At 41.2% G+C, this 288,358-nt stretch overlaps 2 protein-coding genes and 1 long non-coding RNA gene across 8 annotated transcripts in view; all 3 read left to right on the top strand.

The window, feature by feature from the left end:
* LOC137442604 (uncharacterized) overlaps positions 1-4,145 on the top strand; it is a 12,114-nt gene extending 7,969 nt beyond the window's left edge. The window contains exon 3 of the long non-coding RNA XR_010987713.1: positions 113-4,145. This is a non-coding gene — a long non-coding RNA (uncharacterized lncRNA). The remainder of the gene's footprint in view (positions 1-112) is intronic.
* A 43,822-nt stretch (positions 4,146-47,967) lies between these two features.
* ZBED1 (zinc finger BED-type containing 1) lies at positions 47,968-108,066 on the top strand. Of its 5 annotated transcripts, XM_068141498.1 has the most exons (3): positions 47,968-48,909; positions 100,362-100,478; positions 103,157-108,066. In XM_068141498.1, the coding sequence occupies exon 3, from the start codon at positions 103,208-103,210 to the stop codon at positions 105,293-105,295; it is 2,088 nt and encodes a 695-aa protein (XP_067997599.1). In that variant the 5' UTR covers positions 47,968-48,909; positions 100,362-100,478; positions 103,157-103,207; the 3' UTR covers positions 105,296-108,066. The 5 variants fall into 5 exon arrangements, with proteins under 5 accessions (XP_067997599.1, XP_067997614.1, XP_067997588.1 ...); XM_068141513.1 differs by lacking the exon at positions 100,362-100,478; XM_068141487.1 differs by lacking the exons at positions 47,968-48,909; positions 100,362-100,478 and adding an exon at positions 95,961-96,048.
* DHRSX (dehydrogenase/reductase X-linked) lies at positions 95,843-282,101 on the top strand. Of its 2 annotated transcripts, XM_068141540.1 has the most exons (8): positions 95,843-96,043; positions 96,686-96,744; positions 134,264-134,371; positions 151,468-151,536; positions 212,411-212,512; positions 227,954-228,161; positions 248,153-248,360; positions 281,638-282,101. In XM_068141540.1, the coding sequence occupies exons 1-8, from the start codon at positions 95,937-95,939 to the stop codon at positions 281,833-281,835; spliced, it is 1,059 nt and encodes a 352-aa protein (XP_067997641.1). In that variant the 5' UTR covers positions 95,843-95,936; the 3' UTR covers positions 281,836-282,101. The 2 variants fall into 2 exon arrangements, with proteins under 2 accessions (XP_067997641.1, XP_067997632.1); XM_068141531.1 differs by lacking the exon at positions 96,686-96,744 and having other exon boundaries at positions 95,843-96,048.
* The last annotated feature ends 6,257 nt before the right edge of the window (positions 282,102-288,358 follow it).

The raw sequence follows: 288,358 nt of genomic DNA, 5'->3' as shown, positions 1-288,358 counted from the left end.
TATGAAAACATCATCTTAACTGTGACTTTTAATGTTGACTATAATTATCTAATTGCTCCTATAGGTTTAGTATAGCATTTAAAGTATTTGTTTTGCTTTTGACATTGTGCAGTTGTTCAAAGCAGCTGACTGGTTGTGCAGCTGACTGGTTGCTTCAGTACATCTCAGAGGAGGAGAGAACTGAAGGAGGGTTCCTGCTGCTGACTGAGCAAAGGTGGCCTCTGCTCTCATAAGGAAGATCAGGAAGAAAATTCAAGGCCAGCATTTATTTGCATTATAGAGCATGAGAGAAGAGGACTTTGAAAAATATCTGAGCATGGCACTTGGTCCTTGAGGAACTGGGGAAGGAAGCTAGCCCTCATACCCCTGTTACAGGAAGGATCTGGATGTGCTGGAGCGTGTCCAGAGAAGGGCCATGAGGATGATTAGAGGGCTGGAGCACCTCTCCTATGAGGACACACTGATGGAGTTGGGGCTGTTCAATCTGGAGAAGAGAAGGCGCTGAGGAGACCTTATTGTGGCCTTGCAGTATCTGAAGGGGGCCTACAGGAAAGCTGGTGAGGGACTTTTTAGGGTGTCAGGTAATGATAGGACTAGGGGGAATGGAAAAAAAAAATAGAAATGGGTAGATACAGATTGGATGTTATGAAGAAATTCTTCACCATGAGGGTGGTGAGACACTGGAACAGGTTGCCCAGGGATGGTGGTAGAAGCCCTATCCCTGAAGGTTTTTAAGGCCAGGCAGGATGTGGCTTTGGGCAACCTGATCTAGTGTGAGGGGTCCCTGCCCATGGCAGGGGGTTTGGAACTAGGTGATCCTTGAGGTCCCTTTCAACCCTAACAATTCAATGATTCTATGTTGGGCTAAGATGGTATCCTGACAGCTTGCCTGCAAAGCCAAGGCAAGCTTTTGTTTTATTTAGAATCATGGAGCTGTGTTACGGAGCTGCAATTTGAGGAAATTTAGAGCAATGGCAACTGGACTGAAAACAGTCCAGGGAAGACACTGGCAGAGGGGACCACTATTAAGGCTTTTCAGCACTTTCCTCTCTCTTGTCATTTAATATGTAATAGATGGAGTGCAGGGGCTTTTGTAGTGTTCCTGGAAAAAAACATTATCAATTTTGCAAGTTCAAATGACATCTTGTTAAGTCTTGCTGTCTGTGTTTGGGAAAGCAGGGACATACAGAGATATGCACAATGGAAATACAGATGAATTGTTATGAAAACGTGCACTTCTTGATGAGCAATGGGAGTAACTTCTTAAACAGATAGAAGAATTTCTTTCAAGAGTCTCCCAAGCTGTATTTCTACCAGGGGAGCCTGGGAGTGATTCCCACCCCTTAGGTTATCCCTTGCAGGATAAAAAACAGTCTGGAGTCTGAACTGTCTGGCTGAACAAAGACTGAACTTCCCCCTTCCTCCAGAGAGCTTCACTCAGCAAGAAAACAACTTCTGAGTACATGTTCTCCCGATGGCAGGGAGGATCTGTCTTGGTCCGGAGAGGGAAAGAGACTCAGTTCTTTTGAATATTCCCATGATGTGAAATTAGAGGCACAAACGAGGCCAAAATATCAACAGCTAGACTATTTATTACATAAATAAAGTGGATGGATCAGAAGGGGAGAGAGAGAAAATAGAGAGAAGAGAGAGAGGGAGAGAGAAGGGGAAAGGAATTATATTACCACATCACTCACCCCCCCAGGACAGTTTGAGTCTGTGGAGGAAAGGTGCTGCAGGAGATGTTGGGTTTGTAGAGGAACGATGCTGAGGCTTTGGCTGGAGAAGAGATGTGGTCCTCTGGGCAGCCTCTTCAGCTCCATGTGTTGCAGCAGGCAGATCTTAGGACATGGAGAGAAGGTTCAGTCTGCTTCTTCCAGGCTCCACAGCCTCTTTTCTCCGGAGCAGCATTGTCCCGGGCTTTTCCTTCCTTCTCAGTGGCATGGTCCTTCTTCTGTGTTTTCCTTCATCTCTGTTTCTCTCCTGCATTTTTCTTCTTCTAAGCCAGTAGTTGCCCAAGTCTTTTATACAGTTTTTAGTCCTTAGGTATGTGTCCAAGTATTGTCCCTCAGGAAATCAAGGGCCAGGAAATCATCCATAGGCAAGTATCGTTCCCCAGGAAATTTTTCTGTGCATTTCTGTGTGTTTGGGCAGGGGTCTGGAGGGGGGGGGGGGCTCTGCCTCCTCCTTCTCCATCTACATGCCCCCACACTCCTTACACATCAGGAAACAGGTGGTGAATCCATTGTCTCACCATCCTCCCTTCCTGGGGTATCTGATGGCTGGAAAATGATCTTGTCCTGAAGGCTTGATGGCTGCGTCCTTGGTCCATTGTTGTAGGACATCTGCAGTCCAGTTATCATCATGTTATCTTTGCACCTTCCAAGAGTCATTCCAGTGGCTCTGCCCAACACATATCAGCTACTGTCTGGGCAAGCAGCAAGTGATTTTCTTTGTTGAGTCACACTAAGAGAGACAAACTTTTAGTCTCTCACAGGATCTAACTTCTCACGGGATCCCTTCATGCTCTGGATTTGGAAGAAGACTTCTGAGCAAAACTTCAAAACCTTGGTCAGGAGTGAATGTTCACAAAGTTCATGCTAGTATTGACTACATGTCTGCCGAATGGCACAATGTCAAGCACTAGTTTATGTTATGTTCCCTTGGAAGGAGATTTTCTTCTTTATGCAACTATGAGACTTTAATTTTGTATGAGTGTAAGTCAAGAGGCTTTTCAAGAGGCTTTTAACTAGCAAAAACCTGGAGTACTACACTGGTTGACTGGATTCTTATTTAGCAGTGAGAACAGCTGCTAATCTTTTCTTGGGTTATGATTTATTTATTCATGCAGGCTAAAAAAGATCAGATAACTGGAATCCATGGGGCTTCCATTTAAGACTGTACACTCAGTGAAGTTCAAACAAATAAGCCTGGAAGGTCTTGCCAGGGTACACTTTCTTTCCCTGCTGCAATATTTATGTATGGCAAAGTCTTCACTCCAATGAAATTCCCTTCCCTTCCCTTCCCTTCCCTTCCCTTCCCTTCCCTTCCCTTCCCTTCCCTTCCCTTCCCTTCCCTTCCCTTCCTTTTCCCACTTTGCCATTGCCCTGCCGTGCCCTGCCCTGCAATAATTTGTTACTCCATGGACTCACGGTTGTGTGATACAACCTTTATTCTCTCAAACAGAAGCTGAGATACTTCTGTGTTTCTGGGACAAGCTGCTCTTAGATAATAGAGTATTAAGTAACAGCCTAGCTTCTTGGTAGCATTAGCCAGCTGAAAATGTGGTGCTTGAAGCAGGATTGAACAATAGCAGCTCATTTCCAGTGCAGTGGAAATGCTCTGATCTTCTTTTGGTTCATGGAAAATCATAGCATCTAAACCTTATTGCTGTGCTTCCAGCTCTTCCATACATGCATCATTTTCTAGTGGGTTGATACTGCTGAGGCTAGTGAAACAGAGTAATAAAAATATATTTGGAAGCTACAATGACAGATGAGTTTTTAGTAGATTTTCAGCCCTAACAGCACTGACTCCAAGCCTTTCTAATCTGCTCCTCAAGATAAGGGGTTTGGAACACAAGCCCTATGAGGAAAAACTGAGGGAGCTGGGGTTGCTTAGCCTGGAGAAGAGGAGACTCAGGGGTGACCTTATCACTCTCTGCAACTACCTGAAGGGAGGTTGTAGACAGGCTGATGTTGGTCTCTTCTCCCAGGCAGCCAGTACCAGAACAAGAGGACACAGTCTCAGGCTGTGCCAGGGGAGGTTTAGGTTGGATGTTAGGAAGAAGTTCTATACAGAGAGGGTGATTGCCCATTGGAATGGGCTGCCTGGGGAGGTGGTGGAGGCACCGTCATTGGAAGGTTTCAGGACAAGAAAGAACAACAGGCCACTGATACTGGAAGGATGGCCCGATGATAAAGAAGAGCTGACCATGGTAAACAACCTGAAGTGCAAGACAAGAGGACACTTGCCTCCATGCTGGAGAAGATCAACCTGATATGGGATGAAGATAACAATGGACAGCTGCATATCAAAGGAGAAAACTCAATTAGCAGCAGTGGTGCAAGAATGTCAGGGAATGGGTTACCCTGCTTGATTTTTCCTATATAAGCTGCTTGTTCTGTACCAATAAACGATTTCTGCTTCCCCAACAAGGGAGCCTGTGCATGCTTTCTGACATTACACCAAATGAGAAGTTAAAAAAGCCTTGCCAAATAAGCATGCCCATCTGTCTTTCGTTAGCGTGCTATGACTCACACAGATGTCTGGAGATCACCCTGTTTCCTTCCAGCTCTGAAAAAAAAGAGGCTTTTACAATTAGAATGTATCCACCTTGGTTTAGACTTAATTTCTCTGCAGGAAATTCATTCTAGAGAAAATAACATGAATGCCAGTTGCTAAAAATGCCAGTTGTTAAGTAAGAAATCAGAGTGATAAAGTATACTTACTTTCTTGTATCTTTTTCTGTATGTTGCTTCAGTGCTGCTCTCAAAATCATTCAGGAGTACTAATCTAACATGATATGTCTGCAGTTCCTCATAGCCTGTGTCTTCACCACCCAGAAGTAGGATGGTTGAGAAGCACGTCAAGGCTTTATAATGAAAGTTCCCACAAAACAGCCATGGAAATAAGAAGTAGAAGGAATAGAGAAGGGATATGTCTGTAGCTTTGGAGCTTTTAGCCTGGAGGGATGTAAGGATAGGTGTCATCCTTTGGCCTGTTTCTGTGTTTTGTGTGAAACGGTCACTAGGTAAAATGCAGAATGACTCTTGGGAATAGTGCAATAGAAATATAGTTTCATAGTTTCATAGTTTCATTCAGGGTTGGAAGGGACCACAAGGATCATCTAGTTCCAACCCCCCTGCCATGGGCAGGGACACCCCACACTAGATCAGGCTGGACAGAGCCTCATCCAGCCTGCTCTTAAACACCCCCAGGGACGGGGCCTCGACCACCTCCCTGGACAACCCACTCCAGGGTCTCACCACTCTCATGGTGAAGAACCTCCTCCTCACATCCAGCCTGAATCTCCCCACCTCCAGCTTCATTCCATTCCCCCTAGTCCTATCACTACCTGATATCCTGAGAAGTCCTTCCCCAGCCTTCCTGTAGGCCCCCTTCAGATACTGGAAGGCGACAATTAGGTCACCTCGGAGCCTTCTCTTCTGCAGACTGTACAGCCCCAACTCCTTCAGTCTGTCCTCATAGGAGAGGTGCTCCAGCCCTCTGATCATCCTCGTGGCCCTTCTCTGGACACGTTCCAGCACCTCCACATCCCTCTTGTAATAGGGGCTCCAGAACTGGACACAGTACTCCAGGTGGGGTCTCACCAGGGCTGAGTAGAGGGGGAGGATCACCTCCCTTGACCTGCTAGCCACACTTCTCCTGATGCAGCCCAGGATCTGATTGGCTTTGCGGGCTGCAAGTGCACACTGAGAGCTCATGTTGAGCTTTTTGTCCACCAGCACCCCCAAGTCTCTCTCCTCAGGGCTATCCTCCAGCCAGTCATATGTGTGATCAGATGGTCAACAGACCAGAAATACAAACAAACCTATTATAAAAGTGGAAGGAACAGCAAACTCAGAGATTCTACAGATGCATTTACATAGAAAAAGAAATATTTGTAAAAAAGAACTGGCAGTAATTATTAATAATAAGTTATTCTTAATTCTTCTTGGTTAAGAGATACACAATTTAACTTTCTACATTGATAGAAAATTTGGAGAACTATTTAATAGTATGTTACTGTGTCTGAGAGAAACATCTGGCTTTTAGCCATGTGTTCAGAATTACAGTGTGTTCCCAGGATGCAAGAGAAAGCATTCCATAAATATTTACTACAAATGCATTGTTAACACTTGATTAATACAAATGGACAGGAGACAAATGTTAGTTGCTCTGTTTAATGTTGTGGTGCTTGTTCATTTATGCCCAAACAAAAGGACACACAGAGAGTTAAAGCAGTTTACCATTGAAATGGTAAGATGTGAACACTCTCACTAGATGAGTGGCAAATTAGGAAAATTTCATTCTGTAAGACTCTCTATATGGGTCAGAGGGTCAGATGTGTCATGGGAAAAAAACACTACCTCAGATGGTTTTCAAAAAGATTACTGCATTCATATTGCTGGGTTGCTGTTGGAAGAACCAGATAAAGTTGATACAGTTCCAGATGCTAAATATGAAAAGTTTATTGGAAGGCTCAGCAAATGTAGCATTTACAGCCAGACTTGATGCTGAGGTACCACCTAAATGGGTTTTGTATGCATTCAACAATGAAGCACTGCACTGCACAGCATAATACATCAGGGAAATGTTAGCTTTGATGCCTAAGGTACACATGCATTTGCAAATACTCAATCCATAAACTAAGGAATGTTTGCTTTAGCCATAGACATTTTCTTTATGGCCATCTTCAATGAACATTTAAGCTTACATAGCAAGAAAATAAGTAACATTAATGCAAGCAGCTGTGTTAAACAGTTTGAGTAGCTTTTGAGTAGCTTTTCAGATAAAGAGTGACTATTAGTGAACATGCTGAAAGATGCTGACATTCGGTCTCAAATTGTGACCTTTCCTTCTAAGAATTTGAAATAGTGTTCTTGGTTTTGAATGGCAAAATGGGTAAAATGCATTCATTAAAGATTATGAGCAAGTGTAAAAAGTTCCTCACAGCTTCTTGCATACTGCTCACCCCGTGCAAGCCATTCATTCCTGAGGCTTGTGATTCTGGCAGAACAATACTTCATTAGTATATCTTTGCACTCATCTGGTTTATGAAGAGAAAACATCTACCTACGAGGCAAGCTTTGTGATAGCCTAGGATTCTGTAAAAAGAGAGTGGAAAAAGTGTCCGTTAAGATAATGTGTTCTCTCCAAACACTGACTTGGCACTTGGCATTTAGTATGATACGTATGGATTCTGGACTCCCAATTGTTTGGGGGTTTTTTGATACTTTGACATAGTGTTCTCTCACCTTCAGGATTTATCTGATGGACAGTCAGAATATTGAACATATTGTGACAACTTCTAATGATTATTTTTTTTTTTAAATCGTGTATAAATAAGAATTTCTTTCTATTGTGCTCTATGACTGCATTACAATCTCAAGTGTGCTCCATAGAGGTGTTTGCCCATAAAACATTTCTTCATGTGATTATCTTTAAAAAAAGTACTCTGAGTATTCTTGGTAAAATCCAACATCATTATTCATGTAGACTAGATAAGAGCAAGGACCATGTGCGTATCTGTTAGTGCATAAGGGAGAGTGTGTGTGAGCATCCTCATGCACAAAGGGAAGTGTTTGGGAAATAATCAGCACAAAGCAACAGAAAACAGTAGCTCTTTTTACTGTTTATAAGATGAACACCTTTAAAATTATAATCAGGTGTCTGAAATTGCAAACACAGAATCACAATCACTGAGGTCGGAAGGCATCTCATGAAACCATCGAGCAAAGCAAAGTCAGCAAGAAGTGCAGACTGCTCAGGATATACCTCGTTCTGATCATCAAATGAGTATTGGATTAAAAAAACCTCTGTGGTAGTGTCTTAGAATAATAAGACCTTTTTAAGTGTGTTTTGGTTTACTGGGTTCTGCATTTAGCAGTCATGGTTCCTGTTTTCAACCGTTTCTCTGAAACCATGACAATGAAGAATTGTAATTAACAAAAACAAAACCTAGAGACTCACCCTTAGTCACGTGTTCCAAGAGCTGAAGTTTGAGACATAAAATATATAGAGACATTTCTGAATTATGCAAACAGTGTGTCACATCTACTCTAGACTCCACACAAAGTTGTGTAGAGTAGAACTAACAGCCAGCCCTTGAGCAAAGCAGTGGTTATAACTACTCAGACTGTAAAGATAATGATTCTCACAGCTGAGAATTTCCTCAGGCTTTACTCAACTCAGAGAAGAAAATTAGCAACTGTTTTAGGAAGAAGCCATGGTCTATCTCAGCTATCATCACAACTCTTTAAAGAGAGGGTCACTCCACTCATTCTTGATGTGGTTTGACAGCTTCAAAAACACTGCAGAAGAGAGAAATGTTGATGAATTACTTTGAAATCCTGAAATGCTGATAAGTATTCTTTGCTTCCCTCTTCTGGAAGTTTCAATTCTTGCTTATGCCATCTGCATTGCGATCACATAACTTTCAGTGATTCATACCCATCTCTAGTTTGTTGTAACTTATTTTTTCCCCTCATCTCTTGTTTGTGGTAACTGTTATCCCACTCCTCCACCCCAACCCCCCCTTGCTCACTTGCACCACACCCTGAAGTTGCTTGCTTATGTTTTAAAATAACATCTGGTTTTACTCATTTAAGTGTTCCAGACAGATTCTTAAGACAGGACACTTTTTCCTCCTCATGTGAGTAATGTTGTAGATGCAGGCATGATGCATATAATTTTCAAAAGGATCCAAAATGGTTGATCAAAGTCAATGAGATGCTATTGACTTTGAAAAAGGCTTTTTATTAAAGCAAACCTAAAGAACAACCTTGACTTTAAAAGATTATCTAGAAGATGTTTTTCACTTAGAATGGGGTTACTTCTGGCAGGTTATTTCCTATTCCTATTTATTCACAGTTACAGGACATCTTACTATGGGCTTTCTTTAGAGGAATATCTCTTCTAGAAGATTCCTCTTTTAAAATCTAAATTCCCATGTCTTATTCTGTCTTCAGTTAAGCTTTTTTTAAACAGAACCACTCCAGATTCATGCTGCTCTAATCCATAGCTCCACAATACTGAGAAGAGAGAAATATAAATGAAAGATCTGCAAATATTCTTGTTTTCTCTGTAGCTCTGTTACAGAACTAGTGCATCACTGAGTGTTCTGTTTCCTGGTGCCTCCTGTTTGTCACAGTACAGTAGAGATACATAACCTCAAGAGTCCTTGGCTGAGTAAAAGCACCCAGAAACATGGGACATAAGGTGCATAGGCCAGATGAAAATGAGACTAATGGACAACAATCAATAAATATTCCATATTGCTCAGGATGGCTGAGATGAATTTGGATTTAATTTTGGAGTGTTTGGTATTGGTGTTATATTTGTTGAAATGTTTACCTTCTCTTTTCCTGAAAATAACCCTATTAAAACCAATGTTGCTGAACTTAGTAGTAATAGTTGATTAGCTACTAGAAAGTGGATATTGACCAAAAGACACAGCTGTGTCAGAGATGAATGAACTGGGGAAAATCTGAAATTTTAATCAATAAACACTAGCTAATAACAAAAAGAAACCTTTGATTTTAGTAGTTGAATTTTACAATAAAATTTACAATCTTCCAGAAGGAATTACAAGATAACTTCTAAAGGTGCCAAGACACTTTAAATCACAAAAGCAGAGTAATAGAAAAAAGTCAGAATTTTGGACATCCTGGCTCCAAGCAGGAAAATACACCACTGTGTTCACTGATACTTTCACTCAGAACCTTTTCCATTATTTATTGCCAGGAAGATGGAGTGTGTCACCTTGTTCCTGGAATGGATCCTTCACTTTTCATGTTAACTATTCTGATACAGGCAAATCTTCAGGAAGATTTTTGAAGCTGCACAGAAAGAAGAAAGGAAGCTGAGCAAAGCTCCTTTTCTTCATCTCCCTGTGCCAGGGCACATCCCATCTTGTCTCCTCTGGGCAGTGCTCCTCTCACAGAATCACAAAATTGTCAGGGTTGGAAGGGACCCCAAAGATCATCCAGTTCCAATCCCCCTGCCATGGGCAAGGACACCTCACTCTAGATCAGGTTGCTCAGAGCCACATCCAGCCTGGCCTTAAAAACCTCCAGGAATGGGGCTTCTACCACGTCTGTGGGCAACCTGTTCCAGTGTCTCACCACCCTCATGGTGAATAACTTTTTTCTAACATCCAATCTGAATCTACCTACTTCTAGTTTTGCTCCATTCCCCCTAGTCCTATCATTACCTGACATCCTAAGAAGTCTCTCATCAGCTTTCTTGTAGGGTCCCCTGTCCTGCTTCTCTATTCAACACCAAGCTATTTGACTCACCAAGTCTTCCAAAGTTTTATCCTGTTTCCATCTGACAGAAGAAACAGTTGAACTGGAAGCAGGAGCCTGAAATAAAGATTAGTGAGCCACTTGTATCCTTCTCTTTCATCAGATATCTTGCACCTGGATGTAGTAGGTGCACTGATCCTTACAGATCTAAAATCTCTGACAGATCTTGATTGTAAAACATAAAAATCTGGGCTGCAAATTTCAGTTGTTCAGGAGCTGACCCACATAGCAGAGGAAAGACAGTTGGTTATGTCACAACACTGCTCCAAGTGAAGCCACCCTCATGTTACAGCCATCTGCACACGAACCAGTCACTGATCTCTCTGTTAGGAGAATGCAAGACTCTGCTGGCTCTCTGGTGGAGAAGGAAAGGGTCACACAGTAGAGGCTGGCACTTGTGGAGTCATGTGATATGGTTGAGCTAGAAATGGAGCTGCAGATGTGATGTAGTGATGGGACGTAGCAAATCTATGATGTGAAGGATGGTTTCAGTTTCCTCTCACAGAGAGCAGGCAGTGAGACTAGGAGACTATCTCCCTTACTTTTCCACATCTAATGAAGTGAGGTTTTGAAGAGCCCCCACATGTTTGGTCACACCACATACTTATGGCTGCCTTTGGACTCTGTAACATGAAGAGATCACCATTAGCATTGCTGTAATTAAATTGATATTAATACAATACACTGCAGAAAGAATTATAGATGTGCATTTTGTTAGTAAGCTGTGACTATGTAAAATTTGCAAGTGACCTGTTCAGTGACTCTGGAGCATACCGAGGTGATGCTAGATCTCTAATCGGGAAATACCTTTAAGAATGTTGAAGATAACAGAGACATTCCGCTGGGAAGAAAAAAAGGCAATCACCCATTGTACAGAGGTCACATAACTTGACCATGCACAGAGTGGCTTGTAACAACCTGAACAGGCAGAGCCTGAGCATTTAAGACTATGATGAAAACCACCTCCTGTGCATGCACTTATGCTTCGCTACTGAGCATGCAGAAATGTTCATGTGTTATCTGGTATTGCTATATACATAAGTGTTATAACATCATTAGGGTAAAGAGATGACCCATGCTTGTGTGCAACCTAGAGTCCTCCCTGAGGCTTTGCTGCAATTCAGCTACCACTACCTGTCCTATGGATAAAATGAAAAAAAACCTGAGCTGAAGAGGTAAACAGGCCTCAGTATAAGGTGAAGAACTAATGGTCTTTGCATTCATCAGCATTGGTGATTGTAGGGCCTACCTGATAAATTATTAATGATGGTTTGAATGAGGAGTTAGAATGCATTGAAAAATAATCATGATTAACTTGCTTTTCTCTTACAGAAATTTATTTCACTCCACAACCCTGAAGGGAAAATCCAGCTGTTAACACATCTTTATACAAATCATTTTATTGGCCTCTTAGGTAAGACTTTAGAAAAGTGATGGAGGGAGGAAATAATAGTTAGAATTTTGTACAGCAAAACCTTGTTATGAGGTAACTCCATGACAAGATAATGATATCGTTCTTTGTTTCATAAATGCCATAGTTATGAGTTTCCTAGCATGCATCACAAGGCCAGTGCTTAACAAGACATGCAGTCTTGTCTCAGCTGCAGCACAGAAGCTGTAATAAGGGACTAGAAGCTGAGATAGCCGAGATGTCAATGCTAATCCTAACTCCTTGGAGAACAAGTAATGAGAAAAAAGACACACAGAGTTCTGTGCGAGCACTGTAATAATTATATATTGTCAAGGGAGGCATTGTTGGTTGTTGGTTTGGGGTTGGTGGTTTTTGTTGTTGTTGTTGTTGTTTGTTGGTTGGTTGGTTTGGTTTGGTTTTTTTGTTTCCCTTTTTTTTTAAATACTATTCAGCAGCAGCAGAGATGTAGTTAGACTAAGCTTAACAGAGGCAAATGGCTCTGCTGGTTGGAGAAACAAGAATTCAGATCTGCTAACATATGTTATGGATGGGCCCAACTTAGAGATCACAGAATCATAGAATGGTTTAGGCTGGAAGGAACATTTAAAGGTCATCTAGTCTAACTCCCAGAAAATTGGAAGAGATATACAAATTCTTTTGTATTCAACCTTTGAACATGGCATTATCATTTAATTCACTTCATAAGCAAAATTTGTTTTGTAGGTAACAGATGGTTTTCAGCAACCTCACAAAGTTTTTTTGTATCTAAACTGTAAGGAAATTACTGAATCAACTTGTCTTACTGACAATAATAAGGAGTGATCAACACATCTCTCTGGGGCACTGAAGTCCAAGGAACAGGTCTATGAAGAAATGAAGAGCAGCAAATTTCTTTTGCTGATAGCATTTCCCTTTGTCTTTTTCCTTCCTTCTCACTTTTCGGAACAGCAGCAGCATTAGCTTCACATTATTGCATTGGTGAGCCTTCCTTTCCCTTAGTTCATACTGGCTCATCTTCTGAATCACACCAAAATTTAACCCACTGTGAAACTTTATGATGAAGCTGTAAAGTAGAAACTTGTAGGGAAAGCAGATGTCAACATGCAAGAGAGTGCATACAGGTCTGCTTGTCTTTTCAGGGACATTTTTGAGTGGTAGCTGTCCTGATTCAGCTCTCTGTATTGGAGAGTAAATGAAAAAAATAACAGCAGGAAACCCCACTTCCTCCATAATTCTACCTCTGCTTTCCAAACTGTAACTGACTTCATGCCAAAGACTCACATGCCAAAGATTCACAGATCTTTCCAGCCTCACAAATGCCATCTGCTTCCAACTGGAGTAATGGCAAATTTTAAAAACTGGTTCTAGTTCCAGTGGAAGAAAATTTCTCTGAAAACAGAATTAACTTACAACCCTAAGCGCTGTCACAGCTTATTGTCTGCTTAGTTTATCAGCAGTGTTTTCTTTCTGCCTCTCTTCTTTTTATTCAGCTAAGACTGTGCAATAATAACCTCCTCCCAGCTGGCCTCAGTTTATATTCCATATATCCCTATTTTTCAGACTATTCCTTTGGACCACCAATGAATTGGACAGACTAGTAAATTTTTTGGAATAATGCTTTGAAATAAAGTTTCCAGAAATACAGCCCTGCCAACTCTTCCAGCTTCCTGTATCCTTTTCCTTTCCTTCTTATTTGCAGATGATAGCTCAAGATAGTGTTTTGTGTGGAGAAACTGAAGCGTGGAAATGCTGCAGATGTTAGATCAAATCATGGACAGATCTAGGACTTCAAGCCAAAAGACAGTCCTGTTCTTTCAGCATATGCTAGGAAAGCCAAGGAAGCATGGGAGCCAAGGAAGTGTGGGAAAAAGGATGCTACCACAAAGGAAGCATTTGTTATATTGACTTTTTAATGTGCTGAAAACCTGAGGGAAAAAACCCACTGGTGATCAGTCCCATCTCAGAATTTCTTTGTGAGGCAGTATGAAGACCAGTCAAAGGAGGCTGAATCAACATTTCTAAGTGAACTGTTAGAAATGTTAGAGTTGTAAAAATCCTCATGAGTATGCAGGAGGCTGTTCTTTCATGGTAACACTCTCAGTGCTGCATTTTGAAGTTTGGTGGATTTTTTTACTTCATATGGAATGATTATAATTCCTTGTCTTCAGAAAGGAGAGCCCATGTGCCTCCTGCAGATACAGTGTGCAAGCTCCTGTATCACTCTAGCTCTGATTCTCCTTCTTATCTAGTGGTATTTTAAGTAAGCTTTAGCAGAAGAGTTTGAAAGAACCTCACATGAGCCTATCTCACTGGCCAGGATACAGTCCTGGGATATGAGTGTTGTGAAAAAGACATTTAAACTTGAGCTCTCTGTAGATCAAGTAAGTAACTCAATGAGGAAAGGATGTTACCTTGCACTCACTCTTTTCCTTTGAAAGGCACTGAAAGCCTTTCTTAGTTAAATAAAAAAAAAAAGGGATCTGCACATTTCATGTAGAGTTAGGAGCTTGCCTACATTTCCCTGTAGACAAAGCTTATTTTATGTTTGTACTTTGAACACTAGCATCTGTGGCACCACAAAGTGCCTTATTCTCTCAGAAGCTCATCAGGAGAGCACAGGCAGCACTGAGTATTATGTTAAATTCTCTGCGTATTTCCCTCCTTATGGTTCAGCGCAGCCATCTGTAAGAATGTCTAATAAGGTGCTCCTTTGCATGCTACTCACCCAGCAGGAGCAATAAAAGAAATGGTGTGTCTTCTCTGCCTTTAGTACTGAGTCCCTTATTAATGAAAACAAGATGCAGGTGCTCAGGTCAGGATGTCTAATATCACAAATAACAGGACAGAGTTATACGTTAATGGAGGTCTCCTGTTGTAGTGCCGCTCACAGCTGCTGTTCTAAGAATTTCTATTGGTCTTTAATGAAAGGCAGAAAAGGGACCCTTAGTCACTCACCATGCAGAAGCATATAGGCAAGTGCTAGGAACTGGCTAAGTAAATTTTCAGGGTGTTTTATCTCAAATTCTCCCAAGTATCTGAAGTTTTCATGCATTTATACTGACAGAGCAGCACAAGTCAGTGCACAGATTTTTCATTGCAAAGCTGTGAGCATCTTTCTAACAGGGGAAAATGCTTATTTCTGGCCTTCTGGGATAAGGCCAACTGAAAGTTAAAGGTTTTTTTTAATTGGGCTTATCTTCTTTGTAGTTGAAGATGACTACAGTTTTGTCCTATCTGTGTAAATAAGACAAAGGCTTTCAGTAATGTTAACCAAATTGTTAATGGCCTTTCTGTAAGGCTAAAAAATTACTGTCCCTAAACTAAAGCTGTGCTAGGGGTACATGTTTTGGCAGCTGTTGAACACTGGCTTATGCCTTTTGTGAATCTGCAGTGTGATGCACATCTTTAAAAGACTGTTTTTTCCTCTTCCTTTCTCCATTAGTCCTGTTATATTAATCTGTGCCCAGGGTGGGCAGCGGAGGGAGTTACTGAGCAGCTATTTCCTCTTTCATCATTGTGCTGTTTTATGGGAGGCCTCTTGCCTTGTTTACTGGTCATCATACAAGCCCAGCTTGAATTATGTACGTGTTCTCCATGAGTCCTTCTGTGTTCCCTGATACAAGTTCTTCAGGAGACTTAATGAATTATTTCCCACATTGTTCATGTAGAAGGAGATGGTTTCCTTCCTATTTAACCAATAAGCAACTGAGATGCAGTGGAAACAGGAAAATCTTACCACTGTTTTGGAAAGTTCAGCCTGAAATCTCTGCAGCCTGATTTTTTGAGAACGCCTTACCTTACAAATTCAAATAATAGCTCTTGATTTTCAGCTGCAGTCTGCAAGATGCAGGGTATTAATACTTATTTACAAATTTTGAAAATAAAGTGGTTACAGTCAAAATTTCAGATTCTGCGGAAATACTTTATAGAAACAGCACTGTAACAATGCACTGATGCTTCAATGACTCAGACGGCTCTGCTAGAGCATCAAACAGGCATTATAGGATGAACAAATCGCACCCCTTCTACCATATATTTATAGCAAATTGTTCTCATGCTAGCACAAATAGAAGAAGTCTCCAAACTAATAATCTGACAGCAATCATGAAGCTCCCTGACTCATGTGCCATGCTGTCTCAGGCTCTATTACACAGATGATAGCTATTTTTCTTAGATCTCAGCTCTCCCAGACACAGTCTAAATTGTTTGCCTCTCAAAAGACAGCAGTCAGGCTTTCTGCAAGTGACAAAAAGGGAAAAAAATGCTGATTAAGTGCAATACACAAGCTGAAGCATCCATTATTTAAACATATTTCATTTTTTTAAACATACCACTGTACTAGTCTTTGCTTTCAGTGGCTTGATCTTAAGAGTCTGTTTACTGACTTGAATAGCTTTACCCCTTGGAGGGATTATAGAATTGTTGGTGGGGCTTTTTTTTTCCCTATTTATTTGGTTTCAAGCACCTTTCTTGTATGACTGTGTTTACTTTTAACCCTATTGTCTTTTATTGTCCTCTTTCTTCCCCACTTTGACAAAAGCCTTTGATTATTCCTAGTGGTTCCCAATGTCAGGAGATGCTAGTGGGAAAGTATTTAAAAGATACTCATCAATTCTTGGTAAATTAGAAAGACTTGTCCTTGCTGGATGCAAACAACTGAAAAATCCATCCCAGAATTGCCCACAATAGCCTAGAGTCCTCTGGACAATGTGGACTTCTGGTCAGAGGGCCAGGAATGAAGCCACTCACCACTATGAACTAGGTCACAGACACATGGGTCAGCTCTCTGAAGCCCTAGAGATCCTGCCTGAGCCTTGAGACAGTATTTATTTTCCTGTTTTAGGTGAAACTCCTATGCTTTGTTGACAGTGAACCGAACAATCTTATGTCCACCTTTCCCCTTTTCATAATGGGATTCCCCCTCCAACACCTTTTATTGCAAGATTATGACAAACAATAGTCACAGTTGTTGCTTTCTATTCTGTTGTGTTCCTTTCTAGCCCTCAGAACACATTGGGTGAAGTTATTTGCAAACAAGGATTTGTTTAGATTTTTCCTAGAAATGGTAAGCTTTTTTTCTTTCTTTTCAATTGCTGTGTAATATATTACATAAAAGACAGAGCAGCCATTAGACAACTGTTCAATTTTCTTTTTACACACACTGCTAGATAAAATAAGCTGGAAAATCTAGATTTCTAGAAATAGAACAGCAGAGTTGAGCTGGAAGAGACCTTTGAGTCACCATTTTGGCATGGTCACAGTGGGATCTGAGAAGCAGCCATGGTAAGTGCTGCAGGCTAGATCAGGCTAGATTGAGGCAGATGGGGGACTTCTCTGGTAACGGACAGGAGGATTTGAGCACACAGTCCCAGCAGGACTCAGCAGCGCTCACAAGTCAGCAAGGCTGATGTGGCACCGAGGGGTGTTGCCAGGACCCAGCATGGGCTATTTAAATGGCCCCAGGGAGCACCAGCAACCCAGAGTGCTGGCAAACAGGGCCAAGCCTCATGAGGCCCTCAGACTACTACCCACTAGTACTCTTCCATTTTGGTGGTGAAGAGGCTGTAGTATGTAGCCCAAGGGCTATACTAATGTAAGGGAATCTGGGGCACAGGTTATTTTTATCTCACTCATTCCACTGGTGAGCAGAGACACTGCAAGGAACAGGCAAATCCATTCCATGGCTCTGTGGCTGGTGTCAGCATCAAAACTTTTGTGTTTTTTCACCATGGGCTAGCCTACATAGCACCAGGCGTGCTGGCACCAGATGGGAGCCACCTTTCTCAAAGGGGAAAGAGGGTCTCTGCCCAGAAACCAGCAGGACTAATTGGTAGAGCTTTAAAATAGATGTGAATGGGGGAGGGGTAGAGACAGGTTTGTCTGTGACAAACAGAGGGTCAACCCACCTGGGGCTTCCGAGGCAGCAGAAGCCAGCAAGGAAACTCCCGTGAAACATCTCAAGGGAATCAAGGGGAGCTCTTATAAGAAAGTGACAAAGCCAACAGCCCAGCTGAACTGCTTCTACATGAACGCACACAGCATGGACAACAGACAGGAGGAGCTGGAAGCTAATGTGTGGCTAGAAAACTAGATTTGATAGCCATCACTGAAACTTGGTAGCTTGAATCCTAGGTCTGGAGTGTAGCTACTGATGGTTACAGGCTGTTCAGAAGAGGCAGGTGAGGAAGGAGGGGTGGAGGCTTTGCCCTCTGTCAGGAAACGGATAAAGTGTGAAGAACTGTCCCTGAAGAATTGCCATGAACAGGACAAAAGCTTATGGATAAGAATTAGAGACAAAGGCAACAAAGGGATGTCCTGAAGGGACAAAAAACCTCAAAAATGCTCTGAACCAGACAATGGAGCAGGAGCCAGCAGGTCTGGTTTTTCAGGAAAATGGCCACATTGCCCAGGCTTGTCTGAACATGTCCTGGAGCCCAAGTGGGCCAGGTGTGTGTGCCTTTGGCCATGTTTGGCGAAAACTCTTTCTGTAGGTTACAGGTCAGGGTTTTATCTCTCAATCTCTGTTGTCACTGGCCATTATTGTCTTGGGAAATCTGTAAGTACCAGCCCAAAGAACCAGAGCCTTGCCTTCCAATTATCCAAGCTCTGGGAGAAAGCACAAGCCACCTCTTTTCTACAAAGCTTTCAGCTACAAAGCCTTTGGGAGTAAATCCTGTCTCAGCAACAAGCTGCAGACACCAACAGAAAGTGAAACTGTGCTCCTGCAGCTTCCACGTGGTCAGTGCCATTTTGATTTTGTTTAAATCCCCACGTGTGCCACAGGATGTCAGGATCAGTGAGTAATTATGAAATCTGATTTTTATAAGCATCTATTAAAGGCCTGTTGCCCTAGGGAATTCTGGAGTTCCCCCCTTGTGGGCAATCTCCAGCTTTGTTGCTAATGTTCCTTTTTTTTTCCCTTTACAGTTTAAAGTGCTGTTTGTTGTTTCTGGATTTTTGTATGTATTGTTTAAATTGTTACTTGTTCCTGCTGGTGAGATATTTGTTCCACAACCAAATAATTTGAACCAGTAAATAAGTTTTATTAATATTTTTCATGGGATTTTTATGATTAATAAAGTTATTAATATTTTTAATAATACTTCCACCTATTGAATATTAATAGCCTCTTTATGATCATAACAAGGGAACTTTGTAGTTGATATCTACTACAGGCCACTTGATCAAGGGGAGCCCGCCAATGCAGCCTTCCTACTCCAGCTACAGGCTTTGCACTCACAGGCTCTTGTCCAACCAGGGGACTTCAACTACCCCAACATCTGCTGGAAAAACAGCATAGCAAGCTGTAGAAAATCAAGAAGACTCCTGCAGTGCCAAGGAATCATAGAATCATAGAATGGTCTGGGTTGAAAGGGACCGACAAAGGTCATCTAGTCCATCTTCCCCTCTGCAGTAAGCAGGAGCATCCTAACTAGATCAGGTTGCCCAGAGCCCTGTTGAACCTCACTGAGTATCTCCAGGAATGGGGGCCCAACCACCTCGCCAGGCAACCTGTTCCAGTGTTCCACTACCCTTATGGTAAAGAACTTGATGCTATCATCCAATCTAGGAGTATAGTCAGGATTCTAAACTTTAGCAAGGCAAACTTCCATCTCCTTAAGGAGTTAGTCTGTAGGACCCCATGGTTAAGCTCCTCAGGGACAGAGGAGCAGAGCAGTGCTGGTTGATCTTTAATGACATCCTTAGAGCACAAAAGCTCTCAATCCCCAAATGTAAGAAATCAGGCACGGAAGGGAAGAGACTAGCATAGCTGAGAAAGGAGCACCTGTCAGCCTCACCTCTGCCTGGGAAGATCATGGAACAGATCCTTCTAGAAGCTTTACTAAAGCACATGGAGAACAGGGAGGTGATTCAAGACAGCCATCATGGCTTCACCAAGGGCAAGTCCTGCCTGATCAGCCTAGTGGATTTCTACCATGGTGTAACTACATCAGTGGACAAGGGAAGACCAACAGATGTCATCTTTCTTGAGTTTTGCAAAGCCTTTGACACAGCTCCCCACAACATTCTTCTCTCTAAGTCAGAGAGACATGTATTTGATGGGTGGACTGTTCAGTGGGTAAGAAGTTGGTTGGATGATCACATACAAAGGATAGTGGTCAACAGTTCAATGTCCAGATGGAGACGGGTGAGAAATGGTGTCCCTCAAGGGTCTGTATTGGGACCAGTGTTGTTCAATATCTTCATCAATGATATAGACAGCAAGACTGAGTGCACCCTCAGCAACTTTGCAGATGATACCAAGCTGAGTGTTGTAGTTGATAAGACTGAAGGACAGGATGCCATCCAGAGGGACCTGGACAGCCTGGAGAGATGCACTGAGGAGAATCTCATGAGGTCCAGTAAGTGCAAGGTAGAATGTCCTGCACCTAGGTCAGGGCAATCCTCAACATCAATACAGGCTGGGCGATGAGGAAATTGAAAGCAGCCCTGCAGAAAAGGACTTGGGGGTACTGGTGGATGAGAAACGGGACATGAGCCAACAATGTCTGTCCCCCAACAGCCAGTGTACTTCTGGAGACCAGGAGGTGCAGCTGAGTGTGCATGCAGGAGCACTTCAGTCCCACAGCCCTTGAGGTTATACTCAAAATTCTGGCTAAACAGAAGACTACACATCTTCTTTAAATCCTCTAGGCTGGAAGCATGTTGGCATGCTACTTGAGAGGCAGACATTCAGAGGATGATACAAAAATGAGAGTGGATTCACAGCAATTAACACCTTTGTCACTGGGAAAAAAACAACAACTCCTGTGGCTGGTGAAGTATCAGAAACAAGAAGTCAAGCATCCCTCTCAACTAATACTATCTTTCCAAATAAAGACATGCAATAGTTGCAGGAAACTTTTGTTAATGAGTTGCTTATGCTCCAGCTTGTGGGTTTGCAGCAGGAAAAACATAGCTCAGCAATATATGTTATAGCTATGCCAGCAGCAGGATATTATTCAGAAGGCAGCACCTGTAAATAAACAAAGAATGAAAAAAATAAAGATCAGTGATGATGTGATGATAAGCAAAGATTATTCCTGACTGGCCTTGGAAACAGAATTTTCCAATCCAATTTGGTGTGCAAAGCACTTGGAAAACTATTTCCCCCCCTATCTTTATCCTTATTGTTCCCAAAGAAAGGAACTTTAATTTCACCCTGATTTTACAACAAGTTTGGAGCAATTGGTTAGCAAAAAGCATGAAGCCCAGTCAGAGGAAGGGTTACCCCAGGGTGTCAAGTTGTATCCTTACAGAGTGCCATCCAGGGAAAACTCCTTAAAACATCATAAAAGGTTGAACAAGCTTCACCTCAATAAAAATTACCTGTGTGATGCTCCAAGATCTTGCTGCAGATACTGGTCACACTAGAGTACATTAAAACTGCATGAAAAGAGACTGGCAAGAGATTACTACAGGATATAAAGGAACTAGGTTTGGAAAACTACAATTCCATCCTCTCCACAAACTATCTGGTGTTTACAGTCAAATCCTTTGGTGTTGTCCAAGTGTCTGGCATTTTTAATTCAACTTATTGTTCACCTTGTAAGAAGAACTATGAGTTTGAAAATCCTAACTCATAGATGTGGTGATTACATTTACTAAGACAATTAGTTTCCTCTCATAGTAGGGAATATATTAGCAAAAGACAAGGAAAATGCAGAGGTACTTAACACTGCCTTTGCCTCAATTTTCAATAGCAAGATAGGTTGTCTTCCAGACAACTGGCCTCCCGAGCTGGCAGATGGAGTCAGGCAGAACAGATCCCCTGTAACCCGGGAGGAAACAGTTAGAGACCTGGTGAATCACTTGGATCCCCACAAGTACATGGGACCAGATGGGATCACCCTAGGGCACCGAGAGAACTGGCAGATAAGCTGGCCAAACTGCTCTCCATCATTTACCACCAGTCCTGGCTCACCGGAGAGGTCCCAGATGACTGGAAAAGGGCTGGATGGAGGAACCAGAAAACTACAGGCCTGTCAGCCTGAACTCAGTGCCAGGGAAAATTATGGAACAGGTCATCTTGAGTGCAATCACACAGCACCTGAAGGATGGCCAAGGGATCAGGCCCAGGATTTAGGAGGGGCAGGTCCTGCCTGACCAACCTGATCACCTATGATCAGGTGACTGCCTGGTGGATGTGGGGAAGGCTGTGGATGTAATCTGCCTGGACTTCAGCAAGGCCTTTGATACCGTCCCCCCCAGCAAACTCCTGGCCAAGCTGGCAGCTCATGGCTTGGACAGCAACACTCTGTGCTGGGTTAAGAACTGGCTGAAGGGCTGTGCCCAGAGAGTAGTGGTGAATGGTGCCACATCCAGCTGGCAGCCTGTCACTAGTGGTGTCCCCCAGGGATCAGTGCTGGGCCCTGTGCTCTTTAACATCTTTATTGATCTGGATGAGGGCATTGAGTCCATCATCAGTAAATTTGCGGACGACACCAAGCTAGGGGCAGGTGTTGATCTGCTGGAGGGTAGAGAGGCTCTGCAGAGGGACCTTGACAGGCTGGACAGATGGGCAGAGTCCTTTGGCATGAGATTTAACACATCTAAGTGCCAAGCTCTACACATTGGTCACAACAACCCCATGCAGTGCTGCAGGCTGGGGTCAGAGTGGCTGGAAAGTGGACAGGCAGAGAGGGACCTGGGGGTATTGGTTGATGGTAGGCTGAACATGAGCCTGCAGTGTGCCCAGGTGACCAAGAAGGCCAATGGCATCCTGGCCTGCATCAAGAACAGTGTGGCCAGCAGGAGCAGGGAGGTCATTCTGCCCCTGTACATTGCACTGGTTAGGCCACACCTTGAGTACTGTGTCCAGTTCTGGGCCCATCAGTTTAGAAAAGTTGATGGGACATGTCCAGAGAAGGGCAACAAAATTGGTGAGGGGTTTGGAGCACAAGCCCTATGAGGAGAGACTGAGAGAGCTGGGGTTGTTTACTCTGGAGAAGAGGAGGCTCAGGGGAGGCGTTATTGCTCTCTACAACTACCTGAAGGGAGATTGTAGACAGGTGGGGGCTGGTCTCTTCTCCCAGGCAACCAGCACCAGAACAAGAGGATACAGTCTCAAGCTGTGCCAGGGGAGGTTAAGGCTGGATGTTAGGAAGAAGTTCTACACAGAGAGAGTGATTGCCCATTGGAATGGGCTGCCTGGGGAGGTGGTGGAGTCACCATCCCTGGAAGTGTTTCAAATAAGTCTTGATGAGGCACTTATTGCCATGGTTTAGTTGATTAGATGGTGTTGGGTGATAGGTTGGACTTGGCAGTCTCGAAGGTCTATTCCAACCTGGTTAATTCGTGATTCTGTGATAGGACAAAAAAAGAAATCCAGAATTCTTACAAACATGTGAGGACAGTAGCAACCACAATTACTTGTATTTTTGTGTTATTTTGTTGGCCTGTTTTGTTCCCCTGTTCTAACTTTACATATTTGAATCAATGTATACTTAGAATAATATGATCAAGTTCATAATTACACTTCTGCCTAACATTTCCTTTATTTGACCTTGCTTGAGTTAGCTTAAGGAAGCCTGGCTTTTCTCCTATCTTTCTGGAAATTGTGGTTGGCAACCAAATAAATTTTTAATATCCTGAGACAGATAATTACACTGAGATAATCTGATGATGCTTGTATTTCTAGTTTTATTTAGTTTCCTAAAAGAAATTTGCTGAAGAAAAAAAATTCCCTTAATTTAATTCTTTTAGACAAATTCCTAAAATTCTTTTAAATTTGAAGAAACTCCCAGAAGAGCCTGTGTTCTTAGGGCCAACTCTCCTCAGACTTCAGGCAAGAAGCCACAGGCATGCAAGATTTATTTTGTCTGTGAGAAACAGCATTTGTTCCTTCCACCATACTTGCCCATTCCTTTGTCATCTCTTTTTGGTTTAACATGGTTGAAAATCTGTATCTCACAAATGCTTGTCTCACAAGACACTTCATCAGAAACATTGGTTTGAGTTTAATAGCCTTACTATGTCTCCTCTAGCATATACAATTCCTATTTTTTTTTATAAGGAACAGTCTTCCAATTCAGTACAGGTGCTAATCTAGTCACAGTTTGCTCTATGGCTTGGTCTGCCAGATGCTATTGAAGATACGTATCTAGAGAACTTCATTCTGCTTGTGTGCCTAATACTATCATTAATGGGGAGAGATGCAATAGACCAGTGCTATGTTGTATCAACCTCTGATAGAAGCAGCTGTTCACATTTTCCCTTGACCTTCACAGGTGTTTTTTCCTATATTTATGCAAAAAATCATATGCATTGGATATTTACAGGTACTGACTGAATTAAAAGCTGCATTGGAAAATTCGTCAGCATCATTCTGGCAATTGGTCATCCCTCTCATGTGTTCCTAGTATCCCTTTTAGAAATAATCTTTTCTCTCTTCATAACATAATATATTATAGGTAACATGCTACAGAATGACATAGACCTGTGATACCTGGAAGAAAGTGAGTTGGTAGAAATTCTGTAAATAGCTAACAAGCATTTAGTCTGTCTAACACTTTTCACATTGCTGAACTGGAAAACCCAAAGAGTCAATGATGCCAGCGGGTGAAATTCCTTCTACTTTCAACTCCTAACAAGTCAGTTTCAATATGTATTGATTTTTACAGGTTTCATTCTCAGGTAGTGGCATGCGTCACACATAACTAAGCATAGGTATTACTAAACCTCAGAAATGGGATGAGATTTAAGTTTTGTTTAAAACTAATGTGGTGGTTTAGGCTGGGTGCTGGGAGGTCCCAAAAAGATCCAGCCCACTGGGTGGTCACAGCAAACCAGATATTTCACCCACAATCCTCTGCTCCCCTATAAAACATCCACACAGGGTCCCTAGTTCCTCTTTCGCCCCTCGCTGCTGCCTAGGTAAAATGGCATGAGCTGCCTCCCTTGGGCCTGCCCAGACCCGAGGCTGGGGTGCGGGGTGAGGAAGGAGCCCTGGGGGGTTTGGGTGTACCCCCAGGTGGGGATGGGTTGTTCTTGAGTATGTTCTGGAATCTCTTTCTTTTGTCACGGTGCTTGTGGTTTTTCTGTAAACCTTTCATTGTTGTTTTTATTGTTTACCCATTTAAACTTTCCATCACTTTTGCAATCCATTTGTCTGAGTCGTTATTTCTGCCCGTGGTGGGAGAATTTGGTCTCTCAAGCCACGACAACTAAATAACAGTAGGCAAAGTACTGCTGTGAGTTATTATTATCTAAGTATCTAACTTTCTAATGCAAGCTTTCCTTCCCATTTCCTGCTTTTAGTAGATGAATGCTGTTATTTAGCAAGTGTTATTGTCTGCTCTTTGCTAAACTCACAAATGTACAAGAATAGTAATAGCCAAAAATTGCAGTACTAACAAAGTAATTTCCTACATTTTTAAAGAACTGTACAAATATGAATAAATGATGATTTGCATGTCCAGAAAAAAGGGCAATGAATTTGGTGAAGGTTCTAGAACACAAGTCCTGTGAGGAGTGGCTGAGGGAACTGGGATTGTCTGGAGAAGGAGGATCAGGGGAGACCTTATTACTCTCTACAGCTACCTGAAGGGAGGTTATACTGAGGTAGGTATTTCCTCTTCTACCAAGTACCAAGTGATAGGACAAGAAGAAACAGCCTCAGGTTATGCCAGAGGAGGTTTAGATTGGATATTAGGAAAAATTTATTCATCAAAATGGTTGTTAAGTATTGGAACAGGTTGTCCAGGGAAATGGTTGAACCATATATAGACTTTATAGAACAGAATTAATATCTACTAAGGGTATGTGAAGAAGGGAAGTGCAAGTTTCTGAACGTGATATAGCTGAAATGATTATTTAATATTATTGTCAATATTCTTTAATTGTTGCCTGGCCAAAAGCTTTTGTTGCTTTGTATTTATTTTGTCTTGGAAGCATTGAAACTCTGATGTGCCTGTGTATAATTGTAGGACATTTCTCATTCACCTGGCACCAAATCACAATAAGGCATTGTTTTAATCCAAATAATCTATCATGGAAGAATACTGCATGTTAGTAAGCTCTCCTCTTCATTTTAAGTTAAAATGCCAAGACAGGAAATTGTATTAGCCATACACCTTCTACCTACCAACAGCTCCTTTGAGTGAAAATAAAGTGATGTGAAGAACCTGAACTGGGGCAAAACCCATCCTGAGTGAGAGACTGGTACATAGGCATCCTGTTAGTTTCTAATTAGCTCTAGCAGTCACTGTGCCTGTGCTTCAATTAGCACTTTGTAATTGTAGTTTCAGTCTAACCCTGTTTTTGATCTTATATAATGCCTCAAGCTGGCTTAACTTATTTTCCTCCTGTCAGAAGGGAGTTACTAGCAGGGAACTGGAACCACCCTGCCAGACCTCCCCTGGCAGCTGATGTGCCTGCTATGTGAAAATATACATTACACCTTTCAGCTAGATCTAATTTAGATTTTTATTTTAGCTCATAATGATTTCCTATAGTTTGGCCTAATTGAATCTAAGTGCTTTTGCATTAAAACTACAGTGCCCAGCTGGGCTGAAGCTGAAAAGCTGTGACCCTGAAATAGAGTCCCAGAAACATGAGCCTTCCTACATGTTGACAATTGCCATCTGCTACAGCCATTTCCTATTTTGACCTGGTGCCTAGATTGCAAAAACAGTCTGGCTATGACCAAAGTCTTCCACAGAACTGAACTATCACCAAATTATGAAGCAGTGGCTCCATGGAGTGAAGCCACTGCATTCTGAGGACTCTCCTTTTCATAAAGGGAGGCACTGCTGCAAGAGCTGCTCCTGCTGCATGGTGTTCATCTGTGAGGGAAAAGAACTCTGCTGCCACTGGAGAATATGCCACCCAGTACAGGGCCAAAAGTGGGGAACTGGGCTCTGGAGTGCTCCCTTCACTCTGTGACTTGAGACACTGCAGGTCAAAAGATCTACCTCTAGCACGTGCATCAAGCCATGGAATGGGAAAGAAACCGCTGCTGAGAGCTGCATCTAATAAGTTTAGGGAATGCTGCTCAGGACTCAACTAGGTGAGTGCCCCACTGAGGGAGAGACATCATGGCAGACTCAGACAAACCTGCCTGGTCTTCCCTATCTGTGTCTTCCAGCGGTGTTTGCGGTTGGCCTTTCTCCAAATATGTTAAAGCCATGTGGTGAAGAGGTTATTAAATTTATGAATATGAAATATGAATTATGAAAAGTATTATTTTATTAATTATCAAACTATTAATAGCCGATGAATCACCAACTTATATACATGTTCTAGTGCACGTTCGTGAAATACATTCCACAACTGGCTTAGTGTTATGATTATAACGTAATTGAACTATCTATAAACCCTTTCTATATTTATATAACGAAGGGTGCAGTTCCGCCGCTTGGCCACTAGATGGAGACTCGGCGGGACGCGGGCGGCTTCTGGCTATACACAGCAATATTATAATCTTTCTATGCGTCAGCGCTTACTCTGCTAGACGCGGATACTTTGAACTGAGTGCTAGTGGGTGGAAAGCACGTGGACGATATTCGATCCTCTTCAGACAACAGGGATCGGTCCTGGTCGGGGTCGGTCCGTGGGATCGGCCCTCAGAAGTCGGCTCGCACGGCAGGGCGGACGACGGTGGCCGGTAGGTGGGCTCGAACGACGGAAGCAGGCGAAGCTACGGGGGTCGGCCCAACCACGGCGGTTCTCGGGGCTGATGCAAACAGCCTCAGGGGGAGAATGCGGCTGCGTTAGGCGGCGGATTCTCTTTACCGAGGTTAAAGGAGCAGCGGGACTCTCGTAGTGGTCCCGGGTCCGGTGCAATACAAGCACGAACAATGCTCTGGTTTTCCCTGGAATTCACAGGGCTCAGAGCGGCACTCGGCGGCTCTGAGAGAGCGGCACTCGGTATTGATCAAGTCCCTTCTCCCCGGCAACTGGGCAGATCTTACCCGCGGGGGTTGGTCCAGTCCTCCGGTGGCACGATGGGCTCTTCCGATCGGCACGACTGGTTGTAGCAATGCTGAGCTCCTCAGGCTCAGCGAAGGTCCTCCCTCTGGGCTTCTTCAACAATGCAGAGGCTTCCAGTATGCGTGCATGTATAACAGAAGCTAACAATAAGCTCAATGGCAAAGGCTGCAGCTCGAGAGTTACTCTCTCGAGCAAGCACAGAGACAAAGTAAATGAGGGGGCAACGTGTTCACCAACTGGGGTGATACTTATAGATTCCTCGAGGCTGGGCTTGACCAATGGGCACTCTCATAAGCAACTGGCTTCAGCCTATAGAAAGCGTGAAGCTAGAATTATGCCCATACTTGGTGTAAGCACAAGCACTGCATGCGCTGGGTGCGTGCAAGCCTGGCTAATGCCTTGGCTTTTGTCTCCCTCCTAGAGGGAGGGGGAACTTGCCCACATGCTGGGACAAGATTCAGTATCGGGGCATAATGTGCCTTCACCACAAGCCACTAGTGAAATCCTATTAGTTTCTCTAAAAAATTCTCACCTTGCAGGCTTCTGTCACAGAGGAACATAGACCATCCAGGGTCTATTCATTCTCAGTCTTCCCCTCCCTGTTTTGCTGTTCTCTTTAATGCTCAGGCATGAGCAAGAAATATTTGCATCATGTCTTTGCTCAGAATCCTCTTCTAAGAACATCACTCTTCTACTGTGCAATGCAGCATCTGTTAATGATCTATTAATAATCATAAAAAACAGTAGCAAGTAACTATCAAGCACAACTACAGAGTATGAACCCACAATCTTATTCCTAAGCTAAGAACCATACTACTAATAATATAAATGATATCTAATAATCATCTTGCTACTAAAATTATATCCCTACAAAACTAGACAGACTTGTTTCTTTTATTTTAAAGACTAAGTCTAATTAAGAGTAGTCCTGATGAGTCTAGGAGGCTGGAAGAGCTTAGGCAATTGATGTCATACATTAAAAGTAAATCAGACTGTTAGACTCTGGTATTTACATTTCGCAGTTTTTGTTTTACCAAATTATATTTCCAAAGCAAATATTGCTGGAGTACAGGAAACTAGTTCCAAAAGAAGAGCTAAGAAAATCTATTCCACCATTTTTGTTTTCATCAAGGTGAAAAACACAGTCCTGCAACCATCTTATTGGGCTCAATCCTATGCTCCATTAGCGGGAAAATTTTCCAATTAAGTCAGTGCAGATCTTGCTTTCATAAGGTAATTTTGTATTCTGTAGCAATACCTCATCTTGCTATCAGTAAAGTCAGTGGACACATGCTTCTGAAGGTAATGGTAGTAAAATGAGGTCTTTGGTGGTGTTTCATAATGTGCTAGATAGTCAATAAAAGAACCATCAATTTCAGGAATCATGGAGGTTCACATCCAAGAACAGATTTGCTTCCGGTGAAGAAATACATGGGAGTAGGCCTGAAATATAAGAAACTTTGAAGTAAGCTTCAATACAACATGGCAACAATGTTAAATATGATGTATTTTAATAATCCCAAAAAGAACAAATCACTTGATACAGTTTACATCTTCAGTGCTCCAGTTAATATAAATATGCATGTAATATTGCACTTCACATTGCTGATTTGAATTTTACTTATATTTGTAATAAAACTCCCTTTCTCTTCTGCAGAAATGTCCCACACAATAATGAAAACTTTTGTTCCAAATGAAAAATGTTTCCAGGCAGCAATAATCTTTTCAACTTTTAATTTGGCAGGAAGCAGGAGAATCCTCAGTTTTATCAAAAGTAGTTACATTTTTGATTGGGATTCTTTTGCATTTTCATACTTTGAACTCCTTCATACATTCTAAACAAAGTTCATAGGTGACCTTCTGAAATACAAGTCAAATTTGGCAGTTAGAGACAGCATATAGCTCCAAAACCTCCTCTTGAGTCCTCACAGGATAGTGCTCTTCTCCCTGCTATCACAATCAAAAGCCCTGACGCTCTCCCTAGAGATGTTCAAAATGTGCAATTAAAGAGGGGCAGTGCATAGATCTCAACAACTCTTCTGCATATTTCAAACTTAGACTATTCTCTCTGGACTTGAGGCAGGGAAATAATTCAACTTCTCACAGCAGAAAGTTTTTGTCTTTGGCATGGCTGACAGTCCCCAAATAATTAAAAAGATCACCCTACAAATCTATTGGCTTAGAAGAAAGAAGAAATTAATTAACAGATGTGTGTTGCAGTAATGTTTATTTTTAATCAGTTTAATCACAAAATTCTACCAATTCTACGTTTATGCAAAACATATGTAATGTTCACCTGAGTAGACACACAATTCCAAACATCCTCCTTTTACATAAATAATTGGCAGAATAATCTACCAGCTGTTTGCACTTTGTTGAAGATATTCCCAAATGCTCATAAATTTTATTGCAAGATTGGGTGATTTCATAAAACAGATAAATACTAAAGAAATGTTCCCTTCACAATTTATTCTTGAATTTAAAGTGCCACTTTTTTCTAAAGGTTCAATATTCGTAACTTTTGAATTCATTATAATGAATGACTTGAATACCAAGATCAAGAATGTAACAATAATCATTGCTTTCAGGATTCAACATATTTTCTACAAACTTTTACTGCCAAGCACCCCTTTACTGCCTGCCCCTGCAGTACAGCACTCAGGTGATAGTCACACTGGGCTGAGTATCAAGGCCACATCTAGGCTGTTCACATTAAACAGACCACAGGCATGTTTCAAGGCATTGCTGAAGTTGTTAAAATTTCAAAATGTTTTTAGGGCATGGTTTTAGCCCTAAATTTGCAGGCATGATTCAGGGGTCAGCACTAGTCACAGATCTGTCCAAATCACGCCACACACCAGGTGCATGTAACCACCCTGCTGTCAGCGTCTGCACACTCAATGGTTGCAGGCACTGAGGGCCAGCTGACCTCTCCAAGGCAATAATCCTCTGCATATTTAACTCACTACCACAGATGAAGCTTTAGGGGCAGCAGTACAGCTAAACTAGCTTTGATATCAATAGTGAATGAAAAAATTATGAGAAGATGAAAGAACACATCTAAACTTTACAGCTCAGTTGACACCTTGGAGCCTTCTCTTCTCCAAACTGAACAGCCCCAGCTCCTTCAGTCTGTCCTCATAGGAAAGGTGCTCCAGCCCCCAGTCATCCTTGTGGCCCTTCTCTGGACACATTCCAGTATGTCCATATCCCTCTTGTAATAGGGGGTCCAGAACTGGACACAGTACTCCAGGTGGGGTCTCACCAGGGCTGAGTAGAGGGGGAGAATCACCTCCCTCGACCTGCTAGCCACACTTCTCCTGATGCAGCCCAGGATCTGATTGGCTTTCCAGGCTGCAAGTGCACATTGAGAGCTCATGTTGAGCTTCTCATCCACCAGCACCCCCAAGTCTCTCTCCTCAGGGCTGCTTTCCAGCCAGTCACTGCCCAGCCTGTATTTGTGCCTGGGATTGCCTCGACCCAGATGCAGGACCCTGCACTTGGTCTTGTTGAACCTCATGAGGTTGGCTTGTGCCCACCTCTCCAGCCTGTCAAGGTCCCTCTGGATGGCCTCCCTTCCCTCCAGTGTGTCTGCCCTTCCAGTATCTGAAGGGGGCCTACAGGAAGGCTGGGGAAGGACTTCTCAAGATACCAGGCAGTGATAGGACTAGGGGGAATGGAATGAAGCGGGAGGTGGGGAGATTCAGGCTGGAGGTGAGGAGGAAGTTCTTCCCCATGAGAGTGGTGAAGCCCTGGAATGGGTTGTCCAGGGAGGTGGTTGGGGCACCATCTCTGGAGGTGTTTAAGACCAGGCTGGCTGAGGCTCTGGCCAGCCTGATCTAGTGTGGGGTGTCCCTGCCCATGGCAGGGGGGTTGGAACTAGATGATCCTTGTGGTCCCTTCCAACCCTGACTATGATACTTCATAATTGTAATGAATTTCTTATTTCTTAATTAAAGATTACACCATTTATTGATTTTAGATCCTCAGTAAAACAAAACCAGGCATAAAGATCAGTTCACCTTAAAGGTGAGTTCTGCATCATCTGACGCTTCTAATGTATGCCCAATGGGACTTCAGCTGGAGCAGCAGAAGTCTTACAGCAGTCAACTCCACTGCCTTTTCCACAGAACTTCTCTATACCTTCCACTTGAGAAGAAATCCCACAGGGGAGTCAGAATGAGAGCTGTACTGGGTCTTAGAAAACTTGTGGGCCAGGGCAAAGTGATCAGCCTCACCATGGTCCCCCATGACTCTGACAGTAGGATTCATGAGGTTGGGAACTAAACCAAATGAGATGTAAATCCTAGAAGTAAATCTTTAGGCATTTTCCTTCCCAAGCAGAGACTGCTTTATTCCTTGACTTCTCAATTATACCCAGTTGGAAGTCAGCCACTTGAAACTGTCATGCAGTTCTTCTACCTGTAGATTGCAGCTTAGTGTAGGCATCAGCAGTGTGATTCATCAGACCAGGGGTGGACATATACATCTGAACTAGCTGTCTAGACTGCATTTATCATTTACTGAAACAGACAATTCCACCAAGTGACTCATCTCATCCTAAAGTTGCTATCTTAAATGAATGGTACACCAGAAAGTGTCTATTTCCCTCCACTAATTGTACAGGGAGTTCAGATGTGCTACATAAACCTAAAGCTATGAGGTGAAGCCCAGTCATTGTTCTATATAAGGAATAAAGTAATACAGAAAGGAAAATATCACAATTCAAGATGTTTTTGCAACTGAATTAACACAATCGAAGGTCTATTTAAAAAAACACATTGTATTTCACAGGATCACAGGATGTGAGGGGTTGGAAGGGACCTCTGGAGATCTTTGAGTCCCACCCCCATGTCAGAGCAGGACCATATGATCTTGTGTAGGTTGCACAGGAATGCATCCAGATGGGTCTTGAAAGTCTCCAGAGAAGGAGACTCCACAACCGCTCTGGAGAGCCTGTCCCAGTGCCCTGTGACCCCTACAGTAAAGAAGTTCTTCCTCATGTTGAAGTGGAACCTCCTGTACTGTAGTTTATATCCATTGCTCCTTGTCCTATCACAGAGTGCAAACGAGAAGAGGCTGTCCCTTTTTGACACCCAGCCCTCATCTATTTATATACATTTATTATATCCCCCTGTTTTCTCCTCTCTAGATTAACAAGTCCTAGGTCTCTCAGTCATTCCTCATAAGGCACATGACCCAGTCCCTTAATCATCCTTGTAGGCCTCCACTGGACTCTCTCAAGTAGATCCCTGTCCCTCTTGAACTGGGGAGCCCAGAACTGGATGCAATACTCCAGGTGGGGCCTCACCAGGGCAGAGTAAAAGGGCAGGAGAACCTCCCTTGATCTGCTGGACACACTCCTCTTAATGCACCCCAGGATCCCATTGGTCCTCTTGGCCACAGGGGCACATTGCTGTCCCATGGTTAACCTGCTATCCACCAGGACTCCCAGATCCTTCTCCATGCAGCTACTCCGTAGCAGATTGCCTCCTAACCTGTACTGGGGCAGTTTATTATTCCTTCCCAGATGCAGGACTCTGCACTTATCCTTGTTGACCCTCATTAGGGTCCTCTCTGCTCAGCAATCCAGTCTGTCCAGGTCTCGCTGAATGGCCACACAGCCTTCAGGTGTATCAGCCAAGCCTCCCAGTTTGATATCATCAGCAAACTCCCTGAGCAGATACTGTTTGTCTGTCCCTTCATCAGTGTAATTGATGAAGATGTTGAATAGGACTGGACCCAACACTGATCCCTGGGGGACTCCACTGGTTATAGCTCTCCATCTGGACTTGGCACCATTGACCACCACTCTTTGCACTCTACTGTGTAGCCAGTACCTAATCCACCTCTCTGTCTGTTCTTCTATCCCACACTTCCTGAGCTTGCTCACAAGGATGTTGTGAGAGACAGTGTCAAAAGCCTTACTAAGGGCAAGGTAGACTACATCCACTGGTCTCCCTGCATCTACTCATTCAGTTACAACATCATAGAAGGCTATCAGATTACTCTAGCATGAGTTCCCCTTGGTAATTCCATGCTGACGACTACTGACAAGCTTCTCTTCCAAGTGCCTAGAGATGACCTCCAGAATGAGCAGCTCCATCTGTTTTCCAGGGATGGAGATGAGGCTGACTGGTCTGTAGTTTCACTGCAAGAGTCTTTTGGACTGAATATTCCTGGCTGTGTGGGTTTTCCAACAAATATCAGGGTGATTTAAGTCACCCATGAGTACCAGGGAGTGTGTTCTAGGGACTACCTCCAGTTGACTGTAGAAGGCCTCATTAACATCTTCTTGGTTTGGTGTATAGTAGACACCCACAACAGTGTCATCTCCCTTTTCATGTCCCTGAATTCTTACCCATAAGCTTTCAACATGTTCTACCTCCCCCATGGATAGAACTCAATACAGTCCAGTTGCTCTTGCACATAGAGAACAACACCACCACCTCGCCTTGTTGGTTTGTCTTTTCTAAATAGTACATAGCCATCCATGAGAGTGTTCTTGTCATGGGAGCTGTCCCACCACATTTCAGTGATTGCAATTATATCATAGTCATGCAACCTAACACACATGTCCAACTCCTCCTGCTTATACCCCATGCTCCATGCATTGGTTTATAAACATTTCAGAGAGGGATTTAAGCCATTAGTTTTCACTCTTTGTCCATTGCCTGCACTTCCGTGGTTACTAACCTATTAGTGAGCCCTGTATTTTTATTGTTGCTTATTCCACCTCAAGTGGGATAGCAGATTGAAGGCTGTCCTTAGGCTCTTCTCTAGTGAGCCTGGTTTTATCCCCTTCCCACTCTGAGTGTAGTTTAAAGCCCTTTCAACGAGCCCTGCCAACTCCTGTGCAAGGATCCTTTTCCCCCTTAAAGAAAGGTGTACTCCATCTGCTGCCAGCAGAGCACGTGCTGTATAAACTTCCCCATGGCCAAGAACCCAAAATTCCAATGGTGGCACCAGTCTCTGAGGTGTGTTTTCCACCCTCTTTCAGTGTTTCTCCCTACCATTTGAGGGATTGATGAAAACACCACCTGAGCCTTCAACTAGTCTCCCTATTGCCTTGAAGTTCTTCTTAACTGCCTTTGGACTTCTCTTTGCAACGTCATCATTACCCACCTGGATAACTAACAAAGGGTAATAATCCCATAATGTGTTTCAGTTTTGATTTAATATAGGAAATATTGTTGAATGAAATACTAGCATTTGTAGTGTCTCACTTAAGTGTCACTTGACAAATCAGTATGCACCATAACTGGAACATGAGATGTTACACAGACTTTATGTAATAACTTAGCACTTTTACTATCAGTTTCCTCAGGAAACACTGTCATAGAATCATAGAATTGTCCTGGTTGGAAGGGACCTCTAAAGGTCAGCTAGTCCAACCACCCTGCAGTGAGCAGGGACATCCTCAACTAGATCAGGCTGCCCAGAGCCCAGTCAAGCCTCATCTTGAACATCTCCAGGGATGGAGCCTCAACCACCTCTCTGGGCAACCTGTACCAGTGCTCAACCACCCTCATTGTAAAGAACTTTTTACTAGGAGTCAATCTAAATCAATTTTTCCCTAATTTCAAACCATTGCCCTATAGCGCCACTTATAGACGACAGAGATTGGAGTCAATACAGCTGACCAATATGATCGAGTATTGTTCCTTTATTGTTCCAGTATTGCAGGCCTATGGTGCGAGTATAGCACAGTAAAGCATAGAAGAAGAAGGGAAAGGAAAGGCAGAAGTGCGTAGCAAGGGAACTTCTACAACTTATATAAATTCGGAGTGCCTTGTTGGCATGGCTTCATTGGTTCCCTCTGAGTGACCACACATCGCACTATTATAGATTATTGGTCCAACTACTAATGACATGCCAGGTTTGTTGATGCAGGTGCATGTCCTGTTGTCCCAAGATAACTGTCCATGTTTATAGCTACCAGTGCCTTGTGTTAGTTACATGCTGCAGGCACAGCACTGTTTTTCTAAACTGCTAGCTGGCTCTGCACTTATGCTGAGCATGGCCTACCACCATGTCAGGCTCTAGGCCTGTACTGCCAGATTGCTCACACTGCTCATCGCTGGCATTGCCACATTGCCCCTTGTCCTATTACTGTAGACCTTTGTAAACAGTCCTTCTCCAGCCTTGCAAGCCTCCTGCAAGGTCACTACCGGGTCTCCCTGAAGCCTTCTCTTCTCCAGGCTCAACAACCCCAGCTCCCTCAGCCTGTCCTCATAGCAGGGGTGCTCCATCTCCCTGATCATTTTCATGGCCCTCCTCCCACTCCATTACATCCATGTCCTTTCTGTATTGAGGGCTCTGGAGCTGGATGCAGTACTACAAGTGTGGTTTTACCAGAGCAGATTAAAGTGGCAGAGTCACCTCTCTTGATCTGCTGACAATCCCTTCCAGGTGCAACATGCCACACACTTAAAGATTTATCATTATACAAAAATGTTTACTTGTTTAAACTTAAAATACAGATCTCATTTAAACCCTGATGTTTATAATCAACTCTATGTTGGTGATACATATTACCCTGGCCACTACCTTACACAGTAATGCTGATGGCCAAAACAAGAGCAATATTCATGGGGTCACCAAGACTCCTGCAAGAGTCCTGCAAGCACCTTCTCTTTTTTTTTGTTCTGCTACATGGAATATGGATAACTGTTCAATATTTGTCTATTGTCTACTTATCTATTATTATTGCTAGCGTTCAGCTATGCCTCCTTGCCAAGGAGAAATCTCCCAGTCTATTGCAACCTATGTCTTTCTCACAGCATTTCAGTATGGAAAGGCTGACTCAGGCAGCCACTCCCAGTCCAAGGGAAGAAGAAATTGCAAGGAGAAACTCTCACTCTTAGATGTTTTTTCTTTGCCACATTAGAAGTGCAAACATGTCTGGAAAGTGATTTTTTAGTTTCACAGAACAGTACAAGTTCACAGAGACACATAAGGAACATCTTAAAATCAAAGACCTATTTAACCACTTATTCATGAGTACAAACTGCAAGATTTAACATGGATGTAACAAACACCTTACTGCATCACCCCAGTGGTCCCTCCAAGCTGGTACTCTGACTCCAGCAGTAGCAGCAGGATATATTATTTGGGGCAAGTATGTCAGCCTACTATTTTCCACAGTGTGCCCCCTCTTATACATCCCCAGAATTGTCATTTAGTTTGGAAGTCAGAATTTTCACTAGTGCAGCCTCTTTACCTTTTCTGCCAAGCTATGCAGGGATTTTACCAGGGTGCTTGTTTTCTTGTTGAATGGAGGCAGTTCACCTGGGCTTCTAATACAAAATCTGTAATGATATACTACTACTGCTACTACTATATGAGTTCTGGAATATCTATAAGGTATTTAAAACAAAAGAAAGGTTTATATATATTTGCCTTTACCTGACCTCTAGCCATTCATTCCAACCTTGAATACAGAACATCTGACTCAGATGCTCTCTTTCTCTCTGTGTTAGGAGAAACTGCCTGACTTCCGATAGTATTTTTCCCTAGTTCCTTAGATAGTTATCAGTGCCCACAGTCCTCATTCTAGACTAGCATCCTCCTTTGGACTTCGAAGAGTAAACTGTTCTCAGTTTGCCAGTTATCAGAAAGGATATATTTCTCAACAAACACCCTCATTCCATTTTCAGGGATTCAGGTTGCATTGTTTTCCTTGGCACCATTAACTTCTTTCATCTGATTTAACTCACTGTGCTGAGGAAATGTAATACTTCTTCAGTAATGTGAGCATGATATCAGATATATTACACACAATCACCTTGCTTCTTAGAGGTTGTAAGTCTAATGGTATTCCACATCATGCTACTCAGATCTTGGATCTTGGTTTCAGTGAGGATCTAATCCTTCATTGCAAAAAAGGGGAAATTTCTACGCTCCTTGTTGCAAAGAAAAGATTGAAAACATTATTTTGGCAAAAAGAAAAGTAAAACAATCTGGTATCAAATTAATATAAAAGGCAGGGTCATGATTTTTATGATTATACTTTGGTAGGAGAAGCGACACTCATTCTTCATTTCTGAATGTTTGCAGGTGGTAATACTGACTGTGGATATTTCATCTTTGGGAATGCTTTGTTACTGATGCGGTTATAATACCATTCTCCCATTAGCTTGTAGGAATAGGAGTAGTCCTACAGTCTAATTTATTCTCTCTGCAGTTCTGGACCCTGATCTTTCAAGCTGCATTTTGTACACATGAAAAGTGCTGCAGTGATATGCAGTAGTGGTACACCCAGGTAAGAAGAAGCCGTATCTGTGCAAGATAATAGATCTTGCAGCTAAATGCAATGAGTGCAAAAATTGGGAGACATTCATTTCACTTGTAGTCATTTTGCCTTTATGGAAATCACATTATGTTCAAACTCTGTATTATTAAAATAGAAGACAACATAATACAGAATTCCTGTTCACTAATTGTCTTTTACTCCACATGCTGAAGGATGCACCTTATCCCACATCCTCCCTCCTGAAGATACACAAACAGCAGCACAGGAATAAAAAGAGGAATTTGAATGGAAAATCTGAAACGTCAATACCTTCCTTTCAGTCCCATTAGATGGAGCTCTCAGACAAGAAGAAATGAATTAAAAAGCCAACAATTCAGCAGGCACCCTTAGGAATTATTAGTACTGTACTATGCAGGAATTTTTACCTGCTGAGAGCTCTCCCCTCTTGTTAGAACTCATTTGTATCCAACTAGAAAGCTTATTACATGCTTTCAAAACTACTATTACTCAGCAACCTGCCTGTACAACTAGGGTTTCATTAGCTTAACACATTTCCAAGATCAAGCTGTAAACTTCAGAGGCAGATGAATGCTACATCACTGAGGTCAACATAAATAACCAGACTGACAGCTAAAGAGTTATGGAAATAGAGCAGAGCAGATACAGAATTTCAAAGCAATATATAGAAAACAGAAAATTCCCACTAGTGCTTGACCTCACATCCATTAATGATAGAAGTCCACTGACATAAATGGGGGAGGATTCAGATGAAAAGTTGGATGTGGAGACACAAAGGCATAATACAAACAGAAATAGCAAAATGTTTGCAATCTGATTTTTGCTTCTTTCCAGTTCTAGTTTCTACTTTTGTTTTGATTTTGTACTCAGTGTATAGAGTCTTACAGAGTTTTGGGGTAGCTCTCCTGATTCCTACGTGGGGAAGGAAGAAGATAACCCTGTATCAAGTAATGTTCAAGGAAAGGACAGAATGATGAGTGTATTTTTTCAAAGCTATTGCTCATTATGTGCAGTAACTTGGCAATGCCAATATTTTTGCCAAATAATGGCTGCGGTTGGCAAAACAGGAAAGAGGAAAGCAGTGTTATACGGACAATTATCAGAATTAACATAAATTAGCAGAGATTGTCCAGATATCTGTGGAAGGAAAGAATCTAAACTGCTTCCTGTTAGCCTCTACACTTTATGTAAGAAAAAATACTGCTTTAATTTAATCAATTCAGCTGTGGTTAAACCTTACTAGTTATATCTTTTATGAAGGCAAACATGTCAGTTTTGTAATTGGTGATTCTGTAAAGCTTAGCCTATCTCCTAGATTTATCATTGATAGAAAAATGTAATAATTTCATGATTATTGAAGTACAATGCTGGAAAGTATTTTTTGTTTTGTTTTTTAATATCATCTGTCTAGTTCCAGGTTTTTCAACAAAAGCTTTCTGCAGAATTCTTAAGACCTTTACTCATTTGCACTCCAAGTGAACACCATTTAGCACCTTGTGCCAAAATACATAATATGCAGTGCCTGAGACATGAGAACTATGAAGTTCATTTCTGTGTTGAAATCAGTTGGCCTCATTATTTGAGGGGCTTTTACTTTATACACTACTCTAGATTGGCTTCACCAATGTAAAAAGAAAACTTATCCTATTAGTACAGACTGCTGCAATGTAATAAAATTATTTGTTTCCAACACTAAAGGTTTCTTCCTCCTTTCCATATTCTTCTGCTCTGCACATTTCCTCAGAGGAATGTTTTGTGATCAGGATGATCTTTTAAGCTTTTAATTTGTCCCACAGGAACAACGGTTGTTCAGTCTGGAGACTAGAAGGGTGAGGGGAGACCTTATTACTATCCACAACTACCTGAAAGGAGGTTGTAGTGAGGTGAGGGTTGGTCTTTTCTCTGTAGTAAGAAGTGACAGGGAGAGAGAAAATACCCTCAGGTTGCTTCAGGGGAGGTATAGATTGGATATTAGAAGAAACTTCTTCACTGAAAGGGTTATGAAACAATAGAGTAGTCTCCTCAGAGAGGTGGTTAAATCACCATCCCTGGAAGTGTTTAAGACACATAGATGTGGTGCTAAGGAATGTGGTTTACCACCAGACTTGGTAGAGTTAATTAATGGCTAGTCTTGATGATCTTAGAGGCTTTTTCCAACTGAAACGATTTGATGATTCTATATGGTTATGGCATTCTTACCCTGTTTGCCTAGATACCAGAGAGAACAAGCAGGAGAAGGGTCATGACAGTAAAGAGCTGAAGCACTTGGTGCCACATGGTGAGCCTCTGGTAAAAGTCCTGTAGGTAGAGAACACAGATGGTGAGATTCATCTGCCTAGGTGTAACAGAACCATCATGCTAATTTTCCCAGCATAAAACAAAAAGCTCTCTCCAAATCTGAAATGTCTCCATTAAGAACTTTTTTTTAGGAGATGAGTATTTTTCACTGGAAATTTATCCAGCAGAAAACTGCCAGCTATCCACCGCATGCCCCACTAATTCCCTTTCATCTTCCCAGTGTCCATGACTTTGAATAGGGAAGAACCTTCTCTTACCCATGTTTTTCACTGAAGTACAGTGTGGTTAAAAGACAGAAAATCAATCTTAACTGCTGAGATTTCCATAAAGTTTAATTAAAAGTGTCAAGCTATTGTGACTAGCTTTGTCAAAATGTGGGTGACAAGCTCTGGTATGCAGCAGAATGTGCTCGTTTCACAAAATGCTGGAGAGGAATGGCAGTACGCTGCTTCTCAGGAGGCTGCAGGCTCATGAACCTTCTGGCTGTAATCTCCTCAGCTTGCACCTGACCCATGTGCCCAGAGCTGAGGCGCGTCTTGAAATGGGAGAGCCCGAGAAGACAGCCAGTGCAGGTGCTCAGGGCTCAGAAGGAAACCAGTGTGATATTGGTAAGAGAATAACAGCATTCACATAGCCAAAATCCTGCTCTGTTACTGGTCCTGCTGCACCACTGCCTTTCATTCACCTAATTCAGACATGGGGCTTTGAAGAGAACATAAAAACACTTCTATTGACTCCTCTGTCTATCCTTTTGGAAAAGTACTTAGTGCTTGTACTGTGTATCCCATTATGGTTTCTTTATGAATATCTGTTTCAGAAAACACACCCCCACTGCAGCACAGTGCAGCCTATAGCAATGAAGAGAAATAATAATAAATCCCTTACAGACAGACCAGGAATTCTGAGTGCTGTACTTGGGTCAAACTTGAATCTGAAGGGCTTCTCTAGATCATCAAAAATTATTTTCTCCGTCTCTGTCTCACAATAGGTATATGATGCTAGTGATTATGTGCAAATCAGTTAAATTAGCTGAATTAATTATACTTCTTAAAACCAAATTTTGATTTGCTCCAAATAAGTTCAGACTTTTATTCAGTACTAGTCTCCTCCTATTAAGCTATTAAGACCTCATCCTGACAAGGACTGTGCATCTGCTATTAAGTACAGGTGCTTTGCAGGAACCCTGAGATGCTGTGACAAACAAAGCTTCCCAGCTGAGTTACATGCTTCACTTGTGACTTATCTGTTCAAAACGTGCTAATCCTGCACATTTGTTTAAACAAGTGGTCATGTTATGACCAGCCCTGACCTACTTTTCCCAATGCATTTTTAGTGCACACACGTTTCAGCTTTCCTCTAACTAGACTTCAAACACAGACTGCCTCTTGCTATCTGTTAGCAAAATGTTCAAAACAACGGGGACCCTGAAAAAGGAATGCCCCATGAAGCAGGAAGTATGATGTATCACCACTATCCAGCAAAACCAGAGAAACTTAGCTGCTTCTGGAGCAAGCTTGGGATTAATTTCTTTTAGCTGGCCAGTTTGACTTCTTACTGCACAGAAACAGAGGAGTAAGTCAAACAAAAATATGCAACTCTTCTAAAATGAAGAAATCTAAAGAAAGTATGAATTCAGTTAAAGGGTTTTACAGCATTTAATAGTGACCACGTCTAGCACCTCTTTATTATTAGCGGGAGATAGATGGAAGACAGAACTAGTTCACTCCGAATATATCTCTATTCATCTTTTAAATAGACCTACAATAGAGCCTTCTGTTGGTCATATTGATCTCTTTCACATAGCACATGAGCTATCATTTCTTTTCAGGACATCTTTCTGCTCTTTAAATGACAGCTTGGTTGTTGAAGCCGATCTCCATCACAGGAAAACTGTTTACCTAGTGGTATGGGTGAATGGAGCTATTATTTCTGAAGTCCTGTTGTGTGGCCACTGCCTAGATAAAATTTTTACGTTGAAGTGAGTTTGGCTTGATGTCCAATATCTGAATTTTTATCTCCGAAGTAATTATCCAAAGATGGACACAAGAACAGAAAGCTTTCCCCTAGCTATTCCACTGAACTCCTTGGTAAGATGTTGGGTAATTCTTTGATGTTTTGCAAAAAGCTCGCTTCTGGTTTTGGTTCCCAGTAGAGAAATTTCATTCCAAACATGTGTTATAAAAGCACAATTTATACTTCAGTGCAAATAAAAAATATCCATAATCCAAGGTAGAGGCAGAACACTTGCATAGGAGTATATATAGGTTGAGTTAAGTTGGGAGGGGAAGGGTGAAGGGTGAGGTCTAACTAATTGATTAAGTTTTCTTTTCATGAACTAAAGGATGAAAGACTGGTTAGCCCATCTAAAATGACTCAAACTGAAAAATATTTTATTTATAGACTTCTCCACCATTGTACGAGGTAAGAAGGAGAAGGCATGAAAAGAATTCTCTTTTGAAATCTAGTGGAAACATAAGTGAGCTATATTAACTACCTCTTTGGATGGACATGTGTCTTACGTAAGCTCTCCTCTGTCCTCTGGTCTGAAAGAGAAGTAGTAAAAGCATTGATAGACAATTAGGTCAGAGATAGCTCCTTTGCCTCTCCTCTTCCTTAACTGTCTTGCTGAGTTTATTCCATGTTTTCAAATTCCTGCAGATAAAATTGAAGAACAGAAGTGCATCTGGGGTTTGTGCAAGTGGCAATTTGAAGAGTACCTTCATTCTCCAAACAGCTTGACTTTTCTCACCAGGGAAGCATACCTGTCAAGCCACACATTCCTCCTCCCTGAACTGAGTAACAGGTGGCTTGTATCTTAAAAAGGCTGCTGTTTAAGAATGTGTAGTATTTAGCAAAATTACATTCACAACGATACAGCAATGCAATTGTATCTACTCTCCACTCCTTCTGGACAGAAAAATTAAGTAAGTCACCCCAATTTGGATAGTGAATCAGTGCTACAGGAAGGAGTGGGACCAAACTTTCCTAAATCTTAATACCAGAATGTAACCACAGGGCCACATAACTTTCTCCTGTGGTCTGTTACTAGTGCCACAAGCTGCTCGGGCAGTCAATGACATGAAGAACAAATCCAGCTGGCATCAACCACAGCCTTAGCTAGGTACAGGATTCTGCCTGGGGAAAATATCGAACACCATCCCTTTGATCAAGCCACACCAGTTCCTACACCAGCTCACAAACCATCTTGCTTTTTTTCCTTGGACAGGGTGTCAGTTTGGTATCAGGAGCAGCACAAGGGTAGCCCTGGCAGTAAAGTGAGTGAATAGCACAAACACCACCTCAAATGTAATTGCCTGTGTCGTAAGTCAGATGCCCAAGGGGACTCTGAGCAAATCCAAAGACAGAATTGGGCATCCTCTTTTGCCATTTCCTATAAAAATGTAGGAGGGCTTGTGCCTGCACTTTAAAGAGAGTCTGAAAAAGCAGAGCTACCTGATTTTCTGTCCCAATTTGAAGCTTTGATTTGATAAAGATCCATTCTTACAGCCTTGAGTAATTTCAGTTGCTTTTTCTTGCCTTTCTTTTCCCAAACAGTCTAGCCTGGAAAGTGGAACTCCAGTACCCCAGGAGGGTATTACTGATGTGATGCAGCATGACAATATAACTATTGCCTTTCCTGCATTTCTACTCTTGGGTATTCTATAAAGAACATATTTTTCTTTTTTTCTTTTTTTTTCAAAGCTGTCCTGTGCTGAGAACTTAATTAATCTGTTCGTTATTGTGGCAAATATACTTCTTTTTATTTTTCCATATAAGTGACCAATATTCCATACCTCTCCTTGCTATGAGTCTTTCCAAACTGTAAATTTAGTTCTACACCCTCTTACATTACACTGTATCTTCTGAATGGATTAAAAACCCTTATGTTTTAAGTTTTCTCATGACTTTCGATCATCCAAATGGCTAACCTGAGTGACGTCCGTTAATTAACACCACTGATAGCTTAGAGCTTGTTTTCTGGCTCCCTTGTTTGAGAAGGATAATTATTTTCTTTCTTTGATTGTTCTCACATTGTGTGTTCATGTCTGCCCAGGAGTTTATGTTGTGCCCATCATCATGAAATGTGAGACAACCGATAACTCTCTTCTAATTCACAGAACATAGACTGTCTTGGAAGCAGCAAAGTTTGGCCTAGTACACAGTGTTTGAGATGTTGTCTATGGATTTGTCCAATCTAATTAGTGCCACTTCCATCAGTGGTTTTTTGATATAGACATAACATTCACTCAGAAAATCACTAAAGCTACAGAGTTGGCTGCCAGGTAGCCGTTCCATCAACTTGTGGTCAGTTATGGCCTGGAAATTATTTGAAAGGTACTGCAGAGGCAGAAGGCTCTGAAACACCACATTGATCCCTTAACACATTTTCCTATTCCTATCTCTCAGTTCATAGTCAAGTACTATTATTAGAGTAATAAAATATTAGAATAAACCAAACCAGGTTGGAAGAGACCTTCAAGATCATCGTGTCCAACCCATCAACCAATCCAACCCACCCAAACAGCTAACCCATGGCACCAAGCACCCCATCAAGTCTCCTTCTGAACACCTTCAATGACGGTGACTCCACCACCTCCCCGGGCAACCCATTCCATAGCGCAATCACTCTATTTGGTTGGACTAATTTTCACGAATTCCATTGTATTTTCTCATAATTACGTAAAGTTCTGCCTTTGTTGAAGTCAGTGATGAAACTTCTACAGCAAAAAATACTTAGTATAACTGTTTTAAAGACAATAAACTGAAAATTGGGCTAAATTAATATGCACTGAGCACCGTGCAGCGATTCCAGACAAACTGCCAAACACAAGGTCACTTGCTGACAATTTCTAACATGTGTGGCCACCTTTAGTACAGACACATTCTGGGAACAGTGGGCCATGTGCATTCGCTGGGTATCTTAGACATACTTCTGCCATTCATTCTCCAAGGAATTGTTCTGCAAGTCTCAAAATAATTCTGATCAACAGAATATGTCTCTGCAGCATTTTTTAGAATCTAAAACCCCCATGAAACCACTGAAAACTAGGCATGCACTGAAAGATCATGTTTATGAATTAGTAGTCTGTGTTTGACTCTCTGGACCAGAAGTGCCTCCAGCTAACACTGGTGTAAAGCACAAGCCCTTCACTGATACCCCTGAAATTATATGCAAAAGCAACTTCCCTAAGAAAGAAAGGGATTAGGCTGGATAGATGTTTTCACTGATACAAGGAATTAAAGAATGTTTGTTTCAGTCTGAACTCATCAGTCTTCTGCCTGATCTGCCCCTTGTCTTCACTGCAATAGAGAAATATGTGGGGTTTGCATTGCTACTGGTCTCAGGATTATGGCAAGATTACGCTCTGCTCCCAGACCAGGGATGTGCTGTTTGTTGGCAGAATTTGTCCCCATTATTGGAATCTGTGGTGACAGAAACTGGCTGAGCCTGGGAATATAAACTGTCCTTGCACTTTCAACAGATTCTAGTTGGTCTGAATAAACACTCTGGCAGAAAGACTGGAGAGCTGTTGGAGAGTGGTGATAACTTCGTACTGGCCAAGGTTGCCTGTGAATTTAACAAGAACCAGTCTGGTCTCTATGTGCCATTTATGTTGTATCAGCATTTGGTATATTAGCACAGGATTTGGGCATTTAAAGCTGTCTGCAGTAGCTTGTGACTGTGGGTCTTTTTACCCATCATTTGTGCCTCTTCTTCCTTGCAAATGTGTATTTGCTGGAGCACATTTTTCAAAGGGAATGAAGAAACAGAAAACTGAAAGCTGCATGTATTAGTATTCCTGTTTAATTTAATATCATCTTATGAGGTGGAAATTAAAATTATTTTTCTGTCACTGTTATCTCTCTTCACTTGGCAAAGATTGATTTCCTTCTTCCTCACTGCTTACTAATAAGACATCTGAAAACTAAGATGTTTTTTATGTTTACTTCCTTTGTTTAAATCAGCTTTCTCAGCTAAGGACAGCTTTGGCAATATATTTGCTTTATAACTTGTGATTTCTCTGTTGGCTCAGATTCTGCCAGTGACAGAACAACAAACAGGCTATGTATTTTTAACTACTCAGGGATGCCCTTGTGCATAAGTACAGGCAAATTAAACAAGCAGAATTCAAAACCTGTAGAGAACAGATTGCACATGCTACACAATGTCACTTTTTGGGCTCAGAAATGATGGTGCACTATTTTGCTTCTCATGTTGACAAGTATGGAGATATCAGTCATCACTCAGTACAGCATTATGCCATTGCTACTGCTGTGTCTGACACTGCTAGGTTTGTACCACTTTCTTGAGAGCTCACAAGCCAAGGAAGGTGGGTGGCAACACACGAATGCTCAAGTGTGAGAATCAGCTGAACAACTAGCCTATGTGGAATTACACCTTCCTACAAATGAAAATACTTATGTCCAGCAAGAGTATTAGAAAAAATGCAATGCTTTTGATGTCTCAAAGAATCTGGCAGAAGCACTTAATAGCCTACGTCCAGAATTTCAAATGGAGGGGATAAATTATTTAGCAAAGCTGTTTGGAGTCCAAGCTGCATTTTATGAACTTGTACCTCATCAGAATGATAGTTCCAGCCTGGGTGTAATTGTTTCAAGAGACAAAAAACTTTCAGATAAAATCTTGCATAGTAAGGTGATCACCTCAAAAGGAAAAGGAAGGAAACAGAGTCATCTGCATATTTCACCAGATAAAGGCAGCAGGGTGGGTATCCCTGAAGAGCTGACCATTCCTCCTGCCTGAAAAAGCTGATCTTTTTCAAAGAGTTGAGTAATCTGTCCTGTAACACATTCACTTGGGATATTAACTCATACCCTTTAGACATTTGATTGTGTCAGAAGTCTCCTAATTTGACAGTCCAGCATGTATCTTTCACATTTTCTTTCCGTTGCATTAAGATTTTTCCCTCTAGGGTGTTTATGCCTGGAATACCTATATAGCATTATCTTACCTTCTTCCTTTCAAACTTGATTAATCCTTGTTTATCCAGTTTGTATGTATTGAAGTTTTAATCTTTATTTCCCCTTCTTGATAGTCGCTTTTCTCCTTCTCAGGGGAGCTAGGCCTCAAGGTTTCTTTCAGCTGTATCTTACATGGTTCCATGACTTTCTTCAGTGTTTCTTTAGATACAGTGGCACCCAGAACTGAAATCCAGTTAGCACCTTCTGTGAAGACACATCTGGCTGTGCGCCCACTAGAGATCCAAGGTGAGAACTCCTTGCACTGCACCAGAAGTGGCTAGTGCCATACAAGCAGCCTGTGTCCCACCACATGTGCTCTTGCTGGCCTCCTGCATGGGTGACCTACATCTCTGTCTCCAATGCAGAGCTGGTCTCGAGGCACCTTGTTACTTGTCAGAGAGCCCATTTCTGGCCTGCTGCGCTGGGGAGGGCAGGCGTCTGGAGACACTTCAGGTGGTGAATGCCACGGCTGATGTGCACGTGATGTGATGCTGTACGGGCACCTCTGGCGCTACAGAACTCTGGGATGAGTTGAAGGCTGTACCGGAGCTCCTGCTAGGGGGTGAGCATGTAAGCGGTGGTATTTAAACACAATTTCCTGTCCTATTTTTGTGCTGTTCTGTGGTGCCTTTGGTGCATATATCAAAAGCCACAGAGTCACGAGTGGGTTTTTGTCGGGCTGTGCCCATGATGACCTGCCAGAAGAAAAAAGAAAAACCTTTCAATTTCATCAGAGGTGGGAAGGGGTGCCCTTTCCGTTTAGGATACAGGGACAAGCCTCAGCCGTCCTACCCAGCGCCGGTCGGTCTCCAGCGGGCCCTGAGGATGCCGGAGATGCCAAGTCGGCGGTAGAGGCCGGACGGGGCAATATCTCTCAGTCCTTCGCACCACCTTATACTTACAATCACAGCACGGAGCCGGGCGGCGGGGCTCCCCAGCGGCGCGGCGGCGGGCGGGAGCGTAGGAGGAGGTGGAGGAGGAGGGAGGTGGAGGAGGAGCAGGGAGGTACGGGCGAGCCTCAGCAAAGGGAGGGAAGACCTCGGCTGGGCAGGACGCGCTGCCCGGCGCGGTCCCAGTTTCCGCGGCCGGGTTGTTCGCGCTGCTGGGGGCTCTCTCTGCCTCCGCACGCTGACGCCGGGGGCGGCGGCGCCCGCCGCGTCCCACCCGCAACTTTCCCTCCCCCGTAGATGGCTTTCGTCGGAGGACCGCAGGGCAGCCGGGCACTTGACATCTGTCCCCGATGGCCCGCCCCCACCCCTAAGTTTACTGGCGTCCGGCGCCTCTCCACCACCGCCGCCGCAGGGCGGTCTTGAAGCCGCGGCAGGGGCCGCGGTGCCCATGGCCGGGAGACCCGCGGCGCCGAGGCGTCCGTGCGCGCCGCCCCGTCCCGCCCGCCGGGGAGTTGCCGCGCCCGCTGAAGCGCCGCAGCAGGGGCTCTGAGGGAGGTAGCCCCCGGCGCACCGCCAACGGCTCCGCGCCAGCCGCCGTTGCCCGCCGGGTCGCTGGCGGCGGCGGCGGCGCCGGGGGCGGCGGTGGGGCCCCGGGATCCGTCCGCGCTCGCTGCCCCTGTGTAGTTCCCGAGTCGTCTGTCCTCGGCGGCGGCCCGCGGGTGACATGCAGTCCCTCATCTCTCCGGTGACCAAGGCTATCCTGGTGGCTTTGTTCATCTTCGCCATCCTGCTGATCCTCTACGTGATTCTGTGGTACATCTGCCGCGATGTGGATTGCGACCATGGGATCTGAGCGGCGCCGCGGGGCCAGGGCTTAGGAGCCGGGATTCACCCCTCGGGGCCGGCAGCGGCAGCCCCGCCGGGCGGCAGCCGCCCCCACCGCGGCCAGAGCAGGGGAAGGGGAAGGAAAAAAAGAAAAAAAAAGAAAAGAAAAAAAGGGAGAGGAAAGGGCCGAGCCAAAAGAGCCCGGAGGACAGCTCCAATCCAGAAACCAACCTGAGCTTGACCTTCAGAGACCAGGGTGACCCGGTAAGTCTCCGCTCTCCACGGCGCGCGGGATGCGCGGGTGCGGCGGGGCTCCCTCGCTCTCCCGCCCCGCTCCGCTCCCCTTGCACATTCACACGCATACACACTCACTCACACTTAGACACGCGCACACGGATGTGGCACAGGCGCCCCACGCCGCGCACACAAATACCGGTGCCGGCAGATGTACGTGTCGAGTGCCTGCTGCGCGCATGTATGCGTGTCCCCAGGGGACAAACAGGACCCGTCCTGCTGCCTGGGATAAATGGTGCCTGTCTCCTTTCCCGCAGTCCCCCGCGTCCAATGTATCGGGGTGACAACGCACAAAAGGCAGCGCGCCTGCGGGAGCCGCCGGGGCCAGGGGCAGGGTCTGGGGTCCGGGTCCGAGCGCGGGTGCAGAGGGGTTGCGGGCGGCCGCTGCGCTGCCTTTGCGGCCCCACATTGGTATGCAGGTGGTGACTGCGCCGCCAGGCAGACCGAAAAGGTGAGCCCGGGGGATAAGGGAAAGCCAGCGCCTTATCGGTCCGGGGGCAAATCGGGGAAGTAATTGAAAATGGAGGAGAAGATGTCTAGTATCCGTCGGGCACCAGCAGGCAGACTTTGGGGAGGGTGTGAAAAGCGAGATGAGTTTCTCCTTCCCAGGGGCAGGTTGGTGGAAGGCAGCAGGTAACATAACAGAAAAATGTGCATAGGAAGTTGTGGATGGCCGCAGACGTTGTCCGTTCTCACAGACACTGCAATTGCTATATGCTACTCTCTGCAAAAGGGTTAACACTCCCGTGTTAAACATATGCCCAAGCCCAGTAACGTCACAAAACGTTGATAAAAAGAATGCAGTTGATGAACATCTGTATGCCGAGAGTGCTGGGACACTTCAGGGGATGTATCCTGCCCAACCGTTTTCCCACCTGAGAGAATTTGTCGTTGGCTTGATTCTACTCATTGTATTTGGTAGTATTGATACCGTGTGCGAAGGCAGAGGGACAGCAACACATCATGTTTTAAATGAAAAAGACCTACTGAAAGAAAAATAAACCTAAGCACTGGGGTTATAAATCTTTCCGTCCTTGACAGACAAGCTGTCAGAAACAGGAGCAAACTCTAGCGGTGTGCATTGTCCCTGGTGGGGATGCATTCGGACGCTGCAGGTTGTGGCTACATGTGCACAGTGGGGAGTAAGAGAAAAATCAAATTCGGGTTTAAAGAGAGGGATTGGGGACCTAGCCAAGTGTAATCGTGTGATTCAGGATGATTTGGCATTGAGTGTTGGTGACTGAAAGCTCACCTTTGCAAGAGGGCCCTTTATTTGAAAGGAAACTGTTTGGAAGTCAATTCTTTTGCCATTTTGGTTTGTGCTTCTGTTCAGATTGTGTTTTGAATGGCTTTTGACCTGACTAGTTGATCAAACATGACATTACTGTTAACGCACCCTACTAATGTGATTATAGCAGCAGTGACATCAATGCTTTCTTGCCCTGCAACTACAGTAGCAATGCATTTGTTTACTTCCCCTGTGCACATTCTGAAATGTCTGTTATTCAACAGCTCTGAGCAGCAAGGGAAGAAGGGAGGAGGAGGGGGAAGCTCTTAAAGGCATTTTAAATCAGCCATAGCTGTTTTCCTTTAGCATTTTATTATGTAAAAATAAAATAACCCCCAAGTCTTTATCTTTAAATTCTATTTTGCACTTTCACCAGTCAGTTCACTTTTTACCTAAGTGGCAAAAACCTTTTCACACTTTGAGATGTCAGATTTTATCACATGCTTCCTTCTGAATTAACATCAGTGCACACCTTCTGCCCCTCTCCCAGCTGGCAGAAGCTATTGAGCGATGTGGTTAGAGAGACTTTGCCATTTAATGTTAATTGCTTCACAGTAAACCAGTATTTTAAAGTGTTATAGAGCTGGACAGAAGCTGGCAAATTAAAATGGTTTTCACAAAACTTTAAGTATTGACAGATACATGGGGGGGTGTGATTAAATGCCAGAAGTGCTGATACAACCAAACATATTTTATAGTACCCATTGTAACTAATAGCAATCAGGTTAATATTTGCAGAAATGGTGAAACAGTCTATTCAGTTAGTGTCTGACCACTAGTGTTTCCATCTGGTGCATTACTATTTCAAGTATATAGTTTCTAGGAGACAGGATAAAGAAAATATTTTTTTTTTTTAACAGTTTTAATTCTAAGTATGGTAAATGTACATGTGTAGGTATAAATATGTATATATATGCTTTTGTGGAAACACTCGTGAGTATTTTCCAGACTAGCACAACTTCAAAGTAAGAGGGACAATGATTAGCAATGTTCTTTTTGATCTATAGATAAAGTCACAGATTTGCTTTGGATTGATACTATGTGTGTTCACTGCTGTGCATTAACAAATGCAAAATCCTGAAGATATTAAACCCACCTTTCCTATCACTGCATTGCCTGATAGAAGAGGATGAAATCCTGGCCTTGCTGAGGCCTGTGTGGAATTTGCAGTTAGTTTTGATGGAGTCAGAAAAATATTGACAGATTTGCATGTGAATTTGAAACAACAGGATGTTACTGAAGTTGAGATAACTGTTAAAACAGCCAATGAGGGCAAATTGGTTACAGTGGAGTGCCTGCAGACCTTACTTTTATATTTATTTACTTGCTTGCTCTTAAGTTTGTTAATAATTCTATTTCTATTTACATTATTGGGTGCTGCTGCCCCAACTCAATTTTCATCAGCTTGCTCTCTCTTAATGTATGGTAGCATTTCAGAGGTGATATTTGACGTATCATCTGTGATTGAGAGTACAAAGCTTCAGGCAGATAGATATAGATCACCTGTAAGTATTTTTTTCTTGCCACAATATGGGTTGTAATATCATGAGTAGTACTTTTATTCATGGCAAAGGCAACTATTATCACGTTCCTGCTTGAGCCTAGAGAAATCTTTACCATATTGCAAAAATTGGCAAAGTTGTCAGCTGAAAGAGTGTTATTAGTCCAAAAAGCCATTTAATAGTCTGTTCAAGCATTGTGTAAAAGGTATTTCAGTGCTTTGCCTTTTGTGTGAAAAAGACTGTGAAGAAGTTACCACTGCTTCATCAGCAGAAGTGTAATGAATTTTATGGATTAATTCCTACTGCAAGGCAGCATGCAGGTCCTAGGATACCTGTCACGTCTGACTTGAACATGCAGTATGTTTCTGGATAAGTCATTCTTTACTCAATCCCTATTCAGGCAAATTCCCTGAAGGTTTATTAAATACTTTCTGGAAGTGGCACAGAAGTGTAATTGGACAATGAGCATCACAGGTTTACATATTTTCTTGTTCCTTCCTCATAAAATGTATTAATCAAAGTCAGTGCCTTCATTGTAGGCCCTCTGAGGACACAGTCTCAAACTGCACCAGGGAGGTTTAGGCTGGATGTTAGGAAGAAGTTCTACACAGAGAGAGTGATTGCCCATTGGAACGGGCTGCCTGGGGAAGTGGTGGAGTCACCATCATTGGAGGTGTTCAGGAGGAGGCTTGCTAGGATGCTTGGTGCCATGGTTTAGTTGATTAGGTGTGTTGAATTAGTTGATAGGTTGGACGCGATGACCTTGAAGGTCTCTTCCAACCTGGTTTATTCTATATATCTTCTATATATTTCCCTAAAACAGGCTTCAAATGAGCTTTGAAGATCATTCCAGTGTGGGAGGGTCTCCACAGAGATGAAAAGGTAGCCAAGGTTCAAGGATGGTCAGTGTTGTGTCCTCGAGATGTCCTTGAGTCATATGAGTGGTCAGCCATACTTTTTACCCTCCTGATGAGTGTAGAGTAAACATCAGGTTGCTGTCAGGTAGGCCATTTAGTTCTGCACAGCAGAGCTCCATTTACTGGAGGACTCCATGTAGGAGTGGTTTTCTACTGTTTTGTGCAGGGGGTCAGACATGACGATTTCATAGTTGTTCTTCATTGCCTTAAAAACTGTAACCCTTTGATTATTGCTAACGTGACAAGCACTTGGTATGATTTGTATGTTTATAAACAGCTTGGAGGTGGGATTGTGGGGCTTAATAGTATGATTTTTGCCAAGATTATAACACCTGAAGCTGTCAGGGCCCTTTAAATGACAAATTTAGGGGTAGCATCAGGGGATACAGTGTCACTGTAACAAGTGTATTAAGCCTGCAGCAAGAGCAGGCCATACCTTTTCACATTGGCAATGCTAACAGAGGCTCTGGTAGCACTGCAATAGAGTTATAAAGAAGAGAAGTGTTTGCCCTTCACCCAAAGACCAGTCTCTGTGCACGCAGCGGGTACATGCGTACCATGAGATGCTTGCCTGGTGTGCACCCTTTGCAGCACTGCAGCAGGGCTGGAATCAGACATAAAAACACAAGGTAAAGTTTCACTGCTGTTTTTCAGCATGTGACTATTCTCCTAGTTTTCCTTGAATGCATGAGTGTTTTCTCCTTTTTCTCTTAAGCAGTGATCTTCTGAACGGTGGCTTTTTAGTGCAATACGTGGTTTGTAGACAAGCTGCATAAATTGATTTTCCTGAAGTAGACTAACAAAACAGTGACTGTATTGGAAAGCATCACATGCTTGCTTGTTTATTATTCTACATTAAACTAAATTTTTCAAGTAAATTTCCTTTAAAATAGTTTTTGTTTTTTTGTTTAGATTGTAGCATGCTGTTTTTAATATGCATCGCTAATGTGGTTCATGTAGGTGCACAAACAGTGTCTGCTCTTGTTAGAGGCACTGTGATAGCTTTCAGGATTTTACCCAGATGAGAAAATTTCAAGCTTCAGCTTGGAGAGGCTCATAACAGTGCCTGCTGTTGAGAATCACATCCTTATTTTAAATGTTTTGATGTACTGCTTTAGAATACTAAAGATCCTTAGTGGTATTTTCACAAGTCACCATTAAATTAAAACAAATCTAAGGGATACCAATAAAGTGACATTCAGAGTTTCTTTGTAGAACATATTTTGAATGTGGATTATGATTGAGAAAAAGATGTAGAAAAACATTTATTGTGACTGATTACAAAAGAGAAAGGAATTGGAAAAGAAAGTAGGAAGAATGCTACATCAAGATGGAAGAAGAGACACTCCAGAGAATTCAAATTTTTTAAAGTTCATCTAATGTGGAGTAAAATACTAAGTTTACAGGACAAAATTTGCCACTTTCCTTTACAGGTAGTGTATACACATACATGTACACACACACATATATGTGTGCACATACATATGTACAGTCTGTGTGTTTGAAGTAGAAATCTGCATCTCTAGAATAAGCTGAGAATCTTTAGATGGATTATTTTATTCATTTTTTGCTGAAACTTGGCTTTATTGTTGTCCAATACACATTTACTTTAAATCCAGATAGTGTTGCCCATGTTTTCTTGAGGACTTTGTAATCAGACATGAGTGATATTGTGCACCAAAATTCTAAATGAGTCCTTAAAAAGAAAATTATAACACTCTATTCACTTTGGGAAAAAAAACAAGGAAAAAAAAAAAAAAGAGGGTTCAGGCTCTATGGACTAGGAGAAATACATTAATAACAAATAATTTTTATATCTTGTTTTTTCCCCCACTGACTTCAAAGAGACAAAACCCTCATGTCCTATGGAGAAAGCCTGTTAGGTAATTAACCTGTTATAACCAAGAAATATATATAAGAAAAGTGCATGTCAGAGAGAAGGTAGGAGAGTTGTAATATTTTGGCTAAACCCAGTGACAGCCAACACCTTTAAAAAGTACAAATCTTTTATGCAATTAATCTCTTGTATTTTTGTCTTTAAACACAAAGTGGGAAAGAAAACCCCTGAAATTAGGGATACTGAAAGTTCTGTACAGTGAAACCTGCTACATGATTATGATGCATTTTGGCTGTTATGATGTTTCATATAAAGCCTGCCTGAGAGAATGTTTGGGCTTGTGTGGAACAGGGAAATGTGTGTACCAAGGGCTGGGAAAAAAATAAAGCACATTTTGCATAACTAGTTCCTTCCATATTTATTCCATATTGGAGCAAACCTGGACACATGAATAAAATTTTATTTGCCATTCAGAATCCATTTCAGTGGTGGGCTGCATTTTCTGTGTAACACCTTTCAAACTGATCATGATACCTACAGAAAAAGTCAAACAAAGCCTTCATTAAATGTGATCTTGTGGATGCAAGAACAGGTAGTCTGGAAGGAACACAAAGAAATTATTCAAGCAGTCAGGGATGAGGTTAGGAAAGCCAAAGCTTTGATAGAATTAAATCTGACCAGTGGTTAAATTTATGGTCAAGAGCAAAAAGAAAAGCTTCTATAGGTGCTTTGATGATAAAAGAAAGACTAGAGAAAATGTGGACCCTCTCCACAGGAGATCTGGTTACTTGAGGTGTGGAGAAGCCTGAGGTATTCAAAAACTTTTTTGCCTCAGCCTTCACCAGCCATTGCTCCAGCTACAATGCCCAAGTCACAGAAGGCAATGGTAGGGACTCAGATAATGGAAATCTGCCCACTGTACGGGAAGATTAGGTTCAAGATCATTTAAGGAATCTGAAGGTGCACAAGTCCATGGGTCCTGATGAGATGCATCCCTGAGTCCTGAGGCAAGTGGCAGGTGAAGCAGCTAAGCCACCATCCATATTTGAGAAGTTACGGTAGTTCAGTGAAGTTCCAGTTGACTGGAAAAGAGGAAACATAGCTCCAATTTTTATAATGGCAAGAAAGGAACACCTAGGAAACTACAGGCCAGTCAGCCTCATCTCTATGACTGTCAAGGTTATGGATCACATCCTCCTGGAAACGCTGCTAAAGCACAGGGAAAATAAGGAGTTGGTTGGTGACAGCCAACATGGCTTCACATGCCTGACAAATTTGGTGTTCTTCTGTGACAGGATTACAGTGTTAGTGGGTAAGGGGAGTCCTGCTGTGCATTTGTCACTGTTCTGCATGACATCCTAGTCTCTAAACTGGAGAGACATGGATTTGACAGAAGAACCACTCTGTGGAATAAGGAATTGGTTGGATGGTCACACTCAAAGAGCTGTGGTCAACAAATTCATGTTCAAGTGGAGACCATTGATGAGTGTCATTCCTCTGAGGTTGGTGGTGCTGTTTTAACAGCTTTGTTGGTAACATGGACAGTGGGATTGAGTCCACCCTCAGCAAGTTTGGTGACAGTACCAAGATGTGTGATGTAGCTGAGATGCTGGAGGGAAGGGCTATCATGCAGTTTTGAGAAGTGTGTGCCCTGGAGGTAAAGGTGACCAACAGCCTCCAGGGCTGTAAGAACAGAAACAGCCCACAGACTGACAGGAGGGATTATCCCTGTCTACATAGCACTTGTTAGCCCATATCTAGATAGAGTGTTCAGCTTTGGTTCTCCTAGCACAAGGCAGATGTGTACTAATTGAAGGGAGGTCAGCAGAGGGGATCAGGGTGGCTGGAGCATTTCCCTGTGAAGAGTGGCTGGGGAAGCTGAACTAGGTCAACCTGGAGAAGGGATGGTTTTGGGGGCACCCAATAGTAGCACTGCCTGCAGTGCCTAGAGGAGGTCACCAAAGAGATGCAGCCTGACTCTTAGCAGAGGTGAAGTGGGAGAGGATAAGATACAATGATCAAAAATTGAAGCAAAGGAGATTTGGATTAGATGTAAGGAAAACCTTTTTCTCTTTGAGTACATTCAGGCAGGTTAACCAGAGAAGTTGTGTAGTTTCCATCCTTGGATGTTTTCAAGACCTGTTGAACAACATGGTCTAACCTCAAAGCCCTGCTTTGAGCAGCAAAGTGAACTACAGATCTCCTGAGGTCCCTTTCAACTCGAATTACCCTAGAATTGTATGATCCCATACTCTTGAGAGTCTTCTGCTGGAATGAGTGCTGGCTTGCTCATTGCAATGCACAATGCCCCTTAACTCTTAATGCCAGGTAAACCAAAACATGGAAGCACAGAACTGGGAGTTGGTGAGAGTAAGAATCTGTTTTTAGTAGCCCTAGCCATCCTTACATTTTACACCTACATCTCCTATACAGCACTTCTGGGTATGACGTGGTCTGGAGATGAGGTAGCACACAGCAGTGTGTGCATGACCACCGTGCTGATATGTTCATGGACAATGAAGCCACCACAGATAACAGTAGCCTGAAGGCTGAAAACAAAAGTCACAATGTACTTACAGCCTGTTTAATTCTTACACCTCTGTGGGGACTCTAGTACATTTCTAAGAACTGGAAATGAATTCAGTTACATAGCTCTGACAATAATATAATCATGCTGGGGATACTCCTGTGCAGTGTAATATTTTCCATAATATTGTCCAATTTTTATCTTACTTTGTGTTTGTCTTCAGCTGTACAAAGCCTATTCTATTAAATTCAATGTCTATACAGGTAGTTGGTACAGTTGGATTTCCAGGTACTTCTTGGCTTGAGTATGAACTGCTTTGAAGAGAAAACCTATCCCATGGGGACCACAAGCACCAGCATCAAACCTGTCATCTCATGCCTAGGCTACTCACAGTTTATGTGGAGAGCAGAATATCAACTGGAGAAAAAGGCTTTTAATACAAAAGGCCATTGTACTTTTTTTCCCTAGGTAGAAAAAGCCTTGTCTTCAGAACTTGGGAGTTATGCTGTGACACCTGCCTGCTTACTGGATGGTGCATAGGTGCTGATGAGAACAGGGAAGCTTCACAAGGAGGTAGTGAACCCAGTTTATTATGACATTTTGGTGTACACCCATTCCAAAATAACAAGACTAAGATAGTGTAGTGGGTTTAGCCAATTAAATCTGGTGAGTATTCAATACTATGCCTATGTCATGCCAGCTTTAAAATGGAAGTGCTCTCTGGGACAAAGTATCATGTGCCTTGAAGTTAAAATTGTAACATTAGAGGCTTTCTGTTTTGGTTGCTGCATCTGATTTCTGGTTTTAGGGTGTTATCTTTTCTGCTAGTCTGGCTGTGGGCTTAGGGGGTGGGAGTGGTTGTTTTATTGCTGCTGCTGCTTCCGCTTTTGCTGTGCTTTTGTCCAAAGTAGCTAAGGTAATTGTACATTATATAATTTCCATTAAACTCCTTTTCTCAACCCAGGACTTTTTGTGTTAATTTCCCTCCTGATCTATGTGCGAGAGGGGCTGGTTTGTGAGAGCAGACTGTGTTAAACCAGTACAGCTATCAAAAGTAATCCTTCTCAGTGCAAATCCAAAATAAATGAGAATTGCAGTGAATCTATTTTCAGGGGTTCAGATTTTGATTCTCCCCCCTTATTGAACTCATGGAAAGCCACATTGGTATTCTTCAGTTGACATTTTTTTTCTTTACTTGAAGATGTGTCAAATCATGAAGAAAAACATTTTGAGACTATGAAAAACCTGCTACATATTTGAATGCTCTTTTGGAGACTTTTGAAGTTACTTCAGTATTTTTCTCATGCAGGCTTACAGTCCTGGAGAGATTTCAAATTAATGGTGAAAGAGAAGAGAAAACTTGCTTTTCAAATGAGTTTATGAAATCTCTCAGTTCTAAAACTAAATTATGTTTGAAGCAGCAAGATCCTGTATTGTGTATTAAATTCACATTATGATTCCCTTTAAAAAAATTTACAGAGTATTCAGGTGAGTTGCCCAGATATAGACAGTATATCTAATGTGTTTCAGAACTTCATTGAACCTACTGCCTTTATGAATTAAATGTTTGACTGTTCCTGTCCCAGGAACAAGACATTGACACCAAATTTGTTTAACTTTGAGTTCTCATGCTGGAGGTGCTGTGGATCCCAAGGATAAACAATGGACAGTACTATGAAATAGCATTGTCTTTATTATCAGCCAAGAGTTTCTTCTTTTACTTCTGGTTTCACCAATTAAGTCAGCTGGAAGGTAGATCACAACAGAGAAGGCTGGGAAAGGCTTGGAAGACACTGCAGCCGCTGTTGTGAGTCATTCCCTTTTAGTCATGTAGGCAAAATCCTATGGGCATGTGGGATGATACATAAAGGAAGGCAAGATTTTGCTTGCTGTGGAGGAGCTGTTCATTTGTTAGAAACATTCAGCTGACTTCAGTGGAGTGCTGCCAACTTCTGTTAGCAAAGGCTTTGGTTTTGAGGGTACATACATGCGTTAATAAACGGTTGAAGTTGTTCTCCAGGCGGCAGACAGCAGCAGGCAAATAAGTGGTGTAGCTAGGATGACATCCAGCCTCTTCTGTCACTCTTCAGCAAAGTTTCCCTTTTTTAACTGATTTGGCAATGATTGACATGAGACACAGACCTTAAAACTAATAATCTTTATTAATGACATGCAATGTGTGTTCTGCATATAAATGTTGCTAAATTAAAAGGCAAACTTTTACCTCATGAGGTAAAAATGTTCATGGGGTATATGGCTGAAAAATATTGTGTGCCTTCATTTCAGCAGCTATTATAGAGGAAAGAATTGACACTCCAAAGAACATGTCCATTCCTGGATAAGCTTGTGGGTATGCTGCTGCTATTTTATGAATTACACATGGGTGAACTAAACTTCTTACACACAGCTTGGTTCACTAAATGATTAGAGAAATCAAGTGGTTCTTGTGATAACTAAAAAACGTAGAAGCCTCTTGAAGTCAGCAAGGTGAAGGCTAACTAAAAGCATCCTGGATGGGATGTATTGATGGGAGCTGCACTTTAGTAAGTAAGAAAAGTTTTGCAGGATACCTCACTAATAACTGAAATGAGAGCTTAGCATATAGTGTAACGTGCGTGCATGCATACATGGGTGACAGGCAAATCTGTTGAGAACTTACAAACCCCAGGCATGGCTGGGAATGTCAGGCCTTGGAATGCATTTCTTACATGGAAAGACTTTTAAGAGAAGAGTCTAGTCTGGCTGGGGTTATCCAGTGTCTTTCAAGGAGAGGAAGTGTGAGTAGACCATAACTTCAGGATGTTCTGTATTGTGGCAGTCATCCTTTGGTGCAGGCCTGAAAACAAGTCTAAATGCACAGTACTAAAATGTATGATGATGTGCCTCAATAACCTTATGTTGTGACCCAGTGTGGGCATCTATCGATATATTTGATGAATATTTTAATAAACCACATTTTAGTCTGTGTAGCAGGATGCACTTTTAATTTGCCATTTTTAAGATAGCTGTTGTGAATTCAGCCTGTGAATAACCTTTCTTTTGTGTTCTTGTGATGCCTACACTGGTACTGTAACTTCATTTCTATTTGAGCTACAGTTTTATGAGTAGAACAGATGCTTGAACTGTAAAATTAATTTATTTTTCTCTTAATATTTCAGTTATATAAATGTTACAAGAGTGTAGATGTTGCTTTTTGTAATCAGCTGGATGGTTTCTACTGCTTGATTTCAGTTCTAACACAGATTCTTCACGCTTCTTTATCCTAACACGCAGCCCTACAGCCATGTACCAGCCTCATACTCCCACCAGATCTATTCTGCTGGAAATCTGTGCTGGATTTCCATTTCAACACATAGGTAGTGGGTTTTGTGCCCTTAAAGGGAACAGGCTGCAAAATGAAAAATTATCCTCACCTTTGGACATCATGAGATAGGAGAATAAGCACTGCAGAAGGCACATTTTTCTGTCTCTTGCTGTAATAGTCGCAGATGAAACTTGTGGCCCAGAATGCTCTGTCCTTGGAATAATGGTCCTTGCTGAAGAATGCTTGATTTTGTTTTTTCCATGTGTGAAGAGTTGATAGTTTTTTAAAATTAAAAGCACAAGCAAATCTTGTTTTTCACCTGCATTTTGCTGTTGGGTTTTGTTGTTGTGGTGTGGGTTTTTTTTTGTTATTGTTGTTGCTTGTTTGGTTTTTTTAATCAAATTGGCTCTGTGGTTTGAAAGCATTTTCTGTGGTGTCTGTTACATAAACACTTGCACCACAAGGATTTATTGTTGTGAGTTTAAAGAGAAGCTATGCTTGTGCACATACATATGCACCCTTATTGCCAATGGTGCTTGAAATAAAAGCGCCCACGTCTCATTTGTCTGTTTGCATCAAACAGACCTTGCTTTCCTGGTCTTGTTTACATTTGGGTCAGAGTTTATTATGTGGGTTGGGTCAGTGCCCTAGAAATGAAGCGTGAGACTGCTTGGTTTGTAAAAGCAGCTTCTGGAATTCCTGAAAATCTGAAGTCTGTATTCTTCCAATTACATTTATGGCAACTTTTAACAAAGACAGGTGTAAGAATGGATATAGAGTCCATCAACAATTAAAGGTGCTTCTGAATTAACTTTCTGGATGACCTTATCTCTGGTCAAGACAGTGGCCACTCTATGCCTGTCGTCTTTGTTTTTTTCTTGAGTAGATAATTTTCTATTTCAAGAGCATCCTCAGCTTTGGTTGCATGGCAGTGGAATGTGTTTCTGTGGTTCTGAAGTGCCATTGGGACAATCTGGTCTTTCAACTGACAAAGCTGACTGGAAAGTCTCTTCATTTTTACCTGATCTGGAAATGCTCAGCCTTTACTTTTTTTTTTGATAGTGATATGTGTATATTTTTATCATTTAATATAAAATGTAAATGATAAAAGCCTTTTATATAGTTTTGTATGAAAAAATCACTTGTAGCTGCATATTTATATGGAAATATAAATCAGGAAATGAGAAACATTAAGAAACATTAAGAAGAGTTAAGTTTAGATTTCTTAATAGGTACACCATGGACATTGCTGTATTACTGAATGAGACAACAAGTAAATAAACAATATTTATTCTATTAAGAAAGTTGCTGTTCTCTGTCTCAGAGAATGAACCAAAGCATAGAAGCATTTCTGTAAATATATAATGAAAAATAACAATATCTGTGGATTTAGCACTATTGCAAAGTTTTTCTATTTATATTCAAGGATGGTTTGTGCCTTTTTACACAGAGCAAAACCTACTGGAAAAGGCCTAGTTGATCTGTAGAGAAAAACATTGATTTTTCTCATAGGTTTAAGTGCACTGATGCAGAAAGGATGGCCTTGCACTTCTAAAACGTTTTCAAATGTAACCAATGGTGGGATCTGACCAGCCCACATTTGTGTTTCCTCAGGACCCAGTACTCTGGAGGCAGAATACTGTAGTAGCAGGAATAATAAAATTGTAAAAACAGAAGAACCCCTGTAATAATAGGAATAATATCTAGCTCCTGTACTGTAAATATAAAAGCTAGATAGCACTGTGATGTCCAGACACCTTGCAGAAAAGATGGGTGTTTGCATGCCTGCTTCAAAGGAGAGGAAACCAAAATTGAGGAGGCTGGGAAGACTTCCCTGGCTGAATTTGCCACCAAGACTGTGGAAGATCCAGGCTTCTAAACCGACTCTTCACATCCCTGTCCAGTGAGCTACCCTTGAAACTTCTCTGGAATAAGATAATGATGTTGGCAATTACTTTGTTTTAATCTGAGAATGTAGTGGTAATGGGCTACATACCACTACACTATGATTTTGTATAATTTTCCAAATATTTATAAATAATTCAAACTTCAGGTTGGATGTGACACATCAAAGGTATCTTGTCACATCCCCTTGTCTTTTTACATCAAAGGAGCGATGGAGACAGTGTTAGCATGTCATAAATAAATAAATAAATACATAAAATGCAGAATTTTTGAATGATGTTTGAGTGCCAGACTGGCTTATAATGGGAAAGTAAGAGCTTTGCTAATAAGTCTGATTAGAATTCTGCCATCCCAAGGACAGTCGGCATGAGTATATCGACACAGGAAGCCTTTGCCATTTTAAGAAAGGACTAAAGGCTGTTGTTGACAAGATGAAAGAAGGTTGTGGGGTAGAGAGGACAGAATTCTCCACGGTGACCATTCTTCTTAAATAACAATTATTTTTAGTGACCTATTATCTGTGTCAGCATACACAGAAGTGGGAGCCATTGCATTCAGGAAAAAGAAACAGCATTACAGACTCCAAATGAAAACTAAAGCAACCTCAAACTTAAGATTTATTTTTATTTAATGTAAAACTAGAGATGTTCCAAGGTATCTTTGACCTTCAAGCTTTTTTCTTAAGTATGGGAAGAACAGATGGCATTGCTGAATGTTTGAAGTTGCATGAATGAGCACATTTAATGTTGGATGTGGTGCAAAGTCTAGAAACAGTTGGGAAGGATTTGGAAAGTAAACCAGCCCAATAAAGAAGAAACTGCCCAGTGTCAGCAATGTCTGGCTGTAGCACATCATTGCCAAAAACAAACACAGACACAGGACAGAAAGCAAAATTCATTCTGTGCAAGGATACCTAAACTGCTGTTGGCCTTTTAAACTTGGAGAGTTGTGTTATACACAGTAATGCAACTTCCTCTGAGAGCACATGAAGGAGGTGATGCCAATGAATCTAACATGGGCAATGCTGTTAGTGAAAATGCAGTCCCTCCTGTGACAGGAGATGTGAAGGTAACATATGAACTTTAAGGAGCTTTCAATCGATCGCAAGGCTTGCTAGGAGAGAAACGCCACGTTCAGTGAAAGCTTAGGAGATGTTCTGTTTAAATTGCCTGGACATTATGAATACAATATGACTGCTTTTTCTAGGTATTGTAATATTTTCTGCACCAAAGAAATGCAGATAACAGATTTGCAGGGATTATTATTTTAATCTACTGAAATGTACGGTGCTCCACTGCCCTCTTTTGCCATGTACATGGAAGAGCAACAGTCATAGTACCAGTTGCCATTATAACAATGGGCCCTTTCTCTTCCAAGGCTGGTGACTTTTGAAGTGGCTTCCAGTCCATTGGCACACAAATGGTACTTTGGGTATCTTCTCTTTCTTGCTAGAAAAGGAAAAATACTGCAGATATGACTTCTTTCACTTGCCTATGGACTGAATATTCATCCTTCACTCCTGTGGGTTTTTTGCTGAATTCTTAGGTGATAATTTGAATATGATCCCAAGTGTTCAGAAAATACTGCTATACAAAACATCTAACAGGGATGCTGAAGAAACAGAATTAAAAACTGCATCAGGGCTTGCCTTCCATGTGCATTCTGCTGAAAACAATTCAGCCTCGTTAATATTGCCTCTGTAAGATGATTTGCAAAGGAGAAAATCACCTTAATTGTGTATTGTGTGTCTGGCTTGCTTAGTGACATGGTCTAGTCGATGTGATGATGTTAGGTTATAGGCTGGACTTGATGATCTCAGAGGTCTCAGCCTCAATAATTCTGTGATTCTGTGAACTCACTTGTTGTTATTAAAAATATCCAGTTAAATGTTTTTGATGGATAGTCCCACAAATTGGCTAATAACAGTGACTGGGAAGCTGATATGGTAATGTACCCATTGCTGCATAGAAGTCTGGGAACAGGGCAGTTGGATGTAAGAAATAGACTGTTGGTGAGGCAAAAAGGCATTGCACAGATTGAGAGAGCTGGGTTGAGGGGTCAGAAAGCTGGGGCGATTCAGAGTGGACCATATGAGCATGCCAGAGTGCTCAGACCCTTTCTCTCCCTGGTCAGATCTGTATTTGTCCCAATTCCAGTGATTTTTCAGCATATACATATGTGTGTATGTGTCTGTGTGTGTATATATATATGTATATATATGTATGTATATATGTCAACATATCTATCTTTGTCCAGCAGACTTCAGGGATACTGACAAACCCTAAGGATATTGGCTGTATCCCTTCTGAAGCTGTGGCACTGAAGATGAATAGGCAGCAGTTGTAACCTGACAGATGTGTGAAAGTTAGTGCACACTTGGCAGCTTTATGATACTAAACATGTTGAGGTAACAAACATCACAGAAAATAATCTATGATATCCCTTCCTTTTTCCCTTTTCCCTTTTCCCTTTTCCCTTTTCCCTTTTCCCTCTTCCCTTTTCCCTTTTCCCTTTTCCCTCTTCCCTTTTCCTTTTTCCCTTTTCTCTTCCCTGCTCTATTACTTGTAGACAGCAAATCACAGTTGGCCCAGTTCTTCCAAAGGTCTGTGAAATGCTTAAGTTCAGTTGCAGGTGTTCCTTTTTTTTTTTTGTTTGTTTATTTTAGGAAAAGAAAACCTTTCAAGCCAAAAGCCCTGAAAGCTAAATAATGCTTTTGGAGTCCTGAAAAATCTATTTCCAACTTCCAAACAATATTTTTTTTTAAGTCTGAATTTTATTTGCTGAAGATGAAATACATGAAGAACTGGATTACCACGACACAGCACCAGTCTTGGAAACTGTAATAGTAGGACTTAACTACCAGTCCCCGTGGGATGAATGGAAAGCATCTACATAAGCATTGTGATCTGGATCGTGTGTCTGAAACGGTACTGCTGGTTGTTCCCACTTTCCAGACATCGCTTTGTATTGCAGAGTCCTCCCATGAGAGAGCTATGATTTGGGCAGCACAGGATGCACTCCAAAAGCCTTTCTATATGCTCCAGCTATCATTTAAAAGTGATACTGGTCACACACAGCTACTAGAAAAATATGGCTAACTTTTTGAAATTCCATAATTTTCCCGAAGCTTCAACTGTAAGTGCTTTAATCTCTACCTCTGAACTGACGCCAAAATATTGCTTAGGACTGAATCCACAGAAGTGATTTTTCCCAAGTTTTGTAGGATTTTTGGCTGTATGAAACAATCATTAGTGGTTTCCTGAAATTTTACTTGTAAACTCTGTTTCTTTGTGACATTTGGGCAGCTTGTGTACCAGCAACTCAAGCTCCCCATCGTGGGTATTTTGTGAGATATCTGATGACTGTTCTTTATCTAGCAGTGTCCTGTACTAGATATTTTTAGCTCTAGATATGTGTAGCAGTAGCTGTAAAAATTTAATTTAATTAAGGCTAATATCAGAAAAATAATAAAATGTTCAAATTTTGTGTTTTATAATTTGTGAGTCGGTATCATTATAGATACAGATAATTCTGCAGTTCTTCATGATGCTGTAGCTCTAATTTATGAAACAGGTGAATACTTGCACCAACTCAGATTAGTCTGAGATACCATTTTGAATTTTTCCATTTTATTATACAATATTTTTCTATTTCAGTGGTCAAAAAAATATTTTAATGATCAAAAATTTCACCCAGTGTAGCTAGGTGTTAGAAAGAAGTACTCTCTGAATTGCTCTTACTTCACAAAATTATTACTTTTGTATTAGAAATGTACAATATTTTGTGGTCACAGTTGTGGAAGAAGGCAGAGAATGGTAGTTGTGCATGTCCCGTTGAATTTCAGAGGAAACTGATGCTAAAACATTTCATGATACTTGAGGAATTCCAGTATATTGGACAGCAAAAGAACAGCAATAAACACCAAGTTATTGAGAATCCAAATGAGACGCTTATAAGGTCTACCAAAATGAATAAAAAAGTGGAGTAATCTTGTACTAACAGAACTGTCATAACAACTGTAGCAGTTTATTTATAATAACATAAGAAAGATCTACTGATGATCTTTAGGGCCAAGTAGTCTATGTGGATTAATGGTCTAATCCTCCACAATGAATTTCAAAAAGTTATAAACAGTTAGGATATAGCTGAAGACAAGCATCTCCTATAGCTTATGATAAATCTGTAAATAGACAAAGTGTAGAGGAGAAAGGATACAGTTCTTAAAAAAACTAAAGCAAAGAATTCCACCATTAGCCTTCATTAAGATGCATATTTACCTATGGTTAATTAATGATATGAATGGTAGAAAAGGATGTCTTTGATTACCTGAAGTATGAAAGAATGATGACCAGAACACATATGAAATTCCAAAGATAAAATCCTATCAAATAATGTAGTATTTTTCTGAGGGAATAAGAAAAAATAAGACTTGAGTACTACAGAGTGCAGTATGCCTAGAATATAATAAGACATTTGGTATTGTATCTCACAAAACATTGTGTTAAAGAGGAAAAGATTGGTTTCGGTACAGTGAACACTTGTAGCAACATTGACAAACATCTGACTGGAGGACTGTATGAAATATGGTAGGTATTAGGAATTAGGCAGGAACATTTTCAGTGAGATGTTTGAAATTAAATTGTAGGGCTTTATTTTGGGGGGGGGGGGGCACAGAGTGTGTGTGTGTGTAATATTTCATGAGTGGTCTGCTTTGACTACAGATTACTTTGGTCAGGAATATCTTTGGTCTTGTGTTTTCCCAGTCTGTAATAGGCTTCCCTTGGGTACAGGGTGGTGCTCATAATTGGTATAAAAATCAGGCTTGTATTTTGAAAATTTCACTTTCCTCATTTGCATGACAAGTTCTGCTGCATGAGGTTTAATTTAGCTAACATTTAACTAACAGGGGTTGAACCATAAGAAGTGGTCTGAATTTCACATCAGAGGAAGAAGTTTGCTATTTTATTTGGAGAAATCTGTAAGTACACCAGCTATCTCCATACTGATAGGAAAATTTAATCTACTTTTAAATGTAAGGTTTATCAACTCCAGAAATTCAGCACAGTGGAAATAAATGTTTCCAGGCAGAAATGTTTCCACATTTCTTGATATTTCAAGCTGGTACTGTGTACTCTGACTGAAGTGAAAAGTCTCCTCTGAGAGCACTCTGTACAGCAGTCAGAAAGCCTGGCTGTTCCCACTGCTTCATTCAGTTTCCAAATGCACTAAGGGAAAATCCAAGAGAGAAAGATGGCTGTGACTACCACACAGCAGTGGTGTATTGCCAGCAACTTCCTGGTGACTACATGAACCCCAAAGGCCAGTTGAACCTAGTGGCTGGTACCTCCCTCTTGGGATGTGTCAGCAGCATCATCTCCCGATAGATCGTAAGTGCATAAATTGACTTGGGGCAGAAAATTGTAATGAACTAACATCACTGTGTTATTTGACAAACTAAAAAGACCTCCAGAGAGGTCCTGAGTTCAAAAGGCTTTAATATTAACCTCACAAAAGTCACAGCTGTAAACACTACTTGGTGATAAGTTATCCAGTTAATCATCTGGCCAGTTAATCATCTGGCACAGAAAAAAAACAAAGACCAATGCCTCCATTGCCTAGTCATCCTACCTTGGTGTCCAGTGTCAGCAAAAGTCTGCTTCTTGAAGACACTGACAGTACTGTGATGTCTTTGCACCTCAGAATCCAGATGTCACTGGGGTTTCTAGACCAAGTGTATGTGAAATTTGCATGTGGAATAATAAAAAAAATACAGAAGACTCAACAACACAAATATTAAATGCATAGTTAAGCTAATTGGCAAGAAAGTAAAGATACATTGAACATGTCATCTGCTTCAAAAGGGACAAAGAACAGTGAGGGACATGAGGTTTTTCAGACTTTTTCCTCTTCAAAGGAATGCATTTACCAGCTGACAAACAGTGGTGAGCGTCTCTGAGGGGCAGTGTAGCAAGAGTTGAGTTGCACAGTACGTATTCTGGACCAAGCAAGTGGAAGGCTGTTGAGAGCTGACTATAAGTCCATGACAGATTTTTCCTTTCTTCCTCTTTTTTTCTGAAATAAATATACAGAAGAAAAATACTTATGCTTTAACATGGAATTGACTAAGCAAGTCAACAGCTGAGTTGTTTCTGCTCTTCATATGGTTCTTGAACACAGAGGGGAGCTGACCTTTCTGATATTTTTTTTTTCCATTGAAATAAAGATTTGCTTCTTACTGTTTTTATGTGACTGTGGTCTTGTGATTTCTGATTCTAGCAGCTATTTGGTAATGCTAGAAATACTAGTTCTATGTTATTTAATAATCTTTAGGAAAAAGAACTTTCAGATTGGCATTTTTATGAAAAGGGAGAAAAAAGCAGCTATTTTATCAAATCAGAGATTAGCTTCTGTGAAATCTTGCAACATGAACATAATGGAGGCTAAATCAGAACAAAATGTATCCTCAAGTAAAAGACTTAAGTATGTGTTTTCAGATTCACATAAATACTAATAATTTTTTAAAAAATTACAAAGTTTTATCTATTTGTTTATTTCACAAATTGTAATTTTTTTTTTTTACATCATGAGTTAAAGGTACTTTTTCTCTTGACTCTCCCTTCTCCTTAGAGGAACACCAATGAATGTCAGGTTTTCCTCTGAGAGGCATAAAGGTTCCGTTGACTTTAGCATAGAGTTTAGTATCTACCCTTTGATGAGGGACCTTGGTCCTAAGATATGTCCAATTTAAGAAGTCTTCTAAGAAAGATTCACTTCATAAAGGAGATTTTATGAGAGCTACCAGTGAATTGCAGTGATTTTTTAACTCAGTCAATACTTCATTATTTCTGAAGCCAAGCGGTATTCACTGAACGTGTAACAATCATTAAAAAGCACCATGCTAATCAGAGTGCTTTTGTTTTATGTTAGAGTTTGTTTTTTTCGTTGTTGCTAGCTGACATTTTTCCTGACATTCTAGAACCTGGCTAAAATTTTTTCACATTGGATCTTTCGTCATGCTGAATGCATGTGAGCATTCCACAGTTTTCATCAAAAAAATGAGATGGCATGTTGCTGCCTCTGTGACAGGAAGACCCTGGCACTCTGTGAAGCCTTACTGAAATCACTGGATCACTGTGAAAACTGGTTTCATCTTTTCAGTTTTCTTTGGATTGTCTGCAAGTTTCTGAAAGCTATGTGAGAAACTTTGGTGTGTATGGGTCCTGTCAGAGTAAAAAGAAGAAACCCAAACATAAAAATGTGATGCCAAGCCATAACTGAAATGGCTTAGACAACGAGCCCCTGTGTTGGTGAAAACACATGTAAAATTTGAAAGGGGAATTGCTGTAATTGCTGTGACAGTGATGACAACTGTCATGATTGTGTTTGATTAGATTCTGTTGTTTTAAAAATCCTCAATTTTGACTTTGAAATTATGTCTGATTACATTAGCCTCCCATGCTGTTATAGTTTGAAGGGGGAACTTTAGCCTAGATCCTGACTGCAAAGACTGAAACTATAATAAATTACCATTGGATGCAAAAGGAAAATAATGATAAGGTCTATATAATTCATTGGATTGCTTAGGAGATCTAGAGTAGAGGCATAAATAGTTCTTGCTCTCTCCTTTCTTCTGTTGCTTCTGCTTGCAACTTCTCTCTCTCTTTCTCTTTTCTGTGGCCTTGCTGGGGTATCTCTGTTTTGACTACTGTGTGAGGTAACAGGAGGGAGGGAGGGAGGAGGGGAATGGGTCCCCTGGATCTCTCCAGGGCGGTGTGAGGAGTTTGTGTTGTTTATAAATTGTAAATATATATACATTGTACATGTATTGTATATTTTGTACATACTCATTGTGTTTCATATTTCTAGATTTTAGTTTGTTTGTAAATATGGCTTCATTTGCTTCCATCCCAAACTGAGCTGATCTGGCAATTTATTTTGGGGTAGTTTTCTGCAAATTAGTTGGGGGGGGCTGTAATTTCAACCCACCACACATGCTTTTAGCAAAAGGGTGTGTCTTTATGATCAGGGCAGTAGAAAGGAAAAAAAAAAATCATGTTACTGTACTGAAAAGGTCACAGACTAAGTAACATTTAAAGAAAAAAAAATCCAATACACTGTTTTTTTAGAATTCTATTTTTTTTAGACTAAACATGCTATTTTCAAGCCAGGTGCTTGTTAAAATGTGTTAAAAGAAGTTGAATGTGTCCAAGCCTGACATTCAGCTGATGGCTTGGATTTTCTTGGCCAGGTAGGGCTGGTGGTGGGAGGGAGGATCTGGGAAAAGTCTCTAGAATCAGATGCTGCACAGTGAGCTCACTTTAGGTGGAGGACAGCACTGATGCTCAGCCCTGGCTCTCCACTCTAAGAACTCATTGTTAGCCTCAGGCAAATGGCATCACCAGGCTCCTAGGGTTCAGGTGCAAGCCAAAGGCCACTTGAAGTCACAACCCTGAGTACTTGGCTTTTGCAGTCCTGGTTTACTGGCATACATCTCTGGTGTTATCTCTGGTGCTTGCATTGTTGCTCCTTCAAGCACTGTTTGCAAAGAGGTGGACAATTTAATGAGGTACTTGGTACTGAAGAGGTTTCTGCACAGTATGTAAATTCTTGCTCTTATGAAAGCTCATCCTTAGCTGGCACATCTTTTATGTAGCTGAGTGGATGAGACTTAAGGGTAATGCCTCGCCTGACCATAGGAAGAGGACCTTTACAGCACATGAACAGAGCAAGAGCAGAAGATATACCAGCATCAGTGGTGAGGAACATCTTAAACCTTTTGGAATTGTGTAGTTGGGAACGTTTGCAGTAAGTCATACATCTGTGTTCTTCAGCTCATGCTCTCACACAGGCTGTGTGCCAAAATTTGGCCGGAAATTGTAAATAACACTCTCTTGCTCAGCAGTTTGGCAACATGCTGGAAATCCCACCATTAGCAATCCGCTTTTCAGTGTGAGCCTGTCCCTGTTAATTACATTGGCTGAGATAAGCTTGTTAAGTGATAGAAGCTGACATTTGCTCCTTGAGAGAACTGCCTTTGTTTGGGAAAGTTATCAGATATTAGAATGATTAATCTGCTACTTCAGGCTATCAGTTCAGTTTTTCTTCAAGTCAAATCTAATGAATAGAATAGAATAGAATAGAATAGAATAGAATAGAATAGAATAGAATAGAATAGAATAGAATAGAATAGAATTAACCAGGTTGGAGAAGAGCTTTGAGATCATCAAGTCCAACCTATCACCCAACACCATCTAATCAAATAAACCATGGCACTAAGTGCCTCATCCAGTCTTACTTTAAACACTTCCAAGGATGGTGACTGCAGCCCATTCCAATGGCCAGTCACTCTTCCTGGGAAGAACTTCTTCCTAACATCCTGTCTAAACCTCCCCTGGCACAGCTTGAGACTGTGTCCTCTTGTTCTGGTGCTGGTTGCCTGGGAGAAGAGACCAACACCCACCTGCCTACAGTCTCCCTTCAGGTAGTTGTAGAGAGCAATAAGGTCTGCCCCAAGCCTCCTCTTCTCGAGGCTAAGCAACCCCAGCTCCCTCAGCCTCTCCAAACCCCTCACCAGCTTTGTTGCCCTTCTCTGGACACATTCAAGCAACTCAACATCTTTCTTAAACTGTTTGCTGTTGGCATGAAAAACATGGAAGGCAAGCAGAGTAAGAGAAAGGACACCTTGTAATTAAAATCAGGCTTGAGCTTATACCTTACTTCATTATACTACTGAAGAAAATGGGAGGTTTTATTTCCAAATATTTAGACTCTCCAAGGAATATTCAGCTGTAGCAGCACAGCTTTAGACTAAGCAACAGTCCTGTTACAGTAGGAAGATTAGCCAAGTATTTTTAATGCTGTCAAATGACAACATAATCTTGGGGAAAATAATTCAGTGTGGGCCTCAAGAAAGTTGGCATCAGTGTAGTTCTGAAGTGGCAGCTGACCTGCAGGTGTGGTGTTGCCTAGAAATCCCTCACCATCAGGCAAACTGGGAAAGTGGGCTTGGGTGATTTATGCCATGGAAGACATAAATGCTAATTTCCTCCTGAATATTGTGGTTTCTGTTACTCTGACCATGCAACAGAGCCCCTGCAGGTGGGATACTGAACCTGCCTGGAGTCCAGATGCTGTCAAAGGTTGTGCCAGCCCACCCGAGTGCACTGCAGGACCCAGGCCTACATTAACTAGCAGTCTGGGTTGAGGTGGATGAGGAAGAAAAAGATTGTATGCTCTCTGGTTCAGGTGGTGGGGGAGCTCTTGTACTAATACATTGTGGTGAAAAAGGAATATTTCAAACTTGGAAACTTGATGGCAGAAGCTGAGAGTTTGATGAAGACAAGCTTCTTTCTCCCTACTCACGTTGTGATGTACAATCCACTTTTCATGCCTCCATGCAGCAGATGAGTGAGGAATTTTGGTTCACTATGCTTGTTTGCATAGTCCAGACAGATCTTTTACTGGATGTGAGCAGTAAGGTGAAAACTTTGTTTGTCAGGGATACTGGCTATACTGTAGAAGGCACGGCAGGCAGTGTTCACTTCTGCTGTACAGTGTGACTGACAGAACATCTTTCTACTGTACATGATACAGGTGTTCTCTCCTCCTCTTCCTAGAGATTTCTTTTGTCTCTTCACAAGAAGAGTAGCTGTGGTTCCATCTCTTTCCCATTCTTTGAAACCACTGGTAGCAGTTATTGTGCTTCTGGAGTATCGATACTATAGGTGTTCCAAGCCTCTGTGTAAGACACAGATTTTCTGTTCTGTCCCACTTAGGTCTGCACAAAGCCTAAACCCAGACTAAGCTCTCACTTCCAAAGGTTTCTGTATGGAATTAATGTTGCACTCCAGAGCTTCCAGCACCCTGGAAATATGTCCACCCAACTGAGAGGTGCAGCACATTTGATATGAGTTACACTATACAAAGATCTTGAGAACTGAAGTGTTGTGTAGATTAGAGTGAGTGGAATACTCAGTACTGTAATATGTATATTGTGGTGGATTTCTGTGGAAGGTGTTCCCACATGTAGCAGCTGCCCATAGAAAATAAACACAGTAGCTTTTCATTTGCTGGTTATTTTAGCACTTGGTCAAAGAGTCAAAAGAATTTAATACCTCTATTGCTTAGCGTGGAACTCTGACATTTCTATAGCTGATGACAAATAGCTTTCCAGGTGAATTTCTGAGTTTATTTAAACTGAGAGGTAGCTGTTATCTTTCTGAAAATTCGGAATGTTTGTCTGAGGAATACAAATACACCTCTTCTTTAAGCGATAATAAATATGTGAGAGTAGGGTCAAATACAGACCCCTTTGTGCAATAAGCAACTCTCTAGTTAAAAATTATCTCTTTACATAAGTATCCAAAAAGTTTTCAGTGTGATTTGCCTTTTCACACAGCCAAGAGTACTTCTGCTTGCTTCACAACTGGTTTTTGTTTATCCCCTGAGAGGTTAAAATTAATTAGCATTTTAAAGTGCTTTTTTACCAGTGCTTCAGAGGACTGCAGAAGGAAAAGATGTTTAATCACAATGCATAGCTTCAGGAAATTACCAAATGCCATTATGAAAACAACTGAAAATACTTCAGAATCCCCCACCATTACAAATGGGACTGCTTGCCAGTGTACCATTTTAATGATAATTTAAGAGGAGAGAAAGCCTGAGAACACATATCATGACAGGGAAATCAGAGATGAATCCAGAGACAGCAATTTTAGGCAGGAAGCAGTGAGAGAATTTCACAGTTTCTTTCAGATAAGGAACATCAGCAACATAAAACTGTGGCAAAAAAATTAAAATGCAACATAAAAACTTCCCTAAGAAGGTAGTGAAGAAAATCCCCCATGAAATGTACCTAAAACCTGTGGGTGTGTTTTTCCCCACTGTCATCACTGCAGCTTCCTGTGGCTTTGACAATAAAAACTAGAACAAAACACTATTAATGATTTATTAACGCTGAATGAAGTGACTATGCATGTTTTATAAATATTTGCTTTTTGTCTTTAAGATTGACTTTTACTAAGCTGCCAAATTACTGATTCCAGTACGAAGGGCGGGCTTCTATATTACCCCCAAGGTAACAGGGTAAAAATGAACTTCCTTAAATATAAGTGATAAGAAAACATTTTAATCCAAATTTCATACAAAGTCTAATTGTATTCCCATCTTCATACAGACTTTGCTTTTGCAGGGTACTGTGCAAGCTTCACTTTCTCAGATGAACTGTGCAAACCCACAACAGTGTATCTGCCTAATGAATGCTCCCTGAAGAACCATGAAGGTCCTGACCGTGTTTGCATGGGTATCCTGTTAGCTTGCATGCATCGTCTGTGCCCTCAGCGCACAATTCCTGGCCATTATCAGCTTCCTCTCGCTCTTGGCTTGAGCAACAAGCAGGTTGGTTGAAGCTACAGAAGCAGGCATCTGGCTCTGGAGGTCTGCACCACGGTCTTCCTTCATGAACACAGCAGCCATCAAGCACAGTCATTAGCTACTTGCTCTCCCCAGCCTGGAAAAGACACCAGTGGAGCAAGACGTGCCTTTGAAATGAAGTGAGAAGATGGACAACAAAGTGCAGAGTGTTCCTGGGTGTGCTGAAAATGTACTTACCAGATGGCACAGCCTTAGTGGGTTGAGAGACCTTTAGCAGCAAGGAACCATGGGACAGGGAATCTGGGCTTGTTTCACTGTGCATGTCAGGCTGTGGCCAAAACCGGAGGAGCTGTGCTAACATGTGAAAAGTCATCTGATGAAAGGTTGCTGCCAAAGAGGCACAACTCTGAGGAGGAATAGCCTCAATATGTTCTTTTTCTTGGTTGTGGTTCCAGAAGATGCCTCTGTCTCATGACTGTAATAATATTCAATCATCATGCTATAATTAAGGGCTTTTCATGTAATCATCTGTAGAACTGATTACTTTGGGCTATACACTGCTCATGCTGAGCTTCCTGGCAAAATTCCCACTGACATCGGTAAGAGAAGGATTGGACCTTTCCTCAGCAGTTTACTGTTTGACAGTATCTCACTTTTCAGACAGTTTGCAGTGGAGATTAAATATTTAGACTCTTAATTCTTGGCATATTAAACTGGCACTGCAGAGATAACGCACTCTTTCTCAGAAGCCTGTGCTTGTCATTATTGCTTCCAAGTAGTACACCACCAAAGCAAGGCATGGACAGCAATGAAAAAGATTTTATCAAAGAGACTGAAAATGGTACACTCTCAAGGTATGAAAAATAGGAAGGAAGATGTAAGATTTTATATTGCAGATGATATAGCAACATTCACTTCCTTACAGTAAAAAATAACTAATTATGTAATCAAACCTACTAAAACTTGAGAAGATAATGCACCCACTGGTTTATCCCTTATTGAAAAAAAAAAAAAGAAGTACTTTTTTAGTCATGTTTTGCATTAACTCTAATGGGACCAGGATGCCCAGGAGATTAGTAGGATCTGAAAAAGTACTGGAAATGTGTAGGGATAGTCAGAATGCACATGGTGTGAGCTCTATAAGATCTTGTTTGTTGAGGTTAAGAGCTTGTGTTTTGAAGCATTGAATGTATATGTAATTCAATTTGGCTTGAGCTGGAGTTCAGGGTATGCAGTAGTGTTAGAGAATAGACCTTAATTTCCTGTCAAAAGGGCTAAGTGTGCCTATATTTGGATATTCTTGCTTTGCATAATTTGCACTGCAGTAACAATTAAGGGATACCATTATAGACAACGATCCTCTTGTAGTAGAAATAACATTTGTTCATTACTCCAGAGGTGTTCAACTCTAAAGCCAAGGCAACTATTGGAGACAGTTTAGTGAAAAGTGAAGAGCAACTTCCTGCAGTGCCTGTCATTCAGTACCAAGTACAGGTGCCTGGGTGTGGACGTTGCTCTGATGAGATCCTCTGCTTGGACAACATGCAGGCAGGCTACTCAAGGCAGTGGCAGAGATGCCCAAGTGTTGCACAATGATAGACTGCAGCTTTCCATGCAGGTGGGTGCCAGGGAGCCCAGATAGCTCACATGAGGGACAGGGTGAGCCCTGGGCTGTGGAACTGCTCTTGGCCAAAGAGACACATCATTGCTAAATGTTATTTCTCCCTCCTTCCAGAAGAGCTTTCGATGCAGTTCCCTGTCAAAAGAGGAATAGGATATTCTGTGCTGCAGGCTAAGTTTTCATGAACTTCGTGTTTTTGAGTGTGTTCAGAAGAGCTGGTCACCTCCCCATTCAACTAAGGCAGTTCCCATGGGGGCATCACAGGAGACATTCTGCCTGAGTAGCTGGTTTCCAGCCGTGGAGAAACAGATGAAAGGGTTATAGATATGGGTCAGGGAGTATAGGAGCACTTCTCTGCCTCCCAGTGTAAGCATTGTCTTTATGGGTAGATAACATGGGTGCAGTTATGTTACAATATGGTGTGTTGTGCCATAGGGCTTGGATGTTTCCACAGCATTTTAACCACAATTCTTAAAGATTAGGCTTCACAGATACTGTCAAAAAGATTCAATCTTAACTAATAGTTGTAGGAATATTCCAGGTATGGGGGATGGTGTGTGGATTGTTATGGTTACATCTGCGCTAGCTTAGCAGAAGCAGACTGGAGAGAAAAAGGAGCTGGTACTCCAAAAGTTTTTACTGTGTACCATGTCTGATTTGATGGCATGGCCTGCAACCCTGCCTGCATGCCCTAGGAGTATGATTTTCTGTCTAGGGCCTCTTATGCCATAGCTCAGATTGTGCAAGCCAGGCAAGCTGCTGGGACAGGCCACAAGAAGAGGATCCTTGATCTAAATTAAAAGATTTGTGAAGGTGCACCATCTGCTACCTGCACTCCCATGTGCATGGATTGTGTTGTCAGAAATACACTGTACTATAGGGGTTTATGTGTCATGCTTCAGCTGTTTGATCTCCTCTGTGGCTATTTTTCAAGAGGCGTGACAGCCTGAAGCATAGTGTAAAACCCAGGGCTATGCTGCTCTTAGTCCTAGCTCTCCCCTTAAGTGCACACCTGTCTTTGTTAATTGTTTTATCTGCTTACTTGCCTCACCTGGATTTTATGAGGATTCAGTTTTGCACATTAGTGCAGAGATGTGAAGGTTTCCCTATAAGTAGGCACTGTAAAAATATATCCAAATACAGTAATAAAGCTGCTTTGTAATCAGGAAGGAAGGAAGGAAAGAAAGAAGGAAAACAAATGGTACAATCAGGATAGCACTGAAAGGTGTCAAAAGTTAGTAACCAAACACAGAGTGGATGAAATCTTACCCTGGCATCCTTGTTCAACATCAAAATAATCCTCTTTGTCAACTGGAAGTGTTTAATTTTCCTATTCCTTTCATCTTGACTTTGTAATCTTATTGGAATACCAAATTCAATATTACAGTATGTTCCTAGTAGATGCTGTGGATATTGATATATGTAGGAGAATGTTTTGACAGTATCTGTATTTAATATCTAAGAATCATATTTTTTAATGAATTTTAAGAGGAATTTGAATTCAGTATGAAAACAAATGTTGAAATGTTAGCATTTCCCTGAGTGTGAAAATTCTTAACAGCTGTAATTATAATTATCATAAATAATTTTGTTTCTGAAGCCAAATAGAGCCATGGCAGCTAGAATAGGCAGGCTTATGTACTGTAGCCTATTGCTATTCATAGCTTATGCTTTTCATTTGAGCAATTTTCCTTAATTTTTATTTTCTTCTTTTGTATGCAATTTATATGAGACACATTTATTCTAAAATAGCTTTCAGTCATTTAAATCTCTTGCTCCATTGTTTCTAACATCAGACATCTCAGCACTGCGATCTTAAGAAAGCATAAAATGTCTCTAATTTTATAATCTAACATTTATTTGACCTCTTTCTTTTTTGATTAAACTATGAAAGTAGATTAAGATAGACTTTTGATATTCAAAGACAAAAAAATATGGCAAGTTTTAGATTTTTCCAGTAAACTGTTTGAGTATGAGGCCAAATATTTTTTTGTATACATTTTTTTCCCTTCAGTATTACTCTTCTCTGTGTGACTATGTGTGACTAGTACCATAAGGAAAAAGAGAAGGGTAATTGTTTTTGATGACTCTCTCCTGAGGGGAATAGAGGGTCCTATATGTTGTCCTGACCTGTCTCACAGGGAAATCTGCTGCCTACCTGGGGCCTGGGTAAAGGACATCACCAGCAGACTACCCAAGCTAATCCAGCCCTCTGTTACCCATTGCTGGTAATCCAGGCTGGCAGCAATGAGATTGATAAGAAGGGCACCAGGACGATTAAAAAGGAATTCAAGGCCCTTGGACAATTGATTGATGGGGCAGGAGCTCAAGTGGTGTTCTGCTCAGTTCCCTCAGGTGAAGGAGTGTACACTGAAAGGAACATGAGAACCCATGCCATCAACAGTTGGCTCAAGGGATGGTGCCAGCAGCACAATTTTGGGTTCTTTGATCAAGGGGCAACTTTTACTGCACCTGACCTGCTGGACCTAGATGGGGTGAATCGATCTAGAAAGGGCAAGAGGGCTCTAGCACTCGAGTTGGCAGGGCTCATTGGCAGGGCTCGTTGGCAGGGCTCATTGGCAGGGCTTTAAACTAGGTTGAAGCGGGTGGGTAAGAAAACAGTCTCTCCGGAGAGGAGACATAAATGAGAGTTAGATGAGAAATCAGCAGCCTAGCTGAAGTGCATGTACACCAGTGCATGCAGTATGGGTAACAAGGAACTAGAAGTCTTGGTTCACCAGGAAAACTATGATGTAGTTGCCATTACAGAAACATGGAGGGACAATTCACACAATTGGAGTACTGCACTGGGTGGTTACAAGCTCTTTAGGAGAGACAGGTGAGAGAGGAGGAGAGGTGGCCCTGTATATTAGGAAATCTCTTGATGCAACAGAATTTGAGGTAGTGGATGAAAGGATTGAGTGCCTGTGGTTTAAAATCAGAGGGGGGGCTAACAAAATTGACATCCTAGTTGGAGTCTGTAATGGACCACCCAACCAGGATGAAGAGGTTGATGAATTATTCTATAAGCAGCTGGAGGCTGTCTCAAGATCATCCGATCTTGTCCTTGTGGGTGACTTCAACGTGCCAGACATCTGCTGGGAACTTAGCAGAGAGGAGGCCATCCAGAAGGTTCCTAGAGTGTATGGAGGACACCTTCTTGATGCAGCTGTTAAGTGAGCCTACCAGGGGTCAGGCCCTGCTTGACCTGCTCTTCTCAAACAGAGAAGGGCTGGTGGGAGATGTGATGGTAGGAGGCTGTCTGGGGTAAGCAACCATGAGAGAGTGGAGTTTTCAATATGCAGGGAAATAGGGAGGAGCAGTAACAGAACCCTCACTTTGGACTTCTGGAGGACAGATTACAGCTTATTTAAGCAATTAGTTGGGAGAGTACCCTGGGTAGCAACCCTTAAGAACAAAGGGATCCAGTGTGACCTATTTCAAACAGGAGCTCTTGAAGGCACAGGAACAGGCTGTGCCCCTGTGCTGAAAGATGAGCTGCTCGGGGGGGTGACTGGCCTGGATGGGCAAGCAGCTCTTGAAGGAATTAAGGGGAAAAAAGAGGGTGTGTCACCTTTGGAAAGGGGGGGAGGCAACTCGTGATATGTTTAAGGAGGTTGTTAGATCATATAGGAGAAAAATGAGAGAGGCACAAGCCCAGTTAGAACTCAGGCTGGCCACTGCTGTGAAAGACAATAAAAAACATTTTTATAAATATATTAATGCCAAAAAAAGAGGGGCAAGAAGAACCTCCACTCTTTATTGGACCTGGAGGGGAACATTGTAATTAAATATGAGGAAAAGGCTGAGGTTCTAAATACCTTCTTTGCCTCCATTTTCAACAATAAGGCAGGAGGACTCCAGGATAACTGGCCTCCTGAACTGGTAGATGGGGTCAGGGAGCAGTGTAGTACCCCTGAAATCCATGAGGAATTAGTTAGGGATTTGCTGAGCCACTTGGATACTCACAAGTCCATGGGACCGGATGGGATCCATCCTAGGGTGCTGAGAGAGCTGGCAGATGTGCTGGCCAAGGCACTCTCCATCATTTACCACCAGTCCTGGCTCACTGGAGATGTCCCAGATGATTGGAAACTGGCCAATGTGATGCCCATCCACAAGAAGCGCCAGATGGAGGAACCTGGAAACTCCAGGCCTGTCAGCCTGACTTCAGTGCCAGGCAAGACTATGGAGCGGATAATCCTGGGGGCAATCACAGCACACCTGCAGGATGGCCAAGGGCTCAGGTCCAGCCAACATGGATTTAGGAAGGGCAGATCCTGCCTGACCAACCTGATCTCCTTCTACGATCAGGTGACCCAACTGGTGGATGTGGGGAAGGCTGTGGATGTAGTCTACCTGGACTTCAGCAAGGCCTTTGACACCGTCCCCCACAGCAAACTCCTGGCCAAGCTGGCAGCTCGTGGCTTGGACGGGAGCACACTGCATTGGGTTAGGAACTGGCTGGAGGGCTGACCCCAGAAAGTGGTGGTGAATGGTGCCACATCCAGCTGGCGGCCAGTCACTAGTGGTGTCCCCCAGGGAGCAGTTTGGCCCAATACTATTCAATATCTCTATTGATGATCTTGACAAGGGGATTGAGTCATCTGCAGATGACACTAAGTTGGGAGCAGGTGTTGATCTGTTAGAGGGTATAAGGGCTCTCCAGAGGGACTTTGAAAGGCTGGACAGATGGGCAGAGTCCAACATGATGGCATTCAACAAGTCCAAGTGCTAGATGCTGCACTTTGGCCACAACAACCCTATGCAGTGCTACAGGTGGCGGTCAGAGGGGTTGGAGAGCAGCCAGGCAGAAAGAGACCTGGGAGTACTGAGGGCCCTGATCTGAGGGACCATAAGAGACCCTCACTGGAGCTGGGACACTGAGAAGCAGAGGGATACAGAGGAAAATTAGCAGGAAGCAAGGAGGAGCAGAAAGGGACTTCGGTTTAGTGGTGGAACATGAGCCAGCAGTGTGCCCAGGTGGCCAAGAAGGCCAATGGCATCCTGGCCTTCATCAGAAATAGTGTGGCCAGTAGGAGCAGGGAGGTCATTCTTCCCCTGTACTCAGCACTGGTTAGGCCACACCTTGAGTACTGTGTCCAGTTCTGGCCCCTCAATTCAAGAGAGATGTTGAGTTGCTGTACCATGTCCAGAGAAGAGCAACAAAGCTGGTGAGGGGTTTGGAGCACAAGCCCTATGAGGAGAGGCTGAGAGAGATGAGGTTGCTTAGCCTGGTGAAGAGAAGGCTCAGGGGAGACCTTATTGCTCTCTACGGCTAGTAGCTAGGTTGGGGTTGGTCTCTTCTCTAAGGCAACCAGCACCAGAACAAGAGGACAGAGTCTCAAGCTGCACCAGTGCAAGGTTAGGATTGAGGTGAGGAGGAAGTTCTTCACAGAAAGAATTACTAGCCATTGGAATGGGCTGTCCAGGGAGGTGGTGGTGTCACTGTCCCTGGAGGTGTTCAAAAAGGGCTTGGATGTGGCACTTGAAGCCATGGTTTAGTTAGTCATGAGGTGTTGGGCAATAGGTTGGACTTGATGATCTCTGAGGACTTTTCCAACCTTATTGATGCTATGATTCTATGACTATGCCTAGAGATGTTCATGTTTCCAGGTGAAAACTGGAAGGATTTAAGGGGAAGAACATCCCATCTGGAACTTTTTTTTTTTTTTTAAATGTATGAATTTACAACATGATTTAGCCATACCTGCCAGCTATTCAGCTTGGGGCCAGCTACACAAATGAACTGGTGTTTCTCTAACTGCTGTCCCATGGAATTTATGGTTCTACAAGCCTTCCAGTTACACCTCTGCAACTCCACCAACAGTTAACAGCATTGTACAAAGGTATTTAACAGTATCACTTGACCTACAGTTATGTAGAACCACATGCTGCTTTTATTTATTTTTTTCCTGAGGTTACTTAATTGTTTAATTGCACTGTGGTCAATAAATAAACCTGAGACTCAGAGATTAGTGATAAAGTAGAACACTCCCAATTTGGAGGAGAGATCCTTTGCAGCATTTACATTTTAGTTATTGCTGCTTTTTCTTCATTCTTGTGAAACCTGCCCCAATAGCAGGGCACCCACTTTACGGGCTGAAAAGGCCCCCCAAGTATTTAGAAGATGGACAAACAACTCCCAGGTTTATCACAGAGACTGTTGGAGAGAAACAAGACCTTTTCACTATGATCTATGGAGAGAGATATTTTTGTGTTGGAAGGTTCTTTTAGCTGCTGTTTTGGGTTTTTTTGGTCATCTATTGTTACAGACTTGGATGCTTGCTGGGTAGTTCCATGCAGCTCTCCCTCATCAGCTTCTCTTCTTCAGCATTCTTGAATATTCTGCCTAGTTCTGCCCTTTCTTCTCCTTTTGTGGTTGGGTATTGTCTCTGAAGAGAACCCAGTCCTATGATGATGTTTCACAATCCTGCTGGGCTTCAAGTCGTGCCCTTTGTGCATTACCAGAGAAAATTCTCAGCTTGAGCAATTTATGTGTATCTTGTAAAGATATTAACAGCTGCAAATTATCTTTTGACAGAAGGTTTGCAGCTGGGCCACAGCACAGCTGCATGGAAATTGCTGGCAGTATGGGCCATGAGATTGTGCAGTTCCTGTCTCCTTCCTTGAACTTGACTGTATCCACTGCAGGGGTTTTGCCAGTCAAGGACAGGTGAAGTTGAAACTTCACATTGAGCCTTTAACTTCTCATGTCACTGGACTATACCATCTAAAGCAAGTAATTTATTATACTGGCTTTGCCCTCCTTGCTCTGCTGTGAGACAAAGCAATGCCTGACAGGGGGTGTCCGTCTTCAGTGCTGATGTTTGGATTTAAATTGTTGAGTGCAAAAGATGCAGGAGACAGTAACAGTGCCTTTTGGAATATTAGGCGATGAAGAAATAGTGCTTGAGGAACTGGAAGATTATCAGAGGGGGAAAAAATCAGGAAAAAATATCTCTGTTAGGAAAACAGTGTTTGTTTGCTGACTCTATTGATTAGTCCACATAATTGTTAACATTTCTTTCTAGATGTATGCTACTATTTCTTAGATTGAATATTTTCTGTAAGAAAAATAAGTCTTGAGGTTATTAATGGAAAATCTCTGAAACTAACAGCCTAGAGCAAAGCAAAAAAGAAAAAAGAAGAAGCAAATGAGATAACAGATTGCAATAGATTGCTCTATGTGAGCAAGGAAATAACAGCACATTAAATTCTTGGTATATGGGAAAATGCACTTTTCTAGGAAAAAACCCTGAAGCATCTGTACACTCAACAGGTGTCTCAATTTTCACATATGATATAGTTTGTACCTTGTGTGTCAATGTGTACATCAAATGTTTGTTTTTAGAAAATTACATTGATCTTTTAAATCCTTTAAGAAAAACCACTGCAACGCATACTATGAGCATAGATAATGACACAGCAAAACCAAGAGAGAATTAATCAGAATGATTTCCTCCCCAGCAGGAATAAATCATTATAACCATAAATCAGAGCTCAAATAACCCTGAAAATTTCAAGTAGCAGCAGCAGGTAATTAAAGAGGAAAAGTTGGGACCAAGCTTTGTATTTAACATGTTTCATTAACTCATTGCCTTTTTTTTCCCCCTCTCTCACTGCTTGTCTCAAATGACAAACAACAGTAATCAGAAAAAAAAAAAGTGAAGAAAAATCACTTACTAGTTTTCCTCAGCAGCATTATGTCCAAATTGATGAAGGCAACTTGCAGTCCCAGAGAATGGCTGGAGAAGGCACAGAGAAGTGCTGTATGACGAGGAGAGGTCAGATGCTCTCAAAGGCATTTTGTGGCATTAGATGAGTTTCTGGCTCATTTCCATTAGCAATAACTGATCTTGTTACTCTCAGCATGGGAAGAGATTTCACCCTCTAAAACCAGGGCTGGGATGGTTGTAATGAAGTGAACCAGTGCTGGAGTCAGCCAAGGGAGCAGAATTTTACAAAAACATCTAGTACAGTTGTCATCTTCATTTTCAAATGATCTTCCAATTGAAAATAGAGAAGAGAGCAGCACGGTATGACTAGCCAGTTCTGTGCAGGCCTTAACAAGAATATCTTTTGTCTATGGCTGACTTAATACTCATACTTTAAACTCTGCATAGTTTACACTTGCAGTTTCACTGGGAATATAAGAAATACTCTTTATACCGACACCTCTTTCCATATATCAGTCTCAGTTATTTTAATAAACACTCAGTACACTTTGAACAGGAAGTGTCTAAATAAAAGTTAACAGATTGTGTTGTATTGTGAACTCCCACTGACAAGGCATGAAAGGTCTTTTACAGTAAATGGGAAATGAGTAAAACAAAAAAGGAGTATGTATAAAATAATAAGTAATTTAAAGGTGGACTGGGAATTTTGCTTGCCTGCCTCATACTAAAGGGCTAGGCAATGAAATCAAAAGATGGTAAATTATAAAATGTTGAAATAATTTGTGGCAAAATGTAGATAATCATATACATAGAACACAGCACAACTAGAAGAGACTCAGTAAAATGAAAATGTAATTTGGAGAACCATCTACATAGCAAAGATATTAAAAAAGACAACGCAGCAAGATGAAAAATGGATATAATATGTCAGAACTGTAACAGCAATTACTATACATTAATATATAGGCAGAGATGAGAAGGGAAGTGAAGATTACTATGTAAGAGGTTGTCTGCTGAGAATATTTTAAATTTCCCTTTGAGGTCTCTAGTTGTGGTCATTTTAACCAGCTACATACAAATCTGTGCTGATCTTCTGTCGTGACCAATGTGGCTGTTCAGTGCTTGATACCATCCCTGAACTACAGATCACAAGTTTATCCACATGCATTTCTGAAGCTAGGTAAAATTTTCTTTCATAACACAGATTTAAATGAACTTTTTGATTTGAGCAGGAACAGTTAAAAGGGAAATAGAAAGAAAACTAAATCTGGAAGTTAAAAAAAAAAAAGTCATTTCATTGGGCCTTGATTTGGACAAATTGATGCCCTTTTCTGTAAATCAATGCTATTTTTATCAAGCAGTCAAGTTCTTTTTCATTTTGTACTCCTATTTAATAAACAACAGCCATAGATATAGAATCAGATCCCTGATTGCTATTGATGGCTTATTGTAAACAATTGGTTGCAAGACAATGCAAAACAAGGGCATGATTGATATTGTGACAAACAAAAAAACCCAAAAACGCCAGATACAAAATGTTGTCTCTACCTTGATCCCTCCTGGAACAAAATTACTTAAATACGGTAAATTGGCTGTTAATAATCTCACTGTTAGGAGGCAAAACCCCAACATGAGAGGCTGTCCATGAGCAAGATAGGTGCATGAGCCAACATGCAAGTTGCAGGAAACCCCCTTGTTTTGCAATTAGAAACCCAGCCAGTGAAACCATAACCATAAAGCCACTCATCCTGTATGCAATGTATGGTTTTGGTTGCTTGCTTTAATACAGAACAGTAGGCAGGGCTTGTGGGTTTACACTTCTGATAGATAAAAATCTGCTTGCTAAGACCTGCAGTTTGAACATGAAGTTACCAGGAAAATTTGCTCTCCACCTATCATTTCTGTGTGACAAGTGCATGTTATAGCCAATAAAATCATTTTATTCAAAGTAGTAACAGTGTTGTAATGTGATTTAGACAGAAAAGATACCTACTCTTTTGAGGAAAGGACTAACAGCTTAAACCCCTTTAAATACTTTCTTATTAAGTCTTGGGTGCAGGAAATGCCATTACCCTTCCCCATGCTTATTAAATTGCAAAATGTTATTTTATCTGTCTATACACATAAATGTGTATATAAATTTACAATACATGTGTATGTTCTGTTCTCTATCATGAGATGTTGTCTAAACCCACTTCAGTAATTTAGACCTTAGATATAGGTGCTTTGAAGCGAACCCAGGGAGTAGGAAAACATCTTCTAGCTAGGATTGTGGAATAAAATGCTCTGCAATGCTGAAGAAGCTTGTCCTAAACTTAACAGTTACAGGGACATGCAGTGGATTGGAGTGTGATGGTCTTCTGCAAGTTCCTAGAAAAAAAAGCCAGCCTAGTTTTAAAAAGTAGATTTAAAGATTGCAAATCCTCATGTGAATTATTGGTTGGTTTGGATTAAAGCTTTTTTTTTTTTTCCTAGGTGAAAAATACTTGTTATCAAACAGTTTTAAATCTTAATTTCTTAATTTTAAAAGCTTCTTATGCATATGAACTACCTATGTCATTTTTATAACATCATGATGGTACTGAAAAGCATACTCTTAAAGAAAAAAGCCCCAAACAATCCAAACCCAGAAACTAAAAATGTTTAACATGTATACACACAGCAATAGCTGAATCGCAGAATCACACTCCTTTATATATTCTTTATTATATTTTAAATATATAATATGTATATATTTATAAAGAGTCTTTTCTGTTAGGCTCATTGTCATGAATGTAAATGGCTAGTGTTACTGAAACAGCAGCAGCATCTTAGAAAACAATAAAAAAGCCAGGACTAATCCAGAATCTGAAATACACTGTTTCTAACCACTGTGCCCCGTGGAAATCTGAATGGTCTCTATCAGGTTCGAGTAACCTCAGCTCTCAGGGCAGATGAAGGACTGAGAAATACCCAGTTTATTACATATTTGAGAATCTTTAGTGAAATATTTTTTTTAAATGGCTGGTCCTTTCATTCTGCACTGTCTCAGCAGACTGGGATGTGATCATGATGTTGAATTAAACTGCTGTTTTAATGGATCTGGAAATTAAACTATCATAAGTAACGTATTATGTATAATTGAAATAGTTTATTACCTCTGCAAATATGAAGGCTAATATCATATGTATAATCAGAATCAGACATCTTGAGATAATTATGAAAGTGTATCCTCAACAACTGTCAGGATGAGCCCTTGGCTTTCTCCACTGTTTAAATTATTTTTATCAGCAGAATGAATTGTCTTTGATAATTTCTAGCATATATATTCTAGGGACTGAAAGTACAGTTCTGGAACATTTTTTTGCTTCTTCACAGATGAGTGTTAAAGGAGAAAGTGTAAGGTCAGAGCCTGGCTGAATCTTCTCTGTGGTTGTTCTTAGAGCAGTTCAGCACTGATCACACTGATTTGCTTTTATACTGACGAAAATGAGGTGAAGAATGAAAAATAAGGCTCAGTGTTTACAGGGACTTGGATTACCCGAAGGATACGTAATGAGGAATGTTTTTTCATGTCTCCTCTTACCTTATTTATGTCACATGTGAATTTGTTCTTAAGAATAGCGGGACCTTGTAAATATTTTATTGTTTATTTTAACTTTTCCCTTTAAACTAAAAATGTTGCATCTGTTAGCTTCTTGTCCTTGCTATTTTTTTAAACAGTTGCTATGTGCTTAGTAAGTTAATGTCATGCTATCGAATAGCCAATATTCAAACCATTACTGCACAAGCCAAACATAAACAAGTTATATAATGCTGCAATCATTCATTTATTAAAGTAAGTGGAAAATTCAAGGTGTATGTAATCTTTTTGGACAACTGACAGGCAGGTGTGATCAAGAGAATGGAGAATCCAGTGATTGTAGGCAGATAGAGAGACAGGTTTGTCCAGGTGATTAGAAAGTAAAGTGAGATGGGTTTGGGAAAAACGGAGGAGAATGTTGGCTGTCCCAGGACAAGGCGAAATAATAGGATAGAGACCTCTGTGGGATTTAGAGGAACCAGTAATAACTGTCTAGGGACATTCAGGAACCAGGGGTTATTGACAAAGAGTACAAAGCAGCTATGCCAGAAAAGTGATAAAAAGTTCAGAGTGAGCTTGAGAAGCTGCCAGACCCTCTCTGATTCTCAATAATCCCCCAGTATATATGATGTGGAGTGAAGAAACATAATGCTGGGCTTCTGGTGCCACCCAGCTCAGGTCATTATAGGCATCCCTCCTGTTTGTGATCCACCTTCTTGCACACCTCTGCCTAGGGTCAGGGTGGGGCAGCTGGCCCCAGCTTCAGCCCTGTCACAGGATGGGTGGGTTTATTGCATGAGACTTTTCAGCTCCACTTGCTTTCAGACATCCTGACCCTACATATCAGAAAGTTGCCCATCTTCATCCTTTCTACTGCATGCCAAGATACGGGTTAGCAGTGAGCTGGGCCATTTTTCAGCAAAGTTAAATCAAAGCCAACCTGCCTCTAGCCTTCTCATAACTCCTATTTTCTGTCATCTGCATTTCTTCCTCTGCTTAGCATTTGCATCATGTTTTGGCCTGATCTTCCTCCCTCTAGCTTGTTCTGTGCATCTCTTTACTCATCACCGGGTTTGCTCTCTCACATGCCGCAGCCTAGAGACAGGCAGTCAGAAACACCCCAGCCAGTCTTTAACAACAACAAAAATAAGAGATGCTCTTCCCGTGCTGAGGTCACAGAGCACTGCAGGCAGGACCTGTCCCAGAAGAGCCCAGGAAATCTGTGCAGTTAAGTACAAAAGCAGTGTGGGTCTTACAGACAACACAGACAACACAGACCGTCTCAGGCTGTACCAGGGGAGGTTCAGGCTGGAGGTCAGGAGGGAGTTTTACACAGAGAGAGTGATTGCCCACTGGAATGGGCTGCCTGGGGAGGTGGTGGAGTCGCCATCACGGGAGGTGTTCAGGAGGAGACTTGACAGGGTGCTTGGTTGCATGGGTTAGTTGATTAGGTGGTGTTGGATGATAGGTTGGACATGATGATCTTGAAGGTCTCTTCCAACCTGGTTTATTCTATTCTGTTCTATTCTAACACACATTTGCTCCAGTATAAGAATTCAGTTGGTGAAATGGGAATATGTGAGAAGTATCTTCACACCGATGTAAGGCACACACAGACAGACTAGGGCACAAAGCCAGATCCTATCAACCTGTATGAAGACTTCACAACAGGCAAGAATTGCTCTCTTGGCAAAAGATGCCTCCCATAGCTGAATCATCATTTACATCCCTGACCACACGTGTTTCTGTGTGGCACACTCTTTGCCACTTCATCCATTTCTCTACCGCTCTGAGGATCTTGACCTCCCAGTTCTGTCTCCCAGCTTCTTTGACCTGGCCACCCATGTGTCATCACTGTAAGAATACCCTGCTTGTGGTGTGGTATTGCCTGTTTAACTACGATGGGTGGGACCTATTGCAGCGGGCATGTTCAAACTAAAGGATACCGCATCTTTGTGGGATTCCAGGACACCACTTTTCAAGGCTGGCTGTGGAAGCAGCAAGAGCAGTCTTCAGGAAAATGCCCACATACAGCGTGGATGAGTCCAGTGAACTCTGTTACTGAACTTTGAATCTTGATACTATCAGTGTTACAGCACTGTTTGGCTGAGGGCACAGGCAGGGTTACGTGTGCCTGAAAGCTTGCCTGCTACGTTGTCCCCACAAACCTTGCCTTATGTAATATTGTTGTGTATGTCATTTAAGTATTCTTGCAAGCAGATAATAAAAAAAACCCAATAGGTTCAGATAGAATTGTGGTAATCCTGTTTGTGAGGAGTGACACTGCTTTTTTATTTCCACCAGCAGCTTTTCTCTTACTCCAGCCAAGACATTAAGGAATGACCCAGTGAGGGCTGGATGTGGTATGGAAGTTTGACACCCTACTCTTATTTTGTTCTGGTTTCCCAATGGAAGTCAATCACTTCACTTTGCTCTTATTTTAGTGTGGGGTTTTGTTTCTTCTGTTTTGTGAATAGACTAGGTCTTATCCTCGGAAGCTGGGCCATTGAAAATTCATGTGTTAGTCGATTTATCTACTTACAGACATTTTCAAACAAAGTCCTTAAACTATGGGAGAACTGATTGACCAGTACTAAAATAATGCTGGTTAGTCCTTGCTACACCTAGGATTTCCAAATGCTGCATTATTCTGACAGCCTGATCACCACGTCAAGGTTTGGAATTTTTTTAGAATGGTTTGGGTTGGAAGGGACCTTAAAGATCATCCAGTTCCAATCCCTCTGCCACAGGTAGGGACAACCTCCACAAGATCAGGTTGTCCAAATGAGGGGTATCTACCATTAGGGACAGCCTCCACAAGATCAGGTTGTCCAAATGAGGGGTATCTACCATCTCTCTGGGCAACCTGTTACAGTGTCTTACTACCCTGATGGTAAAGAATTTCTTCCTAATATCTAAGTGTAAAACTGTTACCTCTTGTCCTGTCATTACACTCCTGGGTAGAGTCCCTCCCCGTCTTTCCTTGTAGGTCCTCTACAACTTCAAGTACAGATTATAGGCTGCTAACATCCCTGCTAATGTCTAAATAGATTTACTCTTTTCAAGTGTTTTATGACAGAAGCTATTTTAAACAAAAGCTTGTATATTTTTGTTTCCAGCTCACCTGTTCTACACATAAGATTCCTGCAGAAGTTTTATATACAAACCCATATGTTTGGAAATTTTATTTTTTGTTTGGTTTTGTTTTGATTTTTGTTTGGTTGGTTTTTTTAATGGCTTTTCCTCTGCATGCTTTCTTCTGACTCTGGTGTCTGGGTCTTGTCTATTCTGCAGGGGAGATGCTCAGATCTTACATGATACAGAGTAGGGGTATACTGGGAGTGAGGATGTAAGCCCAGACACAATTACTCATGCTGCGGGCTTTCCAGACCAGATAAATACTGAAAGTGCAACATGTGCTGAATACTGAGATGTACAAATACAAAATCACTGCAGTGATGGTCAGTTTGAAAAACTCAATGGCAGCTGAGTGGTTTGAGCATTTGACTGAAGAGGAGAAGTTATCCCTATTCCTAGACTCTATTTGCACTTACTAGTCCATATTTTCTCCTGTTCTCTAGTCTAAAGAGCATAGGCTTTTACATGGACAGTAACTTTGATCCCTTGTTGCTAAGAACCTAAATGCTAGTAAAATCAGGCTAAACTCCCCTGACTGCTTTTCTTTACCATATTCCTGGGCTTTACATCCTTATGACTATGTTGGCAAGTAATTTTTTTCCAATAAGACTATTTTCTTGAAAATACAAATGTCTGAAACAAAGATTCTGAGGGAATAAGACATCCTCATTCATAGGCAAATGCTGTAGCATCTGTTCTGTTATGCAGGAGGTCAGTCTTACACAGTCTTATTTATCTTCCCTAGCATTACTGAAGAATAAGAAAGGCATTCCATTAGATGATTCCTCACAGTAGAGGAGCCTGATCTTAGTGTCTGAGACTTCCTGCTGCATAGCCTGTAGACACCTTGTTCCTTGGCAAAATTTAGTCCCCCTTCCACATAATCAGTCCTCTCCAAGATGCTACAGAGGGTGCCTAAGAGCTTGATGCTCCATACAGTTCTGCTATGCTCAAGTGCCCAATATTTTTCAAGATGATACCTAGTTTGGGAATACACTTTTTTTTCCACAGGAGGTGTGGGGGGAGTGATGGGGGGAAGCATATGCAATCTGTCAGAATTCTTCGCAGGTGGTCAAAGCCCCACACAAATTCCAGATGCGATCCTGTTTCCCAGCACTGCCTAATCTTGTGAGCAACTCCCTACTGAACCTGAAAGTTCCTGAGGCATTTAACTATTCACCCACACATGTTAAGGAGATCCTGCTTTGGGAAGATAGGCACTTATCTCTTGCCTCAAGTCCCTCTGTAACCTATTGTAGGGAAAGAGGCATGTAAATCCCTTTTAGAAGCCTAAAAATTAGCAGTAGTCAGTATTATGCATGGCTTCTGCTGGTGTGAGCTATCAGCTTCGTCATATGTACAAAACTCAGCACATCCTGAGCTAAATATGGAAGTGGAAGTGTACGTTTTACAGTTTGAGAGGGATTGATGTGGCACCATCAACACTTTATGAGGCTGCCTCAACTATTATGCCATGTTTGGGCAAAAAAAGTTGATCTCTCCTACTGAACTTGAACTGCCATGTGATGGATATGAGGAGTTTTTGGCTCCAGTTCTCAAGGGGAGCACACTTGTGTACCTGGGAAAGATGTGTCATACAGGAGATTGTCATGGAACAAATAAGAAAAGTAGGCCATAACTTTACATCCCTCCATCCTGTGCCAGTGTGTCTGAACTGCTAGGCTAACCTTGGGTTTGCTTTTGTCAGCTCTGATGTGGTTCCATGTTTCATGTGTTCCGTGCAGCACAGGCTCTCAGCTGGAACACCTACCATCCATGCTACTGGATGGTTGCTGATTATGCCATTCTGCTGGGAATTAATTAAGAGTCTAGAAACATTTCCTTTCTTCTGTCTTTATGCATCTTTATGCAAAATGTGGGTGGGAGCACTGTTTCACTAGCACCAGTCCTGCAAGAGGGACAGATAGGCTGGAACATACGTGGATGGAGCATGACTAGGGTTTCTGACAGCTTTCCAAGAAGATACATGTGCTGTAACTGTAGGCTGACTTTGCCCACTGGCACTGTGAGTTCACTTACAGTCAGTGGAAAGAAGGAAGCACTGCCATCACCTCAAAGCAAGCAGTCATCTTTGACAGGTCTTCAGAAGTGCCTCTCTCTGCCCACTGTCTGTAAAACAAAGCTGAGGCAATTAGATTTCTCATTTTGTCCCTTCCAGGGCTCAGACACCTAAAATTTCATTGAGGTAATAATGTCTCAGTGAGTTATCTAAAGTAGACGGATGAGATTCCAGCCCAAATACTTGAGGCTTTGCAGTTAATGGTTGCAAGATAAAAAACAGAGTATCAATAAGAAGATAGTGACTGTTGAAAACTGAGGAAAAGGAAGCATCACTTAAAAGCAGGATGTATTATAGGACAGTAACATAAAAAACTCAAAAGATCTACAGCCTTTAGTTAACATTTTAATTTCTTATCCATGCTCCATCAGCCTCCAGAAAAAAAATAATATAATGCAGTGTTGAAATAAATTTTCCTCATCTTCTCTGTGAAGCTGCACTCATGAACCTTGGGGGATTGAAAATAATTTTAACACTTTGAGAAAAAGTAGGGAGACCAGTAGGACCGTGATGTTAACCCATCAGTTGTTCCCCCTTAGCTGAATTCTTTGGATAGCATTGTCTGAAAAAAAAGACAAAGTATTTATTTTTGTAGTGTGAATATGCATCAATTTATTTTATTGTACTAGAAAACCTGAGAAAGCATCTATATTTACATACAGATCATGTAAATACTGTAGCAAGTTTCACAGTTTAACATTGCAAAGGGCTTTCATTAATGCTGTAGTTCTGAGAAAAGAATGTAAAGCACCATAAAGGAGTTGAGATTTGATTATACTGAGATAAGTTGCAAGAATTTACCTTTACTAAATGTTAGTGTTTCTTCTGTCATGTCTTTTCATATGATACTATGTCTACCATGCCAGGCATGGCTGAAAACAATATGCAGTACGAATAAATCCTTCATTGGTGTGCCTTTGTGGTGTTCTCTTTATTATTTGTTTGCATAATTCCATGTGTAAATTAAAAAAAAAAAAAAAGGGCACAACAAAAACTAAACAAACCAAAACACTTAGCAGAGAGATATAAAATTACATGGTTGGTTTTGTCCTGAAGCAGCTTCACTATGCTTTTTACTTTATGTGTATTTCTTCCAGGGAACAGAAAATGAGTTCACTGAGCAATCTGAACTAACATCAACAAAGTACATTGTCAATGGTGGTTTCTTTCTAGAAAGTATGATTTATTTATTTTTTTTTAAGAGGAGAAGATTACAGTTCAAATGCACTTCTAGAACTTTGTATGGTTGGTTCTCCATGATATTCAAAGGCAAAAAGATACCTAAGGATTTGAAATTGAATACAACTGCTACTATTTTTTGCTTTGCATCAAAATTGAGGCTCATCTGCAATTATGAAATGGTTCCAGTTCTGTGAATGAAAACCACACCATCAGGACTAATGTTGCATTTGTTGTAGCTAAACCCAACCACCTACCAGAACAGGTAGAAAGAATGTGATCATCTGCAGAGAGAGTACTTGCCATTTTAAAAATAAGGCCCACAAAACTTTTGAAATAAATCGTGATATGCTAGGTAAAGCATGTATTCATCAAGCTGATCAAAAAAATGAAGCCCTTCATGTAGGAAGGCATACATAAAGCTGCATTCAGTAAAACGGGCATCTGTAACTGCCAGAGCTATGACCATGAAGAGTAAGCTTGACAGATGTCCAAGGTGGCTAGGACCAGGCTCAGACTAAGTGAGTAGGGTGGTAGAGTTGCCTGTCACTCAAAACTCGAGAACTTTGAGTTTGAACCACTGCCTCCTTTTTCCTAGGCCATGAACCAACTTAGGGTAAATCAGGCATGGATAGCAAAAGACAGCAAACCAGAACACTAAGGCATCTCCCTGGTATGCTGGGTACTGACTTCACTGAATCTTGTACTGGTCTTCATATCACTCAGGATTTAACCACCTCCTGATACATCTGGTACATCTGTATCTGGGTTGTGATAACCTAGTACATTTGTATCTGGGTCTTAGCCAAGAGAGGGGTAATACAAATTTCCAAACTCAGCAACTGGCATAATATCAAAATGTTTTGACAGTGTGGAAAAATACCTGATGAGAATCTGTTGTCTTGGACCCTATAAACAGTGATCTTAAAGTGAGACTCTTTGAACTCTCATGTATGACAGGGAGATGTGTCCAGTTATCTCCTGAGTGAGATGTCTTTTGGGCACAAATTATGGGAAGGGCCAGAACAAAATCAGACTTCAAGGCTTAACTATTATGTGTTACGAATGCTGAAGCACTGTATTTAAACTCAAGAAGAGGGAAAATTTAACTACAGGCAGCCTCTTTCATCCACCTCTCTACCCATGTGTTTGAATATACAGATTTGCTTTCATCAGTGTGGGTATCTATATTCCACTGGATCCAAATAACTCTGTGTTCGTATGCTTTGTGGTTATATCTATGCATATTACACACATACATATGTGTATATATATATATATATATATATCGACTGAGGATACCTTGTAGTGAGTGTGAATCTTGTCATTATTGAATCTGTAGTTTGCTATTTTGATTATATTCTACTAAATCACTTTACACTGGTTAATAATTAAGTGTTGTTGTACATCAACCTTTTGATCTACCTCTCAAAATAAATAAATCCTAAATTGCTGCTAAATCATAACCATGTCAGTGTCTTCACCTGCAAAAGCAACGTTCCTGGGATTCGGCAGCTGTATCCCCACACCCGTGCCAGAAAGAAAGGAGATCGTGAGCTACCTCACCGAGCGCTCCGCCACAGGATTTGGAGACAGGACGGTGCACTTCATCCCTGCCTAGGCACTGCTGACTGCTCGCAGCCAAGTCGCTGCACCCGAAACCTGGCAGCTTCCTCAGGCAGCCTGTCACACTATCCCACTCCCCCGCCGCTGATTCACGCCGCCACGGAACGCATTAGCGCCTTGCCCCCTCTCCAGTTCCCCAGGCGTTTCGTCAGACGGCCGAGCCACTACCCCGCCGCTGCCAGCGGCTGGTCCGCCCGCCGTTGCCGCCGCCCCTCTCCACTGCGCGCCGGCCGCAGCGAGCCCTTCCCCCGCCGCACATGCCCAGAAGGGCGGGAGGCGCGGCGCGCCTGGGCGCTGCTGTGACAGCGGCGGCGCTTTCCCTTCCGTTCTGTGGGGGCCGCCCCGCGCACCCCCCCATCCCTCCCGGCCTGGCCCAGCGGCGGAGAACCAAACGCCAGCCGCTCGCCGAGCTTCTTTCCCTCTTCGTCCCGAGCCAGCTGCCGCAGGGAGAGAGGCGGCCATGTCGCTATTGTCTGTACTGGTGCCCTTGCTCCGGGTGTACTACATCGGCCTCCGCGTCATCCTGCACCAGCTGCACCGCCGCCTCCACCCGCGCTGCCCCCCGGCCCCAGGTGAGCACCGCAGCCGGCGCCGTGAGGCGGGGTGGCTGCAGGGCGGGGGGCGGCAGAGAAGGGGAAAGTTTGTCGCGCCTTCTCCCGCCCACCCTAAGGAGAATGGCAGCGCTGGCGCTCCAGGGAAGCGGGGCCGAGACCTCGCGGCCCAGCCGTTGGTTGGCCGGACAGCTCAGGCAGGACAGCCGCGACCTTGGCTCTAGCGGCGGGTCGCCTGGGCCGCACCGCTTCTCCGCAGTAGGGTAGGGGCTCAGGCTGTGCTGTGGTTCCGACCTGGGCCTGGCCTCTGCCGCTGGGCTCCTAACCCCCTCCCTTCCGTAGGTTGGGCCCACAGCGCTGCCTGAAGGCAGCGGCCTAGGGGTGTTGTGGCTGGCGGAGTGCCCTTATCGCCACACCGGGCCCCGCCCAATTGCTGTCGGTGAGCAGCAGGTCCCATCCCAAACCGCCCCGTTCGGCCCCTGGACGTAGGGTGGGGCGGGGCGGGGGGCAGGGCCCGGGACGGGCGCCTGGCTGCGCGCTGGTCTGAGTGGGCCTCGGTCGGGCGGCGGCGTGGGGGCTCTGCGGGCTGGGGGTTCCCGCTTCTCCTTTTTCCTTTTTTTTTTTTTTCCTTTTTTTTTTTTTTTTTTTTCTCATTTCTGGCAATTTCGCCTCAGACTTCGGCTCAGAGCCGCGTGGGCCCAGCCTCCCTCAGTCCAGGTAGGTGCTTAGAAGGCGGGTAGCGACGAGCAGCCTCCCGCTTGCCCAGGAGCTTCTGCCGACGCCGCCCTCCGTGCCCCCGCCCCGCCACCGGACCTGCCGGCCTCGGTCTCCTCCCGCCGGGGCAGGTGGGACCGCGGGCCACAGACACCTTGTCTCGGCCGCTCCGGGATGGGAAAATTCCCGCGCTCTAAAAGCTTAGTCTTTGATACAGGCAGTCGCTCGCCCTTAAGTTGACAGTGAGTGACACTTGAAGTTTTCTCCAAAGGGTTTCAGATTAGTCATTTGTTGGAGAAGTTGCGTTTTTGCACTTTTCCGATGTGGGTCAACATCATGTTTAATACTAACTAGAGGAAACTATGACTTCGCCAAAAAAACAAAGATTTCAGTTTCCTCTTTCTCTTGAAGCCTTTGAAGTGCTTCTGAGTTTATAAACATCCAGTGAACTATGAGTGCAGACAGATGCATAGGGTGTCATAAGAGCTGAGCGTAAAACGTCATGCAAGTCAGTGCCTTTTAACTTTGGCTGCTTAAAGTCAGTCTTTGTGGCTCTGTTGGTAGTCTTAACCAGAGGAAAAAACAGGGGAAGAAAAAGAGTTTTGAAAGAGCATAGTGTTTCAGTAAGGAGATGAGGCAGATGAGAAAAGTAGTTTAGAGAATATGTAAAGCACTGGGGAAGAGATGTGACAAGTACACCACCACATAGAGAATATTTGTGCTTCCTTGAGTAGTGTTCTGTCTGCTTTTTATTAATTCCCAATACTTCTGCAATAGTCTGGGATTCATCTTTCTACATTCTCAAAAGACAGGTAAAAGCACTGAACAAATGAGAGAATCTTGGTGACAAGTAAGGGTAGATGTGTATGCAGTTTGAAGTAATCTGAGCATTTTTCTAGCATTAGTTTTCTTGGCAGAGTAAAGCTGGGTATTGTGCCTAGGGTGCGTAACACTTTCCAAATCTTTCTTTTTTTAACCAAAGAGAAATAGCATGATGAAAATGTGACCCGAGTGTTCTGTTGCTGTTTGTAGCTGCTGCTATTAAAACAACGCAAAAAGTGTTGAATTTGGAAATGCCAGAGGAAGGCAATGGAGATCCAACCCGAGAAATGTCAGCTGCCTAAGTAAGAGCAGGGTAGATTTGACAGATGTGGAAGGTGTTGGTTTTTGGTTTTGTCAGCCCTACTCAAGGTGGTTTCTTCCAAGTAGTTTTCTCCTCAGATAGTTGTTTGTGCACAGTTGCCTCTTGGCAGTTACCTGCTGCCTTGCTTAGATTTGCTGTGTCCAGCCATTGCTTAAAAATTGAATCAGCTTGTCAGTGGGAACTTTTTTTACCCAGATTAACTTTGTTTCCATAATAACTTCTAAATAGTGACATCAGTGCCACAGAAATCGACAGCGTTGTTTAGAACAAGCTTAATTAAAACCTGGATCAGTAAACTACGCTTGCTGTCACAAATTGCCGAGTAGCTTTTTCGACAGTAATTGAGAGGTTAGTATGTTAAAAATTTCCTATTTCTTTTTGAGGGGGTGTTTGTAACTCTCACAAATATAGTTGTTTTGTTGTCAAGGTACCTTCCCAGGGAGAAGTTGGAGAGGGAAAGTGAGGCTGGGCGGAGCAGGGCAGCAAAGTCAGCCATGCCTCTGATCACATCTTAGCTCCAGTTCCACCATCACAATTGCTACTTTTCATGTGGCAGTGGTGCAGCTCTGTTTCAGTTTCAGTAGTGCAGCTCACTTTCAAACAGAGGGGTGCCCAATGGCTTGTTCTTGACCTCTAGGTGAGCAAGGGGATCTGGTGTTAGTGCAGCCCTCTTCTTGAGATTTTTCCAAGAAAAGCTTGCAGGAAGTATTCAGAATTTAAATCCAAGTAAACCAAATTAGTTTTAGTTTTTCTTTTTCTTTCCACTGATTATGTCAAAATTGCATGGTCTTGGCACATGTGCTTTCACATGGCTTTTAAAAGTGGCCATCTGTTCTGTCACATCCTGATGGGATTTGTATAACTTTTATAGATTGTATTCAAGACTCTTATTTTTTGGGGAAAGAGGGCAGTTTGAGCTCTGAAATACAATTTAGTGTAAAAACTTGGTAATTGTGTTGAGTTGCAAACTGAAAAGATAAACTTATATTCACTGGTGATGTGAATACTTCCTCTACTAGAGAGTAGGGAAATTGGTCTGAAATTCTAATCTTGAAGAAAAGTGTAGCGCTGGGAGGGTAAGTGGGGTGCAGTCAGTTATTGCCTCGCTAGCTAAAATTAGCATGCAGAAGTAAAGGGGAACTGATGTTTAACTTGTGTGAACACATTTTTCCAACTACTAATTGCATGAATAGTATGACTGCCTATACGTAGCATGAACTTTATTAGTGTTCAGTGTTCTAAACAATTAGTAGTTTTGTTAGAAATTACTACGTGGATTTTATCTTTTTTTTTTTTTTTTTTGTAACAATGTTTAATTAATGGGAAAGGGGAAAAGGAAGCCCTGCGTGACTAAAGATCTTGATATAAAACTTTCTTGAAACAAAAATCTGATCAATGGATTGTTAAAAAGCAAACTAATATTAATTGTGACACCAGGATGTTAATACTGGCGACATGGCCACTGAAAGTCATCTTACTGACAATAAAAAAGGTTCATATCATCATCATCGTTCTCTCTTTTGGTATTTACAAAGCTTCTCAAGCATTTTCCTTCTGCATTTCTTACTCTACATATTTAATTGAAATTTGGTAGGGGAAGACTAAATGCTAAACATTTTACAGTTTTGAAGTAATTGTGGTTTAGTTTGATACCTTGTGATGTGCAGAAAACTGCACATCGCTGAAGAAGGTTGTAAGGGGCTGAAGTTCAGAAGACCTTCATGATTGCTCCTATTCTTAAAAGTGATTGAAATGTCATAGATACTTTTCATTTGCCCCGATTTCTAGCTATTTGGTGCCCTCATTTGTACCAAATTTCTTTATAATTAATCATGAAATATTAATTTGGGAACATGCTTTTACTTTATATGGATAAAGCATAATGATAGACTGAGCACTTCCTGCTCAAAGCTGTATGAGCTGTAGGTGAGTAGGGAAGTGAGCAGGTAGGAAGGATTGATGACGTGTAGAAATAAAAGTAACATCTAACAAGTAATCCTTCCCCATGCGTGAGCCTGAGCGAGTTATTTAGGTAGTTTCAGAAATGAGGAAACACTCATTTTATGGTTGCCCCTGTGCTGAATGAGGTGAGGGTTGTGCGACAGTGATACCTACCATGTAATTAGAGAGGGTACCATTGCTGCCTGTGCGTAAGGGGCAGAGCTAAGGTCGCAGGGTGGCTGCACACCCCACGTTTCTTTGCATTCCTGTGCTTGGTTTCACAGTCTTGAATGTCATATTGTTTTTGAATCATTTTCTTTGTCACTGAGGAAACGGAGCTCTGCCTGGTGCAAGGGTAGCACTGCTGCCCTCTGCAATGTGTGTCATGGCTGGTGTTCTAATATTATGACCCAGGCTCTGCTCTGGAGAGGGGAGTTACAGATCCTAGAGGTAGCACAGCCCATCCTAGGGAGAGCAGGGATGAGGTGCTAAGGAAAGGAAACCTAAGCCATTTCTCCTTCTCCTCCTATGGCAGCTGAGTTTGATGGAAGAGCAGCAGAGGATTCTGCCGGTAGGCCCTTAAAAGCCTGAAAAAAGCCGGTGGCACTGGCCAGCTGCATGGAAGGAGTGAGGAAAGCAGCAGCGTCTCAAAGTGCGTGTTCTATTTCAACGTGTGTGGGAATTCAAGGGAGAAAGGGAAAGGCACGTTTGTAGCCTTGAGGCTTATGTGTGGGGAAGGGTTTTCAGCAAACCAAAGTAGCACTAGTCTTTTTTATCATGCAAAGTTAGGCAAGCTAAAAGAGAGCATTTCCATCATCTGCCCTTGTAACAAGCTACAGCACTTCCCAAAGGCAATTAAGTGCTTAATTTCCAATGGGTTTAATTCTGTAAGGTGCTGTTGTCCTCACTTTGGCTCAGAGTTGAAGCTACTCCAGTTTTTGCCAAGTAAAACTGTGAACACAGTTTCACTGAAAGAGGAAAAATGTACCTCTTCTACTAAAACAAGAGGTGCAGTTTTGTTTTTTTTCCACAGTGTCTGTTATGCTGTATAACAGTTGAGGAAAGGCAGGGATGTTCAACAGATTATACTTGAGCTATTATGACAGCTGAGGTGTGGTTTACAGCATTGTAATAAAGGCTGTGTTATGCTGGCATGTCCTTGACTGTGGCAGTGCTACTCTGCCATAATCACCAAGTATCAGATCTAACTAAAAATGGTGGCAAAGCTGTAACACACATAAGAATGAAGGATGGAGTGAGTCTGTAACACTCTGGCTCTAAAATAATTCTTATTTTATCAGTCAGTGATGAACTTTTTATAATAAAAAGTACAATAAAATGTGTGACATATTAACTAAGTATTAAAGATGCATCAACTCTTTTAATACAGTGCTTTCAGGAAGTGCTACAGAACTGTAAAGGAAGCAAAAATGTAATGAAATACCAGGAGCCTTTATACTTCATTGAGACACCATGGCATGGATTAAAACGGAGGGATCTAAAAGCAGTAATAATATATACTGATGTGACGTTTCTTGTCAGTGCAGTCTGATGCCATGACAGGGTTACATAATTAAACATTACACCACTTCGTCTTTCAAAATCATTAGTTTTTGTGGGATTGCATACTTGCTGCTTTTGTGCACCAATGTGCACATATTTGGAATTAGGCAGCATTACCATGTTGAATCAATAGTTTATCCTGGCAACTTAAAAGGCACTGCATGAATCATAGTAGAGGGCATACCAGTAGTCAAAACATTCTCCCCTTGGGGGAAAAAAGTAAAATATCTACACCCAGGAGTAAACTTCAGAACAAATCCAATGAAACACTTGCTTTGCATCTCTTATTCAGCTTCTAAACCAACAGCTGTGTTGAAATAAGTATGTTTAGTCATGGTAAATATGTCTTTGGGTTTTCATTCAAGACATTCAGAAAGTGCTGCAAAATACCAGCAATAGTACAGACTGAAAACATCTTTTATTGGAAATATTTGTTAACATCAGAAAGCACACTAGAGAAGCTTGCATGCATATGCTTTGGGGGGATATTCCCATGGAGCAGTTTGACAAAGATTGTTTCTTCCTCCCCCAGCAAGCCAGTCTTATCACCCCAGGGTTTTTTGGGCTTGGGTGCAGGTGCTGCTCATTATGAGCAGAAGAGCAATGCCATTGCTTTCAGACTGGCTGCAGGGATGTTCCTGATGATCTTCATGTCTCTTCTGGATTTTTCTTGAGGAGGTTGCATCCACGTTTCATTTGTGGACTTCTTTCCCCTTCCCAGTCCTGGCTAGGTCCCCAGAAAAGGCCCTGTTGCTATTATAATGTCTTGGCTGGTGGTGTGGAATAAATAGAGAAATGTCAGTGAGCAGTAATGCTGTGCTGTGGCTTGTGTTTTTGGTGTAGCAAAATGAGCTCCAGTGGGTGCTGGCTGCAGGCCTCAAGTAGTTCTTATATGTGGCTTCCACAGGAAGTGTTTTCCTCTGCAGACACTGAGGTGCAGATTGCCAAATCTTACCTTACTGCCATACTTATCTCTAGAGTGTCACCCCCTCCTGACTTCTGTGGCCTCTTGAAGAAAATACAGCAAAAATTATTTTCCAGCTGATGTAGATAATAACATTTATTAGTATATGTTTATTCCCTGTCTGCTTTTCCTGTAATTATAGTGCACTGTTATTCCAGGAGCCATGATTGTGAACTGGTAGTTCGAGGGATGGCTTTGATTTCAGAAAATATGGTAGCATTTCAGAGGACCAGATTAGTACCCTAATTTGCATCACAGGTTTTTGGGTGGGTTGTTTTTAAAGAAAATGCTTAAAGAGTTAGATTTAGCTAACAAAACTTCTCTCAGAATAATCAAAGACTAAAACCTTTGCTCCCTCAATATCAGATTTCAATTGAAATAAATATTAACGTTGAAGTTCAGTAACTCTTAGGCAAGAGGATGCTGGTCTAGCCCTAACTATAACTTAAGAGATTAAGAGAATGCTATAGCAGATGACCAGTTTGTGTGACAATAATTTATCAACTCTGTGGTGGTGGTTGCATGTTCTCTACCCAGAATTACATAGTTTTGGAAATAAGACGTATTCAAGCCTTCTAGCTCAGTTTCATTACGGACTGTGGTATATTATAATCCTTATTATTTTTTGACACTCCAGTGGGCTTCCTGTAGGTCATACTTCCTGCAAATCTCATCTTTAAATTTGCAAATGTAATTAGTAAGGTAGGTTTCTTGATACATTCACAAAAACACTGATTTCACATAGTTAAGTGTGGTCAAACTTGTGCTTTCTCATTGTATCTTTATCTTACTGCCTTTATCAGGTACTCATTAATGAGTGAAGGATCAAAAGGTGGGACGGTGGCCAAGAAGCAATGGAGAATAAAAGTTTAGAAGGTTCCCCATCAGACCTAAAGTTAGTGGCTCACCCAAGAGCAAAGAGTAAAGTTTGGAAGTACTTTGGGTTTGATACCAATGCAGAAGGATGCATATTGCAATGGAAGAAGATCTACTGCCGTATTTGCATGGCACAGATTGCCTATTCAGGAAACACGTCCAACCTCTCCTACCACCTTGAGAAAAATCACCCTGATGAATTCTGTGAATTTGTGAAAAGTAACACTGAGCAAATGAGGGAAGCTTTCGCCACTGCGTTCTCAAAAATCAAGCCAGAGTCCTCGCAGCAGGTTGTTCAGGATAGCCTCATCATGAAGACGTACCAGAACTATGAAAACAAAAAGCATCAGGAGCTGACATCTGCAGTCATCAGCTTGATTTGTGAGGGCATGTATCCAGCCTCTATTGTTGATGAACCCACATTCAAGGCCCTCTTGAGAACAGCAGAGCCCAGGTATGAACTTCCAAGCCGGAAGTACTTCTGTACAAAAGCTATTCCTGAAAAGTACAATGCCATTAGAGAAATTGTGCTGAAAGAGCTTACTGAGGTTCTGTGGTGTGGCGTATCCACAGACTTGTGGAGGAGTGAAAACCAGAACAGGTCATACGTAACCATTGCAGTTCACTTTCTCAGCAGCATTCCTGCCAACTGCCTGACTGTGAACTCACGGTGTTTAAAAACATTTGAAGTACCGGAGGATAATACTGCAGAAACTATTACACGAGTCCTTTATGAAACTTTCATTGAGTGGGGGATCAATACAAAAGTCTTTGGTGCTACAACAGATTACAGTAAAGACATTGTGAAAGCTTGCTCTCTCCTAGATATTCCCGTACAGATGCCTTGTTTGGGACACACTTTTAATGCAGGAATACAACAAGCTTTTCAGCTCCCCAAACTCTGCAGCCTCCTTGCCAGGTGCCGAAAACTGGTGGAGTATTTCCAGCAATCTACTGTTGCAATGTACATGCTGAGTGAGAAGCAGAAGCAGCAGAATATTCTCCACTGCATGCTGATAAGTGACCGTGTTTCCTGGTGGGGAAGTACGCTCGCTATGCTACAGCGCCTCAAGGAGCAACAGTTTGTCATTGCAGCTGTTCTTGTTGAGGACAGCAACAACCATCACCTCATGCTGGAAGCCAGTGAGTGGAATACAATTGAGGGGCTGGTGGAGCTGCTGCAGCCTTTCAAGCAGGTTGCAGAGATGATGTCTGCTTCGAAGTACCCAATGATAAGTATGGTGAAGCCACTTCTCCACATGCTTCTGAATACTACCCTGAACATCAAAGAGAATGATTTGAAAGAAATCAGCATGGCAAAGGAGGTGATTGCTAAAGAGTTGTCAACCACCTACCAGCACGCCCCTGAGATAGACATGTTTCTCAATGTTGCAACTTTCTTGGATCCTCGCTACAAAAAACTGCCTTTTCTTTCAGCCTTTGAGCGGCAACAGGTTGAAAACAGAGTGGTGGAAGAAGCAAAAAGCCTGCTGGAGAAAGTAAAAGAAAATACTTTCAGGACTGAAGAGAAATTCTTCACTGTTTCAGAAGAGCCGCCTGTGAAAAAAATCATCATCTCCTCTACTCCTCCTCCTACCAGCGTCATCAACAACATGCTCGCAGAGATCTTTTGCCAGACAGGAGGTGTGGAGGACCAGGAGGAATGGCACGCTCAAATCGTTGAGGAGTTGAGCAACTTCAAGTCTCAAAAGGTCCTTGGTTTAAATGAAGATCCTCTGAAATGGTGGTCTGACAGACTAGCACTGTTTCCAGTTTTACCAAAGGTTCTTCAAAAATACTGGTGTATTATGGCCACAAGGGTCTTCCCTGAACGCCTTTTTGGTTCTTCTGCTAATGTTGTAAGTGCAAAGAGAAACCGATTAGCCCCAGCTCATGTGGATGAACAGGTCTTTTTGTATGAAAACAGTCGGAATGGGTCTGAGGCAGAACCAGAGGACGAAGACGAAGGAGAGTGGGGTTTGGAACAGGAACAGATTTTTAATTTAAATGACTCAGTAAATGTAAACAACAATTTCTTTAATATCCGAGACAGTGGGTTTGTTTAACAGGACTGCTGTGGTACATTTAATAACAACAAAAAAAAAAAAAGGTATTTGTCTTAAGTTACCAAAAATACTTCTGTTTTATGCTATGAATGCTGTAAATATTGAACAGTTGTATGAAACTTAATTCAACTTCCATTGTCTGTGTTTTTCCCACTGTCTTAAAACGTGAATGAGTTGTGACTAAACAGCACTGAAATGAATTGAGGAAATAAATTCTAAAAAGACCCTGACTTCTGACTGTGGCCCAGATTTCAGAAAGCACTTACCTGTGTGCAACCTTTCCACTTGCTACTGTGGGAGACAAACACATGCTTACGTGTTTTCTATCCTAAAAATATTTTCCTGAATTAGGAGCTTTAACAAAGGAATTTTGAACATTATGCCTCCACAATCCTGTGTGACTCAGGATGTTAGCTTTAAATTTTGGATTTTAAAACATTTTTAAAATCCATAAATCTGAGTAGTAAATATTTTTTAGAGTATATCAATGGTACAGAATGAAAAAAAGATCTTGAGCCTGATTTTCACTACCTCATGTGTTAGGACTGGTCTGTGCTAGAAAAGGTCAGCTGGTATAATTCTGTTAATTAGAGGACTAATGTATTGTTATTTTAACTGATACTGTGCTGGCATAGGCTGTACTGTGCATGCACTTATACTGGGATAAGTTATTTTCCAGTGTGGTATAAATGGTGTAAACATGTCTACATTGGTATTGCTGTGTCCACAGTAGTCCAGTTTTACCATTTAACTGCAGCAGCCAAATGGCAAAATTTGTTTGCTTTTGGTTTTGGATTTTTTTTTTGTTTGGTTGGTTGGTTTTTTTTTTTTTTGTTTTTTATTTGTGTGTGTATGTCTAGGCAAGCCCTGATTGTAGTCTCTTGTGCTTTTAAAAAGTGGCAAGGAAGTGCGTGGGGTCTGGCAGCAATGCGTTACCTTTGCTACGTGTTATGGCTGATGCCATCAGGTATAGAGCAAGCAAGGCATCAGGTCCCTCAACACAGGGTGGAAGGGTAGGAGAGAGTGGGTATGACAGTTTGTCTAATGCTACAAAATCCTTAACCTCTTAATTTAAATTGCCCAGGGTAGCTAGAAAATTTAGTTGGCAAGAAAAGCAAAAGAAAGAGCTTTAATATTATGTAATTGTATTTAAGAGAAGGGGGACACCCCCCATTTCCCCACATGTATTCAGTGAGTCTTTAAGATTGCTTTGTATTATGTTAGCGCTTAAAAACTTTTATTGTCTCTTGATGCAATTTTTAGAGTGGGCTTTAGTCCCAGTCTACTGTTTTAGTACTGCTTCAGATTAGTTGTGTATTGTAAATGCTCCCTTTGTGTTTCTACACCTGTATTTTAAGCCCTTTTGAGAACTTGGCAAACAAGAAAAATGAAAGAAAACCAACCCCCGACCCTCCCTCTCCTGTGAAATACTGCAGGTCATAAACAAGATTAGAGCTTGTGCACGGCATAGAGTGACATGGCAGCCAGCATTTTCCCCTGAGCTGCAGAGGACAGCTCTTGACATTTTCTGGTTACAATCAAGGTTTGCTTAGGATTTTTTTTGTAACTGGTGTCTTACCTCACATCTTGGCTTTAGTCTACAATTTACGTTGAGCGCAGTCTTTTAGGAGAGAGGCTGTTACTGTGTTGGAGGAAGAAAGTTGTTATTTTTCATCACAGTGGTACCCATATGGACCTTTGTTTTTAGAAAGGACCCAGCCAGGAGGAACATAAAAAAAATGGGAATTAAGGATGCAATTCAACCTACTGTTCCCACTGCTTGTTTGTTTTGGTTTAACAGGTTTTGGAAGTTTGAGGCCTCTGTGTTCTTTGTGAATACTGGGAATGGGTGAGTGAACAAGGAGAAAGGACAGAGGTTAAAGTAAAGGATCAGTGAAGTAAATAGTAGTGAGCTACCTGGCATATTTAAGCCCAGGAGGAAAAAACAGATAGTGTGGCTCTCAGTAAGATGGGGTTTGCCCTCTATGGTCCCCTGAAGATTAATTTGCACTTGTAGGAAGTATGCGTGCAGTGAATCCCATCGAATATTGCTACTCTCCTTGTCCACTGAAGAGGTGTATGTGATTGTCCAAGGTGCAAAACATAGGCTTGGCCTACACTCCCACAGGTGGATTTGAAGGTATCAAAATCAAATTATGGAAAGGAGCTAAATATGGCAGAACCCTTTTTGATGTTACCTGAGCTCCTGTGACATCCTGGCAGTCTGCCCGGAAGACCTCTTGGCTCTTTCATCCATTGAATACCAGCTGGTGCTGACTGTCTTTGCTTTCACCACCTCCACCTGCTACCACCACTGCCAGCCCTCGAGGTGCTGCACAAATGCTAGCACGAGGATCCTCTCTTACATGAGCAGAATTCAACCTCACAACCAAGGCAGAGGCCTGAGCACCAATCTCTAGATCTGCATTCAGCCTACCCCTCTTGATAGCATCCCTTTCCTGATTCCATTGTCATCTTTCTAGGGCTAAATGTATGCAGTGATGCTTACAAGCAGTTTTTCTGAAATCAGTGCAATGCACTAATCTCTTCCTTCCAGCTTATTTTTATTTTTTGGTATCCAAAATAAAACTGTAGTTTGTTCTATTGATGTATCTTAGCATTCTTTTTAAAAAAAAGAAGGGAGGAAAAAAAAAAAAAGAAAAAAGAACAAAGCCATTGTTTGTCCTACCCCATTGTCTGTGAGATTTTTATTTAATGTTCTAAGCCTGGAATATTGTTAAATAAATCAGAAGAATAAGTTAGTTACTGAATTATTTGTCTGATGTGTGTTCATATCTGCAGCACTTTATGACTTTGAACTCTTCCACAACAAGGGCAAGTTATATTCTAAGGTTTTGAAGCTATGCATTTATTTTCCTTTTGATCCTGTAACTTATATATATATATATAAAAGGCTGTACAAATCTTTTGGATTAAAAACCAGAAAATGTTAGTTCAGATGGTTTCTCTTACTTAAATGAGCGTGGTGTTTTTCCTTTAACAACATAATTTTTTCTTGTTTAGTTGGGTGGAGAAACAAAGTTGCAGAGCTGTTTTAAATATTGCTACAACATGAGTTAAACCCTGGTGGTGTTGCCAAGGGTGGGCCCAAAACACATTTCCAAATTAAGCTATTAAGTCAGATTTATGTTTGTGTTTCTTGACAGCTAATTTGAATCCACAACCTAATCTTTCCTTTTCTCTTTGGTACAGCTGAGACATCTCTTGGAGGGGCAAGAGAGGAACTTCAGCTTTTGAGTGCTTTCATACTGGAAAAGTGAATTTTTAAAACAGGCTTCCAAAATATGTACTTTATGTCAAAAGAAGAACAATTACTTTTTGCTACCAGCAAAGTATTTCCAATTCAGCATTAAAATTCAGTGGGCTAGGAAAGGTTTCTTAAGGTTAATGTGGAAAAAAAGTGAGTTTTGTGTGACTAGCCAACTCTCGCACACATTTCATCTCTCCCTGCCATTGGAGTTACTGTGAAGACAAAAGGAAAATCCTGAACCAAACTGAAATTGAAAAGTTGAACTTTTTCCAGCAAGCTATGTCTGAAATGCCTCTATGTAAATGAAGGGACTGAAGTTCTGGATCATTTATGGAGAGGGTGTTTCTTTTTTAATTTATTTTAGTTATCTGTTGCAGCAGTGTATTTAGAGGGTTTTCTTTAATGTCATGGTGGTCCAATTAGCTTTACAGGCACATGTGTATGGAGACAGAAAATATTAAAAGGAAAAAAATCCCAACGAACTAATTGTTTATTTGTAATACTTTGTAGGACTCTAAAGTCACATGTAGTTCATGATTTTATCATTTTCTTGTGATAGCTTGAAGAGCTGCCTGAGGGTGTGGTTTTTCAAAAAAGGGAAGCATGTGGATTTGAACACAGTAGTAAAGTATTTTGTGTATTCTATGACAATGGTGTAAAGGAAATTTCATGTTAGAATAATTGCATTTTAGTATCTGCACACCATACTCCTTTCAATGGTCTCCATTTCTGAGTGTCCTCAGAGGATGATGTGATCTCAGTTCTGGTGGTGCAGTGCTACGTAGTCTAGCTTTTGACGGCAGAGAAGACTCTTGCTTTGGCTTCTGGTCTGTTACATTTTGTGGTGGTTTTTTGTTTGTTGTTGTTTTTCCAGACAAGACTATGATCTGTCTCGCTGTATTTCCTGCAAATTGCTGGTCTACTAAATTTCAGACATTTATTTTTAAGGGAAGTGGGGAAATTACACAAATTTTGTTTTTAATAACAAGTGGTGCTGTAGAGAGAACTTAAAGATACAGTGTGTTTCTATATTTGCCTACTACTGATACGCCATCAGTAGCATGTTTAATAACGTGATACTTAAACTGGAGTCTTGAAACATCCCTGCAGTTGGTGTGTAATGCTGTTATTTTTACATACAAAAGCATTTCTTTTAGATGGAACAATCACCATTAATTAAATAGATTTTTGCTGCTTCTATAATCATTTTCAGTGCCCCTGCAGTTGGCTTAAAATGGCGCAGGGGAATTGAGTTTAATACCAAAAGCCAAAACAAAAACAAACCACGAAACAACAAAACACTGCCTTTCAGCTTACCTTGCATTTCAAAATTGTTTTAGGGATAAAACTTGATTTATGTCTTTTTAAAATGCAAAGGCTATTGCAGAAGCTGTTTTCAAATGTGAGTTCCTCAGACTCTGAAATGTTAATATTACATTTTTTGAGCGTTCCTACTGACCTTTATGTTCAGGGTTGTATCGATTTCCCTTGCTGCCAGAAGAAAATGTTAGTGTTCACAAAAGTGATGCCAGCATCTGCAGTGCTTTGAAGCGATGATCAGATGTGTCTTTTCTCAGAGCTGTTGAAAAGAATGCTTGCATATGTGTGCTGGTTTCCATGTGTTGCATTTCGTATGTGTTTCAAGTGACTTCACCTTGAAAAATCCAGTTCCTTTATCTTTTCTCCCCTCCCTGGTGATGTCTGGGCATAGTGCTGGGTGAAAGCAGCAGGGAGGAGCAGCGCTGCTCCCTGGCATGTTTTTCTTCTCTTACAGCGCTTTTTCTTTGAGAGTAGGTAAACTCATTTTAAAATGAGTTGAAGCTAGGTGCTTATTCCACTCCACAGGGGTTGCAGTGCTTCTGCCATGCTGTGAAAAGGCAGAGTTAGCAATTCCTCCCCTTGGAGTGTCGTACACTTGAACACACTGCTCAGCTGGACCAAAATTGCCTACATAAAGGAGAAAATGTTGGAGAATCAGTCTTGACACAGCTAGGAAAATGCACGCAGAGTCAAAGACATAATAAGCAGTAGTAGTCCTTATTGCATATCAGGGTAGAAACAGAATCTCTGCTGCTCTGGTTATTCGAGTTTTTAAAGTAAATATCTTAACATGTGCTCTAGGCTGAAATTGGGAAATGTTGTGATTATTCAAATAGTTACGTATTTAATGTTGACATGGAAAACTTCTGTAGCATTCAAATAAAAAAAATCTCTGTAGTGGATGAAGCTATAGTTTCTATTTGATAGATATTTTTGGGATAACATTTACAGTGGTTTTATTGGTATAAATACCATGACCAGTAGTATACACACATTCAACTGTCAGAAGTGGTAGGGTAGTCCTGTTTTTATGTACAGTGGAGACAGGATGGGATGCTTTCATCTTAAATAAATCAAGTGAGAAATGTTGACTTTTTTTTAATGCTGTTAGGCAAAAGACTAATTAAAATGCATTTGTAACTATTTGTGTATCATACATTTATCTAGATATATCTTTAGAGAAAATCTCTTTGCTTTACTTAGCACACTAAAAGTATGGCTGTATTTGCCTGTAGCTCCATGTGCATGATGTCATGTTCAACAGTGTTTCTCCTGAAAATGCAGAATAAGGTTTGGGTTTTTTTAAAATGGAAGTATCTTTGTTTGCTTTCGATTTTCTGAATGTGTCATTGTCCCCAAATAATTCCAGTCAAGAATGAGGATCTTTTGTTTCTCCATTGGATGTTACTTTGCTTTTAAGTTTGAGACGCTCTGTGTCTCTGTTTATCACTGTTTTTATGAACACAGCAATTGAAAGGATTTCCTTCTCTCTTTCATTATATGTATTTTTCCTCCCTGATGAGTCATCACTGAGGTTTACAGTGATAGGAATTTACAGTCATAACAAGGAATATGTCAAGTAAACATCAGAAAAGCTCATATCAGAAAAATCCTATCCAATGTGCTCCAAAGAAAACCTTCACCTCCTCAAATGTGTTTTATTGATGCATGTGTGTGTGAGAGAAAAAGAAAAGTGCTTTTGCAAACAGTGCACAATTCTGTGTCATGGATGGCAATCCACTTTGCTGTGAATTTGTGTTCTGGGATGCACGCAGTGGCTTTGTCACCAAATTTGTTTCTTGTGTACGGAGCAGAACTTAAATAGAAGCAGCTTAATAAATCCACAAACATCAGCTGAACTAATGAAGGGGAGGTGAGATGGAGCAGACAAGGCATGAACAAGGTGGTTAGTCTGTTTGCTTCATTGATGAGAACAAATAAGAAATGGATCCATCTAGGAAAAATACAGAAATTTTAGCAGGGGTCTTCAATTCCTGTCTGAAATCCTGGCAGCATTTAAAAATACTAAATGAATAACCTTCCTCTAATTTGATATTTCAGAACTGTGTAAAAAACATTTTCTGTTCTTCTTGGTGTTTTCATGCTGCCAGTGGTGAGCTCCTAAGTGCCCAAAGAGGAGTTTTCACTAATAACTGAGAAGGAAGGATAAATGAGCTCTAAGTGTAACCTGTCCTCTAGCATATGGGAACCTGGGCTGAAATGGCTGTTTCTGAATAATATTTTGACACAGCCTCTCTGATCTACCATAGATGCACATTCACGTGCAATCCAAGACTTTGCCACTTATCATAAATCTAGCAGGTCCCAAGGGGGCAAGTGCTGTGGTGAGAAAAAGCCAGTCTTGTGGATAAGTGGAGCCTTCTGTGTGTGGTATGTATATATTTTTGTCCCTAATTTTAAGTCTCATTTTATTTCCTGCAGGTGCAGGTATGTTAGTGCTGGTCTTTGCTGTGTTATTTGTAGTGTCTCTCTTTTATTCAACATGTAAGAATAGGAGAATGTTACCTGTATGCTTTAAAGATACGGTGAAAGGAGGCAGAAGTTCATCTGCTCTGTATGTGGTTTGCTTGTGCAGTAGGTTGAAGATGATACTTCGTTTACCCCAAAGTGTTGCAAATGTGAGACTGGCTCAGGAAAAGTAGATTTCTGCATGCCTGGTCAGGGAAATGAGGTGAGAAAAGAGTAACCTTGTGCATGTTGTGTCTGCAGGTATGATGCAATCCCCAGGTGATCTTAAAGTGCTCACAGGAGCTAGTTCTTTTGGAGCTTTGCAAACAGACTAACCACCTTGTTCATGCCCTGCATGCTCCACCCCCCCACCTCCCCTTCATTACTTTGGCTGATGTTTGCCAAGATCTCACAGTTCTTTTTCAAGATATAAATTCACAGATAATATAAGAAACTATTTGCCATTTGTTAAGAGCATTGCATATGCTTTTTGTGCCTTTTTTGGCAGTGCATATTAGAGCTGATGGAAGATAAAATTCTTTTACCCAGAGACAGGATCCACACACATATGAAGCAGGTCATTGTGCACTGAGACTGGTAAATTCCTGCAGTGCGCAGTTCAGGTCGGTCTGCAGCACTGGTCTGTTGGCTGCTCTTCTTCCCTTTCTCTAGGCTGTTTAGGAAGGTTGCTGTGCTCTGCAGAGAGAAAACAGATTCCTCTGGATTGTTTTCCCAGTGTTTTTATGTTGCTGGGGCTGCTTTCTGGTCTGCACATGCTTGAAGGAAAGGAATGGGCCAGGGCTTTTTCCCTGAACTTACTTCATCCCTGGGCTGGTTGACCACCCTAGGAAGAGGATTGTGCAGATGGTGATAAGTTTGTAGACACCAAGACTACAGAATGAGTCATTATTTTATAAAATAATACAAAATGATACAAAATGTGGCCTAAATAGGAGCCTTCAGACCCTTTGCACTGACTTCTTGAGCTTTGTCCAAATACAGATTGAAGAATTTTCTCTCTAAAGGTCCATTTTGCATGTACTACATTCAGAACCACTAGAAATGCAGGCATCACAGGTGTAGCTGTTTTAAACAGTGGTGTTTTGAGGTGGACTGTGATTCATTTTATACACAAAGCAGAACTTTTCATTTTATGTGTATCTGTTTTGTCTTCTATTATGCTTCAGAAGTTAGTATCCATAGGATCATTATGTCTAACACTTTAGCTTCCAAATGTGGGTGGGCTTCAGAAGCAGGAGAACTATTCCCCCCCATAACTCAAAAGATGGAATTCTTTAATTATGATGTTGATGAAGGGGGCAATTGCAACTGTGTTATGCCAAAATATAGGAGAATGTGAAATGTAAAGAGTAATTTATTTTTTAAGGTAAAACTTTGACAGTAAAAGGCTCAAGTGTAAGGACCGAATTTTCTGCCCTGTTACTTGCATTGTAGCAATGTGGAACTGGACCCATGGCATTTCAATGAGTGTACAGCCTTCTATTATTTAGTCAATATTCTCCTTGCAAGAATGTTTCAATTTACATTACCTGGTCTCAACAAGCATAAAATCAACAGTATCAGCAGATCTGAGTGTACATTTCTTTTGCTTGATCTTTCTGTCCTTGATAAACATCAGCTTTTGTCCTTTGTTAATGTAAAACAAATGAAAGAAGGCAAACGGGTGTCCAATATTATAAGCAGAAGGCTGAGTGTTCGCTTGGTGCTCATGCATCTGAGGCACTGATGGATTTCAGAGTTGGGCAATGGATTGTGTTTGTGCATTTAGGCTTTTGGGTCTGAGGGTGGACAGATGGTATCTTGCAAAGGATATGTAACATTTGCTTTCAGGTCAGCATTTTGCCAATAAAAGTGCTGCTTCACCCCCAGTGTTAGCTGGTTGTACAACTGGGGGATTTTTAGGGGCTGTTTGGAGTAGGATCTAGTTATTTTGGTGTTAGAACAAATTCTGTTCACATTAGAGATGCTGAAATTCTGGAAAATTAGCTACAAAATACAATTGTTGCTTTGCATCATCAAAAGAGTTATTTAATCAAATTTCATTCAGTCACACTTCACTTGAGAGCACTAGAGGTTGTAGAAATGCAGCTGAGGAACACAGAGCTTTACTGTGGGGACACTTGAGTGGATGGAGGTATTTAGTTACACAGGATCTGATGTGGACGCCACCATGATGCTGTCTGTGTGGGACAAGTCGCACAATCTGAGATCTTACTTGCCTTTGATGTGAGTCCTGGAGTAGCTTTCTAAAGTTATGCAAGGCTTGAAGGCAGAAGGAAGTATCTGTGGATCCTGTGATGTTATTTGTAGAGATATTTGTATACTAGAGTCATAATATGTCAGTTTGCTTAGACCATGCAGATACTGTCCCACCACAAATGCTTTACCTGGGGCTCACTTTCTCAGTGTTGGAGGAGGGTCAAAGTTATGTGGGCACTGGCATGTAATTCTTGTTTCAACTCAGCATTTAGTGCACTGATCAAATAGAGTCTTATGAAATATTTTTATATCTGTCATTAAGATTATGTAGTTTTGTCTTGCCTTGCAAACAGGACAAGATTCAAGATCTGTGCAGTTAAGGAGTAGAAGTGTCATATATACAGTCACACAGCCTCCTCCTGGTGTTTTCAGAAAATGATACCCTCCAGTTTCAAGCTTTCCATCCTTCCAGTTTCTAAATTACAGATGTCATTACAGACACAGCGATTTTGGGTTTGTAGCTTTATCATAATGTGTGAATTACTGCATCAAAACTGCAGACATGGTGACATATAGCAAGGTTAAAATGGGGCTATCACCAGCAAGAAAATAAAATATTTGACAGGTACTATTACCAAAACAAATAAACAGTGATGTTTTGCTTCATGGCATTATTGCTTTTAAGAGAAAAAGAAAGTGCTATAGTTTTTTACTAAAATTATGACACTTACTTTCCTTTCAGCACATTTGTGCTCTGCTAGGAAAAGTCTGATGCTTCACAGAAAATTCATTGAACAAGAAAATTACATCACCTATCATACCCCAAAACATCCTCTGAGTGGTGTAACACTGAATAAGAGTGTTTGGCTGTGACACGCTTCTGGTTTTGGTAGTGTAAGAGACTGATAAAACTCTTGACGATTTTGTATCAAACAACCATGCAGCAGTCAAAATAGGATGCACTCTGCAACAAAAACAAAAAAACCCGAAACAATGAGAAGAAGCCTGGAGGGAAAAATGAGGAAAGTTTGACCTAATAAAAACGCACTGAACTTGTTTCTGAAAGAGGACCTTGAGTTAAATTAGCCTTTTGTTTTCTTTTGTCATGTTGACACATTGGTAACATGGTAATACAACCAAACACCCTTTCGCTTGATAAGGAAATACTTATCTCCTGTAAGATGTGTGCTGAGTTATCCTCTGTGACATTAGCTTCACCATCCTGAGAAAACAGTCATGCCAGATCAGAGCAAAGGTCTGTCACCTCCTGACCTCACATTTTACACTGGTGTTTGTCATGCACACAAACCAGCGATTGAAGTTAATGAGCTTTATGATTGTTCAGTGAATTTGGGATAAAGTTTTTAATCTGCAATGCTGCAGGCAAGAGTTAGATTGACACCTCTGGCTGCCCCAGCATGGTGTGCTGCAGCAGCAAGCAGGTGATGCTCCTTGTTAGCTCTTTGTACCAAAACAACTGATAATTAGGTCCCATATGCCAAATACTTTATAAAGTCAACGCGGAAGATGCTCTCTGCCCCAGTTGGTTATTTTGAAAACAGATAGTTTTGCATAAGAGTATTTTAACAATTTTAACTCTCTGCTCTTTTGCCGTGGTTTAGTTGTTTAGGTGGGTTGGATTGGTTGATGGGTTGGACGTGATGATCTCAAAGGTCTCTTCCAACCTGGTTTATTATTATTATTATTAAACAAACATAATAACCTGTCCTGGCTAAGGAAACTACAGATAAGTTGGCATCAGACCTAGTTCTTAAAAAAATATTCAGTGGTACCATTGCAAATAGCTTATAATAGATGCAACAAATCTATGCATTCCACAGAATCAAATCACCTTTCTAAGTAAAACATTATTGGCACTACACTTTCTGCAAACTAGGACTGACATAGTGAAAAAATGTGCTTGTAATGTTTTTTCTGAATGTAACGCAGCGAACTGAGCACCAGCAGAACAGTAAGTGGTGACTTTTGGCAATTAGATATAACCTGGATAAGTGGAAATGAAACATTTGTTCTATTAAATGCTTCTTACAACAGATATACAAGGACTTCCTGGACATATTTTTTCCAAAACAACATCTTGTTACTGAATAAAGCCATCCAGCATGAATACAGATATCATCTAACCTGCCTGTTGGACTGATTCGATGCTAATTAATGCTACCACCTCTGTGCCAGTCTTACTTGTGCATTCATAACTGGAGTTGTTGCATTTTAACATTAGATAGTCTGGTGAAAATTAGTAGGAAAAAGGTCAAGAAATGCAAAATCCATCTTTTCTCAATGATGCTGTACTTCCTAATTATATGGTACAGATATTTAAAGAGCAGCTAACTTGAGTCAGAACCAGGTTTCAAGAGCAGCAGACACAGTGCCATCAGTAGTGCCCAATAGGCACTAGCTGAGCTGTTTGTGCTTGGTTGTAGGCCTGTAACTTTATTCTTCCTGTATTTTCTCACGGGTTCATTTTTGCAGTTGATCTTTAAAGTCATCATGTGCAATCATCTGGCACTGCAGGGAGGAAAAGGGTATTTGAAGACACAGGGGAGAGAGTGTAAAACAATAAAATAAATGGGCAACATTGTAGCCTGGATTTCAGCTTGAACATGGTTGGTAGGTATGTACTACAGTGGCATATGGTCTTACTTGTTTATGCACTAATTTAATGAGCTTTATTAGGATTTTTGTGATGAAGTGGACTATATCTTCTATCTGTCTCTTCTACATCCATTTTTGAAGTGACTCAGTAAAACAATGTGTTTCTCCAGGTAATATAGGAAAGATGGTTAACTTTGTCTGGATTAGAGTGTGGGCTTTTGCTGCTACAGCCAGTGCTGGTCACAGACTGCACCAGTACACAGAAATGTAGCCAGATGTTCTAATGGACCTTGGGAGGGAGATGATACTGTAGCCAAAATGAAGGTGGTGTAACCCTCAGTGCTGCTGGATTTTCTGTATGGAAAGTTGCAAAGCTTTAAATGCAATAAAATAAATACTGATGTAAGGACTCTCGTAGCTGCTGGTACATCTTGCAGAGATGGGAAGTGCTTTGCTCTCTTTGCAAGCAGCTGTGAAACTTTAACCTGTATCACCACAACTGAGAGAAGTCCTAACTAGTGGCAAAGCCCCACTGGAGAACAGTATGAGTAGAAAGACTTGTAAGACTGTATTGTGGAAGGCTAACAGAGATGTAGGACTGGAGTCTGGAATAGTGACTCTATCTTAGGGGCATGTCTTTCAAATGGCCAAGAAGTGAGTGTGCAGTGTAAGGTGTGTGCTTGCAACACAGGCCTTGCATGTTCATGGAAAAAGCCCTAGGGAAAGAAATAATGGAAACAGAAGAGAGCTGCTGAGCAAGCCAGTGCAAGCTCTTAGGCTTTTATTCTTCAAACTCTGTTTTTGATCCCCTTTATAAGTTTAAATTGCTAAACTCCTTTATCCCTTTCAAATAAAACAAAAGAAAAAACAAATAAAAAGCTTCACTCAAATGATTTCAATTATTTAGCATCAAACATGGGTAAGTGCTGCCCATCAGCTTGGCAAGGTCTGTCCTTTGAGAGGTAGCTCCAAATACATCAGCTGCACTGGAAGCTGATTATCAGCTTGGCTTAATGAAAATGGGAATATAAGACCTGTCATGATACACACAGTGTCTTTTTCTCGGAAAGATGAAAGGACTTGTGCCTTGAAAGAATATTTCATACCAAATGGGCTATTGCAGTGCCGTGCGATTTGAGCTAGATCTGCTTGTCAGGCTGATGATGCCTGAGAAGTGCTGGTATTTTGTCTGATATCCTTAGAAGGGCTGACAGGATGTGGTGTACACTGTGGTTTATCAACCTGTATGAACTGTGGTGAGATCATATAGCTGGTGGCCAAAGTCATAGCCTGGCCTTGCAGAAGGACCAGTGTACTTCCTGCAGCCTTCACCTTCCTTCTTAGAGGCAGGGTGGTTAGGAGGTGTCAGTCAATAAAGACATGTATTTCTGTATGAAATAAGCTTTCCCCTTAAAAAGTTGGAAAGCTATTTATAGGAGGTAATTAAATATAGGAATAAAAGTAGGACATTTGTGTCATACTCCTGGAGTGTTATTGATAATAGGACTCGTTTTGTGAGCAGTTGCGTGAGATGCTCTCTAATTGAAATATTAATAGCAGATAATAACACTGTGGAATGATGGTCTCTTAGAGGGAGACATACTTCAAGAGCTTTTAATCTGTGTGGTAACTCTGTATTAAAAAATTTTGACAATTTTGGTGAAGAGCAGTTACAGAGTGTGCACAGTAGTTGCTGTTTTAGGTTAACTGATTCCCTGACTCCCATGAATCTGCATTAAATGAATGATCCATAAAACTACTGAAAAATAAATGTTTCACAGAGGAATAAAATAATGTAATTTAAAAAAAGATATCTTTCAAAACAATTAGCTGTCTCTATTGCACAGCAGCTACCTTCTTTGTGAAAACTTTGGTACATATTTTATGAGGAACAAGGAATGTGAACATTGAGATAAAATATGTGAATCGTAGAATTGTTTCTCTTGGAAAAGGCCTCTAAGATCATTGAGTCCAACTATCAACCTAACACCATCACACCCATTAAACCATATTCTGAAGTACCATGTCCACACATTTCTTCCAGGGATGGCAACTACACCACCTCCTTGAGCAGCCTGTTTTTCTTAATATCCAATCTAAATCCCCTCTTGTACAAATTCAGGTAATTTCCTCTCATTCTGTCACCTGATATTAGGGAGAAGAGAATGCTTCCCACCTCATTCCAACCTCCTTTCAGGGAGTTGTACACAGCAATGAAGTCTCTCCTCAGCCTCTCCTTCTCCACACTAAACAATCCCAGTTCCCTCAGCAGCTCCTCCTAAGATTTCTTCTGTAGACTCTTTAGCAGCCTTGTTGCCCTTCTCTGAACACAATCTAGCAACTCAGTGTCTTGTAGTGAGGGGCTCATAGTGAGTATGAATTTACTTTAGCATGTGTTCAGAAAGAAGAGTCTGAAAAGAAATCAATCTTTTCCTAGAAAAGGACAATTGTAAGTGAATTAGGAATTATGTATAGTACAGCCAAGACCTTTTTATACTTGCACTTTCACACTCCATTTTAAGCCCTTGACCTGCTCTTGTTATCAAAGAGGAAAAAAATGAATAAAATCCCATCTTTGTAAAACAAATGTTGGAGCTGTCTTGAAGACAAAATGTGTGCATGCCTTTTGCACTTTCTCCTTACAAGGCAGATTGGATTTTAAAGCAGATCTGTGTAGAGAAAACAGCTCCAAACAGAGGCTTATAGGGCTCCTGTCTCTAAAATAAAGAAATTTAAAAAAAACAAACCACAAATCCATTTTGCATCAAGAATTTGTGCTTTTGGAGGGTGGGAGGTGGCATGTGGCAGCAGAAGATTGAACAATTCAGTGCCCTGAGCAGGTGGGGCATCAAGATCAGGCATAGCCCCCTGCCTGGCAGCTCCCTCTGAGACTATGCAGCCCCATGAGCATCCTCTTCTTTCAACGTGCTCCTGTCCCACACAAACAAGGTGAGCCTTGCTTTCCATGGAGCCACTATTTTGGGTGCATACATTGAGGGGCAAATGGGCACCCATGTGAGTGATGGTCTGAACAGCATTTGACATTTTCTGGGCTCTTCACCGGGCACTGGCTAAAAAAATAAATAAACAGATTAGCCAGAGACTGGATTGAAGGATGTGGAAGTAGGGCAAAGAAGAAGAGGAAAGAATGTTGAGGCTATTTTCCATCTTTTTTGTGAAGCTAGTAACACCTGAGAGTTATTTCATGTTAATATTTATGCTGTAATGGCTTCTGAACATAAGTCACTTCTAAAGATTTTAATACTATGGGATGTGCCTTTTAACATTTTGTATTTTAATTAATTGCAGGTATCTTAGGGTAGCTTTAAGTATTGATTGCTCTATGCACTGTGCTTCCTGTTAACTAGATTCTTCCCAATAATCTCTAATCACCTTGTACCTCTCTTCCTGATTCTAATTACTGGAGCTTTGTATATGATAACAAGCACTTCAGTTTACAAGTGATTGCACACTTTTCCAAAGTGAAGTACTTCAGAAACTTCCAATTACCTTTGAAGAACTGCGTACCAACTCTTGACTTCTGCTTACTTATTTATGTTTGATGGAAATACGGTCATGCTGAAGCCAGGGGAAGCAAAGGGGACTGTTTAAGTGGCAGCAGAGTATATCGTCAGCTGGAAGAGGCAGATCTCAATGTGACCTTCAGCTGGATGCTCTTAAGCTTGATTAAGATATGGAAATGACATTCTCTGTGTCTGGGAAGAGATGAGATGCAGTATAAACTACTCTTAATGATCTTACTAACTTTTTTTTTTTTTTTTTTTTTTCCTTTTTTTCCTCCTCCACCTCTCCTGAATCTAATATAGTAAGGAAATATTTAAAGAATCAACTTTTCTGATGTACTGGTTACCCAGCTGTATCTCTCCATCTCTCCATCTGCTCTTTGAGCAAGAAGTGATGGAATGATTAATTCAATCTTTTAATAGCATGTGGTCATGGTCAAAGTTTCAGGTGGTGTAATTCACAAGCAGTAAAAGTAGAAGCTGTAAAGGCAATATTGAGAGTTTTAATACAATATCCTCTACTGTCTAGGAATATGACAATGCTGTCAATGCTGTCTTGCAAGTTAAAAATTCATTATTGGGTTTTTTTGAAAAGTGTGCCTCATAGTGCAAAATATATATTAAATTCTGTTGACTTTTTAATTCCTGCAGTGCCATGATGAAAAGCAGGTAGCAATATTTCATTTTTGGCATGGATTTCCAGATTGACCATTAAGTTAGTAGGTCGGTCTTTCCAGTTTGACCCTAAGGAGATCACTCTCTGCTTCATTTTTTGCCTGTGAAAGTTCTATAAATATCCGAGTTTCATAACTCTCTGAGCTTCAGGTACTGTAAATGCTCTCCAGATCTGAAGGTTTATGGATGAACCTTTCTTCCATGCAGGTTGTGGGGGCTTGCCTGCTCAGGTTGATTTCTACATTTTTTAGGATTAAATCATGAGTAGCAGCTGGTTTCTTTGTTGTGAAACAACTACCCCAGCATTTATAGCCTTCTGATATGAGATTCTGCATTGCAGCCAGGTGTGTCATTTACTCAGTTTGTGATGGAGTGACAGACATCTCACTCTGACAATTCATTTTTCTTTGGCATTTCAAACTTTTTGTCAGCAACCTGGTTTTAAGGTCAAAATTATGATAGAAATGCTAAGTTTTCACAGTTAGACATGAAATTTTTCAACCTTAGGACTTCTGTGCCACATGTCATGTAGATAACTTTTTGTCATTTTTTTTTTTTGAGATAGTTGGGATGTGATTTTTCTGAGAGAAGATTTTTCTGACATTTCACTTTATTTTCTATTTATGGATTCTTACAGAGCTTCTTTCAAAGCGTGATATGAAGAAATGCTACATTTATTGGGGATTTTTGGAGGAGGCAAAAGTGTCTTTAAATCACAGATGTTTGGTGAAACTGAAACCTCTTATACTGGGAGTTATGCTGTGGAGGCTTTTGTGTGCTTGAGGTGTGACTGAGACCAAGGACTTGAAATGGTTTCCTACCTCCTGGGGGATCTAAACCATTCTAAGATGAAGCTGCAACTACTTCTTAGCTGTTTGTAAAAGCTTGGAGCCTGCACAATATTCAGTGCCTTATACAGAATGAAATAAAACCAATTCTAATGTCTCTAACTTTTTCAGGATGGGAAAATTCATTCTGCAGGTACTAGATTATGCAGAGCTATTTCCATTCCCCCTATTTAAATCTCTTGGGATGAGCTCCTCTTTTTCATCTCTTATTTCACAACAGGAAAAAAGTATAATTACAAGATGGCATGACTTGAAGAGCATTGGGAAGTTTTACATAAAATGACAATTGCCCAAGGTATTGCACAGTTACATTTGCCCAGAGGGATGGAGTACGAGAATAAGCATCAGTAAATCTGTTCAAAAGATAACCAGATCCTCTTACTTGACTTAAAGATACACCTGTATATAACTTCCCTATCTTTAGTGTGACTGGAGTAAAGGAGAAGAAAGCCAAAAGTAAGATTTAATAGGTAAATATATGAAGGGAATGAAAGATAAGCAAGGCAGAGAATACATGGCAAATGGAAATACGTCCTTCTCTATTCTTGTGATAGTATTTTCCCATGTAAGAAATACTATGGGTAAATTGATCCTTTAAATATATGCATATGTAGGGAACGGTTCCTTTCATCTTGGATGTGCTGTTGAGTTTCTTCTGGTATTTTTAACAAACCCATTAATCTTTCACATGTAGGCTGTGGCTGTCTACTATACTGTAAGGAACTATCAAGATTTTTTCATATTATTACCCAAACCATCTTGCCCTTATTTCACAAAACCCTGTAACAGAGTTTTGTCAAGTGCCTTTTATGGGTGAAGCTGTGTCTGCTCACCATTAATTTGCTTTGGCTGAGCCAATTTAGTGCAGTGCCCTTCAGCTGCTGCTGTTGTCAGCGTGCAGTGGTGCCCCACATGCCTCTCCTTTTGGGCTGTATAGCATCAAAGCCCTTTTTTCTCTTCCAAGCGAAGGTTGCATTTCATGGCCATGGCCCTAGTTGGCATCTGTCCCCAAGACAAAATGATTGCATAGTGGAGCAAAATATGTCATATGTGGTGTAACACCAGTGGGTAGTCTGGTGCCAAATACTCTTGCACAAGTTTGTCAATATATAGTGGCAAATGAAATATCCTTGTTCTTTGAGACAAGTGTTTCTCTGGGAAAAAAGAATAACTAAAAAGAACAAAGTCTCAAGTGAGGAATAGCAAGGATATTTTAAGATAAGGACTAATGTATGATAGCAGAAGTTCCTCAATGCCTGTTTGGAACTTCCTGATTTGTAATTTCACTAATATAGTTTGTACTTGTAGATCTAAGGCACCTTGAACATATCCTTTTCAGTTCTCTCTCTGCCCCTACCCTCCATCCCCTTTCAGGGATAAAGTCCTATCCCTACACATTCAATTGGGAACTTTACTCCCAGAGCAGATTGTGGGCAAATCTGGATTCTTGATGAATTTTTAGCAGATTTTGATAGTGCATTGTGGTATTTCCCAACTGTCTGATTTGTATAATGGTGTGTTCAGTCAATCTGTTTGGGAGTCACAAAAATTAGATTAAAATTTCTTATCTTTAGATGAGTTTTGGCTAAGGGAACAAAGTACCTGAGAATGTCAAACATGGCCAGAAGTGAGATTTAGGGCTCAGAAACTGCACCCTCCTTTCTGCTTTGTTTACCTTAGGGCAGCTCCATATTTGTTGGGATCAAATTTCCTAGAATCTCTTTGTCAAAATCAGCCTGAACCTGTATTGTAAAACCCCCAGTTACATACTTCAAGCTGTTTTTCAGTGCAGCCTTGATTCCCATTATGTAAACCAGTTCAGAAATGGCAAAAAACCACTTCCCATAGTAACCATTCTGTTTTCTTCTCTCTCAACCCCTTCCCCCTTGAGAGATCAATATTCATCTGTTTTCTGCTTGATGCAGAATGTCTGCATAGGCTTTATTGGAGGATGAGGTTCTTCACAGTCAGAGTGAAGAAAGCAAAAGTCAGTTCAGAAAATTACCATCTACATGTTTTTTGAAAACAGTAGTTATTGGGTTTTCTTTGTGCAGCCCTTCTGCCAAGTCTAGCAGCATCACCAAGTCCAGGATCAATATTAGTGAGGATCCTATTTGACAAATAAACCAAAAGCACTCAGCTTCAGTTGAAGGATATCTGCAAATGCAACTTCACTTGGCTTGTAACCAGGCAGGATTTCTTCACTTGCTAACACTCTGGTCATACACTCTAGAAAACAGGACACTGAAAACACATGTACAAGTGCAGAGGAAATATTTTTTTATTACTTTGGTGATAGCTGTAGCTTATCTTTCTAGCAGTCTGTGGTTACAGTGCCTTGACTTACACTGTCTTCCCCGCATCAAACCATGATTGATTTGCATATATAAGTAGTGTGGGGCTAAGCTGTCTATGCAAGATCTCCTTGCTGGACTTTTTTTTGCCTTAAGGTCAATACCACATGCATTAAAATTCAGGTGTATTAATTTGTTTCGAGATGTATCTCTTTCAGCTAAATACTTGAAGAATGGGGAAAGGTGAAGAGAGAGGAAAGGGGGGTACTTGGAAAATCACCTCTCCTTCATCAAAAAAAACTTTTTCCTGTGTCTTTGAGAGTCTACCACTCCCTTCTGTTCCCCTTTGCACACCCTGCCTTCCACATGTACTTCTTCTTATATCTGCATTTATCCTGTCTTTCCAAGAATCACTAGAAGAAATGCAGATAGGTGTGTCATGCAAATTAAAATTTTTAGTGCAGCTTTCCACTCCCCTTCATATTGTTGACAGAGAGCTCTCTTATCACATGATTTGTATTTTTGAGTGGCAAAACCTGTGGCTCTGAAAAGTGCTTTATTTAGGGTATCATTATTTTTCTTTTGCAAAACCATATTTCTTTCACTACTGTAATGCTGGCATCATAACTTTCTTCTTACTACTGAGACAGTTTCTCTTCCATCCTTTCTAACATGTGAATTTCTCTTATGACAGTTAGGTCTTGCTGTGGATACCAGTGCTCCAATGTTGTGATATTGAAGTCTAATAATACTTGCTGCTATTTAATACATCCCATGGCTCCCCGATGTGTTCATGATATGAAAAATAAGAGGAGGAGTTATTCTGCTTTTTAATTCTTTGTAGTACAACTTTCCCATGTGTTAAAAGACGTATCTGGCAATGAGGCCTGGAACTGATTTTGGGAACTTGCATCTCAGAATTCTCTGAAGGGCTTGTCATCTTGTCTGCAAATCTTATCACTTTGTCCCCATATGAAAGCTGGCATGCTTGTTGAAAAGCTGAACAAATGTTATAAACTTACAATAAGATTAAATGTGAAGTGTTTTTTATTAGTTGTTTTCACTGGCAATTAAAAGAAATTAATTAGTATGGCTCAGCAGAAGTTTGCTGCATTCTGAAGAGTTATCGTTTGTTCCCATGTTGACAAGATTAGGAAGAGATGGGGATACACATTATCTCCTTAACTTGATGAGTACACTGCTTTTATGATTGGTCTAGCTGATGACTCCCCTGCTTTTGTGTCATTTGCTGCCTTGCTATGTTCCAGCCATTTGTCCAGGCTAGCTAGACAAGTGGTGCTTTGGCTTGAGCTGCAGCACTGTTTGGGTTCCCAGGTGTCCAGGAAGGCCGGACAAACTGCTAGCACTGGTCCCATGACTGCCCATGCTGCATGTGAGCAGGAGCTCTGCTGTATGGTGGGAATGTCCACAGGGCACAGCTTGCGCGTGTTCCTGTCTCAGATACCCTAGCTTGAAACACAGAGGATGGTGCTTCTAATTTCAAACATTGGGGATTGTGAGACTTTGTTTGTTGGCATGCAACATTTTAGGACCCCTGTGCACCCTGTGGAGTGGTTAATCAAGAAACTTGGTCTTACAAATACCAGGGGTTTTGCTGTGGTTTTGTGAGCAGGTGTTAACAATCCTTCTTCCCTATCAGTGGTTGTATAGGAGGCTTCTTGTATTAGGTCTTCCTCTGGCTGCTGAAATTCTTACAGCCATCTGGATGCTGCTATTTCATTAATAGCACCTTGAGATACTATGCACTTGTAAGCTAAGGGACCCATTTCCATGATTTGGTTACTCCTGTTATTCTGGTTCTTCAACAACTTTCAATTCCCATGAGTAACTCTGGGGCCAGCCTCTCTCCAGTATCTCCACTTCTTTGTGATTTCTGACTTTCTTCTGCAGAAATACAGTAAAACAAAACCTGGGAGGCTTGCCACCTAGCTCGTACAAAATTTCAGTTGTGTTTGGAAACAGGTACTGTCCATGAGCAAATAAATCACCCTTGCACAATGCATCCATTGATTTGAAATGCATCAAACTTGTTGGTTATATGCCAGCAGATCTGCATGTGTGCATGACAGTTGTTGATCAACAGAAGGTCTGATGGCCTCAAATGCTGAAACCAGCAGGATACCTGTTCACAGGACTAGTCAGGCTGGTTGCCACCTACCTGATTTCCAGCCCTAAATGCCTTCAATCTTGATTGCATATTGATGTTCCTTAGGAAAGTGATAGGAAGCATCAGAGGCAGAAAAGATTTTAGTGTGCAAATTTGGGAATACCATTTGCATTTGAAAGATCATCTGCAGAGGTTTAGGAGAGGCTTAGAACTCACAGTGTTTCTACTGGTGAAAGCTGGTGTCATACTATAGAAAACCAAAAGATTGTCTGGCTTATTCCTCAGGTCATAAGTACCTGAAATTGTCTTCTATTAGGATAGTCTGGGAATGACTTTCTGAATCTGATACCCATTTAGTTGGTTTCTGTCAAAGCAGAAGTTTATGGAGATGTTACTTTAGGGTTCATACAAAAAGCTATTGCTGAAAGCCGTATGGGTTCTTCAGCAGTGTACTGTCTCTTGGAGCAGCAAATAAACTATTTTTCTATGTCTTCTTTAAAAGGGATCTTAATGTCTATAATCTCAGTACTTCCACAGTGTAAATCACTGAAGAGCATCTGGAGAGTTTGAGGGATGGGAAAAGCTATTCAACAATTCAGCTATAGGAATTCTTTAGTTTTGTTCTGTGTCACTACGTGGCTGACAATTACAGTTTTCCTTCTTTGTCTCACTTGGTGATGCGATACAAGAACAGCTTCAAACTTGGCTCTTGCTATTCTATCATCAAATTAAGCTAAATATTAATTTTCATTTCTTTCCCCCTTTTTTCCCCCCCTGCTATCTGTGGTTCTGCCAGTTATCTTCAGGCAAAGTATTTGCATGTAAATTATTCAGTTGTAGGAGAAAGAAAAAAAATTACTATTACAATTTGTCTGTGGGGGTCTCTTCAGCACAAATGCCACTGAAGTCCCTATGCTGAGTGCCTGGCTCAGGAGATGTAGACAGGTCACAGTGTGGGACCTCCTGGGTGGCCTCTCTGATGAGCTCTTAGTATGCCTTCAGTGGTGATATCCTCTCTGGCCTGATAGGGATTGCAGGCAGATTTAGAGAATCTGAATTCTGCCTTTGGCCTTCAGTGTCTTAGAAAGAGTGTTTAATGATAAGATTAATTTAAAGATATTATATTTTAATGTCCACATGACACATAATGTTCAACTATGCAGATGCTGGGTTAATAGGGTAGGGGGTGGAACTTTGTAAAATTTTGATACACTTTGCTTTTAATTTTTAATACTTCTTCCTTCCTTTTTTTTTGTTTTTTTCCACTCATACAGACTGTGTTGTAATGATTGCACAGTGCCTTACATGGAGCTCTTCTGAGGTTTGCATTGTTTGTGGTCACGTAGTACATTTTTGCAAGGAAGAAAGTTTAATGCCTCTGTTTTGATTTGAATACTTCAGTTGGCCCCATCTCTACCCCAGAGCTGAGATTTTGCAGGCAGGAACCAGTCATTGATATGCAAGTGGTCATTGACACTGGTCTGTGGTCTTGGCAGTTACAGAGACATCTTGGCAGCCCTCTTAAAGAGGATCTTGATAATTAGTATTTTTAAAAACTACAGAATTGCCTTAAATTAATTCTTTGTAGTATTGGCTTTGTGTGAGGGTGTCTCTGTACATGGAGTTAAGGAGAAATACATTTAAAAGGCCAAGAATTATTTAAAAATAGCTTCATATTTGGACGTATTTATCTCAGAATAAATCTCTTATTTTTCTGCTTTAGCTTAATCCACTTGCAAAGTAGACATGCTTATTTCTTCCAAGTATATTGGGGTACAAGCAGAATCTGCAGTCTGGAAGGAGCCTCTCTCAGACTTCGGTATGATAAAGCAGCACTTAAGGACTGTAGTCTGGTTTCTTCCAACATAAAGGGAAATTAACATCTAGTGCTTGGTCAGGGGATTTCATTAGCACCAGAGCTGTACAGTTCTCATGTGCCATGGTGAGATCATTTGCATTAGGCCTCTGTGATTGAGATTACTGTCTACCTGCTTACCAGGAGCAGAGCCTGAGAGAGCTGAGGTGTATTAAATGAGGTGCAAGAAGCCAGAGGGAACCTCCCTGGGGTGCCAAAGCCGGTGGGACTCCTGCCTCCCGCCCTTGGGACCACCAGCCTCTGGCCATGCTCAGCATAACCTCTCATATGAAATAAACCAGTATCTGCTGGAAAACCAGGCTGAGGCCAAGTCTGCTTTGAAAGTTTGATGTTAATTTTCATCATGATAGGAGTATTTTCACACAGAAAAGGTGGATGATTTTCACACAAAAACGGTGGATGATTTTCAGAGTCTACCTGACAGTGCATTTCCAATGGAAAAAGGACTGCTTTTTGCTGTAGCTGCCATCAGTTTCCATATGCACCCTGGATTTAGTCTTGACTGCTTTTACTGAGATAAGAACTATCAGTGCCTCATTGTCATGGAGATTTATTTTAAAGTATCTGTCTTGAGGGAAACAGTACACCTTTTTCTGCAGATTAAAGCTAATTAAAGATTAAACAAATCAAAATTAAGAACTGAGTGGATTATTTTGTTAGTTTTGTTTGGATTTTGTTCTCGTGTGTGTCATCCCCCTGGACCCGCTCCCCACTCCAATGTGTTTCAGGTTTTCACTTTGGCTAAAGTGAGCTGATATACTGAGTTGTGGGTGAGCTGTGTTGTGTCTGTTAAAATCCATACTGTATGGAAGCTGTATACTGTATCTGCTGCAAATAAAACACTCTGGCCCTTTGTCCATGTGTCTGCAGCCCTCACTTTGCCCTCCTTGGGTGCTTTCCTAGGTCTTTGGAGCTAGCTGTTACCAACAGGCCTGTTTTAAAAACTCTCACTGAAAGTGTCTGTGGAGTCTGTCCATGTGTCATGCTTTTAATTGCAGGTTGGTAATATACCTGATTTGAGTGGCCATTAGGACCAAAAATTGTCCTTTTCTTTGCAGCCCTCATGGACAGGATAGGAATGGACATTTTCTTTCATTGTCCTCTGCTAACCACCATTTAATCACAGTGATACCAGTTATCACTTTTCCCATTTTTCCTTTGTGTTATTTCCCATTTCCCAGCCCTGACTTCTTTTTCTCCTATTCCTTCATTCATTTTCTTCTAAGCAAATTAATTTTGCACTAAAATGTCTATTTAGGTTTAATAGGTAGATATAGTGGTGCAGTCATGGAAATTAGTGACAGCACCTATGTGCAACATGTGAAATTCAGATGTCATGTTGGCAATGTGGTAAGAGAGGTCCCAGAAGACTGGAAGCTGGCCAGCGTGGTGCCCATCCACAACAAGGGCTGGTTGGATGATCCAGGGAATTACAGACCTGTCAGCCTGACCTCAGTGCCAGGCAAGATTATGGAACAGGACATCTTGAGTGCAATCACACAGCACTTACAGGATGGCCAAGGGATCAGGCCCAGCCAGCATGGATTTAGGAAGGGCAGGTCCTGCCTGACCAACCTGATCTTCTTCTATGATCAGGTCACCCACCTGGTGGATGTGGGGAAGGCTGTGGATGTAGTCTACCTGGACTTCAGCAAGGCCTTTGACACCATCCCCCATAGCAAACTCCTGGCCAAGCTGTCAGCCCATGGCTTGGACAGGAGCACTCTGTGCTGGGTTAGGAACTGGCTGGAGGGCTGAGCCCAGAGAGTGGTGGTGAATGATGCCACATCCAGCTGGCAGCCAGTCACTAGTGGTGTCCCCCAGAGATCAGTGCTGTGCCCCATGCTCTTTAACATCTTTATTGATGATCTAGATGAGGGCATTGAGTCTATCATCAGTAAATTTGCAGATGACACCAAGCTGAGGGCAGGAGTTGATCTGTTAGCGGGTAGGAGAGCTCTGCAGAGGGATCTTGACAGGCTGGACAGATGGGCAGAATCCAACGGCATGAGATTTAACACATCCAAGTGCCGGGTTCTGCACATTGGCCACAACAACCCCATGCAGTGCTACAGGCTGGGGTCAGAGTGGCTGGAGAGCAGCCAGGCAGAGAGGAATCTGGGGGTACTGGTTGATGGCAGGCTGAACATGAGCCAGCAGTGTGCCCAGGCAGCCAAGAGGTCCAATGGCATCCTGGCCTGTATCAAGAACAGTGTGGCCATCAGGAGCAGGGAGCTCATTCTGCCCGTCTACACTGCACTGGTTAGGCTACACCTTGAGTCCTGTGTCCAGTTCTGGGCCTCTCAGTTTAGGAAAGATGTTGAGTTGCTGGAATGTGTCCAGAGAAGGGCAACAAAGTTGGTGGGGGGTTTGGAACACAAGCCCTGTGAGGAGAGGCTGAGGGAGCTGGGGTTGCTTAGCCTGGAGAAGAGGAGACTCAGGGGTGACCTTATTGCTGTCTACAACTACCTGAAGGGAGGTTGTAGCCAGATGGGCTGGTCTCTTCTCCCAGGCAACCAGCATCAGAACAAGAGAACACAGTCTCAAGCTGCACCAGGGGACATTCAGACTGGATGTTAGGAAGAAATTCTATACACAGAAAGAGTGACTGGCCATTGGAATGGGCTGCCCAGGGAGGTGGTGGAGTCACCATCTCTGGAAGTGTTTAGCAGGAGACTTGACTGGGTGCTTGGTTGCATGGTTTAGTTGATTCGGTGGTGTTGGATGATAGGTTGGACATGATGATCTTGAAGGTCTCTTCCAACCTGGTCTGGTCTATTCTATTCTATTCTATTCTATTCTATTCTATTCTATTCTATTCTATTCTATTCTGAGAGGAAGCAAGGGGAGTCATGATGAGGAAGAAGAGGAGAAGCAGCTGCTCAGGCCTAAATAAAAGCTATTTGTCTTGAGGAACTTCTTTCTGCTGGAGTAGGTTTTTTTTACCTATAGTGAAATAAGTAAAAATGGGAATTTCTTAACTTTCCTTTTTTCTCTGGATTCTATACCCAAATGCACAGGTGAAATGGAATAAAAGAGAGAGAGCAAGCTCTGGGGGTGAAACAAACCTCACTCTATCACATTTCAGCAGAACTTTTGATGTGTTTTCTGTCTGGATTAAGCAAACTTTGAAAGAAAATTACTTAGAACATTACTACATGTTTTTGCCTTCTAGATGGCATTTTCTTTACAAGTATATATTCACTTGCCACATGCAAAATTCACACGAGGATTTATTGTGGCCAGAAATAGCCTTTTCTGCTTTAACACAAAGGTAATGTAAGTGCTCCCTATATGGATTTAAAGCTGTTCAGTGCCTCAGGAGAAGTCTCAGAATGGCTCTTGCAGTGCGAATGTAACTGTATGAAGAGATATATTCTTTGTGAGAGTTAATTTTTCAGAATCTTGACCTTTTTGAGCTAACAAAAGCTCAAAAAGCTGTTTATTTCAGATTTGTCTGGCATCCTGCAAGGAGAATTGTCCAGTTCCTGGTTACAAGACTTGTCTCCTCTTAGCACACCTTTGGTACAGAGCAATGTGTTCCTGTTTTCATGTGGTCAAAATGTTGAACAGTGGGCACATACCGGTCCCCTGTTTTTTGAATGCAAATCATTCAGGCAGTGATTTTTCACTCCCTGGCTGAAAGTTCTTAATATTGTACATCCTTGCCAAAAATCAAGTCTGTCTAATCACACTGAGGCACAAGGGCTGTTCGCATAGAGGTGACATCTTATTTCACACTAGGTATGTTTAATTTTTGTCCTCTTCACAATCTTTATTTCCTGCCTACCTTTAAAAAATTGCTAAATCCTTTCCTTTCCTTGCCTTGCCTTGCCTTGCCTTGCCTTGCCTTGCCTTGCCTTGCCTTGCCTTTCTTTGCCTTTCTTTGCTTTGCCTTGCCTTTGCCTTTGCCTTTGCCTTTGCCTTTGCCTTTCCTCCCCTTCCCCTCCAAACCTCTCTCTCTTCCTTTTCTTTCTTTTCCCTTTTTCTTTTCTTTTCTTCCTCAGTGACAGAGGAAAACATAAACTGAAAAGGCCAAGTTTGGTAAAGTAATAAACAATTAAAAGATACTGCCCTGAGTGGACAATTTAGTTGAGTATTTAGTGTCAGGTCTAGCCTTAATTTCTAGGCATAACTTGGAAAAACTGTGGTCATTTTACTTAGAATTTGTTATGATATAAATTTTTGGTGGAAATTGCAAAGCTGTTTATAACAAGGGAAGCTCTTAGTGGAATTCTATTTTGTGGTTGTAATATATATTAGGACACTTAACAAGCATAGATATCACTATAATAGGAATTAGCTTTCAAATATTTTCAAACAATCCTCACTCTGCATGGTTGGGAAGAATCACATCATTACCTGCCAAGAATGGAAATTCATGTTGAACAGTGTGTATATTTCAGAAAAGGTAAAGTCTTTGTCCTTTCTGAAGTTGCTGTAAAGAAAGCAGCTTGTATCAACACTAGATCTGTGTTTCATAACCATATGAAATATGAACTTGTGTTGTACAGCAAAGCAATCTCCTAAAAGCCTAGAAATCAAAATAGAAAATCCTTTGATCGATGAAATAGAAAATCCTTTGATAGATGCATACGGACACTTCACCACAGCAAAATGAAATATTCAGTACTGTTTTCCCTGGACAAATACCCAGCACCTTCTTCTAGAAAGCAAACACAAATTTATCTTGGTCACCTGAAGACCACATAGTGCTTCACATGAAAGATTTTTTGATTCATCAAAAAAATTGTATTCAATATTTGACCTCATTCATGTGTCCCCCAAGCAGCTAAATTGAAATGCTTTTGGGAGGATGGCTCCCTCAATCTTGGAGGGATGCGTTGAGCAACTCATGGCCATCATGAAAGCTCACACTCCTTATGGAGGTCACCCTGCCTGGCCCATCCCAGCCAATTTTTGGCTCACTCAGTGATTGAAGGGCTTCCTGGGTATGCAAGACATGGGCTTTAGGTATAAGCAACTACTAGCAGAGGGAGTTTGGGGAGTGTGTGCCACTGGGTTGTGTGTTGCCCTCAGTTAAGGAGTGCTTGTTGGGGTGGAACCAGCCTGAGACTAGCTGCGGACATTGAGGGTGCTGGCTTCTGCTGGAGGGTGTGGGTGGTGAAAGCAGGCAGGCATTTTCATGCCAAAAATTTTCCCTTCCTTCCTCTGGGAGCCAGGACCCTATGATTTTCAACAAGGAGAGTGCTCACTTATGCAGGTTAATTAGGTCAGCCAGCTCCTGGCCTTTAGATGTGTTGTCTTTGGCTGAGCAGTTTGCTATTTCCCCCACGTTACTCATAGAGGCCTAGTCCTTCATTATTCAAGGAGTGTTCAGGAAATCAAGCTGCCATTTTATTTTGTTTTCCTGTAGTTCCTGGGCTGACTTGTAACAGCTGTCACTTTGCTCTGTACAAAGTTAAGGTGAAGGTTTTAAAGGGCAAATTACTGTAGGATGATAAAATTCATGCAAACAGAAATGGGAAATATTCTGAACTGGGTATTTGTCTTCCATGTCGTCAGCCTCACTCTTTCGTGAATTGTTTATGCTGGAAAACTGTAGCTATTTAAATGGCAGGTGCCATACAAAGTTTACTTCTGAGATCTTTCACTGGCCTTGCTTGAATGGTTTGTTAAGCATACACCACTTCAAAATGCATCTTAGTTTGTTAATTGTGTTACTTTTGTGAACTAACCGTTCTTTACTTCTTTTTCTTCCTCTAGTTTTCCCTACACAAGATGGAAAGGTTGCTATAGTGACTGGAGGTGCTAAAGGAATTGGTTACCAAACTGTGAAGCATTTGGCAAGACTTGGCATGCATGTTATAATAGGTAAAGTCTTTATTTCCTTAGAATATTTTTTTCTTCAGAAAGTATTTTTTCTTTTGTGAGGTATTTTCTTTCCAGTGTAAGTAAATATATGGCAGGGAACAATAGGAGAGGGTTTTGCCAACATTTAGCACATATAAAGATTTGATTTATGTTTTAGTTTGCAAGATCTTTAAAAAAAAAGTGGATGGAAATTTTTTCTGCAGTTAGAAGAGTTGGACTACCTTACAGAAGAAATAAATAATAAGGGTAATGAAATAAACTTAAAGGAGGCTTATTACAAAAATATTTTGTCTTGTTACTGAGGATGGACGTTAAGGTGCGTGTGATCATCAAGATGAAATCTAATGAAAGCCTTGAAGGAATATTCCAATGTGTAGTAGGAGATGATGTATGTTATAAGGGGAAAGGAAGCCCTTACAATTTAATCAAAAAATTGCATGTTTGCTTCTCAGTTTTTCACTGTTAGGTGGCCATTGTAGGCAAGGCAAGGGAATGAATACCCTGAGAATTTCATGCATGTCAGGCTGAGATGGACTGGACAACCCATGACCTTCTGGAGGTGCCCCTTTCTCTTGATTGATAATAAGGAGTTTCTAAAGTGACTGTATTAGACTGAGACATCCAAAGTTAGGATAGGTGAATTTCTGTAGGAACTCCAAAAACGTCCTGGCACACTTTTCCTTGGCTCTACTACAGACAACATTAGTGAGACTTTTTTTCTGTTTTTTGAAGCTTCCTGTACATTCTATCTATCTATCTAGCTAGCTAGCTAGCTATCTGCTACGTCTGTATGCAACATCATGAATAGTCATGTTTAAAATGCTACATTTTGCTCCCTTTATCTTTCTTTAACTTGATTTTTACATAAAGCACTGTAACTTTTACACCATAAGGTCACTGAAGGTTGGTATTTCATAGTACAGTAGCAGACGGGTGATGCTATTTTATTTAGCTTTTATACACAATGTACTCTAAGGTTTTGTATACACATCTTTAAAAATATCCCCTCCCCCCCAACCAATAAAAAGTGCATAGTATCCATGTATTTTTAGTCTGGTGCTAGGTGTAGCTAATGTAGCTAGCTGTAGCCATTGATGTCAGCATTAATATTTCACTCAATAATTTGCTTTTCACATTTAAGGTGGACTGCAAAAATCTACTCAGAGAGGGAGAAAAAGTCCAATTTTGTTCCCTTTGCATAGGCTTACAGAAGCATATTTTACAGAAGACATATTTCACACCCTGCTGTTTAAGGTATTTTGTATAACAAAATTCAATGTGCAACCTTTAGGAAAGGTTATTGACTTATAAAATCTCTCAGTGGGCTGATTTTTTTCAACTTATGATCATGCCCTCATAGATCATTCACTCACCCCCCCACCCATACTCTCACAAGCACCAAGTGTGCACATATGGTCTGGTTAGCACCAGTTCTGTGCAGCAAGGGGAAATGTACACTAGCTACTGAATCCTTATCCTGTCTGTGCAGTTCTTAATAGGAATGACAGGCTAGTTTATGAACAGATCTTTCCTGCCTTTCAGGAATCATTAGCTTTTAGTGCATTTTTCCTTTTTCTGGAGTATATATAGGCTATCACAGTATTACCAAGGTTGGAAGAGACCTCAAAGATCATTGAGTCCAACCTGTCACCACAGACCTCATGACTAGACCATGGCACCAAGTGCCACGTCCAATCCCATCTTGAACACCTCCAGGGACGGAGATTCCACCACCTCCCCGGGCAGCCCATTCCAATGATGAATGACTCTCTCAGTGAAGAACTTTCTCCTCACCTCAAGCCTAAATTTCCCCCGGTGCAGCTTGAGACTGTGTCCCCTTGTTCTGGTGCTGGTTGCTTGAGAGAAGAGACCAACCCCTTCCTGGCTACAACCACCTTTCAGGTAGTTGTAGAGAACAATGAGGTCTCCCCTGAGTCTCCTCTTCTGTAGGCTAAACAATCCCAGCTCCTTCAGCCTCTCCGCATAGGGCTTGTGCTCAAGGCCTCTCCCCAGCCTTGTTGCCCTTCTCTGGACATGTTCAAGTATCTCAATGTCCTTCTTAAACTGAGGGGCCCAGAACTGGACACAGTACTCAAGGTGTGGCCTAACCAATGTGGAGTACAGGGGCACAATGACTTCCCTGTTCCTGCTCGCCACACTGTTCTTGATGCAGGCCACGATGCCATTAGCCTTCTTGGCCACCTGGGCACACTTCTGGCTCATGTTTAAGTGGCTGTCAATCAGCACCCCCAGGTCCCTCTCTGTTTGGCAGCTCTCCAGGCACTCTGACCCCATCTTGTAGCTCTGCAACGGGGTTATTGTGGCCAATGTGCAGCACCCAGCACTTGGATTTGTTGAACGCCATCATATTGGATTCTGCCCATCTGTCCAGTCTGTCAAGGTCCCTCTGCAGAGCCCTTCTGCCCTCTAACTAACTGTGTCTATAATGTTTTTACTGTGGGAGCTAACTGGAAAAGTGAAGGTATGGGTAATACACTGCAGTCTGGCTGTTACTCTCCTGGTGTCAGAGTGCGTGGTTATCTGTTAAGAAGTCTTTTGCGTTGTGGCCTTAACATAAACAACAGGGGAATAGTGTCTTAGAAACATGTCCTTTATTTTCAGCAAGGGGTGTTCTTTTAATTCTGTTCTGCTTTTCTTTCTGGTGCTTACAGACACACACTTCTATTCACTCTTCAATTGTACCAACCTTAATATTTGCACTATGAATCTACACAAATGTAAATTAATGAGATTAATTATAGGAAACATTTAATGAGTAAGATTTTCACTTGATTCAACTCTTTCATGCAACTTCTGACCTAAACACTCAGCTCAGTGAACCATAGTGATCTTCTTTGCCTGTGAAATTCTTCAGAGCCAAGAAGCCCTGCCAGGAGAATAGATATTCTCAGTCTTTGTTCCGTCTGCAAGATTAAAACAGTCTCAAAAGCACATTAAATGCAATGACTTTCCATCCTTGATGCTATTTGTTGGTCAGGAGTGTCTAGAGTATGCTTAAAATACTGCTGGCATATTCACATGTGTTACCACGTTCAGCTTCAAGCCATACAAGCAAAGATTTAAGCCTCAAACACAATAGCAAGTGTGCTCAAGCTTTCTGCTTTATAAATGTTTTGACTCTATGTTTGTATATAGGTGTAAACATACATGAAAGAATTGTGGATATTAAGTGAATTTGGGCTTACAAGGAAGACCTGTTTGTAGCTCACAGTCAGTCTTACCCATTCACTGAATGCTTATTTCCTATTATAGGGACTTTAGCAATAAAGAATGACAGCTCTGCTGCGGGCAAATGAGTCAAACCTCAGTGTCTAATGTGAAGATGATTCACTCTTTGTGCTGAATGTGATCATGACTCCATTTGACATTTTAGAAGACAAATGTTTAAAATAACTTACTTTTAAATCCAGTCTATCAATGGAATGAGGAAAACAAATAAGCAGAAAGCCTGTTACCTTGTGGAACATGAATCAGTGCTGTATGAAAAAGCGGTGTGCTCACTCTGAGCATTTTCAGCAAGCAGTTGCACAGTGCTTGTACAGCTTCTTTTCCAGCCCCACCCAGCGCAGGTACAGAAAAATTCATTCTCCCACCAATGATCTCCCTCTGCAGATTCTTCTCCCCCTGCCCTAAGCCTCTCACTGGCAAAAAGTTTGACCTCAATACTAAACCCATTTACTATGGGTTCGTTTCACAGATTTCATTGAGGCTTTTTGCCAGGCTGTGATAGTATTACTCACAGCCAGCAGGGCTTTTACTTCAAGAGTGTCTCATGACAGGCCATGGTAGGGAAAGCTACTGCTCATGGTGAGGTTTCAGTGAAGCCACATCAGGAGATCCTGTTCTCTTCTGTGCAGTTTTCTACTTGATAAACAAGCTTGCAACTCCATTTTCAAAAAGAGAAGGTAAATGAACATCATTTTTGGTGCCTACTGAAAAATTATTGATATTGCAGATGGTATTTTGTATGCACTTACAAACAGCTATGCCCTTAACAATAAGGATATTTAAAATCAAGCCTTCCCAGTCATTTTTATGACTTCACAACTGTAAAACCCAGTAGGTTCAGCTCTGGTTCAGTTTTGTGAGTTTGAATTCACAGAATCCCAGAATATTAGGGACTGGGAGGGATCTCTGGAGATCATTGAGTCCACCCCCCCGACAAAGCAGGAGTACCTAGGGCAGGCCATGCAGGAATGCATACAGGTGGCTTTTGAAAGTCTCCAGAGGACTCTCCACAATCTGGGAAGTCTGTTCCAGTGCTCTGTCACCCTCACTGTTAAGAAGTGTCTCCTTATGTTGAGGTGGAACCTCCTGTATTCTAGCTTGTAACTGTTGTTCCTTGTCCTATTACTGGGCAGAACTGAAAAGAGACTGGCACCTTTATCTTGACACCCACCCCTCAGATATTTATAGATGTTGATAAGACCCTCTCTCAGTCTTTTCCTCTCAAGACTAAGCAACCCCAGTTCTCTCAGTCTTTTTTTTTGTAGGAGACATGTTCAAGTCCTGCAATCATTCTTGTAGCTCTCCATTGGACTCTCTCCAGCAGATCCCTGTCTCTTGCATTAGGGAGCCCAAAACTGGAGACAGTATTCCAGGTGTGGTCTAAGCACGGCAGAGTACAGGGCAAGAAGAACCCCCCTGGACCTGCTGTACACCTTTTCTTAATGCACCCCAGGATGCCATTGCCCTTCTTTGGCCACAAAGCACGTTGCTGTCCTGTGGATAACTTGCTGTCCACTAGGACTCCAAGGTCTTTCTCAATGGAGTCACTTTCCAGCAATACAACTCCATACTGATGCCTGCTGTTATTCCTCCCCAGATGCAGGGTTCTGCATTTGTCCTCATTGAACTTCAAGATTCACCTTCACCCATCTCTCCAGCCTGTCCATATCTTGTTGGCTGGCAGCACAGCCTAACAGGGTGTCAGCCAAACCCCTGCAGTTTCATGCCATCAGTGAACTTGCTGAGGGTGTACTCAATCCCCTCATCCAGGTCATTGATGAGGATATTGGTCAAAACTGGACCCAGTACTGATCCCTGGGGAAGACAGCTGGCCACAGGCTTCCAACTGGACTCTGCATCACTGATCACAACTCTCTGAACTCTGTTGAGCCAGTTAGCAATCCACCTCATGGTCCAATCATCTAACCCACTTTTCTTGAGTTTGCCTACAAGGATGTTATGGGAGACAATATCAAAAGCCCTCCTGAAGTCAAGGTAGATGATATCCACTGCTCTCCCTTCATCTGTCCATTTGGTTATGCCTTCATAGAAGTCAAGCAAGCTTTCTCCTTAGTGAACTCAGACTGATTAAAAGTCTAAACTCTTCATATTCCTTCCAGAAGGCTGGAAAAAACCCAAACGTGTGATAGTATCTCATACAGAAGTTTTGATGATCCTGTCTGATAACGGTGAATAAAAATCAGAAGATTTCCAGTTTGACAATGTTCTATATATGTTGCTTGGTATAAAATGCCAAGTTCAGGACAGTATAATAATTTAGTGTCTGATTCTATCAGTGTCACAATTTTCTAAGACAGGCTTACATTCTGACAGAATTCAAGTGTCTTCTCTGAGCCATGCAATTTTATCATAACTAATTGTAGTTCCATCACCAGACTCTGTGACCTCTGTTAGCCCTGCAGGAGACTAAGCAAGAGATAGTTCTGTCACCTCTTTCGTTCACATTAGTTTCCAGTTTTCAGGCTGGACTCTGCACTAAGTCAGACAATTTTCATATTGTGTAATATTACAAAGTTACTTTAGAAAGATAATTAAACCCTATGAAGATGGTGCAATCATTCATTTTCAGAGATCGTTTGGCTTAATTTCAATTACTGAAAATGTATATGGGCTACTTTCATGGTATTTTCTCACTGTGCATAGGTGTATGAGGTGCTTGAGCTGTAATTTTGCCTGGAGCAGTATTTATCTTCTTATATTTAGCCAGGGGTTTTTATGCTTGAACAAGGTATAGATTTGGTCAGGAAATGTCAAAGTATTACCATCCTTTCAAAGGTGTGTGGTGGTTTCCTTTTTCTAGTATGAACATTAAGAAAATGTGTGCAGATTGCCTTATAATTGTAATTCAGTTCAGTTTTTAACATATTAGTGCACTGTAATCAGGGTTATGTAAAGCCCTCTTTGCAGTCCTGTCTGTTATTTATGCACTGTTCATGCACACGCAGCTGCACACAGCCACATGAAGTATGAACTTTGTCAAACATTTCAATCCCTACTTTCTGTTTGAAGATGGTTAGTGTCCTTGCTTTAAAATGATATTTTTTTTTCTTTTAAAAAGTATATTGGTTTATGTTTATTCATTTTGAACACTCTGCCTGTGAAGTTTATAGGTTTCTTTTATAATTGCCAGTAGTTTAAGACTACTTTTTATGAATGAAGTCATTACAGCATACCTCGGGACGCTTCAACACTTTTTTAAAAGTTGTGACAAAGATCTGAACAGACACAAAGCAAAAGAAACCTCTTTAGAGCAGTAGTCTCAAGCAGAAATGTAACTCAATTAATTGACTATGAAGGTTTATTACATAGTAAAATACTTTGATTAACTTTGCTGAACCATCATGTTAAAGAGAGCAATTGTGACTGACATGATTTGTTTGGGTTTCTAGAAATCTTACAGAAAAATTCCTAAGGATATTAAGGACAGTACACAGCCCCAACAGTAAATACAAATGCCATTGTGTTCTTACAATAGCATTGCACATTATGACAGAACAAAGGTATAAATATTTGGGGTTCTATGTTGTAGAGAGAAAGTGGAGTTCAACAGGGATATGCATCAGAAACCATGCTTTCAACTTAGAAATTTAGAGGAAGAACAAATAGTGAAGTGACAAGTCTTCAAAATTTTATTATTCATGGATGTGTGCAAAGAATTTCAGGAAAACCATAAACCCCTGGGTGTTAAATGACATGTGCAATTCACTGTAGATCAATATGGAGTGACAGACATGGGGAAAAATCTTAAATCCAGAAAAAGAAATGATGGGTTCTTTGTTGATCATCAGTACTTTAGAGGAAGATCGTGGGGTCAGAATAGATTGTTCTGTGAAGATTCAGTGCTCAGTAGCTTGAAAACGCCAAACAAATATTAGAGATTGTTAGAAAAGGAACAAACACAATAGACAATGTAACTTGATTCAACTATATTAATCCTTCATCTGTACTTTAAATGACTTTAAATGTCGAGTTCTGGTCTTCCTATTTCAAAATGGAGAGACTAAAATGTAAAGTGTTTAGAGGAGAACAAGGTATGAAGGTCAAAGGTATGAAGTATCTTTGAGTTTGAAGGCTTTAGTATGACAATATGTTCTGTATAGGTGTCCTGTTTTGCACATGGGACCAAATCCCAGGCCAGCCATGGGCTGCCAGCCTTTAGCAGTTCTGAGTCAGCCAGGACAGCTGACTTGAATTTGCTACAGCTGTGTCCCATACCATGAGAATTGCACAGCATAAATTAAGAAGTTTGTTTGTTTGGCCTTTTCTGCTTTGGTGCCTCCTCACCCTTTGTTCTTGATACCTGCCTTCTGGGATATTGTGACTGTTGTGCTTTTGCTGGGTGCCAATTTTTCTATTCCATTAAATCTGGTTTTACTTCAGCTTGTGGGTTTTTTCTTCTTCTTTTTTTTTTTTTTTTTTCTTTTTTTAAATTCTCCTTCTCTGCTGGGGAGGGTTTATCTGGTGACAGAGTAGCTGCTATAATTTATCCCCAGATATGGGCTAAATGTAGACAACAGGCAATTGCTCTTCACGGTCTTTTCCAAAAGAAGATGTAAAATGAACTGCTTAGGAATAGTATGGATATTAATACAAACTCAGTATAGATACAGTACAACCCATCATAAAAGAAAATAAAGCAATCTAGAACAAGCATGAAAGTATTTCTGGACTTAGTATCTTCTACATAGGTTCTTAGATAATCCTTGTTATAGGACAAGTTGTAAGGTGGCCAAATATGAGTTTTAGGAAAGAGGTTTTGTGTAGTCTGGTAAACTTTTATAATGAAAAAAAAAGTCAGGCATTGTAAAAAATACAGAGTTAAATATGAGATGATAAATTTTGGAGTGTTAATGCAGTTTTTCTAGACAATTTATTCGTTAAATATTTATTAAATGCTTTGAGGAATTCCACAACTGTGTGGATTAATCTAACCTTGTTTTTCAAAACTGTTTGGCAAGTTTTATGCCAAAAGATTAAAAATGGCTAGATTGTTTTAAGAAAAAGGTCTCCTGTAGATTAGTAAATGATTAGGAGACAGAAAACAACATTTAGGAATTATTTGTCAGATTTGGGACAGAGCAAAGGGACTCCTGATCTTAAAAGGGATATAGTCAGTATACTTATAGATACAGATAAAGCAGTGAACAGTGAGATGATGCATAGAGTGCATGGAGGACAGCTTCTTATCCCAGGTGCTGCATGAGCCTACCAGGGGTAAGGCTATGCTTGACCTGCTCTTCACCAATAGGGAAGGGCTGGTGGGTGATGTGGTGGTTGGAGGGTGCTTAGGGGCCAGTGACCATGAGATAATTGAATTTTCAGTATTGGGTCAAGCTAAGAGGGGTAGCAAGAAGACCTCGACTCTGGATTTCCAGAGGGCAGACCTCAGACTACTCAATGAGCTAACTCAGGAGGTTCCTTGGGAAACAGCCCTTAAAAACAAAGGGGTCCAGGAGAGCTGGCCCTACTTCAAGGAAGAACTGTTGAAGGAACAGGCTGTGCCAATGTGCCGGAAGATGAGCCACCGGGGCAGACGGCCAGCCTGGATAGGTAATGAACTTCTAAAAGAACTAAGGGAAAAAAAGAGGGTGTGCCATCTTTGGAAGAAAGGTGAGGCAACCCACGGAATGTTTAAGGATGTTGCTAGGTCTTGTAGGAAGAAAATGAGGGTGGCAAAAGCACATTTAGAGCTTAGCCTGGCCTCTGCTGTGAAGGACAACAAAAAGTCCTTCTATAAATACATTAATAGCAAGAGGAAGGGCAGAGACAACCTCCACTCCTTGGTAGACACGGAGGGGAACATTGTAACAAAGGATGAGGAAAAGGCAGAGGTACTTAACACCTTCTTCGCCTCAATTTTTACTAGCAGGACAGAATGTCTTCCAGACAGCTGGCCTGCAGAGCTGGCAGAAGGAGCCAGGGAGCAGCATAGTTTTCCTCTGTTCCAGAATGGGGTAGTTGGTGATCTGCTCAGCCGCTTGGATCCCCACAAGTCCATGGGACCAGATGGGATCCATGCTAGGGTGCTGAGAGAGCTGGCAGAGGAGCTGGCCAAGCCGCTCTCCGTCATTTTTCAGCAGTCCTGGCTCACTGGAGGCGTCCCAGAATACTGGAAGCTGGCCAACGTGGTGCCCATCCACAAGAAGGGCTGGTTGGATGAGCCGGAGAATTACAGGCCTGTCAGCCTGACCTGAGTGCCAGGCAAGATCATGGAACAGGTCATCTTGAGTGTAGTCACACAGTACTTACAGGATGACCAAGGGATCAGGCCCAGCCAGCATGGATTTAGGAAGGGCAGGTCCTGCCTGACCAACCTGATCTCCTTCTATGATCAGGTGACCTGCCTGGTAGATGTGGGGAGGCCTGTGGATGTAGTCTACCTGGACTTCAGCAAGGCCTTTGACACTGTCCCCCACAGCAAACTCCTGGCCAAACTGTCAGCCCATGGCTTGGATGGGAGCACACTGCATTGGGTTAGGAACTGGCTGGAGGGCCGAGCCCAGAGAGTGGTGGTGAATTGTACCACATCCAGCTGGCAGCCAGTCACTAGTGGTGTCCCCCAAGGATCAGTGCTGGGCCCTGTGCTCTTTAACATCTTTACTGATGATCTGGATGAGGGCATTGAGTCCATCATCAGTAAATTTGCTGACGACACCAAGCTGGGGGCAGGAGTTGATCTGTTAGAGGGTAGAGAGGCTCTGCAGAGGGACCTCAACAGGCTGGACAGATGGGCAGAATCCAATGGCATGAGATTTAACACATCCAAGTGCCGGGTTCTGCACATTGGCCACGACAACCCCATGCAATGCTACAGGCTGGGGTCAGAGTGGCTGGGGAGGGCCCAGGTAGAGAGGGACCTGGGGGTGCTGGTCGATGGTAGGCTGAACATGAGCCTGCAGTGTGCCCAGGCAGCCAGGAGGGCCAATGGCATCCTGGACTGCATCAAGAACAGTGTGGCCAGCAGGAGCAGGGAGGTCATTCTGCCCCTCTACACTGCACTGGTTAGGCCGTACCTCGAGTACTGTGTCCAGTTCTGGGCCCCTCAGTTTAGGAAGGATGTTGACTTGCTGGAGTATGTTCAGAGAAGGGCAACAAAGTTGTTGAGGGGCTTGGAACACAAGCCCTATGAGGAGAGGCTGAGAGAGCTGGGGCTGCTTAGCCTGGAGAAGAGAAGACTCAGGGGTGACCTTATTGCTCTCTACAACTACCTGAGGGGGGTTGTAGACAGGGAGAGGTTGGTCTCTTCTCCCAGGTGGCCAGTACCAGAACAAGAGGACACAGTCTCAAGCTGTGCCGGGGAGGTTTAGACTGAAGGTTAGGAGGAAGTTTTACACAGAGAGAGTGATTGCCCATTGAAATGGGCTGTCCAGGGAGGTGGTTGAGTCACCATTACTGGAGGTGTTTAGGTGGAGACTCGACAGGGTGCTTGGTTGCATGGGTTAGTTGGTTGGATGGTGTTGGATGATAGGTTGGACATGATGATCTTGAAGGTCTCTTTCAACCTGGTTTATTCTATTCTATTGTATTTTGTGCAAATGTATTTAGGATAATATACTACTTTGACTTTATAATTAAGGGATTTGAGCTTTTGACATAGAAGGGGAGGCTGTGAGATATGGAACTGTTCAGCTTGGGAAGAAGACTCAGGGGGATCTTTTCCATATGTATAAATGTGTCAAGGGGACAGTAAAGACGATGGAATCAGGGTGCCTGTGACTGGACAGGAGTCAATGGACACAAACTGAAACACAGGAAAATTAATTCAAGCATAATAAAACACTTTTTTACCATTAAAGGATCTGAGACACAGGTGTGGGCTACCCAGAGAGTTTGTGGAGACTCCATCTTTGTTGGTACTCAAAATCTGACTGGATATGGTCATGGCAAACCAGCTGTATCAGGGAGTGGGCCTGGGTGGTCTCCAGAGGTACCTTTTGAAAACCACTGTGAAGAATGAGAAATAATCTCACAATATTAAATGACTGGATTAAGAAGGGATGGGTAAATACAGTAAATGCAAATACTGTCTGTGACAAAACCCAACCACTTCTATGTGTTTACAAGAATTTGATCTGTAGTTTACTACAACCACTCAAGAAAATACAAATAATTATTGTAATTTATTACTGAAAGCTCTCTGCACAACATATTTGGTATTTAGTGGCAGTTATAAAGACTGATAAATTCATATTACTTAACAGGAAATAAGATGAAAACAGGACAGGAAATATTCCTATTCCTTTGTAGAAATCATTCACTGTTGTGAATACTTGAAAGGAGTCTGATAAAGATGAAAAAGAGATGGATCTTATGGAGTATGGGATGGCTCAGTGCAAGGTGAGGTTAATAAAAGTTCTTTTGCTTGCAAACAAATGAGTTAGGTATTATATGACACAGTTAGTAAAGTTATAAAGAAAGCAAATGAGAAGTGGTTATTTCCCTCATTGTACATGAAGTAGAAAACTTCCAACAAAGTAATAATTATAATAAAACCCCTAACTACTGGAGTACAACCTTCATAATGTAATTATGCCATTAAATCCCAAAGCCTGTTGTCCCAGAAACCTTTAATGGCCAAGTGCTTGAATGACTTGACAGTGCAATTAGATGTAGTAGAGGAGGATATGCTTGTTGAGAGGCTAGGTGTGACCTTTGATTCAGGAAATTTCTGAAACTTCTTACTTCAGGGAGGGTGTATTGCAAAATGCTATTCCTAGACTTAATGTTATCAGTTATGCTTTTTCCTTACGCACCTGCTACCGGGTATTGTTGGAAACAGGGCAATTGTCCAGATGTATCTTTGGTTTGCTAAACAGGGTCATTCTTAAATTCTTATTGGAATAGCTGGGTTGCTGTTCCATCCTAGGGCAAGGATGATGATTTCTTCTTTTTTCCCACCCCACCCCCCCTCTTTGCAAATAAACATGCTCCTCATTGAGTTTTGGTTCTTTTCCCAAAGAAACACTTAATTTTTTTGCCTTTCATATAAAAAAGACATGTATTTAATTGTGACTGCTCTATGATGGACTGGATGTGTGTTACCTCTAGATATAGAGAAGGGTTTTGTAATTTTCTCAATGTTTGGCTTGTTGGTTTTTTGTTTGTTTGTTTTTTAATACCAGTTCACATCCTTATTTCTAGCTTTATTGAATAACATTCATGTCTTTGAAGATTTATGAGTGAGACCCAAGATCTATATTCCTTTTTTCCTAAACAAGATTTAGCATCCACAGAGGTTTTTGATGTCAGTCATTCCTCTCTCTTAGGCACTTGCTATTTGTTGTGCAGTGCTGTGCACACACAAAATTGTAATCTGCATAACACCAGCTGATAGGCTGGTGTTTCTCTTAAGGCTTTGAGTGTTCTTTCAAACCCTGTCTTCAAGCTGGTACTCCAATACAATCAGTTCCCCTTCAATCATAATGAGGATTATGCTACTCTGAGGAGGCATCTTAATTCAAATTTCAGTTGGAATCCCTTTTATATTCTGTTGCACAACGACACATAACCATCACCCTCTGCAACTCCTTAATCAGATGGTGTACATTTATACAGAATTTATTACCATACCACCAAGTTCCTCCTGTTACTGCAGATATGTATTAGAGTTTATGGGCACCACTTCTAAGCTTGGGTTACTTGAAGTGATCAGGTGGGAGCAGGGATGTCCATGGGGGAGGATGCAATTCCTGGAAAGTTGTTCATCACTTCAGGGATTAACTGATACAAAACTGTGACTAAACAAGTCAAAGGATGCACATTTATCTCAGGTAGACAGGTTCCCCAGGCACTAGTGAATGAAGGGATCACACTTGTGAGAGGCTGAGGTCTGTGGAGAGGGCTTGGACATGATGTGATGGCTTTCCCCTGCCTCCCCTCCCAGGGGTCAGGTCATTCTCTGGACCACCACATCCCAGGTGGTTTGCATCTTATCATTCATTGCAAAATGTTTTTATTTGTATTTAGTTTTTGCGTTATCTTGCATTAAGTTAGGAAATTCTCCCACAGTGAATGTTGATAAGCAAGGGGGTTTTGGCTTTGTGGATCTCTTCTCTCCAGGCAACCTTTAGCTTTACAGGATGTGTCGTTGATCATAGACTATTTTAAATTTCTTTGTCATGCCCTGCAGTACGTTGCCTTGAAATGTCAATATTGCAAATTCCCATTTTTGCAAAATACCAATTGGAAGAGATCTTGCCTTTTGTATCAAGATCAATTTTTTACATAGATTATGAGTGTGAATAGCGATTAATCTTTTGGAGAGCGTTTCATGTTCAAAGAAATGGAAAATATTGTATAAAGGAATCCATAGACATGTATTGGGACCCCCTAACTACTGGTAGTATAGATGTTTCCCTACCATGCTGGGTTTCTATGGGTAGTGCTTTTGCTGCCATCCTTCTTCAGGCTGAGCAATCCTCTGTGATAATTCTATTGAAATTCCTGAAATAACCCTCAAAGTTAGGATTCGTAGAATGGTTTGGGTTGGAAGGGACCTTAAAGATCATCTAATTCCAACTCCTCTGGCATTGGCAGGGTGGCCTTCCACTAGATCAGGTTGCTCAAGACCTCATCCAACCTGGCCTTGAATACCTCCAGGGAGGGGGCATCCACAGCCTCCCTGTGCAACATGTTTCAGTGTCTCACCACCCTCACTGTAAAGAATTTCTTCCTAATATGCAGTCTAAATCTACCCTCCTCAAGTTTCAGTCCATTCCCTCTTGTCTTATCACTTCAAGCCCTTGTAAAAAGGCGATTCCAAACTTTCTTGTAGGCTGCCTTCATGTACTGGAAGGCTGCTATAAAGTCTCCCCAGAGCCTTCTTTTTTCCAGTTTGAAAAGTCCCAACTCTCACAGCCTGTCTCCGTAGGGGAGGTTTTCCAGCCCTCTGATCACCTTCATGGCCCTCCTCTGAGTGTTTTTTTTGTGCCATTCAAACCTGAATTTGTTTTTCTGTTAGTAGTTTTATTTTCAGAATTGATTTTAGTCATTATTGTTATTGAATCAATCTCACCTGAATTTTTCAGTATTCCATCAGGGATAAACAGAAGAAAAAAAATCAGGGTATTAAATGGCTTGCATAAACAGTTTTTCTGAGATAACTGTATCTATCTTGAGTTCCCAATAGACACTTTAAATTAGCATGAAAAGCAAGATTATTGTGTTTTGGGGTACTCTGATGATTTAAGCTCTCAAGTTATTCAATCCCTTTTTCTCAAAACTTCTGTTCATACTCTCTCAGTGCATAAAAGCCATTGTCTGTCCACCCTTTCTTATCATTTGCTCCAAAACACTTGAATCTAGAGTAAGTAGATCTTACACTGCAGATGCTACGCTGCTTTGAATGGGCAAATTTTCAGTATTTAATGTAGCATTTAAAAGGAGATTGTTCTTCATGCCATCTACTCACTTTGCTTAGAGGACCCCTGAAGGATGGACTAGAACAGAAGCAGTGTAACAGTGGGATGTCCCTTTCGTCTCCCACACATCCCCAGCAAGGAGATGCTGATGTCCCTTAAGCTAATTCAGAAGCACATATTGCTCTCTCTGTCTTATGGTATCTTTCTGATATTTATCTTTGAACTTTTTGTAAGGATTTTGTTGTTTGTTCAGTGTCTTTATTGGTTCTTACAAGATTTCCTTTGAAAGAAGTATTTCAAAAGCCTCTATTACAGTAGCAGCTTTCACTGAGGCTATTCCAGTTTTTGTAATACTCCAGGCTCCAGAATCTGGTTTTCAAACTCTCTGTTGAATCAGGCTGTAAACAGGCATCTGAAGTGACTGTTCAGCAAAATAATTATTTTTTCCCAGTGGTCTACAGTGAAAATATGCAAATATGAATAAAATCAAAGCTCAGTGCCTTCCAAATGAACTAATGAATAACCATTTATATAATAGCAAAATAAAGCAAATTAAAATTTGTTGTGAACACAAGCTCTTTTAAAAGAACAAATTAAGTGAACATACGGAGAGTAAAATCATGATACTGGAGACTTTAATAAGCTTGTTCACTGCGTAAGGAGTGCTGAATGAAAGAAGAATCAAATACAACTTTCACAGAAGGTCTTATTCACAGAGTTGGCACCATAGTACTTTTGTTTCTAGCCTAACTCTATCTTCTGTAATAAAACATTGAGTTTGACATTTTACTCTAGTACATCACTTGAGGTGAAACAGTGAGGAAAGTCTCTTACCTATAAACCCTGTGAGCAGATTCTATAGAAATAGAAGTTTCAGTGGAGGGTTTGCTTGTTGATACTGCATCCATATCTGGAAATTAGCATCAAGATGAATGTTTCTTCTCTGTACAAAGCTGGATAGTTTTAAAGGGGGGAAAAAAACCCACAACAGTAAAATGAAACTATTGCAAATGTGTGCTTTGGTGGTTTTTTGTTTGGTTGTTTTTTCCCCCTTTCTTCCATTTTTTTTTCTTTCTTGGTTAGTCTCAGCAGTGTAATTTCATAGTTAATGGAATTTATAGAGAACAATTATAGACCTATAAATATAGCTCTAGGTTTTATTCTATCTCTGCTATCTGGAATGCTAGATGCCTTTATTTTGGCTACATTTATATCAATATTGTGTTGCAAGTCATTGCATTTTGCTGCAGAAGCACAGCAAAAATCCATTCTCAGAATACTGCATTATCCTACCTTTTCTAAGTGGTTAGGTTGTCCCAAAAATTTCCATTCAGTGCTTTGGGTCTTCAGCCAGTGCAGCTGGTGGATGACACATGATCTGTCTCAAAAGGGCTTACTCCCACTTTCTGAGTACATTCTCTGTGAGACGATATGAAACCAGTTTAATAGCACTGTAAGGATGTTATAAGAGTACATACCAACTAATGTGAGCAAGAGGTTGAACCAGATGACCTCCTGAGGTCCCTTTCAGCTTCATTTTGTTTTGTGACACTGTGATTCTCTCCTTGCCTTTGATAGAGCTGATTCACTGTTACTAAAGAAGGGAGTAAAAAACCAACCAAACAAAAAACCTGAAATTTCTGCTGCATAGCTCTTAAGTGAATGGGAAGAGAGGACACCCATAGAGTGATACAAGATAAAGTTTGTATAGAAACCAAGGAAGAGGTTTACATAATTAGGAAAAGAAGGCAGCAATTTCACAAAGGTCATAGGAGATACCAGTACTTATATCAAATGCAGGTAATAAACAATAGGCATTTTGATGTGTTATGCTATGGAGAATTCTTGTGGATATAAATCGAATTAAAAATTTAACTTGTACTACCAAGCACAATATTTGGTTTGTGCTTGTGTTTTATTTTCTTTGATACAAATTAGCATTAAAAAATGCCAGAAAAATGTTAGAAGATTATTAACTGTCAACCTAAGTTGAATGGCACAGAGGATATTTATTTCATGCTTAATCACATTTTATATTAGCACTATGAAGCTTTTTCTGAGCATTTGGGCTAGAGTATTGGGGTGTTTCCTCCAACTGTGCAGCCATTCATTTTGGAAAAAGAGAAAGGAGAGGTCTGCTCTAACTTATAGTGAATCTTGTTGAATCTGAAAATGATATAATTCACTTGGTTCACACACTTGCATCTCACTTCTACTGGTCCAGCCAGCAGATGGTCCTATCATATATGAATAAATGAGATAAACAGGCAGAACTCATGTGAACAGCAGTGCATTTGTACAGCCTTCTTTCCAAACCTGTGTGACCTGTCTGTAACAAATAGCTCCTTTTCATCTACAACTTCTTAATGATTTTACACTGTGGCTAGTACTTCATAGTGGCATGCCTGTATTCATTGTCCTTAAGTTGACTGCATTGCTAATTTTCCATTTTCTGTATTACAACAGCTGGAAACAATGAGAGTGAGGGCCAAGAAGCAGTGAAGAAAATACAAGAAGAAACTTTGACTCGAAAAGGTAACATGCTATACCTTTCTCTTTAAGGAACTCTTTATTCCTCTCTTTTTACTGGTATCTTCTTTTCAATGATGTCTCCTTAAGTATTGTTAATGTGGTGGTGGTTTTTTTTTTAGTTTGAGGAAACTAATTCTTAAAGTAAATCTGACACAGCTAAAATGAGTAGGGTTTTTTTTTAATGTTTTCAGTTTTGTTTGGCTTCTTTACTGTGTCGTTGAAAAAGGGCTCCCTGAAAGTTACAGTCTGCCTGTGCATGTGTAGGGCATAATGATTTAATGGCTGGGCAAAAAATCAGAATACTAGTCATTTCTGCCAAGGGGAGGATGACAGCAGATAGGAGTGGGTGTGCTCTCTTCCATTACTGGTCTTGCCTCCCATCCTGTATATAATCTCATAAAAAATGTTGTTTGGGTTTTTTTTAATTTTGAGGACAACAGGTTTCTAAAAGAACAAGGCTGCTGTTATTTAAGTTGATATCCTAAACTCCTTCACAAAATAAAACTGTTTTCTTAAAAATGGATGGACCTTTCATATCAAGCCAAAATTCCTGTGCTCTTGTGATGCTTCTATTTTTCTTTTAATCTGATAAGCAATCATGTTGGGGGAGGCATAAGGAGAGTATAAAGAAGAGTATAGCTTGGTAACTATGAGAAAGGCATATTGTGCACTATCTACTGAGCAAATATAATTTGCAAATTGTGATAGAGGTTAGTGCATCTGATGTTTCCATCTCATGGATTCACTGGGTGTAGTTCCTGGTAGTGTGTGATGATTCACTGTTGCCACTTTGATGTATCATTTCTTGGCAAAATAATAGGGCAGTGATGCTGCTCCACCCTATTTAGGATCTTCATGGCTACTTATGGGATCTGATTCTGGTTTTATGCCTTTAATAATTACTGTTATGATGATCAAAACGCGTTAATTATTGTATTAAAAAAGCCTTTCATTAAGATTTATCTTTTGGCTTAAATAAATGTGCACCTATAATAGCCTCAGGATACGTGTATGCTAGCTAAAAGCATCATAAATTAAAGCATAGTCAGAAGGATCATGAAAGGAAAAAGGTAATTACTACATTGTTTAAATCTTTAGCTGGAAGTTTCTGTACAGAGACCAAAACCATTTAGAATTACATCACGTGATCTACATGAAGCAGAATAAACTGGGATCTGTCTTTTCTCACATCTGTGTGATCACAGGCTTTTCTAGCACCTTTGCCTTTCTTGGGTTTTATGACTGAAGTAAGTTCTAACCTTACATTATAAACTTTGTCAAGAAACTGCTGGCAGTTTGAGGAAGTTAAAAATGAGTTGACTGAAGTTGTTCCTCTTTGTAATTACAATTGCTGAAGCTTTAGTAATTTCAGATGCTGGTAGAGTTGGCCTAAAAACAAACTGGAAAAGTATTACCTTTTCAGAATTTCTCACTAGTTATATAGAATAATTGCATTTACAAGTGTGCTACCCTGTGCAAAGGACTTCTGTGTTTGTGTAGAAGTCCTGTCTTACTGCTTATCAGTGAATTTGCACTTTGTTTTGTAATGGGATGTATGTGAGCAGATGCTGTGACCAAGGCTAGGCTGCGCAAACACATCGTCTTTTCAAAAGCTGCAGTTCAGTATTTGTTTAGTCACTGCATAAAAACCTTATCAGTTATCTTGACCATTTTTCCTCTATCATTTGAACATTTTTTATGGCCCATATGTGAGTATTTACATAAACTTCCCATGTGGAATATTGGACTCTTGAAGGAAAACTAATCAAAATAGTATTGCTGGACAGCCATCATGAGCAAGGATTGAGATAATATAGCTGTCTTTCTTTTACTATGGACAAACTATATGAATGGGTACCCTCAGTTTGCTATCCAGATCTCAGAACAATAACAGCAAGGAAAATCTTGTTTGTTAGCAGGATAGAAAGAAAAAGAAATCAAGAGACCCTGTCCTCTCCTTCTTGCCTGGATGATCCATACATAGCACAGACATCTCCGGAGATAGCGCTGGGAAGAGGCCAGGCTTGTGGAATGCATGTAATTACAGTGTTTTAAAAACTCTATCATCCTTCTACATCTTGGCCCACTGTTTGTCTGGAGCTCTGTCTGCTTTCTAAGCATAAGTAGTTTTATTAGCCAGAATCTACACTTCAGGGACAAGTGAGATTCAAAGTGTGTACATAAGTGATTCCTGTGAAGCAGCTGATGAACAAAAACATATTAGCAATTTCAGAGGAGGATAAACAATAATAATAAAAAGGCTGTGCACACAGGTGATGGAGTTTATTTTTGCAGCAGCAAGGCAAGATATGAAGAAAGTGATGAGAAAATTTCTAAATATGAGTCAGGAAGCCTGGTTGCCCATGCTGAAGGCATTCAAACCAGAGCCAGTGCCAAAGGATGGTAGAACACTGGAGAGGAAAGCAGTTGCATGCATGACCTTACAAGGCAGAAATGCTAAAAGACACAGAAAATCTAAGCAATGTATCACATTACCTCTTCCTATCAGCCATCCTCTCCCATTGTTCCACACCAGAACCCTTCTTAGTTCTTCTCCCTACTGATTCCAAACTATTTAGGTATCCTCTTGGGTCTCTGTGCTGAATTATCTATTTCTAAGTGAAAACAATGAGGAAGGACATAAGCAGCTGAGTGGAAAAGAATAATGTACAGGTCCATGGAGGATGATAGATCCGATTTACTTCACCTTCAGAATCTCCTCTGTGATAAAGCAATCAAAGCCCTCAGATATTCCAAACAGACCAGAAGTGCTGCATTGTCATTACAATTATCTTATGGGCACTATTTCCAAAAGACCAAGGGCAACAGATTGCTACACTCTGATTCATAAAGCTGGGAGAAGCCAGAATGATGTGGGCATTTATGTTGTTTCCATTTGTTAAACTGAGAACTTGTGTTGGTAATAGTAGCAATTATATGGCTGGGAAAATTGTTGATGACTAGGGATTACCAGAGAGATACTCTAAATATGTAAGGCTCTGTAGTTACGCATAGGGTGTGTCTGTGTTTGTTAGACCAGGAGAGTGCTCTTCAGGCAACCCTCAACTGTTGCCTATTTGCTGAGCACACGTTTGCATCAGGAAGGGCACTGCAGGTGGATTCCCTTTGGACAGAGCTAGCCTGGGACCTGGGTATTTCTGCAGCAGCTAACAGAGCATTAGTGTATGGGAGTCTTAGCGACCTGTAAAACTGCCTATGTCAGGTGCACAACACAAAATTAGCTCTAGACATTGACTTCTATTTATCCAAACCCCTTGCTAATGTAGTGATAACCATTGTTACCAGTCCTGAGCAAACTACATTGAGTTATGGAATTGGGAAATTTCTGTGATAAACTCAACTCTCAGCGATACTAGAAAAAGTCTTTCCATGTACATGAAAGAGTGTATCTCCTGATTCAGTTACCCTTGGCTTACATCTCTGGAAATAAGAGCTGGTTTTAGTGTGATGATTACAGACATACAAATGTTGGAAACTAATATATAAACATGAATGAAAGCTTCATTCATTCCATCATAGGTTCATGAATGCCAGTGGAATCAGCAATTAGCAAAAGTTTATGCATAAATATCACTTAGCATAGTACCAAGGAAAGGCTCTCACAACTGCAGTGTAGGAGCTGGAATTGCAACTAGAGTCAAAGGAGAAACAAAATTATTAAATGTTAGTGAGAAAACAGGGTGTAAAAGTCATATTAAGCCCAGACCTCTTCAAAAGGAGAAGCCTGAGTTTAATCTCACCCAATGTTTTTGCGGCAATTTAAATAAAACCACAATTACAGAACTAGGCACTAAATCCACAGCATTCTTGAGATTTCCATTTGAAGACAGGTGAGAAAGGAAGAAGTGACTTTCTCCCTTAGAGTCAGAGGAATGCAGAGGTTAGCATAGTGGCAACCAAATCATGTCATTTACAGTCTGACCCACATCAAGACAGCATGGACCAAGCAGTAGGAGGAATGATATCACTTTACAAGTTCTGCAGTTCACGTGCATTCAACAAGCCTGGCTTTTTCCCAGAGCTTTTTCTTGGGATGTTTGTGCTCCATATGGCTGAGCCAGGGAGTAAGGGGATAACGAGGTTACTTGCTTCCTGTTGCAGTATAATCTGCTGACAAGCAAGGAGGTTTTTCCTTGTTATTACTGATATGCAATTGAAGATTTTACCCAAAAGAAGAAGGGGTAATCTAACTGATAGGTACCAAGCCTAATGCAGAATAACTCATGTGTTATTCCATGGATGCTGTTTCTCAAGCACCCATTTTAACAAAGCAGTCCATATTTTTCTGCTCTCTACTAGATTATTTGTTCTTGGTTTCCCCTGCAGGCTAGAGGAAGTAATCTGCCAAGCATTCCCAAGCATTTTAGATTTGTTTTTGCCCAAGAGTCAGTGGTAGTATTCACAGCAGGTGGACCAGAGCTGTGTAACTCGGTTCAGCAAAGACTGAGGCCTTATTAAAATGTGCAAAAATATCATCCAGGTGTAGTGGTGTAATGGTTTAATCCACCCACGCCAACAAAAAACTTGGCTAGGCACAGTCAGAGAAGCGAATGAAAGCTGTATTTTACAAGCAATAATGAAATGCAATGAATATATACAAAATAGATACTATTTACAATATCATGCAAGAATTTACAGGAAGAAAACAAAACACAGAAATCCTCCCGAGGAGGATCCCACCTCGGGTTCCCCAACCTCTTTCTCTCCCCTTTCCCTCTAGTTAGTGAGAAGAAAAGAGAAAAGGAGAAAAATATTAGGGAAATTCCAGTTAGTTCAAAGCAGTTTTTAAGAAGTTAGCTGCTTATCCGTTTCAGTCCAGGGTCAGCATGCTTGCAGTCTGCCCAAGAAACAGAAGAAAGACGAGACTGAGACCAGAATGTAAAATTGTAACACTACATCCTACTCATCTACCAATGAAATTAGTTTAGAATTATCTTCCTTTTGTTTTCCTTTTTACACCCAAACATTCGGCTAGAGAATTCTGCAGCTATCCTTTCTTAAAGGCACAGCCTAAACTGTCACACCAGGACTTTTACTTTAGCATGGTACAGCAAAGATGTCTTTATGGAAGTGGTCATTCAGCTGGTCAAAAATAGAAGAAAATATTTGTGGTTGAGGCATATTTTCTGAGAGTGTGAATTGGATAGGATAGAATAGCATAGCATAGCATAGCATAGAATAGAATAGAATAAACCAGGTTGGAAGAGACCTTTGAGATCATCGAGTCCGACCTATCATCCAACACCATCTAATCAACTAAACCATGGCACCAAGCACCCCATCCAGTCTCCTCCTAAACACCCCCAGTGATGGTGACTCCACCACCTCCCTGGGCAGCCCATTCCAATGGCCAGTCACTCTTTCTATGAAGAACTTCCAGAGAAGGGCAATGAAGTTGGTGAGGAGTTTGGAACACAAGCCCTATGAGGAGAGGCTGAGGGAGCTGGGGTTGCTTAGCCTGGAGAAGAGGAGACTCGGGGGTGACCTTATTAGTCTCTACAACTACCTGAAGGGAGGTTGTAGACAGGCAGATGATGGTCTCTTCTCCCAGGCAGCCAGTACCAGAACAAGAGGACACAGTCTCAGGCTACGCCAGGGGAGGTTTAGGTTGGATGTTAGGAAGAAGTTCTATACAGAGAGAGTGATTGCCCATTGGAATGGGCTGCCCGGGGAGGTGGTTGCCATCATTGGAGGTGTTTAGGAGGTGTTTAGGAGGAGACTTGATGGGGTGCTTGGTGCCATGGTTTAGTTGTTTGGGTGGGTTGGATTGGTTGATGGTTTGGACTCGATGATCTTGAAGGTCTCTTCCAACCTTTTTTATTCTATGTATTCTATTCTGTGTATTCTAACATCTAGCCTAAACCTCCCCTGGTGCAGCTTGAGACTCTGTCCTCTTGCTCTGGTGCTGGTTGCCTGGAGAAGAGACCAGCCCCCACCTGGCTACAACCTCCCTTCAGGTAGTTGTAGAGAGCGATAAGGTCTGCCCTGAGCCTCCTCTTCTCCTGGCTAAGCAACCCCTGCTCCCTCAGCCTCTCCTCATAGGGCTTGTGCTCCAAACCCCTCCCCAGCATTCATGCCCTTCTATGGACATGTTCCAACAACTCACCATCTTTTCTAGACTGAGGGGCCCAGAACTGGACACAGTATTCAAGGTATGGCCTTACCAGTGCTAAGTACAAGGGCACAATGACTTCCCTGCTCCTGCTGGCCACACTGTTCCTGATGCAGGCCAGGATGCCATTGGCCTTCTTGACCACCTGGGCACACTGCTGGCTCATGTTCAGCTTACTATCAACCAGTACCCCCAGGACCCTTTTAGGTGTGCATAAGCATGTGTGTGTTTATGCCTGCTTGTATCAGATTTGCATTTCACAGTGTAGTTTTGAGGTGTAAACGTTTAACATCCAGAACCTGTGACAGGAGCTGCTGTGGTTCCTTTGTCTCTTCTACCATATCCTGCCATTGGCATATCCTTTGACTACCACTGCTCCTGAAAAACCTGTAGGATTGGTTTAAAGAGTTTCCTAGCAATAACAGTGCAGTTTCTGTCATGCTGGCAGCTTATTTCCCGTACTTAGTCTTGCCAGGTCCCAGTTTGAGTTGTACAACTGAACAGCAGGCTCAGGAAGACATCTTGAAAGGCAGCTAACATGCGTGAGGAGTAAAGAAGCCTTAATTTAACAGTATGCCACTTTGCAAGACCTTTCATGGAACCATGGAACTCTTTGTCACTTGGTGATGTATCTAAGAACCTTGACAAAACATTAACATTAAGGTTTCTTTTCTTTCCGCAACCTCATCCAAGTTTATATCACATATATTCGAGCCATATGAAAATATTTGAATCTTGGAAAAGATTGGATGTTTTAAACTAAGTCTGTAAGGACTGGGTCTTCCACATCGTCAAGGGAAAGAAGACACTTTTCTGGAGGTTGAGAAAGTCATGCAGGGGCTAATACAGTTTCTGTGTGCTCATAGTACTTATGTCCCTTACCCAGTAAAGTTGGTGACTTTTTGCTTGGTGTTAAGCCGGGAAGACTTTAATCCACAGATAGGTATCTCCAGACCCCTTTGATAAAATTGTTTAGGTGACAAGTTTGCAAATCAATTGCCTTGGTTTTCTGTTGGTCTTACATAAGACCTTGATGCAAAACCAGTTGAATTCATTAAGCCTTCTTGCTCATATCTTTTTCGTGTGTTCTGCTTTTGACTTCCCCTGTAACATGTTACAGCGATTTTCTCCCTCAGTGCTTACCAACATTTAAAAGTATAGAGAATCCCCTGTTTTTTAAGACTCATTAGAAACTGAATTGTCCTGTTAGCATGGTGGCAATTCAGTCATTAAGAGCAATATGAATATGGTTCACAGAGCTAAAAGTAAGCTGCAGATCTGGATAGTGAAATGGAGATAAAGTCTTTCAAATATAAAATGTATTCATGATGCAGGCACAAGCTCCTCCTGCTATTTACCTAAATTCCCATTTCCATTGGAAATGTGAAGCATATTTCATGATCAGGCTCTGCCACTAGAAAACATGATTTTCTGTTATTTAAATTGTTTCTAATTGAAACTCAGAGACAAAGCAGAGCACAGGTGTAGCTGTAGGCAGAATAACAAACTCCTTTCAGATGTCTTGAAATAATTTTCTGACTGGAAATCACTGAAGCTTTGTGTGACTAATGGGACCGGAGCTCTGAGGTTAGGATTTTGCTGATTGCACTGCCCTTCTGAAGGCAATCCAGAGAAGGGGAATTTCAAAAGGAAATTGCCTCTGCAAAAACTTAAAACGCTCCCATTTCACCCTTTTACAAAATTTTTATCCTCTTATACCTGTACCTGTAGAGCCATGATGTCAAGCAGTGGCTGGATAGAGGCACTCCTGGGTTTAACACCCCACATAGTATGTCATTATTTTTTCGGACTCAAGTGGTAGTTGCAGGCAGGTTGAGCTATTTCCAGACCTTGTCTGTTCTCATGAAAATCACTGGCAAATACTGAAAGACAAAGCCAAAAAAAAAAAAAAAAGGGAATTTGTTGTCTCTCTGGAATGCTTTCCCATCTGTCTTTCAAGATCTTTTTATAATCCTAGCTGCTGTGGGTTATGTGTAGGGCTTTAGAAGTCAATTTTCTCATAACAAGTAGAATATTTTCTGTGCAAATGCTATTGGCTTCTGTGCTAGGGATCCAGCTGCCAGGAGCATGGAGAACTTGTGGCCTGAATTAAACACGAGACAAAGCAGAGCTTATATTTGAAGCACTTAGAGGTTGTGTATGTAACTTTTCAGGTGCGAACTACACGTGAACCAACAGACTGTGGTCTACCAGAGCATGTGGGCAATGCTGGTCTGTCTTTGTCAGCTACATCCCTGCAGCAGTGTGGCGAGACTCCAGTCACAGCACAGCCAAAGAGGAGCCTCTGCACCCCTGGAGGGCCAACATTGGTGTGCCCATGCTTAACTTGTGTTTCAAGGACCATTTTTCAAAGGCAAAGAATCTAAGTGCTGAATAGATGTCCCAATTCTTAGAGGAGTTATGAGCCAGACTTCCCAGTGGTGCCTAGTGACAGGACTAGGGGCAATAGGCATTAATTCAAATGTAAGAAATTCCATTTAAACATAGGAAAACTTTGTCTTTTTTAACATAAGGGCTATTGGATGCTGGTACAGGTTACCCAGAGAGTTTGTAGTCTCCATCCTGGGAGATATTCAAAAGCCATCCAGATGCAGTTCTGGGCAACTGGCTTCAGGTGGCCCTGCTTGAGCAGAGGGGCTGGGACTGGACAGTCTCCAGAGCTGCCTTCCAGCTTCACCCACCCTGTAACTGTGAGTGAAATTTTAGTAGTCAAAACCATATGAAACCCTATCCACTTTGTTTGTCCAGCCCTGATTAAGAGTACTGTAACATATAGAGATTTATGGACTGCAGGGTCATCGAGAAATTGTATAAAGTGTCATCATAAAGTGTCCATGATAACTCTCTTGGATACTCTCTTGGTGAAAACAGCAATAATTGGACCATAGTGCGGTCTTAGGAAATGGATATTTGGGAAGAACTTCAGAGCAGTGCTAAAAAATCTGATCTGTGCAGGTGAGAAGCCTGTTCTACAGAAGCAGAGGGAAGGAATGCAGAAACACTGATGCTGAGAGCATCAGTGAAAAGCCCAAGAAGTGTCTCTTAGGAATCTGGAGTACCTTGCCCACCGTGGCAGTTTATTAAGATTTAGATTTTTAAATCTAAGCTTCAAATAAAACATCCTCAGGATTATGTGATGCATGGCATCTCTGCCACATTTTCACAATCTGAATTCTCAGCCTATTTAAAGGATTGCAGGAACTGTGTAATGCCAGAGTAATTTTTATATTGTTTTCTGGTACTTGGTGTTAGAAAATCTTGCTTGTAAGAAGAAAAGGAAATATTCCTAAGGAGACTGATGAACTCTTGAATTAAGCAAAACATCCAGCATGAGAATTATTACTTGTCTAATAATCATATCTGGATTTGTATTCTTCCTCTTACATTGAGGCAATGCTTCTGGACAGGACGATGTGAACTGGTACCAGTACCTGATTAATTTCCCCAAGGTAATGGTCAGCTGTGTTTTATTCCTTAATTCAGTCTTAGCATAATATCTGTCACTGTCTTACCAAGATTACTGTTGACTTCAGGCTGCTTGGAAGGAGTAGCTCTTCACAACTGATGTGACTTGAGGAGACAAAATAAATCAAATCATCTTTCTAACATTTTGTTTGACCTAGTTGAAAAATAATCCTTGGCAATGTTTTACCTCCAAGCATGGAAAAGCTGTGTGGGCCTATGGTGGAAGAGAGATCCCATGGCTCTGGGCAAAGTTTGCTGTTGTTCTCTGTTTCTGCTCATTCTACTCCAGTGTCACTTAGGCTTACACACTTATGCTACTAAACTAAGCTACTAAACTTCCTGGAACTTGGAAGTAGTCTGGAATTGTTTTTCTTTAGAAATGTGGTGTATTGGTGGAAAATAAGAATTGTATGTATTGGAGAGGAGGAAAAATAAAAACAGTATAATAATACAAGGAAAAAAGCAGTTTCTCCTGTTCACAACTTTGTCATGGCAGTTAGGGACTTCTGAAATGGAGGTTTGTGAAAAGTTCATTTTCCAACCTAAAATCATGCAGACTTTCTTCTTTCTTACACTTTACACTTGGAAGTCAGTCCATACCAAAATCCCATGGCTGAAATTGCAACAATTTTTCATGAAAACAGAATATTTCCTAGAGGTGTCTGCTTTGATGAACATGTTTATTGGTAAAAGAGAGAGAAACATTTTTGCACTTGTATCTGCAAGACAAATCAGGAAGAGTGCCTCTGGCTGTAGAATGGATTAACTTTAACTGTTATAGTTTGTGTTCAGGTTAATGCAGATCACAGGCATTTTATTGCCACTTATTCTGGGTTTCTTATGTCCAAAACTACTGTACTATCAAAGACAATTTTGTTTTAGATTCTAGACTTTAAAACCTTCTTGAATTAGTAAGTTGTTGCTCATCAGTGCTTTGTGTTGATTTGCAAATATGCTATGAAGGAATGCTTGCTTTTTTATAAGCAAATTTTGGTTAAAACAAGGTATTGTTTAAAAATTGCCATAGAATGGAAATGTTGGAAAACACTACTTTCACATGGGACTTTGAGCCTACTTTCCATCAATCTAGTTTTGCTTTGCCCTGAGGTGATACAAAACTAACTGTTCAGTCCTAGGCTAAGTGAAGTCTTCAAATGAGATTCTTTCAAGATTTTGGTTGTGAATGCAGAGGGAAAAGCACACCTCCAGAGCCATGAAACCCTTATGCTTTGAAACCGTAGGCCACAAACAAAAGAGGTATAGAAAATGTGTGCTTATTTGCTATAGGACCAGTGCATGTCTTACAAGGTTAATGTAGTGAGCAGTTCTCCGAGAGTCTTATTCAGGCTTTTCCTCTGGTTAAGATCTCAAATGGCTGGATGAAGACAACTGCCTTGAAAGATATGATTTTTTAGCCTGGAATCATAATCTTGTAGTTACCTTGACAACTACTGATGATATGTAACTACATAGAGATGCCCTCTAGAGATGCCCTTTCAACTGATCCTACAGAGAGAATATGGATTATTACTATTTTTTTTCCATTTGCTTGAATCATATCTCTGGAAATATGCTATCCCTTTCTGTGTGTCCCTTCAGCAGGACTAAATAGTATATTTGCCTTTACTTGCAAAAGAGAACAAATTGCATCACTGTTCATATATTAACCAATTAATTGCTGAACAGTGGCTTTTTCATTAAAATCTGAAATTCAGATTGGTGCATTTTTGTTAACCAACCTGGGTGTATATAGAGATTAAGTCTGAACAGATCTTGAGTTTCAAGTAATGAAAATTATGTCACTGAGAGTATAATCCTGCCTGTTCCCTCCTTAAGTGGCATGAATGAGCAGACATATGGTATATACAGTGTGGTACCAGAGGACTTGCATTTGCTCTCTGGGACAGAAGAGAGCTGCATGGACTTTTCATCTCAGTGCAGTCAAAACCACAGAATTTAGGCCCCTGTTTACATTTATGGATGGGAATTTGGGCCCTAAGTTGCATTAGGACCTGGTAACTCTTCTGACTCCCAGTGGCTATTCTGGCAGCATCTATGGGCAGGTCAACATAGAGACAGCACCTTTGGAGAGCTGACTGAAGCTGAGTCAAGAGACCATTCATTGCCTCTGAGTTCTCAGGTCTGCTTCCTGCCTCCTTGTGGATGAGTTGTTGAGGCAGCAGCTGGGGGCAGAGCCTGAGGTCTCATCCTTGTGCACTAAATACACAGCCTTTGGTGTGCAGCTCTTACTTAGTAATTTTTCAGTTTCAATGCAGAAGAGCTCATTGAGTGTTGTAAATTGCTGGTGCCAAAGTTTACCTCTCAAGGGCAGCCCAGAAATACTGTTCTTAGGCTGTGTGAAAATCTGGTACTTATATCCTTAGTCTCCTTAATGATCCTTCTTTGAAGATAATATTTTGAAATAATTTTTTGTACTTCCAAAGTTTTTGCATGAGAGTTATTTTCATAAGGTGGATGCAAAAGGGCTAATCTCTCCCTCCAGCTAGAAGAGCACTACTAACCAGCCCAAAGTTTAGGTGTATCTAAGGCAGCATAATGAGGCCAGGATGAGGAAATTGATTTGCTTCAGCTCACAGTGAGAGACATGTGCCATAGGGAGTTTGGATTCAATGTAACATGGTGGTGCATGAGGGGCAGTTCTGTAAGGAGTGGGTTGGACCTGAAAAAGCACAGTCATGGGTGTGCCTCTGCCTATTAACTGTGCTGTGCAACTTGGCAGGGAATGGACCTGAGCAGCGCTCACCCTGCTTCCTGGCTTCATAAAGCCACTCCACAAGATAGAATAGAATAGAATAGAATAGAATAGAATAGAATAGAATAGAATAGAATAGAATAGAATAGAGCAGACCAGGTTGGAAGAAACTTTATTAGAATAAACAAACTTTATTAGAATAAACCAAACCAGGTTGGAAGAGACCTTCAAGATCATCGTGTCCAACCCATCAACCAATCCAACCCACCCAAACAGCTAACCCATGGCACCAAGCACCCCGTCAAGTCTCCTTCTGAACACCTTCAATGACGGCGACTCCACCACCTCCCCGGGCAACCCGTTCCATAGCGCAATCACTCTTTCTGTATAGAACTTCTTCCTAACATCCAACCTGAACCTCCCCTGGCGCAGCTTGAGACTGTGTCCTCTTGTTCTGGTACTGGGTGCCTGGGAGAAGAGACCATCATCCGCCTGTCTACAACCTCCCTTCAGGTAGTTGTAGAGAGTGATAAGGTCACCCCTAAGTCTCCTTTTCTCCAGGCTAAGCAGCCCCAGCTCCCTCAGCCTCTCCTCATAGGGCTTGTGTTCCAAACCCCTCACCAACTTTGTTGCTCTTCTCTGGACTCGTTCCAGCAAGTCAACATCCTTCCTAAACTGAGGGGCCCAGAACTGGACACAGTACTCGAGGTGTGGCCTAACCAGTGCAGTGTACAGGGGCAGAATGACCTCCCTGCTCCTGCTGGCCACACTGTTCTTGATGCAGGCCAGGATGCCATTGGCCCTCTTGGCTGCCTGGGCACACTGCAGGCTCATGTTAAGCCTACCATCAACCAGCACCCCCAGATCCCTCTCTGCCTGGCTGCTCTCTAGCCACTCTGACCCCAGCCTGTAGCACTGCATGGGGTTGTTGTGGCCAATGTGCAGAACCCGGCATTTGGATGTGTTAAATCTCATGCCGTTGGATTCTGCCCATCTGTCCAGCCTGTCCAGGTCTCTCTGCAGAGCCTCTCTACCCTCCAGCAGATCAACTCTTGCCCCCAGCTTGGTGTCGTCAGCAAATTTACTGATGATGGACTCAATGCCCTCATCCAGATCATCAATAAAGATGTTAAAGAGCACAGGGCCCAGCACTGATCCTTGGGGCACACCACTAGTGACTGGTTGCCAGCTGGATGTGGCACCATTCACCACCACTCTCTGGGCTCGGCCCTCCAGCCAGTTCCTAACCCATCGCAGTGTGCTCCCGTCCAAGCCATGGGCTGACAGCTTGGCCAGCAGTTTGCTATGGGGGACGGTGTCAAAGGCCTTGCTGAGGTCCAGGTAGACTACATCAACAGGCCTCCCCACATCCACCAGGCGGGTCACCTGATCATAGAAGGAGATCAGGTTGGTCAGGCAGGACCTGCCCTTCCTAAATCCATGCTGGCTAGGCCTGATCCCTTGGCCATCCTGTAAGTGTTGTGTTATTGAACTCAGGATGACCTGTTCCATGATCTTGCCTGGCACTGAGGTCAGGCTGACAGGCCTGTAATTCCCTGGCTCATCCAACCGGCCCTTCTTATGGATGGGCACCACGTTGGCCAGCTTCCAGTCCTCTGGGACCTCGCCAGTGAGCCAGGACTGCTGGAAAATTATGGAGAGTGGCTTGGCCAGCTCATCTGCCAGCTCTCTCAGCACCCTAGGATGAATCCCATCTGGTCCCATGGACTTGTGGGGATCCAAGCTGCTAAGGAGAGTTCCAACTACCGCCTCATGGAACATAGGGAAACTGTGCAGCTCCCTGGCTCCTTCTGCTAGCTCTGCAGACCAGCTGTCAGGAAGACGTTCTGCCCTTCTAGTAAAAATTGAGGCAAAGAAGGTGTTAAGTATCTCTGCCTTTTCCTTATCCTTGGTTACAATGTTCCCCTCCGTATCCACCAAGGAGTGGAGGTTTTCCTTCCCCTTCCTCTTACTATTAATGTATTTATAGAAGGACTTTTTGTTGTCCTTCACAGTAGAGGCCAGTTTAAGTTCCAAGTGTGCTTTTGCCTCCCTAATTCTCTTCCTACAAGATCATCATGTCCAACCCACCTAATCAACTAAACCATGGCACCAAGCACCCCATCAAGTCTCCTCCTGAACACCTCCAATGATAGTGACTCCACCACCTCCCTGGGCAGCCCATTCCAATGGGCAATCACTCTCTCTGTATAGAACTTCTTCCTAACATCCAGCCTAAACCTCCCCTGGCACAGCCTGAGACTGTGTCCTCTTGTTCTGGTACTGGCTGCCTGGGAGAAGAGACCATCATCAGCCTGTCTACAACCTCCCTTCAGGTAGTTGTAGAGAGCAATAAGGTCACCCCTGAGTCTCCTCCTCAACACACCACCTCCTGGTAGTCACAGAGGATAAAAAATAGTGCTGTTTTCCCTTCAATTTCTTTCTATCACCAGATGAGATTATTTGTAACTGATTGTATACAGAGATTTCAGTCTCAGAGAGTTTGTATAAATTTACACTACTAGCAGTAAATTATTCTTTGACTTGAACAATAGAGGGTTTTTTATTTCTTCTTTTTATTTTTAAAACAATATGACAATTTCCTTGTTGCACAGACTGAATTCATATTTTCAAATTAATTTCAGATGATAATTTTCTTATATAGTTTTCTTTTTTAGTTGAAAATCAGCATCCTACTGCAAAGGATGTTCTAAAAACTAATGCATACGTATGTGTTCAAAGAACAGCTGAATTGGACAGCTAAAATGAGAGAAAATGGAGAAAGACAGGAAACCAAAGAGAGGACAGAATTATGGCAGAAAAAAATCACAACATAAATACCACATTCCATATTCTACTTTTGTTTGAATTAACATGTTTTTTAATTTACTTTTAAATTTATTATAGAACTGACAGGTAAGACACTAACGCACAAGTTCGAGTGCAATGAAACTGAGAGAAAAATAATAGAATAATAGAATAAACCAGGTTGGAAGAGACCTTCAAGATCATTGTATCCAACCTATCATCCAACACCATCTAATCAACTAAACCATGCAACCAAGCACCCTATCAAGTCTCCACTTAAACACCTCCAGTGATGGTGACTCCACCACCTCCCTGGGCAGCCCATTCCAATGGCCAGTCACTCTCTCTGTGTAGAATTTCTTCCTAATATCCAGTCTGAACCTCCCCTGGTGCAGCTTGAGACTGTGTCCTCTTGTTCTGATGCTGGTTGCCTGGGAGAAGAGACCAGCCCCCACCTGTCTACAACCTCCTTTCAGGTAGTTGTAGAGATCAATAAGGTCACCCCTGAGCCTCCTCTTCTCCAGGCTAAGCAACCCCTGCTCCCTCAGCCTCTCCTCATAGGGCTTGTGCTCCAAACCCCTCACCAACTTTGTTGCACTCCTCTGGACATGTTCCAGCAACTCAACATCTTTCCTAAACTGGGGGGCCCAGAACTGGACACAGGACTCAAGGTGTGGCCTAACCAGTGCTGAGTACAGGGGCAGAATGACCTCCCTGTTCCTGCTGGCCACACTGTTCCTGATCCAGGCCAGGATGCCATTGGCCCTCTTGGCTGCCTGGGCACACTGCAGGCTCATGTTCAGCCTACCATTGACCAGTACCCCCAGGTCCCTCTCTGCATGGCAGAGAGGGCAGCCCATTCCAATGGGCAATCACTCTCTTTGCATAAAACTTCCTCCTAACCTCCAGCCTAATAGCAAGGTACTAAAGAGTGAGAGGAAGAGGTACTAAACAGTGAGAGGAAGGGGAGACTAAGGAGAAAAATGGCACACAAAAAAATAAAGTGCAAAAAGTTGAATAAGCATATGAAGCTAGAAGGAAGAGCCTGGGAAGATGTTACAGCCACAGAAGTTTGAAGGAGTTTAAGATCATACCCAGATAATACGATGCACAGGGGCTGGCTGCTTGTTTACCACATATGCTAAGCAGACTTTGAGTAGATGAGTCCCTGAGGAAAGAACTGGATTAAGTCCATATTTCAGGGTTGCATTCATTCACTAGCACAGCAGAAAAACTGTCAGAGAGAGTTAACAGTGACACAGCTTTCACAGCTGTGCCTGCTTACAAGGCATAAGCTTGGCTGACTGTAATTTGGATGAGGCTAATGCTTTGCTTTCAGTCTCCTTCATATCCCCCGGGCACTATTCAAGAGGGTATTGGCTTTGTTCTAGGCCTCAGCTTACATATTTCTCCCTACCTTTGCATCAAGGAAAACTCTTCATTTTCTTTCTGTTGTGGGTACTTCATCTTCTCTGAAGGGTCTTTCAAAGTGTTCAGATTCCTGGCATTTGATTTGCATCTCTTTCTCTCCCCTCCTTTTCATCCTCTCCCACTTTCCAACCCTTCTTTATTCTCTCCTTCTCTACCTCTGTCCATCTTTTTTTTTTTTTAAGGAATGGAAACTGCAGCTTTGTAACACACATCTTGCTGCTTTATATTCTGTTTAGGATGGCATTTGTGTTGTCATAGGAATTGTCTTTTCATAGGAATTGCCTTTTCATTTTAAATTCGACAACTTTTCCCATGTTTATGGTGCTTGCATAGCCAGAACAGTGCAATTTGCTATTCTGAACATTCCATGCAGTACACTAAGTTTTGTTTAGTTTCTTTTTAGTTGGCTTCTCAGATGGAGTCTGCCCAGCTACTGCCAAACTACTGCCCAACCAGGAAAAAACAAGGTCCTTCATTGATTTTATGGTAGAGTGGAAAAGCAGACATGGATGATCTGGATTGCATATCTTTTCTCTGGCAACTATTCTGTTACATTAGCTTCAAAGCTGTCAAATAAAAAAACACAAAGTAAGAGTGACGTGTTATGTCCAGTGGGTGTTTGTGTCCTAGGAAGAGGTATCATGCTAGCCTTAGGAAAAGCCTGGAAGATAGCTTCTATTATTGTTCAGCTGAAAACCAGGAAAACACAGACTGAATCATTACACTGATTTTCTCTGAATGGGATGAAATAACTCCTAATGTTCTTGTTTCTCTGTTCCTTTGCTCCTCTTCCTGCCCTTTTTATCCTAGTGGCTCTCTGGCTACTCCATTCCCATAGAACTGTGACTTTGCCCTTTCCCCAAACCATTCTTCTCAAGTCCTAATAGTATGTGTTTCTAACAGCTTCTGGCTTTCTTTTTTTGTTATGCCTTAGAACTGCAAATTGTGAGTTTGCAAGGCAGAAGTGTCAGTTTGTACACTGGGCAATTTAAAGGTATAAACAAAACCTTTTCATCACTGCCTCCAACCAGTTTCTTGGCAATGTGGATCTCTTTTGCCGTTGGTATGAGAGCTCTTTGCTCATTCTGGCTCAGTTGGTAGTGCATAAGACCCTTAATGGGAAGGTCGTGAGTTCAAGCCTGCAGTGGGCAGTAGTGTCTCCCTACTCTAGTCATGAGGTCTGTGATGACAGGTTGGACTCGATGATCTTTGAGGTCTCTTCCAACCTTAGTGATACTGGATATATACTAGATTACTTACAACCCACCCGGACCAGCACTGATACAGTCAGGCACTGAGGCATTGTCTCCTTCTCTAGATTAGCAGGGAGAGCCCTTGAGTTACACTGCAAGAAAGCAGTGGCAGAAAGGCTGGCTTGGTTGGAGAGCCTTGTGTTTTGAAGCCCCTGAGTCCTGCATGTGTTGGCTGTGCTCAGAGAAGCAGCCCTTTGCAGGAATTGCTCTGTGAGAGTGTGCATCTGCAATCTACCAGCTGTGGAGGAAATGCGGATGGGCAGCAGTGCCTACTCCAAGTGCAGATGGGTGGCTACCTTAACAGCTAATTATGAAGTCTGTCTATTTAGACAGAGAGTCTTCCAGCTTTCAGAAAGGATTTAGCATCTTAAAAGAACAAATAAATGGTAAGAGAGGGCATACACGCCTTTCTCAAGAGGGAAAGATCTGTGAGGAATATCATGGCTCCATGCCACAGCATGGAGACACAGAGGCTACTCCCTGCTACCTGGGAACTGGAGGCTTACCGCATTCAATGTGTTTTGTAAAATCAGAAGTTGAAAGGGCGTTACAGATCACCACTACTGAAGTTTTGAAGCCCTGTTCATTCTTCCCCTCCTCTTTTGTGGCCAGTGCTGGTGTATACATGTGAAGTGCTTTTATCAGCATATATTGACCAAGTTCTCAAGCATTATTAAAATTTGGAAAGTGCTTTTGGTGGTTTTATGTTCATGCTGAACGTGATGAGCAAGCAGGTAGAAACCTGTGAAACTACACTGAAGCTTTGGAAAGGCAGAGTAAGAAGTATTATAATACCTTTCTTGAGTTTTCTTTTTATTTCCTCTTTTTTTTTTTTTTTTTTTTTTTTCTCTCATTAACTTGTATCCCACCCTGTTAGAGGCCAAACTGCTCAAAAAACACCTCCTTAAAAAGTGAGCATTAAAGAACGGTAGATATTAGAATAATTAGAATAAACCAAACCAGGTTGGAAGAGACCTTCAAGATCATCGTGTCCAACCCATCAACCAATCCAACCCACCCAAACAGCTAACCCATGGCACCAAGCACCCCATCAAGTCTCCTCCTGAACACCTTCAATGACGGTGACTCCACCACCTCCCTGGGCAGCCCATTCCAATGGGCAATCACTCTTTCTGTATAGAACTTCTTCCTAACATCCAACCTGAACCTCCCCTGGCGCAGCCTGAGACTGTGTCCTCTTGTTCTGGTACTGGGTGCCTGGGAGAAGAGACCATCCTCCGCCTGTCTACAACCTCCTTTCAGGTAGTTGTAGAGAGTGATAAGGTCACCCCTGAGTCTCCTCTTCTCCAGGCTAAGCAACCCCAGCTCCCTCAGTCTTTCCTCATAGGGCTTGTGTTCCAAACCCCTCACCAACTTTGTTGCTCTTCTCTGGACTCGTTCCAGCAAGTCATCCTTCCTAAACTGAGGGGCCCAGAACTGGACACAGGACTCGAGGTGTGGCCTAACCAGTGCAGTGTACAGGGGCAGAATGACCTCCCTGCTCCTGCTGGCCACACTGTTCCTGATGCAGGCCAGGATGCCATTGGCCCTCTTGGCTGCCTGGGCACACTGCAGGCTCATGTTCAGCCTACCATCGACCAGTACCCCCAGGTCCCTCTCTGCCTGGCTGCTCTCCAGCCACTCTGACCCCAGCCTGTAGCACTGCATGGGGTTGTTGTGGCCAATGTGCAGAACCCGGCACTTGGATGTGTTAAATAATAATGTCCAGAGCAGAACTTGGTATTTATACAGGAGATGAAATGTCAAGGATTCTGCACCTAACACTTTATGTGATTGCATTCAGTTAACATGAATCACAAAGCTACTTGTTTATTGCATCTAAAAATTTCCAACCTTTTTCTGGGGGAGTACTATAGCTTTCCAAAGAATGGATTTGGGGCTGTAATTCCATCTCCTCCTGAAATTGCTGGTAAACTTTCCATTGACTTCAATGCAATCATTCTACTTCATAATTTGAACAGTATGATGTTCCTTCCTTCCTTCCTTCCTTCCTTCCTTCCTTCCTTCCTTCCTTCCTTCCTTCCTTCCTTCCTTCCTTCCTTCCTTCCTTCCTTCCTTCCTTCCTTCCTTCCTTCCTTCCTTCCTTCCTTCCTTCCTTCCTTCCTTCCTTCCTTCCTTCCTTCCTTTTTTCCCAGCCTTCTGCCTTAATTAGATGATTAGCCTAAATATATCAGTAAAGTTACAGTTTCAACAATTCACCTGGACAGTTACTCAGGGGTGGCCCAGGAAGATCAGAATTTTGATCCCAGTTGGCTATCAATTTGTTCTGGGAGGCCTCTAGTCTCACGGCCTTTCAAATCTCAGTCAAAACAGCTGTGCATGCAGGTGCTCTTCCCATCCATGTATGCACCTACTAAACTTCCCACAAACTACATTTCTCTAGTTGTCAGGTCCATGAGCACTGTAATTCAGCTGCACATTTTAAAATGTGTACTATGTAATATTTTTGTTTTCACTACATTTGCAGTTAATTGCAAGGAAATTTTTTTGAAACCTTCTAAACTCCTTTGGTTTTTCAGTCTGAATAGCTCTGAATAGTGCTGTGATTTCTGTATATGCGAGAGTTCATATATGTTAGATGGTCTGCTTGCATTGGGGTGCAATTGCTGTAAAGGTTGCCTTTTGTCTATGCATTGCCTGACAAAGAGCTGTATCTTGCATTCCCAGTACAATGAGACCGACCCAGGCTTTTCTGTATTAAGGATGAATTCAAGCCAAAAGCAGTCTCTGTAACTGCTGTTACCTTTTAGGCATGGTATTAGAAGACAGTAAGTCAAAGAATCTGAGTTGCTTTATACCGTACCAGTTGCAGGCATTTTGCAGTCTTTCCTTGGTTTCATCTGAGTTTGAGTTAGTCTTTGTCCTTGTTGTTGGTGCAGCACTGTGTTTTGAATTTAGTGTTAGAATAATGTTGATAACACACCGATGTTTTCAGTTATCTCTAAGTAGTGTTTATACCAAGTCAGGGACTTTTTAGCTTCTCACACCCTGCCAGCAAGAAGTCTGAAGGAGCACAAAAAGCTGGGAGGAGACACAGCCAGTATACATGACCCAAAGTGGCAAAAGAATATTCCATATCATATGACATAATGCCCAGTATATGAGCTGGGGAGAAAGCTGGCTGGAAGGCACTGCTCAGGAACTGACTGGTCATCCGTCAGTGAGGGGTGAGCAATTGCATTGTGCACCACTTATTTTCTATATTCTAATTATTTTATTATTATTATTGTTATTATTATTGCCACCACTGTTATTATTATTTCCTTTCTTTTCTGTCCTGTTAGACTGCCTTTATGTCAATCCTTAACCCCCCCTGCCCCAACTATCCTACTCATCCCACTGTGGGAGGGGAGGAGTGTCTGAGCAGCTGCATGGTGCTTAGCTGCCAGCTGGGCATAAATCATGACAGTCCTTTAATGAGATTCTTATTTTGAAGAGGTCACACTCATCCAAAACATTGTTTATTTTTCTCCTCAGTCATGCAGCACCTTGCACTTATCTGCAATCATTCCTCTGTTAAGTGTTGCCTAATTGTGTACTTTTGCCTGGTCTTTTGGGAAATTCCTAACCATCTTCCTAAGCCCTGGGTAAGCGAAATGTTTCTGTACTGTCAGCAGATTTCACCACCTGTCTGTTCAGCCTGTTTTGCGGAAAAATTTGTAACACCTGGCACCTACCATTTGTTTGGGTATGAAGCAAATGAACCACTATGTTTCTCTGGAGAATGCTCAGAACTGTCAGCAGGCAGAGGCAACAACTCTGCTTCTGAGAACAGGGACATTTGTCAGCCCTTAGACTAAAGTATATAAGGAAGGGCTCTCATTGGGGTCCAGACAAACCTGACACTGAAAACCTCAGCCAGTGTGTTTGTTTTCTTTTGCAATGGGGTGCAGAACAGCAAATGCTCAAATAAAACAAACTATTATGCCTCAGATCACCCCTGTCTTAACAGATTGCACTGAACTTTGTGGAACTGAAGAATGACGCTTGCATGTTGCACAAGCAAGGTGCTAAATGCGCCGAGGAGGCAGCACACTAGGATGGGTGCTATTGCTGTACAGCAGCTTTGGACACGGGGTATTTTATTCATAAGTCTTCCTGTGTATTTACTATCTCTCTGTATGACTGTCAAGTCCTAAGAGAAGATGGAAGAGCAAGTGGTTAGACAGAGAGCAATAGGAATGCTGTATTGACTGGTCAGAAACCTCGTCTGGAAAGTGAATGTAATAGGAAATATGTAGAAACAAAAAAAGGATTAATAAATTAGGATTTTTTGTTGTTTTTGTTGGAAGAGGGAAGAGGTCAGGCAAACATTAGTTGCCAGCAAGAATATCTTAAAGGCATTCGTGGATACTGTGATGTGTGTCTTAAATGAGATATATTGAACCGAAAAGGATTCAGGTACTAGCATGATCGTAGAGTGCTAATAAATGCATGATTTTGGAATTTTTTATTTTTATCTCACAAAGATATTTTCAAAAAGAGATCCAAGCCTTGAGAAGCAGTAATGGTGGAAGAGCTAGCAATAACTGAAGGATGACTAGGATGCCAACTGCAGCTGGAACGCTGCTGGCTATATTGGACACATTACCTGTATAAACACAGATCCTTCATAGGTTTTAATATGATAAATAAGCAGTAGTTTGTATGAAATAGTCACAATAAGTCTCAAGAGTAATTTAAATTGTTGACTACAAGGTCACTTCAGTGTCCTGGTGCATTTTGTGCAAATCTTAGGAAGAAGCGTGGATGAAATACAGGAAGAGTTTCTAAAGATGAACAAAAGTTGGACTTTTGAACTACAGTCAATTCAGCCTCTGAACTCATGAGTATGCTTTGTGCTTTGGACATGGTGCTTGTTTTGTTTGTTTGTTTTTAAATGTAATATTTATAGTTGCAGTGAAGATCTAAAGAAACCCTTCACTAACTCAGGGAGAACTATATATCAAAATTTATTTTGGCTAGAAATTAATCTCTTATGCAACACAAAAGTAAAGATTCATAAATTGAATAATATTTTATCTCTTCAGTAACATGTCAATAGCAGGTTGTCTTTGGGAATTTCAGCCTTTCCAAATTCTATTTCATCAATGTTATGTATTTACTAACCTGTTTTAATTAAGAATTGGCAGGAATTAAAAAAAAAAAGAAATTACTCGTTTCTGAGCTGATATGATCTTAATTGAGAATGCCTCACTCTCACATTACCATTGATCACTTATTTTTGTGAATTATACTAAGGCATACATAAAGAATATGTAATCCTCCCTTGTGGCAATATCTAGCAGAAGGAGCTGAGAGAGCCCAGGTGTTTTAACATAGTGGTTTGAAAAAGCTCCAAAAATAGTATGCGGTTTTGGAATCTTTGGAGGAACCAGGGGACAGCTTTCCAAACACCTGGACTTCTTGATCCACCTGTAAGATAAGCTCTGCTGCCTAAATGTTGCAGCATATTAATCATCTTTGCCATGCTTGAACAATACCAGCTTTGTGGTGTAGTTTTGGAAAAAGGCACTATCTTTCTGTGCAGACCCTGTGCCCCAGTGTGGTAGTTTCAGGCTGTGCCTGTAAAAGTTTACTGCAGATTTTCCAGCAGAAGAGTGGAGAAATATAAACAAATCCACAGTTGGGTGTAAAAAGGAAAACAAAAGATTATTCTAAATTAATTTCATTGACCAAATGTGAGATGTACCCCGAGCAATATCTCACATCCTACTTCATTCCTTTTTCTCTCTCTGGCTGTTTCTGCTCTGCTTCGCTGGAGGTTAGACCTTATCAGCCTAACTTTGAGATAAGAGCACTAACGACGCTTTTTGATCTAACAGAACTCTCTAACATCTCTTTCTCTTTCCTTCTAATTAGATGAAAGGGTGTGTGGGGGGGGAAGTTAGGGAGGAAGCAGAGCAGTTACCCCCACTCCTGGGGTCCCAGAATGTTATTGGGGGGGGGGGGGGGGGGTTCTGTGCTGTTTTCTACCTGTAAATACCTGTGTAATATTGTAAATACTGTGTATTTGTATGTATTCATTGCATTCCATTGCAGAGTGTAGTTATTGCTTGTAAATATAGCTTCCATTTGCTTTCCCAACTGAGTGAGCTGAGCTTCTTGTTAATATGGTGGTAGATTCTAAACCATTACAGCCAGAAAACGTATTCTTTCTTGCCCTGTTTCCTTCAGGTTTGCAGACAGACTTTGAAGGGATGTGGTCTGAGGGAAATGTGAGTCTTTAACACGCTTTAGAGCTTCTATGTCCTTATGTATGCACCTTCCAATGTCATGCTTCGAGGGAAAAGTCCAGATACTTAAGTAATGGCTTGATTTTTTAACTCAAAGGTAATTTCTAAGTGGAGATATTCAAATGGTGCAGTAGTAATAGATCAGGCAGAAGCTATGAGATGCTAAAATATATAAGGACAGAAGTAGAGATTTGGCTACAGTTTTGCTACTTTTGCACTCATCAGTGCCTAATGAGTAGGGATAAGTCATGAAAGGATATTGAGCAATATAGAAACAAGTGGTATGAAAGACCAACAGGTACAGCTGTGTAAGAGGGAAAAAATAGGACCTAGCAAAGAGTGGGGAAAAAATGCAATTGTGTTAGTGAAATAGTTTCATGGTAAATGCATGATTTGAGATGTTGGGGGTTTTTTCAGCTTTCATGTACACTATAAACAAACTAATGAATTTTAAGTGTATTTAAGAAAAAAACAAAACAGTATACTGGAAAAGCTGAATCTGGTGAGATGTAAGATAAGGTGGTCAGCAGAACTTTCGACAGATTTTTATGAGAAAAGAAGCAGCCCTAGAACTATGCCTGATGCAACTTAGGAAGAATCTATGACATGCATTATTAAGTCGTTATATGTAACTACTATTAAAAATTTCCCTACTGTTGCCAGGCCTAACTTGAGCTTTTTGAAGTATCTAACTTATGTTTTTGAATCATGGTATTTTCTTGTCTCCTAGAACAAAGAGCCTTGGACTGATTTAGAAATATTTAGACTGTATTAGACTCAGCTAAGGTGCCTGTTACAACAAACCTGCCCCTTTCATGACTTCGGATGATATATCCACATGGTCTTTTTGAGGCTGAGAAATATAATCTGTCTCAATAGTTTTTGGAGAGCTATGTGTAAACTAATTGGCAAAGGAGGTGCTTCTGACTGATGGCATCCTCACTGTGCTGAAGTGAGACAGAGGCACACATCGATGCCTACCATCACTTTTGTTTTTACAGTGCAGAAATCTGGGTACTCTGGAAGGCTAATTTCTACTAAGTTCTGGGCAGTTGGGGTAATCTGCAGCATTTTACCACCAAATTACTTGAAGGGTCCATGAAGTTCAACCCATTAAGAATTTGGGTGCTTTTTGTAATTATTTCACAGGAAACAGGGTAGAATAAAATATCATTAATATATGTTGTATGAAATATTACTGAGATTCTTGCCTTTCTGAAATTTTAAGTTGGTGCTCAAGGGGTAATAAAAATCCTTCAGTGTTTCTGAAGGATTTCTAGAATTAGCAAGATTCTTCTAGAGGGATATATATACCAGAGGTTCGTACAAGGCCTCTCATCCACCCTTCTGCATCAAAACCACAGTCTCATCTGATGTAAAGACTATAGTGAGTACCTTCAAGGTACAACTTTTAGCTATGTTTTCTCCCAACACATCACAAAACAGATAGCATGGATCTCCTCCCAGACTCTACTCCATTCACTTAGTAACAGATCCTTTAGTGAGTGAAGAACTAAAACACACTTCATGCAATTTTTATTCCTTGAAAGAAGTAGGGCCTTTCATTATCTGGTGTGATATCTCTTTGGGATAGCTAATGTTTGCCACACTGTGATTCAGTCCATCTAAGCTGCTCATCTACACTATTGCTTAAACTCAGTGACAGAGAAAGCTGTTGTGAACTCTGTTGAGTAACGTGTGGTCTTCTCACTTGCTGAAATATCTCTGAGGCATAGTTTGGACAGTTAGCATCTCTAAACTGTTACTGTTAGGGAGATGATGGGAGCTGCTGTGGCAAGCAGCAATGACTGTTGGGCCAGATGAGCCCTCCTCTTTCTTGGTTTGGGCAGCAACCCACTGTGCTGAAAGCATCTCCTGTGTTGCTGTGAATCCCACACATTTACTGCAGCTGGCTGTCAGATGAGACTCACCAGACCTGGTCCTAGGGAACTGAAATGCCCTTTGTCAGGCCACCTGTATTGGTGCTACTAACAAGGATGAGGTTAGGGGCTTGAACTTAGGCTCTTCTGCTCTTGTCCAGTGCTCCCTGACACTACATGACTCACCTAGACAATCTCAGCCATCTGAGAGTTGGTGTTGCAGGAGAAATATTTGGCAGGGTTATGATTTATCAGCAATTAAAAATGTATTTATGGTAAGAGGTAGATAAAGTTGAATTTTAGGAGCCTGTAATTGGTAACCAGTTCAAAATAGACATATGATTCAGTAGTGTACGTTATAGCCAAAACAGCGACCAAGCTACAGATTTGGTAACAGAGTTCACACCATCTTGCTACAAGGTATCCCAAATCAAAAATTTATGTGTGTATGCATAGATATAACCACAAAATACACAAACACACAGAGTTATTTGGATCCAGTGGAGTATATAGACATCCACACTGATGAAAGCAAATGTGTATGTTCAAACACATGGATAGAGAGGTGGATGAAAGAGACTCTGCCTATAGTTCAGATTTCCCCTATCTTGAGTTTAGAGCAGATACAATGCTTTAGCATTGTCAACAGATAATAGCTGAGTCTTGAGGGCCCTTCCTGTAATTTGTGCCTGAGAGACATCTCAGGGGAGGTACTTGATGCAGCTACCTGCCATACATGGTAGCTCAAAGGATCTTTAGGGTGACTATTTATAAGGTCCAAGATAATTGATTTTCATAAGGTATTTTTTCCACTCTGGCTCAACTTGGATGTTGCAACATCCTGATATTTTCTGCCAGTTGCACAGACCCAGAACTTGATGACTTTGGAAGTTTCAATCTCCCCCCACCCCCATGTTGGCTGCAACCCAGATAAAAATGAGCTAGGTTGTCACGACTGTGAGAGACTAAAGCTCAACAAAGATAAAATGGTCTTTGCTGCTTGCCCAGACAATAGTTGATGTGTATTGGTCAGAGCCACTGAAACAACTCTCGGGAATGTGCAAGGACAAAGATTGCTCACTGGACTACAGCTGGCCTGACAACAATGGACCGAGGCCACTGTTATCAATACCTTCGGGAATATGCATAAGACAAGATCGTCTCCACCCATCAGGAACCCCGGAAAGGGAGGATGGTGAGACAATGGATTCACCACCTGGCCCCTGATGTGTATTGGGTGTGTAGCCCAGTAAATGGAGAAGGAGGAGGTGGAGGACCCCCGCTTCCTCCAGACCCCTGTCCAAACACAAAGGAATACACAGGAAGATTTCCTGGGGAACAATACTTGGACACATACCTAAGGACTGAAAACTCTATAAAAGACCTGGAGGAAAATACAGGAGAAGGAAAACACAGATGAAGGAAAACACAGGAGGAAAAGACCTGGACAATGCTGCCAAGAAGGAAAAACAGAGACAGACATCACCATGTAGCTTGGAAGAAGCAGACCAAGAGGAACCCCCTCTCTGTGTCCTAAGTTTTGCCTGCTGCAACTCACAGAGCTGAAAAGGCTGCTCAGAGGACCACATAGCCAAAGCTGCAGCACCCTTCTTCTACAGCCAAAGCTACAGCACCCTTCCTCTACAGATCCAACATCTCCTCTACATCCACAACTGCAGCACCTTTCCTCCACAGACTCACACTGTCTTGGGGGGTGAGTGATGTGGTAATATAATTCCTTTCCTCTTCTCTCTCCCTCTTCTCTCTCTCACCCTCTATTCTCTCTCTCCCCTTCTGATCCATCCACTTTATTTGTGAAATAAATAGTCTAGCTGTTGATATTTTGGCCTCGTTTGTGCCTCTATTTTCATAACACGGGAATATTCAAAAGAACTGAGTCTCTTTCCCTCTCTGGACTGAGACAATGACCTGGAAACAGATGTACTAGGCTATCAGGAGGTGGTTAACTCCTGAGTGATATGGATAGTGGTACAAAGTTTGGGAAAGCAGGAGCCCAGCACACCAAAGAGATGCATTAGTGTTCTGGTTTGCCATCTTTTGCAATTTCTGCCTGATTTATCTTAGGCTGGTATGTGGCCCAGGAAGGTGTGGAAATCACGTCAGGCCTTGACTGACAAGGAGGCTGTACCTCCACAGTTGGATCAAGCCCTTCTACTGAACACTTTCACTAGTGACAGGAGAGAGACCGGTACATCTAAAAGGCAATTTTGTCCACCCAGACACACCTGTTTAAGGAGAGCTGGCGCTAGGCAGCTAACGTCTAGACAGCCATAGTTACCTGAGATCATCTCCCATCTATCCTTTTACTGCTTTCCTTACCTGAAAGAGAAGTGTTTGTTGGAATTAATTTTAAACACTAGTTTAAAAGCTCCCCAGAAGATAAATAATGAAGCATTTCAACCTGCTGAAAAGCTATTTGTATACGTGTGTAAGAGAAGAACATTTGTATTCATTATTTTTTCTTTCTTTTTCTCTCTCTCTCTTTTTTTTTTTTCTTTTTGTTGCATGAGATAAGGGACAAAGTAATTTAACAAATAATACAACTACCACTTCAAGACAAGCTCAAGAGATATGTATTTTATTGTAGCTGGCATCACTCCAGCAAAGCCATTAGCCATTGTCACCGGTTGAGGCTGTCCCCTTAAGAAAGGGAATATGGTGATCGGAAGTTGGTAAACAAAAAAGACGGATCTAAACTAATTTCATTGGTAGAGTGGGAGGAAGCACCTTCTGAACTGGGAGTGCAGGAGGGTATCCTGGGCATTCCGGCACTTTTATCTTCAGTCTTGCTTCCGCTCATCCTTAGGGCAGCAGCTCTCTCTGTTCTGGGCTTTCGGCCAAGGCTTGACCTTGAAAAACTGATAAACTGCAAGGCCTGTATTAACTGCTTTCCAATTAACACATAACTGCTTCTATTTTTTTTCTCTTTCTCTCTCTTTCTAACCTGCTCTGGGGAAAGGGGGAGAGAGGGGAGAGCGGAGGTGGGGAACCCCCTCAGCAGAGGGGGGAACTCTCATTTCTGTGCTACTTTATTGTATAATCTTTGTATATATTGTAAATATTGTAAATTCTGTAAATTCCCCTGCATATCCTGTATTGCTTTTGTAAATATACATCACCTATTGCTTTGCTAATTCAGCTGTGAGGTTTTTTTTCCTTTCCCTTCAATTTTTCCTTCCCTTTACTTTACAGGGTGGAGGGAGGAGGCTTTTTGGCCTTACCCTTCCAACCCTCGACAGCCATGGATAACTCTAACAAAAAGAAATTCTCTTAGCTCCCCCTCTTTATGCTTTCTAAGGCATTGATCCTGTGTGTTGATACATTTAGCCCATTGGTTTGGAATATGTGAGGACCCACAAGGGAAAGGTCACAATGTCATTCAAGGGTATGTTTAACAGCTTCTTTGTGCCAACCCAGAAACAGGCAAACTTTTTTCCCTTCCCAAATCCAAAGAATTTTCCTGTTCTACAGTTTCTGTGTGTTAGATGCTAGCCCTCATCCAGTCCGTTGTCCTCTGGTATTGGATGAAATTTGTAAGGACTCTGAAATGCCAGTGAGGATTTGAGACCCTTTTCACAAGGGAGATGGTAGGTTTTTCTGGTGACAACACTGTTGGATCCCCCAGAATGTGAGCATTACTCATCACAGGCACAGAGGAGCAGCCTCAATGTTTGTAATATTAAGAATTTTTTTAATTATTATTTCTGAATCATTAAAAGAATCAGTAAAAGGGCATGAAACCAGTTGTGCTCTTTGGGGGGTAAGTGGTTTAGATGAGAGCCCACTGGAGTTTTTCTATAGCTTTGCCAGTTTAAAATCTGTGTTACAGGAACACACTAGTGAGTTCTAGAATGTTTTTCCCTGGATGAACTGTAATTGTGCAATATAGCTTATACTTCTCTGTGCTTCTGGTGAACAGTTTTTACTCCCCAAGTGACTTCTTGAATGAGCTAGTGAAGGACCTTTTCTTTTCTCTGTGGTCTTGGTTGGCATAAATGTGCTGGGGTGCATTGTCTGAGAATTAAGAACCACATTGAAGCTCCAAAATTTTATGGTTTGTGGTTGTCTCTTCATCGCCCAAAATGTAAATGTTATCTGTTCTACAGAGATTTGCACAGTGCTGTGTCTGTCTGTACTTACTGGTGAGGTGCATATGAGCAACATAGTGTAAAGCAGACATGCCTCTCCTTTCTCAGTGCCCCAAGCTCACAGCAGTGCCGTCTGCCCCTTCTACAAGCAGAGAACCCTTTGCAGAAATGTTCTTTCTTATGTAAAGGTCACAGTCTGTCACCACCATGAACACTGTTTTCATCTATGAATAGTTCAGCTGAAGCTATCTTTAAGCCAGACAGAAAAATAAATCGCTCACAGTGGAAAGAGCTCTTCAGCATGATCCAGATTGCCTCACTGTAGCCCCTTGGGACTATTCATGTAGTGAGATACCCTTCACTGTGAATAGGAATGACAAAATCTGGCCCAAAGTTAGTTCCCCAAAACGTAAATATAGAAACTGCAACAGAAACATGTGCAGGGACTTAGAAGATATCTTTCTACCCATGATCTCTTCCAGAGAGGTCACTCTCTCTGAGAGTGATTGAAGGAGTTCAAAGCCTCACTAGCATTGCCAGCTGACAAGGGGATATGTTGCTGGTTCAGCTCAGAGAAGGACATGCTTTGCTTTGATGCCCAGTGATAGGACAAGGAACAATGGGTACAGGCTAGAACACAGGAGGTAAAGCTGACAGAGCACGGGAACAGGATGCCTAGAGAGGTCATGGAGTCTCCTCTGGAGACTTTCAAAACCTGCCTGGATGTGTTCCTGTGTAGCCTGCCCTAGGTGATCCTGCTTTGATGAGGGGGGTTGGAATCAATGATCTCTAGAAGTCCCTCCTGACCCCTAACATTCTGTGATTCTGTGATTCTATAAGATTACACTCAGTAAATCTTTTGGAGTTTGTGTGAGGCATATCTGAATCACTTGTGTCTCAGTCATGAGAGAAAGAGGGTGTCATGTGAGGATGAAACACTATCCAGAAATATAGACTAGCCATTGAAGTGTATAAGCCATAGAAAGAGAACTGCAGCTCTGTGAAGTAATCTGGAAGTACTGATTTATGGTTTTATTGTATTTCATAGAGATTTGCAAAACACTCAAACCCAGAGTTTGCTTTACTACATAGATGCCCAACACATGGTCCCTATTGTGGTAGGAGAATCCAGGCTTTCGTGCAAGAGGCATTGCCTTGGCAGGATGGTTTCATCATCCCTATCTCTGCTGTAGCACACTGCTTATTCTCAGGCAAGTCACTTCCCTGCTTGCATTTCTCTCTATGCCCAGTAAACATTAGTGAGTGGGCAGGGAAAATCAGGCAGAGGTTTTCTGCAAGCGGAGAACTGGATTCCCTTGGCACACCGCTTGAGACTGCTGACTCAGCCTTTAAAACCACGTGTGCTCATCCCTACAGCATGAATTAACCATGGTAATCTTTGCAAGTGGAGCAGCAAGTACAAAAACTGCTGGTCAGATGTGGGCATATGGTGCTGCTTTGAACAATATTTGTGTCTTTCTCTAATAGTTTAATTATGTTACACTCCTTTGCCAGATCTTATTTCACCTTTCATTTGCACACTTTGCCTCTGTCTTCCTTTTTGTTTGCAACAAAATTTCTTTCTTTAGAAATATTTCTGGTGTTGGGGAAGAGATGTGATTTTGTTGTTGTTGGTGGTTAACCTCAGATAACTCTTCAATACTTTTCAATGCCAGTTACACAGCTACAGATCCCAGATGTCAAATAGCAGCAGCAGCTGGCTGCATGGCAGATCCCTTAGGCTGCAGCTGGGTGAGCACTCCTGGACTTATTCTAGCTGTGTCATATAGACTGTCTGCAGATCATTTCACTGAGCTGTCATGCCTTTGAAATGCCTCTAGCTTCTTTCTCTTCTCTTAATATGTTGTTCCTGAAAAATCGCTGTTGGAGAAGTCTCTCATGTATTGTGTACAGATTTTGTGCATCAAATGGTGGCCTGTGTGTGCCTTATTCCTATTACATAACTGAATTAATAAATTAATAAGTAATACCAAATATTCCTGTTATAGTATTAGATTAGGGATGACTCTGTTCTTGAATATCCTGTATCTATTACAATAACTTTGTTGTATGAAGATGAAAGAATAAATATGAATTCAGTAATTCTGATCTCTCTCTTTAAAATTACGTATTCAGAGTCCAGTTTGCTTGAATGGTACTTTTATTTTCATAAAGTCAAAGTAAGTAGACTAACTCAATGAAAAAAACAGAATAGAGCTTCAGATTTCAACAAAAGAGACAACCAGAGTAAATTTTCAATGTATGAGTGTATGCACAATATACTGTATTATCTACCCAGGAGCCCTTTTGTTTTTTTTTTTACTGGTTGTGCTGTACATTACATTTAAAATACTTTTAGCAATGCGTCACAGTGCTGCCAAAATCACCACTAACATTAATGAAATAACAAATGGGCTTGCTTTGAAATACAACATGTTTTTTAAAAGCAGTCCAATTTGAAAGTAAAGTATAATTTAGGTATTCTGAGTAAACTTCAGTCTCCTTTCTCAGGATCAGTAATGCCTTGATAGCTGAATGATTTCAGCTCAGATTATTGGGGCATATGCTTAAAGCTTCAAAGTAATATTTCAAAATACCGACTACTAATAATTTAATAAATGTAATTTAGTAGTGCCAAGGATATTAACTAACTTGAAGCAGTTGTAGAAACAGAATTGCGCATTGACTCAGCCTTCTTCTTTCCCTTTTGGGCAACATCAAGAAAATAGGTTTCACCAAGTGAGGCAAATACACTTTCTCTAAATGATCTAACCACTCCTTTATCTCACTTCTGTATTCGTGAAAAATTACCTGCAGCTAAAATGGAGGTGATTGTTACAGATATTTGGGTCCCATTCCTATTGCACCTACTAAGAATTATTGATTGTGCTTGCAGACACAGTGCAAAATCCAGCTGAGAGCTGCAGGAAGATGCAGAAATTACATACGAAAGTAACTGTAACCCCACAGAATTTTCAGAACACCTAAAGGCAACTCCATTTCAACTCTAAAGGAGTATACATGCTTCTGCTTTATAGCCACTGAACTATGTCTTGTGCATTATCTACGAATGGGACAGTCCCATAGACTTTACTTGTATGGCTTCCTCTAGCTGCTTCCATGTAACTTCTACTTCATCTTGCTACTTCCGGCTAACAGATTCCTTATAATGCTTTATCTTTTCAGCTTGCCAAAAGACATTGCAAAGTGAATGTAAATTTATACCATTCTCACTGAAGCTGCTAATGCTTCTCTCCTTAGCACAAAGGAGGTACTTTTATTTTCCTTTCCTAAAGGAAACTGATAAATGCTCATGCTTCCTTTAGATAAAACCATATGCAGTAAACTTGTGGTACTTCCTAATAGGAGATTGGTCGAGTGCATTCCTAATTTCCCTGTCATTGCTAGTCTAGAACAGAAAGCTTCTGTGTTTCTCTTGTTTCTCCAGCAGCTTTTATTCCCCTGTTACAATTCTGAAGGAGGCACTTATTGCAATCGTTAAGCTCCTTTAATCTCATTTTCTGTTGTTGTCAGTAAAGTTCCTGCTGGGCCTTTGTTGTGCTTCCAGTTGGTCGAATTCCTCATTCTCAGTCTCACATGACTGATTGACAAAATAGAGGCAAAACATCTTGACTGCTCTGAAACAGACTATTGGAAACCTGCAGAAACATTATCTGCTAAATGTTTCTTCATGCTCTCTTCCATTCTCTCAGCAGAAGGCTTTGTTCCAAGCTATTCCAAATTATCTTTTTTTCCCTATCTTTTTTATTTTTTTAATTCTTTCTGATTTGACTATATTCAGGAGGTGTAGTTCTATCTTAAAAATGTATAGAGATTCTTCAAGTATGTGCAGTACTCAACACCTAAGAGATACCTAAGAGATTTAGAAGTACTCTGCTTAGAAATTTGGTGATACAGGAAGCTTCTCTTGTGTTTTTATTATTCCTCCCTATTTTTTTTAATATCTGCTTCACATATCAATTATTTTGTCTCCAGGTCTTATGCTTTATCTTGCTTTCAGCTTGTCTAAATTGTCACCTTCAGTGACAATCACTGTCATCTTTTTCCACCAAGTTTCTGATAATATTTGCCTCTATTTTAAGCTTTTGCTATATAAATTCTTCTGATAATTCCTTTCAACAATCTCTTAGAATAGAATATAATAAACCAGGTTGGAAAAGACCTTCAAGATCATCAAGTCCAACCTATCACCCAACACCATCTAATCAACTAAACCATGGCACCAAGTGCCTCATCCAGTCTCTTCTTAAGCACCTCCAGTGATGGTGACCCCACCACCTCCCTGGGCAGCCCATTCCAATGGCCAATCACTCCTTCTGTGAAGAACTTCTTCCTAACATCCACCCTAAACCTCCCCTGGCACAGCTTGCGACTGTGTCCTCTTGTTCTGTTGGTGGTTGCCTGGGAAAAGAGACCAACCTTCTTACATCTGCCTGCTTGATCTCCTCCTATCCAACTCTCTCTCTCTTCTTAAGCCTTCATTTCTTATATCATGTAATATTACTTAGCCTTAGTCTAGGTCAACATTTGCAGCTTCCCCTGTGATTTCAGTGGTCTTGATAACTATCCTTTTAAAATTTTGTTTCTCAAAAATCTCCCACTGATGTAAATATGCTTTTAATTATTGACTTCAGTACAAAGAATATTAAACTCGTTATGTGTCACTGCAGGACTGTTACATATATGATACCAAACTAGTTTGTGCTTTGCATTATAAATACTTCTGATCACGCTTCTCTCCTGAGTTCACTCATGGAAACTCAGTAGGTAGATCACCTGATTTCAGTTAAAATTTATAAAAGAATGAAAATGTATGATGCAGAACTTTTAATTTATGGCTTCTTTTTTTTTTTTTTTTTTTTTTTTTTCCACCATAAAGCATCATGGAGAGAAAATGAAATGATAGTGAGAGCTTGAATTTGTTATGGGAGAAATTCCATTATGCCAGAGGTGCAGAGATTTGTGCCTTGGATAGGACACGTTAACTGCACTGTATGGAAATAATTCTTCTGTGAGAACCCCCTACCACTACAGATAGAAATGTGGTGAAGATCCAACTTGGGCAGCATGTAAGACAAACTGTTTTCATGGAAGTCAGGAAACAGATGAGTTCTTCTGCCTGTGAATCTGTATTTATTCAGTGGTGCTAATACTGCACAAAATCATAAAGGTAATTGCATAGGATTTTCCCTCTGAAGAGGAAATATAAGTCACCATGTTAGGAATAATATTAGTAAGAAATTGCATCGGGCTTACAGATGTATATTTCTCTCAGTGGGGAGAAAGCCACTTACACCCTTCAAATCTTCTTGAAGTTGGAGGCCTAAAGGAAAATACATATAAAGTAAAAACATGGTTTAAACAAAAATACTTGAATCAAAGGATACTGCAGTGCCATGTTGTGACATGTCTCTGTTTCAATAAAATAGATTTATCCAAGGTTTGTGCCTAAGATGATAGCACCTCTGCAGCTTGTTGCACAATTTAACCTGTGTGTGCTTGCAAAGTTCACTTTTCATGGTCTATGGATGTATTCTATGTAGTAGATAATGATGAAATACTGCTTTTACTCTTGAATGATGGGGGGGGGTAAAATAAAGAAGGAATTAAAGAAGGAATTCTGTACATGACAGAACAGTCATTCATGTGGCAGATTCCATATTATTTATTTAACATATATTTTGATTGCCTGGTGTGGTTCAGGACTCCTGTGAGTGATATTACCTGGGCAGCAACTGACTGTTCCATCATAGTTCTCCATTAAGATAAAGCCAGAAAGCAAAGAAAATCCTGGAGTTAATTTGAATAAAAGATAGAGAAAGGCATGTCCTGTGAGCTGTATTCTGTGACAGAGTCTCAATGTTGTGGAAAAATGCTAATTTAATCTGTTCAGTAATGTTGTGTGAGCTTTCTAATGTCCTTCAATATAGCTTTATATTTGCGTTATATCCATTTGAATTCTCTTTGTACATAATTATATATTTTCAGGTTGTTTGGTCAGAGAGGTGACACAAACAGGGAATATGAACAAAAGATGCAGTGTGCACAATAAATGATGATGTCAGATAGTAATTTTTTAAAAGACAGTAAGAAGGAAAACCTCTGGGTAAGATGGCTTTTCCATTTGAAATTTTGAGTCTAGTATGCATGAAGCCACAGTGTTACATTGCAATCATTTTCCTCTATTTTACTGTTTAATTTTTCAGTTAACAATGAGTCTAGTTACTAACTCCGTCTTTAATCATTTTCATAGAGATCAAAATCCCTTGGAACACGAAGCATTCCTTAGTGCAGCACTCCTTGGCATGTATTTTATAATTAACTGTAAAAATTTACATAATGAATTAAGTAGTTAATTTATGAATATGATGTGTGTCTGTGTATATGAACCACAGACCAATGCCCAGTGCCCATGATAAGAAGCTCTCAGCTAATCAGTTCCTGTTCTGGAGCCTTTGAGTCTTTCGATTATCTCTAGTCAATCATTTGGACACATTTACTATGGTTAAGAGGTTGCTAAGTGCTGAAATTAAAATTATAGCATTTTAAAACTTCTGTTGCATGTGCTTTCCATACTCACAACTACTGTGACAAAAGTAGAAGGTAAATAAAACTGACCATCAAAGATGTAATGCGAGTACCCTGACTACATTCATACTCAAGTATGTTATAATATAAGGAGAGTAATTAATTTCTGAATTTGAAGCTGTTAACTCCAAATCAGTTCTTTTGAGTTAATTTCAAAAAATCTTTTATAGTCTTAAGCATCATTGACTACTCACAAGCTATCCTGTGGCAGTGTTTGCCTCACAAACAAATTTGAGCCATTAGAGTTGTTTCCTGCAACTGGCCAGTCAGTGGAAAAATCCTGTAGTGTCTGAGACATCACAGTCTGAGAATGACACAATTGCTGAATAACTTGCATTGACAACTCATTCAAGTTGTACTAGATTGGGAAGAAAATGCATGAAGGGAAGAGTTTTCATCATAGGAAATGATCGTGGCAGTTTCCACTGACTAACTATAGTAGTCTAAATCTTCCTTTAGAGCCAGTATTTGTCTACAGCTTAGGAGCTTCTGAAGTACTTGGTGATTTTCTAGAAGGGGAAGTGAAAGAAGCCATCCCGTCATTTGAAAAACTCAGCTGAACATGAGGTCACTATAGCCATGAATCTTGCTGTTCTGAAAAGGGTGATGTGCCCACTTGGAGTCATCAAATAACCACAAAAACTCCACTAGGTAGCAAAGTGGGAGTAAACGTAATGGGCAGAGGAATTAAAAGTCCAGAGTGCACTAATTTTTTTAAGGGTATGCTTCTCCAAACACTGAGACTGACAGAAACTGGGACTATGCCCTACCCTGCCTAAGTAGCACAACCAAGGCTTTATTTCTCTCATTTAGAAGATGAGTGTTCTTCATTAAGGCATGTTTGCTCATCATAATAAGCTGTGTGAATCTATTAAGTAGGAAGGCTTGACTTGAATTGATTTGCTTTGTTTAAACATGCTCTAGCTTTTGCTCATGTATATAGCTCATAAAAAAGAAACCTGCTTGAGTTTAGCCTGGTATTCCATGGTGATTACTTAGATGTACTGTCATAGCCAAGAGCTTTGAGTCTAGGATTTTGTGGGCAGCAGTGCAGTAATTACAATGATATGGAAAACTGAACCACAATTTGAAAACCAAAAGGACTGCTGCAGCTCTTACAGTTCAGAGATTGCTGAGTAATGTCCATTCGATATATGTAGGTAAAATTCATGATGCCTTATTAAGTAGTTAGTGTGGACCAAATCTGTTTCAGAAGCCATTCTCTAGTTTAAGCATGCAAGTAGAAGGCTATTTGGCTGTTTTGTTTAACCAACCACTTAAGAGTCCAGTAGATGTTGTAGTTAAATTAATTTTGGCTAGTTAATAGTTATAAAAGCCTTTGAAGATATTTATTGCCATATAGTTGTTAGATTTTATTCATACAGGTTGAGGAGCAACATCCTTTTGTCTCATGAGCATCTTCTCTTATGAAAAATACTTCAACAACTTTTTGGATCTGTCAGCAGTAGTTTCTTTCTTGATTAGATCCTATAAAGGCAGATTTATTAGTATAACTTTCAGTAGCTCCTGCCAGAACAAGTCACTGGGTCCCCCTGATCTCCATGTCATCTCCATCTCATGTGCCATGAATTCTGATTCTTCATATTGATTAAAGCCATCACACATAATAATGATAAGGAGCAATGTGAATTTTGCATGCACAGCTGTGACCTTGACTCAGTCAATGGGGTTAAGAAATAGTTTTTGACCCAGGTCTGGCTAGAACACAGTGTTACATTCAGCTCCCTTTCTGAGGCTGAATTTAGATTTCTTAGTTGGGATTTCTTACAATGGAAAAGCAGTTCCTTTGCTTAATTTAAAATATTTTTATTTGCAATATATCAATTTCCCACTTTTTAAATATTTGTTCTTATTCCCCTGGAGACCACTAGATACTGGAAATACTGGTGTCTCATAGGAAAGTCTGACTGTGAATATACCACACTTGATGTCATTTCTGCAATTTATACTCTGCTCTTACTCTAAGTACTTGTTTAGTGTGTGGCTTGGACAATGTTGACTTTGAGAGAATCACAGTATCACAGTATAACTAAGGTTGGAAGAGACCTCGAGGATCATCGAGTCCAACTTGTCACCACAGACCTCATGACTAGACCATGGCACCAAGTGCCACGCCCAATCTCCTCTTGAACACCTCCAGGGGTGGAGACTCCACCTCCCTGGGCAGCCCGTTCCAATGACAAACAACTCGCTCAGTGAAGAACTTTCTCCTCACCTTGAGTCTAAACCTCCCCTGGTGCAGCTTGAAACTGTGTCCCCTTGTTCCGGTGCTGGTTGCCTGGGAGAAGAGACCAACCCCTTCCAGGCTACAACCACCTTCCAGGTAGTTGTAGAGGGCAATGAGGCCACCCCTGAGCCTCCTCTTCTCCAGGCTAAACAATCCCAGCTCCATCAGCCTCTCCTCAATGATGACAGTTCAGGAGAAACAGATATAATTTGAAAGCTGAATCCCTTTGTGGTTGATTCTAATGTATGAACAAAAGAACTGTCATGATGTCATGACCTGTAATCTTATGACACAAGCATTTGAAAGGCAAAACTAAGTCTGAGAATGCCTATTTTCTGAGGGAAAAAAAAAAAAAAGGGGAAAAAAAAAAGGCAAAAAAAAAAGGCGTGGGTTGTGTGACAGGTATGATTTTCCTGAACACACAACTCTATATCCAATGCAATCGAAGAATCAAGAAATATGACTTTGCTGAGTAATTTCTGGTAATTACCACAAAGAGAGACAGATTCATGGAGGTGCATGCTAATTTGAGCAATCAGTAATTGTACAAGCTACACCTCACAGACAAACTGTGTCTTCTATTTAACAGCAGGTTCACCATCCTGTCTAACCAGGATTTTTGGTAACCTTGAAGAGATGATTTTCTGCTTTTGAGAGAATATTTGAAAGCTGTGGATATGATTTTTATGTGTTTGTGAAATCAACCCATTTTATTGCTTGGCTGCCTTCCCATCTCCTGGTTGCTTTTACTACTTAATTTTGTATCAAACAGGAAAATGAATGTTCTAATCATATATAAAGAGAACTATTTTGGCTGAATTTTTAACAGCTTGAAGTATTGCAGCTATATCCTATGAGCATATTGTGGCAAGTCTTGTGAATTAATTTCAGTAATAAGAAAAATACCACTGAAACTCTACAGTACAGCTCTGACATTTTTCATAGCCACTTGCTTATAGATATCATCTAATGAAGATTCATTTTCCTAGAAAAGAAGTTTCTCACTCTGTTTTGTAACAGCATGGTGTTTCCAAAAATATTGTGGTACAGCCTCCATTATCATTCGTGCTTTTAATGTCTTAAGGGCAAAGGAGGCTGTCAAACTGTTTGATACCTGCTGACATAAGGAGCAGAGGGTTCTTCACAGCAGAAACAAGGACCCTTTGCATGCTTGCCTCACGCAGCACTGAGCAAGCCAGTAGGCAGCATGGGGTGCAGTGATGCAGGTTGGTACAGTGAGCACAGGTGCCCAAGCAGTCAGCAGGCATTTTCAGTGTGGGTGCAGAAACCACCCTGAGGAGAAAGCTTTCAATAAACAGTATCTGCAAACTCACTAGGCAAGGGGCATGGAAGGAGGTATCATTCAGGGGCTCCAAACTGAAATTTACTGCAGCTCTGTGAGGCATCTCCCCACAGGTGAGGAACCTCCCCACAGCAGCTAATACTGATTTGTTTGCTATTTGAATTCCTGTCCCAGAAGAATAGAAATCACTGTAGCCTTCTCTCTTTTTCAGTTGCTTCATCTCTTCTTTGTCCTTGATCCCATGCCAATGTTCATTACTCAGAAAAGCTTAATAAAAATCTGGTCAGCTGCTTCTGAGATGCATGAGTGGTGTTGATGCAAAGTGCTGGCTAGAAAATGGTCTCTCCTGATGTTTCATGGAAAAGCTTGTCTTCTGGTGGGAGAAGGAGGTGGCTCTAGTTGACAGAGCTACAGTTTGGGCTGGAAAAGAAAGGGAAAAAAATCTCACCCTCTAAATTACATACCTGCTAAATTGCTTGCTCTGCATTATAATAATTTCACTGTTAATACATTAGGATAACCCATAGGCCCCACAAAAGTGAGTAGGCAAGTCAAGAACTTGCTGGAACTCTGTACTCCCATTAATCATAGAATCATAGAATTGTTAGGATTGGAAGGGATCTCAAGGACCATCTAGTTCCAACCCTCCTGCCATGGGCAGGGGCACCTCACACTAGATCAGGTTGCTAAGAGCCACATCCAGCCTGGCATTGAAAATATCCAGGGATGAGGCTTCCACCACCTCCCTGGGCAACCTGTTCCAGTGTCTCACCACCCTCATGGTGAAGGATTTCTTCCTAACATTCAATCCGAATCTCTATTCAATCTGAATTTCTATTTTTGTTCCATTCCCCCTAGTCCTATCATTACCTGACACCCTAAGAAGTCCCTCACCAGCTTTCTTGTAGGCCCCCTTAAGGTGCTGGAAGGCCACAATAAGGTCTACTCAGTGCCTTCTCTTCTCCAGATTGAACAGCCCTAACTCCCTCAGTGTGTCCTCATAGGAGAGGTGCTCCAGCCCTCTAATCATCCTCGTGGCCCTTCTCTGGACATGCTCCAGCACATCCAGATCCTTCCTGTAATAGGGGTTCGAGAACTGGATTCAGTACTCCAGGTGGGGTCTCACCAGAGCAGAGTAGAGGGGGAGAATCACCTCCTTCGACTTGCTGGCTATGCTTCTCTTGATGCAGCCCAGGATGTGATTTGCTTTCTGGGCTGCAAGTGCACACTGCTGGCTCATGTTGAGCTTCTCATCCACCAGCATCCCCAAGTTCTCTTCAGGGATGCTCTCAAGCCAGTCACTGCTCAGCTTATATCGGTGCTTGGGATTGCCCTGACCCCAATGCAGGACCTTGCATTTAGTCTTGTTGAACTTCACGAGGTCATCATGGGCCCACCTCTACAGCCTGTCAAGGCTCCTCTGGGTGGCCTTCCTTCCCTCCAGCCTGTCTGCTGCACCACACAGCTTGGTGTCATCAGCAAACCTACTGAGGCTGCACTCAACACCACTGTCCATGTCACCGACAAAGATGTTAAACAAAAGTGGTCCCAGGACTGATCCCTGAGGAACACCACTTGTCACTGGCCTCCACTTGGACATGGACCCATTGACAGCCACCCTTTGGGTGCAGCTATCAAGCCAGTTCTTTACTCACTGAATGGTCCATCCATGAAACCCATACTTTACCAGTTTGGAGACCAGGATGTGTTGTGGGACAGTGTCAGGTCTAGGTAAATGATGTCAGTATAGTATGCATCAATTCCTTTTTTTCCTAAAAAATTCCATCCCAACCCTAAACTGCAATTGAGCAAAAGAAAATGTGATCCTAAGGTAAAGGAAACTGAGAGCGCAGTGCACTGCTGTGCAAATCCAAAGAATGAGCAGCACATTAAAACATACTTATCTGTAAATATACATACCTCTTTAATGACACTCTGAAAATCCGACTCTGTATAACAAAATGTATGCACACACACACACATAAGGTATTGGAAAAACTGGGGAAAGTGTAAGGGTGGATCAAGGAAATGACTGAACAACTGGAGAAAGTGCCTTAGAGGGAAACTTGGGTGTTACCCAAGTATTTGCCAAGTGTATTTGCTTATGCACAGCTCTACATCAAATTCCAGGCCAGAGCCAGCTTGTATCCTGCCAGTTTACGCCCAAGGCAAAAAATCTGTGTTCAGTTTCTGTTGGACCCTGTAGATTTTTCCTGGAATAGCACAACCTTTTGTCATAAATCTTAAGAGAAAAAATGCTAAAACTAAAGGGCTGTTAACACCGGGAAGGGGGGGAAGGCATAAAAGAACCAATGAAACATCTTAGAACTGAAAACCACCTGTCCATAATACAACATTTCTAATTGTTATAAAGATGATTGTATCATGTCTGGTCTTCTGTGAAGACTGGAACTGGATTTGAAAATGCAGGATGAGGAGGTTATTTTCTGCCCCTCAGTTGAAGGCAGACAATGTCAAATGAGAAATCAGCTTTAATAATAAAGGTGATGAAGCACAAAATAAAAATATATAGAATTAAAATTTCCAGAAGAGATTGATTTTTCATCTTGTCTAGCTTTAGATCAAAGTAAGCCTACCTTTCTGCAAGAAATTTTTGTTCTGAAATACAAATTAATGAGCTCACTGAGTCATGGACAAAATTGTTAGGGTGTGAACAAGAAAATATGTGGAATAGGGTAGCTAGATTGGTCAATGGGTTCTTAGAAAAGAACAAAAGCTGGGGTAGATGAGCAGGTAAATCCGTATCATAGTAGAAGGACAGGTGCAAAGAATGCAGTCATAGATAATTTTCATTATATCTATACCTCCACTTTCACAGGAAACAGTAACATCACTAGCTACTACTCTTCAAGATGCATCTGAGAAATGTAGAACTGGGTAACTCCCCCAAGCACTGAACTTGAATGCTGTGGGTCTGTGGGGCTGTGCTACAGGCTTCTCTTTAGGCAATCAAGTGGGACTTTTTTTTCTTCTTTTTTTTTTTTTTTTTTTTTTAATTCTGATTTCATTGCTATTCTTACTCTATGAAACATTTTTTCCTTTCAGTAGGAATAGAGCAGTGTCAACCTTGTCTGTGTCAGAAAAGTGCTCCAGATGATTCAAGGTGGAAGACAGAAAGAATACCCAAATGCTAATACCCCACTGAGTTTCAAACTATTAATAAGCCAATTAATTTGTGCTTTAATTCCACCATAAGGAGTAAAAGCATTTTGTTTCCTTGTCATCATATAATTTCCAATGATGAACATGTTAAGAACTGTGTTCAGACCATTGTATACAAGACTCACAGTTAATGCATAATTAATTTTAAAGCAACTTCTGCTTGTTTTCTGTATGCATTTCATTAAAATGCTTTCTAACATAGCAGAATGTTGTTAATGGAAAAGTACTAAAAAAAACCTACACAGAACTTACTTGATGTTTATTTATTTAAACATGTTCTGCATTTTCAAATCAATAAGCATTGTATCAGCAAGATGCATATAGGACAGAGGTAAGGACCACAGAGGGTCAGTCTGACTCCTCAGGTAACCAGAGGATAAAAGCTGGCAAATGATTGGTGCAGATGTAGCCATCAGTCATGGGCAGGTGGATTTCAGTTGCCCACTGTGGGTAAAGTCAGGCAAGCTTGTAGAGAATCAGTGGAGGAATTCCTGGAACATAGATAAAACCCAAAGAAGGAAATCTATGTTGCACGCAAATCAAGACAAAACACCCCACTCCAACCCCCAACCCTCTCTGTGTTTATCTGTTATCATAATTTCTCCTGGCCACTGAAGAATTTCTGAGGCAAAGTTCAAGATTTTCCTGTCTAATTTACTTGCAGCTAATTCATGTCTAATTAGTTGTTGCTGTTGCACAGTAAAGCTTGCCATGTATTCTCTGTTGTTTGTTTTTTTTTTTTCTAGATATGTTTTGGGTTTTGCAATTTTGTGATATCAGTAACCTTTGCCTCCAAATAATGCCCTTCTGTGCTCTCATTGTGCTTCCTATATTCCCCCAAAGATGTAGCAAGGAAGAAGGGGTCGTATGCTAAAGAGTTCCTGTGGTATTTGATAGTGACTTTTTCTATATGCCCTGTATGGAAGACAAAGAGCATTATTTAAATGTGAACTTTTCCGGTCCTGTCATACTTGATTTTCCCCTGGATTGGTATGATGATTGGTAAAAGAATTTTAAGGGCAGATTTTCCATTGTGGCTTAGTAGAATGTCTCAGTATCAAATTTTAATCATCTCGTATGCAGCTGTGTGTGGTGCAATGAAATTCAGCAGAAGTATGCTGTGTTAATATGCTGCAAACTGTTAACACTAAGGTGCTTTTTGTGTGTCTGGTATCAAAAGGCTTTCCTTATCCATAACATAAAATAAGTTTTCAGCTACAAACACAAAGCTCATCTCTTAAAAAAAACCTAAGGAAAAGGAGGACACCAGGGGATTCAGCGCTATTAGGATTACTAAAGGAAACAAAGATAAGTCACTGCTATAGCGACTTAGACTTTCATATGTTTGTGAAAAAGATAAATGGTCCTTAAATTGATTTGGTGTTCTATGCCCAAAAGAAATTAGGAAATACCAGTATCAGCTTATGTTGAATTCCATGTAAAATACAGGATACTGTCCTACTCTCCATGTTCAACAAAGGTGAATGCAAGCTGACATAGATAAGGCTTTCTGAGGCAAACAGAGAGTTTACTTTGACAAAAATAGACCAAATGAACTTGGCTGGTTTTGTCCAGAAATAATTGAATGTGAGAATGGATATCTTTGCTGTCCGTTTATGTGTCAGTGGGGCAAATAATAAAACCAGTATATTTATAGTAAAAGGCAATAATAATAATAATAAGATATATAAAGTAGCCTTTAATAAGTTTAGGCCAGAAGCTGGAATAAATTTCCCACCAGATGGAAAAGTGAGGTTATGGATCATGCTTCTCATAGGAGAAAAAAACGACTTCTAAAGTAGAAACTGATAGATTTATGAAGGGAGATGATATGCTGCATGCAGATGTACCCGTGATTTGTGACAATCTGCTCACTCCATGCTTCCTAACTTCAGAATGATTGCTTGTAACTTTACACAGTAAAATAAAAAAGTCCTCCAGCTCTTTTGCTTTCTCTTCCACAGTCAAACAAAACCATATCGATTAGATAACAGGTTTTATTGCTTATTATTGCCGTGATTTCTATAGCTCAACCAAGACTGAAGCTCTCTTGTGGTAATAAAAAACGATTACAGAACTTGAAATAAATATTTTACCACTAATTAAAGTAAGTCAACCATTAAATCAATTTAGAAGATTGCCATTGTATTTTCTCTCTTAAGAGTTCTTAATAATTATTTGTTACAGATCAATTTTTGCATTTCAATAGATAAAGAATTAATTACAAATGCATATAATTATTTTGCTGTATTTTACCCTTCTAGATAAACTCAGGCAATTTTGCTTACAAAATTGTTTGAAACCTTGGGTTCAAGCAGCTCTCAAACACTCAAATAGCCTTGAATACTTTCCCAGGTAATGCTACATTTTAATGGATTGAAGACAAATACGACTGGAATAAACATGACAAGCATCCAGAAAACAGTTTATAGATTACAGAGGTGTCTTTTGCATGGTCTGATGAGTTTTTAATGTTTTTTCTAAAATTTATAATGTTTTTCCCTGCTGCATCCTTTTCAGGTAGATTAGGTAATCTGGTATGAACTTTGAATTACAAACTTCTCTGTTCCCCCCTTGGTTGTGAATCTGTTAGTCTTATGTTTTGTTATCACCACAGACCAAGTATTTGTATCTGTCAGGCCATTCCTGTACACATTGGTGTGCTGCCCACACTGCCTTGCGGAAGTGCAAAACTATGAACAGAGTAACTGAAAGTCATAGCATTTAGCGCATTAAATGTGTTGTTTGCCTACTTTGATGTTCTTGCACATGATAGCTCACCCTTTTACTCACCAAAGTCTAGTTGCAATAAGGGCCTTCAAAATCTCCCTATTTGTAGAAAAAAAAAAATCACACATTTTTCTATGGGTCTTCTAATCCTGTGATGTTGTAGATACGTAAGCAATGTTGCATGACAGCCTTTCCTACTCACCTGCGTGCTTAGGTCAGAGTTTTTCATGACTAGTGGCTTCTACAGAATAGTTTCTTATAAGACTCTGCAGCCTGTGTTCCTGCTATGGAAGGAGCAAGATCTGCTCACAATGTGGCAGTGATATGTTATGGTCAACTGGACAAAATTAGAGCTTCTCCTACTCATTCTAGAAAAAGTCATGTTCAGGAAAGTACATTGGAAAAATATTTTTCTTATTGATTTGTAGCCTAAGGAAGTTAATTTTTGAAAACCTATGCATGATCCAATATACATCTGAGGTTCCACTAAACCGTGCATGGTTTTGATTTGCATTTGATATTTGAGTTACATTGGTAGAACTTTGTATTAAAACACTGGATTTTCATTACCAATGAAAGTTTCTTCTTCCATCTTGCTTATGCTTCTGCAGAGCACTTTAACTTCCAATATTTTTTACCCATGGTGCCTTACAGAATTAATACCACTTGTATCTATTGCATTAATTTGTTTGTTACTGCAAAGAGTATCTCTGAACATTCTTGAATTCCAAGTATGACTGTTGTTAATAAGTGGCTTTATCACAGGCTGAATCATGGTATAACAGAAGGAGTGTTCTGTTCAGGTAAATTCAGAGAGGCCACAGATACGTTCTTTAAATTGTATATAGCAGCTGCAAGTTTCTTTCTTATGTGAGTCGTAATTTTTTTTCACTTCCACACTAATACCTTGGTCTTGGAGCACCTCTCCTATGAGGACAGACTGAAGGAGTTGGGGCTGTTCAGTCTGCAGAAGAGAAGGCTCCGAGGTGACCTAATTGTCGCCTTCCAGTATCTGAAAGGGGCCTACAGGAAGGCTGGGGAAGGACTTCTCAGGATCTCAGGTAGTGCTAGGACTAGGGGGAATGGAATGAAGCTGGAGGTGGGGAGATTCAGGCTAGATGTGAGGAGGAGGTTCTTCACCATGAGAGTGGTGAGACCCTGGAATGCGTTGTCCAGGGAGGTGGTCGAGGCCCCGTCCCTGGGGGTGTTTAAGAGCAGGCTGGCTGAGGCTCTGGCCAGCCTGATCTAGTGTGGGGTGTCCCTGCCCATGGCAGGGGGGTTGGAACTAGATGATCCTTGAGGTCCCTTCCAACCCTGAATGAAACTATGAAACTATGAAACTATGAAATTTCCCCGTTTGTAATTAAGAGAGAATCTTATAGTTTAAAGTGATAAATGAGATGTTTCTGATAGACACACTTTTTTTTTTGAGATGTGTATTTCCAGATACTAGAAGGGCTGCTCCCACTGTTTTTCAAGTATTAGGTACATTCTTGTTTTCCTCCTTTTGTTGAAAAGCTCCAGAAGGCAGAGTTCAGCTGGGAGGAGGGATGTGTATTTTCTGCCTCCCCTTACTGTAAGCAAAACCAGATTTTAAAGAGGGACTGAAAGAATATAAAAATGCAACTGCAGTAGAAGGAAGTAGAGAAATGACACAGAGGAGGAAAGATGTTGTCCTAGATTTCTGCTTCAGGCTAAGCTGTCCTTCCAGGTATTACACGAAATGTACTGTGACCCTATTCCCAGGAAAAAAAAAAAAAATAAGCAGCACACCTAAGAGTGGATTTACTTTAGCCACCAGGCATAGTAGTCAGGAAACCAGGGGCAAAGGGAAGTAAGAAACTGCTTTCACTGTGGGCAAACTAACCTTGTCAATCTAGAGGAGTGTGTAAGGACTTCCTGCTGTGAGCATGTATTTACTCAATTTTATTGATCGAAATGTCATCAGTGGTCACTTACAAACCTTGATTGTACACTCTTTGCCTTTTAGTGGTTGTTGTTCACTCCAACTAAGGCAAAAAAGTATTGGCTGGATATTGCAAGCCACAGTTGCTAGCCATAAAACAGATGTCAGCATTGATAATTTGGGGGGAGGGGAAGATAATTTTTTGAAAATGTTTGCCAATGTATTAGTTTCATACACAGGAGTTTTGAGGGAGTTTTGAAAACAGCCCTGTGTTAAAGTTGTACAACAGTGTAACATCCATTTATATTAAGAAAATAGATCTTTAAAGAGCAGTGATGAAAAATTGTTTCATTAGAACTAAGAGGAATGTAATAATTTGGAATAATTAAAGTCAAGCATCTTAAAGACTTTGATTTCTGTCAGAAATTTAAATCTCCTAAAAAGCATTGCCAAGCTGTAACAAGTCCTTTATTCTTCAAAAACAAGATGGTGTGGAAAGTATATATTTGCCTTCCAGGAAAATTGCATTCCAGGGTGCCCAAATGTCTTAAATTGTTCTCTGTTCAGTCTGGCTCAGGCATCCCTTTCTTTCTCATTGACTTAGCTGAGGCAACATTAAAGAGATGTCTTCAGAGAACAAGAATGCAGTTGTTTCCAAAATAGGGACGGAAAGTACATTTCATAGAATCATAGAATCAACAAGGTTGGAGAAGTCCTCAGAGATCATCAAGTCCAGCCTATCACCCAACACCTCATGACTAACTAAACCATGGCTTCAAGTGCCACATCCAATCCTTTTTTGAACACCTCCAGGGACAGTGACTCCACCACTTTCCTGGGCAGCCCGTTCCAATGGCCAATAACTCTTTCTGTGAAGAACTTTCTCCTCACCTCGAGGCTAAACCTCTCCTGGTGCAGCTTGAGACTGTGTGCTCTTGTTCTGGTGCTGGTTGCCTGTCTACAACCTCCTCCTTCATGGCTTTCAGAACAGTTTAACAGAGAATGGGTGTCAGTGAGCCCAAAGTCTTTCTGCTTCACCTCATTCTCTTTGGGAAGGTAATTTTAAAACAGTATCATGGAAGCTGAATGTTGTGGGAAGTCATCTGTGCAGACTGTATATTATAGATAGCTGTGCCTATCAAAAAGGAACAAATTATAACTCTATCACTGTCAAGTCCAGAAACTCTGAAGATATGTTATTAGACAGATACTGAACTCTTTGGGTAGAGACAGATGAAACTCTGACTCAGTAATATCAGGTGACTCTCTGCTTCGGAAATACCAATAAACTTGCAGTTTGTAAATCTAAATATTCACCAAGAAGACACAGAAAGGAACAAAGAAATTATCCAGTTGTATCATAAGTGATTCTCCACCCCCCTGGTTTTCAGTTGAAGAAAATTGCTATTGACAGGAAGACACAATTGTAGCCACACAGGTTTTCCAGTCTGAAAATAATTAGCTCTAGGGAGAAGTAGCATCCTTGTTTCTTGCTAACTTCCCTCAGCTGTGCCATAGCTCACTGAGAAATTACAGGTTGGCCTTAGGAATGAGTAACTGTGGTGTTAGGCCCTGTGTTACACTGGAGGTCAGAAAGATGGGCTATACTGGTGCTGATCTATGCAACACTTAATGTGGGGTGAGACTCCCTCTTCTTGAGGAGCCCTGTGCTACAAATATAGCTATACCTCAGCCATCCCCTGTATTTGTTCCACCCTGCTGTCAGTAGGCTACATCCTTGCTGAGCTTTTCAGAGTTTGGGGTGATTTTTCCCTAAAATATTATCATCCTTCTCTAATGTGGGTCACTTGAATCATTTCCAGGCTCACTGGAGAGAGGATATTGATTCCCAGCTCTCACATGCAGCAGGGCTTTGTGCCACTGTTATGCCTTCAGCTTGCAGAGAGCTCCTGCCAGCAGCTGGGAACAGGATATAATTTTCTCAGGACAGCAGAAGGTGGTGATGGTTTACTTTCTTTCTGAAGGAAGATTTCATCTGGAGAGCAGGGAGATTGGAAGGAGAGGATAAGGGAAGATGAAGTGAAACCTGTGTGTATAAAGGATGTCTGAATGGGATTAGTTCCTCCTTTGATGATTTTGGAGGCTGGGCGAAGGGAAATACTTAGTTTTCTACATCTGTTAAAGCTCTTGGGACAAGCAGTATACAGAAGTCAAGTACAGAGTGGAAGGATACCATGTTTCTGAGAGGCTTGTATTTGGATTCAGAAGGTATTTCTGATCCAAACATAATTTGTATATTAAAGCTGTTTCAGAGCCCAAGTGGCATCTGGACATTTGCCTCTTCTCATCCACTAGCTACCACCACTGTTGCAGTGCAGATGGCAGTATGTCTGCCTTGGGGTATAAGTTATAATAGGGAGTGAAGGTCTGCAGTTGCCAGAAATTGAATTACCAACAGCCAAAGGTCTGAAAAAGTAGAAAAATTAAACAGAGCTAAATCACAGAGGACTGATGGCTGCTATCCAAGTAGGCTGAAAGAACTAAACAACAAAGCAGCCAAGCTGCTAACCAAAATACGTAATTTACCCTTAAGTTAGTGCACTATCTGCCCATTAAAAAGATGTTGCTCCAGAGCTGTATATATAGTTAATCAAATTTACTTTGGCCCCAAAAACAGTGGTTGAGGAAATCTGTGTCCCTTCTGTCAAATAACTGGGAGCAGCACATAGTCCCTGTGCCAGCACAGCACACAGGGTCTGGGTGCTCGGTCTGAGCCGTGCTACAATGCTGTGCCCCACTTTCCCCCTGGCAGAGATGACCCATTTCCCAGGCAGGTGCCAGCTCATCTACATTGCCTTTTCTCAAATGAAGGAGGGAAGGCAGGAAGGGGACCCATCTTCCTACCCAACACAGGGGTAGGTTGTACAATGCATGCCTTGATGTTGGAGGCCAGATTCAGCTTTCAGATTCAGGTGCAAGTTGAGCTGAGCCCTAAATATAGACTTAAGGAGGCACTATGGTGGGTGAGAATCTGCTAAAAACAGGCAGTGTAGGGTTTGCATGATGCAGTGTGCTGCACTAAAATTTTGCATCACAGCCTTTTGATTTTGCAGTACTGCTAATCTGGGGCTCTGCATCAATTCAAAATCTATTCAAAAGGTAGCATTCAGATCCAGATATGCCGTTAAAAGTAACCTGCCAGAGTATGCTTGATTGCATAAAAGTTATTAGCTGATTTCTTTCCCTGTATGTGGAGGGGTTATCTTCCCCCAGAAATGATAGTTTGGCATTAAGCAGAAATCAAAAACCTTCATAAGCCCTCAGATCCAGTATCCTGATTGTTGCAGTCTTACATCCCTTCTTCATAGTCTCAAGATCACAGCTACGATCATATTAGAAGTAGTACTCGATGGCAAAGAGATTTCCTGGCTTTGTGATTAACCAAACACCAATAATACATCAGAAAATGTAAGAAGAATAATTTGATACATTACTAATTCCTTGCAAATGATGCAAAATTTAAAAGAGGTTTGTCCAAGTTTATCTTTCTCACATAAGAGAGTGGGAAAAAAATCCAGTTTAGATATATTTGAGTTATACTTGGGTATAAACAGACTAATGAGAATTCTTCTCTCCTTCCTCCCTCTTGTCTTGTCTCTGAAGGGTGTGCACCAAGGGAAAAAGAGTGCTGTGACTATTGCCTAGAAAATGCAGACCTTCCTACCTGTGTTTACTGCCTGCTAACCAGAGAGCAGATGTGCACAGATTCATATACTTCTTGTGCTGTTAACAATGCTATACATCTCTTTTTGCCAATCCAGCAAGCTTGGCTGCCATCACTGTAGTGCAGCTGACACCTTGTTCTGTGCCTTACACCCCTTCTGCAGGTGCAAAATTAAAATCTGAAAGAGTATCTTACCAACACTTTTTTAAAATAAGTTTAGCTGATTAAAGTATCTCAAGGAAGTTCAAAAACTGAATGGAAATGTAAGGGTTTATCTGTGCAGGTAGTCCTTTCTCTAGACCTGGTGTAAAGGGCAGTGGCAAATATTGTCATGTAAAAGCCAAAATTTTGAACAGGAGAAAGACTTATGTATCCAATTTTTGTTCACCTGGTATCTTCCATAAGTTAATATCTTTAGAAAAAAACATTTAGTTTTGGCAGGGTTATGCTATTCTCTCTCTCTCTTTTTAGTAAAGGGGGATTATGCAGTTAAAAGTATCTTTTTCATTTTTTCCCCCTAAATAATCCCCAAAGGAGAGTATACCCTTTCCAGCCAGACATAGCATTCTCAGCGGTATTTCTTCTATTGAAAGCAAGAAACCACCTAATGGAAATGCTTGTTACCATGAGCTGATAGTGGACAATACACGTGATGCACATTTCTAAGAGCAAGAATTACTCAGATGGCCAAAAGTCAGTTTTCATTCAAGGACAATGAAAATTTCAGTAGCACTTAATATTGAGATGGAGGAGCCCTGTGGCTCCTTGCTCAGCATCTCTGACTTATGTTGTCTGAAATTCCAGATCAGCATTAGCAGAGAACTGCTATGAAAGAGAATTACTTTAATGCATCATCACTGAATAGGGAGACTACATTGGGGTGATCATGTTGAAAATTCTAGAGGACCAGCAAGACAGGTGAGATGAGAAGAATAGCAAAGAAACAAAACAGGATTTAAACAAACAGCAGAGATCTAAAGTTTCCTAAAGGTGAATCCATCTCATAGGAAAATTAAAAATGTCTTTCTTATACAAATACATCCCTAAAAATAATCAGAAATACTTATTTGTATAGAATTAAAAAGCGAAAGAAGGTGAAATCCAGTGTACAGGGCAGTCTGCGAATCAGTAATCAGGAGACTGATTCTATTCTTAGTTTTTTTATTCTTCTGCACATCTTTATCCTATCACTTTTCTAGCTGGTAAGATATCTGCAGCAGATTAATATCTATGAGAGCTGTGTAAATTATAGAGCAGCAGCAAACCTGCCAGTTCTCACCTGGAATGTATAGCTATGCTGTTGTTATTTTAGAAATTATAACATCTTGCAGTTTGCTTAAGCTTAGTCTCAGTTATGTGCACGTATGTACATAGCAACACCAAACTCAACCACTACAATTATCTTTAACTTCTTTGGCTCTCAGGATGTGTTCATCATTTAGAGTGTGCAACAATACCTCAGTTTTTCTGTCAAGAAGTCACAGTTATTTCAGAGGCCTTCACAACATGAACAGAATTTAAAACATTCCCTGCAAGACTCCTTATCTTTTTCCAGTATGAATTTTCTTTGTGTTACCCAGCTAGCTGCAAGCCTTTGGCAGGATTCTCCTGGAAGTTCTCACTCTTGGCTTTTTGTTGTTTGTTGTTGGTTTTTTCTTTACCTAATCCTGAGTGTGGTGAATAACACTGAGTCATCTGCATGCATGCTTAGTTCTCCAATTTTTCTCTTGTTCTGCTTATTATTAATTGAAACGGAACACTGGGATTCAAATAATCTACTTTTTTAGGTTTATAATGCAGAGGTTTAGATCTGAGTCAGTGTCCCCAAGCTCCCTTTGCAGTCTGTGGAGAAAAGAGTTGTTAGACATGATTCATCTCATCCTAAACTAGTTCTGTGAAACGGGTCAGATGAATCATATGTTAGAAGCCCTCTACAGACCTAAGCTTGCTTAAGCATGAGAGAAGCAGCTTAATGTCAGATCTGGTGAAAAGCAAAAAGTCAACCTATGGATCCTGATTATTGGAGGAGTGGAAAAGAATGACAGCATTGATACACAAGGTTATTTATGTTCTTTACTGTAACCCAGCTAACATCCCAGGTATTGACTTTCATGAGACAGGAGAAGTAGTTGCACCATTAGATCTGTGTGAGTAAAGAGGGCAGAGATGTGAGAGGGGAGCAGCAACTGCAACAGGTGATCAGAAACAGGGCTAGCTGTGACTAACCTGGCCCCTAAAGCTGCACCACTGGTGGAAGGGGCAGCCCTTGCCTTTTGCATTTCCTTCACCCCAGCTGCCTTCTCCTGCTTCTTCCCCTCTGCCAGCTCTGCTGCCTCTGCTGCCCCAAGGGAGGAATGACTCACGGATCCATGTGAAGACCATCTCAAAAAAAACCACCAAAAAAACAAAAACAAAAACCAACAAACAAAACAAAAAATTATCAAAGCTAAATTTGAGCACTGCTTGAGCTTGCTTCACAGGTGCTAAGACTGACATGGGGGCAAATGCAGGAAACTTCTGGGGGAAAGGAAGGTAGTTTTTGCATGTTTGCATGTTACGGATATTTCTCATGTCTAGAGCAAAAAATGCTGTATTTTGGTCAACTCAAAGTTATTCTTGCCTGGAGTTTGGAAATATTTTTCCTTTCTTTGGTTTGTTTCCTTTGACTATAGAAGGTTTTTGTCATTGAAGTAACACAGAGCAGACACTACCAGTCTTTCTGTGTTACCTCAGAGTATGGAGAGTGGCGGTGAATGGTGCCACATCCAGCTGGCAGCCAGTCACTAGTAGTGTGCCCCAGGGATCAGTGCTGGGCCCTGTGCTCTTTAACATCTTTATTGATGATCTGGATGAGGGCATTGAGTCCATCATCAGTAAATTTGCAGATGACACCAAGCTGGGGGCAGGTGTTGATCTGCTGGAGGGTCGAGAGGCTTTGCAGAGGGACCTGGACAGGCTGGACAGATGGGCAGAATCCAACGGCATGAGATTTAACACATCCAAGTGCCGGGTTCTGCACATTGGCCACAGCAACCCCATGCAGTGCTACAGGCTGGGGTCAGAGTGGCTGGAGAGTGACTTGGCTGAGAGGGACCTGGGGGTTCTGGTTGATGGTAGGCTGAACATGAGCCAGCAGTGTGCCCAGGTGTGCAAGAGGGCCAATGGCACCTTGGCCTGTATCAGGAACAGTGTGGCCAGCAGGAGCAGGGAGGTCATTCTGCCCCTGTACACTGCACTGGTTAGGCCACACCTCGAGTCCAGTTCTGGGCCCCTCAGTTTAGGAAGGATGTTGACTTGCTGGAACGTGTCCAGAGAAGGGCAACAAAGTTGGTGAGGATCTTGGAACACAAGCCCTCTGAGGAGTGGCTGAGGGAGCTGGGGCTGCTTAGCTTGGTGAAGAGGAGGCTCAGGGGAGACCTTATTGCTGTCCACAACTACCTGAAGGGAGGTTGTAGCCAGATGGGCTGGTCTCTTCTCCCAGGCAACCAGCACCAGAACAAGAGGACAGAGTCTCAAGCTGCACCAGGGGACATTTAGGCTGGAGGTTAGGAAGAAATTCTACACAGAGAGAGTGATTTGCCATTGGAATGGGCTGCCCAGGGAGGTGGTGGAGTCACCATCATTGTAGGTGTTTAGGTGGAGACTTGATAGGGTGCTTGGTTGCCTGCTTTGGTTGATTAGGTGTTGGATGATAGGTTGGATGAGATGATCTTGAAGGTCTCTTCCAACCTGGTCTGGTCTATTCTATTCTATTCTATTCTATTCTATTCTATTCTATTCTATTCTGTTTGCTGAGGTGATTTCAGGGTAGTACCAAAGCTTATTAAAAACATACTTCTTCACACTGAAGGTTTTTATTTTGGTGGTTTTGAAATGGTAAGCAGCTATACTCAGAAAATGCACATTCTTTTCAGGAAATGTAGCCAATGGGAGAGTTTTTTTCCTATTTTGTAATGATTCCCTGGTATTAAAGTCTGGCTGTGTATTGAAAGTTGTTTTCATGTATGAAATATCTAGACTGTGCACTGACAAACAATCCTATTAGAAGGGATTATTATTTTTCAGATCTCCAAGTATGTCTGGTACTGGCTTATCGAAGGAAGCTCCCTCACAGTCGACTACGACATGCTCTTTGCATTTTGAGTTTTGTCTGAAACCTGTGATAGTTGCCATAAATTAGCACAGGTCTTAACCTATTTTTAAGATTAGTAATTTAAGGTAAAATTTAGCAGGCTTAAGGTGACAAGCCAGTTGAGATCTCTTGACAATTACATCCATGAGAAGACAGGCCTGCACCAAAGACAACTGAATGTTTCAGCTCAGTTCTTGGAGACTGTGGGAACTGGTGTACCATCAGCACTGATCTATTTCAGCTCGAAAGTAGGCTAATTGGTTCATTACTGTATCAACTAAAAATGTCTGTTTTACAGATATTATGGCTCCATGACTGTCTGCAATTAAGGTAGTCCTGTTTTAGCAACCCCCAGATTTTCAGAACAGCCGCTTCTTCACTGAAGCTCATGTTGTTTCTCTCTCCAAAATGAATACATTTGGAATGTTAGGGCTTCTTTTGGCATGTTGGGGTGGAAATTTCAACCCACCACAATTTTATAAGGTGGTGATTTTCACATTATAAAATTAAAAAATAGGGAGTCTGAAGGAAGGAAGTGAAACTGAATTAGGTAGGGTTTGGATAGCTTGGAGAAGATGTTTTGAATAAATAAATTACATTTGCTTGTGAACAGTGAGCTGTTCGTATAGAAAAGAAATTGTGCAAGTCAAGAGAGCAACAGCCCAAGAGTGCTGAGTCACATTTTAGTCAGGATAGATGTGTAATAAATAGTCCAAAGGAGAAGGCTGCCAGCAAAAAATCATTGGGCTTTTTTGTGTCCTCACTGGTACAATTTCGTTTTCATGTATGTGTTCTTGATTATCAAATTATACAAATATCTGAGATCATAACTTTTAAGCCATTCAACCCAAGATGTGTTGGGGATGTGCAAGTTCAGAGTTGAGAAACGGGAAACAAATGATAGCTCCACATACTTTGCAGAACAATACCAGTTTAAATCAGTTGAGGACTCAGCATTATTTCTGGTAAGACTCATGCTTCTAACTTTCTCTGAAGTACATTTTCATTTTGCTAGCTTGTAAAAGCCTTGCTGACTTTTATCTTCTTTAGTAGCTTGACACTGTGCACTGTGTTACTTCCAAAATGCTCTTTGAGTTTCATTCTCAATGGAAAGTGTCAATATGAGGACACTTTAATGTGTGTCACATATGTGCCATATAGTTTGAGGCTTTAAATGAGATATAATTCAAAATGTAGAGCTAAGGCACTGTAAAGAGTAAATGTCACCCAAGAAGTAAAAGAAACATATCTACAATTCACAAAATATAGCAATGAAATTTAATATAAAAATCTGTTCACCAGAGAGCAAGAGGAAAGTACACCTAAAAAGTATATAGAATCATAGAATGGTTTGGGTCGGAAGAATCTTTAAAGGTCATCTAGGCTAACCCCTCCTGCAGTGAGGGTAATAATAGGAATGAGAGTGTTCTAAACCATCTTCTCTTCTATCCATAAATCATGAATCTTCAGATTCTCACCATGAGCTCTTCTATAACAATGAGGCAGAGTTATTTTACCTGGGACTCTGCTCTTGTTTCTGGTCCCTGTAGAGGGAAAGAAAAATACTTATCTGTGAACAGGATGAAGGCTGTCTCAAAAAGAGATATGAGAAGCATTTCTAGTGCAATGATGTTGTTAATTGTTTAGATAAGAACAAAGGACACATCCAGTAGAATAAAGTAAAGCTGGCATATCTGTTATTATAGAAGTACCTAAAAGCAAGGAGTAGGATAGAAGGAGATGTAAAATGCAACAGTGTTAGAAATTAAAATATTTCAGTAGTAGCAGGTACAGATATTCTGTATGTAAATTTTATTCTCCCTCCCCAGGTGGATAATTCCAGAAAATCAAGGTTTTGAAAACCTATTATGTTATTAAACTCAAAAGCAAAATGACCACTATGTCGCTTATTAAGTACTTGAGTAATTTGAAGTCAAGTGGCAGACAAACAAAAAAATATAAAAAATAATACATCTAAATATTAATTTTGGAATGTTTCAGTTTGCTTGCTGGTATTCCACATCATGCCCACCCTATGCAGAAAAACTTTTGCCCGTGTTGTTTCTAAAGAGTGGTTCAAGTCACATTGCTACTTCAAGTTCAGGGTTGGTAATTTGTTCACATTATTGAACACCAGTCTTCATTCATTAAGACATTTTTAAATTTGGCATGCTTAATATGTTTGTGCATGCTTCAAAATATTCTAGAAATGAAACAGTGTCCTTAGCTTGTAGCTGTGCAATTCTTCAGTACATTGATAAAAAAAATGAATACTCAGACCATGGGACAATAAAGAAACTCAGCATCTGTTCAGGGTCCTGCCACCAAGTCAGGACAATTCTTGGAGTGCCATGTTTTGGCATTCTTTCTTGAGCGGAGTGGCATCTCAGTTGTTACAGCACATGTGCCAATGAAAACTCCTCTGTGGCAAAGAGCTGCCATGCACAAATAAACACAAACATGAACACTGGCAAGTGCTTTACAAATACTGAATATGATGATTTGCTTCCCAAGTAAGCAAGTAATGATAGCCTTGGCCTAGTATGCCATTAGTCTGGGCACTGTGCAATCATAGTATAGGACAGCATTTGCTCTGTAAAAATACAAAATTAAGGCAGATGAGGTTGAAAGATGTAGCTAAAAGTTAATTCCCAGGAAAGATCAGATTGCACCAGTTGGGCTGAAAAGCACTCACCTTGGCACACTGGTTATTTAACCATTATTGTTACTGTCAATGCAGAAAAGGACAATTTCATGGTCAGATGAGGGGAGAGATTAGTGAATGGTCTCAGAGGCTTGTTTTGTCTGCACATATAGTGGCATTAATAGAACCCAGGAGAATCAACAATGTTGCCATAGTCCATATGGGTCATGAAGAAGTGGTTGGACCCTGCACTATGCCACAAAATACCATGGCTAATGAAAGTCCAATGTCTTCTGTAATAAGATGAATATTTTGTAATAGAAGGGATTCCTCCACTGGCAGTGTGACTGACTGCCTCGTAAGAAGCTGATTATGCTTTTCCTAATTTTGTTCCTTGATGAGCTGCCTGAAGAATTAGTGCAACAACAGAGTTAGCATAAAGCTTTGCCTAAGTCTTTACTCCATTTGTCATTGCACTAGTTACTAGTTGGTACAACCAGGCTTTGTGTATGTGAGCAATTTCAGTGCTGTTCATGTGGGTTTATATAGTTTCACACATGAGGAATGGCCTCTCTTCTTCTACAGGAGTTAATAACTTTTGCATTTTCTTCCCATTGATGCACTGCATCAGTGAAGTTAAACAAAATTGCAGACCTTCTGAAGGTCTATGGGGAGCTCAAGAAATTGTCCAGGGTTATTCATGGGTCAGTGTTGCCAAAATGGTATGACTTTAGAGACATTTGGAAAAAAAAATGTTTATGCTATCCTAAAGCTGAAATCCAAGCATTCTTTAAAAGGACATTTAAACAGTAGGTAATTTATATAAATTCACTAAGACTATTTCAGAGGACTCATGGTGTCAAGGGTCAAAGTATATAAGGATTATTAAAGCCTCAAATTGCAAAACGGCAGGGATCTGAAGGAACTGTTCTCTTGTAAATTATTTTAATAACAGCTGTGATTGTCTTTTGTTATTTATCTTGCTGTTGTGCCTGCAGGCCTTCCTAAACTTTTATTGTACAGACGTACTATAAAGAGGCATTATAGCTTGCAGCCTTGGTTGTGACAGGATGACAGTTTGGTGAACATCACTGGTGGACTAGAGAAAAGAATAATAAGAAAGATCTCTTATTGCAGCCTGTGCTGGAGACTGTTTACAAAATAGTTTAATGTTTCTGTCATAAAGGCTGTCTATAGTGTATGTGAAGAACTGTTTAGCTTCAGTTTTCCCTTCTTTTAAAGACTGTTTCTTTCATAAAAATAGATGAGGGAAGCCCATAAAATAGATGGGGGTAGATGTTCCTGCCTCTGGGACACAGGGTATCAGCCCTTGGGCTACAAGGTGAAAGGGTGGAGTGGAGCAAGAAAAACTCAAGAGAGAAGTCCCAGTCCTCAGCTGTGGATGACTATTGCTTTGGACAAAGAATTCTTTTGTTAGAGACATGTTTTCTTGGAAATTAAAACATATCAGTGTTATATATGTTTTGAGACGCTGACACCTTGCTCATTGACCAATATCACTGGCATAGGCAGAATTCTGAACTACTGCTCCCCACCATTCTGCCACTTGCCTGAGGTCAGATGGGATGTTCAGTGTCTGTGTATAATATGATCCTCCCAAATCACAATGCCATTGCTGAAGCCAAGGAGTGGTGTGACTCTTACCAAGAAGGCATTTATGTAAATGGTTGTTGCTGCTGGGTGACCTGAACACCAAGTGTCTCTGGATATCCACTGGAGCTATGGCATCATCTGTGATACCATGCTTGCTATAGATAACTGGAGGTGACTTGGTTGACTTGCTGTATGGGCACATTGTTTATCATCTTTTCTACTCCCTCAATAATGCTTTATTTCATAACATGTTGTTAGACTCCATCACTGTTCATATCACAGACACTCAGTAGGTAATCCAGAAAAAAACATAGGGTAATGAAGCAGAAACACAGGGGAACATTGTTGTGCTTATTGTGGCTGCTTCTTCCCCCTTTGATTTCCAGCTGCAGTGCTTTGATCAGCCAGTGCTGAAGAGCTGTAGCCCCTCTTCTTAAATGGTAGAAGTTTAAAATACAGTGGGACTGAGACATATTTGCTTTGTTTAATACCCTTCTTCACCTCCTGGCAGCAGCATTCCTCAGATTTACTCTGTGAAGAATCAATATTTTAAAAATAGAAAGGAAGGAAGGAAAAAGAAGGAACCTTCTGAGACCAGCTTCACCCATAATTTTGAAAAACCTAGTTTATTTTTAAAATCTTTACTTTCCTGGTAATATTATCACAGGAGTCCTTGTTGATGACTTTAAGTGTGCTATTATATTATTCTAACTGACTTAACGCTGGTTTTGTTCATCTCCTCTTCTCTCCCAGTGGAGTTTTCATACTGTGATTTGACTTCCATGAAGTCTATATGGCAATTTGTGCAGCGGTTTAGAGCAAAGAATTGTCCACTCCATGTCCTGGTGAATAATGGTGAGTATTGGGGGTTTTCTGCAAATGTCTGTGAGGGAAGATGTGACCAAGGGGGCTCTCATCTATCATTTTACAATTCAAATTGATTATCTCAATCATACCACAGGTTACAATATGGCTGCATTAACAAGGATGTCTTGCTATGTTAAATTGCAATTTTTTGGGAGATTGTCAGCTGAGCAGATTGAACACTTCGGTGTCACCCCTGCTCATGATCTTATTGCAAGTCTTGTTTGTTTTCTGAGTTTTTTAGCTGTCCAGTACTAAAAGACTGCATATGAATCTGAGAATTTCTGATTAAAAAAAAAAAAAAAGTAGAAATAATTACAAAAAAAAAAAAGGTAAGGAAAGCAGTGCTTTCTGTCTGTAGAAAACCTATCCTTTCACCTTTAATTACTTTCTCTCCCTTTATATTTTCCCTATATGAGCATTCAATGGCAATGGTTGCCTGGTCGTCTGGAGGGGTTAATACATCTGGAATATAACCTAGCAAATTATCTAGTGACCTCAAAGCAGTCACTTACATCAAGGTACAACTGGAAAATTGTCCATAAAGCTATGTCCTCACTGGTCAAAGAACAAATCAAAAGGGCAATATCTATCTTGCATTCATACAATTTTCAAATGAATCTCTTAGGAATTTAAACTGTTTTGTTTTTTTTCAGTTCCTATACTTGGCATATAATTATGTTTCTTAGCCACAGTATGTTTTGAAGCCAGCCCATACAGTAATTTTCCTCTAAAAATCCTACATGCTTTACATGCACTTTCCTAAAGGGGAATTTTCACCTGTCTATTTAACTAGGGGAAAAACCCACCAGCAACAATTTAGGCTTCTTTCAGAAGTTTTCTGCTTGTTTTGTTCTTGTTTTCCCAGTTATTTGCATGAATTTTTATTAAAGCATGCCAAATAACATTTTCTGTTTTCCTGTGCATCCTTCAGACACGGTGAGGGCAAATGTCCTGTGAATACATGGGTTTGTTTCATTCATTTGATGCCTTAAAGAACTCTCATTAACACAAGCAAATATTGCAATAAAAATTCAAGAGTACTTTATTTTCTGACTGATATGAAACATTCATGAAATATTCAATTACATGTTCATATTTATTTGCTTAGTCAAAAAAAGAGTACCATTATTATTTTAATTGTTGTATAATTAAAGATAGTGGATATTTAATCCTGGTTACAGCATTGTCCAATTTTACATGCCTACTTTTAAAGATGCAGAGTAAAAACACAGATAGGAAAAAACTATTTGAAAAAACAAGGTTTTGAGATCTATGCACCCCCTGCCTGCAGGCATCCCCTGCCCTTGTCACTAGTTGTCTGCACAAGGAAAGCCAGGACTGTGCTGCAGGGTCTTGGGAACAGCTTGGAGGAGAACCGATGGGGCTGAAGTAGCATCATAGCTAGGAAGCTCTCTTGAATGAAGGATTTTGTTCTGCCCTAGCTACTGCTGAAGCAGGATGGATGAAAATTGCAGTTAAATGTCTTCTTAGTCAAGAAAAAAAGTTATATGAAAATAGATCTCCCCATACACTTTAAGTGATGAGACTAAAGTCTGTCGGCTCAAATCTTCTTTAAACAAAAGCTTCTTTTAAGAAAAAACCTTGATTCTAATATCTACCTAAATCAGTCTATATTTTCATGACCTGCAAGAAGGGCGTTTGATTTCACTTATGCCAGACTACAAAATGCAGTGTGTGAGATAAATCTCTTGTTTGAGAAAATCTGTTAGAATCTATAATGAAATGGAAATGAACGGCTCAGCTCTGGTGTTGGGGTTGGTTGGTTGTTTTTTTCTGTTTTGGTGTTGGTGTGGTGTTTTGTTTGTTTTTTCTTTTTTTTCCTTTTTTTTTTTTTTTTTTTTTTTTTTCAAATCTTAATAGAATTTCAGAAGCAATCACATCCAAAGCTGCTGTGAATACTTTCGGTATAATTAAGTTAGTCTGTGACTATTACTTGGCAAGTCACTGGACCGCTCCTGAAAGATCTTTTCCACAGGTTTGGGTTTTTTCAGTCTTTTTTATTTACTCTTGTAAATAGTCTGTAGCAACAAACTTTAGTTTTATTGCTAGATTTGTAGTAAAAGTCCAAGTGATTTCTTGGAACACATGAAGAAAATGGACATGTCTAATGGAGGAGAAATGGCCTGATGCAAAAAAACAAGTTCTCTTGGCTTTCCATCAGTGTTGAGTACCTCCTAAGACAAATGCTGATCTTTTTGCTAACTGCTAGGGTTTTCCTTTTCCCTTTCCCTTCCTCTTTCCCTTTTTTTTTTTTTTTGGGGGGGGGAGGGGGTGTGTGTCTTTTTTTTTTTTTTTTAACTGTAATTCAATGCACTAAGATTCATTCCACTGTGGACATCAGGGATGGAGGCACTACTCATTGAAAAGCCTCATCACAGTTGCCAGTTCCACTGCCTTCACTGCATGATGCCCTAGACATGACCTTGAGTGTCTGGAAGAGGACAATGTTTGCAATATTTAATGTCTGATGGGAATGAGTTGTTGGGTGTGTTGTCAGTGAGTGTGTACACTTCCTGTGAGAAAATGGTGGTGTCAATAGGATGTCATTTTGCATGACAATTAGATGTCTTGCAGGACACCTCATAAGAACATGGTTTTCTTATGTCTCAGCATATTTGTCTAGAATAGTAGGTTTCTTAGTATCGCTTAGTACTTTTCTATTTTTTACAGGTCTTGAAGCTTTAGTGTTTTTTGATACGAAGAGGTATTTTTACTTCTTAAGCATATGAGGAAGAGCTTGTGGTCCAGGCATCTGCAAAATGCATTTAGAGGGAGTCACATACTTTTGAGAGTCTGTCCCAAAGTCTGTCTGGGCTAATGGAAAGCCTCCTATTAGTTTTGAAAGTCAGACTTTTGTGTGAGCCTCATGACTTCACAATCAAACTGGCAACCTAGTAAAAATTTTCCTCTCTATGTTCATAGGACCAAGAATTCTGTGCCCTTTTATTACATTTAATGTAAAATTGCCAGATATGGTCACACTGATTTTTTTTTTGCACAATAAATTAGTATCATTTAATTGCTTTAAACCAAAATATTTTAAATTGATTGATACAATCATGTCTCTATGTTATTGATCTTCCCACATCTTATCTCCTTGGATATGTATTCTGTATGTATGTGAAGGTAGATGATATTTGTGGTGGACTTATGTGAACCTATCAAAAATCCAAACATTTCAAGATGAATTGAAGAAAGTTCCAGTATGTTACAGTAATGCAAACTATGAAATTAACATTGAAATATTAGTCAAGACAGGTGATTTCACAGGAATTACTGTGCTAGGTAAATAATCTAAATAATCAATACTATGTATGACCTAAGATCATTATGAAGTTCAGCAGTTTTCCAGAACACTGGTGATTTAAAAAAAAAAATATATATCTCTATCACTTGTTCTGCATAACCTGCTTATCTCAAGGGTCTAGGTAAAAATAAAATTAATAGTAAAATCCTGAGTTTCAAAGTATTCTCCTACAGCTAGACACCCAAGTCACACAAAGAAATTTTATGTGAACATTGAGAGAGTTCAAAATGGAGATTAGTGAACTGAAGTCGCCTCCTCTCTTTTTGTTATAGCTGGTATTAACATACACATTTAACTTTCTAATTTCTAATGTAAAAGGAAAAATTTGGTTGAATGCACTCATTATTTCAGCTGAAAAATAAAGGCCCGTCGTTCATTACTATGCTTTCTGCATCAGTAATGTGCGTGCTCAGCTCTTGGGTTTTAAAATAAACAAAACATTAAAGATGCAAATAGAGCATTATATAAACTTTTTTTTTCATGGTTGGGTTTTATTTTTTATGTGATGGTCTAATGCTAAAAGGAGACAAATGGTATGACACAGAAAACAAATTTATTCTCTGTAAAAAAAAAAAAAAAGAAAAGAAAAATAAGCTGAACTATGATCCACAGAAAGATGGATGCAGTACAAGCAGTTCAGAAAACTTAATCTGGCAGAAGGTCAGGAAAATAGGTCTTCTAGTATGCTAATTAGCAAGTAGGTGCCAATTTTTTGGTTTTGTTTTTGCAAAGTACTATGTCTTTGTACAGCTGAAAAGCATTTAGCAAATTGCAGCATGCACACTAGGGTTATTTAATATGTTTCTAACTTGCTGTTAGAAAGTCTACTATCTTTCTGTTGTAGCAAAAGGGACAGGTAGCAAAATACTTCATAAAATTCCAGGAGCACTAGTCACTGTTTCATGCCAGACAGGATTTTTCTAATTTGAAGTCAGTAACTTTGTGTGCTAGAAATTTTTCTCAGCACATTGTAATTAATGTTTTTATTTGTACATTGTTTGCAGCACTTAAACATCTGAAAAACACGAGCGCTAACACTAAAATCACATTTTCAGTGCCAGCAGAATACCTACGGATGCTAAACACACACACTTTTAATCAGCCATGAAATACCAACTACCTTCTCTGTTTCAGTTCACTAAATAGTTTGTGATTTTGGCTACGGGTTAAGAAAGGAGAGGGAGAAAATGACAAGGGCATTTAGTATATTCCTTGGCATGCAAACAAACACAAAAAGAACGTAGAGATTTCAGGATATTATTAGCCTATTTTAGACAGATTACAGTCAACATATTCCACATTGAAACCAATTTAAAATCAATATTTTTGAACTGCTGACTAATTCCAATGTTCATATTTCATACTGCAGGAATAATCTGAGAAGTCTTAGTCTCTTGATAGAACGAGTAAGTCTCTGTAAGTAATGAGTAAGTCTTTAGTTCCTAGTGGACAGCAAAAGTATCTGTAGGCACGTATGTGAAATATATATATTTCTTTGTGTTACTTGCACACAGTCCAGCCATAATCCTTTCCAGGGACCCATCTGCATAATCCCATGGATACTGTCATGTTTGATCACATACTAAATGATTCTCATGTTTGTGTATTTGCAGGATCAGATCCATCAGAAGAGGTGATGAGATTTGAGGGATAGTAACAAGTGGATATATCAAACCCAAACAGTTTTATAAGTACCTAGATATTCATAGGTGTTATTAATTAGGCTTAACAGTAGTTAGTTACATTATCACAGTGATGTCAACAAAAAGATCCTGTCCCATTTCATTAGATAAGAACGAGCTTTCCTCTCTGTAGCAGTTGCAGGCTACACAGACTATAAGATGAAAAGGAAAGAATGGAAATTCACTGAAGAAGGCCTTGAGTGAAAGTTATTGAGGAGGGCTGCTGTTGACCCCAGTTGAACTCAAATGTCATGAAAAACAATGCTTCTCCTGCAGCCACAGAGGAAGGCTATGGTCAATTTAGGATCTGTTATCTCAAGAATCTTGTTCCAATGTCTTCCTTACAGCATCATGTTTCATTTTTATCCTTCATCAAAGACAAATTAGAGCAATATGCAAGCAAAACTGAGACAGAGAAAGTGCAGTGGGACAGGGATAAAGAGGAGATCAAGAAGAAGAGTAAGTGACCCTTTACTTCTATGTAATGGATGACAGATACTAGACATCATGGGAGAGCCTTTAGGAGATATTTAGAGCTATGAAAGATAATTTGAGGTGGTGGTGGGATTGCCTTAAAATGGATAATTGGGCAAAACTAGGTGATTCATAGAAACACTGATCACACACTGCTCTTGGATACTTGGAAATAACTTGTCTGGGCATGTGTGTTAGGGCACCATGATACTGCTGGCAGTATCCAACCCTGATTGTTCAGAGCAACAGGGGGTTGTGCAATATCAACATTTACTTAGCACCCAGATTTTTAGCAGCAATCATCAGCTAGAGCTTTTATTATGCTTGAATAGCATTCTTGTTTGTCAGAATATGTATCCTATATAAAGGTGTTTTTGTAAATGGATTGTTTTTATTAAAACTAGTAACTTAGAGGAGTAGGCTACTTCTGACTTTTAAACTTTTATTTGATACTATCTTTGTCTTTCTAATTATTTCCAAACATTTTTCTGTCTATGATATCAAACACTTTGTGAAAAAGGAAGTATCTCAGACTCCACATGCTGCAGGTTCTTGACCCATTTTCTTTCATGCCATGAATGTGAATGTTTTATGCATGAAAGACAGATATAAAATTCAGCTATTGATGGCTTAGAAAATCCAACTGGTTCACCTTAAGTGTGTGGAACATTTGCCACCTTTTTTTCTGAAACTCAGGAGTAAGATGTGCTTTATTCTTACCTAATCCTTTCATAGCTTTTATTAAAAAAATATTTTTAATGTAAATTGAAAACCAAAACTTTTTGTTTTAAGAGAACTTCTTATTGAATTAGAAAGGTGAAACTGACTTTCCCATTTTTCTGATTGTGAGTGGCTTAACTCACCATTGTGCCAACTCAAATAACTTATCAGCATATTTTTAGAGCATATTTTTAGAAAGAAGTTGTGGTGCTTTTTTGTTTGTTTGTTTTTTTTTTTTTTAAGACAGATACAATTATGAATGCTCTGATTTATTTTACTGTAAAAAAAAGCACCCCAGTTATGAAGCTTTTTTTTTAATTTTCTTTTTTCTTTTTTTTTTTCTTTTTTTAATTGATGCATCTTCCAAGGAACTAGCCTCTCCTTTCTTTGTTCTCTCTTAGCATCATGACATTGAATCAGAAAGTGAATATGCTCTTAAGGAGGTATTGCAGCCAGCTCAGTTTGATGAAGATACTGAGATTTGGATGTTGTTCTCAGGATTGTCTTCATTTTCTAGTTCATTTTCATTAAAATGCTGACAAAGGAAGAGCTTGTCTTTGCTGGAAAGATGCATGGTTTTATCTTCTTTGGCACAGCTAATAAAGTCCACCTCACCGCTGTGGACATAATAGGTGGATCTGGGAGCACTAGCAGTCGACATTACTCAATTTTCAGTTCCTTACTAGTTAGCCAAACTTTTAATGTTTGGGCTAGGAATTTCCATAGCAAATATTCCCTTAAGACTTTGTTGCTGGTTTTGGGTTTTATTTCAGTATCAGATAAAAGAGTTTATCTGTTTCCAACAATGATAAGTAAAACATCTTTGAGTTATCACAATTTGGAATGGGGACTTGAATGCATCCAAGATGTTGATTTTGTATTAGAAGCGTTTGTGCCTTTTGCTACCCAATGAATAGTCCCATGATGAGTTGAGTCAAAAGCCTGCAGTTTGAAAAATTTCTTTATAATTTAATTGCTAAAGATTTTGCCTGTACCAAGTGTGTCCTCCGTCAAGACTGAGCAGGCATTTCTGCTGGAATGAACCATGGTGAAAAGTACTGTGTGCAGTCAAAAGCATTGGCACCAAGACTGAGCACCAGTATCATGTCTGCCCTGTAGAGCTGCCTCTGAGCTCAGGTGGAGATGTGCACTGTGGTTTATTTCAGACTCCTCCTGAACACTTCAATGTCCATACTGGGAGCTTGATCTTCAGAACAAGTTTCTATCCTATGAAAAGCAGTCTACAGAGTGGGGAGAGGTGGATGGGAGGTGGCGGGTGTCTGGGTTTTACCTTGATATACCGTTGGAACATGACTATGGAGCTGAGATAAGATTTCAGCACTATCAGGACGTAAATATCTCTCCAGACATGTCTGGTGAGCTGATGTGGCTGGTGACCACAAGTGGCTAGTGACTACATCTCTCTGTAAGTGCAGACAAAAGCTGTAGCATGAAAGAGGAAGAACTCTCATTTGAATACAGATGGGACAAGACTGTACCTTTCAAGAAAGGCAGATCTATATGAGAAGCCTGACTTTGGAGAACTGAAATAGAAAAGGCATTAAAGACTGGCAGGTTATAAGGAAGAGACAGCAAAAGTTGTAGCAAAGAACTGATTGGGGGCAACAGGACTGTCAAGTGGCAGCCATTAGGATGGGGAAACCTGATGATAAAACATTTGAGTTTGCTGATTGACAAACTTATAAACAGAATTAAACTATGGCTGAGCATATACTCTTGTTCAATATGAGGAAATTAATAAGAGTGCAAGAATAGGGGGAGGAATCTGGGGAGACATTAGTCTGCACTCCAGGAGAGGTCCAGAGTTTGCAAGTGCTTAGATGCCACATGATTCATGAAGATTGAGTTCCTACCTCCAGGACTAGTTACGTACAAGCTGACTGGACCTTTTCTTGCAGTGAGTGAGTTCTTGACTGAGTTTTTTTTGTTGGTTTACTGATGTGTAACAAAGATGAAAATTATCACCCCGTGGTGGGGACATGATTGGAATCTGTCTAATTTGGTCATTGACGTTGGTGTAATATAGGATTTAATTGCCATCTAACTCTGTATTGTAATTGATTGATGCTGAAAAGAGTATGAGGAAGCTGATGGAAGTCTCAGAGCCACAGATTGTGGCCCTGTAAGGAAAGCAGCCTCCAGGAATGAGAAAAGAGTAGGCCAGGCTGTGAACCCTAACCCTGGAAGATGCCTGCAGGATGTGGAATGAGATCTATGAGATTCAGACAGAAAGGATCTGGAGTGTCTTTTGCCAGGACGCAGAGGCAGATGAAGCTGATATGAACATCTGAGGCTGAACCTCTCCCCTCCTTTCTACCTACATACTGTTCCTTGATAAGATCAGGATATGGTCACTGAATTCTGGGGCTAACAGAAGGAGGGGAATGTGGCCCAGAACTTTGGCTGGGAAGCTGCACACTGTCCTTGGCTTTGGCAATGCTGTGCACTTTGCCTAACATGGGAAGTTGGGGAAGTTTTCAGGAAGCCAGAAATGGCAATAGGTGATGCAGAGTCCCTTGCAAATGAGCAGGAGGCAAGAGCTTGCTCAGTGCTGGAGCAGAGGCTCAGGCAGACTCCTGTGGAGACAGGAGGCTGACATCCTGGTTGTAGTCTGTTATAGGCCACCCAACCAGGATGAAGAGGCTGATGAATTATTCTATAGGCAGCTAGAGGCTGTCTCAAGATCGTGAGACCTTGTTCTTATCAGGTGATTTTAACCTGCCTGATATCTGCTGGGAACTTAACACAGCAGAGAGGAGGCAGTCTAGAAGATTCTTAGAGTGTATGGAGGACAGCTTCTCATCCCAGTTGCTGCATGAGCCTACCAGGGGTAAAGTTTTGTTTGACCTCCTTTTTATAAATAGGGAAGGGCTGGTGGGAGATGTGGTGGCTGGAGGCTGTCTAGGGTCCAGTGACCATGAAATAATTGAGTTTTCAATATGCAGTTCAGCTAAGAGGGGCAGCAACAAAACCTCCACTCTGGACTTCTGGAGGGCAGACTTCAGGTTACTTCAGGAACTAGCTCAGAAGGTACCTTTGGAAACAGCCCTTAAAAGCAAAGGGGTCCAAGAGGGCTGGACCTGCTTCAAGAAAGAGTTTTTGAAGGTGCAGGAACAGGCTGTGCCAATGTGCCTGAAGGCCAGGGCAGATTGCCAGCCTGGATGGGCAATGAACTACCAAAGGAATTAAGGGAAAAAAAAGAGGGTGAATCATCTTTGGAAGAAAGGTGAGGAAACCCACAGTATGTTTAAGGATGTTGCTAGGTCACGTAGGAAAAAAATTAGAGAGGCAAAAGCCCATTTAGAGCCTAGACTGGCCTCTGCTGTGAAGGACAACAAAAAATCCTTCTATAAATATATTAATAGCAAGAGGAGGGGCAAGGACAGCCTCCACTCCTTGGTGGACACAGATGGAAACATGGTAACAAAAGATGAGGAAAAGGCAGAGGTACTTAACACCTCCTTTGCCTCCCTTTTTAATAGCAGGACAGATTGTCTTCCAGACAATTGGCCTCCGAGTCAGGGAGCAGTATAGTTCCCCTGTGATCCAGGAGGAAGTAGTTAGAGACCTGCTAAGCCGCTTGGATCCCCACAAGTCCATGGGACCAGATGGAATTCATCCTAGGGTGCTGAGAGAGCTGGCAGATGAGCTGGCCAAGCCACTCTCCATCATTTTTCAGCAGTCCTGGCTCACTGGAGAGGTCCCAGTAGACTGGAAGCTGGCCAACATGGTGCCCATCCACAAGAAGAGCTGGTTGGATGAGCCTATCAGCCTGACCTCAGTGCCAGGCAAGATTATGGAACAGGTCATCTTGAGTGCAACCACACAGCACTTTGCAGCTGATGGCTGGGTCCTGGTACTGCCTGCTCTTTATCAAACCTGTTTTCATGACAGCTGGTCCCTACCAGGGAATATCCATGCACAGGACACTGTCCTACTGCTGACATCAGACAGGCTAACAGCAGATGTCCTTGCATCTTTCCAAGGGTCAAATGCATTGATAGGGACTCTAGGTGTCATCATTATGCCATGGAGTAAAATTCCTTGCCTTGCTTCAGTTTCCTTCCAGTTTGCTTTAGAAAACTGGATATACACACATATGGAGCTCCAGAAGATACTATGAAATGCAAGAGTCTGACCTCACTGTGGGGAGACAAGAAATAGGATGGTAGAAGCTATGTCAAGTTTCATTTGTATTCTTATGTTTTAGTTCTTAACTATTTGTATTTTTGCCTTTTCAGCTTTTCATATCTTATTTATCTGGGTTTTTTGTGTGGTCCTGTCTTGACTCAAAACTTCTGAGATACAAGTAGGTGTGCAGCATACCAGAGGCACTGGGCTCTGGGTCACTAATGCACTTTAGTAAGCAGTGTGTTGCCACAGTGCTATAAATTCACCTCTCTGCAGCCCAGACAAGGTACACCTATAATAAAGCAGTTACATGGGTACCATTGTGCAACCAGCAGGCACTTCTAGGGGCAGTTCTTCTAATAAGGTGTTTCATCTTCTCACTGCTCACTAGCCAGGAGAGATCCACAGGACAGGCATATTCTGAGGTAGCATAGTCTACCTGTAACAAGCAATCAAGTGTAGGCAACCTAGTCAGAGAATACTGCTGTAAGGTTACTGAGATGTGCCCTCAACTGTAGCTGTTCCTGTTCAGGGGGAAGGTGGGCTATACTATTTTATATGTAGGTGGATCCACCCATAGATATTTTGGTGTATGGGTATGCAGAGAAGAGCAGTTCTGACACTGTTAAGTGACATGGGTCACCCTGCGTGGCTGTACTCATGAGGTAGAAAGGAGGCTGGGTTGTATGAATTCCAAAACAGAAGGATAAGAAAAATCAGTCTTAGTTTATCATGAAGAGGTGAGGTAAACCAAACAAACTTTTAAAAAATGTTTCAAATAATATTGGATTAATTGGAAGAATGAAAACCAAAAGCAGCTTTCATTCTTTCAGTTACATTTGAGGTTCTTGAGTAAAGATGATGATGATGTTTCAGTGAGACCTGTACAGACAAGAGAGCTGAGCAGAGAGGAACCTAATGAGGTTCAACAAGGATAAGTGCAGAGTTCTGCATCTGGGAAGGAATAATGTACTGTACCAGTACAGGTTAAGAGGTGATCTGCTAGAGAGCAGCCCCATGGAGAAGGACCTAGGATAACAAGTTATCCATGGGGCAGCAATGTGTCCTTGTGGCCAAGAAGGCCAGTGGGATCCCAGGGTTCATTAAGAAGAGTGTGTCCAGCAGATTGAGGAAGGTTCTCCTCCCCCTCTACTCCACCCTGGTGAGACCTCACCTGGAATATTGCATCCAGTTTTGGGCTCCCCAGTTCAAGAGGGACAGGGATCTGCTGGAAAGAGTCCAATGGAGAGCGACCAGGATGATGAAGGGACTGGAGCATGTGCCCTATAAGGAGAAGCTGAGAGACCTGGGGCTTTTTAGTCTGGAGAAGACTGAGAGGAGATTTAGTGTTTATAAATATCTGAGGTCTGGGTGTCAAGAAGGAGGGGACAGACTCTTCTCCATTGCACGCTGTGATAGGACAAGGGATAATGGATATAAACTAGAGCACTGGAGGTTCCACCTTAACATGAGGAGGAACTTCTTCACTGTGAGAGTCACAGAGCACTGAACAGGCTGCCCAGAGAGGTTGTGAAGTCTTCTCTGGAGACTTTTGAGACCCATCTGGATGCATTCCTGTGCAACCTGTTCTAGATTCTCTGTTCCAGATGCTCTGGCAGGGAGGGGTGGACTTGACGATCTTCAAAGGTCCTTTCCAACCCCTAATATCCTATGATCCTATGACAGAAGAAAATCAGTAGCATGCCACCTTTATTATCCACTGAATGTTAGGTAGTTAATAATTTAAAAAAGAGAGCTTGGTGCTACGCTTTCCCTTTTGTCAGAGAAGCAGCCAGATGCAGCTGCCTGCTGGGTATTCCTTTGTATGCTTATTCTCGGTGAATTAAAATGGCTTCTGCTCAAATAAGAGAAACTGCCCTCAGTTGCAGGGCAAGATTTTTTTCATAGTCTTCATATGAACCACCTCAAAGATGAGAGTCTTAAAAAAGAAAAAAAAAAAAAAAGGCCTCTAAGAGTGATTTGGATTAATATTACCTGACCGGTTCCTGAAGACAGAAAGGGAATTGTAGTAGTAACAAATAGAAATGAGGTGATTGTGCCCGCTTAAGGACTTAACCACAATTTTTCTTAAAGGAAGCTCCTCAAGGATGAGCAAAATAATTTTTGGCAATGTGTCTTTTTAACAGTTGTGCACTGCATGAGTGAAATTTTTTCTGTCTCTCAACCTGTGAGTTGAGAGTGGAGCACTGGAACAGGCTGCCCAGAGAGGTTGTGGAGCCTCCTTCTCTGGACGCATTCAAAACCTGCCTGGATGCATTCCTGTGCAGACTACCCTAAGTGATACTGCTTTGGCAGGTGGGTTGGACCCGATGATCTTTGGCCATCTCTTCCAACTTCTAATGAAAAAAAAAAAAAAAAAGATAAAACCCCAAACCAAACCAAAACACCTGAGCTCAGATCTGCCTTTTGCTTCCAGGATGTGCTGCACAGATGGTGGAGACTAATTGGGGTGGAGGGCAAAACCTCTATGTTCCCTTGAATTCCCACTCATCTCTGGAGGTTGAGAGAGCAGTTCCTGTAGCACAGACTCCTTTGGGCTGATGTAAGTGGTGGCAGCCTCCCCATGTTTGCCTTCAGATTATTATGCAAAGCTGAATGGCTGTAGCAGCCCCCTATCACACTTCTCTCTGAAGTGATTCCTCCATCCCTCTATCAGACTCAGCCAGCTTATGTGTCTGTGTACATGAAGGATTCCTATAGCAAGCCTTGCAGCAGCCCAGACAGATTCAGAATCAGTGTTTAGGGTTCACATCATCTTTGCTGTGCCAGGGCTGTTTTATGTTGGCTGTCTTTTCTTGGACTTGCATTTTACCACTGTTGCTGCAAATAAACCTCTGGCAAACTTCTTCCTGACTTTTTCCAAGTGTCAGAGCTTTGGAGCATAGAGTGAGCCTTACAGAGATGCAAATTGGTTTTTTTTGTACCAGACCAGTCCTTGGAGATGCAGCAATGTTCCCATCTGCCCTACAACAGCTTATGCTAAGCTCTGTCTTTACTAAAACTTAGAGTGTAGTAGGCTGAAACTTGATCTGAGAGGTTGGGGTTTGTTGACCTTCTCATCCTTCCTTCACAGAAAACAAGAAAGTCACAACAGGGCTTGTCTTACATTTATGTCTGTTAATAACCTTCATGCTGGTGCAGTTCCAGCCACTGTTATGGACGTCATATATCACATATGCAGATTATGAAGGGAATGAAAAACTGTGTCCAACTCCATAAGTGGTTGCACTATGCATCAGAGTAAGTGCTGCAGAGGAGGGAGAATACAATGGCACACTTGAACAGATGCTCTCTGATTTGTGCTTTTCTCTTGTTAAAGTTGAGATTTGACTTGCAGTTAAACCACACATGGAAGCTGAGTTTTCCCATCATAGTGTGGGATCTGGGTTAGGGTTAGGGTTGTGACAGAGAAGATGCCAGTCAGAGCTTCTGTAGAGCCCTGTCATGTAATTTTTGTTGTGTTTCTTTCATTGTGCTATCGGACAGCATCACTCAAGTTCAGTCTTAGGTTCTTTGTATGTGGATGCACTGTTACACCCAACCCTTTTGTTTACTGTTGTCTTCTCTCATTCCTTCCTCTCGTTCCTTCCTCTTATGCTGTACCCCCTCACCATCACTTTCTTTTGTCATCTGCAGTGTATTAAATTCTTTCACCACTGCTCTTTTCCCAGCTTTCTCATGTATAAAACTGTAGTCTCTACAACCAGTAGAGATTAGCACTGAAATGGCTAGTGTCCACTTCTAAAAAATGCCCATGTTTTACTCTGCACTCACACATGGCCAGCTATTTCTTTGTCATGCAGGCCTATTAAGCGGTAGCCAGCCTGTAGGCAAATCATGCATTTGCTATGGGTGTTGCTGTGCTAAAAACATCCTGAAAATGCCTTCTCCTCAGTCCAAGTGGCAGTAACAAAGAAGGACTGGTGGGTGGTGGGACCCCCACCAAAGAGGTGCACAGCATGTGCAATTTAAAATGATAATTTAATACAGCATCATCAGTCTGACGTCAAGAAATGAAATGTTAAAGGGTTTTTAATGGGCATATGAAGTAGCACAAAGATTAAGATGACACTCTCTCATGTCTATGACAGAGGTGGCCTTTCTGCCTCTATCATATTCATGTGTTTTAGAGAGAAGACAAATGGCCTATAACATTATTCTCCGTGAACCTTGTTCATCTACATTAAGAACACAATGGTCAGGTCCACTTGTACAATAATTAAATATTAATAAAATAAGAATAATTTATAATGTTGAGTTCCACATGGTGATCGAGCTGGATAGCTATCCCCCACACAGCCTCAGTACACAGTATAATTTATGCATGAGCTCAGGATTCTCTGCAAAATGCTGAAATCAACATTTCATGTTAGGGATGAGAATACTTATTTTAGGCACTGAGTTTGAAAATTGTGGTTTGTAGAAATACATGCAAAAGTATTGCCAAAATAAACATTCAAAACCTCATTCAATATGCAGCTGCTTGTAAGCACAATAATTAAGATATATTGAGTAAATTTACTACATCTTTTCTCACAGAAGTGAGATAGAAATTGCAGATTTCAGCTGAAGACTCAACAGATCTTTAAACTCTAGCCAGGACTCATCAGATATCTGTCTGGGAAAGCAGATCTGCTGCTTAGCCTGGTCTTGCCTCCACTGCTCTGAGCAATTTGATGGAGGGAATCTTCTTGGAATCACCCAGCTACCACCTATTCTAGACAGATCAATTATTGTTATGGATCTCCAGCATTGCATTCCAGCATGTTAGCAATGAGCTAACTCAGCTTTTAATGTCTTCAAAACACTCTTCACAAACTCATCCTCACAGGTCTGCAGGGAGAGAGTAAGTCTGCCTGTTTTCTGGATAAAAAGACCCTGAAGTTGGAGTTTTGACACTTTTCTCGTCAAGAATCAGTCAGTTTTTGCTTTAAACTTCGCTCCTTGCTCTAAATGCCATATTTACACTCAGCAGCAGGAGAGCCATGCTCCTTCTAGCTTGTTGCTTCCCTGAAATTAATCAACAGGTATTACTTCTACTTTCTCCTCCAGCTGGGGTGATGCTGGTCCCTGAGAGGAAGACAGAAGATGGGTTTGAGGAGCACTTTGGTTTGAACTACTTGGGACACTTCTTGTTGACTAACCTCCTCTTGGATATACTGAAGCAATCAGGAACGCACAGTGACAACGCTAGGATCATCACTGTCTCATCAGCCACCCATTATGTAGGCAAATTGCACCTGAACGACTTACAAAGCAGGTACCAATCCATTTTTGATATTCACTGATCTGTGTGTGCAGATTAAACTCCCAAAGAATTGTTAGTGAATACTGAATAGCAGGGGAGATGTGATGTATGGTGTGTGTGCTTTTATTTTAACTAATGGTTATCCTCAAGCAGTTGCTTAATATCTTTCAGGCTTGAACAAAGATTGCAGCCCTTCAGTCAAAGATACAAATAATTTTTAAGTTTATAAACTGAATTTATTCTGGGCCTTTAAAGCCTCGCTTATACTGTGGTGCTGATTGTGGTGCAGAGCCTGGACTCCTCGCTGCTTCGTCAGGGAGACTCTCAGCAACTGGGATGTTTTAAAATGGCTGGGGTGAATGCTAGTAGACTTTGCCCTCAAGTGAATACATACATAGAGGTCCTGATTCTGCACTCAAATGGGTGCAGAGAGATGCCCATGGCTGCTGGATCCCTGCCTGCTGAGCTGGTGATGCCGACTTGCCTTTGGGGGAACAACTAACCCCACCTGCCTGGCTGGCTTGAAGCTTTTTCCTGGCCCACATGCTGTCTGCTGGCCTTTCCTCTCAGGCTGTTCTGACTGCTGGCCTGTGGCTGTTGTCACCATCCTCCCTTTCCTCTCCCTGTGGCCTCTGTTTTGTCCTGCTCTACTCGTGTCCCCCACGTTGGCCTCTCTCTCAACCCTTCTCCAAGTTTCCCCCACCTGCCTCTCCATCCTGGGCTGTGTTATCCCTCCCATCCCTGTGGTGCTTGCCTTTTCACACATCAGTCTGGTGATTCAGTGCAAATTCTGGAGCCCTGACTTCTGTCATCCTTTGCACTTCCTTGAGTGGTTATGAAGATCCAAGGCCAGTAAGATGGGTAAAAATGCATGGCTGTATTCTGTCAGACTGCTTTTGTTTAGGAAAATTGTGGGTGTCCATGGGATATTTCTAATGTTAGGAAAATGTCAAATGCTGTGGTAAATGTCTTTAGCATCGTACAGGAACTGTGTGGAGTTGTTCAGTTAATTGAAGAATGGGCAGGATAACTGAGATACATTTCAAAATGTCCCCATGCATGATCAACCAGAGTCTGTCTTCTAATGGACTTCTAGAGCATTTCTGCCTGCACAGAGCCAGTCTAGGTTTCACATCATTTCCATGAAGAAATTCTCAGTCCTTTGATGGAGACTTCAGCACATGTTCAGAGGCACCTGGCCTGGAACAAAGACTGAAATTGGAGGGCTGGGCTGTTTCCACTGCAGACATTTTACATATGAATGCTGCATTAAGCATGTCAAACTTTTTGTTTGACTTCTGATTACATACTAAGGCATCGATTTTATTACAAGCACATTGTTTAAACTCTGCAGGGTAGTCACATTTTAATATCTTGATTGTAAAACAACCACAGGAAATTGCCCTTACTCTTCACTTGATGTTTGTATTCATTGTTTATGATGGACATGTGTTGGATGGCAACACACAATGGGGCTAAGGAGGGAGTGTAATGCAGTTAGTATTTCTTGGGGATAAAATGCAGAATGCAAAATTAAATGTGGCTGTTTTGTGTCTCTAGATAACAGTAATTTCCTTGATTATAGAAAAGCCTTGTACTGTGCCTCTTTAATTTAGGGTCATCCTTACCAATGATTCATCATTATTAATACATATTTTAAAGGAACTGGGAATGTTACTGTTGAGCATCAACGTGACCAATCTGATGGTTTTGTTTTGAGCCTAACTGCTAATAAGCCCTGACTTGGGCAAATACCTGGGTACTATACATAGGCATTGCCCACACCACAGGGCCTCAGAGATGCATTGCGATTCCAAACACTGTTTGAGTGGTTTAATGGATGTAGTAAGGACATCCATGGAAAATAATGAGATCTGATAGCATACCATGAATTGCCACAATTTCTCAGTATTGCTATCCCTCATTTTTCCTGCTTATGTGGATGAGAAATCTTTCTAAACATTTTATACTGAAATAGCTGGAAACAGAGCCAGCCACTCTCCATCATTTATCAGCAGTCCTGGCTCAGTGGAGAGGTCCTTAATGACTGAAACCTGGCCAATGGGATGCCCATCCACAAGAAGGTCTGGAAGGAGGAACCAGGAAATTACAGACCTGTCAGCCTGACCTCAGTGCCAGGCAAGGTTATGGAACAGGTCACCTTGAGTGCAACCACACAACACCTACAGGATGGCCAAGGGATCAGGCCCAGCCAGCATGGATTTAGGAGGCACAGGTCATGCTTGACCAACCTGATCTGCTTTTACGATCAGGTTACTCGGCTGGTGGATGTGGATGTAGTCTACCTGGACTTCAGCAAAGCCTTTGACACCATCTGCCACAACAGCTGGCCAAGCTGTCAGCTCATGGCTTAGACAGATTCACTCTGAAATGGGTTAGGAACAGTCTGAAGTGCCCTTGGGACTTGAAACCCACCCCTCAATTTATACACATTGATGACATCCCCTCTTAGTCTTCGCAAGACTAAACAGCCCCAGGGAATCTCAGTTTCTCTTCATAGGGAAGATGCTTAAGTCCCCTAAACATCTTCGTGGCTCTCTGTTGGATTCTCTCCAACAGTTCTCTATCTTTCTTGAACTGGGGAGCCCAAAACTGGACACAATTTTCCAGGTGTGGTCTCACCAAGGCAGAGTAGGGAGGTAGAAGATCTTCCCTAGACCTGCTGGACACACCCTTCTTGATGCATCCCAGGATACCATTGGCTCTCTTGGCAACAAGAGCACATTGTTGTCCCATGGAGAACTTGCTGTCCACCAGCACTCCAAGGTCTTTCTCTGTGAAGCTGCCTTCCAGCAGGGCATCCCCTGACCTGTACTGGATACAGGGGGGATGCATTGGTAAAGGATGAGGAAGAGGATGAGGTACTCCATATCTTCTTTGCCTCAATCTTTAGTAGTAAGACCAGTTTTTCACTGGGTACCCAGCCCTCTGAACTGGAAGATAGGGATGTGGAACAAAGATAAGCCCCCATAATCCAAGAGGAAATGGTTAGTGACCTGCTGTGCCACTTAAATATACACAGGTGTGTGGGGCCAGGTGGCATACATGTAAGGGTATTGTGGGACCTGTCAGAAGTGCTCACCAAACCACTTTCCGTCATTTACCAGCAGTCCTGGTTATCCAGGGAGGTCCCAGCTGACTGGAGATTGGTGAATGTGATGCTCGTCTAAAGAAGGGCCATAAGGAGGACCTGGGGAACTACAGACCTGTCAGTCTGCCCTTGGTGTTGAGGAAGGTCATGGAGCAGATAATATTGAGTGTCATTATGCATCAAGAGCGGGACAGCCAGGCGATCAGGCCCAGTCAGTGTGGGTTCACACAATGAGGTCTTGCTTGACAAACCTGATCTCCTTCTGCAGCAAGGATCCACTTAGTTGATGAAGGAAAGGCTGTTCATGTTTTTTACCTGAACTTTAGAAAAGCCTTTGACACTGTCTCCTACAGCATCCTCTTGAAGAAACTGGTTGTTCAGGGTTTGGATGGGTAAATGCTTCACTGGGCAAAAAAAATTGCTGTATAGCTGAGCCCAAATAGTTGTGGTGAAAAGACTTAAGTCCAGTTGGCAGCTGGACAGTAACATGGGCTAGTTTTGGGGCCAATCTTGTTTAATACCTTTATCAATAATCTGAATAAGGGGACTGAGTGCACCCTCAGTAAGTTTACAGATGACACCAAATTGGATTGGAGTGTTGATCTGCTTGAGGGTAGGAAGGCTCTGCAAAGACATCTGGACAGACTGGATTGATGGGCTGAGATCAGTTGTATGAGGTTCAACAAGGCCAAGTGCTGGGTCCTGCAGTGGGTCAAACAACCACATGCAGCACTACAGATTTGAAGCTAAGTGGCTGGAAAGCTGCACAGCAAAAAAGGACCTGGGGGTGCTGGTTGATAGCTGACTGAACATGAGCCAGCAGTGTGTTCAGGTGACCAAGAAGCCAAAAAGCATCCTGGCCTGTATCAGGAATAGTGTGGCCATCAGGAATATGGAAGTGATTGTGCCTCTGTACTTAGCATCTTGAGTATTATGTTCAGTTCTGGGCCACTCATAAAAAGAAAGGCATTGCTTTGCTGGACTGTGTCCAGAGAAGGACAAAAGAAGCTCAGTAAGAGTCTTGAGGAGTGGCTTGTGAGGAGTGACTGAGGGAACTGAGATTGTTTGGTTTGTAAGAGGCCTGGGGGAGACCTCATTGCTCTCTACAACTACATGAAGGGAGTTTGAAGTGAGGTAGATACTGATCTCTTCTCTCTACTAGCAAGTGATAGAATGAGAGGATGTGGCCTGAAACTGCACCAGGGGAGATTTAGGTTGAATATCCGGAAAATTTTCTTTACTGAAAGAGCAATCAGACATAGGAATAAGCTTCCCAGGGAGGTGATGGAGTTGCTGTTCTTAAAGGTGTTCAAAAACTGTGTAGACACATCACTTTGGGGCATGGTTTAATGGGCCTTTAAGTTGATGGCTGGACTCAAGGATCTTAAAGGTCTTTTCCAATTGAAATGATTCTACGATTCTGTGATGGTATACTAGCTTTTTTCTTATTTTGAATTGCACTAGTTGGCCATAATTCATTTCATGTCCTAGGTATATATTCCCAGTTTAGCTGGTAGCCGTAACATGTCAGGAAGGCAGCAAAACAATCTGAAGTCATTTATTTCTGGTGGAGAAAGGGGGCCTTACTCTGCGCTGGAGGAATTGCCATGGAATTGTTTACCGTGATCTGATTAAATTATTCCTAGATTTTTGTCAGGCTAGTGTCCAAATTTGATGTCAGTGATAGTAGTGGAGGAGGAATTCATCCATCAAACATGGTAGAAAAGGAAAGGCAGAAAACTGTCTTGACATGAAGAAGACAGTAAATGGAAATTGAGTTCTCTGCTTTATCACAGATTTTTCTATGGGATCATTTTCCCACTTGGGAGACTCTGGCTTGGCAGTCACAGTTGTGGTCATCACTTCCATTGTTTGTATCTGCTGCTCAGAGATCTGCTCAGAAGCCAGACATCATCCATATTGTGGTATCCACAGGGCTGCAGCATAACAAATAATTGTTGGAAGGTCTGTCTCATGAACAATATTAAATACAGCTTGTGTTATTGTCTTCCATGTTTCTTCTTCGGTTTGTTTTCTGTCATTTCACCAATCTGATTCATCCCATGTTTCTCTTTTCAGCTCCTTTTTGTTGATCAGGTTAATTTATTTTATTTTTGTCTTTCTTTGAATTTTACATGATTTTTCTCACTTTGTTTTTTCTCTTTTCATATCTGCCTACTTAATTTCTATGTTCATAGTTTCATCCTTACCTGTGTCTTTCTCTTCTCCATTTATGTTCCTCTACTGCCCTTAGCCCTGGTCCTATTTCTCCCCTACAATGGTCATTTCTTCCCCTTCCTGCGCATCCTTTTCACACATACCAGAAGAGACACACCATGGGGTATATAAGACAGGACAGAGCATGTTCCAAACTGACAGGGCATAGCTTGTTTCATGTGTGTTATTGAAAATGCAAATGCACCAAAGCAATGATTGTTCTCCAGGTTTTTTTGCTGAAGGATATAAGAAGAACATCAAACACCTTTGTGGTCTTTTAGATCCAGGCCATTTTCAACACCAAACACATGAGTCAACAAGGGGATCCCTAAGGCAAATCATTCTCCTTCATCCCTGCTTTGAATATGACCATTTTCAAGGAGGTGAAAGTTTAACAGAAAAGTTATCTATCTGCAAATGTTTCATCAGTGGTGGTTTCAGCAATTACCTGCTGAAGGTAATACCCAGTGCACTCTTAATGGCATAGCTGGGTTGTCCTTTTTTCCTCTTTTGCTTGGCTTAAATAATAATTTCTAAAGTGAGAGGAGAAAAAAATATGATCATGAGAGAATATGGCTATCTGCTTTTAGCAAAATCTTGAAGAACATTGTTCCATCCTCTTGGGTTGAAAAAGATTGAATAGTACACTGGAGTTCATGGCATGTTTGCAAGGCTGGGATGAAGGACACTCTTTCAAGTACTCTAGTTACTTAAGTAAGAAGGAATTTTAGGAAACTGAAAAAATAAAATGCCTTATTCCTTTCCCAGGCTGTGGGTCACACCTGAATATGCTTCCTTTCACAGGGGTAACCGTCTCTGTGTGTTTTGTCTTGCTTTTTCTCCATGAGTAGCTGTTTCTTTCATCATCTTCTCTTTTTGCATGCCAAATGGGCCCTGTAACGCTGTGAATCAGATCTGTGAACTCCCCAGCCACAATAGGAGAGCTTCTTTTCTGGTCTTCTGTATATTCAGGAACAGTTAGTCACACATTTCCTCCTCTCTTTGCTCTGCTCTCGAACCACAGAAAGAGCTACTGTTTTGTGGGGTTTTTTTGTAACTATCCAAGCTAGTACAGTTCCCAGATAATTTCTGTATTTTTCCACTGTAACCCTAGTTCATGCATCACGTCGGAGACAATAGAGATTGAATTAAAGGACTTGCAAAAATGCCAGGTGCTACATGTGCATCCTAGCTGGTGTAAAATATGGAAAAGAGCTCTGCCCAGAACCTGGGAGGATGCTGGGGAGACCAGGCAGCTCCAGTTGATCTCTCTTAGGCTGTAACAGGAGGCATCATGCACTGATAGGAAAACTTACCTGGCAGAGTGTCTGGAGACCTCCTGTTGTTGGATGTATGGTATCTTTCAACTTCCCTTCTTGCATATGTGTGTTGCTTGTTGGTACATGAATTTGTTTTAAGTTAGGAGAGAAATTTGAGGATTTTATCCCATCAACATTGATGAGATTTGAATACATTGTCAAATGTAAAATTATTTTTTTAAAATATGAATGCATTTTTCAGACCAAAACCTTTGATTCAGTGATTTTAGAATGCTATTTCTAATTTATTTTGTATATTACCTTTTTATTTGTTAATCCATTTTAGTCAGTACAGAAGTTCCATACCAAAAGATGTGTCACTGGACTCTTGCTTAATAAAATCCTGTGAAAACTACAGAAATTTTAATGAAAAAATATTCTTCTATACCATAAGATACACACATATTATTACAGATGTTATTTTACTTGAGGAATACGTAGTTTTGTTTGTGTAATATTGTTTAAGCTTCTTCCCTGCAATGACATTTATTAAATATTCTCATTCAATTTACAAGATAAATCATGTTCCCTTGACAGGACCAAATACCAATTGCAACACTGCTATATTTGGTTAAACTTGTCCTTCCTGTTGTAAGCTACCAAATTTTCCTGTCTATAAAATAAGGATTCAAGTTAGTGTAGACACATAAAGGGTATTTCAGTCCTTCTTTACAAAATGCCAAAGGATTTATAGCTTTTCAAAATGATCCCTTGTGTTTGCAGTAACGAGTATTAATTGCAAAAATTAATTTGCTGGCCTAGGAAATTATCATACTGGTAAAGGCACAGATTGCAACTTATATAAATTCTGGTGGTTTTTTTTTAATCAGGATTCCATAGTCCAATTAATTCAATCAAACCAAAGACAGAGTTTTAGTCTGTGTGCATCGAGTGTTTTAACTGTGTTGCAACTGTGTTGCAGGCCACAGGTGATCCCTATCCATTCCTGCAAATGGTAACTGGAAAATATTAAAGACAGGATGCCAACTTTGGAAAGTTTTACTTTTACACTTATTGGTGCATTTTCATTCTGTCTTATCAAAATACTTCTAGGGCCATTGATTTCTGTAGAACGGTAATACTGTAACACTGCTATCACAAAGGTAATGTGCCGGATTTTATTCTGTTCCTGTGCGCCACAATTCACCTCCCTTGTCCTGCTGGTCGCACCTCTGTTGATGCAGCTCAGTCAAGCTCTCTAAAAATATACATTTAAATAAAATAAATAACTGTAAAAGTAAAATATTTTAGCCCCACAAGTTCTAATGCTGCTAGAATGTCTTGTATAGTTGTGTCTTTGTTGCTTCATTTCTTGTGTTCTTGTTATGTGTCAGGTGCTGTGGTTGCCCTACAGCTCTTGTCATGGGAGGTGTAGAGTGGCTGTACACAGCATCATCTCAGCCTCCCAAGAATGACAGAGGGCAAAGAACACTGTGGCTCATAGGAATGTCTCAGAGAAACTCAAGATCTTTTAACAGTGATGGTAGTTATAATATGGCACTGCAGAAATGTCCAAATTAAAATATTACAAGTTTTGCATGAAATATTCCCAGCTCAAAGGGATGAGATATTCAGTATGTGAAGTGCTAACAGAAATCAATCCATTTGTCGAAGCAGCAGTATCTTTTAATTCTTTTTTTCAGTGAGGGCTTTGACAAGGTAGCTTTGTGACTGTGTTGATTTTTCAGGGTTTGGACAAGAAACTTCTCATTGTGTCCTGGAAATTCAAACCTACCTGACTTCACTTGCTTCTGGTGTCTTTGCAAATTGAAGAGATCTAATGCATTCTGGCCCCAAGTCATGCCACTCGTCTTCTTAGGAAATGATCTCTGTTTGCAGTGTTCCAGGGTGACACAGTATTGGGAAATTTGTAGAGTAAAACCAAAAACCAACTCTATGGCTAAACCACAAAGAAAGTGATTGAAATAACCATTTCCAGTGCTGACTATCACAGTATCACAGTATATTAGAAGTTGGAAGGGACCTCAAGAGACCATCGGGTCCAAACCCCCTGCCAAAGCAGGATCACTTAGGGTAGTCTGCACAGGAATGCATCCAGGTGGGCTATGAAAGTCTACAGGGAAGGGGACTCCACAACCTTCCTGTTTCAGTGCTGTGGTCCACTTTGAGCCACCATTCGTTATTTGATTCTTGCAGAGGTTTTTTTGTGGCTCAAGATGGCTTGTTTATGTTCCTCCCCTCTTCATAAGGCCACTTTCATACACTTATTTAAATCCCCCATCTTCTCTGACACTGTCTGAGGGACACAGTTGATGTACTGTCACACACAAACAAAAGCCTTTCCTGCCAGGTCTGGACTATAAGTAATTTCATGGGTGCAGAAGACTTTCACAATTTAATCTCTCCTGTACCTGCTGACATTTCAGTTGTATTTATTCTCTAACCTAGAAAGGTCTTTTAGCCAACAGAAAGCCTTTTCATGACTGTTTTTGACAAATAGCCGTCTTTTTCTATGATCTTGTTCCTTAATTCATGTACTGGGAGTTAGTCCTTTTTACCTCTCAGTTGGAAGCTGTGATATTCATGTTCTCAGAAGTTGTTAGATTGTTTCAATGAAAAAATTATATTCAAAATTATTGTGTTATGCCAGATTTCATAATCTACTGTGTGCCTTATGTGGACAGACAGTGATGACATTTTCTGTGCAGTATTCATAGACATCTTGGAGGAAAAAGGGGTTTTCATTCTTGCCCATTCAAGCCATGTTTCCCCTGGTAAGACAGGTAAGTCCTTCAGAGTGATGAATATTCTCACTTGTCAAACACTTGGAGCCTACTCAGCTCCAAGGCAGTGAAGTGGGTTCAGCCCACCACAAAATGAAATCTTATATTATTTTCACATATATAACAGCACATTTCCTGTAGTCTTCTGGAAATCTGCTAACCACATTTGGTGTACTGTGCTGGATTTGAAGTGGCAGTACTTTATTATGCATAGCCAGACCCCACATTTCCCTTTCAGCCCCAGAATGAAAAGCCAAAATCTGGCTGATTTGCAAAAGTCTACAGTAGTCTTAAGATGTTTTTTATCAAAAGAAAAATAAAAATAGGTATTATCCAAGTTATTACTGGGCCATTTTCTGGTCCTGTGGACATTCTGATGGAAGGGAAGAAACTGAAGGAAGACCCCTTCAACTTAAAAGCTCTATTAAAGGAGAGTTAGGCACAAGGCACAAGTGCCTGAATTCTCTTGTTATAACTCAAGAGATAATCTTAGAAGATGTATGACAGTCTTCAGTAACCTCAGATCCAGATTATTCAAGAGATAATATGAAAAGCTATATGGCCATGCTGTTTGCTCATCACTCAAAAGGCTCACGTGGACACAGGATGTAATTTATGAAGTCTTGATCTGTTTCTTGGCTGCAGCAATGCAAAAAACCTTGCCTATTTCTATTTATTTACTCATTCATTTGTTTGATGGAGATTTTTAATTGAAGAAAGGGATACCATTGTGCTCAAATACCACTTCAGATATTAGCAAGTACTTAAAATGACATCATATGAACCAACTCCAGAAAAATGGTGCTTCAGAAGAGGCAATTTATATAATTCTTTATATAGACATGTATTTCCTGGGAAATGGAATTGCAGTAATTACAACTTGAACTTGCCATCAATATTTAGAGTCATCAAAAACATTTGAAATTAACACCAATTGTACACAAACATAAAGAGCAGACTTTTTTTTTTCCTCCAAGATACTGATGAGCCCAGCTTTGTGTCCTTCTTTCATACATTTGAGAGCTGTGCTGAGCGCATAGCAATGGAACTGCACGCATCGAGGCAGTCTGTATAATGGGAGGCTCTTAACATCTCACCTCCTGCAATTAGAAAGAAGGATCAGCCAAGTCAAAAATGATGCATTGATTCCACCTGGATGACAGTAATGCCCAGGGTGGCAAGCCCTTGTTTATTTTGCCTTTCTGAAATACTTTTATTATAAAAGACATTCCAAGTTCCTTCCCTAAATGTAACCCTCCAAAGACAGTTAAGGTGTGTAGTCTCTCCATTTCCTTCCAGCTATAACAAGGGGCTAGTCACTGAATGCTGAGAGTTGGAAAGTATGCGTTTAAAACAAACCCTAAAACACAGCCTAACCCTAGCTTCCAGCTTGTGTTGCCTACTGGGTTGTGGATTAAGTACAAGGCAGGAGTCAGTGATATGCAGAGAACTGAGCTACTGAGATGATCACCAGTGTTTTACCTCTTAGAGAAAGGATCTCCCAGTTCTGAGCTTCTACCCTTGTAATTCTGATTTTAAGAGAAAAATGCTCTTTTTACCACTGTCGAATGATGTCAAAGGCATCCTGTATGCGAGCAGTTCAAGGCAATGAGTGGCTCACTGCAGGGAGAGAGGAAAGCTCTGAGACCATAGCCAGCCTTTTTCTGTGAGTCAAAGGACAAGCGGGGCTGCTCTGAAAGTGCCACCTGCCTCTGACTACTTAAGTATTGTGACTGTGTAAGCAACTAAGACATAAAGGATTTGCCTTTCAGCTTGTGTAGAATCATTAAAACATTAAAAAACAAAAAAATTAGGCAAAAGCCCACTTAGAGCCTAGACTAACCACTGCTGTGAAGGACAACAAAAAATCCTTCTATAAATATATTAATAGCAAGAGGAGGGGCAAGGACAGCCTCCACTCCTTGGTAGACACAGATGGAAACATGGTAACAAAAGATAAGGAAAAGGCAGAGGTACTTAACACCTCCTTTGCCTCCATTTTTAGTAGCAGGACAGATTGTCTTCCAGACAACTGGCCTCCTGAGCTGGCAGATGGAGTCAGGGAGCAGTATAATTCCCCTGTGATCCAGGAGGAAGTAGTTAGAGACCTGCTTAGCCACTTGGATCCCCACAAGTCCAAGGGACCAAATGGGATCCATCTTAGGGTGCTGAGAGAGCTGTTAGATGAGTTGGCCAAGCTGCTCTCCATCATTTTTCAGCAGTCCTGGCTCACTGGAGACGTCCCAGTAGATTGGAAGCTGGCCAATGTGATGCCCATCCACAAGAAGGGCTGGAAGTAGGAAACAGGGAATTCCAGGCCTGTCAGCCTGACCTCAGTGCCAGGCAAGATTATGGAATAGGTCATCAGTTTAGGAAGGGTGTTGACTTGCTGGAGTGTGTCCAGAGAAGGGCAACAAAATTGGTGAGGCGTTTGGAACACAAGGAGAGAGGAGAGACTGAGGGAGCTGGGGTTGCTTAGCCTGGAGAAGAGAAGACTCAGGGGTGACCTTATTGCTGTCTACAACTACCTTAAGGGAGGTTGTAGACAGACAGAGGTTGGTCTCTTCTCCCAGGCAACCAGCACCAGAACAAGAGGACACATTCTCAAGCTGCACCAGGGGAGATTTAGGCTGGAGGTCAGGAAGAAATTCTACACAGAGAGAGTGATTGCCCATTGGAATGGGCTGCCTGAGGAGGTGGTGGAGTCACCGTCACTGGAAGTGTTGAGGAGGAGACTTGATGGTGGTGCTTGGTGCCATGGTTTAGTTGATTGGGTGGTGTTGGATGATAGGTAGGACTCAATGATCTTTAAGGTCTCTTCCAACCCGGTCTATTCTATTCATTCTATTCTATTCTATTCTATTCTATTCTATTCTATTCTATTCTATTCTATTCTATTCTATTCTATTCTATTCTATTCTATTCTATTCTATTCTATTCTATTCTATTCTATTCTATTCTATCTTGAGTGCAACCACACAGCACTTAACAGGATGGCCAAGGGATCAGGCTCAGCCAGCATGGATTTAGGAAGGGCAGGTCCTGCCTGACCAACCTGATCTCCTTCTATGATCAAGTGACCTGCCTGGTGGATCTGGGGAAGCCTGTGGATGTGGTCTGCCTGGACTTCAGCAACGCCTTTGTCACCATCCCCCACAGCAAACGCCTGGCCAAGCTGTCAGCCCCTGGCTTGGACAGCAACACTCTGTGCTGGGTTAGGAACTGGCTGGAGGGTGGTGTCCAGAGAGTGGTGGTGAATTGTGCCACATGCAGCTGGCATCTAGTCACTGGTGGTGTCCCCCAAGGATCAGTGCTGTGCCCCATGCTCTTTAATATCTTTATTGATGATCTGGATGAGGGCATTGAGTCCATCATCAGTAAGTTTGCAGATGACACCAAGCTGGGGGCAGGTGTTGATCTGTTAGAAGGTAGGAGAGCTCTGCAGAGGGACCTTGACAGGCTGGACAGGTGGGCAGAGTCCAATGGCATGGAGAGCAGCCAGGCAGAAAGGGACCTGGGGGTAGTGGTTGATAGTAGACTGAACAGGAGCCAGCAGTGTGCCCAGGTGGCCAAGAAGCCCAATGGCATCCTGGCCTGGATCCAGAACAGTGGAGCCAGCAGGAGCAGGAAGGTCATCCTCGACATGTACTCAGCACTGGTTCGGCCACACCTTGAGTACTGTGTCCAGTTCTGGGCCCCTCAGTTTAGGAAGGATGTTGACTTGCTGGGACATGTCCAGAGAAGGACAACAAAGCTGGTGAGGGGTTTGGAGCACAAGCCCTATGAGGAGAGGCTGACGGAGCTGGGGTTGCTTAGCCTGGAGAAGAGGAGGCTCAGGGAGATCTTATTGCTCTCTATAACTACCTGAGGGAGGTTGTAGCCAGGCAGATGTTGGTCTCTTCTCCCAAGCAACCAGCCCCAGAACAAGAGGACACAGTCTCAAGCTGTGCGAGGGGAGGTTTAGGGTGGAGGCTAGGAAGAAGTTCTTCATAGAAAGAGAGATTGGCCATTGGAATGTGCTGCCCAGGGAGGTGGTGGAGTCACTGTCACTGGAGGTGTTTAGGAAGAGACTGGATGGGGTGCTTGGTGCCATGGTTTAATTGATTGGATAGTGTTGGATGATCTCAAAGGTCTCTTCCAACCTGGTTAATTCTATTCTATTCTACTCTACTTCTATTCTATTCTATTCTATTCTATTCTATTCTATTCTATTCTATTCTATTCTATTCTATTCTATTCTATTCTATTCTATTCTATTCTATTCTATTCTATTCTATTCTATTCTTTCTATTAATTTATCGGTCTTGTATCCTTACTTCCTAACATGTACAGCCCAGTGTCATGAGGGGACTTGAGGAGTCCCTACTGCTTGAGACCTTATTCACTCTAATTGCAGCTGCCAGTGTATTCCGTTTGAAATACGTGGGGGTGTAGTAAGGCCACCTTGACTGTTATATGTATATATTTTTTTATTTTATTTTTTTAAAGGCTACATATCAATTATATGGAATAAATGCACATGAAAGAAACACCCTAAATACCCAGGGTATTTACTCTAATGGGTGAGTCTCTAGTAGTTTACAGTACTAGTTGGTAACAGGACAGCTAATACACAAAGCATAACTCTGACAACATTTGAGTAGGCAGGTAAGCTAACACTTTAGATTTTAGTTTTGTTTTACCAATGCATATACTTTTTTATTTCAACTGGCAACTTACTAGTTTTCAATGGTGGTAGATATATTCTGATTTCTCCAATTCTGCCTTTTCTCCATTTCCTTTTTTTTTTTTTTTGTAATATATCATAGTATCATAGTATCATTCAGGGTTGGAAGGGACCACAAGGATCATCTAGTTCCAACCCCCTGCCATGAGCAGGGACACCCCACACTAGATCAGGCTGGCCAGAGCCTCATCCAGCCTGCTCTTAAACACCTATATATATTGAGGGAAAACCACAATTGATGAGACTCAGCCAAATATATTAACAGGATAAATATTTAAATCTAATAAACAACATTTAAGAGTCAGGTTTTGGTTTAACACAGGAAAAAAGAAAGAACTGCTTATGACAACCAGAAAAAAAAACATACCTATATTCTGCAGTGTATTTCTATAGCTGCTTGAAAATAAACTTCAAAATCAATCAACAGTATTGAAGAATCTTGTGCTACATTCCTGTGAGAAAGAAAATTTGAGACCGCAAAGGCTTTGTGTTTAATAATAGTATTTTGTGTTCTTGCCTAAGCAATGGTGATGATGCATTGCGAGATTAATACATAAATCATTAGGAAACTTCAGTCATTTTAATGCATCAAGTCTGTGTTTTGTTTAATTCACTGTTTCATCCTAAGGCATATATTGAAATTTTGTGTGGCCTTTCATTAAAAACCCCAGCATGTCACCCATGTTTTGCATCACTTGTCTTTTTATGGAGAGCATAGCGATTGGGTTGGTCTGCAGTTTGATCCTGGTGTGCTCTGCCCTCTGGGCAAATTGACGCACTGGAAATTGGGGAGCATGGTGATGGGTGAGGGGAGGATGACATCCACAATACAAATGCAGCGTGAAATAGGTCTACACCAGGAGAACTTCACTGCTAGAACCAGCCATGTGGCCATGTGTCAGTCAGCATAGTAATAGATCCTCTAAGTCTTTTGCTGATGCAAGATGTGATGGGGAAGGGAAAGCGTGTCGTCACTGCACCCTTCTCTTAGTCAGTCTGTATCTGCTTCCTCCACTTATGCACATAATGCAAAAGCACCCATTAATGAAGGAGAAAAAGCTGAGAGTAGCATGAGAGCCTATTCACAGATATGGAGAAAATGGTCTGCTGAGCAGCAATTTTGTTTTTCCTCTTGCTCTCTGGGTACCCTGAGCTGACTTAATGCTCTTCACTAAATATGGTATCACTGGACAAGACAGACCAACTAAAGCCAGCCAGATAAGAAACCAGAGTGTGCTGAACATGGATCCAGTTGTCAAATGCGAATAGAAGCTGAGACCATTTTTAAACATCTCATTAGCCACTGCAGGCTGCTTGAAATTTGGCTTCCCATTACTTTTTACAAATACATTGCCTCAGCATGCTTCTAAGTCTGCTGCTGGAGACAGCACCAGGGAGATGAGTGGTAAAATCAGCCTCTGGTGGAAAATAAAATAAAAATAAAAATCATCGAATGACAAGGTTTCACGCACTCCAGAACTGAACACCTACTTATTTTGCTTTGGCAAAAATACAAAACATTCCCTTTCTCCTCTCACTGATTTTTGACAATTGACAATTCAAACTTGTCAGTCTATGTTGCAGAAATTCTTAAACAAAAAACCGAGAATTTCTGCTAAAAAATAATTGAACATAAAATACATAGTCTATCTTATCTTGATCCTGTATTCATCAGTATAGAATCAATAAAATATTAATTTAAAAGGAAGAGAAGGTCTTGTACATTGCTGCTCCACTGGCCAGATTTCAAATAAGCTAATTCAATTTTCTCTGCCTTAACTCCTCCTGTAGTTTCCATTTGGTTCGTAGCACATTGCCCTGTTTTAACAGCAGTGACTTGGCAAAATGCTATGGAGGGGCATTCCGTAGAAGAGGGCTGTAGGAAGAGTAGTTCACAGAGAGCTCCACCCCAATGAGTGGATGAGCATGAACTTCTCCAAGCTACCAATGCCAGGCATGCCACTCCTCAATGGACTTCTCTCCACCAAGGCCGTGCTCTTCTTTTCCTAGCTGCTGACTGTACACAGGCTTGCCATGCCACAGGGCATGCTATATGACATAGCTCAAGCCCAGTGACCACTGCTTATTTGAACAGATCCCTGGGCAATTGATCACCAGTATCTTCTAGCTCTCTAGCTAGCTGACCTAGCTCTCTAGCCAGCTACTACAGGGAGCTGGGAGCTACAAGTGTTTTGCCCAGCTGACTACCTTGTTAGGAGGTACAGTTTCTTCTATTTGAGAGTCTGTCTGCTGTGCTGTGAAGCACTGGTCAATACTCTGTGTCCTCAGGTGTCCAAGTGTCACAGGCTGGTGTGCCAGCACAGTTTCCTGGTAATCTGGTTCTGCTTTCAGCTGTTTGGTCTCTTGTATGCACTTCCATTTCAGAAAGTTTTAGAGCCTTCAGAAAATTAAAGCAATGTCCAAGTGCATATATGTCAGTATTATTTTCTTTAGCATACAATTATACTTTCTTTCAGTGTAGAAAATGTACATACAGAGGCTAAATTCAGATTCATAGGTTTTAAAGTCAGATAATTCCATGTGCAAGAAGAACACATTTTATGGTTTTAAACTTTAAAGAGGATAGACTGAGATTTTACCGTGAGGGTGGTGATGCACTGAACAGGGTGTCCAAAGAAGTTATGGACGCTCCATCACTGAAAGTGTTCAAGGCCAGGCTGGATGGGTGTTCAAACAACCTGATGTGCTGAAAGATATCCCTGCTTATATCCAGGGGGTGGACTAGATGATCTTTAGAAGTCTCTTCCAATCCAAACCATTCTCTCATGTATGTTGCATGGGAGATGCAAATGTGATACAGGTACAGGAACCTGTGTTCTCCTATTTTTTCTGATGCATGAAGTCAAAACTGGTTATAATGAAATCAAATAACCAGTATTGTGGGTTGTTTTTTTTTTACATGATTCTAATAAATGGAATCTCACAAACAAAACAGTTGTTCAGAAAAAAAAAATCATTGTCAGTCCTATGTCGCAGGTTATTCCTCTCTCTTGTACAGTCTATTGATGTAAGATCCCTGGAAAGCAAAAAGCATACACAGAAAACACGGAAAGAGGGCAGGTAATCATTGCAAGGGTTCTGCCAAAAGTGTCTGCTCTGTGTATCCAATTTTATATCCTTCGTACCTATAGTACTCTATTGAAGTCTGATTCCTCACTGCCTTGCAAATCATTTGCATCTCTGCACTGTGATATAAAAGGCTTTTTCACTGATTGGATAGCTTTTTATATCTTCTCAGCACTCATGTTTCTCTGACACAGATATCTATGCAAAGTACAAGGCTTTTGGGCATCTGGCCCTTGTGGTTCATTTTTCATTGCCATAAGGTGAATCAGAACATCATTCACACAAAATGTGGGAATGGGAAGTCATGGGGAGCTTTCACTGTCCCCCTGCCTGGTATGTGAAGGTTACTGCAGGCCAGACTAGATCCAGGAAAAACAAGTCAGAGTAGTCCCCAGCCCTGCTTCCCTGTAAACCAGACAAGATCACTTGAACTCAGGAAGCTTGTCCCATGCCCCAGCTTGCATTCTCCACCAGTGGGGGAATGCTGGCACTGATGGCAATGTGCCAGGGTTGTCTGCCAGCTGACTGCTGGAGGCAGCTTCGGATGAGTGCTTCTTCCCATGGATGGCTTGAGCGCTGCCTTGCATGGTTGTGCAGGGCAAGTTTGTGGCAGCTGAGGATCTGGTCCTTCAAGTTAAAAGGGGTGAAATATGCATGAAACATAAGGTGACATGTTGAGTGTCTCAGATCAGAGCACGGATGTTACTGAATTTAAAATGTAACTGCAATTTTCTGACTAATGCCAAGTCACTTTTATATTCATGCCGTGATTGTTCTTTATTCTTAAAATAGCCCATTTTGCCCTGAGGTGCAGGTGATATCTTTATGATGATGGAGCTACTTTATCCAGCATATTACAGCTCACATCATTGGTTGGTGTGAGGGCTGTTTGTTATCAGATGTCCTTTTTTATTCTCTGTCAACTTATAATGCTTTTGTAGTGTGTGTGTTTGTTACTTGCTTGATCAAGGATAGAGCAGGGAGAAAAAAATGAACAAGAAAGAAAAAATAAAGGGAAGCAATGGAGATTTGGTGGTCTTTTCTTTTACTTCCAGTACCTGAACTGTACTATTTGCCATTGTGTCTCCAGGTTTTTTGAGTCCATTCAGATAACATGAGCAGTTCAACTGCTTCAGAAGCTTTATACCTCTGCAGAGAGTCAGCTCAATTGTTAGCATCTAAAGCTTTCTGTGGTGAAGTTTACAGGATATATAAAGGCAGTCAATAAGAATGAGATAGCAAAAAGAACTCTGACACATATTTGCTATTCATTCAATATAAAAACCTTTCATGTATTAGCCACCACAAAAAAAAACAACAAAAACCCAACTCAGAGACAGCAGAATAGGAACATCCTCAGCCTGGGCATTTAATGCACAAAGGGTAACCTATTCAGTATTCCTAAGGTTGGAAGAGACGTCAAAGATCATCGAGTCCAACCTGTCACCACAGACCTCATGACTAGAGTACAGAGGACACTACTGCCCACTGCAGGCTTGAGCTCATGACCTTCCACATAAAGGGTCTGATGCGCTACCAACTGAGCCACCTGAAGGGGTGAAGGTGCAGAAGATGAAGCTATAGCTGCATCTGGCTCTGTCACAAAGTCAGGACAACTAGGGGGAAGGAGAGGGTTGGGAAAGAGATCTGCTTCTGAGTGGGTGCCCTAGCCCCTGGATCCACATCTGCTGCAGCAGCAAGCAGTGCCACATTCCCAGGCTCTGGCAGAGGCAAAGGAGATGGGGACCACAGCTGTTTTGCAGCCCACAGGATCCCATTGCTTTAGGCTGCTGCCTGCTTTGACTGTGAGCTGCCTGTAATGCCAGGAATTACCTTTGGTTCCACTAAGCACAAAAAAAGGTTAGATGAGAGGATGTAACAATTACAAGAGTGTCAAGGAATAGGAATTTGTGGAAGTAATGCTGAGGCCCCAATCGGGAGGAGCATTTTAAGTGACATACCTGCTAATTTGCCTGGAACTAATCTGCTTATGGAAAAAAATATTGCTACCTGCCTGCGGTGAAACCCTGCTAATCAGCAGTTCCTAGAAAGTTTGACTTGAAAGAAAGGCAGATTCAGCATCCAGATGAGCAAGATGCACAAGAGTCTCAACAGGTAGTATTTTGCTGTTAAGTCCAAGTATTCCTGTGACTTTGTCACACCTTCTGTTTGGCATAGGCTCAGCCAGCTGTCTTAGCTCTAAAGGCTCTATCTGGCATAACTGTGGTTACACTTGCAGCTGCTCTTCTTGTTCTGTCTTTGTATTAATCTCTTTAGCTGTGCATAATCTGGTGTATCATTGGTGCAGGTGCAATGACTGCCTTACTCAACTGGGCTTTCATCAGAAACTAGTAGGTCCTACTGCAATACAAATAATAATAACCAGGAGTAGTATGATCAGGCACGAATTTACTGGGTGTGGACAGTGTATGTATGTGTGGGAAGAGGGTGATGAGGAAGGGGAGAGTAGTTTGAGGGCCTCTAGCTGATGATATCCTGGAGATAAGTGCCTCAGCATTTCTGTTTCAAATAGTTTGACATAGAGGTTCTGGCAGGCACTGTGTAATGTTTGGTTTTTTTTCTTTAATTCTCCTGCCATAAGTCAGACTTGGTGTCAGATGTAATAATCACCAGAACTCCAGCAAGTGACACACCTGACAGTGATAAGCTGTTTCTTCTGATGACAGTGTATAGCTGTTTGCTGGATATTGCAAAGTGTATTTGATGATTGTGCAATACTGATTTACTTCTGATTATTTTTAAGTGTATCTCCTTCTCTCTTTCTTTCTCATATACAGATGTTCATATTCACCCCATGGAGCCTACGCCCAAAGCAAACTTGCCCTTGTGTTATTTACCTATCAGTTACAGCATCTTCTGACTGCAAATGGAAGCCATGTGACTGCTAATGTAGTAGACCCTGGAGTAGTGAATACTGATCTCTACAAACATGTCTTTTGGGTTGTAAAAGTGGTCAAATGGATGACAGCCTGGCTACTTTTCAAGGTATGCAGTATTTTTAAATCGTTTTGTTGCTGTGCCCCTTCATTGTGAGAGGCGTAGTCAGTACAGAGCTGACTGGACTGTAGTTTGGAATTTATCATAATATAGGGCATTTACTGCATTTCTCAGTTCTGTTGAGATGTACAGAGTTGATAAAGACAGGCCTTCCCCAGAATTATTATTGTAAATGGAGGGAGTGAGCTCTCACACTAAGGGAAGGGAAGGGAATGCCTTTCATGGCCTGCGCATTGATTATCTCTGCCCTGATCTATCTGTATGCCTTTGTGCACAGGCACAGAGCACCATCCTAACAAGGAATCAGAATATATAAAGTGTTCCTTGGAAATGTCTTCTATGTCCTCTTAATGAGAAGCAGACATGATCTGGCATGGTCTACATGTACACAACATGTTATAGAGAAGAGGTTAAAAAAGAACAAGGAAGGTGTACAAAAACGGTGACTGGAAGTGGTTCTGTGGGTCCAGACACTTGTGCTCTGGAAGGTGGGACAGTGATCATTTCATTTTTTCGTGCTACCACATAGCTGTGATGGTACATGATTTTCTATCATATGTTCCTGGTCTGCATTAGGAAACTTAAAGCTGTTAAAACTATTCCAGAAGTGGGGCAGACCCAGTTATGGTTAATTTAAGTAATGTTTTGTAGATCAATCTGAAATCAGTTTAGTTGTGTAGGTGCAACCTCCTCATGCAGACAAGCTTTAGGAGGACTTGTGCTGAGAAAATGTACTGCTTGTAACTCTTTCAGAAGGTAGTTTTGGACTAAGTGAATGGAACCTGATTCCATTAGAGTAAATTAAGTGTCCTAATTAAAATGAAGTATTTTAGATCAAGAGGCATGTCCTACAAAGCAAATTAATTTTAACCTTTGATATGGAAATATCACTAGCTTTAATTTTAAAAATGAAAGTGGAGGCTGGAAGGCTCTGAAATCAGAGGCAAACAATAAACCCATATTTTAAAAAAATAATAGTATCTTCTGAATACACCTTGAATATTGCAATAAAATTGTAATAGGAATGCTTGTGATATGTGATACTTTCCTAAAGAAGCAGAATGCAGCTTCACCAGAGCATACATATATAAAACTTGTTTTCCCTCTTGTGACTGTCATTTTAAATATCAGTCTCAGGTGATGGCATTTTTTTTAATTGGACTTACTTCACCCTGCTAAACATAACAGTTTCATGTAGATGTTTAGCTTCTGTTTGGCATTTCCTCCAGAGTCACAAAATTCTGACAAAATGTCCATGTCTGAGAGTGAGAGTTAAATCTGATGTTGTTTATAACACTCAGTCCCACCCAGTTTTATTGGTGTGCCCAATGAGACCTTTTAGTATTATACCAACCATGTTTAGACTGAATAGGATGTCACTAAACATACATAAAATGAGTTTAGGTTTGTCATGACAGGGAGTCACATACTTACAGCTCTAATAGTAATGATGCCAATAGTCCTGATCACTGCCTATTCTTTGGGTGAGATACTCCTCTAAAGAAGGACTGGTGACAGACGTGCATACTTACTTGCATGTAAGTGTGATGTGTGTACTGCCTGAGAAAACAAGCACATCAATTGCTTTTTGAGTCAGAATAGGTTTGAATAACTGAGTGCTTCAGTTATCAAGATTTCTCATTTTTCCTAAAAGCCAAAGGGCAGGGAAACATTTACTATCAGTCTTCCCACCCTTCCTTAGACTTCTGAGTTACAGTTCTGACATCTCTTTGCTTATTGCTTGTTGCTTAAGATATGTGTCTGTATTCAGGATTGATTTTGTCTTCTTTATTCACATGGAAGAGCACTTGGTGACATAGCTATGTCCTGTTCAGATCTGGCAGATCTACATCACAAGGAGATGTTTAGCCCTACAGCAAGGTCATATTGAAAGCCTGCCTGGTGATTTCAGTAGCACTGTAGTGTCATAGTATGCAGCATTGAAGCCTGGGTGGATCTTGTGTTTGTCTCATACACTAGGGCAGATTTCCCCTGGGAAAAGTAAGAAAGCAAATACAAGAAAATTAACTTGTCTGATAATGTTAACTTACAGTTGATATTATGGAATTATTTTCCCCTGGAAAATATATGCACATATATGCGTTTTCCTTCCTGGGTTATGGCAGTAATGCAGTTAAAATGAGGCGATAGCTCTCTAATCATATTGGCTCAACAAACTTTTAGCATCCTTAAGTATTCCAGAGTGATTTCTAAATGCATACAGGAAATTGCTTCACCCACTACAACCTGGTACTCATGAAAGCCAACACAGCTCAGATAGCTCCAGTGGGGAAATGCATCATGGATTTATCACATTCCTGCAGGAGTGATTCAGCATGTTGTTTGGTTTAATTCATAAATATTGTGGCACAGCCTCCACTATCTTTAAGTGCACTTCTGCAAGCATGGGGCCCAGTTGCATTCAAGTCAAACACCTCCTAGGGATTGCAGCCTGGCCCCCAGTCTTGCTGGGCTGCTTGTATTTGAGGTAGCTCAGTGTGGCAGACAAACCTGTGGTCTTGTAAATAGGCTGTGATATGTACATCTAGTTTACTTGACGTATTAACAGCTTGAGTTTCTCATAGATGTGAAACATTATCCTCAGGTCTTCATATACAGCTCAGAAAAATCTCTGCCAAATCCATCTGTGTTCCTCCCTGCAACAAGCTGCAGTGAGAGGCACCGCTGTAGAAATAAGATAGGGCAAGCTAAAAGATTACAGTGACAGTGATAAAATTTGTGAAATGAATGCCTGCCCTTTAGAAGTGATGGTTTCATTTTTTTTAAGCTCAATTCTTTCTCTGGAAAGTTATTTTGTGCTGGGGTATTTGTTCTTTAAATTGCCCTTTTGCCAATGTTTTCCCCACATTTTTAATAAAGGAAGAATGCACCTGCCACACATGAGAGAGAAATAATATTTATTCCTCAAAAATTAAATTGATTTCTACACCTATGACTTCTCACTAAATAAAAGCTTATGAGCTGTCTCACTGCAGAAGTGCAGTGAAATATGTTATCCTAAAGGAATTTTTTACATGAAATGATCTTCTCTTTGGAGAGACAAAGTCCAAACTAGTAAACAATAACTAATTAATAAGATGGTAATAGTCTAAAAAGACATTAGATGGGTGTCAAATTGCAACTTAGCCAGCTGCGTAATAGTTGTAGCAATGGGTACCATCCAAGCTGGAAGCCAGGAACATACCATTTTCCTCTCAAGCATTTCTGATACTGAATATTCATTCTTAAGCCATATGGCCTCTGCCTGTGATACAATTAAAATGCCTTAGAACAAAAAAACCCAATGTGTTGACTCTGATTAATGTCTAATGGCAGGAACTGTTCTGCTTCATATGACTTCATTATACCACTGAAGTAGAGACATTGCATAGCAGTGTTGTAAACTTCCCCAAAACCTTCTTTGGGGTAAGCTTGGTGAACATGTTATTATCAGATACAGAATTTTGACTCCATTCAGCCACCTCAGATTGGTATTTATGAAGGCATTGTGCCAGGAAGACTGTGCATCAGATTTTGTCTCAGCTGTCATTTCTAAAGACATAGTGCCACCTAAGTGATTATTGACTAGCAAACTGAAAATGAGTAGGATTAGTGACCCCATCAGCTTGTAAAAGTAAAAGGAAAGGCTTCAGGAATATGGTCTAGAAGTCAGCCAATATAAAGTAGTTTACTTTTTCATCTGTCAAAATAGGCTTAACTTGAAAGTAATTTTCCTAAAACATTTTTAAAGATGTGCTTTCAGTCTGAAAGTGATGCAGGAAAACAGGACCTGAGAAACCTGGATTCATCCTTTATGCCAGAGGACATAGTCATGCAGGTCTTATTGCAGCATTTCTTATTCAAACTGTCCCTTTGGCACTGTGAATGTAGAAAATTAATTTTATTCTCCCCCCACCCTCCCACCGCCCTGAGGTATCAGAAGACAAACACATCACCACACAATAACACCAGCTGTAGAGAATGAGATAATTGAATTCTACATCTAAAAGCAGCAATTCATCAGCATGAACATCTTTTGTCCACGTGAGTGTGTGGTCCTCACATAAAGCTAGTCTGGAATTTTCTCACAAAATGAAAACTCCTTGCAGAAACATGTCATTAGCAGTTAATTTTTACAAAAGGCTTTTCAGATCAAAAGCAAAATTCTGATCAAAATCAGAGACAAGGAAATGGTCTGTTATTTTAGTTATTTTAGTAACTGTAGACTTATAAAATGTCACATTTCTGTACACATTGGTACAGAGATTTAAGCTTCAGAGCCATAGGGCTTTTTTTCCCATCTAATAAATATTTGATTATTTGTACAACCATAGAATGATTCTAGGAGGAAAGATGTAGGGACTTGCATGAGAAGGATAATGAGCAATCCACCTTTGAACTCCTGAATTCTGGAGATCTGAGTATTTTTCTTGTATGTGAATTCTTGGAGTCCAGGTCCTACCCGTTACAGGGTATGTGGATGCAGCTTGGCTGTTTTATTTATTCAGAATACTGGTTACAAAGACTTCAGAGCACAGTCTTTTATGTTTGCCCTAATTAAGATCAAATGCCTCTATGCTGATTTTCTGTGCACATCCAAATAGCATTGGACCCTAGTCTCCACTGAACCTGTTGTTTCCCTGTGTCCTCCAAGATAATGTTATTTTTGTGCATGTTTTCTTAGGTCTATGTAGTTGAAATGTTTATTGTAAGAGACATATTGAGAGTTGGGGGAATGTTTTGATAGCAGGAAAGTGAAGGATTTGTGCTGTGTGCCTTGATATATGGCACATAAAGGGGTAAGAATGCTGCGTGGGTTAGCACAGAATGGGTGGGATTGTGTTGGAGTGCACCAGAGGAAGCCAAAGCAGCTGAAGTTCTTGTTTGTAATTCTTATTTGGAGTAGCTTCTGGCATGATCTATTCCCAAACCACACTCAGGCTTCTTCGTGGAGGATGCTAGTTGGAACAAACCAAAACACAGCCATGGAGCAAGTGAAAAATCAAGCAGTATGTACAGTTGCCGATGCATCTTGTGCCCTGTTCCACAGTTTTAGCTGTTTGATTAAAAAGAAAAGCACATATTTTTTTCCTTTTTTTCTTTTTCTTTTGTTCTCAACTGTAAAATGAGAAGGGCTATCTTCTATCTTTCATAAGAGTTTGCAGGACATGAAAACTGTCTTCATGTCTAATATGGCCTGCAAGATTGACTCTTTTTAGCCTGGAAATGAGCTAAACCTGCACTATGCACTATGAAAAAGCCTATGGTTGACTACTAAATAATTGAATTGTGATATCAAATTTCTGGCAGGCCAAAAGCGTAATGAAAACAGGTATTTTTACTGTGTAATAAAGGATTTATCCATAACTCCTGTCTGGTAGATTGTTGATTTAACTTGACATCTCAGGCAGATTCATCCTATCTGAAAAGAATTAAATTCATATACAAAAGAGTGGGGGGAAAACAGTCTTTGTGCTGCTGTAGTGCAGAGGGAGCATGTAAACAGTTAAGAGATTGTGAAAATGTATGAGCTTAATCAGTGTTAGCAAATCAACAACTATCATCCTGTAATCTGGAACTACTTTCATATTCAGAACCCACAGAGTTAGGAAAGATTTCCCATCAATCACCTTAGTCCTTGCTAACATTTCTTGGCAATACTTTCCTATTTTGTTGGTTAATACATTGTGTGGTCACCTGTTTGCAGTCAGGCTTGTGGAAAATTATGGAAATGCAGAAGAGGAAGACAATTTGCTGTGGACCAAACACATGCCAGGGACTTGGTACTGATTCTTGTCAGTTTAAATTAATATATCTAATATATGTATACTCAGGCAGTTTTGCCACCAGGTGTGGGGTGCATTATAGATCAATTCATATTTTTCTGGGGATGACCTACTTAAATGAGTAATGCTTTCTGTAACAAAACAATGCTGATGACATTTATATTGCAGGACCCCATCTCTCACTACAGAAAAAAATAATTTTAGGAGATTTTGGACATTTACAGGCACTCCTTTTCCCCTCTCTCAAAGTGAAAGTCCTTAATTTACTAGTAATCCAAGGAAACTGGAAAACCTTTCAATCTGGAGTAAGGCAACTCTTCCATGAACAACATAAACACAATTTTTAGTGGTTCTCCTGAGGTTTTACTGATTAACATAAAATGCCAAGTGCTGCCAAGGAGCTGAAAACATCCCCTTTTCCATCTATGATCTAAAGTATCTATGCAAGGAAGCCACCTCTGACTGATTTCCTAGTTTATAAATGTCTGCAGTGTGAATACCCACATCAGACCTTCTCATCCAGTGATATCTTCATGGTCACTGTTGGCACTGTCTTATCCTAAGATAAATATCAACAGTTGGTGAGATGAGTCAAGCCCTTCAAGTGTCAGTTTATCCCTGTGAATGATGAATTCCTCTGGTGACTAGCTCAGCTGTAGATGTCTTTACTGTATAAAGGTGTGAATTGAGTTAAGAGGAATCCCATGACAAGGTACAGCACGTTAAATTAGTGTTATTTTAAAAAACAGTGATGCTAGTAAAGAACTCTTAGATATTTGGAGTATCAGACTCTTTCCCACAGAAGTGGGAAATGTGTTTGTGGGCAGCCACAGGTGAGGAAATCCCAGTTACTTATGAAATGTATTTCTCATAGATGTTTGCAATGCATCGTGTGTCTCCACTATGTATCACATCAATATTGCCATACATTTACAGGTGTACTCCCTGTATTATTTATAACAGTGTAACGTATGTAACAAGAAAGAGAGCTGCAGAAAGCAAGCACCACCCACTATTTGTGGGAGAAATTGAAACAGCAAATACATTCTTTAAAATAACAGGATCATCCAGCACTCAATTTGTGAGTTTTGAAAAGTTTCAATTCAGAAATCACTAGAATAACTCCAGATTTAGTAATGAACTACAACAATCAGGTTTACCAGCCCCAAACATTCATGTTTACATTTTAGAAAGGGTACTCAGATACTGCAAGATGTAGTTAACATGGTCTGTTCTCTTGTCATTATGTTCTCAGGTAAATACCTAGGATTTGTGGATTTTAGTAGGTAAACATAGAAAGCGAATTTGATGCAGTGGCTCTAGCCTTCATTTTCCTAGAAGGAACCTGACCCTAGATGTGGCACAAACACCATGCATTAGTACTGTCTGATCCAGTAGTTTCTATATGTTATTGCATATTTAAACATTCTGTGTGAGTCTCTTCAGGGCAAATTACTACATTTGGTTGGTGCCATCTCAGATTTGGAAAGGGGAAGTAAGCGCAGGAGTTATATTGCCACAGACCAGGCTCTCTGTGGGGAATACAGAATGTATGCAGAAGAGGATTTGAATGAAACTTAAGCAATGTGAAATAAAGCAAGAATAAACTTGTGCAGCTTATCAGGGATGGGATTTATAGTGATATTTATTTGATTTCATCATGCTGACTTATTTTGCTATCATTGGAATAGGAAGGAGGTGCTGCTGCTGGTCTTGGCTCAGGCATGGTCTGAAGAAGTGAGTTTCTCCCAGAGTCTCACCATTGCTCATAAATGTCTTGGAACTAGCCACCATCAAATTAAAAGCTTAACTTATCATCTTATTAATAGTTTACCCCAGCTAGTATGTGTGTTACTTTTTGAGTGAATGTCAGGGGACAAAGTTGCCTTGTGCCTGGCAGCCCTGCATTCCCACAGCTTTGCTGCAAGTGGTGCTGTGCAATGACTCTCCCAGCTGCCGAGCATCCCTGCAGCAGGCGACAGTACGCTGTGTCTGAATGTGTCTCAGAAAGGGTGGTATTGATTGACTTAGTCAATATTTTTGCCTGCCAAGCTCTTGAGATGCAAAATGCTGTCTTCCCCAGCATCTGCCACTTGTCACATACTATACTAAGATGTTTAAAAATGTAGTGAGAGAAAAGCTGTGCCATTGTTTTTGGAGCTCAGAGTACTGAAAATAAAATTACACACAGTATATTTTGGCAGATGGCTCTCTTCTAAAAATGAATGTAGAAAAAGTTCTCTGGGGCAGCATGCTTTCTTTCTCTGCTAAGGTTTTACATTTTCCAGGTAGAAAGGTTATTTTTATTACTGTACAAGCTGTGAATGCAGCTTGGTCATTTCTCAGAGAGAAGTTCTGTTAGCCTTCTCATACATCATGGTCAGTAATGACAATCTTCAGTCTCCATTTTCCTTTGCATATAAAATGATTACTTCCAACATCACAACGCTTTGATATTCATCAGTGACTCTGCACAAGTGTAGCTGATCAGAATCTGCTAAACAAGTATATGGTGCTTAAGCCTAAAACCATCCAGATCCAAATCTTATTGTATATTCTTGTAGCAAGGATTATCTAATTGGGCTTTGCATCCTCTATGTAGAGTAATGCCCTTATGTAAAGCATTTTACATATCTGATCCTGCTCCTTAGAGGTTCTCCTTGATCTGGGACTGGCCTTTTATATTTCTTGCCTGGTTTAGGTTTGTGGCACATATGTCCTATTTTATATGCCTATTATCTGGGGAAGTGGATTAAGGCTGACTAAGATACACTGAACCCTAATCTCTTTAGAAGGCCTGCAGGTTTCTAGAGGTAGTAAGTACTTCAGATGTTTCTTGTACTAGATTCAGCTGATGTTGCTTGAAATCCATTCAACTAGCATATCTGGAAGGCTGAAAACAGAGAGTTTTGCATAGCCTTTTTACCTTTTTCCCCCCCTAAATATAATTGTCCTGTTAATACTGAGTTTTTTTTGTTTGTTCGTTTTCATAATTCTCCTGGTCTACTAAGTGCTCACTTTTGGTTTTTGGTAGTGTGGCAGGGTTTTCCCCCTCACAATGAGGCAAGTCTATTTCATAAGAAACACTGTTTTTACTGCAAAATATATCCAGTATCTTGGCTGCATAATTTGTCCTGTGAGAGTATCAACCCACTCTGTACAGCACTGGGTCAAAGGCAGACTAGTGGTGAGTCATCTATTTCCAGCCTTTTGAAAAAGTGTTAAAATATAAAATCTGTTTTCGTTGAGGTACCTGCTTTTGTCATCTCCAGGTCACTACACAGACATTTACTCAGAGGAGCCAAGGGGATTATAAAGCCCCTCTGGTGCACAGAAGCCGCACTTGTACGTGTGATGTACTATCTGGCCCACAGCCTCCTGGTTGGAAAGAAAGCATTTGCAGCATTAGCATCATTAGGCTTTATAGTTGAGAGCAGGTACCATCTTGCTCACGAATGGTTGGCAGCAGTGCTGTCACTGACAACGTGTCTTTTTTGTGTTATTTTCACTTTGACTCTGTAGAAGACTGTAGAGATTGTTGGCATAGCCACCCTATTCCTCTCTAACCTGGTTTACCTCAGCGTCCTTCTAGAGGTTGGTCAGTGCTCAGAAGACGTCTTCCAGGCAGCCAGTGGCAGCAGCAGTGGGCACATGATGTTTGCACAAGAGACCCTGTCTTCTCCTGTGTTTCCAGAAGTAGCTCAAGACCATTGTTTTCGGCCTTCCTGACTGATTTGTATCTAAAGTACATTCGAGATGGCTGCATTTGGGGAGGCATGTAGCCCTGCTGGAAGTCAACTGAGGATCTGCAATTGTGTCCAGAGTAAGCCAGTAAGGGTTTGCACAGTGAGAATTTCCATTCCTAAGCCATCCAGAACAGAGAGTTTGGTTCAGGATTTTGCCTAAGGGAAAGTAAACGTGTTCTTATATTCCAGTTTTGTGATGGCAGGTCTGCCTCACCTGAATTGGTGTTTTTGCAGGTACTTGCCTGTTTTGTTTTGGTTTTGTGTTTGTTGTGGAAAAATTATATTGCATGGGTGGGGGGAGTATTTTGTTTTGTTTTGTTTTCATGAGCTTTTTTATTTAAAACATGATGTGGTTTCTTAGGGGGGCAAAGCTGTGTTCCTGGTATTTCTTGGGTGGATCTCTCAAAGCAGAACAATAGACCTACCACAAACTACTGATCAGAACTCCATTATGATGGCTGTGTTGATGGTCCAGATTCCTGAGTTACAGTTTTGCCCTCTGACATGAATAGAAGCCTAGATTTAAAAACACATCTTCTGTATTATAGCAAAACTTTGAACTATCAAGAAATAAACGATGGGGTGAAGTGAAACACAGGTCTTTTAAACTGCCCTGAATTCAGCTGTATTTCAGTAACCTCTCATTTCTCATTCATTGCTGTCAGCAGTCTGTAGGGTTTCTTTCAAATATATGACGGAAATATCTGTCTGTGCATCATGTCACTGAGATGCATGTCACTTTACCACTTCAAGGAGTTAGCATAGCTTCTCTGGCAGAGAACACTTGAATGATGCATTGGTTGTACCAATAGGGGGTTATTCCTGTAAGCAGCTTTCTTGCATTAAAAAAGAAAGAAGAAAATTTAAAAACCCTTATTTTCATGTGTGGTAGATAGAAAATATTTTTATTAAGTAAGAGGATATAACTTAATTTCTTGCTTTTCCATATTTTCACTGTCAACAGATTTCTGTAAAACTTTAGTTGGCAGTAGGTATTTATTAACGAGCTTTTGTAAGTATTTTCTCATTACAGCTACAAAGTACTTTTATTACAAAAAAAATAGATGTCCCTAAAATACAGGAGCCTTATGCACCTTTCATATTGTGGAGTCCCTTTGCTAAAATCTGTGGAGATCAGATAATTTTAATCATAAAATATCACCTACCTTCAGGTGTATAACTCTTTCATATACAAAATTATATTAATAAACCCCCCATAATTTGCTTTACGCTCTTGTACTAAACAACAGTGTGGCATACTTTGATAGTGAAGTTTTCAATATGCAGGGAGATAGGGAAGAGCACCAACAGAACCTTCACCTTGGACTTCTGGAGTGCAAACTTCAGCCTGTTTAAGAAACTTATTTGTAAAATTCCCTGGTAGCAGCCCTCAAGAACTGAGGGGTCCAGGAGGGTTGGGCCTACTTCAAACAGGAGCTCTTGAAGGCACAGGAACTGGCAGTTCCCATGTGCCGAAAGATGAGCCGGTGAGGAAGGCAACTGGCCTGGATGAGGAAGCAGCTCCTGAAGGCATTAAGGGGAAAAAAGAGGCTGTATCACCTTTGGAAGGAGGGGGAGGCTTCTCGAGGTATGTTTAAGGAAGCTGTTAGATTATGTAGGAAAAAAATTAGAGAGGCAAAGGCTCAGTTGGAACTGAAGCTGGCCACCTCTGTGAAAGATAATAAAAAGCATTTTTACAAATACATTAACACTAAATAGAAGGGCAGGAAGAACCTGCACTCCTTATTGGACCTGGAGGGGAACACAGTGACTGAAGATGAGGAAAAGGCTGGGGTCCTGAACACCTTCTTTGCCTTAATTTTTAACAGCAAGGCAGGAGTTCAGGAGAAGTGACCTCCTGAGCTGGGCGATGGGGTCGGGGAGCAGTGTAATGCCCTGGAAATCCATGAGGAGTTAGTTCGGGACCTGCTGAGCCACTTGGATATTCACAAGTCCATGGGACCGGATGGGATCCATGTCAGGGTGCTGAGAGAGCTGGCGGATGTGCTAGCTAGGCCACTCTCCATCATTTTCCCCCAGTCCTGGCTCACTGGTGAGGTCCCAGGTGACTGGAAACTGGCCAATGTGGTCCCCATCCACAAGAAGGGTCGGATGGAGGAACCTGGAAACTACAGGCCAGTCAGCCTGACCTCAGTGCCAGGGAAAGTGATGGAGCAGATTATCCTGGAGGCAATAACTGCACACCTGAAGGATGGCCAAGGGCTCGGGTCCAGCCAACATGGATTTAGGAAGGGCAGGTCCTGCCTCTCCAACCTGATCTCTTTCTATGATCAGGTGACCTGCCTGGTGGATGTGGGGAGGCCTGTGGATGTGGTCTACCTGGACTTCAGCAAGGCCTTTGACACCGTCCCCCACAGCAAACTGCTGACTAAGCTGTCAGCTCGTGGCTTGGACAGCAACACTCTGTGCTGGGTTAGGAACTGGCTGGAGGGCCGAGCCCAGAGAGTGGTGGTGAATGGTGCCACATCCAGCTGGCGGCCAGTCACCAGTGGCATCCCCCAGGGATTAGTGCTGTCCTCTTTAACATCTTCATCAATGATCTGGATGAGGGGATTGAGTCAGTCATCAGCAAGTTTGCAGATGACACCAAGTTAGGAGCAGATGTTAGTCAGTTAGAGGGTAGAAAGGCTCTCCAGAGGGACCTTGACAGGCTAGACAGATGGGCAGAGTCCATTGGCATGAGATTTAACACATCTAAGTGCCAGGTTCTACACATTGGTCACAACAACCCCATGCAGTGCTACAGGCTGGGGTCGGAGTGGCTGGAGAGCTGCCAAACAGAGAGGGACCTGGGGGTGCTGATTGACAGCCACTTAAACATGAGCCAGCAGTGTGCCCAGGTGGCCAAGAAGGCCAATGGCATCCTGGCCTGCATTAGGAATAGTATGGCCAGCAGGAGCAGGGAGGTCATTGTGCCCCTGTACTCTGCATTGGTTAGGCCACACTTTCAGTACTGTGTCCAGTTCTGGGCCTCTCAATTTAAGAAGGACATCGAGACACTTGAACATGTCCAGAGAAGGGCAACAAGGCTGGTGAGAGCCCTTGAACACAAGCCGTATGAGGAGAGGCTGAGGGAGCTGGGATTGTTTAGTCTGGAGAAGAGAAGGCTCAGGGGTGACCTCATTGCCCTCTACAACTACCTGAAAGGTGGTTGTAGTCAGGAAGGGGTTGGTCTCTTCTCCCAGGCACCCAGCACCAGAACAAGGAGACACAGTCTCAAGCTGTGCCAGGGGAAGTTTAGGCTTGAGGTGAGGATCAAGTTCTTCACTGAGAGAGTCATTCATCATTGGAATGTGCTGCCCATGGAGGTGGTGGAGTCACCATCCCTGGAGGTGTTCAAGAGGAGATTGGACGTGGTACTTGGTGCCATGGTCTAGTCATGGGTCTGTGGTGACAGGTTGGACTCGATGATCCTTGAGGTCTCTTCCAACCTTGGCGATACTGTGATACTCTAGCTTTGCAAGTTAAACATGTATCATTAAGCAGTTTTCAATAGTCTTTCACTCTTCAGTTGCCTGCAACGCCTGAGCATTTTTGGAAAATACAGATGAATAGCTCTAACAAAATGCAAAGCCCTGGATATTCTGAGTTACTGCAAAGTTGTTCTCATTTGGTTTGCTGTTTGTTATTGTCATTGTAGATTATGGATGAGAACACCTGTAATTATCCTCTGTTTAATGTACTTTTGAGTTGGAATAAAGTGCAGAGCTACAGTGAAACTAGCAAGCAGTCAGCTAACCTCCATTACAGACATTTTAAACACCTCTCAGTGGGGTTTCTTAATGATATAATACATAGGGCTGGCTTTTCTGACAACACGTGGAACATGATAGATGTTTGTAACCTTTTCTCCAAATTAAACTAGAAAATTTGGAGCCATCTGGGCAGTGCACTCAGGTGCATGAGCTTTGAGATAGCAGCTTCTTTCCTGCTCCTCACCCCATAAATAACTCTTTTTATATTCAATTTAAATTATGTCAATATATTGTGGCTACATTCTCATGTCCATTTTGCTGAGCCTCCTTCACACTTTAGAACTGGGTATAGTGGTGTTGGGTTGACAGTTAGAGTTGCTGATCTTAGAGGTCTTTTCCAGCCTTGATGAAGCTATGATAGTTTTGAAATAGATTTGTACATGTTTCATGTTGCAGCATTTAGCACACAGGACTGTCTAGATTTTATTTCCTTTTCTACACAAAAGAAAACTATGACTATAAGCTGCTCCCTACTACTTGCAAATAAGATGCATGCTGAGAAAACTTTTGGTATCATTTTGTCATTTCTCATATTTGGTTAAATAGAAGTTAAAAACCCTGAGTGAGGTTTTTTGAAATGTGTTTACATTTTCAGGAAAGGCATTAAAGAGCATACTTGGCTTAGGTATCTGTTTTGTTTAGGGAAATATTTTGTGTAAGAATGTGTACCTCAATGGTATTTTCCCTTCAAATTTCTTTTTGTGGTCTTGCGAGGATTTTTTCTGCTGTGATCATCTACAGCTATGTGTAACTTCTTCATAATACTAATTTAGACTAGAAGAGGAATCTGCTTGATTTTTCAAGAACCAAACCGCTTTTCTCCATTTTAGTATATTAATGATTAAAATATACTTCTGCTTTCTACTGCAGAACTGTAGCAGGACACCTATACCTGGTTATTCTTGTTGCAGCTGGGTATTTATTCTTCTGAAAATCCCTTCCATCAGATGCTGCTGGTAACTATGTTTGAATAGCTGTGCTCTGATGGCAGGTGTGAAGTTGCCTATTCATTTTATAAGCAAAGACTGGATGTCTGTTCTGCGGTAAGCAGACTGATTTACAGTTAAAATATAAAGTAAAGACATCATTTCAGGCTTTATAGCCACATCTCAAGCTGCAGGTGATGCAAAAAGAAAAATATGAGAGCCAGACGAAATGAACTTCTTCACTGCCTTGTACATTTGGGGTATTTGCTTATTCAATTGAAGAACAGATTAATTAATCTCTCCCTGATTTTAAAAGAGGAGGATTCAGATTTGTACCTTGGACTACATTTGTCCCTTGCTCTACCTAGATATGGCAATAAAAACAAGGCAAAGAGCTATATTTGGAGAATTAGGTCAATAGGAATTCATCTGTGCACTTTAGGAGCCAGTGATTAATCTGTCTCCCAGTGAGCATAGGGGCACACCACCTCCAGCTCCCATCATCTCATGTACTCTGAGCAGTAAAACTGGCATGCCAAAAAACCCCTGGGAAGGCTTAAAAAAAAATGAAGTCCTTCAGGGCTATATTGGGCCTGTGAGGGGTGAGGTCTTGATCATTTTGTGACTAACAATGTTGTATGAAAAAAGGAGTTTTGCACAGAATCCCATGGCTACAGTGCTTCAGCCTGTATAACAACAGCACTGCTGGCTGTTGTACTTAGCCATCAGAAGTCTAGCTTTTGCATTTTATTCTAATGTCTTTGATATATTCACCTGAAGCTTTAATGTATTCACAGTATTACAGGCAGGAGAAATTATACTTGGATGGAAGAACAAAGAGAAACATTGCCGAAGAAAGTTTAAATAATGTGAAATCTCTTATGGGCATTGATTCATGTACTTCATGATGTCAATAATTGTTTGTGAATTGCAGCCCTTTTTTCCCCTCTGAACAGAACACTACTCCTGGAATATAGTCATTACCTATTGATTAGCTCTATAGTAATTTTCATGCATCAGTGGTTCCAATAAGAAAACTAAGTGGCACTTATTTTACACCAGTGTGCAAGATCTGTATATTCTGTATTCATAACTGGAATTAATCTTTAAAATATTGTTTTAATTACAGAGACTACACTGATGGTTTTAATAGCCATGAGTCTGAGGATCAATAGAAGAAGAAAAAAGTTGGGTTTTGGTTTGATTTGGTTTGGTTTTTGGCTGGGTTTTGTTGGGTATTTTTTCTGATGAAGTAATTGTAAATGTTCTACTGTCTCTGAACAGTGCTGCAATAAGAAGGACATATTTGCCACAGTGTGATGCTAATGTAATTTCCTCATTTTCCTACTGTATGACTTTCCTTTTAATCTCAATTGTCAGTAGCGTGCTATTTTTTTATTAAATGATGGGACCTGAGATTCAGCAAGGAGAAAATAATTAAAACTATTTGTTTCACAGACTGTCAGCAGCTATTAGAGATTAGACAAATATAAATTAAGCTTGGTGTTTTTTGCCTTGAGCCATGTTACAGACTTTGCAAAGCTCACAAACTGTAATCCTCTTTTATTGAACACAGATTTACAAGTAAAGGTCATTTATCTTCTGGTCACTAAGGAGTTTATGTAATTGGCAAAACTTATATGTTTAGATTACTTTTACATAGAAAGTGTGCTGCTTGGGAAGCTCTTGCTTCTCAATTGTGGCTGCCCTAGAGAGTTCAGGGACTGAAAAGACATTTGCAGTGCAAAAGGGGCTTTGCAACTCATCTGTACAGCCACAGGAAGGGACAAAAGCCAGCAGGGATTGTGGCTAATGTTAGTGGCCTCCATGTTCTGAGACTCATACTTCTTCCATGTAGACCCATGCGTCTACAATGCAACGTGCTGTCACACTGGTTTTGATGACACTTACAATTTTACTGCAAGAGGAGCTTTGTTTCCTGCACTTCTCTAAGGGCTTGATGCTGCATTTGGAGTCACCATTTCTCTTAGCTTCTCAGATTTGGCCTGGTCAATATGTTAACAAGGTTTTACCTAATATTTCCCTGTTTCTCTGTTATATAAAGTCTTGTGTTTGCTCCTTTGTTTGCTGTATAGATGCTAACAGCCATCTGCCCCAAAAGCTCATGCTTTGAAAGCTGCTTTATATGCCTTTCTGATTGCTGAAGGGGGTCAGTGACACATATTGGTCATCCAAAGAGGGTGAGTGTTGGTGCTACATTGGGAGCCCTCCTACCCTGAGACCGTGAGGAGACTCTCCGCATGGCATACAGGCTGCAAGAAGGGATCTGACCTACTGGGCACGTACCCAGCTTGTTGATGTAGGAGCCACAATCAGTGAGGTTACAGTGAGGACCTAGCAAGAGATGTTTAGGAATTTAGGGAGAAAAGGGGATGAAGAAGGGCCTTTTCATCATGCCACTTGATTTTCAAGTGGCATGATGAAAGGGCAAGTGGAGAAATGGGTGAAAGTTTAGACTGCAGATGTGCTTTGCATACCACCTAGGAAAAGAGAGTCCTTATTTTGGTTGAAACAATCCAGTTTCATGGTGAGTACATATAAAATAGCAATAGGTGGTTGCAGAGCTGTGCAGACTTGCAGGTGAAGAGGAGATTTTTAAGCAAGCCGCTGGGTGTGTGGGAGAGGCAGCAGAGAGGGCTGAGACAGGCATTCTGTACTGGTGTTCCAGCCCCTGCTCAGACCTCAGCCTGTATTTTTATGAGTTAAAAGCAGTTACTAAACCACAACACGATTCTGCACTAATTCAACTGCAACTTTTCCTGGGAAGCAGAAGTTTAATCATCTGGAGCATCACTGTTTGCAGTGTATCACTGTGAGTGAGTGAGCGAGCAGGCAAAGCTGATTGTCTTCTCAAGGCAAACAGCCTTGTGTAGCAAAATAGTGTTACCAGAGAGCTCCCTAAACAAAGCAAATTATTTCAGTGCTATATGACTCTATAACAGGTATTTATCAAGCCACAGAACCTCACAGTATTTGTTTCCCATTCTAAATAAATTTTGTAACCCTATGAATACAAGTGCAACAGAAACTCTCCTGGGGCACTTAGTAAAAAGAAAAGGTTAGTTCTTTCACCGTGTTATTTTGGCTACTGATCTTTCTGCAAGTCTAGGTGGTTTTTTTTTCTCTTTAGTAGCAGATGGGAAAGATTCAGGGTGTGGAAGGGATTAAATATATTTTTCCCCTCCAGTTTTTCATTGTCCTCCTTCAGAGAATGAGTTCTGACTTTTCACTGTGGACCTAATTTTTGGAACTTGATCCAATTCTTTCTATGACACAAGTCAGGACAGTCAGTTTAATCACTTGCACAGGACTAGGGATATATTGTCTCACTTGTACATGACACTTATGCTGTGACTTCTGTCATCCAGCAAAGAAAACAGGAACACAGGAAGGACCACATCTGCCACCAAATCCAGTCCTGGCCTTTCCAGGAGTGACATTTTTTGCAAATTTATGGCTCCATCTGCTACCTTAATGAAAGTTTACAAAATGCCTTAGAAATAAATCTGGGTATTAACAACTTCTTGGAGAATATTGCAAAACTATAATTTAAATACAATCACTATACAGAAAACAGAAACATAGACCAGTTGGGACATGAACAGTGCTAAGTAATATTTGGCAACCTGCTTGAAACTTCTTCCTTCTAGCCAGCACAACCTCTGCAGGACTATCTGTTTTCAGTCCTGCAGACAGGCTCAGAGTCTGCAAAAGGGAAAAGGAGACCAAGGCTTGAGACCCAAGGTGAGGATAAGCACTGCAAGGTGATTTCTTGTTTTCCCTGCAGGAGCTTTGTGATCAGCAGACCCATCAGCGGGTTGTGTTGCAGCCAGCTAGCATGCTGCTCCAATGAAGATGTGAGAAATTCGGGAGGAAGTATTCCCAGATGCATTTTCATCTTCCATGCTATTAATGCACAGATGTAGTACCCTGTAGTAATTTTGGGTTATTTTCTGTACTGTAGTAATTTTGGGTTAGTTTGTGCACTTTAATATTTCCGGTACCTACCTTTACTAGCACTGGCACACAGCCTCTCTGAGCCCTGGAGAAGTTTCCTCTGATGACCTTAGCTGGTGATCCATGAGGGAATCTACACCTTCTCACTAGAGCTGTCTGGTTTTAGCAAAGTGCCTCCAGCAGGCAGATGAGAAACTTGGGCTGGTAGCCAACCTCTCCCAGCCCCACCATCCAGCTGAGCCCACAGATGGAAATAAACCCACTGCTGTCTGGGGAACAAAATGGGGGTTGTAGCAATTTAAAATAGAAGAGGCTGTGAAATAGACACTTGTCTATGTAAATTTGGGTTGTTTAATTGTCTGTGTTTGTACAAACTTTATGTTTTTATGAACTATGGTTCATAAAAAAAAATATTTTGTGGTTATCTTTTAGGAGTTGCATAGCTGTTCCAAGTGCTTATAAGCTTTAAAAGAAATAAAAATAAAATAACAATCCTCATAAGAAAGTTGCAACATTGGAGATATGTGTCAGTTCCCGTTTTCTGAGAAGGGAAAATAAGTTATGTGAGTCAAGTGACTTCAAAAAGGGCAAGAAAGAGGTTCCAGGAAACTACAGACCAGTCAGCCTCACCTCCATCCCTGGAAAAATGATGGAGTGGCTCAGCCTAGAGGGGATCCCTAGGCACTTGGAAGAGACTGTGGTTATCAGGAATAGTCAGCATGGATTTACCAAGGGGAAAACATGCTTGACTAATCTGATAGCCTTCTATGATATTGTAACAGAATGGGTAGCTGCCCAGAGACCAGTGGATGTAGTCTACCTTGGCCTTAGTAAGGCTTTTGACACTGACTCTCACAACATCTTTGTGAGCAAGCTCAGGAATTGTGGGATAGAAGAACAGACAGTGAGGTGGATTAGGAACTGGCTACACAATAGAGTGCAAAGAGTGGTGGTCAATGGTGCCAAATCCAACTGGAGAGCTGTAACTGGTGGAGTCCCCCAGGGATCAGTGCTGGGTCCGGTCCTATTCAACATCTTCATTTATGACATTGGTGAGGGGACAGACAAACAGACAGTGCTCAGCAAATTTGCTGATGACACCAAACTGGGAGGCTTGGCTTATATGCATGAAGGCTGTGTGGCCATTCAGTGAGACCTGGACGGACTGGAGAGCTGGGCACAGAAGAACCAAAACAAGGACAAGTGCAGAGTCCTGCACCTGAGAAGGACTAATAAACTGCACCAGTACAGGTTAGGAGGTGATCTGCTGGAGAGCAGCCCTGTGGACCTGGGAGTTGTGGTGGACAAATTATCCATTGGTCAGCGATGTACCATTGTGGCCAAGAAGGCAAATGGGATCCCAGGGTACATTAACAGGAGTGTGTCCAGCAGATCAAGGGAGGTTCTCCTCCCCCTCTACTCCACCCTGGTGAGGCCCCACCTGGAATATTGCATCCAGTTTTGGGCTCCTCAGTTCAAGAGGGACAGGGACCTGCTGGATAGAGTCCAATGGTGGGCTTCAAGGATGATTAAGAGACTGGAGCATGTGCCCTATGAGGAGAGGCTGAGAGAGATGAGAGACTTGAGTCTGGAGAGAAGACTGAGAGGGGATATAATAAATGCATATTAATAGATGAGGGCTGGGTGTGAGGAAGGAAGGAACAGCCTCTTCTCACTTGTGCCCTGTGACAGGACAAGGGGAAATGGATGTAAACTACAGCAATATAAGTTCCACCTCAACCTGAGGAAGAACTTATGTGAGGATCACAGAGCACTGGAACAGGCTTCCCAGAGAGATTGTGGAGTCTGCTTCCCTGGAGACTTTCAAGACCCATGCAGATGCATTCCTGTGCTACCTGTGCTAGATTGTATGGTCCTGCACTGGCAGGGGGGTTGGACTCGATGATGTCCAGATGTCCCTTCCAACCCCTAACATCCTGTGATCCTGTGACTTGTCAAGTGTTGAAGAGTTAAAAGAGTCAAGATGATGGCAGAGTGCTCCAAGGCAAAAGTGGCCATATGTCTTACGCCTGCAATCTTGTGTTTTTAGCACAAGCTAGCAAAGACATTTTATTTTATGTGAACATGGAGGTAATAAAATTTGTTGTTCAGAAGTATAGGTACTCAGGACCATCCTCTTCATCACTTAAAAAGTCTTTCTGTTTGTCATACTACATGGGCCTGGTAAAAATGCAGCTACCATTTTGAATGTAAACTCTTCTGTGTGTTTTTCTGTGTTGTTTCATTTGATTGCCAAAATCTGGCATCATTTGAAAGAATTCAGCAAACTAAAGATTACCCACAAATCAGTATAAGCTAATGTGTTAGAGAATATAACTTCTAAAGGTTTCATAGTTGCCTGTGGTATTAAGTCCTCTTTAATTTTGATCCATTCACATCTTGAGTCATATTAAAATTTTATTTTCAACTGAAAATTTTGGCAGGTATTATTAAATAATGCAAATGGTCCAGCCACTACCTGTCAAAGATGTTGCTTCACTAAGAGCTTTGTTGGAGGAATGAGTAGTCTTATGGTCTTACTCAGATAGCCATAGTTCAAAACTTAGTAGAATTAGGGCTTGCATAGTTAAGAAAAATAATAGCCATATATCTAGTCATAATTAAGTATTCTTACTTAATGATAGAGCAGTCTGCATCCCAGAAGAAGATTATATTGAATTGCTCACATGATACTATAGTTATGACCATAGAGCTATTAGTAAATAGATAATGTGTATTTTCCTTTACAAACAGAAAATGAGTAACAGCCTTGTGTGCAAGGCATCAGGATTATAATTTAGGAGGCTCCTTTTTTCCTTCTGTCTTCTCCTGTCTTGCACATTTGCTTCAGTAAATTACTTTGCTTGTCTGTGAATAGACGTGTTGCAGAAAATTCCAGATTATGTGAAGATATCTTGGACAATTCTCAGTGATTTAAGCCAGCCATCCTCAGCAATAGGTAGCTGCAGGACACCGCCTGGTTTCCAGAGTACCACACACCCAGTAGCGGCTCCAGCATTTTGTGAAACGCATGTGCTCTCTCAGCTCTGTCCTGTTATTGCCTGCCTCATTTCCTACAGACTAAATGTTCTTCCAACAAGTGACTGTCTCTGACTGGATGTTTATGCAATGTCTGGGGCATCTATCTGTCAAATTTTGCATACTGTTACTGAGCTAAGTGAGGTAACGAGTGTAATGTAATTTGAGTGGCTGCAATGACAACTCAGTTATGGCTTTGAAGACATCACTGTATGCTGCAAAGCGAGTTTAGGGATCAACCTTCAGGCAAAGTAATCTTCCTCAATGCACCTGACAAAATGAACAAAGGACTTGGTTATGATTAATGACTTTGACCCAAAGCTTCAAGTCCCTGCTCAAATTTGGTTATGTAAAGTTGAGCACTTGTTTCCATTTTGAAAATTGCTTAAAACAAAGCACCACTTTTCTAGTCAGTCATTTCAACATCTTAGAAAATGCAGAATGGATCCACAAATACTGCTGGCCAAATCACTGAGGTTATATTGCATTTCAAATGAGAGAAATTCAGTTTAAAATAATTACTTTCATAATATCAACAAGTGAGTTCACTGTTCAAGCTGTTATTTGAAGTCAATAGATACCTCTTCAGTGTGGCCCAGAAAGCTGGCCAGCCAACAGGGGTTTCATTCAGCTGCCTGACAATGTAGACATCTGGTGCTATTTGAGATGACCCATAATGACCTGCTTAGTCTGAAGCAACTGGTTTGGGAGAGGAGAGTTCAGTGCCATGGCCACTGTCCTCCTCTGTAAATCTTTGCTCATGTTCTGATTGTGACAGAGGAACCACCCCAGGGCTTCAGATTACAGCTGCTTGCTGATTTTCCAGCAAAACATATTTGTCAGAAGGCATTGCTCTGACACAAAACAAAGTGAAACCATTCACCCTTTACATCCTCAAAATATTAATAGGAAATTCAGGCCTGGGTGCCTGCCTGCTCCTTTGGGTCCCTGAGCAACAGGCTGACCCTGGCAGTCTTTTGAGGATAGTTGATTTTATTCAATGGTCTACTTTGTCTTCAGGCTTCACAGCCATGTATGAAGGGGATGACACGAAAATAAGGTATGGATTCCTAGACTTTCTGTGTACCTGAATTGCTTTGAAATAAAATTTGGTTTCAGTAGAAAGGGAAGGAGAGATTCAGGATTTGGTATTCTCTCTGTCTTTTTTTTAGCTGTCTCTGCTTCTGTTCTTCACAGCATCTTATGCTAGGCTGCTTAGCAAAAAGCCTCTCTTTTTCCCAGAATAAGCATAAATTACTCATATTCTAAAAGCTCATTTCCTTCAACACTTCATTGGTTGTGGGCTTTTTTTTTTTTGAGTTTTAAAATTTCCCTATGCTCTTAATTGATCAATTTTCATCTTTTATTATATATTCATATCTTTGATTCAGAAATTATTTCTTTGTAGCCACAACATTGTCAGGAGAAAGTCTTTACATTTTAACTCAGCCATTTCTGTTTGTAGCTGCTGTCTCTTTTAAAGATGAAATTGAAAGAATTTTATTATACAGTGAATTTATTAAAGAATTCTCTTTGCTGTGAGTTGAGGATTGAAGAGAAATTAATTTGATGGTGCTGACTGGGTCTCTAGGGAGAACTGTATATTCAATAAAACATCTCTATCCCTTTCTGGTTATAATCAAGGCAGAAATTGGATAGAAAGAGAATAATAGTGAGCTACATAGGAAAGAATAGGAGGAGAGAGAACACAGATAGAAACCAGGGCTTTTGGGTGAATGGAGATATGTCTGAAAAACTGTACTGACAGACTTTTCTTGCAGCTTTGGCTTCCTAGAGATGTGACTGTCAGTCCTGGCCAGTGATCTCAGCAGGACTTACAGTCAGCTGTTACAACTTATGGATCAAAAGTTGCTGAACACATCCTTATGCTTGCATCATGGTTTCTTTTCTAGCCTTTCTTTTCATACTCAGTGTCTCAACAGATTACTCTGACTGAAATTGTTAAAGCAACGATCACGTTAGGAGGTCTAGACAGAAGTTACACAACAAGCACTGCAAGCACATAGCCTGTGTCTTCACCAGGAGGCTCTGATGCTAGAGCAGCTGCTGTTATATCAGGTTGGAGTCTTGCACTCATAAGTAACCCAGTTTTTAAATTATTTGCGGCTTCACAAATGATAGTAACTGGTGCTCTCTGGAACACATGTAATTTGTTTCTCACAAGTTTGTTTGCTTTAATATTCATGGGAATGAAATCCTACTCCATTTCTGACAGTTATCTAACATTTCTGTGTTGAGGTGGCTTTGTGTTTGCCTTTGTTCTTGAGAGTCAAGCAATCAGTTAAGGGTGGCATGGGTGTCACCCCTGCATTAATTGCCAGCAACTAGATGAAAGAGTTTGCTCTACCAAAGAAAAGTAATGTAATGTTCTTAATCTCGTTGCTGAGCCCCACTGTGCATATGCATAGTGCTGTTCAAAGATCCCAGATGATTGTTGTCTTTCCTGAAGACAGAAAAGGCAAAATACTGTGTATATACAGAGTTTTTCAGTCCAGAACTAAGTCAGTAACATACTAACATTTGGAAAACATTACCAGAATAACTAACATTGAGAAAAGTAAAGGAATTCTGGCAAAAGTGTCTAAATACCTAGCCCTAGAAGATGGCCAGTGCTTGCTGTGTCTTCCTAGCTGGAGCCTGGGAAGACATGAATTCTTTTTACCTGAGCTAGGAACAGACTGAAGAAAACTCAACCATTAAAAAAACAAGGCCACTAAGAAAACATTCTGAATCCCTGTGTCTAAAGAATTTAAAAATCTAAAAGGTCCTTTACCTCATCAGCCCATAAGCAGATTTCCCATATGAACTAAAATGTTCATATGAGTACCTGAGGTAGGATCACCATTATAAAACCAGTGTTGAGTGTTCTCACAGCAATCTACTTAATATTGCCACTGAGGGGCATTCCACCTATGCTTAATGTATTCTGCATCACAAATGGTATAGATAAAAGACTATTAACATATTCTTCATTGGCATTAAGCCATTTACCATCTTACCAGGAAGTCCTGTGTGCACATCTGCCTATTTGTCACCCCTCATTTGTGTCCCTCAAAATGAGTTTGCCAGCTTCTTCCTGGTCTCTGTCCTCTTTGCCCAACCTTCTCTCCTACCATCTCTCAAGATAGCAGCATCCTGAAGTCATAAAGTACAAACAAAACACAATCAACTGATTAACTGGAGTAAGGAGAAGCTGTTCCAGACTAAGCACTGATCTGATATGATGGCTTGTATCACTAGTGCTTTTTCAATCTTATGGCAAACACTGCCATCTAATACAATTTGAACTATAATGCATGCTATCTATCCAAACTGTTCCTCACACTGTTTAAGACACATATCAGGGTCCTCACAATTTGCTGGTAGTTACTGAAAACAGTACTGGGAAAATAAGTGCATTGCTATGAATTCGGGTGAAGGTGGAACTGGATGAGTACATGGATGAACCCGTAAAGCGCAATGAAGCCATCATGTGTAACTGATGCAGACACACAATTCCCAGTTAGGCTGTTGCTCCTGTTGTAGGCAAATGAAATGGATGTGACATTTTATGGTGATATGGCTGTAGGGACTGACTGTTGTCATCTAACACATTTTGTGAGCATTAGTGCCTAGTATTGACAAGATTATGTAGCAACATCAAATGCATTAATCAAAATTAGTCAACTGACAGGCTGTAATGGTTTGATTTGTGTCACATATATCCCTGCACTATTCTCAGCAATGCTGGATGAAATTTGGAGCACTTGTGAGATGTTGTTGTAGTCAGTGGGGGTGGGAGCTGAGCTCGCTCCCTTTCCAGTTTCGTTTTTGTGCGGTGTGGTTGTCCTGTATGAATCTCAGTTGGGTATTTTCCTTTTTCTTTTCCTTTCCTCTCTCAATGTAATCTCATATCTCCGCGGTAGAGTTGTAAATCATTTTGCATTACTCAACTAAAGCTCTCCACTTGCCTTTTTTTCCCTCTCCTGCCACTGGGGAAAAGAGGGAGAGAGAGGGGGAGAAAAGGGCAGTGGAAAAAAAAAAAGCCGTGGTGTTAACCCCTGACACACACCTTAAAAAAACAATACTAAAACACAAACCCTTTCAGGACATGTCCCAGTTTTCACGAGCAGAATATACCATTTCATGATGAGGGAAAATTATGCTATGTTGATGACTTATTATTGATGAATATTTAAAAAAGGAAATATCAGAGCTTCTGTAAAAAACAATATATTTATTTGGGAATAGGTAGTGCCCAAATAATGTCATTCTGTATATATAGATTTTGTTTTGCTTAAAAAACCTGGTTACTTGCTATCTTTTATTTCCTTCTTCCACAGCCTACCTATGTAATGAACAATGCAAAGATATGTAATTTAAATCAGACCATTAATTCTGTTGCAGGGATACTGCAGAAAAATAGGTAATGGCAAACCAAAGTAAAAGCAAAAGACATGATTAACACTGTAACAAGCAAAAGGACTTGTAGATGCAGGACTTCATTAAGAAAAAGTTAAGTAGAAATCAGTTACATGGGTATGACAAAGGTATTAATTACAGTTGCCTGGATACTAATAATGCAATAATTTGTAAGCAAAAATCCAGTTTAAAAACATCCAGTACAAATAAGTTGGTAACTGAAGAGTGAAGAAGCATTGTGCAATTTATAAGAATTCCTCTTAGGACAAGTCCAGCCAGCTCAGAAGAACTACACAGTTGTTGTGAAGCTATGCATGGAGAAGATTAGAAGGGCCAAAGCCTAACTGGAAATTAATCTGGCTTCAGATGTTAAAGAGAGCAGGAAATGCTTCTACAAATATATTAGAAACAAAAGGAGGACTAAGGCAAATCCTTGTCCTTTGCTGGATGCAGGGGGAACATAGTGGTGAAGGACAAGGAAGAGGCTGAGGTACTCAATGCCTTCTTTGCCTCAGTCTTCAGTAGGAAGACCAGTTGTTCACTGGGTACCCAGTCCCTGAGCTGGAAGATAGGGATGGAGAGCAGAATGGAGCCCCCGTAGTTCAAGAGGTGATGGATAGTGACCTGCTTCACCACTTAGACATATGTAAGTCTATGCGGCCAGATGGCATGCGCTCAAGGGTCCTGAGGAAGCTGGAGGAAGTGCTCACCAAGCCACTTTCCACCATTTACCAGCAGTCCTGGCTAACTGGGGAGATCCCAGCTGACTGGAGTTTGGCAAACGTGATGCCCATCTCCAAGAAGGGCCATAAGCAGGATCCAGAGAACTACAGACCTGTCAGTCTGACCTTGGTGCCAGGGAAGGTTATGGAGCAGATAATCTTGAGTGCCATTGTGCATCATTTTCAGGGCAACTGGGAGATTTGACCCAGTCAGCATTGGTTCATGAAATGAGTGAGAGAAAAGCTGTGCATCATGTTTACCTGGACTTTAGTAAAGCCTTTTACACTGTCTCTTGCGGCATTCTCTTAGAGAAACTGGTTGCTCATAGCTTGGATGGGTGCGTAAGAAACTGGCTAGATGGCCAGGCCAAAAGATTGGTGGTGAACAGAGCTAAATCCGGTTGGTGGCCAGTTGCTAGTAGTGTCTCCCAAGGTTCAGTGCTGGAGCCAATTCTCTTTTATATCTTTATCATTGGTCTGGATTCAATGTGGGATTCATGAACCTTCAGTAAGTTAGCAGACGACACCAAATTGGTTTGGGAGTGTTGATCTGCTTGAAAGTAGGAAGCTTCTGCAAAGAGATCTGGTCTGGCTGGATTGATGGGCTGACGTCAGTTGTATGACGTTTAAAAAGGCCAAGTGCTGGGTCCTGCACTTGGATCACAATAAGCCCATGCAACACTACAGACTTGGGGTTGAGTGGCTGGAAAGCAGCAGAAAAGGAGCTGGGGGTCCTGGTTGACAGTTGGCTGAGCATGAGCCATCAGTGTTCTCAAGTGGCCAAAAAGCTGAAAAGTGTTCTGGCCTGTAACAGGAACAGTGTGCCCAGCAGGAATATGGAAGTGGTTGTGTCCCTGTACTCAGCACTGGTGAGGCCATACCTTTAATATTGTGCTCAGTTTTGGGCCACCCACTACAAGAAGGAAATTGGATTACTGGAGATCCAACAGATCCAGCACTTTGGGATTCTTGACTGGTATGTGGATGGGTGGATATACAGTGTTCTCACATTAGGTACTGGCATGTTCTGGAGCTAGAGTTGCAGTATGGTTTTTTCCTTCTAGCATCTCAAAACAGGTAGATCATTCTCTCAGCCAGAAAGTCAGGTTACTCCTACCGTAAGTTTCTGGTTTTACTTTCATTAAAACAGAAAGCATGCCAAAACAAGGAGGAGATCCTCAAGTAAGGGAACATTAAAGCTTTCAGCATTAAGTAAGCACTCAGAAGATGGGATAAGATGATTAATCCTACACACACAACTCTGCTCCCCATTGAACTGGATTTTTTTTTTTCCTTCAACTTAAATGATATTACACTAATTGCTTAGTATATTACAATAATTTTTTTCCCTATGTGCTTAGAGAATCACTTTTAGCAACAGGTGATAGAAATAGGGGTTTTGCACAGAGCCTTCTACTCAGCATATTAGACATGGTGGACTTGATGAAAAAATTAAATCTGGTGAAAAGTTACATGAGCTGATCTTAATGAGTGATGACAATGTCACTGTGCTTATAGACTGGTCACGGTGTGACCATGTAAGCACATTTATTATTGTCTAAGCCTGCTCAATATGTTCTTTGTATTGAAGAACAGGAAACAATTTGCTGTATAAAATGGTTTGGTAAAGGACTGCTAGGGCTGCATGAATAAAACCAACAACTGACTTTCAACTTGTACATAACCTTTATTTAACATATTATTTTGAATAGAATAATTTCAGTTGGAAGGAACCTACAATGTCCATCTAGTCCAGCTGTGTGATCAGTTCAGGTCTGAATTAAAGTTAAGCTGTCAGATAAGTTAAAGTATGCTGTTAAGGGCATAATCTAAATGCCTCTTGAACACTGACAGACTTGGGGCATCGACTACCTCTGTAGGAAGCCTAGTCCAGTGTTTGACCACCATATTGATATAGAACCCCTCTGCTTGCATATTTAGCTGACATACCAAAAATTAAAAATCTTGATAAATCCTGCATATCCTGGGACATCCTTCCCATTGAATCAGCAAAAGCCCATGAGTCTGCATATAGAAGATGCATATAGACCAGTCTCTGAGCCTGTTACTTGGGATCGGGCTCTGCTTTCGGGTTTCGTGGGTAACTCACGGAGTTGTGCCTTACTTTGGGGTTCATGCCTTACAGTGCTACGGCGCCACCTCGTCTGCCTTTTATATTAAATAGAGTCGTCCCTATCGGCACCTGTGGTACAGGTAATTAATTCCTCATCAAAACGAGCTCACTTGAACATAAGTGGTGACGAGGATGCGATGAAGCATTTCTAGGTGCCAGGGTGATTGTTTTGGGGTTCGCAGGAGGTTAGGTGGGACCGTGGACTTGCTGACTTTTGCAGGGCTTGTGAGCGGCAGGACCGTTTGCTCTGCAGACTGGGAGACATCCTCGGGGCTTGGAGCTGGGGCCACTTAACGAGCCGTTTCTCAGCTTGACTTTTTTGCTAGCCTCAGGCCTAACCACTTCTGCCATTTATAGTGATCCCTCCTTGTCAAAGGTTTATATTGTGTGCTACACAAAGATTTGCTGACTTCCCTCCCACACACACCTCACTACTGCTTTCCGTTTGCCTCACCCAGCCTTAGCTGTCCACTGAAGTAAGAGAAATAACTGCAGTGCTCATCTTATCTAACATGTGCAGTGAACTCAGTTAACCTCTGCCCTAGTGAGACCTCACCTGAAATATTGCATCTGGTTTTGGGGTCCCCAGATCCAGAGGGACAGGGATCTACTTGAGGGGGTCCAACAGAGGGCTATGAGGATGAGTAAGGGACTGGAACACTGCCTTGTGAGGAGAGGCTGAAAGCCCTGGGGCTTTTTAGTCTGGAGAATAGAAGACTGAGAGGGGATTTAATAAATGTCTATAAATATCGGAGGACTGGGTGTCAAGAGGGAGGGGACAGGCGCTGCTCCATTTCACACTGTGATAGGACAAGGGGTAATGAATATAAACTACAGCACAGGAGGTTCCACCTCAACATGAGGAGGAACTTCTTTACTGTAAGGGTCATGGAGTACTGGAACAGGCTCCTCGGAGAGGTTGTGGAGTCTCCTTCTCTGGAGACTTTCAAGACCCATCTGGATGCATTCCTGTGCCACCTGTGCTAGATTCTATGGTCCTGCTCTTGCAGGAAGGTTGGACTTGAAGATCTCCAGAGGTCCCTTCCAACCCCTAACATCCTGTGAAACCTGTGAGAGAGTGCTGCTCATAAGGACATAATCACACAAGTTCTGCCAACAGACATTTTTTAAAAGCATGTTATTTTTGAGCTATTGTTGTTAGGATTTGGAAATTATCAACACTGGCATTTGTACTGGAGAGCTGTTGAAGTCTGGAGCATTATGTGCAGTAAACCATCGCATGAAGTAATGGTTTATCTGGGTCACTTAATTCTTTAGAGTAAAGCACAACAGTACATTAAATAGCATTTTGGTTTCTCTCTGTAATTCCAAATAAATTGTATAAAATATGAGTGCTTGTATTTATCATTGTTCTGCCACTTTGCATTGCTAAGATATTTATATTGTATCAAAGCTGTTGTCAGAGCATGAGACTCTTAATCTCAGGGTCATGGAATCGTGCCCCATGTTGGGTACCAAATATGGACTCTCCTGGGGCAATACAGCCCACTCTCATCCCCCTTGGTCCCCCTTTCCCCTCTCTCACCTCACTGAGAGGGGAAAAGGGCCTGGGAAGGCAGAGTTTTTAGTTGAGATGAGGACAATTTACTATTTTATTGTAAGGATATCAGATTACACAAAAGAAAACAGGAAAGAAAAAAAAAGTACCAACCAACCAAATCCCAGCTGTGAACACTGTGAATCCAAACCAGGAACAAAAGGGCTGAAGCCCAGCCCAGAAACTGGGCAAGAAACACACTTTAAAAACCCCAGAACAGGAATCTTTACAAACCATAGAATATGTTAAAAGAGCCATAAACCCTGGCCAATCCCTTTCCTGTCCTACAGTAAGCATGGTGTCAACATAGTGTAGAATATACAATCCAGCTTGCTCTTTGCTAAGTGTGTGTGTGGGGGCAGTGGGTGCAGTGGTATGTCACCCTGTCCCCTCATCCCCCATCCCTCATCCCTCCTAGTGCAGCCAGTCAGCTTAAACCAATTCAGTTATCAGCCAATATGTGAGCACATGGACTTTATCTTTTTAATGTTATGCTGATCCTGCAAAGAGTTATGTATGCACATAGCTTTATATTGTTTACATAGTCTACTGGATGTGAATAGCACTATTTTCCATAAGATAAAGACAGATGAAGGAGTAGTAGTAGAGTACTAAACTAAGGTAAACAAGCATTTAATTTTTTTAGATCATATCTCACAGTGCAGTCATCTTCTTCAAAAATAAAAAATATTCCAGCAATTATTTGAACCTGACTGTTTTTAATGCACTGACTGATAATTTGATGATGGAACAGCCCAGTAGATGGCTGAGCCATCATCTTCTTCTGTTCAGCAGTGTTTGGAGCAGGATATGCTGTCATTGTGTAGTAACTGAGAGTAAAAGCTGGCTATTGGTACCCATTGAAGGAAAGTATGGTGATATTAAGGCTCTATGCATCCTGTTGGCATCAGGAGTCCTTCCTTGAGCTTAAAGAGTTTTGATCAAGGGCTTGATGTGAAGCATTTATATTTGAACCACTAGAGCTCTGTGGATGAAAGTACCTTGACAGGGCACATTTCTTGCTCAGCAGTTCACGTTCTGGGGAACGTGCCTGTAATCCGGCAAGGAATGCACTTCCCTCACAGATACTGAGGGTGCTCTGTCTGGGTGGCAGCTGGAGAGATCATGGTTTGAGTAAGCTTGTCTTGTGTGATTGTGTGACTTGGCTCTAACTTTGTTAGTATGACCAAATGCCAGATGCATCAGATTAATTAATTTTTTCTAATAAGTTATGTTGCATTTATTCCACAGTGAGAAAACATAGGTGTTTCTTTTTAAAATATAAGAACTCTGTCACAAAAAGCTCAGAATTATTTGGATTTATATTTTTTTAAATAAGGCACTGAATAACAGTTTCAGTACTGTCTCATTTGTTGAGTTCTTCAGGAAAAGATGTCCCTTTGGGTGCCACAAAGCTATGAGCAGCATTGGTACTGTTAATGACTCAGAGAATGACTGCAAGGATTGTAAAATGGCACATTATTCTCTGGCAGGCATTGGTTATAATTATAGAATCATTAAGGTTAGAAAAGCCCTCCATTAGCCTAACATTGCCAAGTCCACTACTAAACTGTGTCCCTCAGTGCCACAGCTACACATTTATTGAGCGCTTCCACAGACAGTGATTCAACCACTTCCCTGAGAAGCATGTCCCAATGCTTAACCACTCTTTCAGTGAAGAGATTCTTCCTAATATCCAATCTAAACCTCCCCTGGTGCAACTTGAGGCTGTTTCCTCTGACTACATTGCTTGTTACCCGGGAGAAGAGAGTATGCCCCACCTCACAAAAACCTTCTTTCAGGTAGCTGTAGAGAGCGATAAGGTTTCCCCTCAGCTTCCTCTTTTCCAGACTAAATAACATCAATTCCCTCAGCCACTCCTCATGTGATTTGTGCTAGACCATTCATGAACTTAGTTGAACCCTTCTTTGGATGGGCTGATAAAACATATCAAGTGCTGTGTTCTAAATATGGAAGTACTGCAGTGATAGCTGTGTTATCCTTCTAAATGCAAAATGGAAATGTTTTGCTTATCCTTGAGATGAAAGGACTTATCACTCTAAGCTATTCACTTATTAATTTTCATTTAATGCTAATGGTATGTCAGACATTATAGATCTTTATGACTATGCACTGTGTAAGAGATAATTCCCTGGTTTACCTGCCTGCTTGGACTGAACTGCTCTTGTGGTTTCCACGATCCTTTGCTTGTGTCATATTATTATTAGAGTGAACACATTGCACATACATCATGGTCTTCATCTTCTTAAGGCAGAGTACAGAGCCTTTCATGAATAATTAAAGTGGAATTTTAATATTAGTGTTTGCTTTTGGTTCTATTATCTCTAACTAGCTCTTGAAAAAATGGATGAGAATGTGTGCCCTTGCAGCCCAGAGAGCAAATCACATCCTGGGCTGCATCAAGAGAAGCATAGCCAGCAGGTCGAGGGAGGTGATTCTCCCCCTATACTCTGCTCTGGTGAGACCCCACCTGGAGTACTGAATCCAGTTCTCGAGCCCGTATTACAGGAAGCATCTGGATGTGGTGGAGCATGTCCAGAGAAGGGCCACGAGGATGATTAGAGGGCTGGAGCACCTCTCCTATGAGGACAGACTGGGAAAGTTGGGGCTGTTCAGTCTGGAGAGAAGTCGTCTCTGAGGAGACCTTATTATGACCTTCCAGTATCTTAAGGGGGCCTACAAGAAAGCTGGTGTGGGACTTTTTAGGGTATCAGGTAATGATAGGACTAGAGGGAATGGAACAAAAATAGAAATGGGTAGATTCAGATTGAATATTATGAAGACGTTCTTCCCCATGAAGGTGGTGAGACACTGGAAGAGGTTGCCCAGGGAGGTGGTAGAAGCCCCATCCCTGGAAGTTTTTAAGGCCATGCTCTGAGGATGTGTCTCTGAGCAACCTGATCTAGTGTGAAGTGTCCCTGCCCATGGCAGGGGGGTTTGAAGTAGATGACCCTTGAGGTCCCTTCCAACCCAAGCAATTCTATGATTCTATTCTGTAGTTTGAAGCTATCTCAAAATAGCACCATTGTAGAAATGGTCTGCACTCTGCCAATATAATTGGTGGCATTTTTCTTGTTACCAGCCGGAGGTCTGCATTAGGACCACAAGTGTGATGGTACCTGTCTCGCCTAAATTTGTATTGTTGTTGTTTCTGCAGACTCCAGAGGAAGGAGCCTCTACAACCATCTATGCAGCAGTATCGCTTGAGATGGAAGGAGCTGGTGGCTGCTACCTTTACAATGAGGAAAGGACAAAATCAGCTGACATAGCATACGATGAGGAGCTGCAGAGAAGGCTCTGGACAGAAAGCTGCAAAATGGTTGGGATTACTGATAAATCTATCAGAGTTCCCTAGAGGAAGCCGCTTCCAGATGAGTAGATGAAATACACTGACAAACATCTTAGGTGAATTCTTGAAGCATCAGTCATCATCTTGGAAATCTGTTCAGTCCCAAAGGCAAACATGAACCCCTTTGTTCTTCATTTGAACCCCTAATCTGATAGGGTGTGGGGGCTATGTTCCCACAGGAGGATGTAGTGGTTGGTTTTAAATCTAGCCATCAGTTTTGTAAATCATGATGTTTCAGTCTGTGATTAAAATGCAATCTTTAACCTTGTGCAGAGTTGAGTTTTCATTTTTTGCTCAGCAGCAACAGAAACCCAAACAACAAAACCCTTTTTTTGGTTGTGTTTGTGACACGTTGAACTTAAATATAATTTACTTATTAGTTGCAGATTTTTCTCCTTAAGGTTCTTTAGTCTTTAAAACACGTAATAATGAATGTTAGCTTGTTCCAATGCAGACATTCATGATCACTGTGTTGTTTCTATGACAAGATTGGTTTTGTATGTCAGCTTTTATCCAGAAGTATTAACTGAAGGTCAGAATAAAAAAAAAAATATATAAAGACAGGATGCTGAATTCAGTTGTTTTCAATTTGGGTTCAGCTGTCCTTTAAAGATGAGCCATAAGAATGAGGAAGGGATCAAACAAAATAATGATGGCACTGGTTTTGGCAGAACATGCATTTGGCTTGTTGTCTCAGTATGGGATAGGAGTACTTGTCCCTTTTTCTCCTGAACTCGTGTAAACTCATGTCCACAACTTGTTTGGCAACAAGATTCCCTTAACCACTGCCCACCGCATAAAGAATCATCTCCTTTCATTGGTTTTGAGCCTAGTTGATACGAGTTTCAAAACTGGAGTGCATGGTTTAAGGGAGACACAAACAATGACACTCTGCTTCTTCCACATTGCTAAAGAGTTTGGAAAATTCAAACATGTCTCCCTTAAACTATCTCGTTGTCGTGTTGAAGAGTAGCTCCTGCCTGCTCATCTGATTTACACAGCAGCAACAGGATATTTCCCCTTTTGTTATGCATTTCTTTCCTAAAAATGTCATAGCAGACGTTTTATGTTTAATTTTATTTGACTGTCTCCAAATGTCAAGCTATTTTTTAATTAAATTACTTCTTGTAAACCCTAAGTTTAGTGGACAGCTCAGATGCCATTAGTTTTGAACACACATCAGTGTGTTCAGTAAGTCTACGTGCAGCTACCAAAGTGAAACTTCAGGAATTATTTTCCCATCCACTGAGCAAAGAACAAAACAGACATGTGGCAACATAAAGATAACCTGAGCTTCCATGAACTCATATAACTAAAAGAAAAAAATTAATTGAAGATACACACAACATTTTAATGAGGAAGATGATAAACCCTGAGAATAATTTACAGAGAGACTTCTGCTGGAAACTTCAGTCAATATTAGTAAGTCTCCCCAAAATGTCTGAAAGACTCTGGGGAGATCTCATAGTGGCATTCTAGAATATGAAACAGGCCTACAGGAAAGATGGGGAGGGAGGGACTTTTTATCATGAAGCATAGTGACAGGAAGAAGGGTAATGGTTTTAAACTGAAAGTGTATAGATTTAGATTAAATACCAGGAAGAAGTTCTTTCCTGTGAGGATGGTGACACATTGGAACAGACTGTCCAGAGAAGTTGTGCATACTCCATCTCTGGAAATGTCCAAGTCCAGGTTGGACAAGCTTTGCACAACCTTGTCTGCTGGAAAGTATCCCTGCCCATGACAAGGAGGTTGGAATTGGGTGGTCTTTAAGGTCCTTTCCAACCCAAACCATTCTGTGATTTTATGATCTCTCTTCAGTGATCTCAAGCATGAACTCTGTAACTAGGCAGCCTGAACTCCTGCTGTTAATGGAGTAATTTCTACCCTACTCCCATCTCATTCATTTAGACATCATCTGAGAAAAGCAGCATAATCCTATAAATGTCCTTGCATTTTCTTCTTTTTGTTTTTATGATAACCACAGCAACAGGGGACATAAAGCTTATATTCACTTTGGGGCACTGGAAACCACTGCATGACAGAACTAAGTACAAACACAGAGTCGTTCTCTTGTTTGCAGCAGACTATAAACAACATGAACAAGTTCCTATGTGCTGAACCCTGGACTAAGACTGCTTTTGGGATTTTTGGCTCAAACCAAGTACTTCACTGACCATATATCCAGCCTTTGGTTCAGAGAGATACCACATTTAGCTGAAAGCAAGCACGCTAATATGTCTGGAGACTAGTAAGGAGATGCAATGATAGGATGAAAAAAATATGCAGATGAGGACAAAAATCATAAAAAATATCTGAAGGAGAGCATATTTCCCCGCTGAATTAAGCCATGAATGATTTCTTCCTGGTTTCCTAGAGTTAGTATATGCAAGAGTTAGCAGTGGGAAATTTATCACTCAGTCGCTATAGCTCTCTCTCTGTATGACTGGCTGAATACTTTTTTTTTCTTTTTGTAAGTGAATGTTGTGCTTGTGAAATGTGCCAGACACTCTGGGAACTAAATTCCTCTGTTTATTCATGGATCATGCACAGGCTGCAGTAAGCCTGCCAGACAGCCAACATTTTATGTTGCCATAGCATTCCCGCAGAATGTCATTGCTGCTAGAAGTATATCCAGGATTAGTCAAACTAGATGGAATAAAATTGCCTTCAGGTTTAACTCTCTCAAAGTTTCACAATATTTGCACAATCAGTTTCAAGTGGCATAGAGAGCTAAAATTGCAAATGTGAAAGAGCGCTAATTATGCTTGCAGTGCAATGTGAACCACTATATAAGTGGTCTTAGTCCAATGAAATCTGTTTTAAAGAACACTGAAAACATCATTTGTGAGAACCAAGAACACAGATTGTGCCTGTATCAGGAGGAAAAAAAACGTGTCCTAAAGCAAGGGATTTCTAGAACAATGCAATGCCGTGAAGATATATTCGAAGTAGTTGCAAAAGAGTTATCTCAGGAACTAAAAGTAGAAAACTCTGAGCTCTGCAATGTCACATAAGGATGCGACCTCATCTTGGGCAAAATCCAGTGTTATCGAAAAGTGCTTTGTGTCCCTGGGAGCATTCACTTGTGACAGTGCTGCAAAAATAAAAAAAAAATCTTATTTAGGAAAAAAAAAAAAAGTAGAAACGTAGAAAGAGGCCAATGGTTACTTTCACACGCAGAAATGGTAAGGGCCCATTTGTTTTTCACATTTCAAGAACATGGAATTTCTGGAGATCTGAGAAATCCTATGTTTCACTGCACTGACAACATGTCTGAGAGATGGCTCAAATCCTTGCAGTAGGTGCATACGCATAGGAAAAATACCTGAGAGCTTTTTAAGCTTGCAAGGAATGGCAAAACTGATTAACCTTCCACCATGAAAACCAATCCCCTCTTTGTGAAAGTCTGTTACATCTTGAATCACGTAGATTTGATATCGAAAGATAATGAAAAGATGTCTCTCACAAGACATCTGGCAAGGAGGCTAGATAGGCTTCTAGGCAAAATAGGTCTATCACAATAATGTAATACTTAAATTGTCCCTCATGTCCAAAGTAATAGCACTTATTTCAATTAGCATGAGAGTGACACATTGCTCACAACTTCTTAGATGGCTATCTCCATGCCAGTACTCCACCCAGGCTAATATTTAATTAAAAAATTTACATGCTTTTAACTAGCCTCAAAAAGACACACAGAAGTGCAGGTCAAGTCTGAGATCAACAGAAGCCTCCAATAAGGGCCACCATGGTCTGATTCTATTGCCCTTGGCAGGGTTCTCAAACCATTTCTAACCAATATTGTACTCCTTTTTAAAAAAACAAAGCAAAACAAAACAGCTCATGTGGGGAAAAAAAATCTTATGAAATGACAAAAAATAGTGTTTTAAAGGACTGTTCATATAAATGCTATAGATCTTGCTGCAATGAATGAGGTTATCTAGGAACTTGGTAAGACAATGTTATTTAAAAAATGAATAGGCACAGGAAATAAATACTGTGCTGACAGAGCCCTATGTTTCTCAGGAAAAATGTAAAAAGTTTTCATTAATCAACTAGTTTATTTGTAAACTGGGGAAATTAATTACTTACTGAGAGAGTAAATGCTGTAATTCATGTGTGAATACCCTGCTATTTGCACATAATCAAGTAGCTGCATCCTTGCTACAAGGCCAAAACTGATTTTAATCTCTCATTGCAGAACTTTTAAGCCACATTCCACAATTTTTAGCTCAACTTTTGCACAACTATTAGTTACTTTAGTACACAGTAAGAAGTGATATACCACAGAAACAAAGGACTTCATTGTTTAACATCGGACTTGCTACTGCCTCTTCCAAATGCATGATAATGTTAGCCCATATGGGACAATATTTAATATATTTAAAATATTTAAATATGGGACAAATATTTAAATCCTCATCCTAAATAAGCTATCTACATGCAGGCTTTAGTTCTTGTGTAGTTCTGGTACCAAACTGCCCTTGCTCATTATATGACATGTTTTATGTTCCAGCTTTTCCCATGGACAGACAAAACCAGATTCCAATGAAACATGATAATATTAATTCTATCACAGAGAAGAAAAAATCCCATGATTTTAAGAGAAGGAAAGCTGATGGCTCTGACCAATCTGCAACAGTTGAAGAAGTTAGTGCAAAATTTGAGGTGTATTATACACTATCAAGCCAGGCAAGACAGATAAACCATTAGTATTAACATTTGTTTTTAGGTAATTTTATTTTTTTAAATAAGACCACTGTGTTTCAGTAATCCACCGTAGTAACACTGACAATGCTGCAAGCATTGGCAGGAATGAAACACATTGGTGACCAAGAATGCTGATTCCAGATCCATGTAGTTATTAGCTTCCATACTGTACCCATCGACCCATACTGTACCCATCTCTCCTTTTGACATGTACCTAGGCCTAGAATTCCTTTCACACAGGCAATCAAGAAAAGTAGCAGTGACCATGATTTATTTAGATCACACTGTCTTTACTGAAACCAAACATCTCAAAGTGAAAGATTTCCTAATCCCAGAAAAGAAAGGAAAAATACTAAACCAACACAAACAACCCAAAGGGCCAAAAAAACCAGGCTATGACACTTTTGAAGAGATAATAAACTTGTTCAGTTCTTCACACACAGAATGCAAGACATCTTAGGAGGGTAAGCAGTCTTATCTCTTTTCCAGAGAACACAGGCCAACAAATGTGGCCTTCCCCTGTAACTTTACATGGCTTGAACTCACAGAATAAGCTTGAGTAACATCCCCGTCAAAGTCAGCAAACAAGCAGATTCATTTAATCTGTTATTTGTATTCCCTTTTCTGAAAGTGGTTTTCTGAAACAGGGTTTGTTCCAGCTTGCCCATATTTATGGAATTTGCTATTTAGTCCATAGTGATCATCAAATATTCAAGATCCATGACATATCTAAGGCTTTTTAAACAATACTGAAGGAAAAATCCAAATTCCTTTAAAAAATCACAGCATAGCTAGTGGCCAAATTCTGCATTCTTTTCTCAGGGAAAACTTCTGTTGAAGACAGTGCTGGTTCTATTCAAGAAAAGTAAGACTGTGATCAAGAAAGTTAATGGAAAACACTTGCACAGAACTTTTCCTTTAATGACATACAGCTCTGATGGAGTTAATGAGACATCTGTAGAAAGACATGTAACTTAATAGCAGAAGAAGCTATAAAAACCTTGTATCATTTAAATTTGATAATGCCCCAGTACATTATGTGGACTGAAAGCACCTTCATGCTTCTATTGCTACATTAAACTCCTCACTTTATCTCAAAGAGATTAATCTAAAAAAAGAATGCAATCTAAAAATCCTACTGGTAGGGTATACTGAGAAAAGAGAGTAGCATTCATCTCACTTAGAATAAATCATCAAAAGCAAGATAGATAGTTTGAGCCAGTGAGTTAGGCTTCATTTGTGGTCAGTGAGTGTAATACTTCTATGGGACAATTCTTCTGACCTTTTTGAGTGTGAAATGAGTCCTAATGTCATCTCTGACTGACTAAAGAGGGAAAATAAGTAACCTAAAGTAAAGGTCCAACTCCTGCACATTGTCAAACTCTCGTTGACTCAGACAGCTCTACACACAATCAAACTGCCCAAGAATAAAAGTTTTATTTTCTGTTTGGTTTGAGGGATTTTTGTGTGTGTTCTTGGGTCTTTTTTTTTTTGGGGAGGGGGGTGTTAGTTTTATTGGTTTTTTTTGGTGGGCTGGTTTTGGTTGTGTGGGGTTTGTTTTTCATAGTTTCTTAGCATAAAAGGCACCTAAGCAAACTTACAATTTGGTCTTCTGCACAATAAAAATCAACTAATTCTGCTTCAAACTGGATCATCACTCCTAGGTAGTCATCAGTCCTTGTTTAAAATTTTCCAGTGAAACAAGGATAGAGCACCCTGGATATGTTCTTTCCAACTGTACACTGCCCTCATCTTAATAATCTGAGCTTTATTTCACACCTGAATCAAAGTAGCTTCTCAGCTCCCACCTATCTGA

The sequence above is a fragment of the Melanerpes formicivorus genome, unplaced genomic scaffold (genome assembly GCF_026170545.1).
Source record: "Melanerpes formicivorus ecotype bairdi unplaced genomic scaffold, bMelFor1.0.p_v2 SCAF_1, whole genome shotgun sequence".
In the NCBI taxonomy this organism is placed as follows: Eukaryota; Metazoa; Chordata; class Aves; order Piciformes; family Picidae; genus Melanerpes; species Melanerpes formicivorus.
The sequence above is the reverse complement of the archived record's forward strand: the minus strand, read 5'-3'. Positions and strand labels throughout refer to the sequence as shown.

Bases quoted from the DNA above. Each gene is read 5' to 3' on its own strand.
- DHRSX (XM_068141540.1), top strand. From the start codon at position 95,937: ATGTCGCTATTGTCTGTACTGGTGCCCTTGCTCCGGGTGTACTACATC. The intron at 96,044-96,685 runs CCCAGGTGAGCA...TTTCTCATTTCT, and splicing joins CACCCGCGCTGCCCCCCGGC to GGCAATTTCGCCTCAGACTT. The intron at 248,361-281,637 runs GTATGCAGTATT...TTGTTTCTGCAG, and splicing joins CAGCCTGGCTACTTTTCAAG to ACTCCAGAGGAAGGAGCCTC.
- ZBED1 (XM_068141513.1), top strand. From the start codon at position 103,208: ATGGAGAATAAAAGTTTAGAAGGTTCCCCATCAGACCTAAAGTTAGTG.